Here is a 288358-nt window from a genome sequence, read left to right as displayed (position 1 = left end):
TTTCCATTATGGTGTATACCAGGAGACTGGATATAGTTCCCTGTGCTATACAGTAGGATCTTGTTGTTTATCCATTCTAAATGTTATAGTTTGCATCTACCAACCCCAAATTCCCAGTCCATCCCTCTCCATCCCCCCTCCCCCTTGGCAACCACAAGTCTGATCTCTATGTCCGTGAGTCTGTTTCTATTTCGTAGATAGGTTCATTTGTGTCATATTTTAGATTCCACATATAAGTGATAGCATATGGTATTTGTCTTTCTTTCTGACTTACTTCACTTAGTATAATAATCTAGTTGCATCCATGCTGCTGCAAATAGCATTATTTTGTTCTTTTTTATGGCTGAGTAGTATTCCATTGTATATATGTACCACATCTTCTTTATCCATTGAATCCACCTTTTTAACATCCCTCATATGCATCCTGTTCTTTCCACTGCAACTGCCTTAGTATAGGGTCTTGTTAACGCTTGCAATAGTATCATAATTGGTTTCTCTATCGTCCTTTCCTCCCTCAGTTCAGCCTCAACAGAACCACAACAATAATGTTTCTAAAATAAGGTTTGATCATGTTTCTCCTTGCTCAGAAATCTTCCCTACCTATCATCAGTTACAGGATAAAAGTAGGAAATACAGAGAACAACACATGCAACAACAGAAAGGCATAAAACCATGTGGAATATACAGGGGAAACAAGCATTTTGATAGTGTCTGAGCTCATGAGTGTGAGGTGGAGGATGGAGAAAGTAGGAGGGGGCAGACCATGCACAGCTGGCCAGATATCTGCTGTTCCTTCTTCCTGGAATGCCTTGATCTACTCCCTTCACTGCCAGCTCAGAATTGACTTGTGCAAAGCCTTCTCCAGCACCAGTGCTTGGAAGTTAATCACTCTTTCCTCAACACTAATGCTGTGTCTTCTACTGTTGCTATTGTGCTAATCACAATTTAATATAATTACTTGTTCCCATATCTGTCTTCCCTTTAGGAAAAGAACCGTGTATTTTTCATTCCTAAATCCTCATATAAGAAACTTCCTAGTACATAGTGATCCCTCAATAACTGATCTCTTTCCCTCTGCTTTCTTCTCTTCAATTTCATAAGAATGCAGGCAAGAGATAATAAAATCTGAACTAAGAGAGATGTAGGAATACAGAGGTAGAAATAAACTTTTAGCACTATTTAAGAAATTGAATAGACTTAGTCATTAACTAAAATAGGTAAGAAATGATTGACAGACTTCTTCCTAAAGAAAGGAAGAAAAGGTCATCTTCCTTATCTTCAGTTACATCATATAACTTTCAGTTATTTTGGATTTTAATTATATTGTTCATTTATTTCTTATAGCTTGTGGTGAATCTAACATTAAGTTTGCACTGAATCACATTAAATTCAGTTATGAATATTTTTGACACATTTTCAATGTTTTAGTATAATTTTTAGAGATAGCTTTAAAAAAAAGAAGTGGGATTCAAGACAAACTTTAACAGAGTACAGATGAATTTCAAAGCAACAAAATTACAAGTCAGAAAAAATAATTCTACTAGAATGTTACCAGAATTTGGACAGGTTATATTAAAAGTCACCATAGAGGGACTTCCCTCGTGGTGCAGTGGTTAAGAATCCGCCTGCCAATTCAGGGAACACGGGTTCGAGCCCTGGTCCAGGAAGATCCCACATGTTGCGGAGCAACTAAGCCCACCTGCGCTCTAGAGCCCTTGGGCCACAACTACTGAATCCCGTGCACCTAGAGCCCACGATTTGCAACAAATAGAAGCCACCGCAATGAGAAGCCCGCGCACTGCAATGAAGAGTAGCCCCCGCTCGCTGCAACTAGAGAAAGCCCGTATGCAGCAACGAAGACCCGATGCAGCCATAAATGAATGAATGAATGAATGAATGAATGCCAACAGAGATAACAATTGAACATAGAGAAAAGAATACAGGTGAGGACAAGAGTACTCTTTGAATGGGGAAAAATGTCTTCCAGGCCATCTCAATAAACTGTCCACAAACCACATGAATCAAGTGTCAGCCTCCCTTGCAACAAAGACAGTGCTTGGTCCAGAAAAGGACATGTCCCTTCCTGAGGAAATGGGCTCCCATTCATGGCAGGGCTGGTGGAGGGAAAGTCCTGTAAAAGGCAGAGGGCATGGAGCCAGGAACAATTTTCTATTGCAAGAGAGAGGCTGAATTTAGCAATATCCACCATGCCTCTAAGTTTGAGTCTTTGAGAATCTGACCTGCTAGTCCTGAGGTCTTCTGTAAGCTATTCATCCTGACTCAAGAATGAGAGCAATGTAAAATATATGAGCTAAAATGATACATTCTTACCTGGTCTCTCCTCCCTTCTCAGCACACAACCATTGAATCCATGCCAGAAAGAAAACTCTTTTTCCTCCCATCATATCGCTCTACTGCTGGGAATAATTTTAGGAACTCTTTCAGTCCTTAGCCATTGGACCAGTCATGACTGCAAGATGGGTAACCTCAATGAGGCAGCAAAATGGGTAATGACATCACACCCACTGGATCATGATTTAGCACCTCCATGTCAGTGTCTGTCTTTAGACACTCACTGGCCTTCCAGCACCCACTATGGCTGTGGATTGGAGGTACAAAGATTCTTCTTTCCACTACCCAGTTGATTGTCCTTTATATCCATGCAAAATCATTGCCCTGAGACAGAGGCTGCAGTGACCAACAGGGCGTTCTTGGGGTTGCCCTAGCATCTCAACCCTTACTCTGGGCCCCCAAATGCCCTCTGCTCTCTGGTGTCTAGGTGCCATCAATTTTTCACATAGGCAGAAATAAGAAACCTTCTTTAGTTCTGGCTTTCTCCTCCCCCCTCTACCAAACTTGTAGAATTACTTCAAAGCTTTACTGAAGCCAGGTCTCTGCAACAGGCACAAAGAATCAAACAACTTACTACTTAGATGATCTAAGAGCTGCATAAAAGTTGCATTAGTTATGTGCATTGAAACAAGAAAACTTGTAATAAAACAATTTTGCCCTATATCTTTAGTTTTATATTTTAATAAATATTATAAACTTACAAGGAATAAAACTGACTAAATTTGAATATAATTAAATATGATTTTAGCCAATTTAAACAGAAGATTATACAAAGGTAGTCATGTCGTATATTCAGATGTGCTGAGAAAATGTAGCTCTGTAATTTTGTCTATAATTAACATAGTTTTATTCACAACTCCAAATGCTTTGTGGATAAAAACTAACTCAAATCTCAATCTAATTTCATATCAATAAACTTTGGTAATTAAAAAACATTGGGTAATAGTATCTCATTTTCATAAAAATGCTTGAACCTTCAGAGAGCCCAATGCCCCTTAAGAGGATGTCCAAGTGTATAGAAGGAGATGTGTGACTTATGTGTCCTTGTGGGATTAAGGCAAAAGGACATCCTGGTCTCATGCGGGTCCTTTGGTGAATGCTGGTAGATCTACCGTTTTTCAGAGCTGCCTATTATCTGGAAACTGTTTGTCCTGATGGTTGCCATGCTTACCCTGCTGCAGGGGCAACTGAGAGCTGGCATTCTCAGCTTCCATACAGCCTGCTAGAATGCTTTGGGTGATTGTCCCCTACTTCTTCCTCACCTCCTCTAATGAGTCTGCGGGTTCAGCAGTTCACACCATGGACTCTGGACAATAGTTCCATCTTCCAGCTCAGTAATTCTCTATTCAGTTGTATTCCGTCTGCTGAAGAGATAATCAACCAGCATTTATTTTCAAGTATTACCTTTTAAATTTCTAGACATTCTATTGTTTTATAAATTCTGCTTTTTCCTTATTCATATTTTCAACTTCTCTTTTATTTCTTCAAACGTATTAAGTATAGTTCATACTCAGCATCGGACAAATCAAACTGGTTAAGTCTTTCAAAGTCTGTTGCCAGTATCTGCTCTTTGAAGTTCTCTTTTATGTTACTTCTTAATGTGTTTTGTGATTTGTGACTGTGAGCTGCTCACTTTCCTTAAAACTTTTTCCGTAAGAATCCTTTGAGGCTTGGATTGAACATCCAGTTCTCTAGAGTAGATTCATATCTATTTCTGCCAATTACCTGGAAGTGCTACCAACTGGAAACTATTTAAATTAAATCCTCAGCTTGAAAGTATGAATTCTAACAGCTAATCTTTCCAAAATATGATTATGAATTCTCAGTGAGATTTTTTTTCCTCCTTTCTAGAACCAAAAATTAGAGAGCAAGTTATTTTTTTTACCTCTTCTGTACAGTGGGGTTTATTTCTTATTCACACTGTCATAGGGATGCATTTTGGCATTTGTTGACCTTTCAGGATTTCTGGTTTCTCTTTTATGTGCTTGGTGAATTCCTTTCTTTTTGTGCCAGCTCAGTGAAACATTTTTCTTCTATTCAAGAATTTGTTTTGATCAGGAGTGTCATGGAAGATATCTACTCCAGCCTGCTACTGGAAATACCACCAGCCCCTTTTCTATCATAAACAAGAATAAACATTTGCTGGGTTGAGACTGTGGATCCTGGAGCTTTGGAACCAAACAGATCTAGGTTAGAATTCCAGCTCATTGACCTGCTACTGTATGACGTTAGGCAAATTTCTTACACTTTTTAAGCTCTACTTCCCTCATCTATTAAATGGAGATTATAATAAAATCAGCTCTCAGGTTAATAAAAGAATTAAAGATATTGTATTTGTAAAGCACTTAGCAAGCTGCCTGGAATCTATTCAGTGATTAATAGCTATTTTGATTATTAACTTTATAAATTTTCTCCATGCATTTAAATTTTTCATAAAATAATTTTAATTAATTAAATAAATTAAACAAATATTTATCTGATGACTACCATGTTCTAGCTTCTAGAGTTCAAATAGTGAATTAGACAAACTCCCTGCCCTTTGATATTTATATTCTAGTAGGAAAGACATTCTAGACATTCCAGTAAGTAAATAAATATATAATATCAGATACTAATGGCCACAGAGAAAAATAAAGCAGGTTAGGAGATAGAAAATGATTGTGTAGTATACAGATGCAGTGCTATTTTAAATAATATGGTCAGATAAGGCCTCTCTGAGGAGAAAATAAGTTGAACGAAGTCCTGAATGAAGTAAGACAATAAGCCATGTAGAGGAGAAAAGTCTCCCGGGCAGAGAGAAGTATAAGTACAAGACTTTGAGTTAGAAACATGCTTGTCCTGGTGGGGACCATTGGGATAGTGAGGATGACTGGAAGAGAATGATGAGAACTGAGGTTGGAGAGATTGGTACGGGACCAGATCACATAGAGCCTTGTGAGTCATGACAGGGACTTTGGATTTTATTCTGGATATAATGGCAAGTCACTAGAGTATTTTGTACAAGGAAATGACATGGTCTGATTCATATTTTAATAAGGCCATTCATAATGTATGGGGAATACACAATGGAAATAGGGCAAGTTAAGCTGATGGAAAGCCAGTCAGGAAGCTTATTGCCAATCTACAGCGAGACAAAGGAGGCTTGGGCCAGGCTGACAGTGGTAGACATGCTAAGAGGAGGGCATGACTTGAAAGTAATGCTCACGGGTTTTGGTGCTAGATTTGGATATAGAAAGACATAAAGGAGTGCAGGGTAATTGATATCTAACATTACTATGGTAAGTGAGATGGGGAAGAGTGGCAAAGCATTAAACTTGTTAGGCAAGGAAATCAAGTTTGGTTTTGTACACATTAAATTCGATATGTCTATTAGCAGAAATGTTGAATAGGAAATTGGATACTCATGAGTCTGGAGCTCTGAGGGCCTGGAGATAAAATCTGGGTCAGTAGCATATGGATGGTTTTTAAAGCAGTGAGACAGGTTGACGTTGCCTAACGCTTGAGTGTAGATACAGAGGCAAATAGTTCTGAGGATTAAACCCTAGGATGCTCCAACATTTAGACACTTAGACACTGAGCATGAGAGTTCGGTGAGGGTACAGGAAGATAGGGAGATTGGAGCATGTGAGATGTCATCTGAAGAAAATGTTTTTTTTTTTTTTTTTTTTTTTGCGTTACGTGGGCCTCTCACTGTTGTGGCCTCTCCCATTGCGGAGCACAGGCTCCGGACGCACAGGCCCAGCGGCCATGGCTCACGGGCCCAGCCGCTCCGCGGCATATGGGATCTTCCCAGACCGGGGCACGAACCCGTTTCCCCTGCATCGGCAGGCGGACTCTCAACCACTGCGCCACCAGGGAAGCCCGAAGAAAATGTTTTTTAAAAAGGGTTTGTAATCAACTGCTTCAAATGCTGCTAAGAAATCAAATAAGATAAGGGTTAAAAATTGACCTTGCAATTGACATGATAGCAATTGTTGGTAGAAATTTTAAACATGTTTGGGGTGGCTTGAGGTGAAACAGTTAATATTGAAGCTCTTTGGGGGAGTTTTATACCAAAGAAGAAAAAAATAATGGGGATGTGGATTCCAGGAGCAGTTTTCACAAGATGGCAGGTATTTTACCATGTTTGTATTTTTTTTTTTTTTTTTTTTTTTTGCGGTATGTGGGCCTCTCACTGCTGTGGCCTCTCCCGTTGCGGAGCACAGGCTCCGGACGCGCAAGCTCAGCGGCCATGGCTCACGGGCCCAGCCGCTCCGCGGCATGTGGGATCCTCCCGGACCGGGGCACGAACCCGTGTCCCCTGCATCGGCAGGCGGACTCCCAACCACTGCGCCACCAGGGAAGCCCCCATGTTTGTATTTTGATGGACATGATCAAGTAAAGAAGGAGACATTAGTAATGCAAGAAGATGTGGGTGAAAATTGTAGGGAAAAAAGTCTCCGAGTGGGACAAGGAGGATGGAAGCCAGAGCAGAGGTTGTTAACCTTGGAAGGAAGCACAGACAGTTCATCCATCCCTTGCTTTATTCAGATCCCTACTCAGACCTAATCAGGGATGTCTTCCCTCAACATTCCTCCCAAAATTGCACCCTGCCTGCTGATCAGAGCTTTGCTTTCCCTCATAATACCTTTCATGTCTAATATTGTATTGAATATGTATTTGTTTATAAATTTATTGTTTGTCTTTTACCCAAGAACATAATCACCAAAAAGGAAGGGACTTCGTTCACTTGCTTCCAGAATTCATAACACCTCCTGGTATAGAGTACCCTTCATAAGTACTTGTGTATTAAATGAGTGAAACAGAAAAATAGAAAAATATGTGTACAAATGCAAGTAGGTTCATAGATTTGGTGGAAGGAAGAAGAATTCTTTCTCTTCTCCTTACTTCTATTTTCTTAGGGTCATGAGAGGCAGAGTCACCAGTTTGGAAATGAAGAGAAAGTGTGAACTATTTCCCCCAGAGAATAGGAGGAATACACTGTGAAACACAGCTGAATTAGCCTATATAAGATCTGTGGTCAAAACTGTAAAGTGAGACCAGTTAGTACATTTGTGAAATTTCTAAAATCTGCCAGTTAGGTGCAGGCACAGAGAAAGTGGAGAATGGAATTTCATCCTTGTCCGGATTTTTGCTGTAAGAGTATAACAGAGGGAGAGAGGGTTATATTAGTTTCCTGTAGCTGCTGTAAAAATGTTACCACATACTTGGTGGTTTGAAACAACAAAAATTTATTCTCTCACAGTTCAGGGGGCCAGAAGTCTGAAATCAAGGTGTCAGTAGGATTGGTTCCTTCTTGAGGCTCTGAGGAAGAAGCTGTCTCACGTTTCTCTCCTACCTTCTGGTGGCTTCCAGTTCCCTGCCTTCATCTTCACTGGGCCTTCTTCCCTGTGTCTATGCCTCTGTGTGTCCTTCTCCTCTTCCTATAAGGGCACCAGCCATTGGATTTAGGACCCAGCCTAATCCACTGTGTCCTCATCTTAACTAATTACATCTGCAAAGTCACTATGTCCAAATAAGGTCATATTCTAAGGCTCTGAGTGGACATGAATGTTGGGGAGACACTATTCAATTCACTACTGGGGTTGAGGACATATGCAAAGAAGTGATTATAGCCATGAACCATAAACTCTAGTAGGGAAAGTGCTTTGGGACACGTAGTGGGGTGGATAATAGGCACCGAAAAATGGTAGAGTCAATGGATCAGTGGACCCTATATGGTCAAAGTAATACAGTGCAGATACTACAGTAAGTGAGTTGGAAAAGCAGCAGATGGTGAACAGAGAGTGGGCAGCTTGAAATTTTGGAGGCAGTGCATGAATTGATAATGTCAAATTCTAGGGCATAACCATGGAAGAGGTTGGAGGAGGTGTTATAAAAAGAAAGAGGACATCACAACTGAGGAGGTCAAGGAACTGTGGACAAGGTCAAGGACAGCACATTTAGCTAAATCATTGATGGGGGACGGGGGATGGTAAAGTCCACAAGGATGGAAAGGCAGTAAGTGATGTGCTACAATCCTTAGTGACTGAGGAAGAATGACCAGATTGTCAGTGAGTTACCTCAGTGAGGACAGATAGCAGCTGGTACCTTATGTCATATGAGCATGAAAAGAACTGGTGATTTGGAGGGAGGAGCAAGGAAGACACCCACCCACCCCCAGGTGCTGTGGGATTTAGGGCATGAGAACGTATCAGCCGCCCTCTAAGAGCAGGCTGCCCCATCCTCAGAGAATATTCAGGTTTCAGGTAGAACAAGGATGTTCAGAGCATAAGTTGAAGATGCAGTGGATTCTGCTGACAACAGCATGGTGAAGGGGTTTGGAGAGTGGTCGGAACATGCGAGACTGGATCAGAATGTACACCACCGTGAGGCACAAGACGCTGGGGAGGAGGTTTGGCCAAGGAGACTTCTGGTGGTGATGGAAGTAAACAGGGCAGCACAGCCTTCCATTTTAGGGGCAGACTTTAATCTGGTGAATCCTTCTCTTAATTTGAGGGATGTGCTATCCCCTACCTTTTCAGTATTATTTATAATAACACTAGAAGGAGTATTTGTACCCCATCCCAAGTGTTACACCAACTTCACCTTCAGATTGTATGTGGTTCCCTGTGTTTATTAATATCTGTCTTTCACTGGAACGGGAGGGTTTTGAGAGTTGGACTCATGAACTATCCAACTTCTTTAGTCATAGCACTTTGCACATAGTATGAGGTTCAAAATGGCTCCATGGGTTGTGGCGATTTGAAAATCTAAAAATAAAACAGTTATCAGTTCTCTGCCTCTCTGCTTTCCTTTGTCCTTTTTAGAAGTGGAGGGAGGAGCAGAGTGTTATGTTAAAAGATTTTTCTACCCTCATAACAGTCTCACAGCCTGTTTACTTGTTCAGGGCACATCGCCACCATGTGACAGGACGTGTGTGCTCTAAAATGACAAAGTGTGTGGATCCTAGCCAGGCGGGTCAAGAAATTACTTCATAAACAAAGCTGTAAATAACATCTGGGTTGTCCAGATACAGGAGGACCTGGTAGCTTTTCCTTTCGGCTGTTTTGTTTGGTTGTGGCCATCTCCCTGTAGACCCAAATGAATCAGGGAGCCGCCATCTCAGCCCCAAATCACTCCAAGCTAATTCTTGTTGCTGAGAATATATGGCAGGCTGTCCCAGTTGGAAAACCAGACCCTGCAGGGCGAAATGACAGGAAACCAGTGAATCACAGCATTGAGGAAGAAAGCCAAAAGGTCCAAATAATCAAGATAAAGGTTTTGAACACTGAAGGGGAAATAAAGCTTATAAACATTTTTTTAACCTCAGATTACAGAAAATATGTGATGAGAATAATAAAAATTTAAATTGATAAAAGACTTCTCATCTGCATACCTCAAACCACAATTTTCCACATAGACATTAGTCAACTTAGCCATCTAATATTCAATTCATATTCTTTCTACTGCAGTTGATTTGTAACCTATTATAATAACATCCTTTAATGTTACATCAAATGAACGGTAAAAGTGGTTTTTTAATATATTGAAAGAAAACTTCATTATAGATATGTATTGCAGAAAACTCTACCGTGGCTATAGATGCAAACTTCTCAGCTTCCTTGATGACTCATGTAATGATTGTGCCTTTTCTGGATGGTGTAACCTGTTTGGACAGGGTGCGAGCTCTACTAATGCAGGCATTACAGATAAAGGCAACTTTGAGAAAAAAGCAGTGGAACCTTACAAGGTGGCTTGGCTTTTCCCTTTCTCTATGTCGAAAAGTAGAGCCAGAAAAAGATGTTTTGCCAATAGCACACTGCACCTCAGTCATTGCTAGAATTACAGAACTGAGAAGAGGAAAGATTCAATGAAAGGCTGGGTGGGGCCCCAATGTCCCCATCATGGGCTGCAGACTCCATCTGGCTGTGTCTGTGTCTCTTGTGTACCTCAGTGCCGAGCTCTGGGCACCTGCCCCTGGGAAAGGTGCCAGAAGTGCAGCTGTCTTCACCAATGCTCATGACAAAAACTGATAGAATTGCAAAGAGAAATAGATGAATCTGCTATCACAGTTGGGGACTTCAGTGGTACTCTGGAAGCACTACTTTGTCTCTGATTCAATTCCATTCAGCAGATACTGATTGAATAACTACCATGTACCCTGTGAGACAACGCAGATGCAATACTGGGCTTTGGGGTCAGGAGATCTGAGTCTAGAACCAAGTTCTCCCATTTACCACTCATGACCTCAGATCCATCATGGATCTTTTTCTCAGTGTGTCTCCACATCTGTGAAATGAGTGGCAGTGAGGATTAAAGGCGATAAGTGTGTGCTGTCATATGCACAACGGTTACTTTTCTCCCTCGCTTCTTGTGGATCTTAAAATCAGTTTAAGTCGGGGTTCTGACTCAGAGAGTTGACTGTCTCGATGGGGAGACACTGGCCTAAGTCCTAGGAGAATTTTGCACAAGTACCTGGAGGTGACATGAAGGACTGAACCCCGTCCTTTGGACCTGGGTCTCTGAGGTGCAAGCGGGAATCTTCATGCACAGCAGGCTCCTGGGTGATCTGAAGCATCCTCCCAAAAAGCTAGCCGCAATCCTCCTCCACTCCATGAATGCTGACATTTTCACAGATACTCCTGAACAAAAGACCTCAAATCCTTTAGGATTTATGTTTTATCACACCCTTTAGAGTTGGGGACTGACCACAGGGAGAGAAAGAGAGGGAACGCTTCCCACAAACTTCTCTTCCCTAATATGACATAGGAGCACTGGCCACCCGGCTCCTATAGCGATGTTTTGTTCTTCTTTCATGCTGCTACTCACTTTTGACTTTGCATTAGAAATTATTCTCTCCGTGGTTCATTTGGTATCTCTTGGCAATGGCCATGAGAAATACATGTTGAGGTAAATTGATTAGCGAATAAGTTCAATAATGTATTCATTCTTCCCGACTTCCAAAACTGGGGAGACCCAAAAGGAAAGGGGGGATTGGAACAGGAAGGGGAAAGGCAGTGTCTCTGAAGGTGCATTTTTGACTCGTGGAGGGGCCGTTTCCCCAGGGATGAGAGCAAGTGCGCATTTCCCTGTCTCTCCAGGAAAGGAATGAAGGCTGAGATCTCGAAAATGCCTTGCTGTATTCTGCCAAACTTACACACACATGTGCGAGGCTGGTGGAGATTGATTTATCAAAATAATTTTCAAAAAAGGAAAATCAGTAATCAAAGTGGGCTGTCCTACAGTGAGACCTAGTGGCCTTAGAAATTCAAGCTGCCGTGGTCTCTGGAATGTCAGCTGGCAGCTTGGTGCCCTTGTCTCTTGCAGGCGATTCTGTCCAGTGGAGAGCCCAGTAGCCTGATAAGCTGAGTTTGTAGGTAGGGAGAGAAACGAAGAGACTGTATAGGCACAGAAAACTGAAAGAGGAAGAATCAATGGAACTAGAGCTTATTCATAACATCACATGTGGCACTTGAGACGTTTTCCAGGTTTGAATTTGCTTGTTTGGAGTCCATGTTGGCATCTTGCTGAGGGCAGATATTAAGGCATGTTCCCTAAATCTCTTAGGGGGCATCCATCCCAAAGCCAGGTGGTCCAGGTTCTTTTAGGATTTCATGATGGCACACGTTCTTTGAAAGGCAGAAATGCCAAGCAGAGTCTCCTGTGACAGTGTAGAGGTCAATCCATTAAAATTAAAGCCTTTGAGGTGCCCACCCAGATCTGCTGTTGTTAAGCAAATCAGTAGGAACAGGTAACAGCCACTCAACCTGAGTGTCATTGGAGCTGTTTAGATGAGTGGTTCCCAAGATTTACTGCCAGCCTGAATTAAATGAGTACACCCAAACTGGGCTTGGCATCGCTTGTAAAAATAGACATACACATCTATGCCAGCTCCACTCCTGGAGAGCCTGATTGAGTAGGTCTGAGAACATATACTTTTAAAGCTCTCCAGGATTCAAGGCTCAGCTAGGTTTGGGCACTTCTGGTGTCCATAATTAACATTGTCCAGGAGTAGCCCAAGTGTGGAACAACCCAGAGGCAGCATTACCATCCTCCAGTGAATTTTTGACCTTGAGAAGTACTGCAGGTAGTGAGCTAAATTTTGTAGGTATATTCAAGTGCTTTACACACACACACACACACACACACACACACACACAGCCAGTGTTAGAAAAACTCTAGATTTGATTCATCCAGTTGCTGGACAAATTCTTTCCATCCACTGCACTTCCTCAGAGCTCTCTGAAGTCAGCAATTACTTTGTTCTCAGAGGAGTCATTCTGTGGTGAGCAAAATGTTGAAAGTTTAGCAACATATTAGGACTTTCCAAATCTGGGTCATTTCAAAATATTTATCTGTATGTTTTTTTATCCTTTTTCAGTATTTAGACTTTATTCTTTCTAATAACCAGAGCACAGTCTATTGCTATTAGTCACCTGGAAAGCACAATAAAGATAGTAAATTTGCCAGTGGTGGTAACAAAAGGCAGCTATCTTTAATAATTTCCTTAATGACCCCCTGTCCTCTTTCAGAGGGACAGATTTAGTAACTGAATAGAGCCCTTTGCACAGTGCCCAGAACAGAATCATTCCTCAGTAAATATGAGCTACGCTTTTCATTATTCTATTGTCATTAACTCATTACCCAGCCCCACTCTTCCTGACAGGTTACCATCAATGTTCTAAGCGAATATTTTATACACACCCTATTCCTAGCTTCTAGAATTACTATTCTCAACCTTCTGTTTTATCCCGTGTTTGTCCCTGACACTTACAGAGTGAGAAATCTTTGGGTAACATCTCCACTGATAGTTGAAACATGTGGCTTTTTTTAATATTCTCTTAGATTCTCCATTTGCAGGAAACCACAAATCCTAATGTCGATTTCCTGTATTGCTGTAGGATCTCATGATGCAGGCATTTCACTTTTTAATGGCTCCTTCCCTGTGCATAAGGCCATCCATACAGGGATGCTCACTGTTTTGTATGAAAGTACACTGACGCATAACTCCAAGCACAGATGCCACCCATTTCTACTCTCCATCTCTGCCCTGCAGTACTAGCTCAGCCTGACCCTCCAACTACAAAAGGTATGGATGGAATCGTTCGCTCATACCCAGTCCAGGTCCCAGTTTTAGTGACCTCTGTGGTTTTTTTTTTACCATGTAATGGATTAAGTGTTGATATTTATAGCAGCATTATTGATAACCCTGAGGATAAGATAGCTCTGATGTCTCTCAAATCATTTATGTTCCTTCAGTAAATGCTTCCACTGGATTCCCTCACCACAACACGTTATCAATCAGGTGCAGCCTATCACAGGGAAATTCACAAAGCCAGAGCATGTATGTGTCAGAGCCTTTGGAAGACAGAGGCAATTATAAAAAAGGGATAGTCTTAATGTTTTCATTTTACTGTCCTTCTAACCCCCCCCCAACTCTCACATGCACACACACACACACACACGCAGCTTCTATTTTTCCAGGAGCTTTTGAAATTTTGCTTGGCTCATATTTCTGAGGCCAATGGACAGGAAATGAAAATTGGATAGGAAAGGAGCTGAAAACATCTATAAATTTTTTGTTATGTGGGGTATGATAATTTTCCCATCTAAGATGTTTAAAAAAAAATAGATTTTACAGGAAATGTTGCTTTATACAGAAGGACTGCCATCCTTTAATATTTGTATATGGTTATTATTATCACTACCAATTAAAATCACCATATTAATAGCTCTCTTGAATAATGGCTTTCATTTGACCATCTGAAAAGTTTAGAAAATACTGAGATAAATTTCCCTGCATTGTAATTATAGGGATGACATTCTAAGGAAAGTCCTATCCTGTTGAAGGACTACGTGCCATAGAATTACAGTGCTTGAAGGGGAAACCTTTCTTAACTCTTATCAGTTACTCTTTTAACTTCACTTACTATAAGGGAATAGTTTCAAATCATTTAATCTAAATACGAAAAAGAGCCCTTCTAATTCTATTTAAGATTTTAATATTTCTTAGTTCCCTGTCTTCTCTTATCATGTATGCATTTGCTCCCCAATCTATATTAAAATAGAAAAAATAAAAACAATGTAATGAGGTTGTTTTCCATAAAGACCTGCTCTTTAGTTTGAGATTATTTCCTACTTCCTATTTTGGTGTTCAAATGCCCTTCCTTTTTTGAAGTTATGGATACAATAGATGGAAAGTTTTTGTTTATTGTCCTCAGTTGACAAAGTGAAAAATTGACCCTTCCACACTGGTCCCCAAATTTAATTTTGAAATTTTACTTTGTAAGGAAATTCAAAACTCCTGAAATCAGCACCATGCCTTTAGACTCCCATGACAGAACACTCTGCTAAATGCCACAACTGGGGTTGCAATAAGCCAGACCACGAAAGGATGCCTGCTGAAGACTTTGCTGCTATAACTTAAGAAATAGATTAGGTGACTGTTGCTGGTGTCCCAGAGGTCATAATTCTTCTTCAGATATTTCAAAAGGATAAGGTAATTAAGTTAATAATCCCTGTTGTTACAAATACTAGATGTGGCATTGTTCATTTATTGCCTTCTAACAGCCATGATATCAATTTACAAAAGAATAACTTGGGGCAAGTCCTGGTATTGAAGACTCTAGAAAGAAACTAGGATCAAAGACTCCTAGATTAAAGGGTTGATTTAGGATAAATGTTAAAAGGCATAATGTGAACAACACACTTATTACAAACAAGAAATCCCAGTCTTACCTACTGTTCTATCTGGTGACAGGCATTTCACTTCCTGTGAAAACAAAACAAAAATGGAAACATAAATGAGTGAAGTAAATTGTGACTTGGGCAATTAACATAAAAGCACTTGTATTTAGATACTTTTAATTTACATTTCAAATGAAGTTTAATAGTTAAAGTAGGTAAGGCCACACAGGAAGAAAAATTTGACTTCTAAATATGTACATATTTGAATAATATGTACAATAAATGTGCACATGTTTTACAAGCCTAAAAAGTTCACTTATCTATCTGCTGAGTTTTGAGTCCATAATATTTAGAGTCTTAATCTGGCCTCTTTTAAGGAACTAAGAGAGTACAGTTTAAAAGGCTAGATGGTCCCACTTCATAAACCACAGACATCCAAATTAGCATAATCTCATAGACTCACAGAGATAAGTCAATATGTGGTCAAAGAAGAATTTTAATAAAACATGAAAATACATGAAAAATTTAATAAAACATGAATTTTAATGAAACATGAAAACCTATGCCAACTATGCAGTATTTCTTCAGACTGCTGTTTCTCAGTGTCATCGCATGCGTACAACTGATGTGGCCAAGGGTTGGTGAAAAACTTCTGGAAAAAACCCAAAAACTTATGCAAAATGGCGGCATTTCAAATCTATCTGCCAAGTTGACTTAGAAATACCATTTCATGGAACATTTGCCTTGATTATGTCTCCATTTTCCCACTTACATCCTACTCCTGGGCAATCTGCCATGCCTACTACCTCTTTTCAGAAGCCCTGGGTGGGTATCTATGTTCAGCGTCTGGTGCTCAAGAAGGATCTGTCCTCATACCTCTGTGGTCCACCTTGCCCTCTAAGTATATATGCTCTGTTCTTTTCCACATTCAACTTTTATTTTTGGTTCAATAACATATAAGGTTTTGTCCATAATGGGGTCCCAGACTACAGCTCGTGGGCCAAATCCAGCCTCCCACCTGACTTTATAAATAAGGTTTTGTTGGACCACATCCATGGCCATTTGTTTATGCACTGTCTGTGGATGCCACAGTAGTTGAATAGATGCTACAGATATTGCATGGACCACAAAGCTTAAAATATTTACTCTCTGGCCCTTTACAGAAAATGTTTGCGGACTCTGGTCTACAAGGAATAAAATGCATGTTGTTGGAAGGGATTATCCAACTACATGGGCTTGGGTGCTAATTCCCTATCATAGAAACATTTCAAAAGAATTTTTTTAATTTAAAGTCATTGCCTTTCAACTCACTGAGGAAAAAAAATTCTATGCAAAGATAGATAGCTTCCCATTTTTTCTTCCATTTTAGTTTTTATTTCAGTCTTCATATAGATTCATAATATTTGCTGAGAGAAGGGGAATTATTTGGGGCAAGTGTGATCAATGCTGAAACAGGCAGGCTTTGAAAAAATTTGAGGAAGAAGAAGCCACCCTTGCCTTTCCACCGTCCCTTCTCTCCTGTCCTACCCTCTGTGCCTCCTCTTCTTCCTTGCCATGCTCTAGGTCATTCCCAGATTCCTCCTTTATTTGAGTCAGCCCTCAATTAATTTTCCCTTGACTCTTAACTGATAGTGACTTTAGTGGTACTTTTCCAAATCTCCCAAATATAAATATCTTTGGCATTTATATTTTATGATGAATTTCTGAAGCTGAGAAATTATAGCAGAATCAGAGCTTGCCAATCAGGGAGCTGAGTGTATGGGTTACTGTCATGTCAAGGTTTGGATCTCCATTGGGAAGACCTTGGGCCAGTTGCTCTCCAATGGCCAGTAGCCAATCAAGAGGCAAGAAGCTTCCCCTGGGGTGATACACCAGCATTATGTTTTTCTATTATGTCATGAAATGAAAAACATTGAGAAACACTCAACCCTAGGAATAAATCATTGTGTTTCACTTACCCCAAAGGGGGAACTAATCTTGGGAAATCAGAGTTAATGATGACCACTTCATACTTCCTGGAGAGTTAAAAGAAGAGTCTGCTTGTAAGTAAATTAGTAATCTTACTTAGATAAACTTAGATGGAGTCCAACTTTAGATCAAGCTCAATCAAGAATAAAATCAAGTTTTACTAATTAACTAACTAGGATTGTACACTGGTTACAGGGGTATAAAGTACACCTGTGTCCTCCTCCCCTGCATCCTTGTCACTTCTCCCAATGCCTGGTCCATAGTAGGAGCTCAATATTCTGCAGTTGTGCTGCCCTTAGTGCGATCCACAGACCTGCAGCATTGTCATCACCTGAGAACTTGTTAGAAATGCAGAATCTCAGGCCCACCCCAATCTCCTGAATCAGAAGTTGCTCTTTAACAAAATTTACCAAATGATTCATATGCACTAAAGTTTGAGAAGCACTGGGTAAGACACCAAGTGAGGTGAGAAATCTGCCTGTGCCATCTAAAATTTGGAAGATGTGAAGTTAAAAATAAGTATTTCAGGAAAGATGAAAAAAAAAATCTAATGTAAAGGGGAAAAGTGTTTTTCTCTTAAATAAAAATCCACAAGGGGGACTTCCCTGGCAGTCCGGTAGTTAAGATTCCACGCTTCCACTGCAGGGGGCGTGGGTTCGATCCCTGGTTAGGGAACTTCCATGTGCTGCGTGGTATGGCCAAAAAAAAAAAAAAAAAAAAAATCCGTAATGGGAGAGTGCCATTTTGTAAACTCAGTCAGCACTGGGACGAGACTTCATGTACCACACAACAGACAGTCTGGCCCACAGAGAGTTAAGCAGAAGTCCTGATGTGGTCCCCAACCTGTACCATTTCCTTTAAAATGCTGTGGAGAGGTGAAACCCTGATGTGTTGAGCTTAGTCTAGGCTCTATTTTTCCTGGCAGAGAATTCCATCAGCTTCATGCTCATGTGGAGGGCTCTGGGCTCATAGCAGGAAGGCTCACCAGGACACAGAGATGACTTAATGGACCGTGCAAATCTCCAAACTGGAGCCCATTCCCAGAATAGAAAGAAGCACCTGGGATTCTTGGAATACATTGTCATGGGGCCAGAAGGAGGGATGATCCTCTCCGTGGTTCAGTGAATTTTGAGATGATATATGTCAGGCCACGCTGACTTCTAAAAGAAAGAATTCAAAAAGCCATCGGCCAGCCAAAGTGGAAAGTGGAATTGTCTAATATTTGGGAGAAAGAATCACATTTACAAATCTATAGAATAGGCGATACAATGACACACTTGGCTTTGATCCTCGGCCATCTTTAAAAATAAATGTTTCTGGAGCCAGGGACCAGAATAAATACCACGGTGGAGAGAACTGTCTTCTGCTTTGTCTCTTCTACACAGTATAGTGTTTGAATTTGTCTGGACATGGTTAGGAATGTGCAAAGCCAATTATTCTGACTCTGAGAGGATCGTGGGCATCCTTCTTTTAGATTTCCCCAAGGAAAACAGAGGCAGAATCCAACTACAGGGAGATTCCTGGAGATGGCCTGAGTCACAGGCATCCTTGTAGAGAGCTGACAGGGATCACAGGCCTCCTTTGGGACTCTGTAAGTGCTGGTCCCTGTGCATAAATGAGTTTAGACAAGAAAGAACCCAGCAGAGACAGTGCAGGTCTGGATCCTAACATGGAAAGAAGAAGAAAAGTGGAGAGAAGACACCTCTAGAATCCATAGTCTAGACGGGTAAACCAGCACAAGTTCAGAAGTCCCTCTTTATCCACCTTGGCAAGGTGCTGGAGGCATTTCACAGCCTGTCCTTAACCTTCCTGTCCAGCATCGATGTGTGCTGTCTTCTTCCCCAGTACAAGTCTTCCCCCTGAAATTTCCTCTCTGATACTTTCTCTCCCCAGCACAGGGAACTAAAGGTCATCTTTCAAGACTCAGCTCTCATAATTCCTAAAAGATGTCTTCCTACTCCTGTCATGGCCAGAAAGGCAGATTATAACACCCATCCATTGGATTCCTATAGCACTTGTTACATAATTCTGTTTTAGAATTTATTGCATTGTTTTTTAATTTCTTATTTATAACACAGACACACCAATGTGTTGCTTTGAAGGGGACAGCGTGTCTTTCTTGTCCACTTCATATGTTTTATTCTTGGCAATAACGCATGGCACAAAGCAGGCAATCAATATTTGCCAAATTTGAACAAAATTTTCATTTCATATGTGAAAATCCTTTAATCTCTCAGCCTTTTTAACATTTTTTTTCCTTTTTTTTGTAAAATGAGGGTGATCTATCTACTGTAGAATTATTTGAAAAATTCATTTGGAAAAGCATCAAATGAATTAACGGCCAAAGTCCATCTCAAGTCCTTCATCTTCTGTAAGTTTTTTGCTTACCACTCTGATCCCTAGTGCTATCTCCTTTATCCACAGGGCAGTCAGATATGATACAGAGAAACTGAGGTGTGTTGTCTTTTATTGCTCTTTAATTGTTTCACATCTATAAATCTTATCTCCCCAGATACATTGTAGTTCAATTCAAACAGCTTCAGTTGAGCAGATGGTTATTGGATGACCAAAGCGTGCAAGGATCTGTGCTGCTTAATACTGGCACCAGTTCTGGCTTTAACTTTACTCGTTTTAATTCTTTCAACACATATTTATTGAGCAACCACTTACACATATGATCACTGCTCTGAGAGAGATTATATTTCCTTCTAGACCTCTGTGTTTCCAAGAAGATTACCAATATTGCATAAGGTCAAGGGCAAACTGACCAGGCTGCAGTGAGCGATCCTGGATGGAGCAGCTAAGAGGTCCCAAGCTCAGAGTAGATCCACGTGCTTGTTCACATGAGATTCAGGGAACCCTTGGCATCAGGAGGTCTCACACAGGGGATGAAACATGGTAGAAAGGGATTCTGAACAGCAGTCCAGGTCAGGAATCACATGGTCCATAGGTTATAGGACCCCTGCCCTAGGATGAGGGAATAGTGTGGCCCAAATTCTGCAGAACACCTAGAATGTACTGAGGAGTGTAACTTGGTCAACACTTGGGACTTTTAGCTGAACACTCATAGGCTCTGTGAACTTCTGATGAAAATGCTGGCAACAAGCCAGCTCACACCTAAAACACCAGAACCCCAGAACTCCAGAATTTATACCTCCCAGGCTGTAAAAGAGGCCTGAGGGAGCATAGGAGCCCAGGAGTAATGACTGAGCCACTGAGCTCCAGATCTGGAGAACAGAACTCAATCCTAAATTCCTGCAGATGGTGGCCTGAGACTGTCAACCTCCCATCCTTCCATCTGCCTTCATTAAGTGTGGGTTTGAGCCTGCTGGTAAAGGGCTCAGAGACCCAGTGTCAGCTGAATAGGGGAGAGACAAAGGGGGCCAGCTGGGACTAGTAACAGGGAAGATTGGAAGGACTCTGGACCATGAATTTAACCACCAGGTATTATATACAGCTCCTTGTGTCACTGCACTGATTGCCCTGAATTGAAATTGCTTTTTCACTTGCTCATCTCCCGCACTGGGCACGAAGCTGGTCTGTCCACGAGGATAGAGCCTGGGTCTTACCTTGTTCATTATTTTATTCTTAGCACAAAACACAATGTCTGCCACAAAGTGAATTGTCTAACAAAGGAAAGAGTGAACGCATGTCAGGCAGAGGGTTAAGTAAAGTCAGTCAAGTGAAGAAAAGTCAAAGTGCTGAAGGTGGAGATGAACTGTGGGCTAGGCGAGCAAGGGGGTCAAGTCGAGAAGCCAAGTGAGGCAATACTGAAGAGCAGTTACGTGTCTGGGCTTCAGGGTCAATCCTGGGTTTGAATTCTGGCTCTGCCTCTGCTAGTTTCTACCTTGTGAGCTTGGGCATGTTGTTAAATTACTCTGAACCTCAGTTTCTACTCTGTGGAATAGCAATTTATCCTACCAGTCTCAAGTGAGGATTTAATAAAGGACTATATTAAAAAGGTCAACTCAATGCTAGATCCTGTACTTAACAAGTGGTTGCCATTAAGACAGACAGGAAGAAGCAAATCCTGTCATTCCAGTAGCTAATAAACCTTACCCAGAGTTGGAGATTGGAGCCCAGAGATGATGAATCTAGTCTCTGAGACTAAAAAATAAACAACCAGGGACTCAAATGGAGACTAAACACACAGGCCAGAGATTGAAGGATCAAGGAGCAAGATCCAGGCAAGGGATCTTGTCTATCAGGCATGGAGGGAGAAGAGAACGTGTGTGGCTTGAACAAGTCTCAACAGCTTTCTAAGGCCAGGGATCCTTCTGTGCTTTAGAGCAGGGCTGGTCACAGTGAGTGGGCAGGTATGAGCTCATTGGAGAAGTTCATAAGTATACTTGGCAGGAGCAGGGATGACAAAGGGTGTGAAGTCAGGCAGTTCATGACACCCAGGCATACAGAAGGTGGTCACTAAATAGTTGCTGATCATTTACTTTCATCTTTACCACAACTGTTCCCAAGTGGGGAAGTGCATAAGCCCTTGTTTTGGTTGTGAAACTCAAACTAGGCCAAGTGGAGCATCTTATTGGCAAAAGTTCTGGAGAAAATGGTGTTTTCTAAAGGATCCCCACTGTTTCATTTGTGGAATCACTGCTGTATTTTACAGCAGTGGTCCCCAACCTTTTTGGCACCAGGGACTAGTTTCATGAAAGACAGTTTTTCTACAGACCAGTGGCGGGAAGGGGTGTGTGGGGGGAGGGTGGTTCAGGCAGTCATGCGAGCAATGGGGAGCGGCAGATGAAGCTTTGTTCACTCGCGGCTCACCTGCTACTGTGTGGCCCGGTTCCTAACAGGCCATGCACCCATGCTGGTCCGCGGCCCAGGGGTTGGGGACCTCTGTTTTACAGAAGTTTGGCCATTTGTCATTAATCTACATCTGACAATAGAGGAAGCACCACCTTTGCCAGCATGGAAACGAGATCTCTTGGCTGAAATGAGAGTGAAACAAATTGAGGGTTGTTAGAAGGGATCTGGCAGGTTTACCACTCTCTCCAGCCACCCCCTCTTACTAAAGTTAGATCATGATTTTGCTCACAAAGACAGTGCTCACAAAGAATTCTGAAATTCTTCAGCTTCTTCAAGCTATTCCTCAAGCATGTGGCCTTTGGGGGTTGGTTGGAGTCATTTATTTTCTGCGTAATGAATCTATTTCTGAGCATAAGAGCAACAGGCATCACACAGAATGCAAACTTTTCTTGTAAAAAACGTCAGTTGCAATAAAAGGAATCTGGAGTTGGCCTGGCAGCCTGGAAGCTGTTACAAAATGAAGTCAGAGCTTCAGCTTGTGTCTACATGACACCAGACTTGCAATGAAAAAGTGAAAAACTCAAGCAGTCATCTAGATGTTTGGTCTGCTTGATGCCAAACATCCTGATGTTTTTGACTATCCAGATGTTTGGAAGCAGGCAGACCAACATCCAAAATCTGTACACGTCTAGGTGTTTGCTTTCTTGTAGACACAGCCTTGGACTACTGGGCAAATAAAGCCCCCAAAACTTGGGCATCATTTCTTCTGACTGTTAGTAAGAATTGTGAATCTCATAAGACCTCCATGAGAATAAGGCAATTCAGTTTAAAAAGTGAAAAGGGCTTGAGTCAAACACATAGTTTTAATAGGGCTTTGCCAGAGAAATTGATGCAACGAAAAGGAAAACACAACAAGGCCCACTGCAGTTCAAGTGACTCTGCAGGCTATTTCCCAGTCAGTGGACCTCATTACATGACCATACCTCCAATCCTTGGGAAGGGGCCTCAGGGAGCTGAGCTCTGAAGCAAGTCAATGTTTGAGTTTAATCTTGTATTGATATCAGGCATTACTTTTTTTTTAATTTATTTTTTGCTTTATAACAAATTTAATCAGTTATACATATACGTATGTTCCCATATCCCCTCCCTTTTGCGTCTCCCTCCCACCCTCCCTATCCCACCCCTCCAGGCGGTCACAAAGCACCGAGCTGATCTCCCTGTGCTAGATATCAGGCATTACTTATCAAACCGGACCCTCTGCTTCCCAAAAGTGAACCTGAACTTCTACACTGACTTCAGAACTTCTTCTTTGTCCACATGACCAGCCTGGTCATGCTGAAGTTATTTAACTTGCGAGTTGACCTATTTCTGGGTATGCCCCCTTACTGTGAATATAAACAAGGACAGAACTGGCTCCTAAGGAGACAGAGAGTCAACTGGGCTTTGCCAGGACATAGTCCATTCTTTTTTCTAGACAGCCACTCTTGACTTCATCCTGCTCCTCTTGACTCTGGCTCATTGGTCTATGCCTAACTCTCCTCTCCCTCTTTTCCCAATAATCCTGAGAATTGAGAAATGCAGAAAAAAAAGACGAAGTGGGGGTGGGGATTTAGGGCAGGGAGAGGAAGGAAGGAAGGGAAGAGAGAGAGAGAGGGAGGGAGAGAAAGAGAGATCCAAAGGTCCCGAGGACAGCATGTGCAGGGGAGTTTAAAAACAACATAAAAGGAACAATAAGAGCAACCTAATAAAAGGATGAAACATAGTCATGCGACAGAGAAGAGGATCTGAGCATCTGCACTTTTTCTTATTTATAACCATGTCAGAAAAACAGGAAAGACAGTGTGCAAAACCTCAAGCAGGATTTTCTCTCACTCCCGATTTTGCTAGTGTATCCCAACTAGGAAGAAAGTGACCATTTTGATTGTCTTCTTTAGGCTTGAAATATACAATTCATCATTGTCCCATGCATCCTATGATTGTGAGTTAGTCTCTATTACTCATTGTTATGTGGGGGAATTCCTCTCCTACCCACATCTGGACTTTTGCTGTAACAGCAAAGGCTGGAAGCAGAGCCTGTCTGACCCTTTATCTTTTCTAGATTCGATGCATACTTTTCTCTTTCAGGATGGCTCCTTGGCCATTGTTTTATCGTTGCTGTCGCTTGTTACTAGTTGGTTGAATGGTTTTTCAATTTTATTGTGACTATGGAAATGGCAAGGGTTGTACTCAACCCAAATTAGTTCATCAATACCATCATTGTTAAGTCAATCAGGAGATTAGCAATTGCTAATATACACACAATTTGGGCTCCGTAAAAGAGACAGACATCTGTTTTCCTTGGCAGCAGCTCTGTTTCCAGGCCCTTACTTGATACCATGTGCGTGCCTAACTCCTGTTCACAACAATAGCTTTTATCCTTGGGGTTTGGTAGTATACTTAACTGATGCCTTTATCTTTTCATGAGAGATGCCAGCTCACATCAAAAAAAAAAAAAAAAGAGTAAAAGAAAGAAAACGAAAACACACTGCAAAGGCTTGGCTTTATATCTGGTGGAAATAGAGAACCTCAAAGCTGGACTCAGTATTAGAGAAAAATAAGGATTGCTTTCATCCACGTTGCCAGAAAATTTGCCTGTATCCTCTCATTTGTCCTGCCCTCATTGAGAATTCAATGAGTATTCAGATCTGAATATTAAAATTTGACTTTTGCCTTTGAGAAACACAAGTGTCAGTCAAAGTAGAACAGAGGAGGACCAAGTTGTTTGTTTCCTGGGTGGGAGCCGGTGATACCAGACGGCGTGGTGGGACCGTTTCACCTTGCGCTAGCAGCGTGACTAGGAGGCAGCTGGGAATACGCACTTTTATAAACTCTTGAATAAATGGTCAGGCTGATTGGTGGTTCTGTTGTGGTGTTCTGCAAACCGGGACCCTGTATCTTGGGGAAAGAATACTGTCATGTCCTACTCCCTAGAGAAAAGTCCAATTCTTTAGTAGCTAAATAATTCTGCTGTGCTCCGAGAAGTGCCTAGGTTTCTTATACAAGAGAAATTGATACTTTAAAGCTATGATTATGTATTCATCACCTCAAGGAGCAATTATTGTGTAGGAAAGCAGCATGCTGTTGACAGGAAGAACTCCAGACTGAAAATTGGATGATCAGGGTTCTGGTTTAGTTCTGTTAGGAAGATAAGCATGCAAAATATTTAAATGAAACTAAAAAACAATATACAATTAAGTACCTTAATGGATATTTGGTAAGATAAAATCTATATAAAGGGAAATAATACTTTACACTTCCAGGATGTAAGAGTTAAGAAATGCTTTTTTTTTTTTTTTTTTTTTTTTTTTTTCGTGGTACGCGGGCCTCTCACTGTTGTGGCCTCTCCCGTTGCGGAGCACAGGCTCCGGACGCGCAGGCTCAGCGGCCATGGCTCACAGGCCCAGCCGCTCCACGGCATGTGGGATCTTCCCGGACCGGGGCACAAACCCATGTCCCCTGCATCGGCAGGCAGACTCTCAACCACTGCGCCACCAGGGAAGCCCAAGAAACGCTTTTTGAAGGCTGTCATCTTAGTTATTTTCATTATTATTCATTATAAGTATTGATACTTAGTCTCAAAACCCTAATCCACGTATTTTTCTTATGTGAACACAAAGACAAGCATCAAGACTTAGGTTTTGGGAGAAAACTCTAATTCGAAAAGATACATGCACTCCTTTGTTCATAGCAGCACTATTTACAGTAGCCAAGACATGGAAGCAAGCTAAGTGTCCATCAACAGATGAGTGGATAAATAAGAGGTGGTACATATATACAATGGAATACTACTCAGCTATAAAAACAATGATATAATGCCATTTGCAGCAACATGGATGGACCCAAAGATTATCATACTACGTCAAGTAAGTCAGAAAGAGAAAGACAAATACCATATATCACTTTTATGTGGAATCTAAAATACGATACAAATGAACTTATTTACAAAACAGAAACAGACTCACAGACGTAGAAAACAAATTTACGGTTACCAGACGGGAAAGGGGTAAATTAGGAGTTTTGGATAATAATATCTTAAGGTAATTTGTTTTTTCACTGAATATTATGTTTTTAAGATTTGTCCATGTTGATACTTGTATATATGTAGCTCACTAATCTTAATGGATGTATATGAATGTACTACAATTTATTTATCCATTCTGTTCATAGGCACTTGGGTTACTTCAAATTTTGTTATGAGAAGCAATGCTCCCATGAATATTCTTGAGCAAACCTCTTTGTGCATATGTGCGCAGAGTTTCCTTAGGTTCAGAATTTCTGGATTATACAATATGTGCATCTTTACTTTCCTAGCTTTCTTCTAATCATTCTCCAAAGAGGCTGTACTGATGTTTATACCTACCAGAAGTATAGGAGAATTTCTGTGTATCCACATCCTTGACAATGCTTGGTATGGCTGGTGCACATTTGAAGAAAGTAGTATCACTCTTTCTACACTCAAAATGCCTTAAATATCATCAAGAATAAATGCACAGTTGCTGCATTGTTGAAAATAATGTACCACCCTGCCATAGAAGAATCTCCAATGCCTACAAGCCTTCCCACTGGGGTTACCAACAGCCAGAGACTCTGTCTCTTCCTGAGATTTTTCAGCATATTCATCCGAGTCATAATCAAGTTTTCGAACTAGAAAACGTTTTAGAAATCATTCTATCCAGCAGCATCATTTAAACATAAAGTGTTATGCCCAAAGTCACACAAATATGATAATGACCATAGTATTACAATTTATTTAGAACTTACTTTGTGCCAGGTACCATTCTGGGTGCTTCACAAATACTCTTAATCCTCATGACAATACCCAGATGGTATCACAAAGAGTTTACTCTCCAAAACACAGTTATTCTCACATGGCAAATGAGAGCAGGACACCATGCTATTTAATCTGAGTGGAACAAAACTGTACCAGACATAGTCTGGCATAAAATCCGGGAGGGGAGGTAATACCACAGTATAAACTAGCATGTAAGGAGACCTGGGTGAAGGGTCAGACTAAGGTAGACTACTGGGAAAGGATCTTTATCCAACCAGGATCATTTAGTAAAACATCCTGAAGGCACTGGTATGGGAATGGGGCTTTGGAGGACAGGTAGACCTTGGATGGGCACCATCTCACCTTCGATGTGCTGACTGCGTATTGCCCACTTAATGACCATGGGCAGTGAGTGGAATCAGAGAATCCATAACCATACCCTGCCATCGAAGTGGGGCTCGTCTGGGGGTCAGGAGGAGGACAAATCAGACTGAAGGGGCCAAGGGGGAAGGTCAGTCTGACAGTGCAGAAGACCTGGAGGGCTAGGCAGCTAACAACTGGGAAAAATCCAGCAAAACTACTACTCGAGAACACGGCAACAAAGCCTCCGTGGTCCGGCCCCAGCTGAGCGCCTTTTTTACCACTCACTCTTCCTTTGTTCTGCTCTCTTGGCCTCTGTTCTGTTTCTGGAGCACACTAGTCTGGTGTCCCCTGTAGGATCTTTCATCTGCAGTCTTCTCTGCTTGGAACATGTTCCCCAGGTTCACGCACAGCTGACTCCTCATCATTCAAGTCTCGCCTGAACTGCTTTCCCTGCACATCCCATCTAGGCCGGCCTCCACCCTCCCCTTCCTCCAGCTCAGCCCTTTTTTTTTTTTAATTAATTAATCTATCTATTTATTTATTTATTTATCGTCTTTCTTGCTCTCTGAAATTATCTTGCTTCTTTATTTAGCCACTTGCGCCAATGAGAGAGTGAGCACCATGAGGACAGCAAATTGTCATTCTTGTTACGTGTTGTGTGGTCAGCACGTAGAAGAGCTTCAGTAAACATTTAATGATTTGAACAAATAAACCACAGTATTCTAGTTTCCAAAGAGGCAGGTAGGCTATTAGGAAGTGCAAAGTCTTTGGGGAAGTTGGGTCTCACAGGGGTGAGATTTAGGGGCGGGATTATATTAAGGGGACAATGAGTTAGATGTGATGTAGGAGGTTAACAAGAGGAGCTTGGAAAACAATAATGTGGCATAAATTCAGGCACCAAGACTGAGGACTAAGGTGGGTATTAGAATCAAAGCAGAAACTGAGGAGAGTGAACAGACTAAATGACCACAAAGAGACTTTCTACCACAGTCCCAAGTGCCAAGCTAGAGCTCTTTATTTTTTTTTAATTTATTTATGGCTGTGTTGGGTCTTTGTTGCTGCGCGCCGGCTTTGGCTACTCTTCATTGCGGTGCACGGGCTTCTCATTGAGGTCGCTCTCGTGTTGCAGAGCAACACAGGGCTTCCATAGTTGTGGCACACAGGCTCAGTAGTTGTGGTTCGGAGGCTCTAGAGCGCAGGCTCAGTAGTTGTGGTGCACGGGCTTAGTTGCTCCGCGGCATGTGAGATCTTCCCGGACCAGGGCTCAAACCCGTATCCCCTGCATTGGCAGGCGGATTCTTAACCACTGTACCATCAGGGAAGTCCCAAGCTAGAGCTCCTTAAATCCAACCTATGTCAGGTCAGGGGGTAAGGGATGTGTATCCTGTGATCTCACTCACTGGCAGAGGCAGAGAACTCAGTGCCTGCTGAAAGCAGATATATTGGCGAGGGGCAGAATGAAGATGGATATTTCAAGCAGAAGGGACCACAAGAGCAAGGCAGAGAGGTGGTGCGTCTCTAGTTTAGAACAGTGCCTGGCACAGCATAGAGTACAAAAAACTCTTGTCGAAGCAACTGATTCCCAACTTTCATCTAGTGGCTATATTGAAGGCAGGGAGCCTGAACATGGGAAAACTGGTTGGAAATTTGTTCCAAAATCTGGTTTTAGAAATCTGATTCATTGCAGTAGGGATGGGTAAGGACAGATATGGCAAAGAGAATCAACAGGACTTGATGACAAGTTGATCGTGTACTTTGTTGGGGGCCTGGGGGGGGTGGGGTGGTGTCGAGGCAACAGACCGTGTAGGAGAGAGGGAAATAAAACTTACCCTGAGCTTCAGAGTCTGAGCCACTAGGTTACACCATTACAGAGAGAAAAGTCCAACTGAAGAGTTCATTTAGGGTGGGGCTGGAAAGTTCAGCGTAGATATCTGAGGTGCCTGAAGGCCTGCATCCAGCAGTGATATTTAGAAGGTGGTTGAAATAAGGTTGGAGCTCTGTAGAGCCTGGAATAAAGATATACATGTGCATGTAAGCTACTTCAATCATTTTCAGAAAGAGTTAGATTGGGAATAAAACGAAATAGAATTGGGAATGTGAGCTGTGTAGCAAGAACATAGCAGGACCCAACTCATCTGGCCTCATTATTCAGCAGCAGAATGTTATCAGGATTTATCTCAAACTAAACATGCTGGGCTTCTTTGGACCAAATATCAATTCCTGTTCACCCTCAATCCCTAACATCCTTTAATCTAGGCAATTTACTTTTCTTAGGAGGCAATACTGCTAAGTAGTTAAGGGTATGGCCATGAAGTAAGACTGCCCAGTTTCAAATTCTGACCTGGCCACTCACTAACATGTGGCTTGAGGCAGGTTACTTAACCTCTCTGTTACTTTTTTTTTTTTTTTTTTTTAGATGTTGGGGGTAGGAGTTTATTAATTAATTTATTTATTTTTGCTGTGTTGGGTCTTCGTTTCTGTGCGAGGGCTTTCTCTAGTTGTGGCAAGCGGGAGCCACTCTTCATCACGGTGCGCGGGCCTCTCACTATCACGGCCTCTCTTGTTGCGGAGCACAGGCTCCAGACGCGCAGGTTCAGTAGTTGTGGCTCACGGGCCTAGTTGCTCCGCAGCATGTGGAATCTTCCCAGACCAGGGCTCGAACCCATGTCCCCTGCATTAGCAGGCAGATTCTCAACCACTGCGCCACCAGGGAAGCCCCAACCTCTCTGTTTCTTTATCTGTAAGGTAGGAATAAAAATAGTGCCTATGCCCATAATATTGTTGTGAAGATCAAATGAACTCATGCATGTAATGCATGTTGCCTAGAACCTGGTACACAGTAAATGCTCAGTAAGGATACCTGAAGTTTTGTATTGAGCACTGGAACATGGGCTCTTATTTTCATTTATGATCAGAGCTTGCTTAGCCTGGGTATCTCTTAATCCCTGGAAAATTGTAGAGTATTTTCAACAAAATAGACAAAAAACAAACAAAAAAAAACCCTATCAATGTTCATTCTACCAAAGGAGGCTACCTCTTTAGAATGAGATTCAAAAATACACATTTAGGCACGTTGCCACCCTCTCACGTCCTCTGTCTCACCACGATGTAGCAATTCAGGTGCACTAAATTCTCACAATTGAAACAGCCCTGGGAGAATTTCAGTGCTATTGTTTTGGAGACTTCCTTTCATCCTGCTTTGAATTTGTCCCAGTTCCAGTTTTAGACAATAAAGCATAAGCCTTTTAAAAGGGAATTCCATTCAATATTGAGAAAAGGGAAAATGAATCCCTGAACTGTATGTCAATTACCAGTCCCTGACTCAGGCAAAGTCTGAACTCTTCAGCTTGGTAAATTCAACTGTGGAGTGTTGTTGCTGTTTGTTGTTGTTGTTGTTTTTGGCTTATTTGTCTGTTTAGTTTGCTATTTAAAACAAGAAGGTTTCTTTAAAATGAGGCCATCTTTCTCTTTTGTCCTTATTTGTTGGACCATCACAAGCAATGAGGCTGTGGAATTTATGTGAATTGCTATTCTTCACTACCTTTACAAAATGAACCCCGACAACAGTAACTTTTACAAGGATAATCTACCAGCAAACATCAGTAGGCCAGACATACTGGCAGTCCCTAGTCAATCTGTAACTGAAAATTAAAAGTGTAGCAGGAAACCCTAATAATGAAACTTGCAGGGTTATAGAGCTGATGAAGCAGAAAACAAAAAGTACGTGATAACTGCTAAGAAGTGCAACCTTGGCAGTTGTCATGTCTTTGAGGATTTTCTTAAAGTGTGGGCAGGTCTTCATCTATTTTTGAATTCCCTTTAGCCATCCAAAACAACTCTTGGCTCTGGGTTGTTTTCCATCTTCTTCCAAGATAACACCTCCTAGCTATCATCAACGGAGCTATTCCAACCAGCATTTTTGCTCAGTAGTCTTTCCTGAGGTAATAGAGTTCAGGTTATCATATCTTAGTGTCATGTGGAACTAAATCACACTCCAAGGAGAGATAACAAGGCTGCCCCAGGGCGGGTGGGCGTGGTGGGTGTGGACTCTGTCCCAGCCAAGGTCCCTTTCTCTCCAGGGGGTGCTAAGTGTGTCAAGCTTAAGTGCTGAGAAGAGGTAGCGGAGCTGCATGGGGTGAGGTTGGGCAAAGGAAGTATGGAAGGGAGTTCTGCCATGACTCAAAGCATGCCTGAGTCTCTCTGGGACCCACAACCAGAAACTGGGTGATTTCATCTTGTTCTGTCAGTGGATCATAAAGTGGCCTTGAGTGGTCACACCTTCCCCAAGTGTCCCAGCTTTCTCTCCTCTGAAATAGAGACCTTCACATGATCTGCCATGTGTGGAGTGGGGGGATTGCCAGGAAGGCCAAATCTCCATGTTGGACATACCAAGACTGTTTGCCAGTTTGGGGCAGTGGGTCTAAGGACCCTGCTCCCACCTCCCATGGTCACAGACCCCCAGACTTGGCATTTGGCCCCAAGCAGGCTCTGGCTGCAGAGTCAAAAAGCCAAACGCAGACTGAGCCAGGCCCTATGGGGCATGTTCCCTAGATCTGCTAACTTACTCTCTGTTGCCCTCACCTCACCTCACACTGACTGCTGCCCATGTTCCCAGAGACCCTGCTGGTCTCTTACTCACCAAAACTGCCCAGAGACCACCGCTTCGAGCAACAATTCCCTCTAAGCCCCCTTTGGGAGTCTAGAAAGCAGCAGACTTGTCTACAGCACCTCCCTAAAGGCCAAGGAGAACCCAGCTGATGATTCAGGGAAGACTCTCAATTTACTAGAGACGTTCCAGGGACCAAGCACAAAATGACTCTTAAAAGAACAGGGGGCTTCCCTGGTGGCGCAGTGGTTGAGGGTCCGCCTGCCGATGCAGGGGACACGGGTTCGTGCCCCGGTCCGGGAGGATCCCACATGCCGCGGAGCGACTGGGTCCGTGGGCCATGGCCACTGAGCCTGCGCGTCCGGAGCCTGTGCTCCGCCGCAACGGGAGAGGCCACAACAGTGAGAGGCCCGCAAAAAAAGAAAAGAAAAGAAAAGAAAAAGAACAGGAAGTCATTTACGTACAAGAATCCGCTCTCACCCACTCGTCCACCATGTACACATCTGAAGTCATGCAAGCATGGCAATTATTTTTTAAAAATTTGTTTCTAGGATTGGAAACTGCTATATTTTTATATTTTATTCAATGTACAGAGCTTTGTAGTTATTGAATTAAGAATATGGTATGTAAGAAGACAGAAATCAAGGCCTAGAAAATGCCTTTGCAGCCTCTCCATTGCCAGCTCCCAGAGGAAGGCAAGCACACCTTTTGCCTGAGAGAAAACTCATTTAGTAACAGGCTAGAACGGTGATGCAGTCTCCCAGGACTCGGACTACTCTCTACTGCTCAGGCCTCTGACAGTCATAAGGCAAACCAGTATATGTACTTGCTACATGGAAATCCATCCCACCTTCAGCACCCCCAGTGCCTGCCACGCTGGGGCTGTCACGGAGCTAACTCGTGTTTCCTCTCTACTGGAGTCTAGGTTCGCCCTGGAGACAAGCCCAAAAGAACCACTGGGTCAGCCTCCAAGCACTGCCAGCTGGACCCCTAAGGGTCCCTTCAAATGAGCCAGTTGACCTTGTTTACTACAACTAGAGAAATCTGAAAGTCTTCCAGAATATTTACTGTATTCATACACGTAGGGAAAACCCTCTCAAGTAAGCTGCCTACCTCTGGTCTTCTCTTGACATAAAGACCTGGAATTAAGAACATTGTATGAAACGTATTTTAGAAAATACTGATATCTGCAGTACCTACATATGCAATACACAATGTATCATATTCTCCTTCACACTCAGGGAGTTGAGGACATTAAATATGTATAGCTTTTTATGTGTCAGTTGAACCCCCAATCAAGTGGTTTAAAAAGCAATAAAATAAAATGTAACATATTCTACCATCTAATTTACATTTTTGTTCATGTGATCTAAATGATTTTTAGGTTTTCTATTAACGTTCTAAATCGGTTCTTTTTCTTTCCCATCACACGTGTTTGTTTCTGGGGTTTCCCCCCTTAGAAGATATATTTCACATTGGACATCATGTCATTACTCATTTTATATCTTTCTCTATACTCTAGTGAGGATACCATGTGATTCTGGAACATGTGCTTCACTTACACTTGTCAGCTGATCATTTCACAAGTACCTGTTATAGAAGATAATCCAAAGCAAGATTTGGTCCTTCAAATCATCAAAAGGTTAAACCTCAGTTTCTTTTGTGACAGTCATGCCTACAGTACTCTCTCTGAAACCAATAGGGGAAAAAAGAAAAATTTTATTCTTTTGATGTCCCTAATGTGCTAGTGTTCATTGAAACTCTTTTTGCACATCAGTCTACTAAGTGCACCTTGATGCATGTTTAGATTATAGTGAGAATGTGGCCATTTGTCCACCCTTACTTTGCAGGAAGTCATAGAAGAGTCTATTTTGGCCTTTTAAGAGGTAGGCACTCCCACAGTGACTTGAGTGAGTAAATGATTGTTATAAAGGACATTTCAGAATAGCTAAATATTGTCTTGCTTCACAACTCGGCTATATTAATATATGGCTGAGAAAAGGCTCGTGATCATTCATCTGTCTGCCCTCAGCAGCAGCAACAGCAGGATTTTTGTAATAAACTATGTTTCTCTGCGTGTGACTTCTACATATATATACATAGGGATACAAACAACATGTGCCTGACTTGACCCATATTTTAAACATAATCCACCCTCAGTATGACATGATTTCAGGAGCACTTGGATGATATTTTGCTTCAAGAACCTCCACTGATATCATAAATTCCACCATTAGGGACTCATTCCTTTACCTTAGATTTCTTCTTCTGTTATGATACAAATAATCCTGGGATGGTGGATGTATTTAAAGCCATACCCCAAGTGCAAGTAAAGTTATCTGATTCTCGACCAAGAGTTGGGTTTGATTTCTAGGAAAGCAGAAAGGACGGATGACACTGATTGCCCCAGGGAACCCAAGGTGAGGAGAAAGGTGTCCCAGCAGAGAGGGTAGGGTTGCTCCAAGATAGTTTTCACAATTATTCCTAGGGTCAGAGTGGCAGACATGTTTCAAAACAGAGTTGACTTAACTAATAAAATTTAAAGGGGCCTTTAGCCTCAGAAACAAGAGAGAAGGAAAAAACAAATAGAAATGTCAATAAACCAAAGAGAGTTACACCTCTCTTTTAAGGAACCTGCCCCCATCCCCTCAAACAGCTTCTGTGTTTCTCTGGTTTATTCTTGTTGATGGGTCCCCAAAAAGATCTGGTTGCCTTTTGACCTTGCAGATTGGCCAGTGGCCAATGCCTACATTTCCCTTGTTAAGAAAAGGAACTAATCCCTGATTGCCAAACATTTATAAACAAAAAACTTAGAGTAACTTTTCAAAACAAACCATTGTGACAATTACAGATGATCAAGATGTTGAAAGTGAAACCAAACAGGGCAGGGAAGATAACAGGGTAGAGCAGAGGCCCTTAGCCACGGGTCCTAGAAGCCGAGCCACCAAACAGAAAACATTTGTGTCCCATGCTTAGATCTGGCTGAAGTTTTGCCATCAGAATGACAAGTCTTGTCACCAGTAGGGTTGATGTGAATGAAGGTGACTTCAATGTCTCCTTTTATAGCTTTAGGTATTGGGTAAAGTCACTTAATGTATAACACCCTGGCCTCTCAGAATCCTTTCTAAGCCTCAGTGAGAGACAGACCAGAAAGTTTTAAATGTAAGGGTTGTCCGGGAAAAGCCGGCTACTGTGGGCTTATTGTTGTCATGAGGACCATTCTTCTTCCGCCCTGTTTTCCTGAGACAAAGAACCCAGCTGAGAATTCAACAAAGGAGAATGCAGGGAAAGGGGAGAGAATACCTTGAGCAAGAATAGCTTGGAAGGAGCCAAAAGTGGAAAAGGAAGTCTAATTCTGTCCTAGTCAGGGGGAAAAGAGTTTTTTGAGAAATGTAAACAAATCAGGAAATCCTGGCACTTACTCCAGTTCCGATCTGGGGAAAAGCACCGGTCCTTTCCCTGAGACTGGTCTGCTGTTTGTGAATGAAATCCAGATTAAATTATTCATTGAGCCCCGCCAGGCCCGCAGTTTCCAGCTTTCTTTTTGCCTATGGGGCGGCTTAAACCTTAAAATAATAATAATAAAAAAAACATATGCATGATATTAACTATCCATATTCAAATGGAAATTCAATGCTATCATAAATCTCTCTTTTCTAATGTAAATTCCTTTCCCTAGCATGAAGCTGCAGGAAAGCCATTGTATCTGAGCAATCTAAACTTGAAAGAGAATTTTTGTTAAACCAGTTATGATAGGGGAAACATGTTTTTCACTGAGTCGAAAGATTAAAGTTGGTTGTAAAAAGGGGTGGGGGACTGAGGGAGAATTATTGGTTGCTCAGCTAATGATTAGATACAGAACTTCAAGGACAAATTAAGAGGCACAAAAGAAAGAGTCACGCAGATAAGTGAAAACAGTTCCAGTGATATTAAAGAAAAGATGCATTGTTTATCTTTATCTAATCTCCATTTCCATATTCATCTCCATCTAAGCAGCCCCCTCCAGCCCCATTAGCTGCCCCCCAGTGAATTCCAAACTCCAAGAGGCACATCTGCAGATCAGAGTAACTCTAGGATCTGGGGTTCCCTTTCTTGCTTACAGATCCACCCTCTCTCTTTCCTTAGTTGTGTTATGTCTGGGTGCCGCTTCTAATGAGGCTTTGACAGAGAAGAATGTGGCCATGAGATGAAGAGAAGTAGTCTTTTTTTTTTTGGAAACATGTTGTGAACCCTTTGGGTGATTTCAGAAAATTCTCACTAAATATCACACATCCCTCCTTTCAGATCGACTCCACTAGTTTTTTGAGGTTTTTTTTTTTTTTTTTTTTTTTTTTTTTGTGGTATGCGGGCCTCTCACTGCCGTGGCCTCTCCCGTTGCGGAGCACAGGCTCCGGATGCGCAGGCTCAGCGGCCATGGCTCACGGGCCCAGTCGCTCCGCAGCATGTGGGATCTTCCCCGACCGGGGCACGAACCTGTGTCCCCTGCATCGGCAGGCGGACTCTCAACCACTGCGCCACCAGGGAAGAAGCCCCGACTCCACTAGTTTGTCTTGATTTGTCACCCTTCTACCCTTCCACCCCTCGGTCCCCTCTCATGCCCACAAACCTGATTTTTCATTTCAGGAATTCTTCTTTCCCATGTAGACTTGGTCTGGGCATGCAGCAACAAAAATATATCTGTTTATTACAGAGCTATAGAGAACACATGCAAAGGGCTTCCTTAAGCTGTGATATCAGTAAGAGCTCACAGACAAGAGACAGATTTCTCTTGGATGGAGGAGCTAGTGGTGTTGAGAAGAACACAGACCCAGTACATGCCTCTCCTCCAGGCCGAGGCCCTGGCCCCCTCACTGTGTGCATTTGCGTGGAAACCTCCAGAGTGGAGTGGGTTCAGGGCTTCATTCTTCAGGGCAAAAGCTCTCTCAGTTGACTCTTAGGGACACAGCACAAGGATATACAGAGAAAACAGATCCCTCTGTATAAATGAAAAGTATGAACCCTGTCCTAGAAGGGCGTTCATTCATGACCAAAAGCAGCGCTGAAATTGGAAATAAAAATATTAACAATTTAAAGAACTTAACTCATACAGGTTTCCCGCTAAGGATTTGAATACACATGCTTGCAGTCAATGTATTACTAATATTTAGAGCTGAAATAATATAACTTAGCATCAGCTTAATAAAAATACCAGAGCTGGCCTCTCTGGCAGCCAGTGCTTAGAGCAAAGTCACCTCCCCATGGGGACCAATTTCTCCCCCGGTATCTTATTTGATGATCAACATTCAAGATAGAAGTTTTAATGTTCTTTCCGGACTGTTCAGAAATTGATGGCACCTATAGAAATGTTCATAAAATCTGAGGCTGTGCAAGGCTTTTGGCATCCGTCTCATGTTATCAGAACCATAAAAATTATCACCCTCTTGTCTGTGGCCAGCCTTGTCTTTCTAGATAATATTATCCAGAGAAAAACTAAGTTGCCACTGAGTGTCTGTTTCTAGTCGTCGATGTTGTCAAGTGTGTGCGTTGAGAGGGATGGTGGTGTCAGATTAAGGAAGGGAAGGAGAACACAAATCAAACTGTATGTGTTTGAGGACTTACAGGGGAACTTTGTTCAACTATTTCTAGGGCAGCTCATTTGATCTGTCAGGAGGATGCTGTGGTATGTACATGCTTCTCTTCAGCCTGGTTCTCTGGCCTCTGTTACCCAAGAGCGGTGGTCTCCAGAGTGTAGACAGAGAAGGGAAGCAGGTGCTTCAACTCCCAGCATCTGGTTTAGATGACCACAATGCCGAGCACACCTGCAGCCTGCATTTCAGCCAAGTCTGGCCTCCCATTGTATTCGATTGGACTTTCTGCCTTGAGCAAGAAAAAAGCATTGTTTATCAGATTTGCCAAAGCATCTCCGGGGAGGTGGAGAGAGACAGGATAAACAAAGCTAAAACAAAACAAAAGTGTAAGCAAAGTGCTGGGAGACCTTGATTATATGTGACTACCCGAGGTAATCTTTCAACCTGACACAAAGTAATTAAAACAGAGAGAGAGAGAGAGAGAGAGAGAGAGAGAAACAAACGTGAAGTTAGCACAGACCAAGACAGTTTCCCAAAGATCTTCCCAGAGAACTGATTGTGCAAACTCTGGTCCTTAGGCAGAGGCAGAAATCAGACCACATTTATTAAGGGTCTAATTTGTGCAGGACTTTGTGCCATGGGGGTTAAAAGATGAGTGGCTACTTCCCTGTCCTAGAAAAAAATTGACAAAGAAGATGGTCTTGCTACTTATGGACCAGATGTTCCATTAATGCACTTTATAATTTCACATTTTGTAATAATTTTGCATTGGGTGAACTGGATTCCTGCAAATCATACCAAAAGCAGTAAGCTGAGTTTAGACTTCTCTAACCCAGGTAAACAAAGCAAACACAACTGATCCAACAATATACCACCTCATGATTGGTATATGGGGACAACAATAAAATTAGTGAGTGTCTTTCCGGAGACTCAGAAAATAGTTTAGAGATAACCATATAAAATGTTTTGTTAGTAAATAATTCCAAAGGAAGCCCTTAGTTTTCTTTCCTTTGTACAGAGCCCCAACTAGTGGAAAACTGGAAAATTGCACTTAAAGAGAAATTAAATGGGAGACAAGCACTGGTTTTCCTGCAGGTCCATAGGATCTTACAAATGCTGCTCTTTTGGGGGTGTGGAGATAAGGATAAGATGCAAAGAGGAAAGAGAGGTGTGAAACTAGCTTAGACTTAGTTTTTTAAGAGGTAAAGGGCAAACTGGTACTGATGAAAACATGTACAATCTCTTAACGTTTGAAATGAGTCAATGTGCTGTATCTACAGCTAATTTGAGAAAGGAAAATATTTCTTGGGTTCAGAACTTATTCTTCTTGAAGATGTCTTTTCAGAAGAAAGGGGAAGATACTCTGTGACACAAAATTGCATACACTGGAGGAAAAAGACCTTGTTTCACAAATAAAATGAGTTACAATTGTGTCACACTAGTTCAGAACAGAACAGATAAGAATGTGTCCACGTTGGGGTGGGTGAGTGGGAAGGGAAAAGAGAGACTGGAGGCACAAAGGGAAGGAAAGGACCAGAACCTCACTACCATAAAAAAATAAAATAGCAACACCTGGAAAAGTGATGACACAGATTTTCCTAAAGGAGTTGAATCTTTGGGGTAGTTGGGTCTTTAGTTTTGTTTGTTACCTCCCCATTTCAAGGAACCTTATTATTGTGTCGACATTTAAAGGAGTCTTGGCTCCCCTTACCAAAAAGTACTGATAAAATGCAGGCAGCCTGGAAAGGTTATAAAAATGCAAGATGAATTCATCCATCAGACAAAATATAGTTTGTGTGCAACAGGGGTTCATGGACAAGATTTAAGGACTTCATGGAATTCCCTAACAAGATATGCAACTTCTGTGTGTGTGTGTGTGTGTGTGTGTGTGTGTGTGTGTTTTCTCTGGATTTTATAGCCCTTACTGATTCTCAAAGGAGTCCATAACCCAAAAGAAGAATAAGGAACATCACTATACAGGAATCTGCACATCGACAAAAAACAGTCACATTTTAATGGATACCCCTCAGAGTGATCTCAGACTTCATAAAATCTGTTCTTAAGAGAGGCTAAGCAGAGAGATTAAAATACTCCAGTATATCACAGAACAGATGTCAGCCTTCTTGTTTTTCATGCAGTGACTCTTTGACAGAAAGTTACAAGAAGTTTCCTACTGCATTTTGCACTGGTGTGATGGCAGAGGGTAACTCCTCAAACCTGAACATGACGTGTATGCTGTCCTTGAGCAGTTTCTGAGATGCTTGACGTCTGCTAACCAGCTTTCTTCAGTTTGCATTAAACAAAAAGGTTTATGCCTGAAAATCCAAAAGCAGTAGCAATCATTTTTTTCAGTAGATTAAGTAGTGGAAAGTAAGAGGGGAAAGTGTTTCACTTTAGGACTTGGAGGCTTACTCAGCACATTTGATTGTTAAGTCAAGAAGGCAGAACTTTTACACCACTTAATGTTTGTGGTGGTTATTAAATAAACTCTCCAGTCCTTGATTTCATTTGAAAAGGGATTTGTTGAAATATGACTTATTTGAAGATCATTAAGTCTCCAGAGGTCAAGGATAACAAGAGTGATAACACCAGGGTGATGCTATCTAACTTCTTTTACGGCATCAGCTTTCCCATAGATTTTATTTAACAAATGATTTAGTTGTGAAGAAAAGTGGTTCTATTAATCTGTCTGTCCTAGCCTTCACCTCCCAACCAGACAGTTAATCATACCAGGGGAGTCTCAAGGATAACTAGAGAACACATATCATCTACAAGTAATCCTCCTGTCAGTTGGCATGTGGTTCTGTTTCACTCAGATTTTCCTACTGAGCTGTTAAGTCACACCCCCTGCTTTTTCCACCTCAGGTAGACATGGCTGTGTTTCTAAAATTTATGAAAAGCAAGATGAATAGCTGACCTAAGAAATAATGCAAACCTTGCCTGCATTTATTTATTTTGGCTTTCTGTTTCTTCTGAGACTCTAAGAAACTTGCATAATTGATTTAAATTTTTGTGTCCTTATTGGAACAATTAGGCAGAGGTCTTCAGGAAAAAAGTTTCAAAAATTGAGGTTTGGTGGTTTGTTGTTTTTTTTTTAACTCCTTTACCCCCCTTACCAGGATCACTTTAAAAGCTTATTTTAAATATTATAACCACAAACTGTTCAACCAGATGAAAATGAAAGTAGGCCACTTAGAGGTTTTTGTCTAAACTAAAGCAAAATGTCTGAAGCTAATAATTTAACCATTGGGAGTTCACTGGCTACTACAAGCAGTTACTTTGAAATTGAAAAGGAAGTATTTTCCATATTACATCTGAATTTGTAATTTTTCTTTCACAGGATATACAGAGTATAGTATTTTTCTTTTCCTTCCTCTCAGGGCTAAACTGACCATCCTGCCAGAGCAGTGAAACCCCAGACTTGGACTTGAGCCAGCTGCCTTTCAGCACCAAGTCATTCAGAACTCTTGGAGGTGCTGTTTAAATGTAAATTTTCCAGCACTGCTTCATGGGACAGATAGGCAATGCTAAGGCAGTCGGGGCATGTTTGACACATCCAATTTTAAAATGGAAGAGAAGGGGGAAGGCTTGCAAAAATAGGTATATCAAAGTGAAAGTTAGTGACAATGAGGCCATTCATCTGATCTAGGGGTGTCAAAGAGTCAGATACCCATACACCTTCATGGCTTCCTTGATAAAAGCAAATCTGCAAGTCAGTTTCAAGAAGGATGAGCAAGCCTGCAAATAAAGAAGTTTTCCATGCTTTCTCCAGAAAGCAAGCAGCCCAGAAATAAAAGGAGGGCACTTGTATTCCCTGTGTTCTAAGCATTTAGGATTTCCTCAGGTATGGTCAAGGTCCAGTGTGGAGCTTGGATAATCCAAAAGAGAATTATATGCACACAGAAAACAAAAGAAAAGAAACGGTGGGGGGTGGGGAGAGAAAGGGTAAAAGAAAAATCTGTATTTCCTTTCAGCTGAGAGTCACTTTTTTTTAAAAATAAATTTATTTATTTATTTTTGGCTGTGTTGGGTCTTCGTTGCTGGGCGCGGGCTTTCTCTAGTTGCGGCGAGCAGAGGCTACTCTTCGTTGCGGTGCATGGGCTTCTCATTGCGGTGGCTTCTCTTGTTACAGAGCACGGGCGCTAGGCTCGCAGGCTTCAGTAGTTGTGGCACGTGGGCTCAGTAGTTGTGGCATGTGGGCTTCAGTAGTTGTGGCATGTGGGCTTCAGTAGTTGTGGCTCACAGGCTCTAGAGCGCAGGCTCAGTAGTTGTGATGCACGGACTTAGTTGCTCCGCGGTATGTGGGATCTTCCTGGAACAGGGCTAGAACCTGTGTCCCCTGCATTGGTAGGCGGATTCTTAACCACTTGCCACCAGGGAAGCCCCATAGTCACCTTTTAAGCCCAACAGAGGTTGAGATATGCAGGCAAAAATAACAAGGTGGTCCGCTCATGAGACAGGTTTTGGACATGAGCCATTCCGCTAGCTTGAAGGCCAAGGTGCACTGATACCAGCAGGCCTAGACTTCATCAAATAACATCATCTCTCATCTATCATAACTTGTGTCAATTGAATATCCAACAGAAAATAAAGCAGAGGCAGCCAGATAATTTGCGGAGTTTACCTTCATCTCACAGAATTGCATCAACATGTACAAAAGTGTCTGAGCACATGTATGTACACAGTCAGTTCTCAGTTGACTGTAATTATGTTCCCACCGCTACTTATAACCCACATTAATTTCTAATTGATTCTGGAATGCATTTCAAATTGGTATACCTTCTGGCTTGCATTAATCTCATAGTACTATTTTAGCACACTCTGGTAGAATCTGAGGGCTAAATGATAATGCCTGAAGAAATGGTCTGAGATGTTTAAGGTAGTCATGCATATTTACCAAATATATGATCAATACGAAGATGTTGAGACCATGCAAACATTTTATTGTCTTTTTTACTCTTACTTAATTCCTTCCTAATGACTGGTTAAACTTACAGGCATTTTCAAATAGCTTTCCACTGTTATTTTTCTCATTGATTTCCACAATGATTGAATGTGCTAAGTAAAATATTAATTCTTAATTTCTTTGTGGCGGAAGTATATACTTGGGAGTATTACTATATCCTTTTTAAATAATTGATAACTCTTCCTACTTACAAATCAGGGTTGAGTTGGTGACAATTTTTAAAGAAATTGCCTTTTCATGTAGTACAGTTTGTCTTAATTCATCTTTTCGATATACTCGGCCCTTGAGATTTCTTTAAAATGTATATCCATACTTCATTAGAATTAATAAGATAATTTGTAGCTCCTCTCTTGCAACTTGTACAAAATCTTGAAAGAAAATAAAAGTTGGCTCTGAACAAGTCCCATGACCTGAGAATTCTGAGTTTTAGCTGGACATTTTGTTAGTAGATATCTTTTAACAAATCAATTCCAACATACAAGGAAAATACAGAATTGGTTTAAACAAGTTATCAACAAAAGTACAAGTATAGAAGGGCAAGTTGCATCTCCAAAAATGCATTTATCTTGGGCTTTGTAAGTCTCTGTGTCAAGCCCACAGCAGGCAGAAATATCAGTTATGTTTTATTAAGGTCAAGCCTCTAGTTCCAGAATGTTGGCCACCTGTCCTGTACTCCTTATACCCAGTTTTAAAGGAATATGCCATTATTTTCTGGCCCACAGACTACATCTTTTTTTTCAATTTAAATTTTTATGATGTATTTTTTTACAGTATCCTTGGGAAGAATACCAAAATGCTAACACAGGTATCAAGAAAAAATAGTATGAATCCTTTAAAGGAAAGAATGAGAGGAAAGGAAGAGAAATGATTTCACGTCTGTAGCCACATTATTGTCATCATTAAAGCAAAGTTACACTAAACGAAAAAAGAAAAGAATGGTTTACATGTGTATCTAGTCATATTTATCTCCAAAAATATGTCAAATCTCCATTTTAAATTTCATGGTATTTATTATTTTGAAGCCATCAAAAATTGCTTCTTACTTGAAGTTTTTGGACTAGATACAGTACGTAGTATAATTTGAGTAGTTATGGACATATATTTGTCTAATATAAAAATTTCAGCCATTACTATAGTTATAATATAATATCTCTTAATTTTCACTAAAACCTATAAAATTTGATACTTTTCTGCAACTATAGAACTAGGCTCTATGTCTATTGTGATGTGAGGGTGGGAGGGCCTCTTTTTTTTTTTTTTTTTTTTTTAAGATCTTATTGGCTTTATTCAATGATTCATACACCAGGCAGCACCTCTCTCTCTCTCTCTCTTTGTTTCTCTGGCCACACCACGTGGCTTACAGGATTTTGTTTCCCCCACCAGGCATTGAACCCGGGCCCTCGGCAATGAGAGCGCAGAGTCCTAACTGCTGGGCCACCAGGGAATTCCCAGGGATTCTTTAAAATAATTTTTTTTTTTTTTTTTTTGCGGTACGCGGGCCTCTCACTGCTGTGGCCTCTCCCGTTGTGGAGCACAGGCTCCGGACACGCAGGCTCAGCGGCCATGGCTCACGAGCCCAGCCGCTCCGCGGCATGTGGGATCCTCCCGGACCGGGGCACGAACCCGTGTCCCCTGCATCGGCAGGCGGACTCCCAACCACTGCACCACTAGGGAAGCCCTAAAATAATTTTTTTATTACTAAAGTCTTTCTTATACACTGAGAGTCATTTAAATATGTATTAGGCTAAAACTGGTCTGATGAAACCAGTCTCATATTTTTTACAGGCCACATATTATGCCAGTGAATAGAGTTTCCAAAAAAGAACAGTCATTAGAAGTCTACTCCGTATTCCTTCAAATAATATTGAAAAGAAATATCTGTGGGGACTGAGCAAGAGGGACTTTTCTGTTCATCTATTTCTCCTCCAATTTCTGGAGACAGAAAAAAAGTTGTTATCAATACTTAATAATATCAATCTTTCATCTGAGAGCTAGTAAACCATTGTCAAGCCCATGTACCAATATATATATATATTCAATTCATTTCCTAGGGCTGCTATAACAAAGTACCAAAAACTAGGTGGCCTAAAACAACAGAAATGTCTACTCTTAACAGTTCTGGAAGCTGAAATCGAGGTGTCATTTGTGCCATGCTCTCTCTGACTGCTCTAAGACAGAATCTTTCCTTGCCTCTTCTAGCTTCTGGTGTTTGCCAACAATCCTTGGCATTCCTTGTCTTGTAGATGCATCACTCCAGTCACATGGCCATCTTCTCTCTATGTGTCTTCACAGTCTTCCCTCCGTGCTGTCTCACATCCAAATCTCCCCTTTTCATAAGGACACAAGTCATATTGGATTAGGACCCATGCTAATGACCACATTTTAATTTGATGATCTCTGTGAAGACTCTCCAAATTCACAATCTGAGGTGCTAGAGGTTAGGACGTTAACATCTCTCTTGTTTTGGCAGGGGTGGGGAGCACAGTTCAGCCCCTAACAACTGACATATCTTAGTTCAGACAACTAACTTGTTGGGTTTTTGTTTTTTGTCCTAGAAAGGGAGAGTTTCATCACAATACAGATAAAAATAGAATCCATTTATAAAGATGATGGTGGGAAGAAGAATCCAGAAGTTGACATTTAAAAACTTTAAAATTTCCTTTAAAACATACATTGTATTAGTTTGAACTATATGAAATTACTGAAAAATTCAACCACTTTTACCTATAAAAATGTCAAATTCATATGTTCCAAATTAATAAATTAGTGGAATGAAAAGAGAATAAAGAAGTATCAAAAAAGCTGGAGAGGGCTTCCCTGGTGGCGCAGTGGTTGAGAGTCCGCCTGCCGATGCAGGGGACACGGGTTCGTGCCCCGGTCCGGGAAGATCCCACATGCCGCGGAGCGGCTGGGCCCGTGAGCCATGGCCGTTGAGCCTGCGCGTCTGGAGCCTGTGCTCCACAATGGGAGAGGCCACAACAGTGAGAGGCCCGCATACCACACACACACACACACACACACACAAAAGCTGGAGAACAAAGAAAAGATAGGCAAGGAAGCTGTATAGGAGCTAGACATAAAGAGGAAATAAAATTTTAAGTAAAACATTTTCCTTGTTAACATTATTATTGTAATTTTTAGAATTTGTTAACAAAATAATATATCGATCAACATCTAAAGTCATTTTTATCACAACAGAATGATGCTATCATTTGTTCTTACTCATTTGATTTTTAAGTCATCCTATATCTACTAAAATGTTTTAAGTATATTAAACCATATTTGTTTTTTTAAAAAAAAAAACAGTATTGCAACTATACTGCAGATTTGTTTGAAAAAGTCCGTGTTAGCCACCATTGGGAGGGAGGCAAAATAAACCTTTCAATTAAGGATAAATTCAAAAGTTCAGAATTTCAGATTCTTACAAGGAAAATAAAAAAATTTTCAGGTAATATCTCTGTTGCTAAAAGCTAATCTAATATTCAGTAACAAACAATAATTACAAAAATAGATTAAAATTTTGTATAACTTTATTCTAACTTCTCAGCATTTGTGTAAATATTATACGTTAATCCTCACAGGAGTGCCGATGGATAGATACCGATGTATTTTTACTTTTTCTCAACTTGAATTTTCCAGCAGGAATGTCTCCAGTACTTCTGTATCCAATATACCTGATAAAGAAATGGGACCTGCTTAAACAAACATTATAATCATTTTCCCACGGAGGCTAACTATGTGTTTACATATGAATAAAGAAAAGGTTTTCAGGAACAAATAAATGGCTTTTATATTTTTAGGTATGCTAACAGTGGCAAAAGTTCCACCTCCCTGATTTCTGAGAGAGTACTAGAAAGTGTTTAAATTCAAGGACTTGGTACTCAATCAATACAAGTACCACAATTTCACAGACATCATTAAATCACTGGATTTGAACAATATCTAAACTTTCAGTATCATTATAATGCTATGATCGTAACAATTATTATTCCTTTAGTTGCAAGAGACAAAAACCCAACTCAAAAACACTAAAGCAAAAAAGGAAATTTAGTGCCTTATGTAACTAAACCATCCAGGAAAGACTCAATTCAGGACTCAAACTATGTCCCCAGGAACCAGTTTTTCATTTCCCACTGTTAGGTTCCTTGTCTCAGTTTTGGCTCCATTCTTTAAGTCACAAATGGCTGCAAATGACTGGCAGCAGTTTCCAGGACTACATTCTTCTGGGTGTAAATCTATCTAAAGGAGCAAACATCTTTGTCCCAGCATTCCTAGCAAAACTCCAAAATTTTCTCTGATTGGTCCATTTTAGAGCATATATTCACCCCTGAACCAATAGTCATTGGTGACTAAAGGAATAAAATTTAAATCTGGCTAATGTGCTCTACCCTACCACAGAACTGGTGGAGGAGTGGCTTCTAAACCAAAAGAAATGATGTATTGCCAGAACAAATGTAGTGTGGTGAGGTAAGCGGAGACTATTGACTTATTTGAAATAATAATCAAAGGGGTTGAGATTATAGGAATCCCCAGCAGAAAGAGAAGTCGTGTTCAAATTAGTTTGATTCTTTTGACCTAGATAATACTTTGATTTTGCTTTTGATTGTGAAGATGGTAAAAATCAGTCAAAACTGAAGTGGGCTATTTAGGGAATCCTAAAGATTATACTCTCAAACTATTTTGGAGCTGTTGCATAAACACAGTTCTATCATATCCCAGACATCATTTGAATGTGTAATCTGCACAGCCCTCCAGCACCTTTGGACTACATGGGAAGAGGATTCTAACATAGCCAGGGGCTGAGGAGGACCCATAAATGAGGCTATTGATGCAAAGCTGTATGGATTAAGTTCAACACCTTGAATTACATGGGAAATGAAGAGGAGCGGGGCGGTGCAGGAGGGCGGCTGCAGCTAAGGGAACACAGGTGTGGCACGTCCAGAGGTGCCCACAATCTTAGTCGACAGGCAGCCATATTCTATTCAAGCAGCGTTCCCCGGGTGGTCCAACTAAGAAAGCTTCCTGTCATTAAGCTATCGCTCAGCACAAGGCAAGTGTATTGTGAATGCCAGGTTCAGAACAGTTCATTGAAAACTTCTTGGTTAAGTAATTAAAGCAGGCTGAGCTTTGGGAAATCCTCTAGGAGGGAGCTCATTTTGAGAACAGCTTTCCAATGCACATGTTTCATAAGCCAAGGGTAAGTTTAGTTCACATGAATAACACACACACACACATACACACAAGCAACAAATTGCGGGATTAAAATGTAGTATTGAGGTCAGGGCTAGACCACAGCAGAATTGCGTTGGCTTAAAGAAAACTAGATATTTTGTGTCCAAAACCATCTGTTTATTGGATTGTTTTGCTTGATTCCTACTACTTGTATCTTCAGATTCAAACCTATATTAGGAAGTTTGGAGGTAAAGTTGCCTGCCTACCAGCCACACAGCTCACCTTTTTTCTTCTTTGGGTAAAAACCAAATAATAAGTTATATGTGTTTCACATGAATGAAAGGCAAGCAGAATTTTTTCTGCCAGTCTGAAAAAACAAAACAAAATAAAATGAAATATAGTCATTGTTCCTAGAGATCTTTAAAAATGCAATGGACAAACATACACCATCTATCCTGCAGACTATCTTTTGCCTCAGGCCAGGTGACCAGAAAGGATAATTTTTCAAAATCTCTTCCAATTTTATCGTTCAGTGTGTATGTCAAGTGTGCGGTTGTATGTTCTACTTTCTTCAGTTTGTAGAAACTGCCTTCATGGTACTTGTATCAGTCTCCTGTGATTTTGCTGTAACAAAGTACCACAAATTTATTCTCTCAGAGTTCTGGAGGCCAGAAGTTCAAAATCATTTTACTAGGTTAAACTCAAGGTGTTGGAGATGTTGATACCTTCTGGAGGCTCTGAAGGATAAATCAGTTTCCTTGTCTTTTTCAGCTTCTGGGGGCCACCTCCCTCCATCTGTAAAGCACATCACTCTCCTCCCAGCTTCCATCATCACATCCCCTTCTGTTCTGGCTCTGACTTCTCCTGCCTCTGGTCCCTCTTATAAGGACTGTTATGATTACAGTGGTCCCACCTGCATGACTCAGGATTATCTCCCAAATCAAGATCCTTAACTTAATCACATCTGTAAAGTTCCTTTTGGACATATTTGTGGTGCCATTCCTCAGCCTACCATAGTACTTTTTCCGAAAATTGGGTCGATGTAATTCTGTGACATTCTTCTGTGTTTGCAATTTTTTAAAAAGCCAACATGTGCTAAATACTGCTAGGAACTATACTCTCTTCAAAATAAAGGGCATACTTTATGCCCTTGAGGAGCTTTAATCAAGTTGGGAGACATACTCGTCAGCCAGTTAGACAAGTATTAAATAGTAAATGGAGTGATACCCAACATTATCAAACCCCCAATATCTGTCAGGTACTATATCAGATTTTGGGGTGAAAAGATGAATGAGTTATGGTCCCTACCCTGATGGAACAGGAGTCCAGAGTAGAGAGATAACATATAGGAGAAAAGTCTGTATTTATAAAGACTATAGTTTTACACACACAAATTATCTTACAGACTGGCATGGTCCAGAAATCTGGGCTTTTCCAATATCTTGGCAAAAATGAGTTGTGTATCCTCGGGAAGATCAGGTCACTTCTCTGATTGCTCTGAGTTTTAGCAACGTGCTGGTTTTATTAGTCTGTGAGTTTTCTGAATACCTTGCAGAATCTTAATGAAAAACTGTCATCAGTACTGGAACTGATGGAAAATACAACCCTAGAAATTAAGAAAATGTAAAAAAAGGATAGAAGATTATCCCGAAAAATAATTAAAAAAATAAGGGAAGGCAACGGGAATTGTTACAGATACTGGGGTAGTAAAGAAGGGTGGATTCATAAAGATTGAGCTACTATAGAAAGCACTGCCTGTCCACCCAGGATAGGACTTTCTTTTTTTGGAATGACCAGCATACGTCCAGCTTGGCTTTGCTTGGCTGCTGCCATAATCCACAGTGTGAGACTTAATCTTTATTAATTCAGCACCCCTGATTGTTGAGATAGCTAAAGAACATAAGAGGTCAGCTGCTCCCTGGAGATAAAACTTAACTCCTGCCTAAAAGCTGGGACTTTCAGGCACCAGGCACAAGGTTTTCTAGCTAAAGCCTGCATATTCCAGAACATTGATGAGAAAAAATAATTTATTTCAATGTATATATTTAAATCTCTTTAAAAAAATAGTCTCAATCAAGGGCGCTGTGGGAAAATATGTCTTGATCTATTGTGATGTGAAAAGCCTCAACTCACTGTATCCAGTGCTTATTCTACAATCTGACATTTAAAAAATTTTCTAATAGACCAACTTGAAGGTGTTCCTGAGCCCTTTTTACTCTCCCTGAAGTAGGGTTAGGGGTGAATATCAGTGAATGGGAAAAGAGGCCCTAAAAGAAAAAATAGAAAATCCTTTCTCACAAACAGCCTGAGGTGAAAAAGCGTTGGTTGTCACTGCTGGAGCGTCATGCTGGCCCTTTCAGTCTTGCTTTCTGAGTTTGAAAAGCCTCTGTTGTTGGTTGGTAGTATTAATGTGCTTCAGGAAGAAAATAAACAGCTTTCCACTGAAATGTTGATATTTATGGAAAAGGTGGAGTGGTCTTCTTTTCAGCCCCTAGAGTGAAAAAGGAGAAAAAATTGGCACATTGCGGGGAAATGATATAACTTGCAAGAGGTGTTTTCAGGAACTTTCTGAGGTGGCCAACAGAAATGATATGTCAGCTTACAGATTTTTTTTTTATTTTGCAATACGCGGGCCTCCCACTACTGTGGCCTCTCCCGTTGCGGAGCACAGGCTCTGGACGCACAGGCTCAACGACCATGGCTCACGGGCCCAGCCGCTCCGCGGCATGTGGGATCTTCCCGGACCGGGGCACGAACCTGTGTCCCCTGCGTCGGCAGGCAGACTCTCAACCACTGCGCCACCAGGGAAGCCCCAGACTTTTTTTTTTTTTAACCCCAGTTGTAGAAATTAAAAGGTACAAATTTTACTGGAAAAATAAAAAATTAAATTGTAATAGCTGACTAGGAGAACACGTCTTTTTCCCCTCCTCTCCTGGGAACAAACTGCTAGGCATTAGGTGAGATACAAACACAAAGCAGCACAGTTCGAAAAATAAAAAATTAAATTGTAATAGCTGACTAGGAGAACACGTCTTTTTCCCCTCCTCTCCTGGGAACAAACTGCTAGGCATTAGGTGAGATACAAACACAAAGCAGCACAGTTCTTAGTGTAAAGAGAGGTGGAATAAATACACGTACAGTTTGTTGGTTTCTTACAATGCCTACTGCAAACCTGAAATCCACGATCCTTAAGCACAAGGCTACTTTTTTTTTTCTTTTTTTTTAAACAAGATGTTGGGGGTAGGAGTTTATTAATTAATTAATTTATTTTTGCTGTGTTGGGTCTTCATTTCTGTGCGAGGGCTTTCTCTAGTTGTGGCAAGCGGGGGCCACTCTTCATCGTGGTGCGCGGGCCTCTCACTACCGCGGCCCCTCTTGTTGCGGAGCACAGGCTCCAAATGCACAGGCTCAGCAGTTGTGGCTCACGGGCCTAGTTGCTCCGCGGCATGTGGGATCCTCCCAGACCAGGGCTCGAACCCGTGTCCCCTGCATTAGCAGGCAGATTCTCAACCACTGTGCACCAGGGAAGCCCCAAGGGTACTTTTTGTTCTAGTACAGTTGAGGTCTGTTTAAAAACAGCCTTGGAGTCCAATAAATTCCCCCCACTTTCCCTAATGATTTATCCTCCTTAAGTTCTTTATGTAGGAAACGTTACACCATTTGAACCAATGACATGAAACTGTTGAAGAGAAGATTTATTCACTTCACAGGTTAATTCATGGGTCTAATTGTTGTTGAATTTGGCAAGTGGAAATACAACATTTGGACAGTGCTACTCATTTCCTTTCTTAACAGCAGGTTAAAGCAGATTGATATTTTGCAGCCCCACTTTTCATTTCATAGGATTTACACCCTGTTTCTAGAGCAATCAACAGCCTGTGATTGATGGTGATGCCAATTAATTCGAGTGATCTTTTCCCATGAGCTCATGGAATTTATTGTTACTGCGTACACAGTTTACATTTATATTCTAGACTTTTTTCCCCTCTTTTCTTCCATAGATTTGTCTTAAGGTATTTCTAGGGCCAAACATATAACTAATGGTACATCCCCTTGCTAACATTAGATAGTTAGTAAAATTGACATTGTCCTGCATAATAAAAAGAACATCTATTTTACTATTCTTATGCATATTCTACTTCAAAGCTACTAGAGCCACAAAAAGATTTTAAAGGAGCACTTTTAGTTATCCTGGATTACAAAGTTCTGTCTACATAAATAAAATATTTATTGATCTGTAAGTGCAATGAGGCATTTTTCATGTTTATACTGATTTTTATTGTTTGTAAAGCACTTTTGTTTCCATGATCATTTGATCCTAACAACCCACACAAAAGCTGGAGTGGACAAGTATTATTATCCCCATTTTGTAAGGGGAAAAAGATAGAGGTTAAATGTCTTGTTCAAGGTTGAACAACTAGTTACTAGCAGAACCAGATCTTCAGCCCGAGTCTTCAGTCTCCCAGGGCAGAGTCCTCCCACTCCACTAGGGCTGTTCAATTCTATCCTGAGGAACCTCCTCTGTGGCCACCTAAAAGAAGCATTGCAGGGGAGCATAACAGGGGTACCACACCCCATTATGAATTCCCTCTGAAAAAACAAAAGCCTTGCTTTTATCTGTTTTACATGTTGAGCAACTGGATACATTTTTATTTGAACAAGAAGATCTGTGGTCTTCCTATGCTGTCTTCCTAATAGTTAGGAATATATCCAAGCCCCCCATGTATTAGTCATTCATTAGTTCATTCAATGCTTATTTATTAGTCAAGCACCAACTATGGCCTAGTATTATACCTAGCATCAAGGCAAGAAAGTTAAAAAAGAAATAAGAACAAAAAAATAGGGTCTTTGACCTCAAGAAGTTTGTGGTTCAGTTAAAGAAACATAAGTTATGGGGTGGATTGATGTCACAAAAATTTTTGGCATAAATATGAATCAATACCACATAAGGGAGTGACCAGGGTGGGATACGGTGTGTCAGGGAAATTTCTTAGGGGAAGTAGAATCTGAGCCAAGGTTTGATGAAATAGATTGCCAGAGAGACTCTTTTAAAGTGAAATGTCCTTCCTTATCTGTCAGTACTTTAGGTTCTTGGTCCTTTTAAATGAAGATGTTATCATGGCAATCTTGAGTTGTGTTTGACAATAGTCCCCATGGAATTAGTTATTTGACCGTGCAAGGCAAATTGAATTCATACCCAAGCACTTATGTGGTTTTTATTTTCTGTTCTAAATTTCTCTCCAGTTCCTTACTTTCTAAAAATACTTTGCATAGATTAAATAAAAACACTTGTCACATGGAAGCAACCTAAGTGTCCATTGACAGATGAATGGATAAAGAAGATGTGACACATATATACAATGGAGTATTACTCAGCCATAAAAAGAAAGGAAATTGAGTTGTTTGTAGTGAGGTGGTTGGATCTAGAATCTGTCATACAGCGTGAAGTGAGTCAGAAAGAGAAAAACAAATACCGTATGCTAACACACATATATGGAATCTAAAAAAAAAAATCGTTCTGATGAACCTAGGGGCAGGACAGGAATAAAGATGCAGACATACAGAATGGACTTGAGGACACGGGGAGGAGGAAGGGTAAGCTGGGACAAAGTGAGAGAGTGGCATGGACATATATACACTACCCAATGTAAAATAGATAGCTAGTGGGAAGCAGTCACATGGAACAGGGAGATCAGCTCTGTGCTTTGTGACCACCTAGAGGGGTGGGATAGGGAGGATGGGAGGGAGGCTCGAGAGGGAGGAGATATGGGGATATATGCATACGTATAGCTGATTCACTTTGTTATACAGCAGAAACTAACACACCATTGTAAAGCAATTATACTCCTATAAAGATGTTTAAAAAAATGATATTCTATGTATTTGGCTGTACTGTTGATTGGTATGGAAAGGTCTATGGCTACTGTACACTGCATGTATTAGTTCTTTTATCGTAAAATGTTTCTCTTTTAAAAAAAAAGAACACTTGTCATAGGGAAATACAAACAAAAGTGTTGTTTAGAAGACTACAAGGAGAAGTTGTATTTTTATTTTATCTCTGTAATAATAGTAATTTTTTGAAAAGGTAGATATGTACTAAGTACAAAATATTTTTTTCAGATTTCTCCTAACAGCACTTGGGCACAAGTTTTTTTCTTTTCCTGCTGGCTCCATCGGGATTATTTATTATTGTTGATACAGTGAAGTCTTTTTTTATATATATAAGTTTCAGGTATACAATATTATAATTTGACATCTGTATACACCACAAAATGATCACCCCCAAAACTCTAGTTACCATCCATCATCGTGCAATTGACCCCCTTCACCCCTCTCACCCAGCCCCTACCCCTCTTCCCTCTGGTAACCAACAATCTTTTGTCTGTATCTATGAATTTGTTGTTTTGATTTGTTTGTTTGTTTTGTTTTTGTTTTTGTTTTTCTGAATTCCACATATGGATAAAATCCTATGGTGTTTGTCTGTTTCCTTCTGACTTATTTCACTTAGCATAATACCCTCAAGGTCCATCCATATTGTCTCATATGACAAAATTTCATTCTTTTTTATGGCTAAGTAGTATTTCATTGTGTATATATACCACATTTCTTTATACTTTCATCCACCAATGGACACTTAGGTTGTTTCCGTATCTTGGCTATTGTAAATAATTCTGCAATGAACATATAGGTGCATATATCTTTTCAAATTAGTGTTTTTGTTTTCTTCCGATAATACCCGGAAGTGGAATAGCTAGATCATAAGGTAGTTCTATTCTTAATTTTTTGAGGAATCTCCATACTATTTTCCATTGTAGCTGCACCAATTTACCATCCCACAAGCCGTGTATGAGGGTACCCTTTTCTCCACATCCTTGCCAAAATGTATTTCTTGTACTTTTGATAATAGTCATTCTAACAGGTGTGAGGTGGTAGCTCGGTGTGGTTTTGATTTGCATCTCCCTAATAATTAGTGATGTTGAACATCTTTTCATGTGCCTGTTGGTCATCTGTAGGTCTTTGGAAAAATGTCTCTTCAGATGCTCTGTCCATTTTTTAATCAGGTTGTTTTGTTGTTGTTGTTGTTGTTGAGCTGTGTGAGTTCTTTATTTATTTTGGACATTAACCCCTTACCAGCCATAAGATTTGCAAATATATTCTCGCATTCAGCAAGTTGCCCTTTTAATTTTGATGATGGTTTCCTTTGCTATGCAGAAGCTTTTTGGTTTAATCTAGTCCCATTTGTTTATTTTTGCTTTTGTTTTCCTTGCCTTTGTAGTCAAACCCACAAAAACATTGCTAAGACCAATGTCAGTGAGGTTATCACCTATGTTTTCTTCTGGGGATTTTATGGTTTCAGGTCTTACATTCAAGTCTTTAATCCATTTTGAGTTAATTTTTGTGTGTATGATGTAAGATAATGGTTTCATTCTTTTGCATGTGGCTGTACAGTTTTCCCAACACCATTTATTGAAAAAACTGTCCTTTCTCCATTGTATGTTCTTTGCACTTTTGTCATAAATTAATTGTCCATATATGTGTGTTTTTATTTCTGGGCTCTTGATTCTGTTCTATTGACCTGTTTGTTTTTCTGCCAGTATCATACCGTTTTGATTACTATAACTTGGTAGTATTGTTTGAAATCAAGACGCATGATACCTCCAGCTTTGTTCTTCTTTCTCAAGATTGTTTTGGCTGTTCAGGATCTTTTGTACTTCTATACAGATTTTAGAATTATTTGTTCTAGTTCTGTGAAATATGCCATTGGAATTTTGATAGGAATTGCATTGAATCTGTAGATTGCTTTGGGTAGTATGAACATTTTAACAATAAATCTTCCAGTCTGTGAGCATGGTATATCTTTCCATTTATTTATGTCTTCTTCAATTTCTCTCACTAGTGTCTCATAGTTTTCAGTGTACAGGTCTTTCACCTACCTGGTTAAATTTATTCCTAAGTATTTTATTCTTTTTGATGTAATTGTAAGCAGGATTGTTTTCTTAATTTCTCTTTCTGATAGTTCATTATTAGTGTACAGAAATGCTACAGATTTCTGTGTTTTGGCTTTGTATCCTGCAACTTTGCTAAATTCACTTATTAGCTCTAACAGTGTTTTTTGATGGAGTCTTTAGGGTTTTCTATGTATAGTATTGGGCACAACTTTTTTTTTTTTAAATGTATTTAATCTATTTATTTTGGCTGCTTTTGTTCTTTGTTGTGGTGCGTGGGCTTCTCATTGCGGTGGCCTCTCTTGTTGCGGAGCATGGGCTGTAGGCGCACGGGTTGTAGGCGCGTGGGCTTCAGTAGTTGTGGCTCACGGGGTTGGTTGCCCCACGGCATGTGGGATCTTCCCAGACCAGGGCTCGAACCCATATCCCCTTCATTGGCAGGCAGATTCTTAACCACTGCGCCACCAGGGAAGCCCTGGGCACAACTTTTATGTGTGTGTATGGAGTGGGGGTATTTTGTGTGAATACTCCTAGAATTCCTTTGAATCCCTAATTGCGTTCAAACTCCATGAGGTATGAACTAATGAAAAAGTGATGTCAGCTGCTCATTAAGCAAATTTTGTCTAAAGAAATAATATATGATCAATATGTATAAACACTTGCTTAAGAAGCAGAAATTAAACAGATTTCTAAACTTTTTTAGTATATTTTATTCTACACAAAACCCACACATTTTTTGGAAAAAGAAATTAGAAGATTAAAATTATGGCTTTGGTGTCAGGTGGAGCTGGGTAAACTTTCTGAGCCTCAGTTTCCTCATCTGTGAAAAAGAGGTAATAGTAGGTATCTCGTAAACTTCAGTGAGTATGAAGTGAAGGAATGTAAGTAAAGATTTAGGATAATTCTTGGTACATATTGTGGTAGGCACTACTTTTTGTTGTTATTCTTTTTATTTTATTATAGTAGATTTGCAATGTTGTGTTTAATTTCTGCTGTACAGTGAATTGACTCAGTTATACACATATATTCTTTTTCATATTCTTTTCCATTATGGTTTATCACAGGATATTGAATATAGTTCCCTGTGCTTTACAGTAGGACCTTGTTGTTTATCCATACTATGTATAATAGTTTGCATCTGTTAACCCCAAACTCCCAGTCTTTCCCTCTCCAACCCCTCTCCCCCTTGGCAACCACAAGTCTGTTGTCTATATCTGTGAGTCTGTTTTTGTTTCATAGATATGTTCATTTGTATTTTAGATTCCACATATGAGTGATATCATATGGTATTTATCTTTCTCTTTCTGACCTGCTTCACTTAGTATAATAACATCTAGGTCCATCCATGTTGCTGCCAATGGCATTATTTCATTCTTTTTAATGGCTGAGTAATATTCCATTGTATATAGATGTGTGTGTGTGTGTGTATACACACACATATATATATATGTATACCACATCTTCTTTATCCATTCATCTGTCAGTGGCCATCCAACACAGTTTATAGTCAGCTGGAGTTTTTGTGTTGTGCCGTGTGAGCCATCAACCCCTGCTAACTTGTTCCTTGTCCTTGACAAAAACTCTTACTTTGTTCCCTTTGCCCAACCTTAAAACTTTTAAAGATATAAAACGTGTTCATTACAGACAACCCAGAACATATAATTACAGAAGAAAAGAAATTAAAATGCTTAGAATCACATTCATCCAAATCGAGACTCACACATTGCTGAATACTGTTTCTCTTCTATTTGCAGATTTTTTCTTTTTTTTAAAGTATGAATTTTGGGAAACACCTTATTTTCCTCTTTGGTAAAGTGTAGATAGTCATACCTCTCTTACAAGTTTGTTGAAGGAGAAAATGAGAATATATGCAGACATACCTGGCACATAGTAATTACTCAATAAATGGGAGCTATGAGCTGCTATTACATTTAACTCTTGATTCTGGAATTAGTTTTGATGTCAAGAAATAAATAGAGGAATAACTTAATTTTTCCCAAATGGTTAAATAATTGATTCAGTCTTTCAAAATTAAACTTTTAATTTTGAGATAACTGTAGATGCATATGCAGTTGTAATAAATAACACAGAGAGATCCCCTGTACCCCTCATCCAGTTTCCCCCAGGGGTAACATCTTGTAAAAGTATAGTACAGTCTCAACCAGGATACTGACATTGATACAGTCAAGATACAGAACATTTCTACGACCACAAGGATCCCTCCTGTTGCCTTTTTTTGGCCACACCCACTTCCCTCTTGCTCCCATCTGCCTCCTTTTAACTCCTTGCAACCACTAGTCTGTTCTCCATTTCTATAATTCTGTCATTTCAAGAATGTTATATAAATGCAACCATATAGTATGTAAGCTTTCTGGATTGGCTTTTTTCACTTAGCCTAATTCTCTGGAGATTCAGTCAGGCCATTGCTATAACATTGTTGTAATAATTCTTTCCTTTATAGATTAATTTAGGGAGAATAGGCCCATTTAGACATCATAATATATCCATCAATTAGTCTCTTTATATCCATCAATTAGTCTCTTTATATCCATCAATTAGTCTCTTTTTAAGTCTCATGGAAATATTTTGCCATTTTCCTTATTTAGTTACTGTGTATTTTTTCTTAAATTTATTTTTATGTAATGTATACAAATATATGTATTCTGGACCTACCTAACTTAAAATTTATTGGAAATATTCTAGATGAAAAAGTGCCATCTCCTCAAGTACTCCAAAGCAGTTATGTTTCCTATGCTTATAGTTTGGGGCTTGCACTGTTTTCCTGTATTAAGTTCCCATTTTGAATTTCCTGATAGGACCTGGAGTGATATAGGGGGCACTGTATCCTAGTTGGTCCACCTCCTCCTATTTTGGCTTAATTTTAATAGAAATTTAATTGAACATTCTATTTGGTAAGAAAGAGAAATGAATGAATCCTGCTGGAAAAAAGAAAAATTTGAAGAGCTAAACCTGAGGCATGACATATTTTGTTAACATTTCCTAAAGACATAACTCATTTCTTACATAGGCAATGAGGGAAGGATAATTTATGTTCCGTTCTCTAAACACTGTGCTTATTATAGGTAACAATTTGTGAGATTTATCCTTTTTTTTCATGCAAATTCACCTTGAAACTTATGATGCCGAAGACATAAATTAACTCTTTGTTTCTGGCATTCTCTCACTTAACCTGGTGAGATGAGGTATCATTTATCATTTACAATAAAATGTGTCCATTTTTAAATGTAATGTTCAAAGAGTTTTGACAAAAGTATATACCTGTGCAACTACCAGCACAACCAATATAAAGAATATTTTCATCACCCCCCAAAAATTTCTTTGTGTCCCTTCCCAGTCAGTTTTCTCACCCAACTCACAGACTTGGGCATCCGCTAATTTGCTTTCTGTCGTTATAGATTAGCTTTGTCTTTTCTAGAGCTTTATATAAATAGATTCATACAGTATATACATTTTTGTGTGTGGTTTCTTTAGCTGAGCATAATGTTTTTGATGTTATCCATGTTGTCAAGTGTTATCAGCTCTAGAGTACCTCTATTCATTCAAGAAATATCTGCTGAGTACCTACTGTGTGCTAGGCACTCTTCTTGACGATGGAACAACTATGAATTAAAAAAGAGACAAATCCCTACTCTCATGGAGCTTGCGTTTAGTAGAGGTTGGAAGTGAGAACTTACTACACTACTATACACACAAATGGTATACTTGCTGTAGAGAAAGATAAAGCAGGAAATGGGTATTAGGGGATGTATGGACAACTTTAGAAAAAATTATCTAGGAAAGCTTCACTGAACGTATGTTTCTGAGTATAGAAGGAGATGGGAGAGCAGACATCAAAATACTTCGGAGAAAGGCATTCAAGCAGAAGCAAGTACAAAAGTCCTGACACCTGCTTGGAGATTCTGAGAAATCCAGAGTGTCTGAAGTGGAGTGAGAAAGGGAAGTGAGTGAGAGATGAGGTCAGAGAGGCGGGGCTGGAGGGTGGGGTGCAGATTGTTAGGTCCCTGTGAGCCGTGTAAGAGCTCTGACTTTGGGTGAGATGGAAGACATTGGAGGCTTTGAGTGATGGAGTGACATGGTCTGACTCGGATTTTAACAGGGTCACTGTGGTAGCTGTATTAAGAAAAGATGGTAGGAAAGTAAGGAGACCAGTTAGGAAGCTGTTGCAACAATTCATCAAGAGATGATGGCTTGAGATGCAAAATATAAAATAGATAAACAACAGGTCCTACTGTATAGCACAGGGAACTATATTCAACACCTGTGATAAACCATAATGGAAAAGAACATGAAAAATATATCGATGTATAACTGAGTCACTTTATAGAAGAAATTATCACATTATAAATCAACTATATGTCAATAAAAAATTTTTTAAAAAGAGATGACTTGGACAAAGTGAGAGTGGTGGAGGAGTGACAAGTGGTCATGTTCTGAACTTTTTTTTTTTTTCTGCCTCTGGTCTTAGTTGCGGCCTGCAGGATCTTCGTCGTGGCATGCGAGCTCTTTGTTGCGGCGCGTGGGCTCTCTAGTTGTGGCATGCGGGCTCCAGAGCGCGTGGGCTCTGTAGTTTGCAGCACACAGACTCTCTAGTTGAGGCGTGCAGGCTCAGTAGTTGCGGGGCACAGGCTTAATTACTCCACGGCATGTGGGATCTTAGTTCCCTGACCAGGGATTGAACCCACGTCCCCTGTGTTGGAAGGTGGCTTCTTAACCACTGAACCACCAGGGAAGTCCCTGAACATGCTTTAAAGGTAAAGTCAACGTTTGCTGATTGACTGAATGTGTTATGTGAGAGAAAGAAAAGAGTTAAGGATGACTCTAAGGTTTCTGGTCTGAGTTACTGGAAGTACATAGTTGAGTCTAGGAAAATAGAGAGAAATTGGTTTTGGTATGTAGGAGAAGGACAGGAGTTCACTTTAGACATGTTAGGTTTGAGATGATTGTTGTTGAGTAAGCAGATATGAGTTTGGACTTTAGAGGAGAGATTAAAGCTTTTAAAAAAAATCTATATGCTGCTGTTGACCTCAAATGTATATTTCAAAACAACAGTGAGGTATCACCTCACACCAGTCAGAATGGCCATCATTAAAAAGTCTACAAATAATAAATGCTGGAGAGGGTGTGAAGAAAAGGGAACCCTCTTACACTGCTGGTGGAAATGTAAATTGGGGCAGCCACTGTGGAAAACAGTATGGAGTTTCCTCAAAAAACTAAAAATAGAGGTGCCATATGATCCAGCAATCCCACTCCTGGGCATATAACCAGAGAAAACTATAATTTGAAAAGACACATGCACCCCAATGTTCACAGCAGCTAAGACATGGAAGCAACCTAAATGTCCATTGACAGATGGATAAAGAAGATGTGGTATAAGGAATTCCCTGGTGGTCCAGTAGTTAGGACTCCACACTGTCATTGCTAAGGGCCCAGGTTCAATCCCTGGTCAGGGAACTAAGATCCTAAGATGCCACAAGTTGCATGGCATGGCCAAGAAAAAAAAAGGAATATATGGTATATAAACATATACATATATACATATATATACACGTATACATATATACATACATACGCACATATACATACAATGAAATACTACTCAGCCATAAAAAAGAATGAAACAATGTCATTTGCAGCAACATGGATGGGACTAGAGATTATCATACTAAGTGAAGTAAGTCAAAGAGAAAGATAAATACCATATGATATCACTTATATGTGGAATCTAAAATATCTCACAAATGAACTTATTTACGAAACAGAAACAGACTCACAAACATAGAAAACAAACTTATGGTTACCAAAGGGGAAAGGAGGAGAATAAATGAGTTTGGGATTAGCAGATACAAACTACTATATATAAAACAGATAAACAACAAGGTCCTACTGTATAGCACAGGGAATTGCATTCAATATCCTGTGATAAACCATAACGGAAAAGAATATGAAAAAGACTATATATATATATGTATATATATATATATATATATATATATATATATATATCTCAATCACTTTGCTGTACACCAGAAACTAATACAATGTTGTAAATCAACTATACTTCAATTTTGAAAATTAATAATTACATCTAATTACAAGGGAAAATTGAGCATGAATAATGTTTAAAGAGGTTTAAAAATAACAATTAGCAATTACAAAGGAGAAATTTGGCAACATTTAGAAAATGACTGAATGGAATAGACACAACATTTTTTGAAAGGTCAACTGTATAATTACTAATTAATTTGGTTCTCATTTCTACCCAGTTGAAGGAAGAGAGGCAGGCAGTCCTGAGGCCGGTCAGAGTTAACCACACTCTGCTAGGCAAAGGGTAACCAGTGCCTGGATTTGGGTGACGGCAGTGGGGACAGGAATGAAGGGACAGAGATCATAAAAGCTAAGGAGGAAGTGGGTAAGACCTGGTGCTTCATTAGCAATAAAGAACAATGGCGGGCTTCCCTGGTGGCACAGTGGTTGAGAGTCCTCCTGCCGATGCAGGGGACGCGGGTTCGTGCCCTGGTCCGGGAAGATCCCACATGCCGCGGAGCGGCTGGGCCCGTGAGCCATGGCCGCTGAGCCTGCGCGTCTGGAGCCTATGCTCCGCAGCGGGAGAGGCCACAACAGTGAGAGGCCCGCGTACCGCAAAAAAAAAAAAAAAAAAAAAAAAAAAAAAAAGCCAAGGTGTGATGTAATAGAAAAAACAACATTGATTATACTCTTGGTTTTGCCATCATCCAGATATGGATCCTCAAGACCGTCATTTAAAGTTCTCATGGCTTTGTTTTTCTCATCCCTACAATGAATGGGTTGCTATAACTTCTAAGATCCCTCCCAGATCTGATATTTTGAGGCTGGGTGACCAGAATAATAACAGTAATATGAACAGAGATCCCAGGGAGGAAGTTCATCCAAAAGGCTAGGATTTGGATTCTGAGGCTACCACTGTTGTGTGACCTTGAACAAATTACTTAACCCCTCTGTGCGTCAGTTTCCGTTGTAAAAATGGAAATAATAATAGTGCCTAATCACAGAGCCATCCCACATAAACCTGAGGGGAAGTGCCTGGCATATAATGTCTCAACAGAGCTGTGAAATTAATAACTGTATCATCCATACTTAGAATTAATCACAGCTATTGCTCTTGGTCCCAGCACTGAGTGTCTCTGGACACCAAGACTTTTTTTTTTTTTAAAGAAGATGTTGGGGCTAGGAGTTTATTAACTTATTTATTTATTTTTGCTGTGTTGGGTCTTTGTTTCTGTGCCAGGGCTTTCTCTAGCTGTGGTAAGCGGGGGCCACTCTTCATCGCAGTGCGCGGGCCTCTCACTATCGCAGCCTCTCTTGTTGCGGAGCACAGGCTCCAGATGCACAGGCTCAGTAGTTGTGGCACACGGGCTCAGTAGTTGCGGCTCACGGGCCTAGTTGCTCCACGGCATGTGGGATCCTCCCAGACCAGGGCTCGAACCCGTGTCCCCTGCATTAGCAGGCAGATTCTCAACCACTGAGCCACTAGGGCAGCCCCTGGACACCAAGACTTTTGTCATCAAATTTGACTTTTATTATGTCTCTAACCTAGTAATATGTTACGGAGGGAAGTATCGGGTGTTTATAGGAATATGACACGTAAGTACCTGGGACTTGGGTGGCTGAGTCATCAGACTTGAAGAGTTTTAACCTTCAGATGCTACTTCCTACAGTGAATGCTAGTTGTCACGTCCACTCTTTCTAGTCCTGCACAGTCATGTCCTAATATTTGTCATAGGTATTACCCTAAAGCAACAGAACATAAAGATCTGAGTCATTTAGAAAAAAATAAGTGTTAATCCGGCAGCTGTAACCCTCAGAAACAAACCACCCTGAGAATGCCGGGTACCCATGCAACAGATGGAGAGAGTGTGCCTGACCTTCCAGGTCTCGGGAGCGTATGAAGTAAGAACAGGGGAAGATGGCAAATTTATACATACCCGCTGATTCCCTCCCTGCCCAAGCTTACCCTCACCTGAATCTTACTATAAGGATGGCAGTTCAAATAATGTCTGTCAACTGAAAAAGAAAAAAAAAAAGTTACAATTTGCCTAGGACTGCAGGAGGAAAATCAAGTACAAGAGGGTCAAGTTTTGGAGGAGAAGGTACCAGTGAGAAAACAGTATTGGTACATATGCCTTGATATTAAAGTCATAGAAGACACCTACATTTTTTAAATGCAGAGAAAATTTTGTTATTTTCATTTAAGATTCAATCTTCTGCATTTTGTAAAATTTGTTATTTCAGAGCCAACTTTCAATTTCAATTTACTTGAAGCTGCACACATCAGGCACTCTAAGCCGCTATCCAGAACAGGACTTAAGGGTACTTTCCAGGGCTTCCCTGGTGGTGCAGTGGTTGAGAGTCCGCCTGCTGATGCAGGGGACGCGGGTTCGTGCCCCGGTCCGGGAGGATCCCACGTGCCCCGGAGCGGCTGGGCCCGTGAGCCATGGCCGCTGGGCCTGCGCGTCCGGAGCCTGTGCTCCGCAACGGGAGAGGCCACAACAGTGAGAGGGCCGCGTACCGCAAAAAAAAAAAAAGGGGGGGTACTTTCCAGTCTTAGGTGCGGGTAATTATCTTGAAGTTCCCTCAGCTTCACTTTAAAGACCACCAAAATTGCTAGTTTGGAAATTTATAATGTAAGGAACAAATGGTAGTTAAATAATTCTTTCTTTGTTTCTCTCCCTAGTGGCAAAGATTATTTTTGTTTTATCTGTTTCTAAAATTGTTTTTATTGTTCTTAAAATTAGGCACTGAATAGGCAGAGTGGTTGTATCACACTTGAGTGTCTCTCATTAAAAAGGTTCATAAATGAAAAAAGTGACTGTGTGCCTTCCCGGCCACCCAGGACACTAAATCCCACTATGAGGCTCGGGAATGAAAACCCAACCATCCCAAGCATGGCCCCTGTGGACCCTGAACATTTGCTCTTAGTACCTAACACATTGAAATTTCTTATTGGCTATCTTTTTCTCTACAAATGTTAGTAGAGGTGATCTGTAGCTGTGATTGTTTTCTTTCCTGCTGACAAGCAAAGCTGTCGAGAGGAGGTGAGGTATTAGAGAGGCTGCTGATGTAGGAGCAGTTTGTTCTCGAGCTCAGCCATGTCAGTGGTGACCTCCAGCCCTTCAAGCAGTTTTTGAAGTGCTATTTCTTTTTTTTTTTTAACATCTTTATTGGAGTATAATTGCTTTACAATGGTGTGTTACTTTCTGCTGTATAACAAAGTGAATCAGCTATATGTATACATATATCCCCATATCTCCTCCCTCTTGCGTCTCCCTCCCTCCCTCCCTATCCCACCCCTCTAGGTGGTCACAAAGCACCAAGCTGATCTCCCTGTGCTATGCGGCTGCTTCCCACTAGCTATCTGTTTTACGTTTGGTAGTGTATATATGTCCATGCCACTCTCTCACTTTGTCCCGGCTTACCCTTCCCCCTCCCATATCCTTAAGTCCATTCTCTAGTAGGTCTGCATCTTTATTCCTGTCTTGCCCCTAGGTTCTTCTGACCATTTTCTTTCTTTTTTTTTTTTTAGATTCCATATATTTGTGTTAGCGTGCGGTATTTGTTTTTCTTGAAGTGCTATTTCTCTGATTTAAATCTCTTTCTTCATAAAATACCTGGATGTATTTCTATTTCCAGCTCTGAACTTGGACTGATAATTAATACAACTTGTCTAGGACAGATGACCTCTAGGGATGGTCCCAATATAGCATTACAAAATGAATTTTTTTTCTGATGTATAAAAATACACATTAGAATGGGTTTTTCTGGCCTCATTACTTTTTCTAAGTTGAGTTATTTTTACTGGTGCTTCCATTATTCCCGTTTTCCTAATTATTGAAAAAGCAGTGGAATAACCCAAACAGCACAGCCAGGAAGTCTTGGCTCAAGAAAATGGAATTTTTCTTTATGCTTATTTTCTTGTCTACTCAGTACTTGAAAGGAGATGGTATTATGTCATCTAGACATTACAGAATACAACATGTTGTCACTTCTCTTTTATTATGTCAGTTTTAAATATGAGAAAACTGGGACTCAGAAAATTTTAGTTAAAGTAAACAGCAAGTGGCCAAGCCAGGACTCAAACCTGGGATATTCTAGTTCCAGACACCATGCTCTATCCTAGAGCAGTTTTCTATCCCACACTGCTCCCCTGTACATGACAGATCAGGCCTAAAAATTTTAAGCTGTATTATGTGTGTGTGTGTTTGTGTGTGTGTGTGTATAGCAAGTGACACAAAACTCATCCCTAATCATGCAGGGTCCTTATTTTTTCAGCTATATTTCTTACTATAATTTTTTTACAGTATCAGGATATATTTTAATCTTGATCCTTTATAATGTTTTATATATGTTTATTTATAATGTTATTATTGTAACATTATAAGTATATAATGTTTTATTTATATATAAAACATTATCTATGCATCTGCAAGTGTGTGTGTGTGTGTTTTATTAACCTCTGTGGTTTTGTTAAATACTGACCTTCACCTTTAGAAATTGCAAGGAGGGAGGGGCATATTGGAGCTTCCTATGCCAATCCTATTTTCTATTTTTGGATGATCTGTATGTAAATCTAACGTCTTTAAGCCTGATGCTTGTAGAGGTTCGTGGCTCTCTTTATAGCTCTCTCTCCTCTTTGAGAAACCTGTTTCTTCTCTTTCATTTCTTGTCTATCCTGCACTTGGGCATTGTTCTTTGGTATCACATGGTATCAGAAGCCTTCCTGAAATAATGCAGGTGAACTTTCTCTTCCTTCAGGATATCTCACATCTCTCAGATGGCTTCATTTTCTGTATAGGATCGTCGTCCTTCATCATTTGGAGGATCTCCTGACAGCCTTTGGTGAATTTTTTGTACTTCCCTGTTTTATTGTATTTGCAGGCTTAGTACAGGCACGACTACAACCAAAGCTGCTGGAAGCTGAGCCAAAGGTGGAGGATGAGGAGGCAGATTCTTAAATTCAGTGTACCTTAAACTTGAGACAAAGTGGATGAACAACAACAAAATATTAAATCTCTTCTTTATTTCTCTTCTGCTACTTGAGAATCTTTACTGTGTAACAGGAGACCAGTGATGGGGATGGCACTCTATTGTTTCAACTTGCTACATGTGTTTCACAGGGTGGGAAAGGGGAGGGTGGGATGAGTTGGGAGATTGGGATTGACACATATACACTACCACGTGTAAAAGAGATAGCTAGTTGGAACCTGCAGTATAGCACAGGAAGCTCAGCTCAGTGCTCTGTGATGACCTAGATGGGCGGGTTGGGGGGTGGGGGGGATGGGAGGGAGGTCCAAGAGGGAGGGGATAGATGTATGCATATAGCTGATTCATTTCGTCGTACAGCAGAAACTAACACAACATTGTAAAGCAATTATATTCCCATAAATAAATAAATTAATTAAATGAATCATAATAAATAAATAAAATTGTAAGAAAAAAATGATTAAAGAAGACAATTTAGGTGTTACAGACAAAGCAGGCAATCTCCTTTTCCAGAACAGCAAAATGGAGCAGAAGGCAGGAAGCACCAAGAACAAGGAAGAGAAAAATAGAAAATATCTGATGGGCTAGGGCCACATAGTTACCTTCGTTTGGGGTGAGAAGGCCCAGAGGTGGGCCTTGGGGATTGGCGTTTGGGGATTGGCTGATTGGATAGGCTGTGTTTATAGTCAAGTGGAGCATTTACAGGGGCAGGAAAGCCATCTAAGTTTCGGTTTGCTGACCTGACACCCCAGTCAGGAGTAGCTCCATCTGGGGCCTAGAAAGTTATTTCAATGTATGTAATTTTTAGAAAATCATTAAATAACATTTTAGAATATTTTTAACCAGGTGGCACTCTGTTATACAGAGCCAACTGTCTCCCACTCAGTTTGAACATGTAAAAAGGAAAATGCTGTCCAAAAGTCAGTCGGCAAATCAGAAGCATGCAAACCTGGGAACACTAGCAAATACACTGGGCAATGGGACCCTGGACTAGAAACATCATGACAGGCTTGATGAGGTGATGAGGTGAGAATAATAACGATTCAGGTAAAGGCCTGCACCTGTGAAGGATAGAGCACCTGCTGAGGTCGGAATAGGCTAACATTTACTGAGTATCTTCTTGGTACTGCATCCTCTTCAATGTGCTTTTCGCTTGAGTCATCTGTAAATGATAGTTAAATCACACACTTGGAGTATGATTTTACCTAGTGGGGTAAGATAATGCAAGATAAATGACAATGGGGCTGGGTGGGAGCTGACTACTCTATTTGCATTCACACTATGAATGGGTGCATCATCTTTGAGTTTTATTGTACATGTTTGGAGACGCAGGATTTTGGTTTTCAGTAAGCCCTGTGCTGCTAAGGTGCTGCATATGTAGAACTGATAAGATGATAACTTCTTCTGCTGCTGAGACCACATGGGGAGTCCTGCTTCCAACTCCTAAGTGAAAGGAGGGCAAAGAGGACCACCTTCAGGAAAGAATAGAGTGAAGTCACATTCTAGTTGGGGTATAAGTTCTAAAGTTACCACACTATAAATCATGTAGAGTCAACTTTATCTTTGGAAATTCCTTAAGTAGATTTTATATTGCCAGCACCTGGGTCACAGAAAGGTCAAAAGCCATGAATGATCTCCTTTTGTTTCCCTATGTATGTTTTCTAAGGCTCCCCTTCCCAGGTTCACTGTGAATCCTGTGGGAATGGTGAGTGTAAATAGGAAGGGTAGCATAAAGGGATTTCCCCCCAAAGCTTTTGTTGTTGTGGTTTGGTATAACACAGATATCACTGAATCTCTGGAAGTTAAATGAGCTTTTGATGCAACTCTGCTGTTACCAGGAGAGTAAGGGAGGCTCAAAACCATGTCATATAACTCAAGAAATTAATGGTTCTCAGTCTTAGAGCAACACACTGACAGAAGACTCCATAGCTACCTTAAAATGTTTGGAGGACTATACAGTGAAAGAGGAATTAGAACAGAGATGAGCATTTTCAAACAACTGGTAATGGCTGTCTGGAGTTCTGTATTAAAAAGAATGTCAGTCAACATCCTAGGTCAGTGGGAAGGAAGTCTGCTTGACAACGATGTCAGTCCAACACATGAAAGAAAGCCAGTGCCCAGGTGTTACACGTGTTGGGAACAGAATGGCTCTAGTGGCATATACTGAGAACTTCAAAGTGGACTTCATGTGGGGTTGGAGATGTCATACACTCTGAAAAGTCAAAAAAAGTCAGTCTGTAACATAGTGTTGTAGGTCAATTCTACTTCAATAAAATTAAAAAAAAATTTAAGTCAGTCTGGAAAAAAGAGAGAAAGAGAATGAGACAGAGAAAAAGAGAGAAAATAAGAGAGAGAGAATAGACCAATTTTTCAGAAATGAGGGAACTCACCACCCTAAAGAGCATTCTCTTTCATCCCTGATGAGTTTCCACTTCTCGTGCATTCTCTCATAAAGAAATCCATGTATCCTTCCAATAAATTTCCCTTTTTGGCTTTAGCTGGTCATCTGGGTTTCTGGCTTTTTCAACCAAACAATCCCTAAGAGGTCTGTACCTTGGTGGGGGCATTTTTCAATCTCATTTACTTCAATTCAACCAATATTTATTAAATGCCTTTTATGCTTCTTATGTCCACTAATTTGGGTCCAGTTATGAGCCTAGCCTATGACTGGAATCTATGGAAGATTCAAAGGGAATAGCCGACGTAGATTATGATGAGACATAAATAAATGAAACAAGACAGAACATAATGAGACCCCTTAGTTCTTCCCACCCAGGTCATGTGTTCTGAGTTGTCTTTGACATTCCGTCCAATCAGTGCTAGTGCGAAAAAGGTATGGGTGGCAGTGGCTGAGACACAGCCCTTCTAATTGTCATAAGTGCAAACCTGAGGGACGAGAGGAAGTTTGACACAGGAAATAGCAGCCAGCAGCAGGGCTCTCTGATGATGACAAACACAATCCAGTGACGCTCTCTAATTAACAAGATTTTTTTTTAATTTCTTCAGAAACTACTGCCTTAATCTCTGAAGATAATAAGCGTCACTTAAAGTCTTGAATTGACTCACTATCCATAATGACTGAGATACAAGTAGAGCTTTTATCCCACAAAAACCATTAGCAGGACACAACTGATTAAAAAGCTAACCAAAATCTCTATCCAAAGTTAGAACCCTTACCTCTAGGAAGAGCCTCAGAGGAATAATAAACACACAGACAGTTTCTACGTGTGTTCCAACTGCAAGGTCCAAAGCAAAGGAAACCCAAGCCAAATCCAGAATTGGGAAGGAAACTGTGTTCATTGGCCAGAGCAGCCAAATTTCCTCTTCTGAGTGATCTGTGCTTAAATAACTGAACCAGTGCTACTGCTGTCCCCAAATCAAATGTCTCTCTTGCTACCCACCACTAGAGAATGGATTCTGAAAGTCTCCTCATGCTGCTTGCCTCTGTACTGAAGTCTCATACAGTGTATCTGGTCAGCAGAGCCTGGGGCACATGCTTGGGCCCTACCTGCCAGAGATGGTGGAAGAATAAGCTATTGCCTTTGCTCATGGGGAGACATCAGGAAATTCCCCAAACTCAGGAAAGTTGCTCAAAGTTTCTAGTCAGGCAGAATATGCCAGTGTTCATTATATCACCCAGAGGGTTTATTCCTCAGGCCTAAAATTCAACCAGTTAATAACCTAGTTTGGTAAAAGACTGCCACCTATCCCCCAGGACCATTCACTCCCCTTCTTCTTAGTAATATAACTCTCTCCAAGTCTACCTGGGCACATGGCCACCCAGCTAAAGACTACATTTCCCAGCCCCCTTTGCAAGTATGACCATGTAACTAAATTCTCACCAGTGGGATGTAAGGAAGAGATGGCGTTTGCAACTCCTCCATCTTTTCCTTAAAGAAGAAAGTGCTCAGTCTACACTTCCTCTTTTCTTCTTCCTTCTGGCTTAGAAATGGCAACAACTGGACAAGCTCCTTTGAATCTAGATATAGATGCATATGTTGATGTTGTCAGAACCAACCCACATGCGTGGTTCCTAGGTGAACTTACCAGTGCTGCCTTTTCAGCCCTATTAGAACACCTTTGGGCTGTTACATGGAAAAGAAATAAATTTTCTCTTATTAAGGTGCTGTATTTTATGGGCTTTCTGTTACAACAGCTTAGGCTCCACACTATCTAATATGCTTAGTCATTCAAGAGACATCACATATGTTTCTGGAACTCTTAAGATGCCTGAAGTACTAGAGGTCAGCTTGTAGGCTACTGGTGTTCTGATTGCCTTAGCAAGTAATGCATAACAAACAGGAACCCTGCCGTGGGCCTAAGCAAAGTTGTAAAACTCCAGGTCAGTACATGGAATATAGTAAGCACTTAATAAATGCTAGGTAGTTCTCTGACCCTTCTTTCTCAGGAATCATGGTAGCTGAGTGTCCTGAAGGAATATTATTGGCCTTACATGGGCCTTGGGAATGTTTTAAAAAATACTCACAGAGAAAATTTACCAAATTGTTGTCACAGCTAGGTTCCAGCTTAAATTTACTCAGATAAGAATTTAGGTAAAAGCAGAGAACTAAGCTTGCATCTCTCTCTCTCTCCCTTTCTCTCCCGCCCCATATGAGTGTGTGTGTATATATATATACATATATATGTAATGTTCAATTATATACTGTACATATTCCCAAAATATATAACTTGTTTAGGTGGAATGCTTGCAAAGATGGGGTCCTGGTTTACATTTGAATCCTTTTTGGAAAGAAATCTTTCTGTGCTCTTTCAGTGGACCCTAGCCAAGAAAACTGCTGAGTTTTCCATCCATAGGGGAGAAAAAAACCCACCTTGCTTAGATAAAGCTAGTGGCAAAAGGAGGTTTCACAACATCACAGGGAGCACATAATGTTGGACGAATGGGGGAGTGGGGATTTTGGAGGTTAAGGACAGTGGGAATAAAAGGAACTAGCAAAGGACAGAAGATGTGGCTTCAAGCAATGACTGTACTGTAATTATCTGTGAATCTGTGCAGTCCCCTCATTAGGTTGAACATCCATCCATTCATTCATTAGATTAGTGATGTTTACTGAGCACCAACCATTTACCAGATACTGTAGGAAACAATGAAGACATATCTGTGAATGAAACAAAAGAAGGTGTATAAAGAAAATTGAAGCGGGAGATTGGTTCAAGATGGCGGAGCAGAAGGACGTGCGTTCATTCCCTCTTGCGAAAGCACTGGAATCACAACTAACTGCTGAACAATCATCAACAGGAGGACACTGGAACTCACCAACAAAGATACCCCACATCCAAAGACAGAGGAGAAGCCACAATGAGACAGTACGAGGGGCGCAATCACAATAAAGTCAAATCCCATAACTGCTCGGTGGGTGACTCACAAACTGGAGAACACTTATACCACAGAAGTCCACCCACTGGAGTGAAGGTTCTGAGCCCCACGTCAGGCTTCCCAACCCGGGGGTCCGGCAACGGAGGAGGAATTCCTAGAGAATCAGACTTTGAAGGCTAGTGGGATATGATTGCAGGACTGTGACAGGACTGAGGGAAACAGAGACTCCACTCTTGGAGGGCACACACAAAGTAGTGTGCGCATCAGGACCCAGGGGGAAGGAGCAGTGACCCCAGGGGAGACTGAACCAGACCTACCTGCTAGTGTTGGAGTGTCTCCTGCAGAGGCGGGGGGTGGCTGTGGCTCAATGCGGGGACAAGGACACTGGCAGCAGAAGTTCTGGGAAGTACTCCTGGACATGAGCCCTCTCGGAGTCTACCATTAGCCCCCAAAGAGCCTGTAGCCTCCAGTGCTGGGTCACCTTAGGCCAAACAACCAACATGGAGGGAACTCAGCCACACCCATCAGCAGACAAGCGAATTAAAGTTTTACTGAGCTCTGTCCACCAGGACAGCACCTAGCTCTACACACCACCAGCTGCTCGCATAAGGAAACTTGCACAAGCCTCTGAGGTAGCCTCATCCATCAGAGGGCAGACAGCAGAAGAAAGAAGAACTACAATCCTGCAGCCTGTGGAATGAAAAACACATTCACAGAAAGATAGACAAGATGAAAAGGCAGAGGGCTATGTACTAGATGAAGGAACAAGATAAAACCCAAGAAAAACAAATGAAGTGGAGATAGGCAACATTCCAGAAAAAGAATTCAGAATAATGATAGTGAGGATGAAGCAGGACCTCGGAAAAAGAATGGAGGCAAAGATCGAGAAGATGCAAGAAACGTTTAACAAGTACCTAGAAGAATTAAAGAACAGACACCTAGAAGAATTAAAGAACAAACAAACAGAGATGAACAATACAATAACTGAAATGAAAAATACACTAGAAGGAATCAATAGCAGAATAACGGAGGCAGAAGAACAGATAAGTGACCTGTAAGACAGAATGGTGGAATTCCCTACTGTGGAACAAATAAGGAAAAAAGAATGAGAAGAAATGAAGACAGCCTAAGAGACCTCTGGGACAACATTAAACGCAACAATATTCGCATTATAGGGGTCCCAGAAGTAGAAGAAAGAGAGAAAGTATCCAAGGAAATATTTGAAGAGATTATAGTTTAAAATTTCCCTAACATAGGAAAGAAAATAGCCACACAAGTCCAGGAAGTGCAGAGAGTGCCAGGAAGGATAAACCCAAGGAGAAACACACAGAGACACATAATAATCAAACCGACAAAAATTAAAGACAAAAATTATTAAAAGCAACAAGGGAAAAATGACAAATAACATACAAGGGACCTCCCATAAGGTTAACAGCCAATTTCTCAGCAGAAACTCTACAAGCCAGAAGGGAGTGGCATAACATACTTAAAGTGATGAAAGGGAAGAACCTACAACCAAGATTACTCTACCTGGCAAGGATCTCATTCAGATTCGACTGAGAAATCAAAAGCTTTACAGACAAGCAAAAGCTAAGAGAATTCAGCACCACCAAACCAGCTTTACAACAAATGCTAAAGGAACTTCTCTCAGTGGGAAACACAAGAGAAGAAAAGGACCTACAAAAACAAACCCAAGGGCTTCCCTGGTGGCGCAGTGGTTGAGAGTCTGCCTGCCGATGCAGGGGACACGGGTTCGTGCCCCGGTCCAGGAGGATCCCATGTGCTGCGGAGCGGCTGGGCCCGTGAGCCACGGCCGCTGAGCCTGCGCGACCGGAGCCTGTCCTCCGCAATGGGAGAGGCCACAGCAGTGAGAGGCCCGCGTACCGCAAAAAAAAAAAAAAAAAAAAAACCCAAAACATTTAAGAAGATGGTAATCAGAACATACATATCGATAATTACCTTAAATGTGAATGGATTAAATGCTCCAACCAAAAGACACAGATTGGCTGAGTGGATACAAAAACAAGACCCATCTATATGCTGTCTACCAGAGACCCACTTCAGATCTAGGGACACATACAGGCTGAAAGTGAGGGGATGGAAAAAGATATTCCATGCAAATGGAAATCAAAAGAAAGGCTGGAGTAGCAATACTCATATCAGATAAAGTAGACTTTAAAATAAAGAATGTTACAAGAGACAAGGAAGGACACTACATAAAGATCATGGGATCAATCCAAGAAGAAGATATAACAATTATAAATATATATGCACCCAACCTAGGAGCACCTCAACATTAGGCAGATGCTAACAGCTCTAAAAGAGGAAATCGACAGTAACACAATAATAGTTGGGGACTTTAACACCTCACTTACACCAATGGACAGATCATCCAAACAGAAAATTAATAAGGAAACACAAGCTTTAAATGATACATTAAACAAGATGGACTTAATTGATATTTATAGGACATTCCATCTGAAAACAGCAGATTACACTTTCTTCTCAAGTGCACACAGAACATTCTCCAGGATAGATCACATCTTGGGTCACAAATCAAGCCTCGGTAAATTTAAGAAAATTGGAATCATATCAAGCATCTTTCTGACCAGAATGTTATGAGATTAGAAATCAATTACAGGGAAAAAAACATAAAAAACACAAACACATGGAGGCTATACAATACGTTACTAAATAACCAAGAGATCACTGAAGAAATCAAAGAGGAAATCAAAAAATACCTAGAGACAAATGACAATGAAAATACAGTGATCCAAAACCTATGGGATGCAGCAAAAGCACTTCTAAGAGGGAAGCTTATAGCAATACAATCCTACCTCAAAAAAAAAAAAAAACATCTCAAATAAACAATCTAAAGGAACTAGAGAAAGAAGAACAAAGAAAACCCAAAGTTAGTAGAAGGAAAGAAATCATAAAGATCAGAGCAGAAATAAATGAAATAGAAACAAAGAAAACAATAGCAAAGATCAATAAAACTAAAAGCTGGTTCTTTGAGAAGATAAACATAATTGATAAACCTTTAGCCAGACTCATCAAGAAAAAGAGGGAGAGGACTCAAATCAATAAAATTAGACATGAAAAAGGAGAAGTGACAACGGACACCACAGAAATAGAAAGCATCATAAAAGACTACTACAAACAACTCTATGCCAATAAAATGGACAACCTGGAAGAAATGGACAAATTCTTAGAAAGGTATAATCTTCCAAGACTAAACCAGGAAGAAATAGAAAACATGAACAGACCAATCACAAGTAATGAAATTGAAACTGTGATTAAAAATCTTCCAACAAACAAAAGTCTAGGACCAGATGTCTTCACAGGTGAATTCTATCGAACGTTTAGAGAAGAGCTAACACCCATCCTTCTCAAACTCTTCCAAAAATTTAAAGAGGAAGGGACACTGCTAAACTCATTCTATGAAGCCATCATCACCCTGATGCCAAAACCAGACAGAGATACTACAAAAAAAGAAAATTACAGACCAATATCACTGATGAATATAGATGCAAAAATCCTCAACAAAATACTAGCAAACAGAATCCAACAACACATTAAAAGGATCATAAAACATGATCAAGTGGGATTTATCCCAAGGATGCAAGGATTCTTCAATATATGCAAATCAATCAATGTGATACACCATATTAACAAATTGAAGAATAAAAACCATATGATCATCTCAATAGATGCAGAAAAAGCTTTTGACAAAATTCAATACCGTTTATGATAAAAACTCTCCAGAAGGTGGGCATAGAAGGAACCTACCTCAACATAATAAAGGCCATATAAGACAAACCCACAGCAAACATCATTCTCAATGGTGAAAAACTGAAAGCATTTCCTCTAAGATCCCAAACAAGACAAGGATGTCCACTCTCACCACTATTATTCAACATAGTTTTGGAAGTCCTAGCCACGGCAATCAGAAAAGAAAACGAAGTAAAAGGAATACAAGTTGGAAAAGAAGCAGTAAAGCTGTCACTGTTTGCAGATGACATGATACTATACATAGATAATCCTCAAGATGCCACCAGAAAACTACTAGAGCTATTCAATGAATTTGGTAAAGTTTCAGGATACAAAATTAATGCACAGAAATCTCTTGCATTCCTATACAATAAAAGATCAGAAAGAGAAATTAAGGGAACAATTCCATTCACCATTGCAATAAAAAGAATAAATACCTAGGAATAAACCTATCTAAGGAGGTCAAAGATCGGTACTCAGAAAACTATAAGACACTGATGAAAGAGATCAAAGATGACACAAACAGATGGAGAGATATACCATGTTCTTGGATTAGAAGAATCAATATTGTGAAAATGACTGTACTACCCAAGACAATCTACAGATTCAGTGCAATCCCTATCAAACTACCAATGACATTTTTTTACAGAACTAGAACAAAAAATCTTAAAATTTGTTTGGAGACACAAAAGACCCTGAATAGCCAAAGCAATCTTTTTTCTTTTTTTTTTTGCGGTACACGGGCCTCTCACTGTTATGGCCTCTCCCATTGCGGAGTACAGGCTCCAGACTCGCAGGCTCAGCAGTCATGGCTCACGGGTCCAACCGCTCCGCAGCATGTGGGATCTTCCCAGACCAGGGCATGAACCCGTGTCCCCTGCATCGTCAGGCAGACTCTCAACTACTGCGCCACCAGGGAAGCCCCCAAAGCAATCTTAAGGGATAAAAAAACGGAGCTGGAGGAATCAGACTCCCAGACTGCAGACTATACTACAAAGCTATAGTAATCAAGACAATATGGTACTGGCACAAAAACAGAAATATAGATCAATGGAACAGGATAGAAAGCCAGAGATAAACCCACGTACCCATGGTCAACTAATCTATGACAAAGGAGGCAAGGATATACAATGAAGAAAAGACAGTCTCTTCAATAAGTGGTGCTGGGAAAACTGGATAGCTACATGTAAAAGAATGAAACTAGAACACTCCCTAGCACCATACACAAAAATAAACTCAAAATGGATTAAAGACCTAAATGTAAGACCAGACACTGTAAAACTCTTAGAGGAAAATATAGGAAGAATACTCTTTGACATAAATCACAGCAAGATCTTTTTTGACCCACCTCCTAGAGAAATGGAAATAAAAACAAAAATAAACAAATGGGACCTAATTAAACTTAAAAGCTTTTGCACAGCAAAGGAAACTATAAGCAAGATGAAAAGACAACCCTCAGAATGGGAGAAAATATTTGCAAAGGTATCAATGGACAAAGGATTAATCTCCAAAATATATAAGCAGCTCATGCAGCTCAATATTAGGAAAACAAACAACCCAATCCAAAAATGGGCAGAAGGGCTACTCTGGTGGCGCAGTGGTTGAGAGTCTGCCTGCTGATGCAGGGGACACGAGTTCGTGCCCTGGTCCAGGAAGATCCCACATGCCGCGGAGCGGCTGGGCCCGTGAGCCATGGCCACTGAGCCTGCGTGTCCGGAGCCTGTGCTCCGCAACGGGAGAGGCCACAACAGTGAGAGGCCCGCATACCGCAAGAAAAAAAAAAAAGGGCAGAAGACCTAAATAGATATTTCTCCAAAGAAGACATACAGATGACCAAGAGGCACATGAAAAGCTGCTCAACATCACTAATTATTAGAGAGATGCAAATCAAAACCACAATGAGGTATCACCTCACACCAATCAGAATGGCTATCATCAAAAAATCTACAAACAATAAATGCTGGAGAGGGTGTGGGGAAAAGGGAACCCTCTTGCACTGTTGGTGGGAATGTAAATTGATACAGCCACTATGGAGAACAGTATGGAGGTTCCTTAAAAACCTGAAAATAGAACTACCGTATGACCCAGCAATCCCACTCCTGGGCTTATACCCAGAGAAAACCTTTATTCAAAAAGACACATGTACCCCAGTGTTCACTGCAGCACTATTTACAATAGTCAGATCATGGAAGCAACCTAAATGCCCACTGACAGATGAATGGATAAAGAAGATGTGGTACGTACATACAATGGCATATTACTCAGCCATAAAAAGGAACGAAATTGGGTCATTGTAGAGACGTGGATAGACCTAGAGACTGACATATAGAGTGAAGTAATTCAGAAAGAGAGAAATAAATATTGTATATTACTGCATATATGTGGAATCTAGAAAAATGGTACAGATGAACCAGTTTGCAAGGCAGAAAGAGAGACACAGATGTAGAGAACAAATGTATCGACACCAAGGGGGGAAAGCGGGGTGCTGGTGGTGATGGGATGAATTGGGAGATTGGGATTGACATGTATAGACTAATATGTATAAAATAAATGACTAATAAGAACCTGCTGTATAAAAAACTAAAATAAAAAATTTTTTAAATGGTTGAATTCATTCAAAAAAAAGAAAATTAAAGCAAGGATAGGAGATGATGAGTGACAGGTGTGTTCTCAGATAGGATGATAAGGGAGGCTCTCTGAGGAGGCGCTATCTGAACAGGAAACATGAATGAAGTGAGGAGGGAGCCCTGTGGATATATATCTGGGAGTGCCAGGCAGGTGGAGCATCTAGGACTGAGGCTCCACCTGCCTGGCACTGAGCAGGGGCTTACTTGGCAAGTTTCAGGAACAGAAAGGAAGCTGGTGTGGCGGGAGTGTAGCAAGGCAGGAGGAAAGTCAGTGAGATGTGGGCAGAGACGGGGTCGGGGACTGGATGACAACGGCCCTGTACTTCATAGTGAAGGACCCAGATTCAGTGCTCTCAGAATAGTTCTCGATCACTGAGCCCAGGACTTGGGTCTCACTCACCCCAAGGCCCCTGTGTCACTTTCACACTGTAGACACTATGCAAAGAAACTGGTTAATAACTGCGAATAAACTACCCTGGAATAAACTCTAGACAGGCATATTAGGTACCCCCAGCCATGCAAAATACCTGTGTCAGGTTTACTTAGAGATTTTGGCAATTCTTTGCACAAATGAGCTGATCTTTGGCAATCAGATCGTTACATTTGCTACAATAAAAGACTAATCATTCTTATTTCCACATAATTGCTGATCTTGGAACTTGGCAGGCAACCGCTCAAGATAATAAGTGCCTGAAATGTCCTGAGACCTGGAGCAGCGATGGCACATGTCTATTTTAGTAATCACTTTGGCAGACTCCTTCGAAGCATTTGTTAAATAATCTACTTCTGTGTTTTAGGAAAATTGAATCTTGAGTCAGTGACCCAGGAAATGCAAAGGAATGCTGCCTGCATGACAGATTCCACGTGTTGATAGAAACACTTTTCACTCTCAGATTCTCTAAGAAAATTATGAAATGGCATTGCTTCACGTAGAAGTTTTCTTCAGTATATATTCATTTAGTGTTTATTTTAAAACTACATCCCCTTCTTTTTTAAGGAAGACTTTAAATTATGGGATTTTCTTTTTTTTTTTTTTTTTCTGAGGCAAGAATGGCCTTTGACTCCAGGTTAGATGAAGATACCCCGTACAGGACATTGAGGGCTTTGTGATGGCAACAGGAAAAGCCCAAGAAAAGAGAGAACCTTGCTGAAGGATACATGCCTGAAAGGGAAGGGTGGGCACTGCTGGGGGAGGAGGGAGGAAGGCAAAGAGCAAAGAAGATGAAGGAGACCGGGAAGTGACTATTATTTCAAGAGATGTCCTGATAAGCTTATTGCAGAGCGTGGAGCACGGTCAGTGACCTTTAACTGGACTCAGATTACATTTGCTGTCAGTGTTCAGTCGTCACAGAAATGGTCCCATCCTTTTGAAAGACACATACGAAGTAGAACTAGATAGGAACCACGTCTGTAATGGCATTAGGTTTTCACCTGTTTTGTGTAACATCCGTATAGGTATTGAAAGCCACTCTACCTTCTCAACACTGACCACTTACCAAGCCAAGCAGGGTGCTGTGGTCCCCAATCTGAGCATAATAGTGGTGGGTGCTCAAGTAGAAAGAGTGATTGTGGCAGGAGGTGGGGGAGACAATCTGAGGGGGGAAAGAGACGGGATCTATGTGGGATGGTTTTAATTTCACTGAGACCATTTCTTGGAGGCCTTATTATCTTTAAATAAGTTTTTATGGTAGTCTGCAATGTGTATTCTTGAATAATTCTATTTTTAAGAGTTTCTTCATTTTGTTTTCCCTTCTTCTCCAGAAGAGATGCCATCTCTTATATTTTAAATCTCTTTTAAAGGATTTAATTTTATAGTGCCGTTAAGACCAAAAATATGTCAATTTAGTGAGGGAAGAGATTTAATTGCTTTAGAACATGCACATTTTGAAAAATAAACATGTTTCTTTTTCTCCTTGGTCAATTTGGCAGCATGAAGTCACTTATTTGTGGCTGTTATTTGTCTCCACAATTTCCCTTAATAGTAGGTTTCACAGTCTCTATATTCATGAAGCATTTCCTTATGTCTGGACCAAATCCCTTTTTGCTCTAATTTGAGGCCAGAGACTCTGTGGAGATGCTCACAATTGTCTATGGAATAGACAAACACTTGGAGTTTGTTTTGAAAACTTGCTTCTCTTTCCCAGAGTAAATAATCCTGATCTCACAGCCTTCCTCAATGGCAGTATAATGCATTCGTGATAATGTGCTCATGTTTAAAATTGGTCACAGTTCTGCAATCTCAGGACTAGTGCAAGAAATGCAACACAAAATTTATTTGACAATCGTACTTGAAAATCCTATTATCGCTCTTACTGGAATGGTCCTTTAATTTACAAAATACTTTTATGAACAAGAGCTCCTTTTATCTGGATCACAAATCTGTGAGATAAATATTACTTATTTTTATTTTCTTTCCTTTTTACAGATGAGGTCACTGAATCTCCAGCCACACTACCAATAAGTGGGAAAGCAGATTCAAGTCCGGCTCTTCTGAGACAAAGACCAGGGGCACTTCCACTCCCCAGCAGCTGCCTACTACATGCAAAGCCCTGTGCCGAGTGTTGCAAAGGATACTAGGATGGGTACTCCACTCCCAAAGACCTGCTTACGAGGTAAGGAGAAAGGTCTTGGGGAGGAAATGCAAAGATTTGGGCTCTGATTGTTAAGTAGGGTTTGGGTAGGTGGAGAAGAAAGTTAGAAACATTCCTGGTGTGAGGGGACCTGCCTATGTTGAATGTATGTTATGCAAAGTCATCACATGTTAAGCCTGTCTCTTCTCATGGTAGAGGGCATCCATCCTTGGAGGCATGATAAAGTTCCATGGTTAAGAACTAGGTCTATGGGGCTTCCCTGGTGGCGCAGTGGTTGAGAGTCCTCCTGCCGATGCAGGGAACATGGGCTTGTGCCCCGGTCCAGGAGGATCCCACATACCGCGGAGCGGCTGGGCCCGTGAGCCATGGCCGCTGAGCCTGTGCGTCCGGAGCCTGTGTTCCACAACGGGAGAGGCCACAACAGTGAGAGGCCCGCATACCGCAAAAAACAAACAAACAAACAAACAAAAAAACGAGTGGATGGGGGTATTCCTAAATCATATCTCAGTTTTCTATTTCCCAAGGACATGATTCAAAAGCATTCTTAGCCTTGCCGCCAGTTCCTTGTGCTAAAGCACAAGATCATTCTAATTTCACTCTCGTTTTACAGGAAAGGAAACTGAGGAACCATCTGGTGGATAAACTCCTTATCCCTTCCACAGAGATAATTTTAGTTCTCACTGTTGGATATTAGTGAGTTCAAGGAACCTAAACTGCCCACACAAATAAAACAATAGGAGAGGAAAATATATCAACTTCTTAACTGGCCTCAACTGCCATTTACTTTCCATCTTAAAATGCAGGTTTGGGGTATTTGTTGTGCATGACTTGCATTTTGTTTAACTTAGAATGGCTGTTTCTATCAAACTCACCTCTCACTGTGTCCCCATTCCTGAATTAGGCATAAGGGGTATGATTGGAGTCACCACATACTCACAGGGACTTGATCTTAACCTTGAGCATCCCCAGCAAAATGTGTTGTGTGTGAAAGCTTTCTATCAAGTGTGCTCTGGACAAAAGGAAAAATGCAATCATGATTTAGGGACCAGTGAGGAGGGCTTTTGTTGGAGAGATGGGAGAGGTGAGTATATCTTGCTCTGAGGTTGATCAGTGTCTCTATTTTGGGGTGGGAGAATGGAGCATCACAAATAGTCTTCATTGCGCTGAGTGAGTGGTACCTGCGTACAGGTCACTAAATAATCATGGTTCTGCTTTTCTTCCTCGAAGGACTGCTTAGTGTGGTGGGGGAATGTCATTGGGAATTTCAGCATAGGTGTATTACTTTTCTCTGGCTACAGTAACAAATTGCCACTAACTTAGTGGTTTGAAACGATGCAGATTTAATTATTTTGCTGTTCTATAGAGCAGAAGTCCAACATGGGTCTCATTGGGCTAAAATCAAGATGTTGACAGGGCTGCATCCCTTTCTGAAAGCTCAAGGGCAAAACTCGGTTCCTTGCCTTTTCAGTGTCTAAAGGCTGCCCAAACTCCTTGTCTTTGGTCCTCTGTCTCTCTCCCCAAAGCCAGCAAAAGTAGGTTTAGTTGGTCTCATACCACATCACTCTGACCTATTCTACTGCCTCTTCCTTCCATTTATAAGGACCCTTGTGCTTACATTGGACCCACCTGGATAATCTCTATTTTCAAGGTCAGTAGATTAGCAACCTTAATTTCATCTGCAACCTTCATTTCATTTTTCCATGTAAGGCAACATATTCATAGGTGTTAGTGATTAGGACATGGACATCTTTGGGGAACCATAAACCTGCCTACCAGAGTAGACACTGGTGCCAAAAGACATCCTCAAAACCATTTGTTCAAGAGATCCACTGAGTAGTTAGGTTATAAGGCTCTCTTTTGTCCAAAAATATCTACTAAAATTGTTAAGCCTACTAGACGTGGACACCTTGGTGTCGGCACTTATCTGGAACAGCCGCTCTGCCTGCTAACTTGGAGAGAGACAAGGAAGGAAGACAAAGAGAGTCAAGGCACTATGTCCTAAGCTCAGTTCCTCTCACCCAACCTTTTGTTTGTCTTTATTACATGCACTGAGAGCCTCGCTTGCTCAAAAGGACCATCATCTCACACTCCAAGGATCACACACCAGGAGCTTCTATACAAAGTTCTGTTGAAGCTCTACCGTGCCCACCTACCATCTCCTAACTTCAGCTAAAAGTGGGTCATAATAATCCCAGGTTCATCTCTTGTTGGCCTTCCATCCTTCCTAGGTATTGAACTTCATTTCCAAAATGCCCCAGGATAACAGAACTCCAACTCTGATCTGATTAAAAGTCATACATTCAGTTATATTTTTAAAGTTCAAGTCTTGACTCAGTCTATCCAACTGAGTTGCGATCATCAGGAAGGAGTAGCCAAAAGAAGGTATTAGAGATATTTCAGGACAATTAAATTTAATTTTTAAATTGTACATTAAAATAGTTTTAAAGTTCTGAGAGACCGTGAATGCTTTTTCTTCATTCATTCCTCTTCAGTACCAGAGTAAGGATCGAACCACTTACATCAAAGGAAATTATCTTGTTTTGTTTTTAAGATCTTCATTCCACCAGAGGAGGACACAACTCCACAAATTTTCTTGTCAATATATTCTGAAGTTTAACAGTTCTCCTATCCAGAATGTATTCCTGGTCCAGCCTAGTTAAATCCACTTATTCTTTTATATTCTTAGTTGAAGTGTAAAAAAATCTGGTTTTCAACTTTATACAGAAAATATTTAGATACTTAAAGACTCTTATCAATGTTCATCCTTGCTAGTTTTGCCAGATCTAAAGTTGGAGAATATGGTACATATTTTGACAAGAATTATGCTAATCCTGTGCTGTCTAATCTGGACTCAGACATTGTGTGTGTAAGTGCATGTGAGTGTATGTGTGTGTGGGCATGTGTGTGTGTGTGTGTGGGCACGTGTGTGTGTGTGTGTGTGTTCCAGCCATATGGGACATCCGGAAACCCTACCAAATTCCCCTTTTTTCCAGATCAAATAATCTCAGTTCCATTTAATTTTTCTTCAGAAATTCAAATGTATAAACACTGAAAAGAGCCATTAAGGGAAGTAAGAACCACACTGTAGCTAAACAGCTAGGGTGACATAAAGCCAAGCTTTCCTAGAAGCAGAGAATAAATAAGTGAGTTTTTAATTTATTTCCTATCAACAGTAGAAATCTATGAAACAGAACCACATATACCAACAGATATTTGAGTGTCCAATAGATTTTCAGACCTGACATAGGCTTTGTGAACCAGACAAGTAATGTGAGTCTTGGGACCTGCTTGAATTATGCACACACAGGTCTCGGGGGAGCCAAGGGAGCCCTTGACATGCAATTGACTCAGACTTTTCATTCACCCAGGGCTTCAAATGTGGACCTTGGGTTCTTTTTCCCTAAAGGAGGTCTTTGATGGACAGAAGATGTTCATCATTCAAATGTAAGCTTCTGTCCCATTACAGGTATCCCACCTATAGTACACTGTAAATTAAGTGTTTTGTATAAATCCTGTAATTATCTTATGAAAAGCCAAATTATATTGTACTGCTTTTGTATGAAAAGCATTAATTTATTAACCATAAACATTTAAAATGTATCACAATTATTTATAATCCTGTTATAAAATTGAGAAGTGACCCAGGGCCTCTCTCAACCTCTGGGAGGCCCTGTACGTATAAAATCCTGTCTTGGTACCTGGGCCTTCCAGTAAGAACCCACAGGCTTCCATGTGGCACTATGCCAGTATCCTCAAAAAGCAGGGTCTGCCTTTATTGACCTGATGCTTTGATGGCCTTTGATCAGGCCATTGTACCAGAGCAGCCAAGATACAGGGCAAGAAGTGGCCTTTCGGTAACCTTCCTTCTTTGTGTGAGAGTAAGACAAGTTAATTGGGCTTGACAGTACAGATGACCCTTTCAAGTCAGGTAAAATGAGACTGTTGTGCTTATCACAGGTAGATAACCATTAATATTGCTTGTACTGTCTATGGCAAGAGAAAGGGGCTTGTTTGTTTTAAATGTTTTTCAAGGAAGGCAACAAAGATACCCCAGTGATGGGGTGGGGGGGTTGCCTGGCTGACTTCATCCAAGGAAACAATGGTGCCATTTGAAGGGTTCAAGACACATTGAAAGGTGGAGAACACACTCCCATTGATAAATTATTATTATCGATAACCCTTTCTTTGTTCTTTATTTCACATAATTGTCAAAGTTCAGACTGTGGCACCTAGTGCTCGCTTCAGAGCTCTCTTCAGAAAGCTACATCTGAAAAGGAAGCCTTCTTGTATTTTAGTAGCAATGGAATGTCCTAGGCTATCTGAGCTGATATTGTTGATACTTTATTAAGCAATTTGTTTTGCTCACCATATATCCTGGAACTCTTTTTCCCTTTGTATTAGTTTGGTTCTCTTGAATCAAACTATGAGAGACACCAATGACTGTACAAGATTTCCCCCAGAGAAGGATCATTCAGTCTTCTCATTAGGCAAGCTTTCCAGGGTTGGAAGGTGGTGCCATCCTCTCCCCTTCCCTGTAGAAAACCAAAAACTATGGGCTACTCTCAGGGACTCAGAGGCCCTTTGAGGTCATGTAACTTTGGTGCTCACTATTCTATTTCTCTTGTGTTGGTCCTGTTCTCCTGTCAGCAGTTCAGAATCTAAGAAAGATTCTAATGGAATCTAATGGAAGAAAGAAAGAGAGGCAGGGAGGGAGGGCCAGAAGGAGATAATAGGGCTAGTGTCAGTGGAGGTTCCCAGGTGGCCTGTGGTGGGTCCTGCTCCCTGTGGACAGCCCTATAGCATGCATGATCTATGCATTGATGTCACGTGTCTTACATTAGCAAAGAACGATTTCCAAATAACTCCAATATTTACCAGTAAAATAAGAAATAAATCTGCGTTTTGTTGCATAGCACTAATGGAATTTCATCATTATAGTACTGGCAGGGCTACAGAAAAATAATTTTGTCCGTTTATTGTTCTAGACTTTGTGAATAGGTAGCATTTCTTTTGGAGAACAACTTGACAAATGCATATCAAATACCAGACAATATAATATCCTATTTCTGGAAATATATCTTAAGAAAACAATCTAAGAGAAGAAAAGCATATTATTGGAAAGTATCTCTAAATAAAGAGATATGCTTAGAGCAGCATTACCTATACTACCCAAAACTGGAAAGACTTTAAATTTCTGACAAAAGAGGCTAATCAAATAATAAAATATCAATACTGTGAATATTAGGCAACTATGAAAATAATAAGTATGATGGGCAGACAGGGAACAATATTTATGAAACATAAAGTAAAAAATAATGTAAAATTCTGTATGTACAAAAGACTACAATCATGAAATAATTTTTATGTACATTGAAAGGGTCTGTAAATAAATGGAAATTAATTATATGGGATTTTTTTTTATCTTTTGGAATTTCTTGATAAAATAGTTCAAAGCTGATTTAATCAGCAAATATTTTTTATCACAATAAATTTTAATATAATATTTTAATAAAATAAGGTTAATTCATGTTTAGTGAGTTTCACTATTGCCAAGGGTACATTTTCTTATATCATTATAGACAAAGGGCTGTTAGGAGATTAGTTACCCTAGAATGCCATAGAAATACTTTCATCATCAAAGGTTTTAAGTGTGGTATACTCGATATACTTGAAAAGATTAAAATGTTAGATTCACCATCCTCCCTTCATGGCATGATCAGTGGAAAATATCTTTTTTTATCATCTTGAAAACAAAAAAACCAACACAGAATTACTCCATGAAGTTTCAGAAAAACAGTGAAAGTGCCTTATAGAGTTGAACAGAAGCCGTTCTCACTCATTTTTTAAATCAGCTCAAGAGCTTTTAATAGTGTTCCATATTCACCAAACTAAATAAACTAATCAATATATTGTGAACAGAGCATGATCTTATTAACAAAGCAAACCTTAGTTTCTTAAAGTTCTCTGGGTGACAGATGTGCTTGCATGAAGATGTTTATTGACTTTGTTGCCAGTTACGGAAGTCTGCCTCTCACTCTTGGTTGGAAGCTCCTTTAAGGACAGATAATGTCCTTTTGCATCATTTATACCCCCCCAGATGTGCCAGGACATCCAGCACATGACTGCTGTTCAAACAATACTTGCTTAAATAAGTGACGAATGAACAGGCCAAGCCAAATTGTAAATCTTTTTCCTCCTTTAATTGTCTGTATACTGTTTAATAAAACAAAACCCGCATCGTTGATTAAAAGCCAAAAAGAATTCATCGTTTATTAATAGAGTAAATTCTACCATATGCAGAGCCAGAGATTTCTACTTTTCTATTTTGTATGCTTCTGGATTGTTTTAATTTTTTATTATGAAAAACCTATATTACTTCTGTAACATAAAAAAAATGGGATAAAATGGTAGGCTGAAAATGTTTGGTTGGGACAAGAACATTCACACTTTAGGAATTTGTTGTTCCTGGAAGGGGTGGAAACAAAAGGAAGTGTCAAGGGTGCTGAAGCACAGAAACTGTGTAATGTAAATGTTAAGATTCACGTAGCTAGACCTTAGAAAAATGCTGCTGACCCAGATCTCCCCAATCCTTTGCTAAAGCAATGAAAAAGAAGCACATTTTCCTCCACCTTTAAAGTAATAGTTTAGGGACTTCCCTGGTCGCACAGTGGTTAAGAATCCACCTGCCAATGCAGGGACACAGGTTCGAGCCCTGGTCTGGGAAGATCCCACGTGCCGCGGGGCAACTAAGCCCATGCTCCACAACTACTGAGCCTGCGCTCTAGAGCCCGTGAGCCACAACCACTGAGCCCATGTGTCACAACTACTGAAGCCCACGTGCCACAACTACTGGAGGTTGTGTGCCCTAGAGCCCACACACCTCAACTACTGAGCCCATGTGCCGCAACTACCAAAGCCCACACGCCACAACTACCAAAGCCCGCGTGCCGCAACTACCAAAGCCCGCATGCTCTAGGGCCCGCGTGCTGCAAATATTGGGCCCACGTGCCGCAAATACTGGGCCCGCGTGCCACAACTACTGAGGCCGCGTGCTGCAACTACTGAAGGCTGTGCATCTAGAGCCTGTGCTCTGCAATAAGAGAGGCCACCGCAATGAGAAGCCTGCACACTGCAACAAAGAGTAGACCCCTCTCACTGCAACTAGAGAAAGCCCACGCGCAGCAACGAAGACCCAACGCAGCCAAAAATAAATAAAATAAATAAATAAAGTAATCGTTTATTATCACTAGACCTTGGGTGGGGACAGGGGCAGGGTACCATGTTGTTTTTCACTTCTTGAGAGTGAGTACAACTCCCCTCAGGAGAAGGGAGGAAAAAAATATTAAAGGAAAAGTCATAGCCCTTCTCTTCCCCCCAGCAATTTTGTTCAGGGTTAGTAAGAACTTACAAGACTGTTGGCTGCCAAACTTACTTAATGGTCTCAGAACTGTGGCTCAACACTGAGGAGATTTTACTCTAATATTGAATTTATGGCAACTTGAAACTGAGTTAAATCCCCTTACGAGTGGGCTGGGCAAAGTGATTTTCTTCCAAAGACGAGGAGAAAGAGTAATTTTATAGAGGAGACGTCCAGCAAACATTACCTCACCCAGGTGATCAAGATCCACAGCAACTATGATAAGTCTTGCTGATAGCATGTACCCTTGAGATAGTGGGATGAGACGGGCACTTTACTTCTGTGGTCCTTCTTCCCCCAACCCCTATCCAATATAATCATGAGAAAAACATCAGACAAATCCCAATTGAGGAACATTCTATCAATATAAAATACTTCACCAGTATTCCACAAATTTGTCAAGGTCATTAAAAGCAAGGAAACTCTAAGAAACAACCAAGAGTTGCCTAGGGAGACAAGACAACTAACTGTAATGTATTACCCTGGATGGGATCTTTCCTGTAATAGAAAAAGATATTAGGTAAAAACTAAGGAAATCTGAATATAGTAAGAGTTTTAGTGAAGGTCTGTGTATTAAAACTGGCTCATTAGTTATGACAAATGTACCATCGTAATGTAATATGGTAACGATAGGGGAAAACAGGAGCAAAGTACATGGGCTCTCTCTGTAGCAACTTTACAACTTTTCTGTAAATCTAAAACTATTCTAAAATAAAAGCTTTAATTTTAAAAAATAAATAAAGTAGGGATAAGGGAGAAGCAATTGAATATACCAATGTTAGAAATTAAAGACTTCTTCAAGCATGAACGTTCTGATTGTCTGCGAAATATAAGCCAGTCTTTGTGGGTTAGTGTTAATCTAAAAATGTTCTTTTATGACTCACCCTTTCAATGCATTTGAATAAAACAAAAAAGAGTTATATCGGAAGGTTGGAAGAGACGTTGGAAATAGTCTCACCCAAACCCTTTTAGGAGTGAGCTAGTACAGGACTGAGAGGCAGAACCAGAGGGCAAGTCCCTGAACTCCAAGCCCCCAAACTATGGAGAACCCCAACACAACAAAATGCCAACTGAACACAAGTAGTCTATCTCTCAGGTATCTAGCAGTCAGCTAGCAATCTGCCCCTGCTGTTGATCAGTTACTTCCTAAGAAGAGACTAGGAATTTCAGTCTCGCAGGCTGAAATTTGGTATAATTGCCCAATGTTTCCCAGTAACTTAGAATTTAAAGTGATCCAGATAGTGGCATAGCTGAATATAGTACTTTAAAAATCACTGATATTTCTTGATTTGCTTTAAAGCTGCCTATAGCCCTGGAGTATCACAGCCGGTGTATTCAGACTTCTACTGCTCAGAGTTTGAGCAAGTTTTCAACTTATATCCAGGAGCATCCCCCGAGCAAGAAAGGGCTTACGGTACCTTTCAGCCACGTGTGTCCCACCTCGGTGACCCCAAAGGGATGTGAGACACTAGCTTCAGGGAAAGAACCTTCTTCTTTCTTTTCCCATTACCTCTTGGAGTGGCCAAGGATCTCTGAGGGTGTAACTAAAATGCATTCATCGAGGCCATCTGTTATGATTGTGTAGACTGTCCCTTGTACAATGAGCACAGCCACACACAACTGCCCTGCTTAGGATTGACACCAAGCCAGTTGTGAATCAGAGTTGATGTTTAAAATGAGAAGAGGCCCAGGTGTTTATATTTCCTTTAGCTCTTATGATTGCTAAAGCTCTTTGCTATCTACCTTTTCCAACATGCAGGTAACACTCTGTTAGATAGTGATTGCTCTGATAAGTGTATTATTTTTTTAAAAAAAATACATGCAGGAGGTTGCCTCTGATATTCCTTCATAATTTTGTATGTCCAGCAAGTTTTTTAAACCCCTCCTACTCTCCCAAAGAGGCGTAGACATCCTGGTGCTTAGGCAAGGTTACTAGATTTTATAGCATCTCAGCTCAAGAGCCCAGTGAATCCATGCTAGAGACCAATCTGATTTTCTGTGAATATGCTCACCATGCACTACATCTGAAATAGTAGAACTATTCTGCCATCCAGCAAAGATGTATTCATCCTTACTAAGAGCCTCTCTCGGAGTTATTTTCACCTGGAAAATGGGGACAATAGTGTTGTGAAGTATTATTCTAAAATATGCCAACCCAAAATAATGTGGTAGATATTTCCGGTGGAGAAAACACTTCAATTTAACTGTTTCCACAACTCCAGGTCCCAAAGGAGAATAAGTAGCTGTTTGAGTTGGCTGATTCAACACAACTATTCTTTTTTTTAAATTTATTTATTTTACTGAGGTATAGATGATTTACAATGTTGTGCTAATTTCTTCTGTACAGCAAAGTGATTCAGTTGTACATATGTATACATTCTTTTTCATATTCTTTTCCATTATGTTTTATCACAGGATATTGAATATAGTTCCCTGTGCTATACAGTAGGACCTTGTTGTTTACCAATCCTATATATAATAGTTTGCATCTGATAGTCCCAAACTCCCAATCCATCCCTCCCCCACCCCCTTCCCCTTGGCAACCACAAGTCTATTCTCTATATCACAACGATTCTAAAGTAGAATTAGTAGTCACATTGATAAGATTCACTCATAGATCGAGAAGGAGATATCACAGCCTCTGCTATAATTAAATGTCCTGGGCCTGCACTTCTGAAATGCAGACAGTCAAGACAGTCCCAGATGAACTGGGTCAAAGGGTAATCTATTCAACTACTGTCTAACTTTTCTATTTGGTGGCACAACTGTCCAGTAACAGCTACATAGATACAGTTTATCAGGTCTGAAAGAGAAGACCTTCTAGATAGAAGAAAAAAATTCTCCTTTATTAGATAATATAAAGTTACCTTAGAAGAGGATTTCATTGAGACATTCACTTTTAAAGATGTTATGATATTTTATTTCTTGTGACACACTCCAGTCGAGCAATAATTAACATCAACTTCACCAGAGAGAAATCATTTTTTGAGGAGAGTAATTTCAAAGCAAGTGTGTGATTTCCTTCCAAAGTGTATTTCGTATTTTGCCAGTTGTAAAAGTTGGGCATTATATGCAGGAAAAATGACACCTACACATGTAAAGGGCCACAGTGTTCCGCATCCTAGACCAGTGTGATCCAGCAGAACTTTCTGTAATGATGGAAATATTCTCTATTTGTGCTATATTGTCCAATAGCCAGATGTGGATACTGAGTACTTGAAATGTGGCTGGTGTGACTGAGGAACTAAATTTTAATTGTATTTAATTTACATTAAGTAGCCACATGTACCTAGTGCGTACCTCATTGGGCAGTGCAGCTACAGACACTACGTTATATCCTCTCTGGAAGAAGTAAAAGTATTATGGCAGATGGATCAGGGTAAACAGTAGTGTTTGGAGAGTATGGGGCTTTGTGCCCATCATTTCATCATTAAATCTCTTCAGCTGTAAAATAGGAATTTATGGCTCAACAGAGAAGGATGAACTTCAATAGAAGTCTGAGTATTTTTCAGAATTTTATATGAATCATGTATTCCTAATCCTATGAATGTATGTATTTATGCCACTTGATTCCATTTCATTTAATATTGTTAAGAAAACAATGATATATGGAACTGGGTAAAATGCTATGGAAAAAACTCTTGAAAATAGGAGCTATTTGGTAGGCAGTCTCTCAAAGGAATTTATAATTTTAATAATGTGAATATTTAGATAGTATGTTACTCTGAAAATTGAAGAGAGGGTATACAAACTATAGTCTTGAGCTCTTCCTGAATTGTAGACTTGTACATTCAACTGCCCACTTGACATCTCTACTTAGGCTGAGGATGGACAAAAGAGAATTTTATGTGAACATGTAACTTCAAGTGACTTAGATCATCAGGTACCTTGATTGGGAGATTTGATTACATTATGTATTAGCAGTGTTTGAATCTTTATAAAATTCTTTGTATTAAAAAAAAAGTTAGTTTTAATCAACCATCATCATGTTGACCATCAAGATTACAGAGCATCCAATAGACAGAGGAAGACCAAAAACAAATGCAAGGTATAATCCTTGTTAGGATTAGGAATACAGGATTCATATACAATTCTGAAAAATGCTCAAATTTCTGTTGAAGTACCTCCTTCTCTGAGGAGCCATAAGCTCCTATTTTACAGCAGAAGAGTTTAATGGTGATATGATGGCACAAAGCCCCATACTCTTCAAACTTCACATTTATGTTTTTATACTTAGACTAGTGTTTACCCTGATCCATTCACTTCAAGCTGTTAAAATCGGCAAAATTTTAATAAATGAAAAAGGCTTTACATTTTTAATAATTATTTGGGATTCATTTTGATGAGATCTGAGCTATGATAAAATGTAAAATGTAATGACACTGTATGTTGTCATATATATTAACTTTTCCAACACACTTAATACAAAAATACACACTTATACAGCATGTAAAAAGAAACTCCTACAGATGTTAGTCCACCCTTCTATATCTATGCTAAAAATAAAGATATAAAAGACCCGTCTGAATTTTACTTTATATGGCAGTTTTAGTATCCTAAAACCTTTAGCCACGGCCACATTCAAAGTGACTGGAAGAAATTACTAAATTCAGTTGTTTACAAGACATATGCATTTTTAAAGCCCTACTTTTCCATTCATTTTACAACAAATATTGTCCATATTTTCTTTCTATCCCAGAGTCGTAAAATGTGGAGCTTTAATTTTCTCATCATGTTGAAAATGAAAAAAATCAAGTAAATGTTCTCTGAAATTCTGAGGCTAAGTCAAAGGCAGCTAAGCTTTCTCTTTTCTTAAGTCACTAAAGATTGAATTTTTGCTGCCACCTGTTGACGATAATTGCAAATAATAAATCTCGTCTCCACAAATCACGAACTTCCATAGTTGAAAAAGTCCTTAGAAATCCATCTCCACTACTTCATTTTATGAACGATGAAAGGGCTCAGAAGGGTTAAGTGATTTTCCCAAGGTCACTCCAAGGGGGTAGACCTGAGAGTAGACTGTAGGTTTGGGCCTTGGAATTCTGTGTTGATTTTCCTGTACGATGTATTCTCACTTGTTGAGAATAAATGGTGCTCTGAGGTAACAGAACACCTGAAATGCATGGTCCTCTGCACGCTTCTTGAAATACTGATGTGCTTCAATCCGTTACACTAACTAGTAATATTTTTTGCCATATGGAGGAACAAGTCTATGTCTCTTTAAAATATTGTAGCAAGGGCTTCCCTGGTGGCTCAGTGGTTAAGAATCTGCCTGTCAATGCAGGGGACACGGGTTCGAGCCCTGGTCCAGGAAAATCCCACATGACGTGGTACAACTAAGCCCGTGAGCCACAACTACTGAGCCCGCGCACCTAGAGCCCGTGCTCTGCAACGAGAGAAGCCACCGCAATGAGAAGCCCATGCGCTGCACCGAAGAGTAGCCCCCACTCTCCGCAACTAGAGAAAGCCTGTGGACAACGACAAACAACCGAAGCAGCCAAAAGTAAATAAATAAAATAAATAAAAATTTAAAAATATATATATATTGTAGCAAGTAGGTCCATTTGATCTGATATTCAACCCAGGATGGACATGTCTGGATGGAGTGGTAAGGTGGACTCACCAGGTGTCTGCAGGAGTGACCGAAGGGCCTTCTGGGAAAGAGTCCTTCTTTTTGAGAGAAGAGAGCTGAGGGTTCCAAGTCTGACCCAAGAGGACATGAGATCCTGGGTGTGTCCCAAAGTGGCTAAAGGCTCGTGTGTGAGTCTGAAAGAGAAAGAGCTGAAACAAGAGAGTCAGTAAAACCTGAAAGAGTTCTTCACACTGTGGGCGCTGGCTTCCTCGTGAAAGGAGACAGCTCCTCTGAGGCTTCAGCCCATTTCACAGGCACCATCGTCTCTCGGGGAGGGGCATGCATTCTTCAACACAGGCATCCCGTGCTTGCAGGAGCTGTCACCATGGAGAGTCAGGACAAGGGCAGAGGACCACATGGCCCCTGTCTGACCAGATTTATTAGCACAGAGAAAATATCCCCTGCAACTCCTATAATTAGCTGAGAGGGGAGACTTTTGAGGACTTGGAGTTCTCTTGATTACTAACGGCAGCATAGCTAGGGAGATGCTGTTTGATTTCTTTTACTCTGAGCACCAGGCTAGTGCCACAGCATTGACACTTGTTTGTTATTATATATATATATATATTTTTTTTTTTTTTTTTTTTTTTTTTTGCGGTATGTGGGCCTCTCACTGTTGTGGCCTCTCCCGTTGCGGAGCACAGGCTCCGGACGCACAGGCCCAGCGGCCATGGCTCACGGGCCCAGCCGCTCCGCGGCATGTGGGATCCTCCCAGACCGGGGCACGAACCCGTGTCCCCTGCATCGGCAGGCGGACTCTCAACCACTGCGCCACCAGGGAAGCCCCTATATATTATTATACACTTGTTCGTTGTTATAAATATGAAATTGTGGGGAGTTAATTTTAAAAAAACACAAAAAAACCCTAGCAGTCACACTAACCTAATCTAAAGGAAAGGCGTTTGACCTTAAAATAAATTATTTAATCTCTCTAAGCCTTGGTTTCCTCATATGTAAAATGAGAAAGTTATTAACCAACCCTTTCTACTTGCCTGAGATGTCTGAGAAAGTGCTTTAAAGTTGTAAGGCTTATTCAAATGGAAGGCAGTGTTTGTTAATTTAACCTATCCTTGCTTCTTATTGATTTGCAGTTCATTGTGACCATGTGACTTCCTTTGGCCAATAAAATATAAACTGAAGTGACCCACCACTTCCAGACAGGAGCTTTAAAAGCCAGTGTGTATTTCACTACATTCTTTTTTTTTTTTTTTTTTTTTTTTTTTTTTTGCAGTACACAGGCCTCTCACTGTTGTGGCCTCTCCCGTTGCGGAGCACAGGCTCAGTGGCCATGGCTCACGGGCCCAGCTGCTCCACAGCATGTGGGATCTTCCCGGACCGGGGCACGAACCCGTGTCCCCTGCATCGGCAGGCGGACTCTCAACCACTGCGCCACCAGGGAAGCCCTTCACTACATTCTTGTCACCCTAACATGATGATTATGGAACACCCATTAGGATGGAGCCTCTATCAGTCTGGATGGGGTCCATGAGTACTACACATGAACAAAGCCCCCTACTGGTCCATACTGGACATGGCGTGGGAGCAAGAAACACACTTTTGTTGGTTTAAGTCACTGAGATTTGGGGATTACTACCTCAACACTACCTGGTCTATCCTGACTGATCCCTGGGCCTATCCCACATCTGGGATACAAATGTAAAATATAAAGAAACAGTATGAGTCAAGTGGAGGTGACTGAAGGAGGGCTTCTTGGAAGAGATGTCTTAGGGAAAGATTTTTTTTAAAAGTCTAACAGAATAAGAGATAAGCATTACTAATGAAAGAATTATCATGTGCATATGGCTAGCTTTATTTGAAATATGGCTAAGAATCCGATGGTCAATAAAAACTATGTGATGTTTTTAGACAATATCCAATACTAATCGCTCATACACTATAATACCTGAACTAGCTTTAAGGAAAATTAATTCTTGGCCTGCATTTCTATGAGGCTTGTCTCTTAAATGAAGAGAAAAATAAAAAGCCTGACACACAGACGTCTTTTTTCTAGGTAGCACCTTTTTTTTTTTTTTTTTTTTAATTTATTTTTGGCTGTGCTGGGTCTCCGTTTCTGTGCGAGGGCTTCCTCTAGTTGTGGCAAGCGGGGGCCACTCTTCATCGCGGTGCGCGGGCCTCTCACTGTCGCGGCCTCTCTTGTTGAGGAGCACAGGCTCCAGACGCGTAGGCTCAGCAGCTGTGGCTCACGGGCCCAGTTGCTCCACGGCATGTGGGATCTTCCCAGACCAGGGCTCGAACCTGTGTCCCCTGCATTGGCAGGTAGACTCTCAACCACTGTGCCACCAGGGAAGCCCTAGGTAGCACCTTTTTTATCTATCATGCCAGTGGCAGTCTCTATGAACAGGAGCACAGATACATGATCTTTAAATATCTGAATGTGGCCAAAAAGGAGACAGATCCAAGAGACATAAACAGATAACAACAGATTCTTCATGAACAAAATTTCCATCCCTGCTTATCTCTGCTGAATGTCAATTTTACACTCTCAGTGGGGAAAGGTATCTCCAAATCTCTATTATACCACTTCCGTCCACACCTTCACAGTGTTATGAAAAATGACCCAGAAGACATTGCTGAGTGAAAGGATACCTTACCAGGGTGACACAAGTGAAAGAAAGAAATAACCCAACAATGAGGCCTTTGATGGGGAGCCTGAGGAGTTCCTAATAGCAAATAGGACGAATCAGTGGTTATGAAAGCAACAGCTGCAGCTCCCATTAAAACAACATGCACGCCTCTTTCTCTGCCTTCCTAAGAAGCCTCGAGGAGAGCAGCTCACAGCGCTCTCCAACCCAGACAGGTCGAACTTCTCTGCCCTTCCTGAGTGCAAGAGGAAGAAAGCATCCACACAAAGGAAATATTTGTGTTGGCTGTCAGTCCAGAGCATGTTGACATCCCTGTTTTTAACAATCCACTGGTCAGTCTGGGTGTGGTCGCCTCCTTTTGAAAGTTGAGTCTTGAGGAAGTAGGTCAAGTGAGCCACTGTTGTTGTGCTCTCCTGAGCGTGGCTACATCCTTGCCCTCGTTATGTGTGTGTCGCCTTGGAATTGGTGACTTGCTGACCCAGAGTGCCACCTACTGATTCACCAACCAGCATTTCTGGTTACCCCAAGTGACCAGCAGGGCTGGGCTCTTTCCTTCAAACAGAGTGAGCTGGGCAAGCAAACGACCTGTCAGGCTGAGAGTCGGAGGGGATTGATCAAAGTATGGGATGTAGTTGAGGAAAGACTGGTGGTTAGAGTTGAGATAAATAATCCAAGGGGACCAAGGTACATCTGCAGGAGGGAATTAGGAAATGAAAGAAGACAAGGACTGTGAGATGGTCAGAGGCAAGCAGACAAAGGGCTTTGAGGGGAAATGTGAGCAATAGTTCTGATTCACCGTCCACCAGCTCTTCCCCCCACCACTGTGGCAGAGACCACCAGCTGTTCCCCACCAGTCCTCTTCTTCCCGGCATGTAGCTGAGCTCCATTTTCCTGGTTCCTTGCAGTTGGTGTAGCCATGTGACTGGGCTCTGACTAATGGAATGTGAGAGGAAGCACCAGGTGCTACTCTCAGGCCTGGCCCTCCTACTCACAGTCCCCTTCTCCCCTTCTAGCTGCCTGTGGTGGTGACATTGGAAGCCATGGGTTAATAACAGCATCTCTGCGACCAGCCTGGATCTCTGCCAGGAGTAGAGCCCACCTTCTCCCTTTCCTACCTCTACCCGCTAACGTGAAACTACTCAGCCCTGTAAAGTGAGAAAGAAAGACACTCTAAGTCGTTCTCTAAGCCACTGAATTTTTAGGACTTCTTTGTTGCTGCAGCAAAGCCTACCCTGGCTCTTATCATTTTTATCACATCCGTGGTATGACCTGACTCACACACTATTATTTACTATCAATCCAGTGCACGATTCTCCTAGTTCCCTATCAACAATGAATACGGGAAACCTGCCTGGTTTGACCAGTTTTCTTCTCCAGCTTCATCTCTCCTCATGCCCCACGTTGTCATATGTGCTCCAACCATACTGAACTCCCATGCTCCCTCACATGCATCTCTGTTCCTCAGCTCTCAGCATTTCCATAGGATGCTCCCTGAAACACTCTTCACCTACCCCTCCCACCCCGCCTCCTCCCTCCTGTTCTGTACCTGGTTAATTCCTACTCCATCTTCCGATTGCAACTTGGCCATTACTACCTTGGGGAACCCTTCTTGTTCCCTCCAAGACTGAGTTCGGCGCCCTCTGCATTCTCACAGCCCCCTATCCTATAGGTCCTACTGCACTTATCTCCCTTCCAGACTCTAGGCTCCATGAGAACATGAACTGTGTCATATTCATAACTGAACCTTCGGATCTTAGCATGGGGCCTGGAATGTGGTACACACTCAATAAATATTTATTAAATGAAAAACTTACTCCTGAAGTGGCCATCAAAATCCTAATATAATAATCTGAGATCATGTTTGAGAATGAGACAATATATATGACATCTTTTTATAATTCCACTGCTCAATTCAATCCCTTGTACATGGATGTTGCCTGTACATACCTAAGTGATTATCTTCTTTGAGAAAGACTTGTGTTTTTTTTTGTTTTTTTTTTTGCGGTACGCGGGCCTCTCACTGCTGCGGCCTCTCCCATTGCGGAGCACAGGCTCCATACGCGCAGGCCCAGCGGCCATGGCTCACGGGCCCAGCCGCTCCGCGGCATTTGGGATCCTCCCAGACCGGGGCACGAACCCGCGTCCCCTGCATCGGCAGGCGGACTCTCAACCACTGCGCCACCAGGGAAGCCCTTGTATTTTTTATTTAAGGGAAAACCGGGAAAAATTTTGGTGCCTGACCCAATATTTGCATTTTATCCTATAAATGACTTTTATCCATTTTCCTAGTTGTACTTCTGTATGCATAAGAAGTAAAATGTTTCCTAAATGATAATTGGAAAAATTCCAGAAAGATCAGTATAACAATTGAAACAATTAAATATATGTGAGGAATGGATGTCCCTAATAACTGACACAAATGCAAAATAAATACTTTAGGTAAATAGAGCAACACATCAGGTCAAGTTTAGAATTGAGGCTAAGGTGTTAATATGAAGGATAGAAGATTTTAGTGGCTTGTCAAGTCCTCTAGGCCAGCAAATAAAAATCTAATCAGGAACTCTTAGACTTGTGAAAGTCTGTTGAAGAGAAGCTGATTTCAATGATGGAATGCACCCATGCACTCAAGTATTCTAAGAGAATGGATTCTGAAGAGCTAAGGATAAGAAGCAAAAAAAAAAAAATCCTATTCTTGTTAAAGTTTTGAATTATTATGGCAAATCTTGATTTTCCAGGTAAATTCTCAATAACACACTTTGTGTTCTGATCATGATGAGAGATTGCCTTATAATAGATAATATATTTTTAATATTTGCACACTATAGTAGATAATATATTTTTAATATTTGTACATTTTTTTAGAGCAGATTAAAGGCAGGCAGTCCTGGGCTGTACACACAGGCTGAGTGCTCTTGGCAGCTGTAGGTGACATGCACATGTGTCTTCATGGGAATGGTCTTAATCAGAATAGATGGAAGCAATTGGTATCGCTGCAAACTTCCTGGGTTTAGTACCTCAGGGAAGGGATATCTAACTCTACCTTAAGGATGTAGGTGAAGTATTGGACAATGTACTTGAGAACTAAGAGAGGATCAGTAGCTTAGAAAGTAGTCTCAGAAGTTGGCCTTGGAAGAAAACGTTCCCCAGAAGGATTAAGCCATTAGCCGGTAAGAAGACTTAAGGGAAGTCTCCCGAGAGCCTCATGCAACATTCTCAGAAACTGTACCATAGCATAAGCATTTCCAAGTTCTCTATAAATTGGAAACTTCCCCAGATAAGAAGTCTAATACCTAACTGCAAGAGCTGCCCCTGCTTGAATTAAAAGCAGAGCTGCCAACTCTGAGTCAGGCCAGCAGAGGGCAGAGCATGAACCTTGAAACCCGGTGGCCTGGGCGTAGGAGAGTTAGGCAGATGCGAGCATGAATTGGAGCCTGAGAGTGAATAAGGGGTAGGGGATTGCCTGTGAAATTGGGGCTGCCTTGACAACATAAAGAAACCATCAGGACTGAGTCCAGACTTCTGAAGAGTAGACTTTAGAAGTGTGCAATTACGAATTAGTCTCTACTTCACTTCAGAGAATAGGGACCAGTAAGCAGTTGGCTCCTGTTTCTAACGCCAGAGACAGGAGAAAAGGACCACAGCAAACTGTGCCCCAGACACTATTCCAGGAATCTGCAACTGGCACCCCAGGTCCTTCTGGCCCGGGGGAGATCCTGCCACTCTGCTCTCTCTTGCACACTCCCTCTTGACATAGGATAGGCAGGAGGCCTGCACAGTGGCACCTCGGACCTCAAGAAACCCTTACTCCCCATCTACTGCCAGCCACCTGGATGGGAGGATATCCTACCTTGCCCCAAGATGCGAAGAGTATGAAGATGTTGCTTTCTTCCTTACCTACTGGATTCCAAATCATTAGGCTTCTATCTTAAAAAGAAGTTCATGTGTTATTAGAGATCAGTTTGGTTTGAGCCTCCATAGGTGGGTTGGAAAGAGAGGACAAGTGAGCTATATTTACTATGAAAGTTTAGTTTTGAGCCCAGTACCCAGTCTAAGATGTGAAAAGAGGTCGTAGGAGCAGCCAGAGTTGCTGTCCTTGGACTCAGTGGATAGAAAGGGTGGAGAGGGGACGCAGGTACTCCAGTATAAACCCAGAAGCCTCCCTGGACAGCGACTAGCTCTTAAGAAGAAATGCATGCAGAAAGACATCCTGAGGCTCTGAGCCACTGCTCCACAGCTTTCCTACTGGCAGCTTATTGAATACTGTTTATAAAAATGGAGACTTCCTTACATTACACTGGAATCAGTGTGCTTACTAGTGTTTCACCCCTGGGCTTTTACATCCTGTGGAAACACCCAGGCCCTGCCTTCTTGCTGGCCCTTAAATAAACCACGTAGCTGATTGTGAATTCCCTGGGTACTGTGAGCAGGAATCAATCAGGCAAGACCTTCTCCAAGGCCCTCCTGCCCCTCTCTGTATCCTAACAGCTCAGACTCACACAAGCTCTGATTTCCCTGGCCCCACACTCTGGGTCTCATGCCTTCACTTTGATGTCTGCCTTTGGATCGCTCAGATTTGGCCGACTTCAAACTCTTAACCCCATTCTTGGATCTTGATCCCATAGAGTGACTTTGCGGTTTGTCCACCACTTTATCCTACCTGAGGGGCACCCATTGGCCCAGAGGAGGGCTCCACTCCTTCCCTGTGCTTATGTGACAATCTGGTCAGTCTCTGGTCCCCAAAGCTCACAAAGGAAACTGTGAGTTGGCACCAGCTTCGTGGGCTATCTGGTGAAGAGATTCCCTCCATAATCTGACAAGTAAGTTGACAAAACAAGCCCAAAGAGTAGTCTTAGGCCACTAGTGTCTTTGATACCAGGGTTATGCCAGGAAATTCAAGATCAGTTAAATATGAATTTAAAACCATCAATTTCCACAATGACTTCAACTGAATGGATGGAGAATAAGAAATCAATAAATACTGTCTGAGATTTACTCTTTTAGTTAAGAACACACACACACACACAAGCACACTCCATAAAGACTATGACATCTTGATTTTTCAAACTGTAATGAATTATTTATTCAACTGCCACCTCTGCAAAAAGTTGGGGAGGGGAAGAGATGCAAGTCTGTTCATTTTTTCATATTACCCCCTTAACTTCAAAGGGCTCTTGAGAACTAACATCTCCAGTTTTAAAGAAATGTCTACCTGCGTTTCAGCAACACCATCAGTTTTACTTCAATTTCTCTTGCTTCTGTTAAAGTCAAGCAAATATTAATTTTTAAAATTTATTTTAAAATAATATGTATTATATAATCTATTGTGTGCATACACCAAAGTTTATTCAATCTATTGTTAATGGACATGTTTTGTTTCTAATAGTTTGGCGCTATTATGCTCAAATACAGCTATAAACATTATTGTACATGTATCCTGGTGCACATGTAAACATTTCTCTAAAGAATGGAGAACGTTACTGGAATTTTAATGGAATTGCCAGTTGTGGTGTATGTGCAAGTTCAACGTTACCAGGTGAAGCCAAATGGTTTTACAAATCTGTGCTTCACCCCTGCCACCAGCCCCCTCTGACCCCCTCAAGTAGTACATGAGCAGAGTTCCGCTTGCTCTACATCCTCTCTTTCACTTGATATTTTCAGAATTAATTTTTCTAACCTATTGGGTTTGTCATGGTACCTCACTGTGGTTTTAATTTGCATTTTCCCTATTACTGGTGAAGTTAAGCACCATTTTGTGTGTTAATTGGTGATTTGGATTTCTTCCTTTATGAAGAGCCTATTTAAACATTTTGTCCATTTTCTACTGACCTGATAAATGCTTTCTTGTTGATTTCTCAGAATATTTAAAATATATTCTGCATACTAGATTTTGATAGCTATGCGTGCTATAGATATGATTGTCTTTAATGTAGACTTTTCCTTTCACTCTCTTTATGGTGTACTTTGATGAATGAGGTTCTTAATTTTAATGTAATTAGAATTATCATTCTTTTCCTTTACGGTTAGTCCTTCTGTTTAAGAAATGCTTCCCCATCCTAAAACTAAGGGGATTTTTTTCCCTGTTCTGTCTTAAAAAGTTTATTGCTCTTTCTTTCGTGGTAGGTCTATAATTTACCTGGAATTTATTTTTATGTATAATATGAGCTATAAGTCCAAATTTAAAATTTCTATATTAAGATGATTGTTTTATCATCGTTTGTGATATTTCATGTTTTAGCATCATTTATTATATAAAAACCAATTGTATTCTAAGAATACAATTGTTTTTTTTTTTTTTTTTTTTTTTGCGGTACACGGGCTTCTCACTGCTGTGGCCTCTCCCATTGCGGAGCACAGGCTCCGGACACGCAGGCCCAGCGGCCATGGCTCACGGGCCCAGCCGCTCCGCGGCACGCAGGACCCTCCCAGACCGGGGCACGAACCCGCGTCCCCCGCATCAGCAAGCGGACTCCCAACCACTGCGCCACCAGGGAAGCCCTACAATTGGTTTTTATATATCCATTTTGTAACCCGCAGTTCCCTAAATTCTATTAATTCTAATAATTTATGCATAGATTTTAAAAAAATTATATACATATGTAGTCATACTATCTTTATTTATAACTCATGAATAGATATTGAATTTCAATAAATATGTTTCTATAAACTTAAAATAATCACATAACTTTTCTTATTCTAATGTGGCAAATTATATTAACTGACTTTTTTGAATTTTGGGGGGGTGTACAGTTTAGTCGTTTTAATTTTAATTATTTATTTTTTTAATTGAAGTATAATTGACCAAAAAAATTCTATTAGTTTAGGTGCACAATAGCGATTCTACATTTTTATGCATTGCAAAAAGATCACCATGATAAATCTAGTTACCAACTGTCATCATACAAAGTTATTACAATATTATTAGCTATATTCCCCACACCATATATCTCATCTCCATGACTTAGTTACTTTGTAACTGGAAGTTTTTACCTCTTAATCTCCCTCATCCATTTCACTATCACCAAATTCCCCTGTCCTCTGGCAACCACCTGTTTGTTCTCTGTATCTATGACTCTGTTTCTGTTTTGTTATGCTTGTTCATTGGTTTTGTTTTTTAGATTCCACATATAAGTGAAATCATATGGTATTTGTCTTATTTATTTCACTTAGCATAATACCCTCTAGGTTCATCCATGTTGTCGCAAAATGGCAAGATTTTATTCTTTTTTATGAGTGAAGAATATTACATTGTATATATATGTACCACTTTTTATGTATCCATTCATCTATCAGTGGACACTTAAGTTGCTTCCATCTCATGGCTATTATAAATAATGCTGCAGTGAACATAGGGGAGCATATATCTTTTCAAATTAGTATTTTTGTTTTCTTTGGAAAAATACCCAGAAGTGAAATTGCTGGATTGTATGGTACTGATATTTTTAATTTTTTTAGGAACCTCCATATTTTTTTCTGTGATGGCTGCACCAACTTACATTCCCACCAACAGTGCACGAGGGTTCCCCTTCTCCACAGCCTCAACAACACTTGTTATTTGTTGCCTTTGTGATAATAGTCATTCTTACAGGTGTGAGGTGGTATCTGACTGTGGTTTTGATTTGCATTTCCCTGATGATTAATAATGTTGAGCATCTTTTCATGTGTCTGTTGCCAGTTGTATATCTTCTTTGGAGAAGTGTCTATTCAGATCCTCTGCCCATCTTTTTAATTGGGTCGCTGCTGGTTTTGATGTTATTTTGTTTGATGTTTTGATGTTTTTGTTTATGTTATTTGTTTTGATGTTATTTTGATGTTGAGTTATATGAATTCTTTGTATATTTTGGATATTAACCCCTTATCAGATATATTGCTTGCAAATATCTTCTATTCAGTAGGCTGCCTCTTCATTTTGTTAGTTGTTTCCTTCACTGTGCAAAAGCTTTGTAGTTTGATGTAGTCCCATTTGTTCATTTTTGCTTTTATTTCCCTTGCCTGAGGAGACATATCCAAAAAAATATTGCTAAAACCAATGTCAAAGAACATTCTGCTTCTGTTTTCTTCTAGGGGTTTTATGGTTTCTGGTTTTACATTTGAGTCTTTAATCCTTTTTTTTTTTTTTTTTGCGGTACGTGGGTCTCTCACTGTTGTGGCCTCTCCCGTTGCGGAGCACAGGCTCTGGACACGTAGGCTCAGCGGCCATGGCTCATGGGCCCAGCCGCTCTGCGGCACGTGGGATCCTCCCGGACCAGGGCACGAACCCGTGTCCCCTGCATCGGCAGGCGGACTCTCAACCACTGCGCCACCAGGGAAGCCCTTTAATCCATTTTGAGTTGATTTTTGTGTATGGCATTAGCAAATAGCCCAGTTCTCTTCCATTAATCTATGTGTCTGTTTTGGGGCCAGTACTATACTATTTTGATTACTGTAGCTTTGTAGTATAGTTTGAAATCTGTTCACCTATCTTTTCCTCTATATCTACTGTTGATTCCTTCTGGTATATTTTTAATTTCAGGTATGATATTCTTCAGCTCTTTTTGGTTCTTTTTTATATTTTCTAACTCTTTGTTAAACTTCTCATTGTATTCATCCATTCTTCTCCCAAGTTCATTGAGTAGCTTTATGATCACTACCTTGAACTCTTTATCGAGTAGCTTGCTAATCTCCAGTTCACTTAGTTCTTCATCTGGTTTTATCTTGTTCCTTAATTTAGAATATATTCCTCTGTCTCCTCATTTTGCCTAACTCTCTGAGTTTTTATTTCTGTGTACTAGGTAGGTTGGTTATGTTTCCTGATCTTGGAGAAGTGGCCTTACATAGGAGATGTCCTATGGGGCCCAGCAGCACACTCTGCTCTGGCCACCAGAGCTACATGCTATAGGGGTTTCCTCTACATGGGCTGCATGGGCTCTTCTGTTGTGCTGGGGCTGACTACTGTGGGTGTGCTGGAAGGTGGGACTGGCCCCTGGCCACTTGGCTGCCAGGATCTGCCTCATGCAAAGTCTGCTAGCATGCTGGTGGGCAGGGCTGAGTCCTTGGGCATTGCTTGGGGATGGGGCGGGGGGGAGCCCAGTGCTGGTGCTGGCCCACTGGTGGGTAGGGCTGGGTCCCCACAGAGCTGGCTGCTCAACCTGGGGCATCCCAGGACTGGTGCTGACTGGCTGGTTGGGCAGGTAATCCCCCAGGGCTAATAGGCTCTCAAAGGAGAGAAAATTCAGTATTGCTGATTAATTTTCACTGAGTATAAAATTTACATTCTGGGGAAAAGAAAAAAAAACAGTACATCAGATTTGTCAATCATTGTGTTCAATTCTTCTGTATTTTTACTGACTCTGCTTGCTCTTTAATTACTAAGAAATATTTTAAAACTCCTGTTTTGATTGTGAATTTGTTCCTGGTTATTGTTCTGTTAATATTTGCTTTATATTTTAGGGTAGTATGAGGTTTTTATTGTATGTTCATACCACCAGCATTGTTTAAGAACCTACATCCTCTTCTATATTTAGTACTGTCACATTTGTTATATTTTGATAATTGAATGGGTATAAAATGAGACTTCATTGTGATCATGATTTCTGTTTCTCTGATTATTAATACTATTGTTCAGCTCTGAGTGTTTATTGATCATATGTGTTACCATTCTGTCCCTAACCTTCTGATTTGTATCAGAATTTGTATCTGATTTGTATCTTTTATCCATTTTTCTATTGTTTGTTCATTTTTCAATCCAAGAGGAAGTTATTTTTATATGTAGCGAATATCTTTTCTCTGTTAGTGTCTTGCCTTTTCACTCTCTTCAAAGAGTCCTTTGATGTCTAGAAGTTCTTTATTTTAATGCAGTCAAATCAATCAATATGTCCTTTATGGTGATCTTTTTGTGTGCCATATTTAAGAAAATTTTTTCTGGCCCCAGTTAAGAAGGAAATTTCTCGGTGCTTTTGTTTAAAAGTCTTAACATTTTGCTTTTGAAATTTTGGCTTTAATCCTTTTGGAGTTTATTTTGGGGTATTTTTATTGTTTGGTTTATTTTTGGAGTTTATTTCAGTATGATATGAGGTAGGAAAACAATTTTATTTTTTCCTCATAGATAAACAGTTATTCTGACTCTGTTTATTAAATACAGTTGACCCTTGAACAACATAGGGGCTAGGGACACTGACCCCCATGCAATAAAAAAATCCATGTATAACTTTTGACTCCCCAGAAAGTTTACTAATAGCCTACTGCTGACTGGAAGCCTTACCAATAACATAAACAGTCAATTAACACGTATTTCATATGTTATGTGTATTATATATACTGTATTCTTACAATAAAATTAGCTAGAGAAAAAGAAAATGTTATTAAGAAAATCATAAGGAAGAGAAAATACATTTACAGTACTGTAGTATATTTATCGATACCATAAGTTTACATCATTTTTTTGCAAGATGAATCATCTGTTTGTCACTACCTATATCAATATTGTCTTATATGACACAAAATACTGTAGATGTTATATATATTACAAACACTAGGCATCAAAAATGAAGAGATTATATGAAAAAGAAATTCATATTTACAGGTTCACAATTCATGCATTGATAATGAAAAAGCTTCAATGTGATAGCCTAGTGTAAGCAGTGTGATTGCTTCACAGCAGGCTACACGTTAATGAATGAGTCATTATAAAATTTTTATGACATACAGTACTACAGTTATATGAATGAGTTAGAAACGTTGTTACCTTTTTTTTTTAAACCACTTACCTGTGATAATAGACTGATATGCAGTTTGTCCAACTATGAGAGAGGCATACTCTACAGTAATGTGATTCTTTGAAAGCAAAGTTATAAAACAGTAAGAAAGCTAACACATTATTAATGTTATATTAAATATTATTACCTTATGCCTATGTAAGGATAGACCACTATCTACATATATTTTATGCATTCATGACATACTTTTTCTTAATTTTTTTGATATTTTTAGGCTACTTGGTTCATCTGTTTTTTTAAATTAGCACAAATCTCCAAAAACTTTTCCAATATATTTATTGAAAAGTATTCACAAATAAGTGGACTAGTGTAGTTCACACCCATGTTGTTCAAGGATCATCTGTGGTTCCTCCATTCTCCACTAATATACAATAGCACCAGGGTCACATATCGAAGTTCCCTGTATTTGTGCGATTGTTTGTGGCTATTCTAGCCTATTCCATTTTTCTATCCCTGTTCATATAGCATCCTATCTCAATTACTGTAGCTTTATATTAATTCTTGATAGGAAAACTTCCCTTCCTTCCTCAAAAGTGTTTTGACAGTTCTTACACTTTTACTCTTCTGTATAAATTATAGAATCAGCTTGTCAAGTTCCACCAAAAAAAAAAGTAGAAGTATTGAGATTTTAACTACGGTTCCATTGTATCTACAAATCAACTTGTGGACAATTGACATCTTTTCAGTATTAAATATAGCAAGCCATGAATATGGGCTATTTCTCCATTTATTTAGGTTTTCTTTCATGTCTTTTAAGAAGGTATTCTGTTTCTCTATGGTCCGATCTTGCACATCTTTTTTCAGATTTATTCCCAGCTCCTTTATACTTTCTGTTGCTAAGTGGGTCTTTTTAAAATTAATTTTTCTATTTGTTTGTTCATGTACCTAGAAGCACAGTTGACTTTAGCACATTGATCATATATCCAGCCACAGTGAGCCACTCTCTTATCTTGAATAACTTTTTGGCAGTATTTTTGTTCTCTAAGTAAACAATTATACCGTATAAAGATAATGACAGTTTTATTTTCTCTTTTCTAATCCTTCAGTGCAATGTAGAGTCGAAGTGGGTATTGCAGCATGCTTATTCTTCTTTTGAGATTATACATGGAATACTTCTAATGTGTCCATATTTTAAATGATTGTGGTTTTAGGGGTTAGGTTTCTTGGTCTTTATTTTTGTTTTTTATAGTTACCTAAATCAGGTTAAGGCCATTCTCTTCTATTCCTACTTTTCCTTGAGATTTTATTCATGAATGAGTATGGAACATTGTTCTCTTAACATATAGAGATGATCAGATGGTTTTTTCTACTTTCTATCTTATTTAATACTTGTCCTTTTCTTTCATATTTTCCATCTCTTTGTCTCTCTGTATTGCATTTAGTGTCATTTCCTCAGAGCTGCCTTTCAGTTCACTAATTAACTTTCTAATTTGATATTTAATCTAACCATGACTTTTTTATTTCACCAACTTATTTTTCATTTCTCAAAGCTATATTTTGTTTTTTTCCAAATTCAGTTGGTTATTTTAATACTTTCTTACAACTTACTATTCAGGGGATGACATTTTTTTTCTTGAAACATTTCATATCTTGGCATTCTACATTATGTATTTGATCTCTCCAATACCTAAAACCCTCAGAGAGTCTAAACATGTTGCTTGTTCTTACTCTTATTTATGGTTTAAAAAATGTCTAGGTAGAAAAAAATAATCACGCTAGATAATTCCAATGGGGAATTTAATACAAGTAATTTGTTATACAAGTAGGATAGGCCTGGAGGATTGAAAAAGGAAAGGTAATGTTACCTGGAGATTAATAACTGTCACAAGCCACTCTTTCTCCTAAGGTTGGGGGAGCAAAGGGTGAAGTGGTGTCATGCAGACCCCGTGGTGCTACACCAACCACACCGTCACTGGTTACTGCCACTTCTCTATAGGAAGCCACAGCCTGCACTCCCACGGATGCTGCAAGAGACTGGGAGGCCACAGTGCCTTTGATATTAACGAATTTGCTGCTGACCCCTTAGGCGCTGAAGGTTCCCTACCACAGATCCAACTATGCTGCAGCTCCAGCAACCTGCAGGGACCTGCAGGTGCCTGCCATTACTAGCACCTAAGAGAAAAGAGAAAAGTAGTGTCTCTCCTCCTATCCCTTCTCATCTCTGTTTTCTTCCATTGATAGAACCTAGCCAGGAACCCCCTGACGAGGGCATGTAAGAAATGTAGTTTTCAGGTTCACAGCCTCTAGCAATGCAAAGGATTTCAAAGCAATGTGAAAATGTTGCTGAATGCTAACAGACTAAAGCCAATATCGTTTCCTTGCATGATCTGTGATTGTGAGTTAAAACGTGGTTGAGTTAATGAGTAGAAAACCTCTGGGCCTACGTTAGGATGCTTTCCTACAAAGATGACCCCTTTTAACAGACAACTCAGATAGTCATTTGTTTGGAGAGCAATCTTTCTGAAGTCTGTACATGGAAACTAAATTGCACAATTCCAGAGAGTAACATATACATAGAATGTAGTGCAAATGATGCCCCTTGAAATTCTTTATCCTGGTAACTCTGTTGCTTCACACTCTCCTGTTTTTGCTCTTTTTTTTTTTTTTTTGCGTTACGTGGGCCTCTCACTGTTGTGGCCTCTCCCGTTGCGGAGCGCAGGCTCAGCGGCCATGGCTCACGGCCCCAGCCGCTCCGCGGCATGTGGGATCCTCCTGGACCGGGATACGAACCCGTGTCCCTTGCATCGGCAGGCAGACTCTCAACCACTGCGCCACCAGGGAAGCCCTGCTCATATTTTTTTAATGGCCAGTCTGTTTGGAGGGAGTGAGCAAGGTGTCCCTGGGAGCCTGGAGATGCATTAACAATCCTTTCTTTAGCAGGAACTATCTAGTGTACCCTATCGCCCAAACTAGAAGTCTGCATGTAGTACTTTTATAAAGACAATAAAGAGATTTTCTTTCCGCATTCCCCCACAAATAAGGAGGGAAATGGTAAGGCCAGTACACAGTCTGTCAGCTACCTTTTAATGGAACGTGAGCTGTCAGCAAGACCAGGCTTCGAGAACTTAGATTGCCCTAGGGAATGAGGCAGCCTCTAAACCAGCGGGGCGCCAGACTCTTCCGGTTTTATAGAACCCTGAATCTCCAGAGGTGCAGAGAGTAATGGGCTGAAGACCAGTGTTTCCCAGTGCTAATTATATATTAGAGGCCATAATACAATGCTGAGGCATACAGTGAAATGGTTAAACTATAAATGTCAAGGAAGACCAGCACAGTGAACTTGAATGTAGATTTAATTCTTCAGAATTAGCTAATTCAAGATGATACCTGTAAGAACTGCATGAGAGAAGCAGTAGTGTATGGGAAAACAGTCTGGTTGCTACTCAGTAAGCCCAGAGAGACTCAGAGGTACTGAACAGGACAGAGAACCTCTAGTGCACAGGTTAGATACACTGCTTAGTGTCGATTAATGAGGAAAAACACCAACAGGTCCATCATTACTACCCAGAGTTGTAAAAGTTCCAACGGAACTTAAAATTTTTAACATTAATATCCTAAATGTCATATAATGTGTTGTTCTGTGAAAGGCTCTCTGTGTGTCCAGCTCTGGTTTTCTGCATGTGTTGTCCTGTGTTTATTGTGTCTCTATATTATCTTTTTGTGCTTATTTTTCCTCCATATCATATCTGGGATGCTGTATCTCCATCTTGCTTTGTCTATCTCATTTTCTTTTCCTCTCTGTTCTTTCCTAATCTCCTATCTCTACTTTGATAGCCAAGAATTTTGAACAGGCACATTTTTGTATTGCATGTTGTATTTGCTGAAAGGTATTAAGTTCTAAATTTAAAACAGATGAATAGATCATCTTTCTTTGCTTAAATGAAACAAGTTCATTTTACATGTAGGGGCCACACCTGATTTTTCTCCTAATAACAGAATAGGAAAAAAGATTTCTCTCTCCTGATTCGGAAACACACCTAGCTTGGGAACCTCATTAGAAATGGTATAAATAAGTTCCATAAGCTGAAGTGGAAAAATACTCCAGATTCATTCTTGATCCACATTCTCTGCCCAATTTTATCTGGATTTAATTCAGCTCTCTCCTCTCATTCTGGTATTTAATTCAGTTAGGCATTAAGTTGAGAAGGGGAGGAGTGAGTGGAGACTTCACAGCTGTAATTCCAGACACCTCACATAACCTTTTAACCACATAGCTATATTAAGAGAAGAGTATTAGAAGGGGACAGCTACAGTTCCTAAAATGATCAGATCTATGAATTTAGTAAGAACTGCAGGCCCAGCAATGGCCTCTGAGCCAAATCTGCAGTTGTGGATGGTTTGAAAACAGAAGAAAACTACAGAGAAAGCCCTTTCAGTAGATAGACAATTACCTTCATCTGTCCACAAGGTATGGCCAGCACTCCCCCAGGGCAACTTCGTTCTTAATTCCTGAGTTAGCTGTGAGGCTCCTACATCTTCATTTGAGTTCTTAATTAGAACTAAAGAATCTTAGAATTCTTTGAAACCACTTGATCCAATTCTCTCCTGTTGTAGATTAAAAACAGTGATGATGTAAGGACTCATTCAAAGACAGTGAAACAGTTAGTGGCAGGGCCAAGAAGAGAACCTCACTCTTATTCCAGGTGCTATTTCACGCAGCATGATGCTTTGCATATAGGAATATACACGAACTTCCATTGAGTCACACTGGAAAACATAATATAAATCTTTGGGGGAAAGCAGTTGTAAATGACTGCACTCCACCAATCAGTCAGGGTAATTAGCTAGTTACCTGGAAACCAGAAGTCAAATTAAAGGATGGCTCATCGGGGCAAGCACACGAGGTATCAGGCTTTAAGGGGTGCTAGCTAACAAGACGGCACTCTTGGTGTGAATCAGAGAAATAGGCTTCCCCCGGGGCAGATGCAGCCCCTTGCTGGCGGACCTTTATGAGACGATAAAGACAGCCCTTCCTCCAGGTGAACGCGGCCCGTGTACGCAGAGTGGCAAGTGGAGGGTGAGGTGGATTTCAGTCTACACTTACCCCATTGACTAAGCATCCTTGTGCATTTACCAGAAGTCAACTCTGGTTGGTGGGGAGGAATACTTTGACAAGAACTTGGAGTGGGGTTGAGATAGCCAAGCAGCAGTAAATGATCACTAGCCTGCCTCCTTAGGAGGGTGACTCTGGTGACTCTGAGTGGGGTGCAAAGTTTGAGGTCAGGCACTAGAGAAGGGGCTGCCGGCTTCCCTGGAGGTCTTTCTGTATCTCTGCTAGTCCCCATCCCCAAAAGGACTTGTGCTGTGGGAAAGAGTTGTTCTGGGTTAGAGCATGAGTTACCACAGTGTGAATTCTGTAATTCCCCTGCAAATGGTGTGCAGTGACGGGTGTCAAACAGCACTCTGAGCTTTATTCTGGAGGGAGCACTTCCCTTTCTGAGATGGCCCAAATACTTCCCTTCTCTCTATTTTCTGTGGTCAAGGTAGAGCAGGGACTTTGCAGTCAAGTGATGGATTTGAATTTGAATCTTGGCTGTGTCTTAGCTGGGTGATGACATTGGACAATTTCCTTTAAAGCTACTGAGATTCCTTTTCCTCATCTGCAAAATGTCTTTGTTAGGAGGATGAAAGCAGACACCACCTACCAAGTACATGGCAAATGTGGGCAGTGTACGATCCGCCAGGCCAGCGGTGGGGGGACAGGGCTATCCATTCTCCCTCTCCTTGTCACCTCACTGCAGGTGCAGACTGTCTACTGCTGGCGGCTCACTGCACTGCCTGGGCCACGTACAAACCTCTGGCTTTCAGGGACCAGAGGAGCTGGGCACCAGGATAACTGCCTGGAGGGAAACAGGATGTTACTTGAGTTGTGATTTGCCCTTTGGGTACCACAATTCCTATAATTTCTACCTCAGGTCCTGAAAAGATGAAGTCCTAGGGAAGTTCCACCTATTAACAGGTGTGCGTTAGACCACAGAATGCTACTTATTTGTGAAGAGGGAAACCATCCGAGTGGTTAGAATGAGTGTTGGCATCAGAGCAATCTGGGAATCTTGAATCTTTTTTTTTTCCCCATTATGTGTGAAGTCCTGGGCTAAAGACAGCCCATTTTCCTCAGTTGCAAAACTGGGATATTATTAGTTCTTATCTCATAAAGTTTAAATAAGGTAATTTCCTGGCATATAAGAAGCAGTTAATAAGCATTAACTATTGTTGTTGTTGTTGTTAGGGAATCTGCTGGGACAGGTGTTCTTAGGTTGCCCTTAAAAAACAACCACAAGTGGCAGAAGCCTAAGGTAATAACTGCTGGCCCCCGGGCCAGGTGACAGGCAGGCAAGGCAGGAGGTGATGACTGGGCTGCAGAGTGCCAAGCCTCTGTGTTTGTTTGCACAAAGTTGGCATCAGTAGTGTGAGCTCTCCTGGAACTGAGGACTCTCAGGTTGCCCAAGGAGAATGGGTCTGGAAACAGATGCAAGACATGATTATCAAACATCCCACCACGAACAGAAACGCTGAACTGTGGGTGAGGCACCGAGTTGGGATGGTAATAAAAATGAAACAGAAGACACAGGTTTACCACAGTTACCGTGCCCTCCTGGAGTTCAGGACGTGAAGGACTTTCTGGTCACACCCATGCCCTCCTCCCAGGACTCCAGCCAGGAGTACAAAACACATTGGGCACACACCATAGCTCTGATAACTGGGGCTATAAAGCTTCTTCCTGATGGTCCGGAAAGCAAGGCCGGAACATGTTATCACTAGCCCGAGGATGAATAAATGTAACTATTAAAATTTCATGGGTTTGAGGTCAAGCATCTAATACCTCCCCGCACCCCCCCCCATAAAAGATGCTCAATAAACAAACACAGTGACAGAAAAGAGATGCCGATAAAGGAACCGGCAGTATGAACAAAAGACCCTAGATGATTTCCAGTCCTCCCACCTTGGTCCTCTCTCAACTGGTAAATCTCAAGGGCTCATCCATTGTCTTACTCACACCCCATCGCACCTAAATAACCCAGCTGTCCAACCACACAGCGCCCACCAGGGGGGTTGAGAAAAGAGGTGTGTTTCCTTTATGGTCCTTCCTTCCCAAGTCCAGGGTCACAGGCAGTGTAAATTAGGTCACCTCAAGCCCTTCGTTCTCAAGGCTGGGGAGAGGCCCGGTCTCTCCTCGCCTCCCTTACCCAGCCCGGGAACAGGAAGATGGGGGAATCGAATACGCAAACCCTGCGGTTCATTCTGCTCGAGGGAGGCCCTGCGAGCGCGGCAATGGCGAAGCGGCCAGCCGGGGGGGAGGGCGGGAGGGGGCAGGAGGCGTGGTGGCCCCGCCGGCGTGACCGCACGTGTGCCCGGCGCGGTGGCCGGGGCCGGCGTGTCGGGCGTGGGGCCGGCTCCGTGGCATGGTGGGTGTGGCGGGGGATGCCCGGGGCGGTGGTCCCGGCGTGGGTGCGCCGCGCGCCAAGGCACAGTAGTCCTTGGGCCCGGGCGGCGCGGGCGCGGCCGGCGTTCCTGCAGAGGGAGCTGTACGCCCGGCCTGACTCACGCACGGCTCCGCCCCCTTCCTCTTGTCGCCGCCGCAGCCGCTGGGCCCGCCCGCCGGGGAGGGGCTGCCGGCCTCGCCGACAGCTCCTTCCTGCTTCCCGCAAGTCCTCGCCGCCGCGCCGCAGGTCCGGTCGTGAGTGCCGGCCGAGAGCTGCCCGCCGCCGCCGTCGCCGCCGCCGCCGCCGCCGCCCGGCCCGCGCCCCCGCCTCTCCCCGCGGCCCGCCCGGCCCCCTCGCGACCGCTCCGGAGCCCGCGCCGCCCCCGCGCCCCCGGCCATGCTGTCCTTCCAGTACCCCGACGTGTACCGCGATGAGACCGCCGTGAGTACCCCCGCCGCCCCCTGCCCTCCCCTCCCCCTCCCCTCCCCCTCCCCTCCCCCTCCCCTCCCCCTCCCCTCCCCCTCCCCTCCCCCTCCCCTCCCCCTCCCCTCCCCCTCGGCCTTTGTTTGCAAGGCCGGGTGGGGGGCGCCGGGCTCCTCCCTAGCCGAGGGGGCCCTGGTGGCGGTCACCCTCCGCCTGCTGGCGGCGGAGTCGGTGGACAGCCGCCGCTGGGCCGCTTCCTGAGAAGATCAGCGGGGTCAAGGGCAGACGCCCAGGTGGGAATGGGCATCTTAAGGGAGTGGGAAGACAGAACGTGTCACTGCTTTTTGACTGGAGGAGGCTCTGGCTTAAATATGGTGGTAGGAAAAAGTGTGTATGCGTGTAGGTGATGTCCAATTATAAAACAAAAGCAAACTTTTTCAACTCACAAATTAAAAATACTTAAGAGTTGAAGTTCATTCATTCGATTTTAAAACGTGTGTCGAGCGCTTCCCCTGCCCTTGGCCGAGCGCTGGGCGACGGGCGCTGGGGATGCAGGGCCGAGGTAGAGTCCTGGGGAAGGTGGAGCAGGGCCCCGAGCTGTGGCAGTGTTGATCCGAGTGTTCCTAAACTAGAACAGGAGTTGGTGGGGGCGAGACGAGGTCTTAGAAGGGGAGAGGATGGCCTTTTAAAGAATGAAGTTTTGCCTAGTGCAGGGGTTAGCCACCGTTTCCCTCAGCTGTAGATGACCTCAGGGTCACTGTTGAGGTCCTCATGGTGGAATTCTGGGCAAACACTTTTTGTGTGTGTAAAAATTAGTTTGGCATTTTAAGAACTGGAGTAAATCCAAATGTTGTGGGCATGATTCTGGTAGGAATAGCCAAATTCTTCAGATTACTTAAAATGGAATCCAAATAAAAAAGATTTTTGTATGATACAGTTCTAGGTTTTTTCTATTTGCTTTGACCCGATTTATGCCAGAAAGTCTGTACTTTAAGGCAGTCTCATTTGGGGATAAAGGGTACTGGGGCTTTAGAGTAAAGGACGTATTGTTTTAAATTAAGATTTCCAAGTGACACTGATGCATCCATGGTTTCTTTGACCTGTGGTCATCTGGTAACCATGTTTTCTCAGCCTGTTCAGCTGCTTGCTTATTAAATTTACTCTGACGCCCAAGAAGCTCTATCCCTGTGGTTCAGAGAGTTGTTTCCTTTGTGTCTGGGAGTAAAGTGATCCAGCAGGAATGGAAAAGAGGAGAGACCAAGTAAGAAGCACTGAGCGCTAGTTCTGGTTTTGTCACTCACTCGCTGGATGCTCTTTGGCAGATCACTTACCTGTTACAGGCCTTCTCTCCCATATATGAACTATTAGGGCCGGCTTGGTTAATCACAGAGCTTACTTGCTGCTGTAATAAGAATATCATCATTCATTCATTCACATGATGGTCCAGCCCTGCAGTGTAACAGACTTTAGTAACGGGAAGACATGAATATCTCAGTTTGGTTCTTGAGGATCTTTGAGTTTTCAGGAGAGATAAACTTATAAAGAACTATTATGTGGTTTGATAAGTGCTGTTTTAGATTTGTTTTATTTTTAAAGGCAGGGTTGCTTCTTGCTTAGTTTTTCCCTTTTCGGGTTACCAAAATCCTACAGTTCACTTCTCTGTGGTTTACAGTTCTTGAAAGGGTTAAGTGAGGATTTTTTTGAAGACATCAGAAAGCTTATGAACAATTAACTTGAAAGAGTATACCATGGATTTTAATACTCTCCAGTTCCTTTTCATCAAAGAACTCATGATCAACCTCAAGGCCAAGGAAATGTGGTTCTGGTCCAGCCTGGACCCTGCTCTGTGGATCCCAGTGTATTTATCCCAGCCCTGATAGCCTGCATGGACTATCTTTTTCCTGTGACAGAGTCCTGATTACTAACCCTAGTCTTGACTTATGCATTTGCTCAAATTGTAGCCTTGATTTCTAGGATGGGTTCGTTTCTCTCCAGCAGGTGCTAGAGATTGCTGTAGCTCTCTGTCTCTCTCCCTTGAGCATATTCCAGCTACCCACTGCACAGTCTCCTGCTGCGCTGTGGGGTTGGAGCATGCAACCCTTTGTGGTGGATTTCTGCTTTAGTGAGCAGAGTTTTGGAAACCTTGCCATTCCACTGTAATGCCATTGCCCGTCCCCCGAGAGTGTTGCCCTCAGGGAATTCGGGCCTGCTACAGCGTTTAGAAGAATGTATAGGGTGAGTGGAGAACACAGAGGAGGATGAGATTAATTTCCACCAGTAGGAAGAGACAGTATGTGAATTGAGCCTGGAAGTCGGCCAGTTGGTTAAGGTAGAAAGGACATTCCTGGCGTGTGACTTAAAGTCATCGTTATGTAGGGCTGAACAGTCATGGAATTGCATTTGTTTTAGGATGGCAGGAAGGCCACTGTGACCAGAATATCCGTGGGTGGATGAGCTTGGAAGGGAGCTGGAAAGGGAGAAAAAAGAAAATGGGGCCAGGTTTGATGGGCTCTGCGTGCTGTGTGTACAAGTCTGCACTTCGTCCTGAAGGCAGCAGGTGAGCTGTTGAACAATACAAGTGAAATATTGAACAGTAACCGTGTCTTATTTTTAAAGCCTCTTGGGAAAATAAGGCATGGTTTGCAAACTTAAATCAGATGGGAGAATCAGATACTGCACAACTTGACTTCAGGGGATGTAGCTATGAGATCACCCCATTTGTAGGGTATCGTCTTGTAAAAGAAAAACGTAGGGAGCGGGCGGGATGGGGGGAGGGCACTTGGCTCCTGGGGTTCTCCTGGAGAGAATCAGTTTCTTGTCCTGGTTAAACATGTCTGCTTGATAACTAACTTCAGTTGCTTTAGATGGCGATGGGGCTGTTTGCTCAGAGGTAAACACCATTCAGGAGGCAGTCCAGTGTAAGATACACTGGGTTCTGAGTCAAGGTCCAGCTGTGCACCTGCCAGTTCAGAACTGGCCTGCTTCATTAGCCAAAGGTTGAGTCCACAGGCTTTGAGGTCGGCTCAAGGTGGGTCACAGTCCTCCCTCCCACTTATTAACGATCTGACCCTTGTCAGTTGCTTTAATTCTCTCCAGCTTCAGTTTCCTCATCTGGAAAAATGAGTTGGTAATAACCTCCCAGTGAGGACCAAATAGATAACGTGGCTATGGCGCAGTGTTTAGCTCACAGTAAGTCTGTGGCCTTCCAGTCTCTGTGAATTGCATTCTGCAGTTTGGAAAATAGGAATATCATCAGCTCTCTTACAGGGTTGCTTTAAAGCATCAGGCACAACAATGTGGATATTCAGCAAATGTTCATTGCTTTGGGTCTAGCACTTGGCAGCACCTTCACTTAGTCATAATACTAAGATGACTTGCAGTTAATCTTTTCCCCTTCTTTACGAAAAGTTAAGTCTTTGGATATGTCTGAGTTCTAGTAGCATCATAATCGAGGAACATTTGTTAAGTGTCCAGTCTGTCCCCTTCAAGGAATATTTGGGGAAAAGCTGTTGGCAGATTGTTTGGCGTCACAGCGCTGATTCTGAACTCGGTGTGGCCCTGGGCGTGTTGCCATCGTGTGTCTGACCTCACTCCTAAAAATACCGGATTGGCAGATCTTTCACAACTTTACATTTTTTTGATTCCTTATTGACAGAGAAAAGATGGTTGTTACTGTAAGCATATTTTGTAACCATTCCAAGGGGTATAAAATGTAAGACACTTGCAGATGAGAAGAAAAGACAGAAGGCGTTTCTTCAGTGAGGATAATCAGCTAAAATTTAGAGAGGCTTTTGGTAAGGATTGAAAATTGGTAATTTCAGGAAGACGCATGGGGAAGACTTTCATCTGATTTTGTCAGTTGCACTTGTCAGTCATTGTTTGCTGAGAACAGTTCCTGTGTTCCACCTGAACTGCCCGTTCTTCCAGGTGTGCATTTCCCCAGGTGCCCTCCTCTGGCACCAGATGAGGACAGATGCTGACCCCTTGCAGAAAAGCCTGAGGTTTGAGGCTTGGGGGAGATTCTTCTCAGTTGGCCAGCAGCCACGCTGAAACTTTGACCAGCAGTAGAAACAGCAGGTTTTCCTTTTCCAGGAGAGTGTTCTCTTTCCTTCAGAAATAGCCCTTACATTTTGGTATCGTAGAACAAAACAAGGAGACAGATGCAAAACTCATTGGAGGCACTGGTAGTCTTCTGGACAGCCTCATATAAGAAGCCTTAGCCGGAATGTTATTGAGTTGTTGAGAGAGACTTGACTGGAAAGACGTTGTCCATGTGGTTTCATTTGATTCGATGAATCACGTGAGTATGAAATGGAGAGGTTCTGTAGAGACATTTACCTGTGGATAGTTTCTTTAGGCATCATCACCTGGGGAGTGGCGACTCCCTGTCATTCTGGTCTCAGTCCGTCTCTGAGGGCAGGCCCAGGAATTTGGTTTTTCAGAAGCTCCCACGTGGTTCTGAAGATCAGCCCCTGTGAGCGCTCCTGGAAGTGTCCCCTCAGTCGGGCCTTTCTTGCACTCGGCAATTTTATTCATCAGATATCAAGGTAGTCCCAATGCGTGATGCCTTTGTGCCTCCTTTTCTACACAGTGAAAGAAAGCATTTCATAACAATGCACTAAACGGAAGAAAAGCTTCAGTTTTAGAAACGTTCTTTTATGGCACGTAAGTCAGCTTTCTCAGCTGACGTCACTTAGCATCATTGCACATTAGTTAACTTGCTTTTTGGCAGTTCAGACTTAAAGGCACAACGGATCATATTGTACACTGTAGGGAGATTTTCTAAGCATCAGTCAGCTTAGCAAGAACAGGGCAATGCACTCGTGTGTGGTGGCACCCTCCCAAGCGTGCCCTTCCGGCATCCCCACTGCATTGTGTAATTCTGCGCTTTGCGACCGACAACACGTTTTCAAGTTTCTTTAGCACAGCGGCAGGCCTTTGTTTTGTGTTGTACAGATGGAGCGGTTCCTATTCTGACCTTTCATCTTTCTTCCCTCTTCAGCTAAAACGTTCTTTTCATGAAGGGTGGCTTGACACCTTTGAGAACCTGCCAGCTTCGGTTCATGTGGTAATTTGGGCAGACACATTGCCAGTGAGCCAATGGGGCTGTTTCTGCCTGCCCCTTTCCTATCTCTCTACCACATTCGGAAAGTAGTAACTTAATTGGGATTAGACACTAGTTATCTAATACCATATTTGGTCTTTTGCAGGTACAGGATTATCACGGGCATAAAATCTGTGACCCTTACGCTTGGCTTGAAGACCCAGACAGCGAGCAGACAAAGGTAAATTCGGGTTTTATGATTAAAGATAAGGCGGCCTTCATAGCTCAGACCAAACCCTAGACATCAGTAACCGTGGCGTTTCCCTCTGGTATCATCCTGTGCTGTCTGCAGTGAGAGGGTGAATAGGCACGTTGGTACTAGCGCTTTCTGTGAAGTGATTCATGGGAAAGAGATGAAAGTATGTTCAGCCCCACAGAAGATCACGTAACTGTTTTGCATAACGTGTACGGTTTATGGGGTCACTAATGAACCAGCTATTTGAAATGAAAGTATTTGAGAGAAGGAAAACGGACTTTTACCAAAGGAAAATGAAAACCTACAGAAAAATTAGGTCAAGGAAAAAATCGCCTAATACATTTCCTCCAAAGGAAAGAAAAGTGTATATATTTAAGAAGTACCAGGTCCTGAAAACTGAATGCTGGTCATATAGATTGCTTATTGATTTTAATGCAACAACAATAAAATTATAAGGAAACTAAACTCTAAGTATCTTATCTTTTATAAGGGGGTGGGGGGAGAATTTTCTACGCTGTCTAAAAATATGAGGCTTTCCTATTCCTTTGGAGAAACGTAGTATTTTGAGCTGAAGTCTCATTTCGTTAACGAAGCTTACCTCTAAGTGCCATGTCCCATGGATATTTTTTCCTCCTTGGAGTGCCCAAGACTTGTCATTTGAGAGTCATTATTTACATATACTCTATGTGGTTAAGTTTGCTTGGTTGAGGGAATAGTGTTTCTCCAATCTACTCCAAGTTCCTTGACTCTTTTATTTATAGCCATGCTAACTTAGTATGTAAAAATATGTATACAATTTCTAATGTGCTCAGCATTCCAGAAGTTTATTTGAGCTTCTTTAGAATCCCAGAGGACATTTCCCATCAAAAAAAAAAAAAATGTTAATGTACGCTAAGTAGTTTTCTAGGCCAGCTTCTAAAAGCCTATATCTTAGCTGCGCTCATATCTTGTGGTCCCTTGCCACCGTATATACCAGTGTTCTCTGGAGAACTGAACTCAGATTTCCAAGGCACTTCAGATTTTCCAGGAAGACATTCCCTTCTGATGTGGACCTAGCTAGTGGAATGGGGATTCTCTCCTTGCCCATGCCCCATCCCCAACCCTTTCACACTCCCTGGTCGGTGGGGTTGCAGACTCCACCACCTTCATGTCCTTAGGGAAAAGCTTCACCAGGAACGGAGTGCAGGGAAGGGCTTAGGCAGGCACGATGATACATGGAAGAGGAGAAAGTAGAGGCAGGAATCAAGTCTTTCTTCTTCATTTCCGAAGCGCTGGCCTGCCTGCTTTCCTTTCTGCCGCCCTCAGCTGTTCTTCGTGGCTAGCATTTCTCTCCTCCTCTGCCCACTGCAGAAACTCTTAAACCTTCTTCCCTATCCTTTCCCTTGAAGTCAGCACACCACCACTTTGAGATTTTCTCATGGTTTTTACTTCTGTGTAGGCTCCCTCATTCTCACCCTTTCCTGATTCCCTTCAAGAAAGACAGAGGTCTCATGGGTGAGAATGATTGGTATTTGGGTTTTCATTTTCCTTTGGTGAAGCAGCGGGTTATAGAGGTTGATGGGTAGCCACCCCCAAGTGAGAAACAAATGGGTCATTTCAGGGGCAGGCAAAGGCTCTAGCTCCGCAGGTGGGGCTGAGCGGAGCCGGGAGCAGGTGTGGGCCGCCTCCTCACCTCCACTCTGCCACAGATGACCTTGACCGTCCAGCTTTGGGCTGAGCCGAGACGGGGATTGAGCCTGGGAATGGAGAGTCACAGGCAGCTTCATAGCCTGTAATGGAGGGAAGGAGATGAACTTCCTGTCCATCGCTGGAAAACTATCCCCAAGGACTGTCTCTATGACGATTACTTTGTCTGAGGTTTTGGGTACAACCTGGATTCCTTCAGCCTTTGATGGTGCTTGAGTGATGCAGCTGTGTTGGAACGACCCAGTTTTTGTTTACGTGTTAATGGATGCATACTTTGCTGTTCCTTAATTGCTGATGGCTGGTCCTGTGGTTGACGAGCCACTTACTAGCAGATGAAACTTTGCCGATTGGTGATCTTGCAGTCAACACTGGATAGACGCTAATGACACTGATGTATACACTGTTGTTTTCATGGTATACATTGGTGGTTTACTGTGGGCAGAGCAGTTCCCTGGTAGCTTTGCATACCCTGTCCCATTCAGTTCTCAAACTCAGACATAGGCCTTTTTATTGAAGAAATGGAGTTAGAATGATTAAGTAACATGTCCAAGTTCACGTAGCTCGTAAGAGTGGAAGCCAGGCAGTCCAGATGGTTATCAACCTCACATTAAAGAAATGATAAAAGATCAAAGACTCTGGGTGTAATAGCTTTGGAAATGCAAGCTATAGGAATATATTCATGTCTGTGCTTGCTGTGGGACTCTGTATGTCCTCCTGCAGGTGCCCTCGGCTTCCCCCCACCCCCCTCCCACACTAACCTGTTCAGACGGTGTACCTAAGGTGTCAGAGGGCTGTGCAGCTCGTGCCTTCTCCCCGCATCCTCCATACACACCTTGCCCAGTCCCCCCTTAAACACCCTCATTATTGATGGGAGCTAGTGGTCATCTGAGATCTGATGAGTGAAATTTCGGTCTCAGACTGAAAAGACAGAGTGTGTTTTTCTAACGCTCAGAAGAGCAGCAGGGACATTTTCTACTCACAGTTAGAGGCATGTACACACAGGTGTATTAGCCATACCTTGGTGTAAAGAGGAAAATCTTCACATAACCTCTAAATCGAAGAAAAACTGCTTGTTACATTTTCAATAAAAAAAACAGCCCAGAAGTGAGGAACATTGATAGCTCATTTATACTAAGATCTGAAATGCTATCGGTAAGTCCTTGATTTAATCTAGTATCTAATATAGGTTATCCAACTCTTCGAGTTCCGGGCGTTTGAGGCTTTATCCTTTATAAAAGAATCTCAGAGCAGACTTGTAACTTAGAAAATGCTCAAAGACAGTGGTGGTGGGGACTTGAATCTGGGTGAATTCTTTCAAGCTGTGAAGGCCCACGTAACCCTATTTTATAGCAAGTGTTCCAGTTTGTAGAAGATCCTACACAACTCAGTTGTTTCTTTGAGGTCAATTCAACCTTTGTAAAGAGGAAACAGTGTTCCAGCACTGCCCAATAGATTATATAATGTAAGCCACGTAGATAATTCAAAGTTTTCTAGTAGCCACATTAAGTAAGAAGAAACAGATGAAATTAACTGTAATAATTTAATCTAGTATACTCAAAATATTAACATCTCAACATGTAATGAATATAAAATACTGTTAAGATATTTTACATTCTTTTAAACTAAGTTTTCAAAATCCAGTGTATATTTTATACTTATAGCACATGTCAATTCAGACCAGCTACATAATCAGTTGCTCATTTGCTACATGTGGCTAGTGGCTACCATTTTGGACAGTTAAGATATGGACCAACCTTTCTTGTGAATATAGTTGTAAAGACTATAAATAATGTTAGCAGGTTAAAAAAAAAAGCAGAATTTGTCACAGGAATTCAAGAACAATTTAATATTATTATATTCATAGATTAAGTAAACCTATATTATATAATTAACCTAGTTCATATTTTAAGAATTAAAGAAAATCCAAAGCTAAAAATAGAAATAACTTTAATAAGATAAATATTCAAAACAACTTAAGCACTAGGCTGGAATATCTCTGTCACTACTATTTTTGTATGTTTGCAAAGCTTTGACCAGTGCAATAAAACATGAACTGAAATTTGTACAGGCGAAAATAAAGTTATCATTAATTATAGATTCTATGATTATGTGTCTAGAAAACCTCAGGGAAACACCTGAAAACTTTTTAGAATTAATGTGTTCGGTGAAGTGAGTATGTACCAAATAAATGTAAAATCAATAGCAATGATGAGACATCAGCCCACCTGATAGCAAAAAGCAAATACTTAAGGAAGAAGAGTTTTCAGGCCTACTGGGAGAGTAATAGTGTCACTTCAGAAATAGGGAGATCTAGAAAAGGGCCAGTTTGGGGCATTATTTTTTTTTTATTTTTATTTTTTTTCGGTACGTGGGCCTCTCACTGTTGTGGCCTCTCCCATCGCGGAGCACAGGCTCCGGACGCGCAGGCTCAGTGGCCATGGCTCACGGGCCCAGCCGCTCTGCGGCATGTGGGATTTTCCCGGACCGGGGCACGAACCCGTGTCCCTTGCATCGGCAGGCGGACTCTCAACTGCTGCGCCACCAGGGAAGCCCCTGGGGCATTATTTTTAATAGTGAAAAATTGGAAATCACCATTTCCAACAATAGTTTAGTGTTTAGGTCAAATCTGGTGGATCTGCTTAACGACATAGTATATGCCTCTATTAAAATGTTGGGCTGTAAAGATTGCTTACTAAGTGAAAAAGTGCTTAAGGTAGAACATGAAGTGGGAGAAGGATGCAAGATTGTAGTGCTCCCAGTGACCACAACTTTATAAAGTGTGTTTGTAATTCTAGGAGCATCTGTATGGAAATACAACCTAAACAATAATAAGATAAAGGGAAGGCCCTGGGTTAAAAGCCCTTTAGACATCTCGTAAGTGTGATATACTCTTGAGGTGTCTGAACCATAGTGAAATCTCACTGAGGTAAGTGGGACAGCAGGGTAACCTTGGAAGTTTTCAGTGTGAGATGGCAGAGAGGGAGGTTTGCAGTCATTAAAAAGGATTTGAAGACAGATAGGCAGGTCCCAACAGGTGGTCAGTCCATACTTCCCATTCAGCAGGCTCTCCCCTGGTGGCGCAGTGGTTAAGAACCTGCCTGCCAGTGCGGGGGACACGGGTTTGGGCCCTGGTCCGGGAAGATCTCACATGCCACGGAGCAACTAAGACCATGCGCCGCAACTACTGAGCCTGCACTCTAGAGACCGTGAACCACAACTAGTGAAGCCCACACACCTAGACCCGGCGCTCAGCAGCAAAGAGAAGCCACCACAATGAGAAACCCGTGCACCGTAACAAAGAGTAGCCCCCGCTCACTGCAGCTAGAGAAAGCCTGCGCATAGCAAGGAAGAGCCAACGCAGCTAAAAATAAAAATAAATAAATCTATTAAAAAAAAAAAAAAAAAGGTTGTCCTTTGCAGGTCATGGAAGGAAGTGTGTAGCAGCCTTGATGCACCCCGATATTTTGACACCAAGGTAACTTGAGCCTCCAGACTACTAATAGCAAGACACCCATCCCCCACCCACTGACAGTAATGTGCATGTGATTCACTTCCTAATCTTTTAACTTCCTAAGTGTCCTGTGGCACACAAACAAGTGAACCCCAGACCCCACACTCGGCCTTAGCTCTTTGCAGCCTCTTTCTTCCTCTCAGTTGGTGTCCTGGCCCCTTTGGGTGTGCCCTGTTCAGATCTCATTTCAGATACCATCACGGGCCATCTCCTCTTTTCCTGTCTATAAGCCACTCTGCTTGCCCCTCCGTGTAGCTGATACCCCTTCTTCCTTTGTCCTGTCTCCCATCAATATAAACCATTCTCTTTGTGATCAGCAACAGCCCCATTGCCAAATCCAGTGACCTTACCATGGTCCTGTGTCTTCACTGTGCAGATGGACCACGCGTCCTGGGGAATAGTAGAGACTTTTATGTCACCAGCAAAGGGACTGCTGTGCCCCCTCAGCTTTGCATTGCCTCTCAGTCCCTTGCACTTTACGGAAGCAGCCGTCTCGCTCTCGGGTCCCTGTGAGAGTACCGAATGCGTATTTCTTTCCCCTGGCCTCCCCGTCCATCGTGGTGCAGTCAGTCCATGTGGCAACATCTGCGCCCCTTCCTGATAGTGAGAAATTCTCTGCATCCCTGGGCTTGGTTTTGCAGCCCTAAAGTCCAGATAGAAGCAGTGTCCTTGTAGCCTTTTGAAGAGTCTCCCCATTTTACTCCATCTTACTGTGGCTTCAGCCTCTTGGTTGAATATTCCAGAACTTGTGACTGAGTTAGTGAAGGGGAGATACAGAAAGGAAGGATTTACACCTTTCATGGGATAGCTGCTGTCATTGTAACTAGTTGTCAAGTCTGGCTTCCACAGGAGCTCTGTCCTGGGGCTTTGGTACAGGAGGTAAGCAAATGTAGAATACCAGCTGCAGATATCAAATGACTAATTTATTTTTCCCTCTCTGAGAGCTGCCTCAGGCAAAATGACAGTAACAACAGCTCCATCCCTTGTGGATCATGAGAGAAGAACTCTTAATAGGAACCAGCAAAAAAAAAAAGAAAAAAAATTGTTTCTATGTTCAGTCCTTCTAAAAAATTACATTACCAGTTGTTTCGGAGAGGATCAAAGGAATACAGAACGTAGGTCTTTTCCCCCATAGCCCATTTGGCTGAGCAGTTAGGGGTCGCCCATTACACCTGCTGAGAAGGTGCTGTGAAGGTAATGAGCAGGACAGTCCCTCAGTCTTACAGGGAAAGAAGCTGGAAACGTCACCTTTCTGCCCACACTGTTCCCTTCCTTGGCAGGAAAGGTTTAAATCTCAAAGGACTTCTGATCATCTCTAGGGTACTTAAATAGCCTAGGATTTCTGTGTAGGTATTTTAATGTCACAGAGGTCGGTGGAGAACAGAGTTGAGGGCAGTCAACACCTTTCCCTGGGATCCTCTCTGCCTATCCTAATACGTGGTTTTTTTCTTTGCTTGCTTGCTTTTGTTTTTGTTCTTTGGGTTTAACCCTAAAAGCAGGTAGCGTGAGCAGTTGCTGCTCTGTGCTGGTATCAGTCTGGCCTAGATCTCCCTGGGCGGTGTGCCTTCCTAAAGTGGGGGAGAGCCAGCGTGGGCAACAACTGGTGGGGAGCTGGGTGAGCCACGATCCTTTTGTCCACTTGCATTGCCCCCTCAGGCTGTCAGGCCGCAGAGGCAACTGTGGAAGCTTTGCTCCCAGGACTTCTGCTAACATGAAGGGCCAGTTCAGTGTCTCTAAGCCAACAGACAGCAGGTGAAGCTGACTGGGAACTGAGGAATACTGGATATAATTAACAGCATAAGAGACTTTAGGTTTTGGTTTTGGCTTATGGTGTTCTTTCGAAGACTTTAGGACAAACTGTGAATATCCTCTTTTTAAGTAGGTCCTTCATCCTGTGAGTTTCCAGGCGTTTCCCATGTCACCTCTGTTGGGAGGCAGGGTGGAGAAACAGAATATTTGCCAGATGGGAATAGAAGTCACAGACCTTGGTCTTTCATTTTCTTGGCCTTGGAGCACAGCCAGCTCCCTTACCTGGGATTCCTTTTCTTCATCTATAAAATGAATATAGTCACACTGAATTCATCTAGCTCCATCCAAAGTTTTAATGACACCCACCTGAGAAAATGCATGTAAAAATTCATTTTCCCCACACAGCAGAGCTCTGTACAAAGATGATACATCCTGGGCACTGCTGCTTCAATGTTTTGAGATGTAGACCTTCAGACTCTAGTCCTCTTATTTGCTTACTCAGAATGTTGAACTTTAAAGACGCCTCTGTCTTTTTATTTTCATCCACAAAATGAAGCAGGATTTTCCTTTTGAATTCTAGTTTTTTTAGAAAAAGATACTTACATTCTAAGCATTGAATTCCCCACACCTCCGCCAACGGAACTGTGGCATCTAAGTGTGGCTTAGTTTTTCTAAAAGACGATGACTGAACTAGGCCAAACATTACCTTAAAGCTATTTGGTAGTGCCTCTTTTTTTTTTTTTTTTTTTTTTTTTTGCGGTACGCGGGCCTCTCGCTGTTGTGGCCTCTCCCGTTGCGGAGCACAGGCTCCGGATGCACATGCTCAGCGGCCATGGCTCACGGGCCCAGCTGCTCCGCTGCATGTGGGATCTTCCCGGACCGGGGCACGAACCTGCGTCCTCTGCATCGGCAGTCGGACTCTCAACCACTGCGCCACCAGTGGGGAAGCCCTGGTAGTGCCTCTTTTAATTGGTGTTTTCTGAACCCACTGGCAAAGCTGGCCTGTGAAACGCCCTGCCATCCATTCATTAATGTTTCATGTAAGGACCTGGATTGAGAATTACTACTGTGTTGTTCCTCCTCTAGTGGAAACAAGAAATGCTCTAGGTAAATCTGTTACCACATATCATCTCAATCTGCAAGGCATTTCAGGTCTTAAAGGTCTCACCACCTCCTACAGAAATGTTGAGCCTTATGTATGTTCGCAAACATACTTCTGATAAATCCACAGTTGAAATATGTAGTTAGGGAACAACATCCTTTTGATCTGTGCATGGGGTAATTGTCAAAAGTATGACAGAATTTGCTGGTCCTGGGCCATCCTCTTTTCTAAGCAGTGCTTTCTCTTGTCTTTTTCTATCTTCTTTCTCTTGCTTTCTGTAATGAGGTTTTTGAGGCAAGCAGTAGAAATGAATTCTGGCCATGTTAGACAAATAAGGAATTCATAGCAAGGATATGAGGCCAGCTCCTGGGATGCACTGAGGGCCAGGCTTGGAAAGCAGGCAGGAACCAGACAGTTGTGGGACTCCGTGGTGGGAATTTCCACTTTTCACCCAGCACTGCTGATGGCATCAGTGATTACAGTGATTCGGCCCTCTGTCACTTGTTCCAGTGGCTGCATCCCAGGAGAGGGAGTTCTGATTGGCCAAGCTCCAGATGTGTGCTCACTCCTTGGCTGTACTGTGGCAATGAAAAAAGATTTGGTAAAAGCCTTAGGGACCCTCTTTGGCTTCTGGAGTGGCAGGACAGCTATGTGAAGTTAGTGTCTCACTAAGCAGGGTAGAGCCCTGGGGAGGAGAATGGATGCCGGCTGGCCCTAACGCCATAGGTCCACTGGTTTCATTCCCCTTCCTTCTCCATGTGTGCTCACGCCCTCCCCTTCTTCCCCTGTCCTGGGTTTACCGGTGTGCCCACTGCACCAAGCATCAGGTTAAATGGGGGTGAGGAGAGGGATGCGTTGTCATGAGCAAGACAGATGTGGCCCATGCCGGCTTGGACTCACACATCAGCCTAGGAGACCAGAGATCGGAGCTGGGTGAACCACTTAACCTCTGAGCTGCTAGAGGTCAGTGCCGAAAGGAGGCTGAGCCACACCTTGAGTAGGGGCTGGGAGTCTTGCCCCATTTGTTCACCACCAGGGAAAGCCCCATTTTAGAACAGCAGACCCCAAACCATTGATGAAATTCTTAAGGTGCTTGTGTACACTTAACATGAATATTTTCCCCGTGGGCAGCTACTCGGCTTTGGTTCCAATAATCTACATGTCCTCTATGAGAAATGCCGATATCAGACATGGTATCTTTGGGAAAACAGTTATTAAAGAACTAACAACTAAAGAACAAAGATAACTGACTTTTCTGAGCCTCTTTCTTTTCTCTTAGGTATCTGGAATCCATTCACCAGCCCATGCTGCCATGTCCAGGGGGAAAGCATTCAGTCATAAACATCACCTAGGTATTTGTTAAAAATAGACACGCCCAAGCTCTACTTCTGTAGCATCTGATTTGAGTAGAGATCTATTTCACAAGCACCTCACCAGGTAATTCTTAAGATCCAGAAAGCTTGGGAAAACTGCCCTAGAGAATGCTTAGACATGGTTAGAGAACAATAATAACACCTTTGATTTATATAGGGCACTTTCAAGGAGTTAAGGTTCTCATAGATGCCTCACTGGTTCATAGCATCTTTGTAAATTAGAGGGACAGTGTTTGTGATTCTCATTTTTCTCATTGAGGGAAATCAAGGCATGTGCCACAGTAAAGACTTCTGCGTCTCTCCTGTATAACACTGGATGGCCCTCTGACCATTTGGATCAGCTCTCTATTTAATCATGCACACTGTTCTCTGGAGCTCCAGTTCGGCCTGTGTAAAATCTCATACCCTTCTTGTTTTTATCCCTGCTGGCACTGCCTGGTTCAGGCATGCATTGCCACTGAGCTAGGCATTCAGTAGCCTCCTAACTTGTCTCCCTTCTTCCAGAATTTTTTTTCTACCCTGTTCTCCCCAGCAGCTGATGAGAACCCTTCGAGATCTTGGAACCTGTTTATTCATGGGAAAGCAGTAGTGTATATTCATTTAATGAACAGCTTTAGAGGTAGAAGAAAGACAGGTTTGAATCTTAACTCCACAGTTTTATCAGAGTTGTGACATTGGTCATGCTTATTAACCTCTCTAAGCTTCAAGTTTTTCTTTTTTAATTTTTTTTTAAATTTATTTTTGGCTGCATTGGGTCTTCATTGCTGTGCACAGGCTTTCTCTAGTTGCGTCAAGCAGGGGCTACTCTTCGTTGCGGTGCGCGGGCTTCTCACTGTGGTGGCCTCTCCCGTTGTGGAGCGTGGGCTCTAGGTGTGCGGGCGTCAGTAGTTGTGGTTCTCGGGCTCTAGAGCGCAAGCTCAGTAGCTGTGGCGCACAGGCTTAGTTGCTCCGTGGCATGTGGGATCTTCCCGGACCAGGGCTCGAACCCGCGTCCCCTGCATTGGCAGGTGGACTCCTAACCACTGTGCCACCAGGGAAGCCCCTAAGCTTCAATTTTCTGATTTATAATCTGGAGAAAACTACTGTGTGTGGTTGTGGGGAAAATTAAGTGATAATGTTTTTGAACCTTGGAACAGAGTGGTTGACACAAGTAAGTGCTTAATAAATGCTTGCCATTGCATTTATTATTATTATTTTTCTTTTTTAATTTAATTTTTATTTATTTATTTGGCTGCGTTGGGTCTTTGTTACTGCACGTGAGCTTTTCTCTAGTTGCAGCGAGCGGGGCTACTCTTCGTTGTGGCGTGCGGGCTTCGTATTGCGGTAGCTTCTCTTGTTGCAGAGCACAGGCTCTAGGCACGCAGGCTTCAGTACTTGCAGCATGTGGGCTCAGTAGTTGTGGCTCACGGGCTGTAGAGCACAGGCTCAGTAGCTGTGGCACACGGGCTTAGTTGCTCCGCGGCATATGGGATCTTCCCGGACCAGGGCTCAAACCCGTGTCCCCTGCATTGTCAGGTGGATTCTTAACCACTGCGCCACCAGGGAAGTCCCTGCATTTATTATTAAATAGTTTAAATACCACAGGAACTATCTGCTTGATAATTTAAAAGGCCTCATCTTTAGAGCTATTTGGGACAAATTCTTTTATTGCAATTATTTCTTGGGCTCTGTTTAGATCTCCTTTCTTTTTGGATCAATTTTAGTCATCTGTATTTCCTAGAAAATCATCCATGTCATTGAGATATTAAAATTTACTAACGGGATTATGTGAAATAGTTCTTATAATGACTTTACTCTCCTTGTTTGTGTCTCTATTTGTTTTTTGGGGTCTTTTTGGCTGTGCTGGGTCTTTATTGATGCGTGCAGGCTTTCTCTAGTTGCGGCAAGCGGGGGTACTCTTCGTAGCGGTGCTCAGGGTTCTCATTGCGGTGGCTTCTCTTGTTGCAGAGTACGGGCTCTAGGCGCGTGGGCTTTGGTAGTTGTGGCCCGCAGGCTTGGTGGTTGTGGCTCGTGGGCTCTAGAGCGCAGGCTCAGTAGTTGTGGCACACGGGCTTAGTTGCTCTGCGGCATGTGGGATCTTCCCAGACCAGGGATCAAACCCGTGTCCCCTGCATTGGCAGGCGGATTCTTAACCACTGCGCCACCAGGGAAGTCCCTGTCTCTCTTTCTTTATTATTTCAAATTTCCAGCATCTGTGACTTCTCTCCCCTTTTTGATTAGTTTAGCCAGCACTTTGTTTGAATGCATGGGAGTTTTTTGGTTGCTGTTTGTCTTTTTAGAAAGAAATGGTTCTAGGACTTATAAGTTGTACTCTTTAATTTTTTAGCTCATTAATTTCTTTTTATTTTGCTTTGTTACTTTAAAACTTTTTGGTTTGAACCTTTAGTTAAATTTCACTCTTTCTCATTGGTGGATCACCTTTTCCAGGCTTCCCTATCCAGCCCTTGGGCAAGCTTCTGGTGGATTCCTCCTCTTCTAGCCTGCCCATGCTTGGCCAGCTGAGCGGCTCCTGGAAGAGCTGTATCAGTCAGGACTCTTGACCAGCAGTACCTGAAAGCCAGCTCGCTCTAGCTCATATAAAAAAAAAGGAGCTGAGTGGCTCACATAATTGAAGATCAGTACATGCCTTTAGGCACAGCCTGAGCCGGGACTGCACATGATATTTCTGGAAACTTGTCTCTTAGGTCATCTGCTTTTCTCTGATTGTTTTGTTTTCTAGCAGCCTCTCCCACATGGTAGGGAAAGATGGGCCTTGCCCCTTCAGGTTTTACACAGTCCTGACAACCCCAAATCTCATAAGATTGCTTCTCCTTCCAGTGTTCACCTCAGTCCCTGAAAAAGGATTCTGGTTACTTAGCCTGGGTTCATAGCTACTTTATTGACTGTTACATGTAGAGAAGAATTGATGAAAGACTCTGCTTATGAAAATTAACAGGGTTTACTTATGTGAAGAATGTAGAGGGCTTCCCTGGTGGCGCAGTGGTTGAGAGTCTGCCTGCTGATGCAGGGGACACGGGTTCGTGCCCCGGTCCGGGAAGATCCCACATGCCGCGGAGCGGCTAGGCCCGTGAGCCATGGCTGCTGTACCGCAAAAAAAAAAAAAAAAAAATAGAATGTAGAAAGGAGTTAGCATAGTTAGAACATAGACAGAGGTATCACTAACATTATCTATGACATTTAGTGTAAGCTGCCGGCACCCAGAAATGATAAAATCTGATCAAGAGAGAGGGTAAACCCCAAACTTCCTGAAGTTGTAACTCATTTTCCAGGCCCAGCCTTTTTATTTGGGTACAGAGTACCTCCCCTGGGCCAGATGTACCTCGTCAATCACAGTGTGGGCGCTGTCCTTCAGCATATGGCACACCCAGGCACCAACACCATCCCCCGAGCCTGTTCCAGGTACACTCCTGGATCCGTACTGTGGACTAGATCAGGTCAGCTGCCCCGATGTGTGTGGGATTCATGAAACAAGCCGTTAGATCAGCCTCGAGCCTCATCCTGCATGGATGTCCTGCCCGGCTCTGGATCAGTCCCTGGATCTCGGGGAGGGGTACTCTGATGGCTAGCAGAGGTCACACCTCAGCCACTCCACCCCCAGTCTATCAGTGGGGCTTCCTAAAGGTACCGAAAAGAAACAGATGTCAACTCAAAGTGTTTTTACCACATTCTAAGAACTTTAATTCTTTTTTTTTAACATCTTTATTGGAGTATAGTTGCTTTACAATGGTGTGTTAGTTTCTGCTGTATAACAAAGTGAATCAGCTCTACATATACATATATCCCCATATCTCCTCCTTCTTGTGTCTCCCTCCCACCCCTCTAGGGGGCACAAAGCACCGAGCTGATCTCCCTGTGCTCTGCGGCTGCTTCCCACTGGCTATCTGTTTTACATTTGGTAGTGTATGTATGTCCATGCCACTCTCTCACTTCGTCCCAGCTTACCCTTCTCCCCACCCCGTGTCCTCAAGTCCATTCTCTACATCTGCGTCTTTATTCCTGTCCTGCTCCTAGGTTCTTCAGAAGCATTTTTTTTTTTAGATTCCATATATATGTGTTAGCATATGGTATTTGTTTTTCTCTTTCTGACTTACTTCACTCTGTATGTCAGACTCTAAGTCCATCCACCTCACTGCAGATAACTCAATTTCGTTTCCTTTCATGGCTGAGTAATATTCCATTGTATATATGTGCCACATCTTCTTTATCCATTCATCTGTCGATGGACACTTAGGTTGCTTCCATGTCCTGGCTATTGTAAATAGAGCTGCAGTGAACATTATGGTACATGACTCTTTCTGAATTCTGGTTTCCTGAGGGTATATGCCCAGTAGTGGGATTGCTGGGTCGTATGGTAGCTCTATTTTTAGCTTTTTAAGGAACCTCCATACTGTTCTCCATAGTGGCTGTATCAATTTACATTCTCACCAACAGTGCAAGAGGGTTCCCTTTTCTCCACACCCTCTGCAGCATTTATTTATTTTTTTATTATTATTTTTTAGAAGATGTTGGGGGTAGGAGTTTATTAATTAATTTATTTATTTTTGCTGTGTTGGGTCTTAATTTCTGTGTGAGGCCTTTCTGTAGTTGCGGCAAGCAGGGGCCACTCTTCATTGCGGTGCGCGGGCCTCTCACTATCACGGCCTCTCTTGTTGCGGAGCACAGGCTCCAGACGTGCAGGCTCAGTAGTTGTGGCTCATGGGCCTAGTTGCTCCATGGCATATGGGATCCTCCCAGACCAGGGCTCGAACCCGTGTCCCCTGCATTAGCAGGCAGATTCTCAACCACTGCGCCACCAGGGAAGCCCTCCAGCATTTACTGTTTGTAGATTTTTTGATGATGGCCATTCTGACTGGTGTGAGGTGATACCTCATTGTAGTTTTGATTTGCATTAAGAACTTGAATTCTTAATGTTTTAGTTTTTCTTATTTTTTAAATATTCTTGTTATAGTTTGGATTCCCTCATTGATACAAGAATTATTCAAGAGAGGATTTGTACGTGTTTAACTTCTTCCTGGGGGATTTTTAGTTAGGTGTGGATTTGATGTGCAGATCACCTGTGTCCTTGCCAGGCTTCTGGTCAGTAGTGTGTACACTGAAGAACGGAGCCAAAAAGGGTTAGTGTTCCAACTTTGAAGGGGCGCCCTGGTAATGGCAAGGTTCGAGAACAAGGCTTGAATCTAAGGTCGAAATGAGCCTTTCTGTTTCCTTGCCCCTTGATTGACCGTAACTAGCCCAGTGAGGGAACAAGTTGATTTGCCTTCAGGGGGATAGGCAGAGAAGGTGCAAAGAGGCCTGGCAGGGCTTCTGGAAGGCCCCACCTGGTCTGTTACCCACATGCAGCAGGAAGCTCAGTGGGAGCCTTCCTGACCTGAGAGCAGATGGTCCCAGAGAGAAGAGAGGGACCCACTCCGGGCTTTTAATGTTCAAGGACAAGCCCCATGGGTTTTGGGCTCTCGCCCGTTGTATTTGACGTGGCTCGTCCTTGGGGTTTGTAGGGGTTTGTGGGACCAGGAAGAGAATGGCCCCTCTCTGGGTTGAGGTAATGGCATTGTAGTTACAACTGTGACCCGAGCAAGCTTTTCTTTGTCGTCTGATGGACTGCTAATGTTTGAAAGTTCGGAGCGCACTGGAAAATAAGGGGCCCTCTTTCTTCTCTCTTTTGGGTGTAGGTTCCTAAATCTGTCTTGTACGTTACCCCGTTCCTCCGTAGTCTCCGTTTCTAAAGCTGTCTGCTGAAGCAGCTGCCTCTCATTCTCTGTTTGGCATGCCTCCGGTTCTCCATGTGACCGTCCAGCCCTCCTGGCCCTGGGTCCTCCTGCAGCCTCTGGGATGAGCTTTGCCACCTCTTGCCTTCTCATTTATGGGCATATCCCTGCACTTGGAGAGTCATTTCCGAATTCTGCTACACTCCCAGCAGGGAGAGGGGGTCCAGGTGTGCTTCCTCCTCTGGCCTCCAGGATGCTCTCAGCCCTTCACACATGACTACGATCTGGGTTTTCTGCCAGGCTGTGCTGTGGCACCAACCACTTGCTTTAACCAACTCATTCATATGTGTGTGTCTTTGTGTGTGTGTGTGTATCTATATATTTAAATAAATAATATATTTACACACACCTACACATAATTTGCAACAGAAACTCCTCCAAGTTTGTGGGTTGTAGATAGCACCATCCCTGGTTTCACCTGGGTGGTACCCATGGTGGAGTGGGTCTCCCAGCTGGAAGTCCCTCCTGGGCATTGGACTGCCTGCCTGCCCCACTCCCCAAGGCCTATGCCACCCTATCCCAGAAGTAGTTTCCCCTTCATTTGTTCTCCTGTAGCTCTTATCTTTATCCTTGTGATTCATCTGTTTAATCCTGTGTTGCCCATCGTGATGTTCTATATACATATCTATTTAATGAGTTGTATGCATCCTTTTTATTCCTATATGTAAAAATTGTGCTTGTAAAAGGACGAGATATTTTGTGGATTAAAGCATAGTACATATGAGGACAACTTGACAAAAATTCTTTCTGAAGACAGTGAAGGTAAAAGCATCTCCACCTCCCAAACTGAGCCACCCTTTGCCAGGTAGCTTTGCTTTTTTTGTGTGGTTGTTGTTGCTGTTGTTTTTGTCGATTATGGTAAGAACGTTCAACATGAGATCTGCCCTCTGAACAGCGTTTAACGCGTTAATGTGTACGGTATAACATCGCTAACTACAGGCACGGTGTTACACAGCAGAGCTCTCAGATTTAATCGTCTTGCATAACTGGAACTTTGCTTTGAAGGTTTCTGATAGTCAAGGCAAAATGAAATGTGAATTGGATTTCTTAGCTTTGAGCAGCTGTTCTTAGAAAAATATTTTCAGACTCATCCATAGCTATAAACTCTGAACTGGTGATCCTCTTTAAAGGCTCAGCTGCTGGTGTCATTTCATGGGCTTTCAGGTTTCAGTGATTTTAATAATATCCTGGAGTGTGACTTTCGATGCTGAGACTCCTGAGGGACAAGGAGAATTTCACTCTCCTCACCCTGCTTCTTTACCATTCTGCAACTCCTCCCATTTTCCTTTTCTTTATCCTTATACCTCTTCTCCCTTTCCCCCAAATTTGTTCTAGTTTTCAGACCCAGAAGCCAGACTGTTAAGTCCATAAATGGCCAAGAAGGCACTACTGGCATTCTTTGGAACCCTGCATTTCACAAAGCCCCTTTACAGAAAATTTGTACCCACCTTCATGAAAAGGACTCGCCCAAATTATAAATATGTACACTATGCCAGAACTTAGACTTTTAAGAACTTGAACATTGTTTGCATCTAGATACTGGACTTGGAAGGGTGCAGTCTTTAAATATTGCTCTAGTTAAAGTAATTGACTAACATTTGTGGGTGAGCAGTAGCAAGATTGTATATAATGAGCCTGGTTATTTAGTAGCGTTCCTACGGCTGGCTTCATGGTTTCCTGAACATTTTAAATGAGAAAAGCCAGTGTGCCTGCTTCAGTGTGAGATGGGTTCTGTTGCAGCAGTTGTAACTGTACCTGAGAAGCAAAGCAAGATAGAGAAACCATGGGAGGGTGCAGTTCCACCTTTCCAGGGAAAATCAACTGAGGATCTATGACTCATGCACCCACCGTGGTCCTCCAAGATCCAGGGTATAAGGCCTAGATGCAGCCTCGTACAAACACACATCAGAAGGATTAGGGAAACGAAGTCTGCAGGGCTCCCTCCTCAGAGGACCCCCAGTGGAAGGGGAAGGGGCCAGCCAAGACCCGTAGTCTGCTGGGGGTCTCAGGGTGGGGGCCCTAAGCAGCTAGAATGTTCTGGTGAGGCCCTTCTGGGAAATAGCCATCAAATCTAGATGTGAGCCTGCGGTGTGCCCATCTTCTCTGTCCCTACTCCCATTACAATGGTCGTTCCTGCTCCTTCAGAGACCAGCCATTCCACTTAGCCTTGTCTCTCACTGGACCGCTGCCCCGGCTTCCCTATTTCTCCTTTTGCTCCCCTGTAGTCTGTTTTCCACCGAGAGCAAGAGTAGTCCTTTGAAAAGGTAAACCAGACTAGGTAACTGTCTCCTCACCCAGTCATAGCTTGTTTGCATTGGGAATGAAGATTCAAACTTCACATCTGCCCACCAGGGCCCACGGGATCTAGCTTCTGCCTGGGTCTCAGTCTCTCTCACTCATCCCCAGCCTCCCTGACCTCCCTACTCTTCTTCTCACCTGCCAAGCTCCTCCACCCAGGGCCCGGCACCTGCAGTTTCCTTGGCCTGGAGCGCTCTTCCCGTCTTTACAGAGCTGCTCCCTCTTGCCTATCAGATCTCAATTCAGAGCCTCAGAAGAGCCTCCCTGGCCATCCTGCTAGAAGTAAGGACACCCCCATCCCAGTGTTGCCCAGGATTGGTGGTGAATGATGGTTTTCAAATTTCCGTGGGGGCTTTATATTTCTGTGAAATGTAACGAAGATGTCACAGCAGCGTCACATTGCTGTGGCGCCCCCTCCCGCTCCCTGCGCCCGCCGTGGGCTGGCAGTAGCGGTTCAGGAGCTGGGTGCCTCGTGGATGCTACTTCGAGTAGCAGCTTCGCTCCACGGCTACCCTGCGTGCGTCCTTAGGACTAACCGTTCTCTGCAACCCTCTGGCTTGTGTCTTGTCTCCCCCGGTAGAATGTTCGCTCCACAGTGGCAGGGGTCTTGCCTTGGATTTCTCACCCCTCCACCCACCATGCCAGGATCGGTACTGACGCACACTAGCTTCCTATTAAATCCTTGTCGACACTCCAGCACCCTGATGGGCCTGCCCTGCTGAGCCCAGCCCAAGCGGGAGGAGATCAGAGGAAGCCCAGGCTTCTCCCCAGTGGGTCTGCCTTCTCCCCAGTGGGTCTGCTTTGTCTCCACATCCAGTATCAGGCAAGGAGTGGGCCTCGGTCACTGTTACAGTGGCTGGAAGAACATGACTCTGTTTCAGCAGTATCGCTCACTCGCTGTGTGGTGCTGGCCGAGTGCCTTCAGTACCATCTGCCTCCCTTTCCACGTCCATAAAGGAGGCCTGGCATTTCCTTCGCCTGTGAAATCAGGTGATGCTCTTGCACGCACTTAGCAATCTCCAGAACGCTGCCCCCGCGTGGCTTCGCAGCTGTGCATTGATTTTGTAACTAAAAGACAAGAGTTAATCTCCTTGTTGACACTTTTTAATGAGAGTGGGGTCAGCAAACTTTTCCTGCGAAGGGCCACATAGGAAATATTGTAGATGTGAGCCACCTAGGTCACTGCTGGGTTTGCAGCCCGCCCCTCCCCCCGCTGCTGCCCAACGGTTAAAAATATAAAAACTATTCTAAGCTGAAGTGCCATAGGAAAGCCAGCCAGGGCGAGGTTTGCCAGTCCCTCGTGATAAGAAGTTGGAGCTGTATTTCTGTGGGACTCAGTCAATTTTATTTTCTGTTTGAATGAAATAAGAAATGTGACCCCTAACAGTTTATTTCTCTTGAATTGATCCTCTTGCAAAGCTGTTATTCATCATTGTACTCATACCTCACAGTCTTTCTCACTTGTTTTCAAGTGCATTGTAAACCTCGAGTTTTAGAACAGCTTTCTCTCAGCTCAGAATCGTGGTTCTGCAGGGTGGGGTCAGTGGTTTGTGTAGGAGAGCCCGTTTAGAGACTGTTTGGAGCTGGGGTCTGCCCTCAGATCTGGATGAACTCTGATAATAACGCATTTTTGCCTGCCATTCCAAGTATAGTAAGTTGTTAATTTCCTGAAGTTCTCTCCTATCAAAAGGGTTTACCTTTGTATAGACATCTGATTAAACCTTCGATGGAATTTAGAGCTGATACATTTATTCTTGTTTCATTTCTAATAGCCAGATGTGAATTATTATGAAGCCAAGTTTTTATAGTATTATAAACTTTCTGACTGCTTAGTTATAAATAGGTTATGTTTGGATACAACTGATCTGTTGTAAAAACTGCTCCTTCCCCTGCTTTTGCTGCCAGGGTCTCCTGATGGCCTGCAGGCCATCTCTTGCTCATCTTATAAACCATTATTGTTGACATACTTATTCAATTCACTTTCTAATTTTGTTTCAAATATTCTTTAGTTTCAGCATTTACCAAAGTTCTCTGGAGTTGACAAGGGTAGTAGGTCTTAGAAAGATTGTGAAAAACAAGATTGATATGGAACTTCCCTGGCAGTGCAGTGGTTAGGAATCCGCCTGCTAATGCAGGGGACACGGGTTCGAGCCCTAGTCTGGGAAGATCCCACATGCCACGGAGCAACTGGGCCCGTGTGCCACAACTACTGAAGCCCACGCGCCTAGAGCCCGTGCTCCGCAACAAGAGAAGCCACCGCAATGAGAAGCCCGCGCACCGCAATGAAGAGTAGCCCCCGCTCGCCGCAACTAGAGAAAGCCCGTGCACAGCAACGAAAACCTAATGCGGCCAAAACCAAAAGTTGATAAAATAGTACCTAGGTATCTCTAACTTGGTTTCTTTAACTCTGTTGTTTGGGGCTCACCAGCTGCTCAGGGGCCTGGAGCCTTGCACAGGGTGAGTGTAGTTTCTTGACAGTGCGTGATCTGAGTAGCTGATACTGTGTTTGGTTAGAGCGTAGATTTGGGAGCCGGCTCTGCCACTCGCAGCTGCGTGATGTTCGGCACCTTTTTGACCACTCTAAGACTCAGTCTCTCCATCCAGAAAGCTGGGCTAAAACAGAACCTTCTGTATAGGATTATGAGCCCTAAATGAGTTAATACCTGCTTGGTGCATACTTAGTGCCATGGAAGTATTAGTTGTTGTTATTTATTGAGGGAAAATATGCTTTCACTGATACATTTTTAAAATGTTTTTTTCCCGGTTTTATTGAGATATAATTGATGTACCACACTGTATAAGTTTAAGGTGTTGAACATAATGATTTGACTTACGTGTATCATGAAATGATTACCAGGACAAGTTTAGTTGACATCCGTCATCTCCTACAGATATCAAAAGAAAGAAAAAAAATACTTTTTTCCTTGTGATTAGAACTCTTTTAGGATTTATTCTCTTTTTTTTTTTTTTTTTTTTAAATCTGCTTGCTATTTTGTAATCTGCTTGGGTCGATGGTGGAATGCTTTCTTTTTTTTTTTTTTTTTTCAGTACGTGGGCCCCTCCCTGTCGCGGAGTCTCCCGCTACGGAGCACAGGCCCCCAACCCGCACGCTCAGCGGCCACGGCTCACGGGCCCAGCCGCTCCGCGGCACGCGGGATCCTCCCGGACCGAGTCACGAACCCGTGTCCCCTGCACCGGCAGGCAGGCTCCCAACCACTGCTCCACCAGGGAAGCCCTAGGATTTATTCTCTTTTAACAACTTTCATGTATATGATATAGCAGTGTTAATTGTAGTCATCATGTTGTGCATTACATCTCTAATACTTATTTATCTTATAACTGGAAGTTTGTGTCTTTTGACCACCTTCATCCAGTTCTACTCCCTTTATCCCCTGCCTCTGGTAACCACAGATCTGATTTTTCTATGAGTTTGGGGCTTTTGTTTTGTTTTGTATTTTAAGGATCCACATATGAGTGAGATCATACAGTATTCGTCTTTCTCCGTTCAACTTAACATAATGTCCTCAAGGTCCATCCATATTGTCCCAAATGGCAGAATTTCCTACTTTTTTATGACTGAATAATATTTGATTGTCTATATATATTCCACACCTTTTCTTTACTCATTCATCCATCAGTGGACACTTAGGTTGTTTCCATGTCGTGACTATTGTAAATAGTGCTGCTATGAGCATGGGGGTGCAGATATCTCTTTGACATAGTGTTTTTGTTTCCTTAGGATATATTCCCAGGAGTAAAATTGCTGAATCTTGCTGATATATATTAATGGATAACACTCCCCATGGAAAATTTTATATCTGACTTGCTTTGTTCATTTAAATTTTCTCTCCAGGCTTTTGTGGAGGCCCAGAACAAGATTACTGTGCCATTTCTTGAGCAGTGTCCTATCAGAGGTTTATACAAAGAGAGAATGACTGAATTGTATGACTATCCCAAGTATAGTTGCCACTTCAAGAAAGGGAAAAGGTATGTGAAGTTGCTTTCATTTAATTTTCTTTTTACTTTTCTGATCTAATGCGTTCTTAAATTTTACAGTACAAATTCTGAATAACTTATCAGTTTATAAACTTAATTCATTATAAAATCAATTTATTTCTGTGCTGGAATATGAGAAGAATATTTTTTGATCTGTTGACCACATTCTTAAAAGAAGGACTAAGAAATTTAGCAGAGATGCGTCCTAGGAGGAAATCTAGATTGTAGGAAATGATTGTTGTCTTGTGGCTAGTAATTGGTGAGATAGCAGGATTCATAGACAGCAGTGGAGATTTGTTTCCCTCTGAAATTAATTCTCTTTAGCTTATACTACTTGAGAAGACGTTATTATATGCATTTCTTCCATCCAGGACTGGAAATGGGCCAGGATGCAGCACCCATTAATTCACCTCTCTTGTTCCTTGCCCTCTGACACCCACTTAAAACATAGTCTCTTGTTTGCTTTTTAACTCTCTTTGGAACCACTACCACAAATTTAGAGTTTGTTAGACTTCACATACATAGGGATTAGCAAAGTATGATCTGCATGCCAAGCCCTAGCTACCCCCGTTTTGTAAATAAAGTTTAAATGGCACACAGCCATGCCCATTGTTTGTTATTCATGGCTGCTTTTGTACAACAACTGCAGAATTGAGTAGTGGCATCAGAGTCTGTGTGGTGCACAAAGCTTAATTAATTTGCAGTCTTGCCCATTACAGAAAAGGCTTGCCCACCCCCTGCCCTAGCACCCTGCCTAGGGATGGGAACCAGCACTTCATTTTAGCAAATCTGCTGTCTTCTCCATTGAAGAGAAAAAGTTACGGCTTTATTTGAATATGAGTTTTCATTTTAGGAAATAAAGCAGGCTTTATTTAGCTCATGTGTAGGATTACAATATATTATTTGAATTCCTAAAGCAATTCAGGGAACAAACTCTAGCTACAGGGAGATGGGGGGACCTTCCACTCTAGTCCCCATGTCCCTGGCACGGCCTGTTTGCAGCTGTACCTTTGTATGTTGTTTTCCTTTTTCTATTTGTTTGTATGTATTTGGTTTTTCTCCACAACTAGAAAACTCCATAGCTGAATAAAGACCATCTCTGTCCCCCAGGTATTTCTATTTTTACAATACAGGTTTGCAGAACCAACGAGTATTATATGTACAGGACTCCTTAGAGGGTGAAGCCAGAGTGTTCCTTGACCCCAACATACTCTCCGATGACGGCACGGTGGCGCTCCGAGGTGAGGGCTACACAGCCAGGCCCACGGGAGTCCCGGGGCCCTTGCTCGCAGCTCTGAAAGACCAGACAGAGTGTGGACCGTATTGTAGAACAGATGCACACGCAGTGTCAGGGAAGCTGATTTATGCACGGTAAATTCAGAACACGTGGGTAGTCACATCTCCTTCTGATGGCATGAAGCAGGACTAGAGAATAATTCACACTGGACCTAAATTAGCTTCTAGGGCTTCTGGGATCTTGAAGTATCATCATCACTCTCTGTAGCTTCTCTGAGACCTGTCTATGTTTGGAAAAAAATTAATTCTCTTCTGTAAGAAATTTAAGTTGTACAAAAAATGTTTTAACTATAAATATAAAACAGGAAAGAATATTTATGAAATCTGCTCCCTTGTGCGGAAAAAGTGATGTTTTCAAATTTAGTTAATTGTTACTATGTTAGAATTAAAAGTATAAAACACAGTCTTGTAGAAATTAGACAACTTGGTGCCTTGTCCCCAGAGGATGCAAGTTTAAAAGCTGAATAAGTATGTTTTGCTGTATGCAAAAATATGTATGCACTTGCCGTATGTCTCCTAAATAACTTCCTCCAAGATAACCTCCTCTACGGGCCATGAGATTACCCCAGATTTGTGCCATAAGCACCACTTCTAGGGTAAGGAAGTTGTCTACACTCTGGTTCTGTGGTTTAAAAATTGTACACTTTGAGAATCATCTCTGGCTAGTATTCTAGATGTTTTTAGTTAAGTTGGCTCAGCATTTCCTCTGTAGCATCTTCTCTTTTGTAGAAAAAGCACAAGTGTAGGTTCAGCCCTATAGAGTTGAGCAGTTGGAATGCTGAAGTCCTGTAACTGATTAGGTGGGAATTAAAGAGGCCTGTTCCAGCAGATCTGTGTGAGAAGACCCTTTTATAAAGGCATTCAGTCATTTAGTGCTGCCCTCCTCCTCTCCCCCAATAGGCTGTGTATGTACACGATGATCTTTAATCTCATCAGTATTGAGAGTAATCAGTATTGGAAATAAGATGCCAGCCAGCTTATTGTGAGCATTCTTCCATGAATTTGGTCTTGGAAATCAAGACCAGTTGTGAGTGAATTTAATACACTGATTCTGTGCAGTAATACACCCTAAATAGAAGTTTATTTCATTTTAACCAAGGTCTATCTTGCAACTCATCCAGAGGACTTCATTATAACAGGGTCTCACCTCTCACTCTGATAATTAATTCCAGTAACATTTTTATGTAATGCTTGTCATGTATGGACCCTGATGGATGACAAGGTAAATTAGACATGGGACTTGGTCTCAGTCTTTGAGTTTTCTGAAGATGATATTATAGGGAAGTCACAGTATAGGTAGACATTCAGATTCTTTTGATAGTATATGATTTTTTAAACATATATTTCAAGTCAAAGTGTTTTATTTACATTTTTCCTGAAATTTTTAAAATTATATATAATTTATGTAGGGTAAAAAGTGAATATTTACTCCTCATCACATTCTTGACTCTTTTCTGCGTTTATAGACGTTTGAGCCTGGATACTTTATAGGAATTATAAGTGATTAATAAGAAGGTTTTATGAAATTTTAACCTTATTTTTCACTAGTAGAAGTTCCACGTAAAATAGTAGGAAACCCGTGAAAATAGTTGGGTCTCTTAGGATAATTTTTAACCCCCAGTGAAGTTTAACAGACATCATAAGAGGAAATCTCTGGTGTCGGTATCTGGTACCAAACACTACACATTCCTTATAATCATAAAGCTAATAGAAACATATAAATATTTGTCAAGAAACATTCCACAGTGGTTAGAACATTCTGTCTGTGATGGCCTCAAAGAATGGGGGACAGTGCGTTAGTCCATCAGTGGTGTTGCCTTCCTTATTTTTTCACGGTCACTTTTGGAATGTGCACTGCGTGAGTCTTCATTGTAAACCCTCAGGCTTCATTTACCTGGGCTTTTAGTTGTCGGATGGTGTGGACATGAGTCCTGGAGTGCCAGCAATGCTCAGAAAACGAGGTTGTAAAGAGGGATTTCAAGTAGTTTGGAGTCCATTCCAAAAATTATGTAATGGCTCCAGTTTAGTTCTGTTACATTCAGTCATTTCTCTAAAAGCAGTTTCCTTACTCCTTTTCCCGCTTCTTCCAAGTATAAATAAAATATGCTGAAAGTCCCAGATGAGCTCTGCTTTTAAATGAACTGCTTATTGATTATAGAAAATTTTTAAGTGGAAGCATCTTAGTGGTCATATAATCTATTACTTCATTTTACAGATGAAGAAACTAAAGCCTGGAAAGGTTAAGAAACTTGTCCAAGGTCATAAGGCAAATTCCTGGGGGACCTGGGTGAGCCCCCAGAATTCCTCACAACCAATTGCCTGCTCCTCCTGTTGTCACATTCTGCTTCCATGTGTGACAGAGAGCTTTGTCAGACAGCACAGTGGGCAGTGGGCAAGGCTGGGAGTTGTGTCCCCATGTTCACCGTTTGACAATTTCTCTTGTGTCCCTTAGGCTATGCATTCAGTGAAGATGGTGAATATTTCGCCTATGGTCTGAGTGCCAGTGGCTCAGACTGGGTGACGATCAAGTTCATGAAAGTCGATGGTGCCAAAGAGCTTCCAGACGTGCTCGAAAGAGTCAAGTTCAGCTGTATGGCCTGGACCCACGATGGGAAGGGAATGTTCTACAACGCATACCCACAACAGGATGGGAAAAGTGATGGTAGGTTGAGACTTCAGATGAAGCACCTTTTTCATGAAATGAAGTGTGACTTCACATGACTTAAAGAAGCTAAACCCTACATAGAGGTTGCTTGGTCTAGAATCATGTTTCCTTGAAGGACGTTGTATCTGTTAGCATAGTTGTGTAACAGTTCCTGCCAAAACTTTGTGGTTCAGAATAACGACCACTTATTTTCGCTGTGAGTCTGCAGGTTGGCCAGGCAGTTCTTCTGGGCTTAGCTGAATTCTATCATGTATCTGAGATGAGCTGCTGGTCAGTTGACTGATCTTAGCGTGACTTTTTCACATGTCTGGGGTGTCAGTTCTGCTCCATGTGGTCTCTCGTTCTCTAGCAGGCCAGTCCAGGTTTGTTCACATGGCAGCTCAGCAGGATTCCAAGGGGGAGAGCTGAAAGGCACGACCTCTTTGATGCCTGGGCTTGCTACTGGAACATCACTTCACTGTATTCTTTGGGCCAAAGCAAGTCACAGGACCAACTGCTATTCAAGGGGTTGGGAGGGAGTTACAGGGAACTGTGAAAAATTGGGGCCATTTTTATTGCCGTCCATTCTTCCATATGCATTCTTTCTCCCAAGGGGATCATGGAGAAGATGGATTTTTTTTTTTAACAAAACCAACTTATTTAATGATGCTGAGTGATGATAAAATTTTGCAGGAATCACATCTCTTTCTCTGCTCAGAAGTTACAGGTCACCTGTTGGTCACACTTGTCTTGACACTTTTGTCCTCGTTAACTTCCAGGACACACCTTTGTTCTCCACTTGAATTGCACAAAGATCCTACTGTGTGCAAGTGGTCCCTCTTTCTTTTCCCCTTCACCTCTCACCTTCCCAGGCAGGAAGGGCCCTGTAGCTTGTACCTTGCTGGTACATCTTCTTTACGCTGCTCCATATTTCCATGTGACGTACAGCATTTTCATGTTGTCTTGGTTGATCTTTACAGGTGGGTTACCATCCCTTTGCTAGAGTTTTGGAGCTGGGATGCAGGGTCTCAGGTACTTGTTGCAGGGCCTAGAGCTGCCAGGAAGCACGGCTAGTCCAGTGCTTTCTCCTGCACATGCTGTCCCCTTATCATGAATTGCTGTATCTTTGTCATCTTTAGATAGGCTTTCTTTTCTCTTTTCCCCCCAGTTGAGTTGGGAATAAGGCTATAATACTTTTCATCTGTTTCAGCTGCATTTATCAATAGCTTTTGCTGCCTTTGATTAGATTACTGTAGTACCTTTTTCTTAGTTCACCAATGAACTACAAGAGGAGCTAGGAGTAGGCTTTTTATTCAAGGGTGTTGGCTAAAGAAAGACCTCTGTGCTCTGTACACTGAATTAGCTGCCTATATTAAGAGTGCTGCTGAGTTAGAAAGTGTTGGCTGTTTCCAAGTTCTAGGAGACCAAAAAAGTATATAACTGGCCATTTCTTTTTAGAGAACAGTGTTATTAAGTTAACTTGTGAAAAACATGGAAATTATTATTTAGCCTTAATTTCCATTGGCAGAAATAGTAATAATTAGTCACTGTGGTTGATTTAAGAAAGCCAGCATCTTCTCCCAGCTGTAATTTTGCTGTCCTGTTTGGAAGACCTCAACAGCCTTTCAGGTTGTGTGGTGGAGGACTTATGAATGAGGCTAAGCAATTCTGGCTATGTGCCCAGTGTTCCTGGAAAACCCATGGAAAATCACCAAGTTAAGCTTTTTTTTTTTTTTAATGTTATGGTATTATCTTCCTTTTTTTCCGTCATTGTCCTGAAGAAAAATCAGCCTCCAAAATCAGCAAATATATGTGATTATTTCCAGGGTGATACCCAACTGATACTTAACTCTCTCTCTCTTTTTTTTTAATAGATTTAATCTTTTAGAGCAGTTTCAGGTTCACAGCATAAGGTACCAAGATTTCCCATATACCCTCTGCCCCTCACACATGCATGGCCTCCCCCATTATCAGCATCCCCATCAGAGGGTACAGTAGATGAGCCTGCACGGACACATCATAATCACCCCAAATCCACAGGTTACGTTAGAGTTCACTCGTGGTGTTGTACATTCCGTGGGTTTGGGCAAACATATGATGATATACATCTACCATTGTAGTATCGTAGAGTGTTTTCACTGCCTTAATAATCCTGTGTTCCACCTATACATCCTTCCCTCCCCTGCCCGCCCCTGGCAACCACTGATCTTTTTTACGATCTCTATAGCTTTGCCTTTTCCAGAATGTCATGTAGTTGGAATCATACAGTATATAGACTTTCAGATTGGCTTCTTTCACTTAGTGATGTGCATTTAAGTTTTTTCCATGTATTTTTATGGCTTGATAAAAACACTAAAAAACATTATTTTAGCATTAAATAATATTCCATTGTCTAGATGTACTATAGTTTGTTTAGCCATTCACCTCTGAAGGACATCTTGGTTGCTTCCAAGTTTTGGCAATTATGAATAAAGCTGCTGTTAACATCCGTGTACAGGTTTTTGTGTGGATGTCAGTTTTCAACTCATTTGGGTAAATACCAAGGAGCACAGTTCCTATATCATAACAGTATGTTTAGTTTTGTAAGAAACTGCCAAACTGTCTTCCAAAGTGGCTGTACCATTTGCATTCCCACCAGCAATGAATGAGAGTTCCTGTTGTTCCACATCTTGGCCAGCATTTGGTGTTTTGAGTGTTCTGGGTTTTGGCCATTCTAATAGGTGTGTGGTGGTATCTCATTGTTTTAATTTACAGTTCCTTGATGACATATGCTGAGGAGCATCTTTTCACATGTTTATTTTCCATTCGTATTTCTTCTTCGGTGAGGTTAAGATCTGTTAAAGTCTCTGGCCCATGTTTTAAATTGGGTTCTTCATTTTCTTATTGTTGAATTTTAAAAGTTCTTTGTATATTTTGGGTAACAGTCCTTTATCAAATATTTGCTTGTCTTTTCATTCTCTTGACAGTATCTTTTCGTGGAGCTGAAGGTTTTAATTTTAATGAAGTTTGGCTTATCAGTTATTTCTTTCATGGATTATGCTTTCGGTGTTGTATCTAAAAAGTCATCACCAAATCCAAGGTCATCTAGATTTTCTCCTGTGTTATCTTCTAGGAGTTTTATAATTGTATTTACATTTTTAGGTCTGTGATCCATTTTGGGTTAATTTTTGTGAAGTGTATAAGGTCTGTGTCTTGATTCATTTTTTGCATGGGGTTGCCCAGTTGTTCCAGAACCATTTGTGGAAAAGACTGTCTTTTCTACATCGTATTGCCTTTGTTCCCTTATCAGAGATCAGTTGACTGTATTTATGTGGGTCTGTTTCTGGGCTCTCTACTCTGTTCCCTTGATCTATTTGTCTATTTTGCTAATACCACACTGTCTTGATTATTTATAATAAATCTTGAAGTCAGGTAGTGTCAGTTGTCCACCTTTGTTTTCTTCCTTCAGTATTGTGTTGGCTCTTCTGGGTTTTTTACCTCTCCTCATAAACTTTAGGATCAGTTTGTCCATATCCACAAAATAACTTGCTGGGATTTTGACTGGGATTGCATTGCATCTGTAGATTAAGTTGAAAAGAACTGTCATCCTGACAATATTGAGTGTTTCTGTCCATAATATATTGAGTATATCTTTCCATTTATTTAGTTATTCTTTGATTTCTTTCATCAGTTTTGTAGTTCTCCTATAGACCTTATACATATTTTATTAGATTTATACCTAAGTATTTCATTATGGGGGCTGCTAATGTAAATGGTACTGTGTTTTTAATTTCAAATTCCACTTGTTCATTGTTAGTATATAGGAAATGGATTAACTTTTGTATATTAACCTTGTATCCTACAGTCCAGCAACCAGATACTTAGCTTTTTAAATATTTCTAGCATTGTACAGTATGGGAGGAATAGATTTTCTTAAAACTGTCAGCTGCATTTCAGTGTACGTTTTTAATTCCTTTAGGCACAGAAACATCCACCAATCTCCACCAAAAGCTCTGCTACCATGTCTTGGGGACTGATCAGTCAGAAGATATTTTGTGTGCTGAGTTTCCTGATGAGCCTAAGTGGATGGGTGGAGCTGAGGTATTGTTCTACCGTGAGATTTTACCCACAAACACCATCTCTCTTGGATTGTGTATATAAATATTCTTCTTATGTGGTGATCTTTACAGATGGTAGAAGTCCTTTGAGTGAATATTCTTTTGTTAAAAATATTAGTACTCAAATGGACTCTTTTTTTTTTTTACATCTTTATTGGAGTATAATTGCTTTACAATGGTGTGTTAGTTTCTGCTGTATAACAAAGTGAATAAGTTATACATATACATATGTTCCCATATCTCCTCCCTCTTGCATCTCCCTCCCTCCCGCCCTCCCTATCCCACCCATCCAGGTGGTCACAAAGCACCGAGCTGATCTCCCTGTGCTATGCGGCTGCTTCCCACTAGCTATCTATTTTACGTTTAGTAGTGTATATATGTCCATGCCACTCTCTCACTTTGTCCCAGCTTACCCTTCCCCCTCCCCATATCCTCAAGTCCATTCTCTAGTAGGTCTGTGACTTTATTCCTGTCTTACCCCTAGGTTCTTCATGACATTTTTTTTTCTTAGATTCCATATATATGTGTCAAATGGACTCTTAATAATGAGGGTGATAAATCTTTTAACTGTAATCTCAACATAAACATCTTAATACTAAAAGTAATACATGCTTATGGTAAAATTGTAAAAGTACAAAATAACATAAAGTAAAACCTGAACATTTCAAAACTTGGAATCCTGATTCTCAGAGGTGAGGAGAGTTTCCTTCCAAAACTCTTCTTTGTATACACAGGTGAGAATGTAGGGGGAGAGAGAGTATGTGTGTTTTTCTTTTTAACACAGCTGTGCTCTTCATGCCTCTTGTTCTCTTGTTTTTATATTAAAATATGTATTCTTTGGATATTTATGCATCTCATAGGTGGTTTATACATTCCTTAGGGGTCTTGATAATAACCAACCTCGGTTGAAGTGATATGTCTTTGTAGTTACTGTCCCAGATTTTATTCTGTATCTTGAGAATCGCCTGTGAAAAAACTTAGAGGAGCTTAGAGAAAGAATTGGACTCTTGTTAGCTCATTTCTGGGTACTAAGAAATATATATATATATATATATATATATATTTTTTTTTTTTTAAGAAAGAAAAGCATTCTGAATGTTTTCATATAGGTAGGCTATCATCCCATTTTAGTGGGAATGAGGAATCCACTAGAAACATTTTAGCCCATTGAACCTCTTACCCCTTCTCGGGGATACAATTAGAACTTTGGTAAGAAAGGGGTATTTTAGATTTGAACTTCTGTGCATGAGTCTGATTCATTGGGGGATAGAATATGAATCCACGGTTTTTTAGTCCACGTGCGTTAATATACCTTATTCCAAATTGTCCTTTTATTTATTTTGATTCTCTAGAACCATAATTGGCAGCCTGCTGCCCTCAACTGAAATCTGGCCAGCTGCCTGCTTTTGTAGATTGGGTTTTGCTGGAGCACAGTCACGCCCATTTGTTTACTTGTCTGTGGCTGTTTTCAAGCTACCACAGCAGACTTGACTAGTTGCCACAGAAGGAGGCCCTGAAAGCTGAAAGTATTTACTTTCTGGCCCTTAATAGAAGAGGTTTGCCAGACTTTAGTGCAGTATGTTAAAAGTGAATTTATAAGACTTGCATATTATTGCCTGAAACTGTGCCCTTTTTTCATACTTCTTCCCCACCTTACAAGCGTTTCTTGTATAGTTACTGTTGTCATCTTTCTCACATTTGTTTTTAATGGCTTTTCTGACTTTATTTGTAGATTGTTTCTACTAGGTTTTCTTCTTAGTCCAACTTCTCATACCTAAGGCTTCTGCATTCTGCAGATAGTAGGTATTTATTTATAAAATAATACACATTTTTACCTTCATCTGAGTGAAGCAATTAGGGAGGTAAATATGCTACCAAAAAAAATTTGTAATGTTAGGTCATGTGTTTCTTTTCACCTTTTTGGGGGGAGAGATGTTGATGGGGAAACATTACAGCAGACCTATTTTAATCAAGGTAAAATTATATGGTTGATAAAATGAAATACAACTGAAAATAAGTGCCAGAATAACTGATCTATTTTAGCATATTAGTCCAAAAGAAAACAAGCTTCACAGTAGAATATACATGTAACTAGTTGCTCAGATCTCTTTATTAGCATTTGGTTGAAACAGCTAGTTTTTTTTTTCTTTTTACTTCTTAAAATCATGGTAAAATATAGCTAACATAAAACTTATCTGTTTAATCGTCAACATAAAGTTTATGAGTTTAATCATTTATAGAGTTCAGTGGCATTCAGTACATTCACATTATTGTGCAAGCATCACCCCCATCTGTCTCCAGAACTTTTTTCATCTTGAGAAACTGAAGCTCTGAACCCATTAAGTGATAACTCTGCATCCCCCCTTCCACGCAGTCCCTGGTAACCACATTCTACTTTCTGTCTCTGTGTTTGACTGTTCTACGTACCTCATGTAAATGTCATTATATAGTATTTTTCCTTTTGTGACTATTTCACTTAGCATAACATCTTCAAGGTTTATTTCCATGTTGTACCATGTGTCAGAATTCCCTTCCTTTTAAAAATTGAATAATATTCCATTGTGTGCATATACATTTTGTTTATCCAGTCATCCATCAATGGACACTTGGGGTGTTTCCACAGCATTATTGTGAATAATGCTGCTATGAGCCGCCAGTTTTTTAAAATACAGTGGAAACATATGTTATATGCATTTAAAATATATGTATATTCTGGGCTTTCCCAGTGGCGCAGTGGTTGAGAGTCCACCTGCCGATGCAGGGGACACGGGTTCGTGCCCCGGTCCGGGAAGATCCCACATGCCGCGGAGCGGCTGGACCCGTGAGCCATGGCTGCTGAGCCTGCGCGTCCAGAGCCTGTGCTCCGCAACGGGAGAGGCCACAACAGTGAGAGGCCCACGTACCGCAAAAAAAAAAAAAAAAAAAAAAAAAAAAATATATATATATATATATATATATGTATATTCAATTCTACTACTAGGCAACTGAAAAGAAAAGCAAATTTAAATAGTTTGGATGATCCTTTTACCATTCACTCAGTAGATATTCACTCTATGTAACTTGTCTAATATAATCTTTACCATAACCGTGGGAGGGCAGTGATCATTCCATTGCATGGACAAAGTAAAATACCTGAGAGGGTGATTAACTTGCAGGTCCATGGCTGGAACTGCCTGCTGGATATGTTAGACCCACATCCTGTATCTTCTTAACCTCCAGCACTCTGCCTCCCTTGTCAAAAGGTAAGAAGTTGTGTGAAAACAGCAGGAATGACCGTTTAAAGAATGGCAGTAAATGAAGAGATGCATCTGTATTGCACAGAAGCAATAAATGAAGTTGTTTAAAAAAAAAGCTAATGGGATGTGTACAGTGAGTCCTAAGGAACTTTATACTAGATCAGGGCCCTGATGAGCAAATTATGCAGAGGAAGTCTGTAAGCAAACCAGTAGGCTTAGTAGACACAAACTGGGTATAGATTTCATTAAGCTGTATTCCAGCTGCTTGGGGGGTCTTGTTAGACATCACCCTTCCGGTGGCCAGGGTTAGTTGGTCAGGTTCTGTTGAGAGGACCTTCTTGCTATGTGGAAGAGCAACTTTGTCACTTAAACATGGGTGCTGGGGCTTCCCTGGTGGCACAGTGGTTGAGAGTCCGCCTGCCGATGCAGGGGACACGGGTTCGTGCCCCGGTCCGGGAAGATCCCACATGCCGCGGAGCGGCTGGACCCGTGAGCCATGGCTGCTGAGCCTGCGCGTCCAGAGCCTGTGCTCCGCAACGGGAGAGGCCACAACAGTGAGAGGCCCACGTACCGCAAAAAAAAAAAAAAAAAAAAAAAAAAAAAAAAATATATATATATATATGTATATTCAATTCTACTACTAGGCAACTGAAAAGAAAAGCAAATTTAAATAGTTTGGATGATCCTTTTACCATTCACTCAGTAGATATTCACTCTATGTAACTTGTCTAATATAATCTTTACCATAACCGTGGGAGGGCAGTGATCATTCCATTGCATGGACAAAGTAAAATACCTGAGAGGGTGATTAACTTGCAGGTCCATGGCTGGAACTGCCTGCTGGATATGTTAGACCCACATCCTGTATCTTCTTAACCTCCAGCACTCTGCCTCCCTTGTCAAAAGGTAAGAAGTTGTGTGAAAACAGCAGGAATGACCGTTTAAAGAATGGCAGTAAATGAAGAGATGCATCTGTATTGCACAGAAGCAATAAATGAAGTTGTTTAAAAAAAAAGCTAATGGGATGTGTACAGTGAGTCCTAAGGAACTTTATACTAGATCAGGGCCCTGATGAGCAAATTATGCAGAGGAAGTCTGTAAGCAAACCAGTAGGCTTAGTAGACACAAACTGGGTATAGATTTCATTAAGCTGTATTCCAGCTGCTTGGGGGGTCTTGTTAGACATCACCCTTCCGGTGGCCAGGGTTAGTTGGTCAGGTTCTGTTGAGAGGACCTTCTTGCTATGTGGAAGAGCAACTTTGTCACTTAAACATGGGTGCTGGGGCTTCCCTGGTGGCACAGTGGTTGAGAGTCCGCCTGCCGATGCAGGGGACACGGGTTCATGCCCCGGTCCGGGAGGATCCCACGTGCTACAGAGCGGCTGGGCCCGTGAGCCTGTGCGTCTGGAGCCTGTGCTCCGCAACGGGAGAGGCCACAATAGTGAGAGGCCCGCGTACCGCCAAAAAAAAAACCATGGGTGCTATAGTTCTGAGCCTTCAGAAGCCTCAGGTATGCCCTGAAATTGATTCAGTTCCAGGTCAGAAAAATCTAGGTCATGCAAAAAGTCGTGATGTACAAGTTTCTTGTACCTGTCAAGGAAGTGTGATAAAGCCCACGGGGGTCCCAGAAGCTGGTGCGCTGTCAGCTGGCTGGACCAGAAGTGCCCGTGCCTGGTGTACGAATGAGTGCTCAGGGCATTCACTGGAAGTGAGGCAGACGGTTTCCTAACAGGCTTTATTTATTTAGTGACCCACACCTTAGAGAAAAGCAGTAGTCCTGAGCATCACCGCACACCCAAAGCACGTGCTGCGGTGGTTGCTTTTATTTTTCAAGTAGTTGCTTTTAGGATCGTCATTTTGAATCTGGTATTTTGTGAATACACTCACTTAACAGTGTCTCTGAATGGAGAGCCAGCACTATCATGAGGGTGTACTGGAGCACGCATCAGGAGATTTTAATTCTGGTCCTGTCTGTGTGGGCTTGGGCAAGTCACATCATCTCTCCAAGTCTGTTTACCTAAGTTCCCTTCAGCGCCTTTTTCAGTCTGTGGATGGAGGATTTATCACAGCATCTCATAGACCCTGGAGGCTTGGGCTTTGTGGGTGTGGCTGAGTGAGTGGATGTCTCTGAATTTCTTTGGTGCGCTGCCCTCCTCCTCCCTTTTGGCTGCTTCAATCCAGGTTCTCTGAGGGCTTCTCTTTATATCCTAGATGCTGTCTCCTCGTGACTCACCTCCTTCCTTCACAGATACCTCCTCTGCCTTCCTACACGGACAGGTCCTTCTTGCCTTGAGCCACCCGTCAAGTTACTATCACGAAGCAGCTTTAGTTTTCCCACTGTGGCCTAGGACAGCATCCACCCGGCAGAACCCATAGCTTTCTGGACACTTTAGAGTATTTGAACTGTTACTAAAGGTCCACTGCAGCTCAAAACAAAATATCAACTCTCCGATTTACTTGCTTCTTCCCTCTCCCCAGCTCAGGTTTCGTGAGCACGTGGGGGACTAGCAGGTGGGGTAGGTGATATTTGTTCCCTAGACTTGGACATGAGTAGTCACAGTGGCTTTGTTCATGATAGCCCCAAACTGGACACACGCCAAGTATCCATTAACAGGTGCATGAGTGAATAAACTGTGGTATATCCCTGTGATGGAATACTAGTCAGCAATAAAAAGGAATGAACTATTTTTTTTTAAGTTTATTTTATTGAAGTATAGTTGATTTACAATGTTGTGTTAGTTTCTGGTGTACAGCAAAAATGATTCAGTTACATATATAATAGTTTGCATATGCTAATCCCCAACTCCCAATCCATTCCTCCCTTACCCTCCCTTCCCCTTGGCAGCCACAAGTCTGTTCTCTAGGTCTGTAATCTGTTTCTGTTTTGTAGAAAATTTCATTTGTGTCATGTTTTAGATTCCACATATAAGTGATATCATATGGTATTTGTCTTTCTCTTTTTTTTTTAAACCCCACATTTGTTTATTTATTTATTTATTTATTTATTTTTGCTGTCTTGGGTCTTCGTTTCTGTGTGAGGGCTTTCTCTAGTTGTGGCAAGTGGGGGCCACTCTTCATCGCCGTGTGCAGGCCTCTCACTATCGTGGCCTCTCTTGTTGCGGAGCACAGGCTCCAGTCGCGCAGGCTCAGTAGTTGTGGCTCACAGGCCTAGTTGCTCCACGGCATGTGGGATCTTCCCAGACCAGGGCTCGAACCTGTGTCCCCTCCATTAGCAGGCAGATTCTCAACCACTGTGCCACCAGGGAAGCCCTGTCTTTCTCTTTTTGACTTCACTTAGTATGATAATCACTAGGTCCATCCATGTAGCTGCAAATGGCATTATTTCATTCTTTGTTATGGTTGAGTAATATTCCATTGTATATATACACCACATCTTTATCCATTCATCTGTCAGACATTTAGGTTGCTTCCATGTCCTGGCTATTGTAAATAGTGCTGCTATGAACATTGGGGTGCATGTATCTTTTCAAATTCTAGTTTTGTCTGACTGTATGGCCAGGAGTGTGATTGCTGGATCATAAGGCAATTCTGTTTTTAGTTTTTTGTTTTTCTTTTTTTTTTTTTTTGCGGTACACGGGCCTCTCACTGTTGTGACCTCTCCCGTTGCGGAGCACAGGCTCCGGACGCACAGGCTCAGCGGCCATGGCTCACGGGCCCAGCCGCTGCACGGCATGTGGGATCTTCCCGGACCGGGGCACAAACCTGTGTCCCCTGCTTCGGCAGGCGGACTGTCAACCACTGCACCACCAGGGAAGCCCCTGTTTTTCGTTTTTTTCAGGAACTTCCATACTGTTTTCCATAGTGGCTGCACCACTATGGGAATGAACTATTGATACACTCAACAAGAGGGACGAATCTCAGAGTAATTATGCTCCGTGAAAGAAGCTAGAAAAGAAGGAGTACACGGTATTTGATTCCATTTATATAACACTCTAGAAAATGCAAAGTAGTCTATAATGGCACAAAGCAGATCAGTGGTTGCTTGAGAATTGGGGGATGGGAACAGGAAGGAGGGGAATATAAACGGGCAGAAGGCAACTGGCGGAAGGTCAGACTGAAGCATCGGAATTTAAGTTTTACAGGGGTGGGGAGGGGGGCAGGGGAGTGGCCATTCTGAGCAATGACAAGATTGCCTGTTCCCTCCCCTCAGCCCTTCGTTGTGTTTTAGTTTCTACAGTGGCCGCGCAGGGGGAGGAGTTGGAGAAGGGGAACAGGGTTTTTGCTCCTCCGGAGCTGTTTGTCCACATCTCCTGGCAGCTTGCGGTCACGAGGGGTGTCTAGGTACCAGCTCTTTGTGATCCTTTTGTAGTGAGGTCCCCTCGGTTCTGGGAACCTCTGTACTTTGCCGTTCCCTCGTGTGGACAGTAAACTCTCTGGCTGACCTTTTGCGTCGTCCTCCCTTCCCCTCAAAGCTTCTGCTCCCGGCAGGATTCCCTTGAGGTTCATGCCTCTCTGGCACCCCCTTTTCCATCCTTTTTCAGCAGGCTCCTTTCCAGTTGACTGGAGTCCAGCTACCTTCCTGGTGCCTCTTGTTCCAGGGGAAGCCACGTCCATGGGTCGCTCCATCCTGGACGTGTAGGCAGTGTTCACCACTGCCCTCCTCACCTGCCAGCCCAGGGCATCCTGCCCTTGGTCCCTCCTGCACCTCCAGCTGCTGTGCCCCCGGGGGTAACATGAAACACATACCTGGCATCTGGCTTGGAGGGACAGTGATGTCAGTTATTATGTAAGATAGACTGTGAGGTTTCAGATGGAGGGCAGGACTGTGGGAGGATAGAAATAATCATGTTTTAGAAGGTTCTTTTGGACAAAAACAGTCTATTCTAAAGTGACTTGTAGAGCATTTGGAGAAAAAAAACCTCACAAAGCAAGCATGTTGAGGCACTTTTCCCAGCAGAGGGTGCTCTAGAGTGTAGCTTCTGAAAATATATCCAGTCCCTTTAGAAAGGATTAAGAAGAAAATGCCCAGCCTCTTTGTGATTGTCTAGCTAAATCCTACACTGAGAACCTAATTTTACTGTACAGAGGTAATCTTGATATTAATATGTATCACATATCCCCACAGACCATCTTTATATATTCACTATGTTCCCTAGTAATTAAAATACGTATATACAGCTGACCCGTGAACAATGCAGGGGTTAGGGGTGCTTATAACTTATCATCCCTTTATATATGCAGTTCCTCCATATCCACTATTCTACATCCACAGGTTCAACCAACTCTGGACCTGTAGCATTTCCTACTGAAAAAAATCTGTGTGTAAGTGGACCCAAGTTGTTCAGGGGTCAACTGTGTTTGTGTACACATTTATGTATATTACATATATATGAACTTGTACACATTTACGTATATTTCATATATATGAACATTACCTAATGCTTGACTCATGCTGGGCACTCAGAATGTACATTTCTGTACTCCCCCTTCCCCTGCTGAGGTTCACACACACACAGACCCTGTAGACAGACGCTGGTGCACCCAGCGTTGCCTTACAGAGCATACATACTAAAGTCAGATGTTCCTCAGGAAACGCTGCCTCACCTGCCCCTTTCTTGTGGATGGTTTCCACTTGAGCAGTACTGTTCGGCAGCCCTCTTCCTGGTCAGCACAGTTCGTGCATTTACTCCCCAAATACCTGGAAGCCCTTATTACCTTGGGTCCACCACTGTGCCGAGGCCAGGTGGTACTCAGGAGCAGAGATGGGCAGCCTCTGGCCCTGATGGAAGATGTTTTGGCTGTAGTAAACTATTTTATATAAACTTTTTTTTTTTGCGGTACACGGGCCTCTCACTGTTGTGGCCTCTCCCGTTGCGGAGCACAGGTGCCGGACGCGCAGGCTCAGCGGCCATGGCTCATGGGCCCAGCCGCTCCGCGGCATGTGGGATCCTCCTGGACCGGGGCACGAACCCGTGTCCCCTGCATCGGCAGGCGGACCCTCAACCACTGCACCACCAGGGAAGCCCTATATAAACATTTTTAAGTCATACATAGAGGCTTGGGGGCCCATGACAGAATTCCCACCACGTTCAGTTTGTGTTTCATTCTAAGGACACCGTTGTCCTCTTGACCTTAACTTCGGTACTTGAACCTGAGGCTGCCAGCATGTGTTCTGATTGGTGACCCTTCACCGTGCTGTCCCAGGGAGTCCTGCACTTTCACTGGCTCCTGGAGACTGATTCCTTCTGTTCGTCACAGGAGTGGCAGTCCTTATATCAGTCCCAGGGGGACTCCTCCCTGGACTGTGTGTGTCCGAGGCTCACAGCCCACATCCTCTCTTTCACCAGCACTGCATGAAGTAATGATCTCCATCAGGCTGGTGGGCATGCAGGGACATCTCAGAGCATGGTGGGGAAGGCAGAAAGTCAGGAAGCCAAACTAAAGACCTGGCTGTGAGCAAGGCTGCAGGTAGCGCTGCTCTGAATTCATAAAACAGCTCCTGATAGGAGAGGGTTGGTTTTGTGGTAGAAGTTGGATTTGCTGGTCAGTCACTTTTCTCAGCCACCCCTCTTACTGCTCAGTGGGGGAAAAAAGAAAACAAACAGTCGATTCTGAAATAACTGAGCTTATGTGCCAGAGAAACAATCAGGTAGATGAGAAACGAGTGGCTATAGCGTGTCGAGACCTCCGTTACTAATTTTACTTTGAATGGGTTTTCTTTTCCTAGAATTTTCTGGTATATCTGTTTCTGGCATACCAAGCAACAAATCATAGAGTACTGGGGTTGATTTCCTTTCTCCCGCATTGCTGTAGTAGCACACAGTATTGGGAAAGCTGATTTAAGGACTACCTATTAGAAATGTTTATGTCAGTGCACATCATATTGCTTAGACTATCCCGTGCTTCTGCTACTGACACTGTCTCCTGTTTTTATTACAAATCCATAATGAGCCCCATAAATGAAAAGCCATCACTGTAGGTGATTAGTTTGACATTTAAAAGTTTTCCTAGATTACGTTTTGGAAACATTCTTAGTAAAGAGATGTTGTCATGATTCACAACTATTATGAAAGGAATCCACAAGAGTCTGTGAGATAAAACTGATAAGAGTTTCCTGCTCTGAGAGGAAAATGATTAACTCTCAAAGCTATTAAAATCCATTTTCATGCCTTTTGTTAATTTCCCAGGCAACTTTAAGTCTCACTGCTTTTTAGTATACTTTTTTATACACACAATGAATTCTTTTGTCATAATATATAAAAGAAAGTAGTTTCCTCGATTTGAAGAAGTGCATGTACTTTCAAATTATGAAAAGACTTTATCCACCCTCTTCTTGTTGGATTCTAAGTGGAAAAAATTATATATATTAAAGAAATTTCATGTTCGTGAAGCTTTGGTTATTAACACAAGACTATGTAACCATGGAGTCTAGTAGCTCTAGCATAAAACAGCTTATGAGCTTTTCTTTGAAAAGGATAAAAAGTTTGATGAAAGTCCACGTATTCTATGTATATGTAAATATTAGTTATGGGTCGCAACGTTTTGAAAGACAACTTTGTAGATAGTTAAATGGTTGAGAATTTAAAACATTAATAAAGTGATCTTCTGTTAATTTTCTCTTAATATGAGATGCGTGAAGAAAAGCTAGCTTATTCAGGTCAGCTGGAAAGCCCAGCTGTTTTTACTACATAGTGTTGAGACTAAAAATAGCCAGATTCATCTACTTAAAAATTTTTATGCTAGTAATAATAAATACATTTATTGTTTAAAATAACATACAAGGGACTTCCCTGGTGGCTCAGTGGTTAAGAATCCACCTGCCAATGCAGGGGACATGGGTTCAAGCCCTGGTCTGGGAAGATCCCACATGCCGTGGGGCAACTAAGCCTGTGCGCCACAACTACTGAGCCTGCGCTCTAGAACCCGTGAGCCACAACTACTGAGCCCATGTGCCACAACTGCTGAAGCCCATGAGCCTAGAACCTGTGCTCCACAACAAGAGAAGCCACTGCAATGAGAAGTCTGCACACTGCAATGAAGAGTAGCCCCTGCTCACCGCAACTAGAGAAAGCCCAAGTGCAGCAATGAAGACCCAATGCAGCCAAAAAATAATAATCATAATAATAAATAAATAAAATTTAAAAAATAAATAAATAGAATAACATACAAAGATCCCATTCTCTAGAGAAATCACTGTTATCAACATATTATTTATGTTCTATCAACATAGAACATATGTTCTATTTCACACTTATTTCTGTCAATTCATGTTTTTTTTAAAAGCCTTCAATGAGCTGATGGTGGAGCCAGTGACCTCTTCTGAACACTGTGCAGCTTGACCCAGACTCTGGTCTGAATGGATCACGGTCACACCTACATGAGGCATTAACAGAAGAAATTTCATTAAAACGTATTATTTGGGAGTAGATTCCCCAGAGGTTTGCTTCTGGTTGCTGTTTATCTCTAAATTTCGTGTTTGATGGTTTCTGGGTTTGTAAGGGTTATATTCCTGAATGTGCTGAGTCATGTGTGTGTTGGAGCAGCACACGTGAATCTAACAGAATAAAGTATAAAATATATACACTGTCGAATAGTCGAATAGTTTGCATGATGTCTGTCAAAGGTTTCCCTGGTAAATATTACTGTCCCAGGGAGGCTTAATACCACAATACGCACAGGTAAAATTTCTCAGTGAACTAATGTGGCTTCTTTAATGAAAGTATAAAGTCTGATAACCCCATACCTTATGCCCTACCTTTTGATAACTGTAAATGCACATGGCAGCCGTTTTTTGGTGCCCCTCTTCAAAACTAGAAACCACCACTTAAAAAGGTTTCCTGGGCTTCCCTGGTGGCGCAGTGGTTGAGAGTCCGCCAGCCGATGCAGGGGACACGGGTTCATGCCCCGGTCTGGGAAGATCCCACGTGCCGCAGAGCGGCTGGGCCCATGAGCCGTGGCCACTGAGCCTGTGCATCCGGAGCCTGTGCTCCGCAACGGGAGAGGCCACAACGGTGAGGGGCCCGCGTACCGCAAAAAAAAAAAAAAAAAAAAAAAAAAAGTTTCCTTCAGTTAGCATAAAATATTGCCAAGATGAGAAACCAGGTGCCATGATGCCTTGCATGCTGTCACAGGTCAGGTTCCCTGGGGAACAGCCTCCAGAAGTTCAATGGGGGTGCTTTCAAAGCCTTCGCCTGTGCTGGGAGTGAAGGCAGAAGGGGGACAATGAAATCATGACAAGGACCTCAGCCGGTCCTCCAGGGGGCTCTTGAGCTGGGTTAGCCCTTCAGCATTTTCCTAACCAGGGGTGAGGGGCCTGGGCCTTTATACCTTTATGCATTAATCAGTCATTGCACGTGGGATGAACCAAAAAGAATGTGTGACCTTGGGAGGGGTGGCTCTCTTTACCCGGGAGGACAAGGCCCCAAGGTGCTCAGCTGAGAGCTGCCTGCTCCCAGTGCCCGGCAGCTGGGGGAGTGCGTGCTTCAGCAGACCCCAGTGTCCGCTACTCGCGCTGTCTGTCGGTGAGATGTGTACTTGAGAATGAGTGTCTGTGTAGCTTGAGTGTGTGTTAGACATAGCCCTCTGAACCAGATACCTATGCCAGCATAGCAGCTCCAAGAATTGGAAGAGTCAAGCAATCACTTTTAGAGGAATTCTGCTTCCCTTTTAAAAATCAGTTAGGGACCATCCATTCCCAAGAGCCTTCTCAAATGAATTTTTAAATTTTATTTATTTATTTTGGCTGTGCAGGACAGCATGCAGGATCCTAGTCCCCCAACCAGGGATCCAACCCACGCCCCCTGCAGTGGAAGCGTGGAGTCTGAACCTCTGAACCGCCAGGGAAGTCCCCCCAAGAGCCTTCTCAGATCTCACTCTTCCTCTCAACTCGCTTCCCTGTTAGATGCTCCTCTCTGGCACTCTCATCAATTCTTTGTATTTCTCACTATGTTTACAGTATAACTCTGTGTGTGTGTGTGTGTGTGTCTAAGTGTCTAACTCTCCCACCTAAGCATAAAGTCTTGAATGCCCTGTCCTGTTGATCTGTGTGTTCCAGAACCTGGTTCAGCTGCAGCAGGTTCTCAGTAAATGGTGGTTGAATAAACAGCCTCAGCTCTGACTCCCCCAAATAGTGGTCGGCTGTGTTTGGTGGCACATGTTAGATTGTGTCTGTGGTAAAGGAGATGGAAAGTGGGCTGGCGGCAGATTCTCCTGTTAAAACCAGCCACCTTTGTGACAGTTTTATCTCCAACTTCATCTACCCCAGGAGCAAGGGAGGATGGCTTTTGGCTTTGTTTTTAATCTGGTTATGGATAATGAATAGCCAAGTACCAGCAGATTTCCGTATGTTATGTAGCCTATCTGTGAATACCACATTCTTTGTACATTTGAATTTTTTCTCTTTCCAGATACTTTGATCAATACAGATGTTATTCCTGTCTCCCTTAATTAACATTTTCTAAAAATATTTAATCAGTACTCTAAATGTAATTCAGCAAATGACTTCACACAATTAGACTGTCAAAGTAACTTGTGTCTAAAGGGAAATACGTTTTAAAAAAATTGTCAGTCGTAAGAATGGTAAGGAGTTTTAACTTTCATCCTGTTGGTATTGTTTGAAATGCAACCAGTGGACTTAATATCAGCAAATGTCAATATTTTATTTACAGTAGTTCTTAGAAAATTTTGTTTTTGTTAATTAATATTGATTTACATAAAAGGGAGATTTCATGAAATAAAATCATTTTGACTTAAGGAAAATTTGTTTAATATAGACATAAAGCAAAAGGAAGCTGTGATTTAAGAATTACAAATTTCATAATTGGTCAGTCTAGCATTATTGCAACCCTGTTGTGAAAAGTCAGTGCTTTTGAATGAGATTAATTGCTTCAAGAGAACATGTTTTTTCTAGCCTATGTCTTATTGTTTCAAGAAGAACAATGTTTTGTGAACTGGAATTTATACTGTTCATGAAGGCCTGAAGGGACCCTTGGCTCTCCTGCTTTTCTATCTTCCTTTTATCTGGATTTCAGGAAAGTCACCTTCTTCTGTTGAGATTTAAGTCTCCTCATCATCAACATTATTTTTGTCTTCCCCTCCCAGTGATTCCCAAAATTCGTTTTTTAAATTGTCTTGAAATAGTCTAAATGTGAGGCCATGGTTGAATATGCATTGTTACTGATTAAATTTTAGTGGAAAAAGGTATATTTCTAAACTATATATTTTAGGGACTTATAAATGATTTTGAAATTTGAGACCTTGAGCATTTGAAATTCAGAGTTGTTTGCAGTTTAGTGTTTTGTTTAGTGGCTATGGAATATCTCTGGGTTGTGATGAAGAGAGTCATAGAGAAAAAATAATTGGCACCCCAACAGCAATTCCCTTGGGACTTCCTGCCTTAGATTAAATATAAACTGCTGCAACCATTTGGTGCAGGCAAAATACTGAGAAAAACTCATTAGATGTGCTTGAGACAGCTGTCATCGAAGGTTTGGTGTGGTTCTTGCAGTGTTTTACTGCCCTATCATTCTGTTGGCTGAATCACTGCAACTGAATTAGCCATCATTTATGATTGATGTAGCATGACTCTAAGCACTGAGCTATAAAGAGTCTGTCTTTATTTAAAGGACAAAAGAACAGAAGTTTGAAGTATTACTAATGAGGCTGCTTTCCATTACATTTAATAAAGTTATAATTGTGAGGTTGCTAATGCTATTCTTAGTATAGGACGGTTTAAAACTGAGGTGGAACTGAATTTCTAGACACTGGTTTATTAGCTATGTATATGAAAAGCTTAAGGAAAATGTATAAAAGACTAGAAATAGAGTATATAACTCCCAATGCAGTCAATGAAGGGAAAAAGTTATAAAGAAATTTATATTAATACAGTGTAAAGAGAAAAGGAGAAGGGAAAAGCAAGGTGACTAGAATGTTCAAAATTAAGATGTGGCAGTAACAATTAATAAAGACGAAATATGGATTCTTAGAGTGAATGTTTCAACTCCGTCAAGCCAGATGTTCATTTTTAAGAAACCCACTTAAAATGTAATGACAGGCGATTTTCGGAAATACATCGAGGATGAGAATGGAGAAAAGAATACATGGAAATCATAAATGTATATGCAGTTTCTCCAAAACCATTTGACAGTCTTTGAAAAGACTAGAAGGAGCCTGGAAAGAGATGAAGAGAGTGCACCTGAGTAGTTCAGTGTCATGTGTAGTTTGTGACCAAAACACATACAGCAAAATATGATTCATTTTTTGGAAAGGAGACAACTTCAGAACTCAGAAAAAAGGTCACCAAGAAAGAACAGCCAAATTAAACGGGACTTTTCTAGAATCTTTTATAAAACTGTACGTAGTTGGAATCCCACTTCTATTTCACAAGTACAAATTACCTCTGTGCTTTAAAATAATTGTTCTGAGGAAGAGATGTTTCACATCCAGTGTGCTGCCAAGTTCTTAAACATACTGGATGTTGTAGACACACACAGCTATTGTGACAAATTTACAAATGCAGAGAGCCCGATTGACAGACAGCTGGTTTACCAAAACAAATCTGCTGATAGAAAGTGGATGGGCATTTCTGGAGAGCTGGAATCTAATTCCTCCAAGCCTAAAAACTCGATGCTGCTAGTAAGTAAAACCCTAAAAATAGCCTACTATGTAATAAGACAAAAGAAACTATATCATTGTTACGTTTTTTATTAATCATAAATATTATCTTTTTAATTAGTCTTATATTACATGCTTAATTCTTACATCTCTGTATTTTAAACATACATAATACTATACCCTAAAATTGTAATTATCCAATAAAGAATTAAAAATGAGTTAAACAAATAAAAGCATAATGACAAGTTTTTGCTTCTGGCCATGATGTGTAGCTGATACTGGAGTAACCCTCCTGCCGTAAACAGCTAGAAAACTATCCAAAGTAGACAGAGCATCCGTTTGCAGATATCAGTCTGCAGATATCATACGACTGTGATGTGTGAGAGAGATGTCATATGATTGCCCCAGCTTTCTGCCTGGAGGAATTTTCTGAACTCTGGCACAAGAAGGAGGAGCCCCCAGAATATTACAGTCTCACTGAACTAAGGCTCCAAAGATTAGAATTCAGGAAGACTGAAGCCACTGGAATTTGCAGGCACAGTGCCCGAAGGGGGAACCACCCACTAAGAGTCCCAGAAATCTTCTTGACATCCCCCTGCATCTTAGGCTGACTATTGAGTGGTGCATGCATAGGATGAGGCTCCATGATTCAAGCTGAGAACAACCACCAGCGACTTGCAAGCTGTTAACTACCAGAGGTTTAACAAGTCTGGGAGACTTTCACATTCTAACCATTAAAGTAGAAAGGCCTTGTGAACACCCAGGGTATTCAGCAGAGACCCCAGAAAGGCCATCCATGCCTTTGCAGGAGGGCTGTAGACCTTCCCCAACAAAGTTTGAAAATAAATCTTAGATGGATCAAGCTGATCCACCAAATTAACTGCCTCAAAACGTTTTAAAGAAAGACCAAAAAAAAAAAAAAAAGCAAACCCAGATAGCATTAAAATTGTTCAGCATCCAAGAAAAACAATTCCTCAATATGTAAAGAAGCAGGAAAGTGTGACTTATAACCAGGAGAAAAACTAGTCAATAAAACAGATCTAGAAATTATAGGTAGTAGAATTAGCAGACATAGACTTTTTGAAAGCAATTATAAAAATAATTTTAAAAGGATTTTAGGAAATGTTAATGAATTATAAATGGACAAAGAAATAGGAAACATAAAAATAACCAAATATTCTTCTGGAGGTGAAAAATAAACTATCTGAATCGAAAAATTCTCTGTATGTGTTTAATAGCAGTTTAGATACTATAAAAGAAAATACCTGAATTTGAAGACAACAAGTTGAAACTAAGCCACAGAAAAAAACTGAAACAAAAATGAACACGGTCCCACCGAACTGTAGAACAATACTAAGTGATCTAACATTATGTATTTGAAGTCCTAGGGTAGGGGTGAGGGGACACAAAAATCATACGAGGAAAAAAACAACCAAAAATGTTATGAATTTGGTAAAATAGACAAACCTACAGATTCAAGAAGCTCAACAAACCTGAAAGAGGCTACTACAGCAAAGCCCATTATAATCAATTTGTAGAAGACCAAAGATAATAAGAAAAATTTTAAAGCAGCCAGGTAAGAAAACACATTACATTGTACATAGGGAGAAAAACATGAATGACTTCTCATCTGAAACAATGCAAGTCAGAAGACAGTGGAAAGACACCTTTTTTTTTAATTTTTTTTAAAGTTTTTATTGGAGTATGGTTGCTTTACAATGTTGTATTGGCCTCCACTGCACAACAAAATGAATCAGCCGTACACATACAGATATCCCCTCCCTTTTGGACTTCCCTCCCATTTAGTTAGAGTTCCCTGTGCTATACAGCATGTTCCCATCAGTTGGCAAGACACCTTCTTATGAAGCCTTCCTTGACTGCCATATTTAAAACTGCAGTCCCTCCCCACACATCCTGCCTCCCTTACCCAGACCTGTTCATGTTCTGTACGGCATTTAGCATTTTATAATAGACTATGTTACTCCATATTTATGGGCATGTCTCCTCCACTAGGGTGTAACTTTTCCCCCTTGATTTATTCACTGATTTATCTTTAGCATCTAGGAAAATGTCTTGCACATATTAGCTGCTTAGCAGCTATTTATTGAATGAATAAATGAAGGAATAGCAGTTGTTGGTAAGTGCATTCGTCCGGGTTCTCCAGAGAAACAGAACCAATGGAATATATGTATATATAATATATATAGAGAGAGAGAAACTTGTTTAAAGTAATCGGCTAACATGATTGTAGGGGCTTGACACTTCCAAAATCTACAGGGTAGGCTGACAGGTTGGAAACCAAGGGAGGAGTTTCAGCTTGAGTCCAAGGGCCATCTGCTGGCAGAATTCCTTCTGGACAGGGGAGGTCAGTCTTTTTCTATGAAGGCCTTCAACTGATTGGTTGAGATTGACCCACATTATGGAGAGTAGTCAGCTTTACTCAAAGTCCACCAATTTAAACGTTAACCTCATCCAAAAAAAACACCTTCACAGAAACATCTAGAATAAACCAAATATATAGGTCCTGTGGCCTAGCCAAGATGACACATAAAATTCACCTTCAGAGTAGGATGTGGAAAACAGGACAGCCGATATGTGAGTGTAAGTCAATACAACCAGTTAGGAAAATAATTTGGCAACATCTAGTTAAAATTGAGTATGTGCATATCATACCACTGAGCAGTTTTACTTGTAGTTATGTACCCTAGGAAACATGTATATGAAGCCACGATAAACATGTTCAGAAATTTTTTTAAGTATTACTTGTAATAAGGACAAAAACCACAAAGGAAGAAAATGGAAATAATCTAATTATGTGGTAGGAAAATGGATCAATTAGTTGTGATGTATTCCTAGATTGGAATATTTTACAGCAGTTAAAATAAGTGAAGCAAATATACATGTATCAATATGGATTAATTTTTTAAATTATATTGAATGAAAAAAGTTGCAAAAGGATGTATATAGTCTGATACTACTTATCAGTTTTGACAACTCAAAACCATAATGTATTATTTGTTGCATTCGTTTTTTATCAAGATTCTTTTTGCTACCTAAGATTCTCCTGTTTAATATTTTAAAAGAAATCCACTGAAGCACAAGTCTTTTATCTCTGCTGCCTTGTGATATATAAGGGACTAAAGATACGCATTAAAAGTTGTTTAGTTGTTCAGTAGAAACTTGCTAATGTGACCAGTATGAACCACAAATGAACGTTTGTGCATATGTGCCCATTTTGCTAATTCTTACTCATTTAGAACAGCTTTTAAAATGTGTAACCTGTGACAGAATTTCAAATTCAGTGACATTTATATTCAAAATGACAGATTGCGTGCATTTTTCAGTTAAAGAATAGACTTTAGTTTTTTTAACTTTAAAAAAATTTAAGTGTAATTGACATAGAATATTGTGTTAGTTTCAGGTGTACAACATAGCGATCCAACAAATACGTTACAGACGATCACTGAGACAAGTCCAGTAACCATCTGTCACCATACAAAATTATTACAGTATTGTTGACTATAAAGAATAGACTTTAAATAAAAGTCACACTGAGTCATGGCATTCAGTTATATATAAGTATTTTCAACTTAAATATTTCACTGTGTTTTGTTAAACTGTGATTAACAGTGAAATAAGTTAAAAAATTGATGTTCACCTTTTCTTCTGATAACTTTCTTATCCAAGCCAACTGTTTGGGGTAAAGATACTGCATTTGCGGTGAACCTTTATTTTTTACTTAATATTTAATAGTGTTCTCACAAAAAATATATATTCTAATCAGCCCCGTGTGCTGTTTTTGTTCCCTTCGTAGTTATCTGACGACGGTCACTACGTCTTGTTGTCGATAAGGGAGGGGTGTGATCCCGTAAACCGACTCTGGTATTGTGACCTCCAGCAGGAGCCCAGTGGCATCACCGGTAAGCTGTCTTTCAAACACGGATGATTACTCCAGGAAGCTCCATTAAAAAGCAATTATGTTGGTCTTCTAATTGATTTCCCAAGAAACCTTCCATTTAACCAGGTCATCTCAGTTCATATGATTTTTTCGTTCGATATTATTCCTTAAAATGAAAAGAAATTGAATGAAGCTCTTTGTTGGCTTTAGCATTTTCTCTGTAGATTGACGCTAACCTTATTTTTTGCATGCTTATGAGTGTGAAAGTTTCCTGTCCACATTGCACATGAAGAGTGTTTGGGGGAAACCAACCCTTTGGTCTGTAAAGCATTATGACTGTCTGGATGTAATGGTGCAAACTGTCACAGGAAAGAGGACACCAGTGACAATTTATTGGGTTAAAAGATGATCACAGGACAACTGCTCAGTACTGAACACACGTACAATGTCAGCCTGATTTTGCTTCCTGAAACCATATGTATCAAGATAGTAAGCATAGGACCAGCCAGTTACAAGTTCTAGATATGGCTCATTTTAAATGTTGTTTTCTTCCAACATTTATTATCATACTAGCACCATCATCAAGCATTAAAGCTTTTCAGCTGCACTATTTACTATGCTGAAAATTCTCAGACCCAAAAACTCTTATCAGGGATACACTGGCACCCAGACAAGGATGCAGTTACACCGTGGTCTGGTTAATGTAAAATAAATATATTTTAGAGATAGTTGATACAGATTTTCAAAATATACAATATTGAGTACATTTCTAATTGTTGATTAGGTTACCTCATTATTAGTATCTAATTCATATTACATTATGATCAGAAAATACATACCTTTTTTTATTATTGATTGGACACTGCATCATTTTTAAACTTCTCTGAGCAAGGTCTGTATCCTAACATTCTTAGCTGTTTCAGAGCACCATTCACACATACAGCAGGATGAAGTCATCTCTCTTCTAATATTAAATATATATCCATTGAATAAAGCTACACTTTTTTTTTCTGTCTGGAAAAAAAAAAAAAAGATACACCCATTTTGATCTCAAGAAAATTGCATCCACCACATCAGTTTTCACATTCTCTGACAGGAGCACACCACCGCCCGGGAATCACTCACTTGAGTTGCAAATCTAGGTCTGCATAGAGCTGAGCATGGAAGGTCAAATCTGAAAGAAGCTAACAGCAGTTATTGTGCTACTGTCCTGCCCAGTGTTCCTCTGTGGGTCTAGGATGGTGGAAGGGACTTGGCCTTTCTCCAGTTTATTAAAAATTTCAGTTAACAGTGTTCTTCCTCCAGAGAGTACCGCTTTCATTTTGTATTTATTACTTCATTATATCTTTATTAAGTAGGCTAGTTTTTTGTTTGTTTGTTTGTTTGTTTGTTTGTGGTACGCGGGCCTCTCACTGTTGTGGCCTCTCCCGTTGCGGAGCACAGGCTCCGGACTCACAGGCCCAGCGGCCATGGCTCATGGGCCCAGCCACTCCACGGCATGTGGGATCCTCCCGGACCGGGCACGAACCCGTGTCCCCTGCATCGGCAGGTGGACTCTCAACCACTGCGCCACCAGGGAAGCCCCAGTAGGCTAGTTTTTAAAAGGTACACAAATTGTCTTCTCTGCAGCTGGAGTAAATTAAGCAGTTTCATCCATGTATTCATATACTGAACTGCTATTGCTCCGTCCACTTTAATAATAGGTGGTATTACTTTGAATGAGACTTAGCAAGTGATGGCGCCTCTGTTTTCTCCCTGACCTCTTGGTCCTTACCTTTTTTTTTTTTTCACTACCTCTCCCCCCACCACTTTTTCAGCACTCATGAGGAATTAGAGAAGAGGGTGTGATACCCAGAGATTGGGATTCCAGGAGGAAGGCAGTACAGAGGTGCACAGGTGCACTAGAGGTGCATGAGACAAAAACAGGGAAGCATCTAAGAAGTCCTAGTGGCCGGGGAGGAGTCAAGATGGTGGGATAAGAGGACGCAGAATCCGCCCCTCCTCACAAGTACATCGAGGAACCCGCTGGCTATGATGCATTCAGATTGGAAGGCATTATTTACCACATAAGCCAGGTCCTGGCCTCCCTTCCCGACTTGATCTTTCCTTAGCTTATGTGACCATTGTCTTCTCTGTTTCTTACATGGTTTTGTGTAGCTTAGATGAAGAGCCCAGCACAAAGTAAGCACTCAGTAAACGTTAGCAATTATTCTTGTCCAAATTGTTCTCTTTTTCTCTCTTTCTTTAAAAATTCTTACAGAGGGACTTTAAGATTATTTTGCCATGATCTGAACAAAATCCAGCTATGGTTGACTAGAGCTATGTGTAAATCTATACATTTATTTGGGACTGTATCTCTGAGTTGCATAGGAACTACATCTTTCTTACTAAAGGTATTTCTAGGTGTTTTATGTTTGTGAAATATTGATGGTTTGTGAATGCATCTTCAAGGTTTAACCAGAGAAGCAGAACCTGTAGGATATATATATTAAGAGATTTATTGCAAGGAATTGGCTTACATGATTATGGGGCTGGCTAGGTAAGTCTGAAACCAGTAGGGCAGGCCATCAGGAGGGACAGGCTGCCGTCCACAAGTGGAATTTCTTCTTATTCATGGAAGCCTCAGCTCTGCTGGAAGGCTCAGGCCTACCTAGATTATCTAGGATAATCTTCTTTAGTTAAAGTCAACTGATTATGGTCTTTAATCATATCTATAAAATGCCTTCACAATAACAACCTAGATTAATGTTTGATCGGTTAACTCAGGACATCAGCCTAGACAAGTTGAAGTAGCAAAAAGACCATCCCAGTGAGCTTGTGGAAAACCACATGGAAGACAGTAGAGCAAATAAGTCTTATGATACTAACCTGATGTCATTTTATAAGAAGGTTACTAAACTGACCAGTATGTGGAATTCATTGTGTCATTCAGAAAAATACATAATATACTGTTGACAAGAAAGCAGAATTTAAGTGAGTAAGGTAGGTGAATTTAAGCTGTTGAGTTGCACACAGATGGGTTAAGATCAGTTTGGAGAGTGTTCCCAGTGATAGCTGCTAAATTCTGGGTGTAACGCTGGGCCTGTAATCTCTTTTAAATTATTGCTTTATTAGTATTAAACTTGTGGGTAACATAAACCTCAGAGGATCTCTTCTCTTGAATGGTGGTCGTGGGATTCTGAAAGCTCTCAACAGTTGCAATGATTGACCAGTACTAAGAAGATGAACTGGAAATCAGTTTCCATCCGTGTGTTCAAAAGTCAATTGTGTAGGTCAAGATTAGAGAGATCTTGGGTCTTTTTGTTTTTTTAATTGATTGCTGCTTCATTATGAGTTAATAATATGATTATAACTGATTAAAAAAGCAAGTACTGTGTGTGAGTTTAACTGTTGAAGACACTAAGTATATTTGGTTTATAACAGGGGAGACATAGCAGATGGATATCATAATCATTACAATTTTTGAAATAGTTCTTATTAATTACAGTTGAGTACATTGAGACAATAACCTTAAGACTTTCAAATCAGCTGTGAATTTTAATCTCAGCTCTACCTCTAAATACTTGGTGACCTTGGGGAAGTTATCCTTTTCTCTTAATATTTCCACAACTACAAGTGAGGCAGTGATACCTACTTCATGAGGAATTGTGAGGAATCATGAAAATGCATAGAAAAGGGCCTAGCAGGGTTCCTGGCATACGGTGGACTCTCAAGTATGCCTTCTTTATCCTTTTGTTTTTTGACTGAAAGGGGAATATTTGGAATCACTACACAATGGTTTTAGGTAGTGGATTAAAATAGATTGAAGATGCCCTAAAAATAATTTATCTTCAGTATCGAAGCCGCTTCAAACACAGATCTTGATTTTGACTTGTTTTCTGTAAAGCCTGATTCATAGTCAGAAAAGAGGCCTTACATCAAAGAAAACATGAAGAGGTGTGCCTCTCATGGGAGATATGTTTACTTTTGCAGGTTGATAACTGAAAATTCCAGGGGACATATGCCCAGTTGGTGACTCTGACTGCCACCTAGGATCTTTTTCATGCTGTTTCCTTACTGCTCCCCCATTTTTGTTACCCTATTTAAACTAAGGAGAAGAATAATTAACATTTAAGTTAAATGCTAAATATGCTAGTTAACTGAAATATTAGGTGAGTTAAACCTGAATAGCTGGTGACTGAAAACTAAATCCAGTGTTATAAAATCGTTAATGTTATATCGCTGAAATTGATATCCCTTTTTTTTTCGGTACGTGGGCCTCTCACTGTTGAGGCCTCTCCTGTCGCGGAGCACAGGCTCCGGATGTGCAGGTTCAGCGGCCATGGCTCACGGGCCCAGCCGCTCCGCAGCATGTGAGATCTTCCCGGACCTGGGCACAAACCCGTGTCCCCTGCATCGGCAGGCAGACTCTCAACCACTGTGCCACCAGGGAAGCCCTTATATCCCTTTTGATAACCTCAGGTCTTTCTGTTATAATTTTAATCATTTTTACCTTAAAGTCAGGGAGATTTATCAGTCTTTTACTGTACATTAATGTTTTATTTATTAGGGCACCACTAAATTGCCTGTCGAGAACTAAATGATTTCACTTAAGCTTTTTTATAACATTTCCATCATCTTTGTCTCCCAGGAAACCTTTCTGCCTGTGTGCAGTTTAAAATAAGAAGCACAAAAAAGTGGCCAATGGCTACTTAATATCATAGAAAAAGATAAAAGGAAAACAAAACTACATAAATACAGAATGGAAAAAAATCTTAGAATGTTGAGAATTAAAAGTGTTCTCTCTGATTATGATTTACATAATCATGATTATGATTTACATGCATCATGTCAATTTGATTTTCTGTTCAAGGACTGACTGACCTTCTTACTACGTGCTGCTCTGTGAGCTTAATCTCTCTCCTGTTACCCTTTGCCTCTCTTCGGAGAACCTCATTTCTGCCATTTACATTTGCAGTATTTTTACTTAGTAGTAACACGAACACACTTCTTGCAAACAATGGGCCGTAGCCTTTCCACAGGAACTGCAGTTCCTGTAGCTGCTCCTGTCTTTACCTGTCTGAACAGGTAACTCCCAACTCACTTCACTCGCCACTGTATGGGAATGGCACTAGGCCCATCCTCTGGGCATTAGAAATCTGCATAATTTTCCACGTGTTCAAAACGGCTAAGCAGGCCCCCTCCAAAGAATATCGCACCCTCTTTTGCGCTGGCTGCCAGAGACGTGTTCCAAGTCACTATCAGCTTTCTCTGGGAGAAGAGGGACTTCAGCCCTAGAAGTTACCATGCGCCCTCTTGCTTTTGGTTGATACTTTTCCCTCTGTAGTTGGCCCTTCTTCCCCTTTCCCCTATTCTGATTTCTTTTTCTCTCCATATAAAAACACTGTGAGTATTCTTGAGCTGCATGAGATCAGGGATCTTGTCTGTCTTGCTCTTCTTGGAGTCCCCAGCACCTAGAACAGTGCCTGATGACAACAAAGATTCTCTCCTTGACCAGACTTTAGTCAGGCTCCTCTGAGCCTCTTCTCAGTTAGGTCTCAGCCTTAGTTCCTTGCGCCCCACCCTCCTTGATTGGCCTCCATAGCCCAGTTGTTGTGAGAATCCTGCTAAGTCACTTTAAAGACAGTCCCTTACCCCTGATATCTGATCAAATTCCTCATTCCCCTGTCCATTCCCCACATGCTTGACCTGCCTTCAACAAGAATCCCCCTCCCCTGATATCTTCTCTTAGTAATTTTTGATCACCAATCCCCTCAGTCTGCATATTGGCTGTAAATCTCCAGCTGTCTTTTCTGTATTCAAGTTCAGCCTGACCTCTGTCCCTAATTGCAGTAGTCTTGACACCTATCACAGTAGTCCTGAATAAAGTCTTCTTTACCTTTTTACAAGTGTCAGTAACTTTTCTTTAGCACAGACTCATAGTAAGTGGGCACCAGCTTGTCTCCAGCAACTTCCCTTGCCCCTTGAGGATCCCGTGCTCAGGTGGCCCTGCTTGAGAAGCCATCCTCCATCTGTAACTGTTAATTTACTTGTATTTTGAATCTTTACCCTTCTGGCCTCCAAGCTGTTTTAAATTAAATTTTTGTCCTTTATTTAACCCTGAGAACAATCAAAAAGTATAGACCATGTTTCTCCAGTCCTGTGTATTATATGAGCAGAAGATTTCTGCTTCTCATTTAAAATTGAAAGTAAAAAGGTATCAAGGTATCACTTAGGACACCGGGGAGGCATCACATTTTATTAGTTCTGCAATGGAAAAGACAGCTGTGTCTTGACTCCTGTGATTCTTAATGTGATTCATGCATGCAGATTAGTTGAAATTAATCATCCTGAACCTTGCAAGAAAATGATTTTGTCTGGATTTTCTTAGTTATATTTTCTGTACCTTTCTAAATGAAGACTACTATTTCTTTTGAGAGAGATATATGCATATATATATATACACAGACACACACGCACACACACACATATACACACTTTGTTTCCTAAATTTGTTATAAATATTTTGAATATATAAAGTTGCTTCATGTAGACTAAATTTAGAATAAATTTTCACGTATTTTTTACATTACAGTTAAATATCAGGCCTCAGAATTGTCTGGTTTCACTCTAATATGTGGGCTTCTAAAATTTTTAATGAAAACTTAATTTAGGGCCTTCCTGGCGGTCCAGTGGTTAACACTCCATACTTCTGATGCAGGGGGTGCGGGTCAAGGAACTGAGATCCCACATGATACACAGTGCAGCCCAAAAATATATATATTAAATAATTAATAAATAAATACTTTGAGGAAGAGCTACAATTTAAAAGTTTCTGAATTCCAAATCAACGCACCTAATAAAGTTTCATTTTAAAAAAATGAAAAGAAAGAAAAGTTAATTTATACCCTAAAAATATAAAAGATGGTTTTTAACACTTATACGTATTTAACTTAGTGTATTAATTTCTAACTATTCTTATTGGAAAAGTGGAAGACACTACTAACTTCTTTTAAATTTGGTTACTTCTGTTGTCTTTACATTATCAAGAAGTGTATGTAAGGTTCAGTCTGAAATGTAGGATTGTGTGCATGTTATATTTAGTCATGAAGCAGACATTAATTGGTGCCCACTTTGTGCCAGGCGCTGTGTTGGGTGATGGCAGTGATGACAGCCCATCCCCGCCGGGTGTGTGCTCCCCGTCAGCTGGACGGAGGCCATGAGACAGCCAGTGCACAGCATCAGGTCTTATCAGTTGTGCTGTCATCAAGCATATATTCCCAGGCTCAGAGTTAGGACCTCTCTGGAGTTTGGAAACTCTAGACTCACTTCTCTCTGTTGTCTGTCTTTTTTTTTAATATTTATTTATTTATTTACGTTATTTATTTATTTATTTATTTGGCTGCATCAGGTCTTAGTTGAGGCACGTGGGATTTTCGTTGCAGCATGCGGGATCTTTTGTTGCAGCACACGGGCTTCTCTCTAGTTGCGGCGCACAGGCTCAGTAGTTGTGGTGTGCAGGCTCAGTTGCCCCGCAGCATGTGGGATCTTAGTTCCCTGACCAGGGATTGAACCTGCCTCCCCTGCATTGGTAGGTGGATTTTTAACCACTGGACCACCGCAAAAGTCCCTCTGTTGTCTCTTTTGTTCATTCTCTTTTCCTTTGGGTTCTTTCATTTTTCTGTAGAAGGTCAGATACTTTATTCTCTATTTTATAGGATAGTCAGCAGCAAGAGACACTGACCATTTGGCCCTATTCTGAATTAATGTACAACTATATCAGAGGTTTTTAAATAGAATCCGTAGGAAGTAATTGTTAGGTGCAAAGAACTATAAATGTCTAAAATCCTTGTTGGTAATTTAACACCCTTCTTTTTCAGTGTAGCTATCCTTAAAACGGACCTGAAATGGTCTTTGCTCATGTCACAGCATTTATGAAGGGTTTAGGGGGAAAAGATGGGTGATGCTGACATACTGATTTTTGTAAGGAAATAGCAGTTTATCCTATACTTCACCCAGACTTTCACTAACCTGGCTCTCAGCATTTTCCTTTTTTGCTGAAAGTCTGATCATTTTCAGCACTCACCATGTGTTCATTTTAATGCTTTCATGTCTTTAAAGAAAACGGGCTTTCTCCTGCATGAGAAATCAGTCTACCCTACACGCTAACATAGAACTACAAAAGGAAGCTCAGTGTTTATCAGACACTTAAATTGTTCACTCAGCCATCTCTGGCATTACGAGGCAGATGACCTCTTGTTTCTAGGTAGCTGGGACAATTTTGACTCCCATGTTCGTGCCTGGTGGGGCTGGACATCTTTGGGAGATGGAGAGGAAAGGGGGAGATAAACGTTCAAGAAGCCTGAAAAGATGAATTGTCTAAAGTTTAGCAAAGTCATCGGGGTGTTAAAAGTCAGACCAACAGGGGAGGAGGGCTTCTGTGAAAGGCAGGGAATTATTAGAAAATAAGTCTGTGTTTCAGAGTGGGAATGCCAACAACCCAAAAGAATTGGAACGTCAAAAGACAGTATAAAAATAAGAAGCAAAACATGAATTTTGAAGTAAAATATGAAGTACTAGTGATAAAGGTAATAATTTTACTAATTTTTAAGTTAGTGATTATAAAGGCTTTTTCTAGGAAAATGGCTATGTGCCCTGAGAGATGGAAACTAGATTTTATTAGGTCGCCGCCATTAGCAACCAGTGCTGTTCAGAAGCCACATTCAGCTTATTTTTGTCATTTGAAGAATGCTGGGGTTTATTTGGGATGGTAGTAAGTATTGTTTATTTAGCATTTCCTGTGTGCCAGGTTCTGAGCTATGCGTGTAGATATTTCACTGTCTTCTTAACAACCTCTGGGGAGCACATGTTGTTATCCCAAGGAAACTGAGGCTGGTGAGGCCAATTAGCTTTCCTGATGCCATTGTAAGATTCAGACCCAGGTCAGTTGAATTCCATGCCCGTGCTCTAACCATCACCATGTGGCAGTTGTGACAGAATGAAGGCATCCGGCCAGAGAGGACAGCAGACTTCTGCTCTCCTCAGCCCTAGAGCATGAGCTGTGCATGCTCTGCATTAGTTACCGTTGTTAGAGGCCAGACCCTCTGTTTTGTCAAACGTAAGCGCACTTTTTAGCTCCTATCACAAGAGAGCTTACAAAACGTTTTCTAAGCAATGTAGTTAATACCATTGATTTTCAAAGAAAGCAATGCAAGTAACGACTTTGCTCTACGGAAAGCTTTAGATGACTTATTTTAAGCTCACCTTCACTCAGTAAACAAATCATTCCCCCACCAAGAAGCAGGTTTATAAAAAGTAATTTTAACTTGAATGTGGAGAAGTTTGGGAATCGAATTCTGTTGGCTTCAGAGGGAAGAATACCACTTACAGACAAAAAGACCTCAGAAAAAGTGGGCAAAAAGTGAGATGGTTGGAGAGTCTAGCCACGTCTCTTTTTTTAAAGTACCTTTCCTATTTCCCATTAAATCAACAGTGTTTTAACGTGTGAATAGCAAAACTGAATGAGCCCCATTGTTCAGCTGGAATACCTTTTCTCTTAAATTATCTTGTGGCCAAAGCCTGAGGAGCAAGGGTTTCTGGAGAGCCAAAGGATTTCATGAGTCCTCATTTTAAACATGCTGCCCTGTGAGCCTGTACTTTGAACAACTTTTCAGATTTTAATGGATTTGTAAAAATCCAGCCACATTCCTAAGTCTGCATGAATATATGACTTGTGTGTATTTATGACTAAAGTTAATGCTTCAGAAATTGGTGGCATATAATGGCCACAAACTTTTTTATTGTTTTGGTGCTCTTTGGAGCCGGGTTATAAAACAAGTGCACCACATCTTCAGGCTCACCTGACTATACAGAGTTACTGAAGGAAATTTCTGCTGTGTTTTGCCTTTGGTGGATGTTTCAGTGACTTTTTTGCAAGCAGGGGGAGGTAGGGTCATAATAAATACCACTGCAATGGCTGAAAGACCTTTTCGGCAGAAACCATAAGATGGTTACTTTGAGAAATAAAGGTTTCACATCAGAAGATGTTTTATTGTCAGGGGAACATTTAAAGAATCTGACATTTCTCTGAACCAAGACTCTGTGTCTGCAAATGTCACAGTCCAGAAAACTGTGTTTCATCATTCTTATTATAAACAAATGTAGCTTTCTGACTATCTGCAAATTTTGCATTACCAACTAATTTTTTAACTTATTCTTATAAGGACTAGTCTTTGGGTTTCTTTTCCTCTTAAAGTATTGTTTTATGTAAACTAAGATGCACTTTTCTTTGAATGGATCACCTGCTTTTGAGGTTAGCAGTCTGTCACTGGAAAAAAAAATGTTTGGCTCAGATGCAGAACTTAATTGTTTATGGAAATTAATTGTAAGGATTTCTGTTTGTAGGAGTGTAGCAGATGATACACTCTGAATAATCTCCCAATTGAAACAACTGAAATGTTGTAAAAAAGTTAATAAAGCATCTTACTAAGTATATTGCTAATTGGCACCAAGGAAGAGAACTCATAAAGACCAAAGACAAAATGAAAGCAGGAGTCCTGGGATGTAAGCTGGATTGTCCCAGAATGTTTCTGCTGGGCCTTGAGGCTGAGCTTCCCTTTGGTGGTGGTGTAAGGATTATTGAGAAATAAACCCGCCAGTGTTGGAGCCAGGGAGGAGGGGAGAGGCAGGGTATAGTAAGGAAACCTGCCTTGGAGGTTTGTCTCTACCTTGGAGGCAGGATGTGAATTCTCCTAAAACATGAGAAGGGCTGACCTTCACGTGGGTGCAAGTTGAATTGATTTTCTCGATGAGGTCCAAAAATCCTCATGCCAAGAATTTAAAGTGCTCCCAGGTTGGTTGCCTCCCAAGAGGCAAACAGAAGCCAAATACAAATCTTGTCTGAAATAGTGTCACTTCAACCCAGGCCTTCAAGAATTCTCACAGATAACGTTTCAAGGGAAGTCAGTTCACAATCAGAAATCACAGATCAGATGAAGAAATTCACCAGCATGAAAAGTAGAGCCAGTAGATTCACACCAGAGTGGAATTATCAGATTTCTAATGTAAAATAAGTGTGTAAATACACCTTTAAAAATAGTGATGCTGCTTCTTAAAAAAAATAAATGAGAAGCTTGGAAACATAGCAAGAAACAAGATATTGTAAATAATGACCAAACCTATTTGGAAGAGGATGAAGTAGAACTTCTAAAAATAAAAAAAGGATTCACATTAAAAATTAAGTTATTAGATTAAAGAAGAGATTAGACATAGCTGAAGAGAGAATTAATGAAAGTGAATATTAAAAGAAATTACATAGAATGCAGCCCACCAAAAGGTGGAAAGCATATGAGTGGTTAAGAGACACAGAGAAGAGCAAACTGGGGCCATCCAGTCTGCAGAAGACAACTGGCCAAAGATGTAAAAATGAAAATGATGTAGCTGCCTTAATATCCAAGTAGACTTCAAAGCAAAATGCATTACTAGAGATAAAACTCTATAATCATAAAAGGTTCAATTCAGTTTTATTTAGATATAATAATTCTAACTGTATATATCTAAGAGCATGATTTCAAAATACAGAGAGTAAAAGTTAACAAATATAAATAATAATGGACAAATCTACAATCATAGAGAAATATTTTAACAGACCTTTTCTTTGACTGATAGAAAAAATGGCCCTCTAAATCAGTAAATATATAGATTTGAACAAAGGATTAACAAATTACTTAGTAGACATTCTTAGGATATCACAGGGAAGGTCTGCAAGATACACGTTCTTTTTGATCACATACAGGAACATTTTAAAATCCTTTAAGAAAAAAAAATTAGGCCACAACGCTTTTCTCAACAGATTTAAAAACTTTGGAATCATACAGAGTATGTTCTTTGTGTACAGTAAGATTTAACCAGAAGTTAGTAACAATAACCAGAGGATGAATAATCTCACAAACATAATGTAAGGTCAGATATCAAGAATAGAAAGAAGTCAGACACAAAAGAATACATGTGGTATGGTTTCATTCTATTAGAAGTTCAAAAATGAGGCAAAATTAGACTATAGTGTTTGTGGCTGCATGTTAAGGCAGAAAATGAACAAAGAAAAATAAGAAAATGATGATCATAAAAGGGTGATAATTTCCTTCAGGAGGGAGGGGGCTTGTTCAGAGCATCATAGCACATGAAGTTCCTTCTTGTTCTGTCATCAAAAATACGTCAACTGTCCTTAAGTGCTTATTCTTCCAGATGAACTTCAGAATGATGTTGTCAGATTCCCTAAAAAGCTCATTTGGATTTTGGAATTGGAATTGTGTTAAATTTGTAGATTTCTTCTGGAATTTTTTGCACCTTTGAAATACTGAGTCTTCCTATCTAGGGATATGGTATGTGTTTCCAGTTATCCAGGTTTTGTTTGTTGTTGTTTTTTAAGATTCCTTAGAAAAATTTTAGAGCTTTTCTCATAGAGTCCACATTTCTTGTTAAGCACATTCTTAAGTATTCATTAATTTTACTTCTAATGTAAATGAGGTCCCCTGTCCCCACCATGTTTTCCAACTGGTATTACTAACATGTGGAAAAGCTGTAGATTTTTTTTTAACTGCCTATCTTATTATTAGTTTTAATTCCAGCCGTTTATTTTAAAATAATATTTGTTGAGGTTTTTGTTGTAGGGTAGGTATTAGTCACTTTATAATAATTTTCACATTTACTTACTGTTTCTCGTCTACAGTTGAGAAAATGAGGCTCAGCAAGGGATAAAGAGATTGTTCAAGGTCACACAGCTAAATTGTCATTGGAGCTGGGGTTTTAATTCAGTTATATCTAACTGAAAAACTCTCTACCATGGGATTATATTTTCCCTGATTAATTTAATTCAACAACAAATTTATATAAAGATATTATGTTATAGAGATGAATGAGACAATGAATGTAAAATCACCAGGAATATAAATGAACTATCCAAATTAATGTAGCAATTTCATTGTGAAATCGAAGGTAGGAGATTAATTGGAGAATAGCTGAGATCTGGCATTGCCTTTGAGCAGTTTAGAAGTCATAGAGCTTTTTCGTTTATAAAATTTTTGAGATGTCCTCTAAACATTTATGTCTGATACGTTATGAACCAGATGTCTTCCCAGTGGATTTTTTTTTTAATAGTAAAAGTGACATTTAGTGAGCCGTTTAAATGATGATGATGGTGGATACATTTAAGACTTCTTTGTAGTGTTGACCTTCTCCAGACTAGTTCTTAGAACAGAAGGGCTGGAAAGTGTGCGTCCTTGCATTCAACACCACTTTTATTTTGCACCTTTGAAGGTGCCACTCTGTCTGGGTGCTGAGTATTAAATAGTGAATAAAAAAGACAAATGATAAACAAGCAAATTAGGTACAGCTGACCCTTGAACCACTTGGAGGTTACACTTGGCCCCCTGGATACATGGTCCCTCTGCATCCATGGATTCAACCAACTGCAGATCATGTGGTACTGCAGTATTTACTATTGAAAATAACCCCCTATAAGGGAACCCACGCACTTCAAACCCACGTTGTTCAAGGCTCAGGTGTATATATCTTGAGAGAAGTGCTGTGAAGAAATGATCTGGGTGTGGGTCAGAGGTACCTAGCCATTTTGAGAGTGGGGTAGGCAAGGGAAACAGCTTGTGACCAGGCCCTGAAGTGAAGCACGTCTTAAGGAACCTAACAAAGGCCAGTGTTGCCAGAGGTCAGGGATTGAGGCAAAAGTTGGAACATCTGAGGTTAGCTAAGTGGACAAGGACTGTACCATGCAGGACCATGGAGACCACAAGAAGGAATTTGGATTTTATTCAAAGAGCAGTGGGGAAATTTCTAGGAAGGGTACCAACAGGGACCGGTTTTGGATATTAAGACATGGTGGTGGCTGCTACCGAGAAGAACAAGAGTGGCCGTGGGCAGAGCAGGTGGGAAGCCGCTGCGGCACACCAGGGTTTCCCAGCCACGTACTGACATCCGGGGCTAGCTGACTCTTTGTCAAAGGGGTATCCTGTGCCTCGAAGCAGCATCTCTGGCCTCTTCCCACTAGATGCTTGTAGTAGCCCTCCTCTCACTTTCCAAGCTGTACCAACCAAAAGGTCTGCAGACATTTCCAGAAGTCCGCTGGTGGGGCTGAGGTCATCCCCAGTTGTGAGCCACTGCTCATAACCAGAGGGAAATAAAGACTTCGGGTGGAGCGATAGCAGTAGAGGTAGAAAGACGTGCTCGGGTTTGAGACCCTCTCAGGTAGAAGGGGATGTGCCGGATTATGTGGGGTAACGGGCTGAGAGAATTCTCCACTCTCCTTCATTGCCAGGTTTTTCTGGAAAAACTTCCTCTGCGTTATTTGGAAACCTTAAAATTCACCCACATTCGCCCTTGCTCTTTCTCATGCCTTAGGCCTTCCAAATATTGTGTCTGCTTTGTGTTCTGTAGACAGAAAAGATCCATCCCCGCCCCCCCCCCCACCATATACAAACCACACCATTTCAAACCCTGGAGTGGTGACAGAGGTGCTTGGTCTCTCACCAGGAATCCTGAAGTGGGTGAAACTGATCGACAACTTCGAAGGGGAATATGACTATGTAACCAACGAGGGCACAGTGTTCACGTTCAAGACGAATCGCCATTCTCCCAACTACCGCCTGATCAACATTGACTTCACGGATCCCGAGGAGTCCAAGTGGAAGGTGCTTGTTCCTGAGCATGAGAAAGACGTCTTAGGTAAGAGTACATGCTGCTTGGAAGTTGTGCTTTTGTTTCTGGTAAGAACGTCAAGAAGTTGGTGCATCTCTCATTCTCTGGTGACCGGTTACAAGGTGAAGAACCTTCAACCTCTCATTGTGAAATGTCTCAGTAGCGCAACTAGGTGTTTACTGTGTGACATCTTTGTAGTTAGTATGATACTGTGTGGGGCCTTCAAAAAATTGTGAAGGTGTGAATCCAGACCTTCAAAGGTAGTGCTTTTCTTTTAAAAAAAAAAAAAACAAAAAACATCGGCTGTCTTTGTAGTTATTTTCTGATAATAAGCACTAATGTTTAGTTTTTTTAAATCATTTGGATTCAGAATCCTTAGCTTTCAGCTTCTGAATAACCTTTGGCTGTTTATATTACACCTATTGTAGACTTTAGGGTGGATTTACAGTCCTCTTACCGGAAAAGAGACTCTTGTCAGAGTTAATTGAAATACATTGCACTTGATGCTGTGTGCACTGCGCTACAGTAACCTCTTGAGAGCCTCACTTCTTTATCTGTCATGTTTCAGAGTGCCTTTAAGTTCCCATTACTGATTTTCTCAGTGATTTTCCAAAAATGATATACTGCTTTGTAAGTTACTTCTTGCCTGAAAGCTGGATTTGATTTAAAATGGGACTCTAATTTTGTTACACTTTTTGACACAAAAGGAGAGTCGAGTACGTTCAAGCCAGTGAAGAGTTCGCTTGTGGAGGTGAACGTCTGCTGATGGGTTGAATGGGGATAAAATCTAGGGCCATCCCTAAATGGGAAGGTATAAGTTGTATATAATTAGGAACATAATTCCTTTTGAGAGCTGCAGAGTGGCCCAGTGTCACATAAAGCAGTCCTGACATGGGTTTTTCAGTGAATTCAAGCGCAAGTATTGGAGTCAGATCCAGGTGCACATCCTGGAAAAGTAAGGGCCCCTTCCCCACTGGCTCAAGGCAGTGTGCTCTGTGCCTGCAGATATTTCAGCCTGGCCTTGCTTAGCGGGTAGAGCGGAAGGTGGGCAGATGATTACAGCTGAGTCTCTGAGTGCCTCCCGAGGGCGCTCCCGCCGGGCCCTTGCTTGGGCAGTTCCCTTGGCCCTGGAGGAAGCGCTGCTCTGGGTGTTTGCCTGGGATCCCCTTCAGCCCTGGGCTGCTGGCTCCTCCTTCCACCTGCTTCTGTAAAGAGGTCTCCAGCACCTCAGGCAGTTCTGTCAGACAGGACCCAAGGCGGCCCGGTCCATGCTCGTTCCTGCACAGCCCCCATTTGCAGCCCCAGGGCAGCGGCCCATCCCGGGCTCTTCCACTGTCCATACGTGCTTCTCAGCTTTGGATTAGGCACCTGTGCTCTGTCTGTCTCAGGCTGGGGTTTTCCCCAGCAGGGAGGGGGACTTACAGCATGACAGGGGCTCTTTCCAAGGAAATCGCTTCACCTATGTCCTCAAACACTTCCATTCACTCTCTGACCCTCGTATATTTGGTTGAGGGACCCACGAGTCCTAGAACAGGTTTTCTGCCTTTTCCATTAACACCTTCATGCAACTTTGGTAACCTGATGACTTCTGTCCAACTGAGACAGAATGTCCCCCCCCTAAGGGTGGTAAGAGCCAGCATTTAGTGAGTGCTTCCTAAGTGCCACAGGAGGGGCCCTCAGGCCTTGGTGGGTCCAAGGGAGACTTGGTGGCACACGTCTTCCTGAAGAGTGAGTGCCCTGCGTGTTTTTCAGGTTCCAGTCAGGTTGGAACAGTGATTCTCATGTAGGGAAGCATCAGAGATACAAATATTTCCCAAGGCATGTGAATTTTCTGCCTTTTAAAGCCCCCCTAAAGCAGTTTTAACTGTACCTTAAGGTGACATCCTGTCTCACTTGCAGATCTAATGAAATGCAAATCAAGGTGATATTTTTATAACCTTTCCTCTAAAAGGTTCTAAGTTCTTTAGACTGGAAAGGGGAAGCCTTCAATATTCACAGAACTCATCAATTCAAAGAGAAGCACAGTTGAATTTGCAGTGTGTCATTAGCACAGAATGCCCTATTGAGAATAAAAACTAGAGATGAGTCATAAAGTACAGCTGTAAAGTCAGAGCTTTTATTAACGACAGTCTACAAATCACCTTGTCCTTTTCTTATTCACTTTGTCTGTTTTAGAATTCTGATGTACTCGTAGTTAACACAGATTGATTATTTTTGGACAGAAATTTCCTTCAGTTTTTTTCCCCTTACTTTGCTTAAAACATTAAAGCCGCATGAAATATATTGCTTGATTGAAGCGCTTAAAAAGTCGTATTGGAGGAGCAAATTACTTTCAGGTGTAAGAGTTCTTCCTTATATCCTGACTGGAGGAAAAGTTTGCGGTAGTAATCTAAACCACGCGACGAGACTGAGGCCCCTGGGGATCCTCAGAGCACCCTCTGGCCGGTGTCTTGTTGATCATTGATAACGTTATATGCGTGAACTACTAGTTTCTTGGGTTTAAAAATAAGCAGTGTCGGGGCTTCCCTGGTGGCGCAGTGGTTGAGAGTCCACCTGCCGATGCGGGGGACACGGGTTCGTGCCCCGGTCCGGGGAGATCCCACATGCCACGGAGCGGCTGGGCCCGTGAGCCATGGCCGCTGAGCCTGCGCGTCCGGAGCCTGTGCTCCGCAACGGGAGAGGCCACAGCAGTGAGAGGCCCGCGTACTGCAAAAAAAAAAAAAAGCAGTGTCAAGAGCCCCTTGCCCTGCATCCCACCATGAAACCCAAGAAAGGCTTTTCTTTTCCATGCGCTAGAGCTGTTCCCTGCAGCCCTCTCCTTGCTTCCATTTACTAAAGCATCTCTCCCTCTGGATGGCCTGTCCTTAGCGCTGGCCCGTCTTGTCCAGAGCCCGACGGGTTGTGCTCGGCGCCTGCCCCCCTGCTTTCTCCTTTCCTCCTCTGCTCACTCACCTCCGCTCTCCCAGCTCCGTCTCGGACGGTACCATCACTGAAGCTGCAGCCCTGGACACTGAGGGGCCTCCTATCTCTGCCTCATTTTCCTGTCCCCACACTTGCCACGTCCTGGTGAGTCTTCCTGGGAGGTGCCTTTTGTTTCTTTGCCCCCTTCTCCAGACTCTATCCCCAGCTTGATGTGGTGTTCTGCCCGGCTTCTTACAGTTGTGTGTTCGGGTCTCCCCTCCACCCTCTGTGCACCTCTGTGGTTCTCTGGTCAGTCGTCGGATGCATACATCTGATGTCATCTTTATGTGTGTCACCCTTCTCTCCAACAGTAGCTCCTCAGTAACGGCTGAGTCAGAAAGGCCTAAACTCGCCCCTACGTGGCTCACCCAGTCCCCCATCAAACCACCACTACCGCCCCTGCCCACCCCCGAATGGAGCAGCGGTTTTCTTCTTCTTGAAAATGGATCTCTACCTCCTTCTTTCTCCCAGTCTCCCTCCCTCACTCCCTTCCTTCCTGCTGTTGGTTCATTCATGTTCCTTTTCTCTCGCCTCATCCCCAGCTCTGGCCTTCATTCCTTGAGTCATGTTTTCCTACCTTCTCATCCCCCAGAGATCTGTCCTGTTCCCGACACCACCAGGCCCCCCGCCTTCACACCCCCGCCCTCCAGACATAATTCAGCATTTGCTCAAGGGCTCTCTCTTATTTGGGGTCCCAACCAACTACTCACTCACCCTTGTTCACAAGTTACTTGTATTTTTACGCGATTGTGTCTCAAGGGCAGAAATGACCTCGTCTTCTTGCTGGTCCGTCCAGCACCCTGTAGGGTATCTGGCACATACATTTACCTTTACATTTAATACAGTTTTGTTGAATAAACAATCCTGACAGATGTGGATCATGATTCGGGCTTTGTTGTTTTCCTTCTTATACCTCCTGTAGCATGATATTGGACACAAAATAGGTAAGCAGGGTTATTTGTATTACACACGTTATCTAGATCATCAAAAGCTCCTGGCCCCAGGTGGAGGATATCTTATTACCTCTGGAGATGACGGTGGCAGTGATTTATGAAAGGAATACGCTGAAAACATGATGCATGATTAACACCAATTTTAAAATCACTTGCATGTCTCACTGCCGCAGAGCACAGTGTAGAACTCAAGAACTATTGTTCGGTGAAATGAGTATGTTTTGGGCTAATTTTCAAAACTACATGATGCTTTACCTGTTGTTATCTTTTCAGAGTGGGTAGCTTGCGTCAGGTCCAACTTCTTGGTGTTATGCTACCTCCATAACGTAAAGAACATTCTGCAGCTTCACGACCTAGCCACCGGTGCTCTCCTCAAGACCTTCCCGCTTGAGGTCGGCAGCGTCGTGGGGTACAGCGGTCAGAAGAAGGACACTGAAATCTTCTATCAGTTTACTTCCTTTTTATCTCCAGGTGAGAGTCGTTCCACCGATGTTGTCCAATTTAAAAATCAGACTCACGTTTGGGTTTCTTTTGAGAAATAGGAATATAATGCTGTGTTATTGAAAATGACATATGCTGTATTACAGCCAAAATTACTTCGTGGGAATAAAACAGTAAAACAGATGCTCAGAACAAAGGGAAACATGAACACCTAAAACTGCACTCTCTTTAATCTTATATCCTGAGTCTCTCTTCCAGGGACAGGACCATCTGTTGTTCTAGGTTGATTTGAAAAATAAGTATGAACAAGTATAACCTTAGAGTCAGCCTTTGGTCTACAAAACACACACAGTGCAAATAACTAAAAGTGTTAAATAAAAATCTGTAGTCACATCTGACATTAATAAATTGTTTTAAAACTGAGAGTAAATTCTGCTCTTGTTAAACTGGATTAAAATATAATTGTGAAAGTTTAGTCTTACATCATATGGGGGGAATTTGTTACTTGGTTCTGGTAGAAAAGGAAACACTTTTAAATTGCAATTTTATGGTATTAGTTAATTTTCCCCAAAGTAAACATAGCTCTCTGTATAACATTTTTTTTTAAGTTGGTCACACTCATTTTGCTTGTTTTGTTTTTTTCCCATTTCTCCACTTGACTGCAGTGTTTCTGTTATAGCTGAAGCCATAACACATACCCTGATTTGTCCCAGGAGCCTGGCTCAGTTGGCAGTTTGCAGTTGACTGGGTAGACCCTATCCTGAAAGCAATCTGGCTGAAAAGATGTCTACACTTTCCTTGTTTGTTTTTTGAGCTCCTTCATCGTCCTTTTTGTCCTACCCAGTTTTGTTGCAATAGTTTGGTCCTCAGCAAATAAAGCAGACATAGGGGAGAGCCCAGCAGGTGCAGAAGTGGCCTTGTCTTCCTCCTGGGATTTGGCAGATGACAGTGATGCCTGATCCACTTTTTTTTTTTTTCGTGCCTCAGAGTCACAGAGCAGGCAGTCTTTAAGGAATCTTATCGTCGTGACAGGTTGCCATCAGGGTTATTAAAACCAAAAGAATGATGCCCTGTACGTAGGGCTGATGGTACATCTGGAACACCTAGCAAGCTTTACTTGCCCATGTGCCTTTCAGAGGCTGTCACAGAGATGTGGAAACCATGCCCAGGGCCAGGAGTCTGGAACTGACAGGTCAAGAACCTCACGTCAGGGTGTCTCGAGCCTCACCCCTCCTCCCCTGAGGCTTAGGGGACAGTGGCAGCCAGTGGACAGGAACCAAGAGAAATAGCTTTCCTTCAGATAGCCATTCTCAACCACTGCTGCGGGATCCACACTTTATTTCCTCAACTTACACTGGTTCCAGAAATTTTACTTTGGAAAACCTCATAGCCTTTAAACAGTGATAATGGATAAAGGGCAATGAGGAGAACAGAGCAGCGCTGACTCACCTGCCCTTCATAAAAGCCAGAGTCCCCAAAGGCCTGTAAACCACCTTCAGTGACCCCATGTGGCCATTTATTTCAGGAACAAGTTCATCATTACCCAGGGATGAAAGGGCTCATTGTCCCAGCATAAAATGATGAGTTCTGTACCAAGCCGTGAAATACTATCCGTGACTGTGGCTGTGAAGTTTGGAAAGAGAAGTGTGTTGTTAGTTCTGTATGGACAGGCAGCTCCTGAGCAAGCTTTAATTTGTTGCTGCAGTGCTTTGTTCTTCTCCTTTGTCTTTTCTTATTCATTTTGCCTCCTGCTTTTTCTTTTCTCTCCTTCATGTAATTTGATATCTAAAACCAGAGAACGGGGCTTCCAGACTCAGGCCTTCTTATCCAAATGTAAAAATGACCATCAGATAATTAAACTAGATTCCTTGAAAGCAGGAATGGCAGTGTGTACATATACACGCCCACATACATGCATGTCCGCTCAAAGGCTGTCTGGCGCTGATCTCTGAAGATTGGCTGTCCACTACTTCAGTAAACAGCAGAGACACTGAATTATAAATAAAGCCCTGGGGCCAAAAATACCTGCAGTGCCAGCTGCTGTGGACACGTGGTACGTCTGGCAGGTGAACACCAGCTGACTGTTTCCCATGGAGGTACATAGTGAAGACACGTCTTGAGCCAAGCCATTTGTACCTTGAGTCACACTTGGAAGAAAAGAGGCAGCCAGGGCAGTTTGGAGCACAATACACCTATTCCCTGTGGCTCAAACCACTTAGTGGTCGAGCCGACTGATTCTGTACTCATGGAACCCTGGAGGGTTGTCTAAGGCTCACTCCAGACTTGCGGGTGTTGTAATAATCCAGTATAGGCGTCCCAGTTGCATGACTCTGAGAGACAGGGAGAAGAAATCAAAGAACCTTTCCCAGGCTCTTTGGGAAAGGCATAAAAGTGTTTCAAGACTTTATTTTTTTAGAGCAGTTTTAGGTCCACAGCAAACCTGAAGGGCTGGTACAGAGATTTCCTATGCACTCTCTGCCCCACACATGCACTGCCTTCGCCGTCATCAGCATCCCTGCTACAGGGTACGTCCCCTGTGACAACTGATGAACCTGCATGGACACACATCATAGTTGCCCGAAGTCCATGACTTACCTTAGGAGTCACTCTTGGTGCTGTACATTCTAAGTTTGGAGAAATGTATGATGACGTGTATCCATCATTATGATACCATGCAGAGTATTTTCAGTGCCCTTAAAAGCCTCTGTGCTCTGCCCTTTTCATCCCTTCCCCCCCGCCAAGCCCCTGGCAACCACTGATCTTTTCACTATCTCCATAGCTTTGCCTTTTCCAGAATGTCATGTAGTGGACTCATAGATTATGTAGCCTTTTCAGATTGGCTCCTTCACTTAGTAATATGAGTTTAAGGTTGTTCCATGGCTTGATGGCTTATTTCTTTTTAGCACTGAGTAATATTCCATTGCTTGGATGTCCCACAGTTTATTTACACATTCACCTACTGAAGGACATCTTGGTTGCTTCCAACTTTTGGCAGTCATTAATAAAGCTGCTGTAAACATCTGTGTACAGGTTCTTGTGTGGACATGTTTTCGACTCCATTGGGTAAATAACCAAGGAGTGCAAACAATTTTTGAGAGACTGTTTTAGTTTGTGTTGTTTTTTTTCTTTTAATAACCTTAAAACCCAACCTATAATCGGATGAAACAGTATCTACATGGGTCATCTTCACAAAGTTCTTTTGCCTTCTTTTTGCATATCCGATTTTCCAGATTCCTCTGATGATTCTTTAGCAACCTCTAGGGTTGCCGCTTCCTCCTCACTCCCATTTCTTTCACCTCCTTACATTTATTCAGATTATATATAGCAGGAATATTCGAGCTGATCGTCCCTGCCTCTTTCCTATTGCTAGAATAGCCTTGTTAAAACACTGTTTCATCAGGAGACCCATCTCAAGTGCAGACACCTCGTGTGGTCTTAAGGGAATTCCATAATTCAGTTCTCTTTTGCCCTTAAACTTTGAAATTATTCCTCAGAGGTCACCTGACCAGTCCTCTCTGATTCATGATTCTACGATGGTTTCTCCAATCCCTTCCCCCCACTCCTGGTACTTAAGCAAACCAATTCAGACAGGACACAAAGCATCATTAGACTATAGGAATTCATGTTACAGTGTGAATATGCAGTGGGCTAACCTGGACTGACCCCGATGGATCTATAAATAGAACGTATCCATCAAATATATTAAGTACCAGTACCTTTAGGTTTAACCCAGCCTCCCCCAAGGTGCCACTTCTGCCCCAAACAGAAGAATTAAAGTCAGGCACTTGGCACCCTTTCTCCCAACAGTAGCCAGCCTGTATCCTATACTTATTTCATTCTGCTGTTGGAGGCTTTGATGTCTCAATTCTTGCATTTAGAGTGTGTTTCCTACTCACTGTCTTCCACTGGGGTCACTGCCCCAGTAACTGGTCAGAGCTGGGAATCCTGGCTCCAGGGTCCTTTGTCGTTCATTGTAGTACAGGTAACAGTGATGCTGGGGTGAGTCCAGTGCTCAGATGGCACATGCTTGTTCTGCAATCTCTTGTTGTCGTCGTTGTTTGGTCTGGAGTTTTTTTTTCAAGGACTCAGATGCTTTTTGTGTTTGGATGAAGTGGGGCAGGTACTAATGAAGAAGCTCTTCAAAAATTAACATACAGGGCTTCCCTGGTGGTGCAGTGGTTGAGAGTTTGCCTGCCGATGCAGGGGACACGGGTTCGTGCCCCAGTCCGGGAGGATCCCACATGCGGCGGAGCGGCTGGGCCCGTGAGCCATGGCTGCTGAGCCTGCGCGTCTGGAGCCTGTGCTCTGCAACGGGAGAGGCCACAACAGTGAGAGGCCCGCATACCGCCAAAAAAAAAAAAAAAAAAAAAAAAATTAACATACATGTGAAGATAGCAATTTGCCCTCAAGATTACATTTATCTGGGCAAGTACAGTATTCAGTGTATCTGGTAATTTAGAATGTATGCCCAGAGTGTAGTCTGGAAGTATTTTATATATAAAGTCATATTCCAACAAATATCCAACTATAACTTAAACTAAGAAAGCCAGGACTTCGGTCACGTTACACATCTCCTCACTGTCAATGTTAATCATATTCCCTATTATAAACCTTAAAATAATTTGTAAGCATGAGAAGTGAGATAACATTCATAGGAATTAGCAGTCCTGTTGTTAAGGAATCTGAATGTGTTACTCTTTGCCAGTGGGGGCAGAGTGCTGTTTCTCAGCTGTTAGTGAAGTTCATACGTACACAGAGGAGTTGAAAAGAAAGCAAGCTGCCATTTTAACACATGATCAATCAATTTGAATGTGCCCTGTGGGAGTACCGCTTAGTTTCTGGTTTTCCAGCAAGTATCAGGATCTCTAAATTGAGTTTTCATATACTTGACAGCATATGTTTAAAGTATTCTGTGGGAGGGCTGTTTCCACACCAGCCACTCCAGATGACTAATTCTGTTTCATAAACTATAGCAATGTTGTTGTTTTCAGACAGTAATGATTCGTCTTACTTATTGTTTCTTTGGTTTAGTTCTTGAATGTTAAGAGTGTAGTCGCGTTAAATTAAGGAAATGGAATTTTAATTAGTGGTTCAAATAAGCTAAAATGTTGTGGTATGTGTTCGTCAGTCTGTGTTGTGCAGTTACTGGGATAATCAAAATTTTAAAGGCAACTCCAAAAGGCTACTCTAAAAAGCTATCTTTGGCCCTTGATTGCTATCCACATGTGTGTCCACAGATGGGTGGGTATCAGGTAGCAGGAGCCCCAGAGTTCCCATCAAGAGACCCCTGAATGGCTGTTGACTTTGGGCAAGTCATTTGAGTTTTCCATCTTAATCACTTCTCAGGTAAAATGGCCCTACATGAAGTTTCCCATCTTCTTTGACCTGTTCTCCTAAGTGACCTGGCGTGGGGAAGACCTGTTAAGTTTCTGCAGTTAGGTTTAACTATTCTCATAGTCATAGAATGCATTAGAATCTTCTAAAATGAATACCCCGGTGATTGTTGTAAAAAGGAAGGTCGAACACGATGGTGATGATGAAGTGTGAACTGGCGATGATGACGTGGAGATGATGAAGTCAGGCACTCCACACGCCTGACCGTTCTGGGCTCTCTTGCTACAGTGACCTTACATGGCACTGCTGACTGTGCTTTGTGATCTTTGCCCCCCTTGTATCTAGTGAGTTTGTGGACTGAACTTAAGATTCCACTTCCTTCTAGGTATTATTTATCACTGTGATCTGACCAAAGAGGAACTGGAGCCCAGAGTCTTCCGAGAGGTGACTGTGAAAGGAATCGATGCTTCCGATTACCAGACAGTCCAGGTATGGAGCATTTGATCCTGACAATGTGAGTCAGAAAAATCTGACTTTCAGGCCAGACCATGCACACCCCACTTGGTCAGGAGCCGTGGAGGTAATCCACAACAATACGGGCAACAGATATTTGGGGAACTCCTGCTGTTTCTGGGCACTGAGCCAGGCGTGGTCCCTGCCCTCCTAGAGTTTAAAGGTTCTGCTCCCAGAACTGCTACTCTTGACAGGAAGCCAGAGTCCCTTGTCTGGGTGATGAAGGCAGCACAGTTTGTCTGCTTGCTTGAAAGTGGGTTTTTTTCTGGCTCAGGTCTCGTGGTGTCATAAATAACAACATAGATCTGCTCTACATAAAATACTCACTCAAGTGCTAGGAGCCAGCCTTTTCAGTCTGAAATTCGTCTGTATGTCTGCCTGGCACAGGGTGAGCACACCATAAAATATTAGAATGGATGAATTAACTGTTTAATTGTCATGGCACCACCAGTTCAGTCTCTGGTCACCATCCTTTCAGGTTAAGAATCTCCATTTTTGTTTTTTTAGTGCCCCAACTGTACTGAGTCTCCCAGAAATGGAATCACTTACTAATCTATGATGCAGGATGACTCTCTTCCTTTGCAGTGAGAGGTCACCTGTCAGGCACCAGGTGTTTATCAGGGCTCTCCCACCAGGGGGCTGGACCACAGAGACCACAGATTAAGAATCACACTGTTGTTTGTGAAGGAAAGTTAGAAAAAAGAGCACTGATGCCCCCGAGAATGTTTCTGTGAAACTAGGGCATCATTTTACCTCAGTGAATTGCCCTTCACCTGTCTAGGAGTAGTCTAGACAATGGGCTAGATCTAGTTCAAAAATAAATAAAACTTTTTTTTTAGGAATTATGCTTTTTATTTATTTTTTTTCTTTAGTTTTTTTAACATCTTTATTGGAGTATAATGGCTTTACAATGGTGTGTTAGTTTCTGCTTTATAACAAAGTGAATCAGCTATACATGTACATATATCCCCATATCTCCTCCCTCTTGCGTCTCCCTCCCACCCTCCCTATCCCACCCCTCTAGGTGGTCACAAAGCACCAAGCTGATCTCCCTGTGCTATGCGGCTGCTTCCCACTAGCTAGCTATTTTACATTTGGTAGTGTATATGTGTCCATGCCATTCTCTCACTTCATCCCAGCTTACCCTTCCCCCCTCCCCATGTCCTCAGGTTCATTTTCTACGTCTGCGTCTTTATTCCTGTCCTGCCCCGAGGTTCTTCATAACCTTTTTGTTTTTTTTAGATTCCATATATATGTGTTAGCACACAGTGTTTGTTTTTCTCTTGCTGACTTACTTCACTCTGTATGAGAGACTCTAGGTCCATCCACCTCACTACAAATAACTCAATTTCGTTTCTTTTTACGGCTGAGTAATATTCCATTGTATATATGTGCCACATCTTCTTTATCCATTCATCTGTCGATGGACACCTAGGTTGCTTCCATGTCCTGGCTATTGTAAATAGAGCTGCAGTGAACATCGTGGTACATGACTCTTTGAATTATGGTTTTCTCAGGGTATATGCCCAGTAGTGGGATTGCAGCGTTGTATGGTAGTTCTATTTTTAGTTTATTAATAAACCTCCATAGTGGCTGTATCAATTTACATTCCCACCAACAGTGCAAGAGGCTTCCCTTTTCTCCACACCCTCTCCAGCATTGTTTGTAGATTTTTTGATGATGGCCATTCTGACTGGTGTGAGGTGATACCTCACTGTAGTTTTGATTTGCATTTCTGTAATGATAAGTGATGTTGAACATTCTTTCATGTGTTTGTTGGCAATCTGTATATCTTATTTGGAGAAATGTCTATTTACGTCTGCCCATTTCTGGATTGGGTTGTTTGTTTTTTTGATGAGCTGGATGAGCTGCTTGTAAATTTTGGAGAGTAATCCTTTGTCAGTTGCTTCATTTGCAAATATTTCCTCCCATTCTAAGGGTTGTCTTTTTGTCTTGTTTATGGTTTCCTTTGCTGTGCAAACGCTTTGAAGTTTCATTAGGTCCCATTTGTTTATTTTTGTTTTTATTTCCATTTCTCTAGGAGGTGGGTCAAAAAGGATCTTGCTGTGATTTATGTCATAGAGTGTTCTGCCGATGTTTTCCTCTAAGAGTTTGATAGTGTCTGGCCTTACATTTAGGTCTTTAATCCATTTTGAGTTTATTTTTGTGTATGGTGTTAGGGAGTGTTCTAATTTCATTCTTTTACATGTAGCTGTCCAGTTTTCCCAGCACCACTTATTGAGGAGACTGTCTTTTCTCCATTGTATATTCTTACCTCTGTTATCAAAAATAAGGTGACATATGTGCATGGGTTTATCTCTGGGCTTTCTATGCTGTTCCATTGATCTATATTTCTGTCTTTGTGCCAGTACCATACTGTCTTGATTACTGTAGCTTTGTAGTATAGTCTGAAGTCAGGGAACCTGATTCCTCCAGCTCCGTTTTTCTTTTTAAGATTGCTTTGGCTACTCAGGGTCTTTTGTGTTTCCATACAAATTGTGAAATTTTTTTTCTATTTCAGTGAAAAATGCCAGTGGTAGTTTGATAGGGATTACATTGAATCTGTAGACTGATTTGGGTAGTATAGTCATTTTCACAATGTTGATTCTTCCAATCCAAGAACATGGTAATCCAATCCAATCCATCTGTTTGTATCATCTTTATTTTCTTTCATCCGTGTCTTATAGTTTTCTGCATACAGGTCTTTTGGCTCCTTAGGTAGGTTTATTCCTAGGTATTTTATTCTTTTTGTTGCACTGGTAAATGGGAGTGTTTCCTTAATTTCTCTTTCAGATTTTTCATCATTATTGTATAGGAATGCAAGAGATTTCTGTGCATTAATTTTGTATCCTGCTACTTTACCAAATTCATTGATTAGCTCTAGTAGTTTTCTGGTAGCATCTTTAGGATTCTTTATGTATAGTATCATATCATCTGCAAACAGTGACAGCTTTACTTCTTCTTTTCTGATTTGGACTCCTTTTATTCCTTTTTCTTCTCTGATTGCTGTGGCTAAAACTTCCAAAACTATGTTGAATAATAATGCTGAGAGTGGGTAACCTTGTCTTGTTCCTGATCTTAGTGGAAATGGTTTCAGAGTTTCACCATTGAGAACAGTGTTGTCTGTGGGTTTGTCATCTATGGCCTTTATTATGTTGAGGAAAGTTCCCGCTATGCCTACTTTCTGGAGGGTTTTTATCATAAATGGGTGTTGAATCTTGTCGAAAGCTTTTTCTGCATCTATTGAGATGATCATATGGTTTTTCTCCTTGAATTTGTTAATATGGTGTATCACATTGATTGATTTGCATATATTGAAGAATCCTTGCATTCCTGGGATAAACCCCACTTGATCATGGTGTATGGTCCTTTTAATGTGTTGTTGGATTCTGTTTGCTAGTATTTTGTTGAGGATTTTTGCATCTATGTTCATCAGTGATAATGGCCTGTAGTTTTCTTTCTTTGTGACATCTTTGCCTGGTTTTGGTATCAGGGTGGTGGTGGCCTCGTACAATGAGTTTAGGAGTGTTCCTCCCTCTGCTATACTTTGGAAGAGTTTAAGAAGGTTAGGTGTTAGCTCTTCTTTAAATGTTTGATAGAATTCGCCTGTGAAGCCATCTGGTCCTGGGCTTTTGTTTGTTAGAAGATTTTTAATCACAGTCTCAATATCACTGCTTGTGATTGGTCTGTTTATATTTTCTATTTCTTCCTGGTTCAGTGTCAGAAGACTGGGCTTTTCTAAGAATTTGTCCATTTCTTCCAGGTTGCCCGTTTTATTGGCATAGAGTTGCTTGTAGTAATCTCTCATGATCTTTTGTATTTCTGCAGTGTCAGTTGTTACTTCTCCTTTTTCATTTCTAATTCTATTGATTTGAGTCTTCTCCCTTTTTTTCTTGATGAGTCTGGCTAATGGTTTGTCAATTTTCTTTATTTTCTCAAAGAACCAGCTTTTTAGTTTTATTGATCTTTGCTATTGTTTCCTTCATTTCTTTTTCATTTATTTCTGATCTGATCTTTATGATTTCTTTCCTTCTGCTAACTTTGGGGTTTTTTTTTTTCTTCTTTCTCTAGTTGCTTTAGGTGTAAGTTTAGGTTGTTTATTTGAGATATTTCTTATTCCTTGAGGTAGGATTGTATTGCTATAAACTTCCTTCTTAGAACTGCTTTTGCTGCATCCCATAGGTTTTGGGTCATTGTGTTTTCATTGTCATTTGTTTCTAGGTATTTTTTGATTTCCTCTTTGATTTCTTCAGTGATCTCTTGGTTATTAAGTAGTGTATTGTTTAGCCTCCATGTGTTTGTATTTTTTACAGATTTTTTCCTGTAATTGATATCTAGTCTCATAGTGTTGTGGTCAGAAAAGATACTTGATGTGATTTCAGTTTTCTTAAATCTACCAAGGCTTGATTTGTGACCCAAGACATGATCTATCCTGGAGAATGTTCCATGATCTCTTGAGAAAAAAGTGTATTCTATTGTTTTTGGTTGGAATGTCCTATAAATATCAATTAAGTCCATCTTGTTTAATGTGTCATTTAAAGCTTGTGTTTCCTTATTTACTTTCATTTTGGATGATCTGTCCGTTGGTGAAAGTGGGGTGTTAAAGTCCCCTACTCTGATTGTGTTACTGTCAGTTTCCGTTTTTATGGCTGTTAGCATTTGCCTTATGTATTGAGGTGCTCCTATGTTGGGTGCATAAATATTTACAATTGTTATATCTTCTTCTTGGATTGATCCCTTGATCATTATGTAGTGTCCTTCTTTGTCTCTTGTAACAGTCTTTATTTTAAAGTCTCTTTTGTGTGATATGAGAATTGGTACTCCAGCTTTCCTTTGTTTTCCCTTTGCATGGAATATCTTTTTCCATCCCCTCACTTTCAGTCTGTATGTGTCCCTAGGCCTGAAGTGGGTCTCTTGTAGACAACATATGTACGGGTCTTGTTTTTGTATCCATTCAACCAGTCTGTGTCTTTTGGTGGGAGCATTTAATCCATTTACATTTAAGGTAATTATTGATATGTATGTTCCTATTACCATTTTCTTAATCGTTTTGGGTTTGTCATTGTAGGTGTTTTCCTTCTCTTGTGTTTCCTGCCTAGAGAAGTTCCTTTAGCATTTGTTGTAAAGCTGGTTTGGTGGTGCTGAATTTTCTTAGCTTTTGCTTGTCGGTAAAGCTTTTAATTTCTCCGTCAAATCTGATTGAGATCCTTGCCAGGCAGAGTAATCTTGGTTGTAGGTTCTGCCGTTTCATCACTTTAAATATGTCCTGCCACAGTGTGCCTGCCACTCCCTTCTGGCTTGCACAGTTTCTGCTGAAAGATCAGCTGTTAACCTTATGGGGATTCCCTTGTATGTTATTTGTTGTTTTTCCCTTGTTGCTTTTAATATTTTTTCTTTGTATTTAAATTTTGATAGTTTGATTAGTATGTGTCTTGCCATGTTTCTCCTTGGATTTATCCTGTATGGGACTCTGCTCTTCCTGGACTTGATTGATTATTTCCTTTCCCATGTTAGTGAAGTTTTCAACTAAAATCTCTTCAAATATTTTCTCAGTCCTTTTCTTTTTCTCTTCTTCTTCTGGGACCCCTATAATTCGAATGTTGGTGCATTTAATGTTGTCCCAGAAGTCTCTGGGACTGTCCTCAATTCTTTTCATTCTTTTTTCTGTGTTCTGCTCTGCAGTAGTTATTTCCACTATTTTATCTTCCAGGTCACTTATCTGTTCTTCTGCCTCAGTTATTCTGCTATTGATTCCTTCTAGAGAATTTTTAATTTCATTTATTGTGTTGTTCATCATTGTTTGTTTATTCTTTAGTTCTTCTAGGTCCTTGTTAAATGTTTCTTGTATTTTCTCCATTCTATTTCCAAGATTTTGGATCATCTTTACTATCATTATTCTGAATTATTTTTCAGGTAGACTGCCTATTTCCTCTTCATTTGTTTGGTCTGCTGGGTTTTTACCTTGCTCCTTCATCTACTGTGTGTTTCTCTGTCTTCTCCTTTTGCTTAACTTACTGTGTTTGGAGTCTCCTTTTCACAGGCTGCAGGTTCGCAGTTCGCATTGTTTTTGGTGTCTGCCCCCAGTGGGTAAGGTTGGTTCAGTGGGTTGTGTAGGCTGCCTGATGGAGGGGATTGGTGCCTGTGTTCTGGTGGGTGAGGCTGGATTTCGTCTTTCTGGTGGGCAGGACTGTGTCCGGTGGTATGTTTTGGGGTGTCTGTGACCTTATTATGATTTTAGGCAGCCTCTCTCCTAATGGGAGGCATTGTGTTCCTGTCTTGCTAGTTGTTGGGCATAGGGTGTCTAGCACTGTAGCTTGCTGGTTGTTGAGTGGAGCTGGGTCTTAGGGTTGAGATGGAGATCTCTGGGAGAGCTTTCGCCATTTGATATTACATGGAGCCAGGAGGTCTCTGGTGGACCAATGTCTTGAACTCGGCTGTCCCACCTCAGAGGCACAGGCCTGAGACTAAGCCAGAGCACCAAGACCCTGGCAGCCACACAGCTCAGAAGAAAAGGGAGAAAAAAGAAAGAAAGATAGAATAAAATAAAATAAAATAATGTTATTAAAATAAAAAGTAATTATTAAAAATAAAAAAATTAAAATGTAATAAAAAAAGAAAGAAGAGAGGAACCAAACCAAAAAACAAATCCACCAATGATAACAAGCGCTAAAAACTATACTAAAAAAAAAAAAACAGAACCCTAGGACAAATCGTAAAAGCAAAGCTATACAGACAAAATCACACACAGAAGCATATGCATAAACACACAAAATGAGAAAAGGGAAAAATATATATATATCATTGCTTCCAACATCCACCTCCTTAATTTGGGATGACTCGTTGTCTATTCAGGTATTCCACAGATGCAGGGTACATCAAATTGATTGTGGAGATTTAATCCGTTGCTCCTGAGGCTGCTGGGAGAGATTTCCCTTTCTCTTCTTTGTTCGCAAAGCTCCTGGGGTTCAGCTTTGGATTTGGCCCCACCTCTGCATGTAGGTAGCCCGAGGGCATCTGTTCTTCGCTCAGACAGGACGGGGTTAAAGGAGCAGCTGATTGGGGGCTCTGGCTCACTCAGACTGGGGGAGGGAGGGGTATGGATATGTGGTGAGCCTGCGCAGCAGAGGCCAGCATGACATTGCAACAGCCTGAGGCGCGCCGTGCGTTCTCCCGGGGAAGTTGTCCCTGGATCACGGGACCCTGGCAGTGGCGGGCTGCACAGGCTCCCGGGAGGGGAGGTGTGGAGAGTGACCTGTGCTTGCACACAGGCTTCTTGGTGGCTGCAGTAGCAGCCTTAGAGTCTCATGCCCATTTCTGGGTCCACGCTGATAGCCGCGGTTCGTGCCGGTCTCTGGAGCTCGTTTAGGCGGTGCTCTGAATCCCCTCTCCTCGCGCACCCCAAAACAATGGTCTCTTGCCTCTTAGGCAGATACAGGCTTTTTCCCGGTAAATAAAACTTTGTTTACAAAACCAGTGGCGGACTGGATCTGGATGCGGGCTGCAGTTTGCCAACCCCTCTTCTATAGCAGAGGTGAACACACTGGCCTCCAGTTTTATTGGAGAGCAACCTCACCTGTTTGTTCACACAGTGTCTGTGGCTGCCTTGGTGCTTTAACTGTGCAGCAGAGACTGCCTGGCCCACAAAGGCTAAAGCACTTATTATTTGGCCCTCTAAGACAAAGTTTTCTGATCCTTAGTCTGTATAAATAGTATTTATAAAATCAGAGTGTTCTCAGTAGACATACAGGGCCTTTGTCTTGAAGCTCTGTCAGGCCTGAAATCTACATGTACTTCTTGGGTGACATTGGGTGACTCATTTAACTTTTCTGCCACAATCTTTTCAGCTGTAAAACAGAGATAGTGCATATTTTGCAGCATTCCTGCGGGATTATATGAGATGATATATACAGGCATACCTTGTTTTATTGTGCTTCGCTTTATTGCACTTTGCAGATACTGTGGTTTTTTACAGATTGAAGGTTTGTGGCAACCGTGTGTTGAGCAAATCTGTGTTGGTGCCATTTTTCTGACAGCGTTTGTCCACTTCATGTCTCTGTGTCGTATTTTGGTAATTCTTGCAAAATTTCAAACTTTTTCATTTTTATTATTATATTTGTTGTGATCTGTGATCAGTGATCTTTCATGTTACTATTGCAAAAAAGATGATGACTCACTGAAGGCTCAGATGATGGTTAGCATTTTCCAGCAATAAAGTGTTCTTTAAGATATGTACATTGTTGGGCTTCCCTGGTGGCGCAGTGGTTGAGAGTCCGCCTGCCGATGCAGGGGACATGGGTTCATACCCCAGTCCGGGAAGATCCCACATGCCGTGGAGCGGCTGGGCCCCGTGAGCCATGGCTGCTGAGCCTGTGCGTCCAGAGCCTGTGCTCTGCAGCGGGAGAGGCCACAGCAGTGAGAGGCCCGCATACCGCAAAAAAAAAAAAAAAAAAAAAGATATGTACATTGTTTTTTAGACTTCATGCTATTGCACACTGAATAGACTACAGTATAGCACATATGTAACTTTTCTTTGCACTGGGAAACCAGAAAATTCATGTGACTGGCTTTATTCTGATACTTGGTTTATTGTGGTGGTCTGGAACTGAACCTGCAATACCTCCAAGGTATGCCCATATTAAGTGTCTGGCACATAGAATATAATCAGTGTTAGAAATAAATTCAGCAGACTTTTAGTTTTCCATAGCTATTTTGGCTTCTTTCATTTTCAGGGTGAGCCATTGGCTGTAGAGGCATCTTTTAGGGGCAGTAGCCCCTCTCTGGTGCTTATATGGTTCGTTAATCCACCAGAGTCCTGCATTAGACGTTTAAAATCACTTGTAGGCTGTCATTCTTTGCTGTTTTCCATTTTCTCCATGTGTAAAAAATATGTCCCTATCAACTGTAACATTTGGCCTTCTCAGGGACTACTTCTAGTCCTTGCCTGGGCATCCTCAGGCACGTGTGTGTGTGTGTGTTTGTGATGCATGCCACTGCCTCTCCCATCCGTAATGCAAAGGATGCCCAGGCAGCGACCAGTGACTGTCCCTGACTTCTGCCCTCAAGGGTGTACCTTGGCTGCCCTAGGATTGGGCAGAGTTGCCCATGAGAGACACCCCCCATCCCACCCCCCGTCTTCTTCTCATCTCTACTGTGCAGCACCTCAGGTGTATATTTTCAAAAAACATTATTCTCATTTTTTTCTGCTTCCCACAATTCCTGCCAAAGTGAGTAATTACCTTTGGAGTTTGGGGCAGGGAGGGGGACCTGTAACATGACAGCTTCCAGCGAGGCAGCCTCTTCTAGGGAAGTGACCTTTATTTCTCAGTGAGGATGGTGGAGCTGTTTTTTCTATCAGGTAGCTGTTTTTTCCTGTTCTTCCCAGAAACTACTTACAACCTAATATGTATTGTTTTCAGTTATAAATGAAAAAATAAAACTTTACAGTTGAGCACGTGCTTGTATGGAGTAGAAATCCCTTAGCCGTGTGCGTAGCAGCCTGAAATTTCCAGATTAAACTGGGGAGGAAGCGTGCTTGAGTGAGGCCAGTTGCTATGCCTTAGAAAACTCACTGAACTCCTCTGTGTCTGGCTCTCCACTTCTCTGACGTTGAGCTACTGAAATGCTTACAACCTTTTATTTGTACTGCTGCAATAGGAGGAAAAAAAGATTAAAAGATTCACGGTAAATATTTAAGGAGATAGTAACTGAGTAACTGGACAGGACACATTGGTTTTACAGATCTTAAGGAGGTATGCCTGGGGCAGAGTATAGCCTCTCTAGTATAATGGCAATAGAAGATTTTAATCGGTTGATTATATACATCACACACGTTGCACTGAGTTATTTAAATAGAATTCTTTCTTTGTGTAAAGGTGCCTTTGGAATGTACAGTGATGTCATAACACCGTCGACTTAAAATCCACTTTGCAGTGGTTTAGCTCAGGTGTACACAGCAGAGCTTTGACAGGAAATGTGAGCACGACAGATGTGCTCACAATTGGATCAGGCTGTCAGTGGTGTGGCCAACAATGACCAAACTGTAAAAGCAGACCCTAGAGAGGAATGTGTGCATGAATGGAAAAAATTCCTTATAGTATGCAATAGAAACCACAGCATTTTTTGGGGGGAAAAAAAGATACTCTTTTTGTTTTCAGTTACTTCAGGGTAATGATGCTTTTGATTTCGCTTGACTCTGGTGTTTATATTTATTCTGTAAGTGATTTTAAAATAAAATCCCCTGGGCTAGTCGTCATTCCTTCTTACATTCTGTGAGGCACATTATCGTTTTGAAGCAAATACTGCAGCACAGATTACCCTGCATGTTTAGGCAGTGTAGTTAATGGTGGTATAGCTGCTCAGGTGGACCAAGCCAAGGAGAGAAAAAGAGGAGGGTTGAAGAAACACATGGCTAAATAAGCCACAGAGGGCTGTTCTTTCATTCAGGACCCAGAGCATCTTGAATGGTGGCGGGGTAGGTAGTGGGAATGTTCTAGATTGCTGACAGACACAGAACAGAGCTACTGTGTAGTCTTAATCCAATCCTGACTACAGCTGTGGGTAGAAAATTGATCTGTATCGGAAATACAATTTTGAAAATCTGATCCTGGAAAAACTGTTTCTCTTCCGATCTGGGGTACACATAAGAATTTAGTTTTGGAATAGGTTTATCAAATCTGCAACTGACTGATCTTTTTCCTCCTTTTATTGTGAATGACATGACCACATAATATTGGTTAGAACGTCTGTGCCCATGTCATTATAAAGAACTTGAAATACTGAGCATTAGAAATGACATTAATAACACAGGTTTGGTGATAAGTGATTTACCTGAAAAATCTGTCTACATTTATAATCAGTAATATGTTTCATTTTACACAGAAGCGAAGCAATAGAGAAATGTAGTCTGTCAACAAATATTTATGATGTGACATGCAATGCCAGGTGGTACTGTTTGAATACAGAGAAGTTCCAGACAGAGGCACTGTCCCTGGGAAATTTATAGTCAGTCTGGAAAGTTGAGACACAGAGATCTGAAAGGTCAGACACCCTCCAAGGATGTTATCCCAGTGATCAAGCGAAAGGTGAAAGCTTCCATCAGCACGGCCATGTCCTGGTCAGGGTCGTGGAGGGAGTCTTCACAGGAGAGGTGGAAACTGGGCAGGGCTTTGAGGGATGGCTGCTTCCGTAAATCCCAGGTCCTTACTGGGACTCCTGAAGAATTTTACCACAACCCTTCATTCAGAGACTGCCTCTGCCTTTTTGTAGCAGTATTTTCATAATTTCACAGGAAGTTCGAGAAGAAAGGAATCATGCCCTCAACATCCTATGCAGGTAGGGTTGCCTTTGGCAGCTGTCTTTTGCAGATGGAATAGTGTTTGCACTGTGGTTGAACGTGGCACGACAAAGGATGTAGTGTAGCAGAATGCAGTTTTTGGTTTCTCATTGTCTCATTTTTGTTCAGCCAGCTGAGAGATTGGATTTTCTCCTCCCAAAATGAAAGACAAATTTATAGACCTGAAAAAGAACAGTGTACTCTGAATCAAATCCCTTAACAACAGTTTCCATATTTTCTAAAAGAATACATTAGAAGGAAGATTCATTTTTATGGGGCGATAGCAAACCTAAGGCAATAGAGTACAGAAATAGTAAGAATTATAACTATTTAACACAGATTTTAGTATCTTGATTCCTGTCCTCTTAAACTGAGGAATTTTACCTGCTGAGGGTTACCTGCAGTAATGCATGTGAGACATCAAGAACATCCCAAAGGCAGTTTGCAATGTAGCCGACCAGAAATGCTAAAATTAGATGATTCTTTGGGTTTACCAAGATGCCTTGGGGTAGAAGGAGTGGCATTTTTTTTTCTTTAGATTTTTTTCTAACCTTGGCGATATCTAATTTGTAGTGGCTAGTATACGGGTTTTGCCATTCAGAGAACATGTTCTCAGAGCATTAATTCATGTTTTAATACTCATTAACTTCTGTGCTGAGTGCATGGCATATGCAATTTCTGACTCATCCACATCCTTTGTGAGCTGACTGTTGAACTAACGATCATGTTTTTCTGTAGCGCTGTGTTCTCACAGTTAGGAATAGGTCAGAAATCTTCAGAACATGGTAGTGAAGAGTGAATGGGGGAATGTTTTCAAAAAGAACATTTTGAGAGGATACGGTGCTTGCATATGATTAGGAAATGGCCTTAAACTGAAGCAGTTGTTCTTGACGATTTTGTGCCTAAGCTTTCATGTTATTTTTTATAGTACGCTTCGCAGTGACTTATTCTTGCACCAACAGATTCCTGCCTTTCTTTAGAATTCTCTTTGTCGCCCAGCCATTCTAGATTGATAGCATAATATTCATATTCAGAGGGCATATGTTTGTATCTGTTTCCTCTTTAGATAGCAGCTGTGTTAAAATAATTTGACTGTAAAAGATGATAAGAAAGAGTCTTGGTTTTCTTTCTGTCTTCTAACAGAGAAATAGGTTATGGGGCCCAAGTGCATGGTTGGTGCAGTTTCCATACCATAAAGAAATCCTCTTGCATGTTTTGAAAAAGGACGTTGCTTTGCAGCACCCTGAGCATATGTAACCCACTTAGAGTAAAAATCACAAGATTGCCTTGAGAATTGAGCAACCAAGTCCCCGTAACCATAGGCCTGGGGAGATTCCTTGAGCCTCCTGTGGGCGTCCTTGTCGCAAGGTGGAAGACAGCTTGAGGCACTTAAATAGTGCCCACTTAAGTATATTCAGTTTTTGTTTGAATTTTTCCAAGAGTCATGGCTTTTGAAATCCATAAAAGCTGCGGGTTGCTGAGCTTTGCTGATACTGAGGTCAGTAGATTTCAGATTACTCACAGCTAACAACTAGCTCCAGCTCCTTGCTAGAAAACTATCCTGGGAAAAAGAAAGTTCTGTTTCATTATCCTATAAAAACAAAGTAGAAAGTCACTTCCCTCTTATTAGTACTGAATCACTAGTGTAGTTGTCATCTATGAATAGTAATGTGCTAATGGTGCTTATCTTTTGCCATTTTAATAATTATTTCTGTTTTTAGAAATGAGTCTGAATCTCAAGGTGTGTTATTCAGATTAGATTAGATTTCCCCTGTGAACAACAGGAGAAAAAGTCAAAAATAACCATGGCTTAAAGGAAAGAGATGTTTATTTTTCCCTCTCACATAAAAGAAGTGCAGGGGACATCAGTCCAGGAACAACTTGGTGCCTAAGGTGTAAGGAATCCAAGCTCCTTCTCTCTTACTGCTTTATCCGTACATGGCTTCCATTCCCACCATCACTTCATGGTCCTAGAACGCTGCAGGGGTTCCAGCCATTTAATATCCACTTTCCAGCCAGCATGAAGGCAGCAATAAGGAAGAAGAGGGAAGGGCGGGCGTTTGCCCTGTTAGCCAGAGGTGACGTGTATTATGTTTGCTTTCACTTGATTGGCGAAAACGTACTCACGTGGCCACACCTGGCAGAAGGAGGTTTAGAGATGCAGTGCTGATGCCATACCCTCAGCACAGAAGTTCATGAGTATTAAAACACCAATTAATGTTCTGAGAACATGTTCTCTGAATGGCACAACCCGTATACTAGCAACTACAAATTAGATGTAGTTTTCTTCCCAGAAAAAATGTACCAGCTAAAAAATTAAGGCCTTATTATCAAGGAAGTGGGAATGGATATTGGCGGACAACTAGCAATGTGCCACACAAAGCAAAACAGGCCTCCAGCAAAAACTTGGTGGGGACCCTGAAACCGAGGAATGCAAACGCCACCTGGTGGCCAGGTTTCTAAATCTGGGTTTCCCACTGGAAAAACTAAGACTCCAAAAAAGTTGAATTTTCAAATATTATCATTGTGAACAGTAGAAGTCACACACTACAAAGATAGAAGCACCCTTTAAAGAGGCTCTCCTGTCCCAAGAAGAAAGGCATTTAATATTTCCTCTAGGACATGAGTATTCACTCTTCCTGAATGCTTGTCCTGACTTTAGCAGAAGTGATGCAAGAGTATATGAGTATTGAGCCTTAAAATATTGAGCCTTAAAATCAAGATGAACTGAGAGGCTATCTCTGACATGATGAGGAGGCCAGGTAAGCAGTGTCCAGATGGCTGTCCAGGTGTTTTGTTCTGTGCTAGAGTCATCTTCCTGCCTGGGGTACCAACTCCCAACCACACCCCCTGCCCTGTCCCTGCAGAGGATGTGGGCACAGGCCATCCTCAAGAGCCTGCTTTGGAATGGAAGCATGGCACGAATCAGCCTTTGGGCAGGTGTTAGGTCCCGAATTTCATAGCCGCCTCTTGCTTTGTTCCAGATGGTATGTTTTTCCACTAATGGTTTTGGGCTCTGGACAAATTGCACATACATTAGGGTTCATCTGTTTGAACCCTCTCATTTTAAAGATGAGGAAACTAAAGCTCAGTCTGCTCAGTGGTTTAACAAAGGTCACACCATCAGTAATTGACAGAGCCAAGACTAGAACACGAAACTCCAGAGCTGTGCTAATCCTGTGCATTTTGTTATGAGGATAAGTTATTTGCTCTCTCTATACTCAGTTGGGATTTGGTTTTCGTTTTTGTTTTTTCCACCTTTAAAATAAACAAATTAGCTTAAAAGCCTCTAAATCCCTAAGCTTCCTTACCTCTAAAAGTATGTTTCTACATCATGTAAAGATCTAGTGAGTGCTTTGTAGAACTTTATGGGACCTATTAAATAATAAAAAAAATACTCTCTGTGTGAAAGGAGAGGCAAGAAGAGCCCATAAATTCATTTTTAATGATTTATAAATATTGTTATGATTTATTTAAATATTCACTTCCAGTCTCCTTGTTGCATTTTAATGGAGGTCCTCATTGCATTATCCATTTATTTATGTCATATATATTATACACATAAACATTTATACATTTATGTTTTAATGTATTAAAATATACAGAGGGGCTTTATTTAAGTCTTAAATGTTGGTCACCACGTGGCAACTTGAAACTCCATTTAAAGTATGTTCAGAAGTAAAAAACTTAAGTATTTGTGTTTTTGCTTTTGTCATCTTTGCTGGACTTCCCCCAAGGTATTATTGGGGGAACGTTGGCAGTAATGCTCATTCTGGCACTTGGTTGCCTCTGCTTCAAAATCAGAAGAATATTCACAGATTTATTTTGGAAACTCTAGCCTGAGATGTTTGCTTCTTATGCAGTGAGCCTGGAAAGCAACTTCAGTGGCCAGAGCAGGAGACCTTCTCTATGGCTTTTTCTTAGAGAGGGGCTTCCATTCCAGTGTCTGTCTGCAGATTTCTGCCTTCTTCATCGGTGAAGTTAGACAAAGAATTAATAGAACTGGGAGGGTGTCTAGAAATCTGATAATTGTTCAGATTTCCTCTGCATTCAGGAGGCTCAGCAGGAGAGAGGTGGGGCTTATCTTTCTCCGGCTTTTCTGTGACTATATCACTCCTAGCCCCAGGGTGCATTTTATGTAGGTTGCCAGCTAGACAAGTGTTCTCTGGCTTCTGGCTCTGCTCGACCTTTAGGGCAAAAGGAGAGAAGAGACCATAGTGTGGGCTCTTTACTTGCCACACAGTTTCCTCCCTGCCTTCTGCCTTTGCCTGGAGCTGCACGGATGGTCACTGGATGATGGCAGGAATACCAAGCCCTATGGGTAGTCCGTTACCTCCCTGGAGGAAAAGCCATTTCTGGCCTATCACTGGTCTGTGAAGAAGGGAGGAAATTTTTTCCCTAAGTATAATCTTTTTTTTTTTTTTTTTAAGATGTTGGGGGTAGGAGTTTATTAATTTATTTATTTATTTTTGGCTGTGTTGGGTCTTCGTTTCTGTGTGAGGGCTTTCTCTAGTTGTGGCAAGCGGGGGCCACTCTTCATCGCGGTGCACGGGCCTCTCACTGTCGCGGCCTCTCTTGTTGCGGAGCACAGGCTCCAGACGCGCAGGCTCAGTAGCTGTGGCTCACGGGCCTAGTTGCTCCGCGGCATGTGGGATCCTCCCAGACCAGGGCTCGAACCCGTGTCCCCTGCATTAGCAGGCAGATTCTCAACCACTGCGCTACCAGGGAAGCCCCCTAAGTATAATCTTTTGATGTGGATCAAGTGTGCCCTGACATGGGTTTAGTGAAGCAGACTTGATCCTCCTCTGTGCACTCCCAGTGCTGACTCAATATAAGGAGTAGATTAGAAATGTTGTAACAATGATAAACCTGATGGCACATATGCGAAGTGGAAGGCATCACGAGGGTATTAAGCAGGGACACACGCAGGCTCCTGGTCACTGTCAGTGTCAGGTGTGAGCTCCTCTACCAGCTCTTGGTGCCATGCTTCATCCACCCCACAAAGGTACCGCCTCACCACCCTGAGTCCCCACCCCAAACACTGCACACCACCCAGGCTCAGCTCCTAAACGACCCTTGACCACCATGCGCAGACTCGCCTCTGCCTGGCTCTCCTTCCTCTGTGCTCCGTGCTGGCACTGCTTGTCTTCTTTACTTCGTTCTCTGAAACGCTGCACGTCTTTCAGTATTCAGCCAAGTCCCAGCTCCTGCATACATGCCTCTTCTTGTTCCTGCCCTTGGGAACTCAGTCAAAAGCAAAACACAGGGAGAGGAGATATTCAGCTGGTGCTTGAAAACATAGCCTGGGTGTGTACCCATAACATGCCAGCCTCCATGCCAGGGTTCTCTGCATTATCTTATTGCTTTAGAGAAGAACCATCCCTGGAGATCTATACTCTTGTGATCTCAATTTTCTGGATGAGGAGCCTGTGGTGTAGGGAAGTTAGATGAGTTGCCCCAAGTCACACCGTGGCATAACCGGAGCGTAAGCCAGATCTCTGATTCTGCAGTGCCCTTGAGCATCTGAGCAGCTGTGCCCACCTCCCTGATCAGGCGGCCACAACTCAGCAGTCAAGTGCCCTGAGGTCGGTAGTCCTAGGTCTCCATGTAGAAATCAACATACGACATTGTGGTTTTATTAAGACTGTAGAGAAAGCGTCATCATTGACCTTGGTTAATGTCTCAAAAGAAAGAACTGTAAATCATCTACTCAGGCTGTACTGATAAATGCAGCCCAGATTCTTGTGCATTTAAATCATCTGCTAGTCAGTCTGCTGAGTAATGGGTGATGCCTTGTGTCTTCCTTGCCTCCAGCTGCCTTCGTTTGTACACATATGTATATAAACATAAATAGTAATAAGCATACAGACATGTTTTTAACAGAATATACTCTTTGGTCCCAGTTAAGGTAGTGGGTAATTCTGAAATTGAATCTCAAACAGAAAACCGTTGAGGGTGCAAGTAAAAATCCTTATATACATGCTGCCTCCATCTGGACCCTCCGCTTCTCTGTGTTTTGCAAAGGATATGTCTAGTTCAGCTCTAACATTTCATGTGACTATAGCTAACGTAAATATTTGGAAGAGATTAGAGAAAAGTATAAATGCTCTGAACTGTGGCTGGTGTGTTTGAGAATGTGCAGGTCTGGCTGTGTTGGAAGCACCGACTTTGATACGTTGCTCAGAATCTTCAGAGATAGGAAGGACAGGCGAGTGTTGTGGGGCATTGCCAGAGCTGCCTCCACTCACCCATCTAGACTTTGACACCTTGTTCAAGTTCATTTACGACTGCCCGCTGGGCTCCTTCTCCTCCTCACCTTGCATCAGAAATTCCTGGTCTGCACTGATTGGTGGGGGTGGGATGGGCAAGAACCACTGCATTTACGCAGTCCCTGTACGTATTAAAAATGTACTTTGTGCCAAGCGTTGGGCTAAACACCGGGAATGCTGCAGTGACCTAGAGAGACGTGGTCTTTGCTCTTACGAGGCATATGGGCAAAAGCAAGTGAACAGAAAATAAATGTGAACATTGCAAGTTGGAACAAGGGCTGTGAATGAAGTAAACAATGACCATTGCTGGGAATGACAGAGGGGCCCAGCGTGAATTGGGCCAGTGGTCAACAAAAGTTCCCTTGAGATTTCATTTAAGTGGAAACTTAAAAGCTAAGAGGGAACCAACCACGTGAAAATGAGGGAAGAAGAGCCCAGCAGGTTAGAGCAAAGGCCCCGAGTACAAAGCGCTTGGCTTCAGAGAGGACCGGAGAGAAGACTGGGGAACAGTGAGTGGAGGAGAATGGGGGATGGGTGGGGGGATGGCAGGGTTTTGTGGCCATGTTAGGAGTTTGTTCGGGATCCCAAGTGTGGTAGGAGTCCCTACAGGGTCTTTACTGGAAAGTGACATGTTCTGATTTAAGAAAACCATCGTCCGTTTTGTGGAGAATAGATTTAAAGGGCAGGTGTGGACGTGGAGAGAGCTGATATACATCTGTAACAACAGACCAGGTAAGAGATAGGGTGGCCTGGACTAAAGTGTAGCCTTTGGACGTGGGGAAAAGTGTGTTTGGAATACACCTGGGAGGTAGAGTAAGCAGGATAGAGTAAGGGACTGAGCGTGCAGGGGAGAGGGGAAGGGACACATCAAGGGTGACTCTGAGATTTTGAATCTGAGTAGCTGGTATCATGTATCAAGTTGTCAGCAGTGAGTTGGGGAGGATGGGTTTGAGAGGAGAAATGTTTGGGACCTGTCAAGTTTGTGGTGCCTGTTACATTTTCATCCAGGCAATGATGTCAAGTATGGAGTTAGATATTTGGGTCTTACGGTCTAAGGGTTGGAGTGATCAATGTGCGCACCTTCAGCATTAGTGTGCTATTCAACTCCAGGGGCAGGAACAGAGTCACATGGAGGAACATGTAAGAGTGGAGAAGGCTCAAGGCTGAGCTCTGAGGAGCCCCACATCTGGGGGTTAGTTGGAAGAGGAAGAGCCAGCAAAGAGCTGGAGAAGCAGCAGCCAGAGAGATGCAAGGAAAACCAGCAAACCGCAGGCCGGGTAGACCAGGAAGCCAAGAACGGTGTATGAAAAGGAGGGAGTGGCAGACGACACTCGGTGTGTTCAGGTTGGTCAATAAGGAAGAAAGAGGAGTTCTTGGATTTGACAAGGCGGGTTCACTGATGATCTTGACAAGAACACTTGCAGTGAGCAGTGGGGGCAGAGTGGGGGCTGCACAGGGTATACTGAGGAAGAGGAGGGAGGGTGTGGATGGTGTTCATACGTAGACGGTCCCCGGCTTACGAAGGTTCCACTTGTGATGGTTCAACTATATGACGGTGTGAAAGAGATACACATTCAGTAAAAACTGTACTTCGAGTTTTGAATTTTGAGCTTTTCCTGGGCTAGCAACATGCAGTAAGATACTTTCTCGTGATGCCGGGCAGCGGCATTGAGCCTCAGCTCCCACGCAGCCGTGTGATCAGGGGGGTAAACGACTGATACCCTTACAACCATTCTCTTCCCATACAACCATTCTGTTTTCCACTTTCAGTACAGTAGTCAATAAATTACATGAGTTATTCAATACTTTATTATAAAATAGGCTTTGTGTTGGACAATTTTGCCCAAGTGTAGGCTAATGTAAGTGCTCTGAGCACATTTAAGGTAGGTCAGGCTAAGCTATGATGTTTGGTGGGTTAGGTGTATTAAATGCATTTCGACTTAGCTATTTTCAACTTATGATGGGTTTATCCGGATGTAGCCCCACTGTAAGTTGAAAAAGACTTAAGTATTGTTTTCTTATGGGTGGGTGTTATTGAGGGATTAGCTTTGCTCTCATATTATTTTGTATTGCCTTATTTTCCTAATTGCAACAATCTTCTATTAATGCTGTAATCTGAAAGGCTTACATTTTCATTGTTTAAAAAGTGTTTTTTAGAAAAAATAATCCCCCATAGGTTAACTGAACATCTCTGACTTTTAAGAGCTGTGGTTTATACTTCACACTCTCTTCCTCCTTCTCCAGACTACTTTTCAAATTTGTCATTTTCTTCCTGTAGAATAACTTGTATAGCTGTGCTAAAAAAGCAAATCAATCCAAAAATTAGGTTTTAATTTTATAAGACATTTACAAATGGAGCCTTCCATAGCTTTCATGGCCGTGAGTTCAGGATCAGGGAGAAGGTATGAGAGAAGAGGAAATAGAGAACTACATGTACACAAGCTCTTGAGAAGTCCAGTGGCATGTTACTAAGGTGGGAGAAACCAGATTGTTTTGGTGTGTCGATGGGTTGGTTCCACAAGGAAGGGAACCGCATAGGAGCCGAGTTCTTGAGAAGGTGAGGGGATCTCAAGCCCTGGTGGAGGGACTGACCTTCAGATAAGGAGGGACGTCTCCTCACTCTACCAGGAGGGAAGGAAGAGAATGTGTGTGTGAGAGCGCCTGGGGGCCTCAGAGTGGCATCTCCAAGTACTGGCTCCCCACTTTCCTTCTGTGAAACTCCCTAGGCCCTGAATTCTCTGTCTTCTCACCTTTTTTTTTTTCCCAAACAATTTTTGAGTTTCAACTCAAAATCAAAAAGTAGTTTGGAAAAAAAAAAAAAAAAAGGTCATGAAGAACCTAGGGGCAAGATGGGAATAAAGACACAGACCTACTAGAGAATGGACTTGAGGATATGGGGAGGGGGAAGGGTAAGCTGGGACGAAGTGAGAGAGTGGCCTGGACATATGTACACTACCAAATGTAAAATAGATAGCTAGTGGGAAGCAGCCGCATAGCACAGGGAGATCAGCTCGGTGCTTTGTGACCACCTAGAGGGGTGGGATAGGGAGGGTGGGAGGGAGGGAGACGCAAGAGGGAGGGGATATGGGGATATATGTATACGTATAGCTGATTCACTTTGTTATACAGCAGAAACTAACACACCACTGTAAAGCAATTATACTCCAATAAAGATGTAAAAAAAAAAAGTTTTAAAAAAAGTAGTTTTGAAAATTTGAAATACATACATTCTGTTATGTACTCAGTTTAGGAGTGGGAAGACTCGAATATCGAGTGTTAGGGTTTTCTACTCACTACGAACGGGTTCCTTCCTAATTGCTCTTTTCTATCAGTCAGGATAGGCTACACCATTGCAGTTAACAGGCACCTCTAAAATCTCAGGAAAGCTTGTATCTCATGCTGTCTATGGGCCATCGGCCTGGGCTCCCTCCAGGCCCTGCCCAAGGAGCCTCTCCACCCAAGCATGGCCTGTCCCTGTGCTGCAGAGGGAAAGTGTATCACACACTTGCTGTGATGAATTCCTTTTCTGTACAAGTGTCACCTCCCAACCCAGCCACACATCGTTGGCCAACACCATGTCCTGGGGACAGACCAGCCTTGGAGTGGGCAGCCCTCCATGTGCCGGGAAGAGAGAGAACAGCACTGGGGGACTCGCCCTGCGGACACCGCACATCCCTCCCCAGAGAGGGCCTCCGTGCAGTGTAGGGTTGCCTCTGCACCCAGCCTCATCCTTTGACCACAGCATCTAAAATTCTGTCACTGCAAATCCAATCTGTTAGTTTTAAGCTTTCATTTTTCCAAGTATTTTCTTCAGAAATACAAACCGCTCTGGAAAACCTAGTGAATAGTCAACGTTTCTTTTTTCTCCAAGGACCTTTATTATTTTCTCTGGTGGACGCGAAGCTGTAGGAGAGTTTGTATCCTGAACGCAGTGTTTTTAAAGTAATGTTTATTTTCCTACTTTACTTAATAAAGAACACATAGAACTGCTGATCAGCTGCACAGCCCGAGTTGTTGATAACTGCAGTCTGATCTGTGCAGCCTCGTCTTACAGGTCTGCTTCCCATTGGGCTTCTCCAAATTCTGCCCATAGCTCTCGGACCTCCATTACTCCTCTGTGGACCCATCTGGATCCAGGAGCTGGGATTGGGCCCACGGTTCTCGGATGCCACGGGTCTGTGAGAGGAGGGCAGGATGATGCTAGAGGCAGGGAAGCAGACCGGGGGCTTGCAGCCACTCGTGACCCCCTCAGCTGCATCGCAGCCTAGCCAGCCGCTGGCCTGTCCGCATTCTCCTTAATTTTTCCATCCGTCTACTCCAGCCCCTCCTTGCCCCCTGCCTTTTGGTCTTACCCCTCAGGCCTCCTCCCTCTCTCCCCAACCCCTCCAAGAGCTGGATCCCCTCTGTGGCTGCTCTGTCCTCCACGGCCACAGGGCTGGCCAACAGCAGGGTGAATCTCTGGGAGATGAACCTGGCACGCTCTGCTCGACTGCCCCTAATGTGGCACTCTTTCATCAATGGGAGAATACACATGTGATCTAGCCAGAGTCTTGCCTTGGGGTGATGTTGGTGAGTCACGGTCCTCTGTAAATATATTACCCCACAGTATTGAGGGTTTGGGGTGATGTCAGCTTGGGTGAACGATAGATGTTGTTATGGATACAGTGGCGGGCAGGCTTCCTGGCTGGGGTCAGTATGAGCAGGCAGGGCAGCCAGTTCTGAGATCAGTGGTCAAAAGGCAGTGACTATTTGCTGTTGTTTCATAGCTTAGTGTGGCTTCTTATTAAATAGCACATCCCTTATTTGACCAGCCTTGAGAAGTGCCTACGGACCCGCACGGTCTGGCCCCTGCCCTCTCCCCCTTGTCCACTCGGCTGCAGAGTGGCCGCCTCACTTTGTTTGCATGCACGCACTCACACTCCCCGCCCCCCAGCACCCCGTCCTCTCCCCACACTTTCTCTCTGTCTGGAATGTTTGCCGCCCTCCTGGCCCACCCCTTCACTCACTGTCACTGCACGGATGAGAGACCCTGTCCCTCTCCACCCTGTGTGAGAGAGCAGCCCTCTCCATCCCAGTCCCACATCCAGCTTTATTGCTTCCCCACTGCACTTATCCCCAACTGACATTATCTTCTCATCTGTTTATGTGTTCATTCCTCTTCCCTTTAGAAAGTGGTTTTGCCCACTGCTATGTCCCCAGAGCCCAGAGTAGATACATATAAATACTTAACAGATGAATGAGAGAGGCCACAATAGATGAAGCAGTGTTACATTGTCTAGTTATCATTGCCAGAAACCTATACACATGGAACGTTTCCTTTCTGTAAAATTTCTGTGTCAGACCATCTCCCTCTCCTCTCTTGTGATAATTGGTTCTTCCATTCAAAACCAACAAATAATGTCAGAAAACGAATGTTTACCACCATTTGAACTGCTGTGAAATTTTCTGCGTGATCTAATCTTTAAGACTATTTTGGGTCGTAGTCTGACAAAAGCAGGAAATAGCACTACTTCTCCCTTTTAGAGCATCAAAGTAAATTTTTCTTTATATTTTCCTTGCACACATTTATTGTGTTGTTGTTACCTGCTTACAAATGTTTGCAAATATTTTAGACAAGTTGAGCAATAAAAAAAGCAGTTCCACTAACATGTAAATTCAATTGACCCATTCCTTGTTATGTTTTATGAGAGTTTGTGACCATTACTTTGGATTTTTTTTATTACTTTTCCCAGACTTTGGAAATCTAACTTGTTTTCTAAAGCAGCCTCTTACTTCATGCATTCAATTTCCCTTTCCTTCTTCACTTTTCAACATCTTTATTGATTGGTGTATATGGTTTTTATAAGGTCTTTCCACACTGTGTTAGTCTGTGTGAGGTCCCAGAAGACCCTGTGCCTAAGGGAGAAGCCAAAGGATGCCTAAGACAGTTTTAGTAATTAATACTGATTTAAATAAAATGGAATTTTCAAATAAGGAATAGTGAGTATCTAGGAATGACTGGGTGAAAAGATTGCTTAAGTAAATAAAAATAATTGTTTCACAAACATTTATTAAGCAACTACCTTGTATCTGGCAGTGCTGGGAATATAAGGGAAGACAGAGTTTACTAGGGAAATGGGGATATAATCAAAGATTTTTAGAAGTTTGCTGTCAGTTGATCACAGGTCTTACGGGACCCCAGAGGAAGAGGAGCATCTAAGACTGTTCCTGGGAGGAAGGGCTTCCTGGAAAGGAACTCTGGGCAGACAGGGAAGGGCGCTGGAGGGAGGAGAGCTCCTATACAGCAGAGGTGTCCTCAGCACCACAGCTGGAGCCTAGTGGCGAGATGGGCCTGGAAAGGGAGACGGGTCCAAACCCTAAGGGTCTGGTGTGCACCCAAACGGGGTGAGGTTTTTATCCTGTATACAGTGGGGAGCCCTTGAAAGGACCTGTGCCAGGTGGACATGGGGCATCTGCCAGGTGCTCAGAGAATTAGGGTCAGGAGTCAGGCAGAGTCATGAGGACTGGCAGGGGTGGTGGTGAATGAACCCATGGGCACAGCTTGAGCCCCTCAGTGGTGTGCGTAGAAGGGGCAAGAGGAACAAAGCCTCAAGGGAGCTTCAAGGTTTAAGGGACAGGAGGGTTGAAGAGGTGGGGGAAGAGGAGCCAGGAAAGCTTGCATGGGGGGCGGGGGGGGAGAAGTTCCAAGGACTTGGACTTCTTGTTCCAAGAAATTCCATGGTCTTGCGGGGAAGTCACAGTGGCTGTGGGTTGGGCAGTGTTGGGATTGCCCGTGAGCATTTGGTGGTGACAGCAACCAGCCAAAGTCTGGCAGCAGTGGACTGAAAAGGCTGTGAGTGGAGCCTGTGAGCCTGGCCGCTTTAATGGAGTTGGGGGGGGGGGTCTCCTTACAGTCCTGGGCTTTGTGTGTTAATTCCTAGGCAGTAGAGGTATTACACAAAACTCGCTCAATAAAAACTTTGGAACTCAGCATGCTGGCTTTGTAGCCAGCTTTTCTGCACCACACACAGCCTTGATGCTTCATAAGCATCAGATGTTCTCCGTCCACCATCCTGAATGCCATCTATCATCACTACAGCACGGTGTTCTTTTCTAGATCTTCCACGAACATGATTCGATTATTCATCTTAAGCTTTCATTTTTCTTAGACTTTGATCTTCACTGCCTTAACGCTGCCTTGATTACAGGTGATAATAAAAAGGTGTGTGTGTGTGTAATGAAAAGTATATTATTTCCACATTTTAAAACATTTTAAAATGAATAGACAAGATCGTCCGTCCATGATAGTGCTGGGGTAAACAAGGTAGTGGGAGGCATTTCGTAGCCATCAAAAAAAATTGTATGTGGTTTCATTGATGAGATTTTTGCTACTGTTATTCTACTGTACAAATATAAAACATTCACACAGCCAAGCTTAGAACAGAAAGCAAAGAAGAATTGGTGCTTGTACCTTCCCGGTAGGATTTCTGAACTTTGTGACTTGCCTTCATATTTTTCCCCGTTCTCTTTTCCGCCCCCCGGTGAGTTGCCTCCCAGTAGCTGTTTGTGATGCTCCTCTAAGCCTCTGTTCTGTCCCTTCTAACGGACCATCTCTTTGCAACCTGCCCTCACCAGCACGAGTCTACTTCTGGCCCCATGCGTCCCAGTGGGGGAGTGAAACGCACTGTGTGCTCATGAGCTTCCTAATGATTGTTTTTTAAGCAACATGAAATCATCTGTGGTTGTTTTGCCTCTTGCTCACCTGAGGGGTCTATTTTGATGATTTGCATTTGTAATGTCTGAGAGACTCTAGGTAGAAGTAGATCAGAGGGTAATAGCAGCATTGGCTGTGCCCAACAGAAACCCACATGAATGTCTTTATGCCTGTGAATTTTACTTGCAAATTCACCTTTTCGGTATTCCAGTCTTTCATTTTTCTACAACAAAATTATGTAGAAAATCATATTTTCTACAACATGAATGTCTTTGTGCCTGTGAATTTTACTTGCAAATTCATCTTTTCGGTATTCCAGTCATTCATTTTTCTACAACAAAATTATTTTGTGTACATTTGCTTCTTGCAGTGTTTTGCTGCATCTCAGTTTCCCCTTGGAGGTACAAGTGAAAAGTGGTACTTAGACAGTTGTGCCAGCTTTCCGGTTTGGGGGCTTTTGCCAATGCTGTCCTTGATTCGGGGCCACCTTTGGCTTTGTGCAGGTTATTCCATCCCCCACCCCAAGGCTGCAAACTGCTTGATTGCAGAAACACCGCTCCCATTTCTCCTCTTTTAACATCTGTCTCTCTTTAATAGTTCACACTCTTAAGGATGCATAACGGCCAGCCATAAATGGTTAAGCTGCGAAGTTCTCTTCTGTTCCGTTACTGAACAGTCCGGCTAGAGTTTGTCTTTTCAACATTGGTTATTAATTTTATTTTTCTAGTGCAATAAAATAAATAAGTGGTCTGCTGTAGGTGTGAGTTAATGAGGATTTGAAATGGATTTCAAGCATTCTTGTTGGGTGTTTATGATGCAGTTGCCATCTCATGAGTCAATTACCAGAACCAAACAGTGCAAGAGCCATAAAGCTCATCCACCGTGGCACTGCTAAATTAATAGATTAACAGCTACACACAGGAAAATGTCAGATGTTAAATATTTTTCATTAGTAATAAGTTGGAAGTTTGTGATCCCTCATCCATGCTTATACGCCTCTTAAGTACCTCAACCAGAGTTAATTTATATTTTTTTTACTTTTCAGCTTACAAGCACTGTGATGCCAGACTCTAGATTGCTGTGTTTGTATGGATTTTTAAAAAAATTTTATTCAGTTTATTTAAACTAAAAACAAAATAGTTCACCCATTTCTCCCACCCCCCACCTCTGGCAACCACCACTCTGTCCTCTGAATCTATGAGCTTAGTTTTTGTTTTTCTTTCGTTTTCTTAGATTCCCCATATAAGAGAGATCATATGGTATGTGCCTTTCCCTGTCTGACTTAATTTCACTCAGCATAATGCCCACCAGGTCCATCCACGTTGTGGCCAATGGTAGGATTCATTCCTTTTTATGGCTGAGTAATATTCCTGTGTGTGCGTGTGTGTGTGTGTGTGTGTGTGTGTGTATCTCACAATTTTTTTATCCATTTATCTATTAATGGACACTTAGGTTGTTTCCATATCTTGGCTATTTTAAATAATGCTGCAATAAACATAGGGGTACATATATCTTTTTAAATTAGTGTTTTCACTTTCTTCAGATAAATACCCAGAAGTGGAATTGCTAGATCATGTGGTAGTTCTATTTTTAATTTTTTTGAGGAACGTCCATCACCATTTTCCATAGTGGCTGCACCAATTTACATTCCCACCAGCAGTCCACAAGAGTTCCTTTTTCTCCACATTCTTACCAACACTTGTTACTTCATGTCTTTTTGATAATAGCCATTCTAACAGGTAAAGTGATATCTCATTGTTTGTTTTTTGTTTTATAAATGTATTTATTTATTTTTGGCTGTGTTGGGTCTTCGTTTCTGTGCGAGGGCTTTCTCTAGTTGCGGTGAGCGAGGGCTACTCTTCATCACAGTGCATGGGCCTCTCACTATCATGGCCTCTCTTGTTGCGGAGCACAGGCTCCAGACGCGCAGGCTCAGTAGTTGTGGCTTACGGGCCTAGTTGCTCTGCGGCATGTGGGGTCTTCCCAGACCAGGGCTCGAACCCATGTCCCCTGCACTGGCTGGCAGATTCTCAACCACTGTGCCACCAGGGAAGCCCTATCTCATTGTTTTGATTTTCATTTCCCTGGTGATTAATGGTGTTGAGCATCTTTTCATGTACCTGTTGGCCATCTGTATGTCTTCTCTGAAAAAATGTCTATCCAGATCTTTTGTCCATTTTTTAATTGGATTATTTGGTCTTTGCTGTTGAGTTCTATGAGTTCTTTATATATTTTGGAGAGTAGCCCCTTACCAGATACATGATTTGCGATTATTTTCCCCCATTCAGTAGGTTGCCTTTTCACTTTATTGAAGGTTTCCTTTGCAGAAGTTTTTTGGTTTGATGTAGTCCCACTTATTTATTTTTGCTTTTGTTCCTTTTGCTTTTGGTGTCAGATTCAAAAAATCATCAAGACCCATGTCAAGAAACTTACCATCTATGTTTTCTTCTAGGAATTTTATGGTTTCAGGTGTTATGGTCAAGTCTTTAATCTATTTTGAGTTAATTCTGGTGTATAGTGTAAAGATAGTGGTCCATTTTCATTTTTCTGCATGTGGCTGTCCAGTTTTCCCAACACCATTTATTGAAGACTGTCCTTTCCCTATTGTATATTCTTGGTTCCTTTGTTGTAAATTAGTTGACCATATGAGCATGAGTTTATTTCCAGGTTCTCTATCCTGTTACATTGATCTATGTGTCTGTTTTTTTGCCAGTACCAGAGTGTTTTGATTACTCTTGGTTTATAATATAGTTTGAAATCTGGACACATGATTGCCTCCAGCTTTGTTCTTTCACAAGATTGCTTTGGCTGTTCAGGGTCTTTTGTGGATCCATACAAATTTTAGGATTTTTTTTTTCTATTTCTGTGAAAAATACCATTGCAATTTTGATAAGGATTACATTGAATCTCTATATTGCTTTGGGAAATATGGATATTTTAACAATATTAATTCTTCTAATCCATGAGCATGGAATGTCTTTCCATTTATTTGTGTCTTCTTCAATTTCTTTCATTAATGTCCTGTAGTTTTCAATATATAGGTCTTTCATCTCCTTGGTTAAATTTATTCCTATGTCTTTTATTCTTTTTGATGCAATTATAAATGGGACTATTTTCTTAATTTCTCTTTCTCATAGTTCATTATTAGTGTAAAGAAATGAAACAGATTTTTGCATACTGATTTTGTATTCTGCCACTTTACTGAACTTGTGGATTAGTTCTAACAATGTTTTGGTGGAGTCTTCAGGGTTTTTATATATATGATATCATGTCTTCTGCAAATAGTGACAGTTCTACTTCTTCCTTTCCAGTATGGATACTTACTCCTTTTTCTTGCCTAATTGCTCAGGCTAGAAGTTCCAATACTGTGGTGAGTAATTAGTGGCAAGAGAGGATATCCTTGTCTTGTTCCTGACCTTAGAGAAGGGCTTTCAGCTTTTCCCCATTGAGTATGTTGTTAGCTGTGGGCTTATCGTATATAGCCTTTATTATGCTGAGGTATGTTCCCTCTATACCTGCTTTGTTGAGAGTTTTTATCATAAATAGATGTTGAATTTTGTCAAGTGCTTTTTCTGCATAAGATTTTTATCCTTCATTTTGTTAATGTGGTATATCGCATTGACTGATTTGCATCCCTAGAATAAATTCCAATTCAATATATTGTTGGATTTGGTTTGGTAATATTTTGTTGAGGATTTCTTTTAATGAACTGCCACTTAAAATACTTTTTCTTATGTTTGATTGAAGCATGGGGTCCAGTTTAAGCATTCACTTCCGCATTTGTCCAGCACTCATTTTCTAAGTGCCTACTGTCCTCTGGGCACTGTATTAGGTATAGATGTAAATTGATGCACGGCCCCAAGAGGGAGATGCATGATGGCACAATAGTTGTGCCATTGAGGGTTCAAGAGGAGCCCCTGGAGGAGGGGCCAGAGGATTTGCTGATCCCTTGTTTACAGTGGCTAACAGCATGGAGTCTGGAGTCAGACAGCCCAGGTTCAAATCCTGACTCTATCACTTATGAGATATATGCTTTGGACTAGTTACTTTTCTGTGTCAAAGTGACTTCCCTAAAAAATGGCGGTATTCACGGTATAAAGTGTGAATTAAAATGAGGGAATATTTATAAAGCTCTTAGAGTAGTGTTTGGTACATGAGAAAAACTATTTAAGTGCTTTAAGCAAATCAAGTAAAATAAATACTGTATATTGTGACCAAAGTAAGGACTAAGGAAAACTCTGTTGTGAAAAATATAGAAACTAAGTGGCAGGCATTTTAATATTTGTTTTTAAATGTATGGAAACTTTAGTCGATAGTTAACTTATATAGGAATTTACTATTACTAGGTTCTGTCTCCAGAGCCTTGGAAAACTTTTGTTCCCTGTATTTTCAGTTATTTTGACTTTTTCAGGTAGAGAAGAACTTTATAACAATTAGGGAAGTTCTGAAATGAAATGACCTGCCATTTGTCTTGTTGTAAATTTCTTTCTCATTACTAGAAATATCCAAGCAAAGGTTGGACCTGCCTGAGATGTAGCTCTGGGGATGCCTGCATTGGGTAGGAGTAGATGGGGGTCAAACAAGTGAATTCCTACGAGCCGATGATTTGTTTCTTTTCAGTCATACTTTAGTCTATTCAGGCATGTGACATTGGGAGCCAGGGTCTGGAGATGTGAAATGGCAGTTTCACTGGAGAAGATAGTTGGGAAGGATTCACAGATGTTGAAGGCGGAGAGTAGTCTCAAATGCTGGTCTCAAACGTGGACTTCATTTTGTAGAAAACGGGGAGGCATTGCATGTTTTCAGTAGGGGAATGACCTAGATTAAAAGGAAGATGTTTTTTTGATTGCGGGGAGATTAATCTGGTAACAAGTATCCAAAGATTGGAAGCAAGAGTCCTGTTAGGACACCAGGCCACCATGTGGATAGGCAGGGCTAGATAAGATGACATGTGAGAGGCATCCAAGATGACTTTGAGCCTCAGGAACTGAGGCTGGCTGGTGTATAAGAATTTGTGGGGTCGGAAAGAGAGTGTTTAATATGTAATTCTAACTCATTTATTCAGTCAACAAATAAATTCATAAACAAATGTTTATTGAATGCACACAGTGCAGTGCTCATAGTGCCCTGAGGTTGGACTCATCATGCTGTTTTCATGAAGAACAAAACAAACACATGCATTCCACGTGCAGCCTAAAAGCCCATTGTGGTGAGCCTCATTACGGGGCAATGTATGCATTCTTTGAGAGCACCTTAGAAACAATGCCTGTTAAAAAACAGAAACTGCTTTCTCTGAACCTCTGCATATAGTAAGTAGGTCCTTCACTTTTATGAAAATGTCTGATTGCGTGTTTGCCTTAACCACAAGGAAATCAGGGCAGTGGAACTGACGGTGGCTTTTATGTTTCACAATCAAGTCATATTTATTCATCATAGCCCCTTATGTCTTTCTACCTTAAAATACATGAATACCCCTAAACTCTAAAACGTCATCAAAGTGCCATGTTCCACTTGTGTCTGTACCACTGGCTTTCTTTCCTCACGTTCAGAACCTTCCACTTTCTATTTCACTTCTTGCTGCACAGTTTGAGACCGGGAATAGGTTTATTATCCCAAAGAACAGATGGCTGAGCCTTTGAGAGCCGGTGCATTTCTGCAGAGACTATGCATAGAGCACTTAGCCCATCGTTGGTGCTCAAGAAATGTCCCCAAAATTAAAACAGATTTTTTAAATAGACCGACTTTGCTGTCATTGAGGTGCCCCACAGGAGTTTTTTAAATCTCCAGTGTTCCAAAAATGTCCAGCCATCCTTTGGAAAGCAGACTAAAACAATCTGAAATAAACACTTCCCTTTATATTTTCGGCCCAAAGGTGACCCTTGAACTCTCCCCCACTCCTCCAAAGTTAAAGGTCTAGAAAAGAGATAAGGTTACAACCTTCCAGTGCCAAGCTAGTATTTTTAACGTGAGCACAGCTCAGAACTGTGCAGCGCCTCCCGAAGTTCTTCGTGTACTTGTTTTACAAGCTAATGGGGGCACAGAGGTTGCCTTCTGCCCAGTTCTGTGGGTGACGGAATGTCTTGTTCCCTGTCTGCGTTGAGCACGGAGTTTCTGAGCAGCTCTGCTCGTCACACGTGTCGGCCACCCTTAGCACAGGCCACACAAGGGGCTCTGTCACGTCTGATGGGAAGGGAAGCTCAGCGCCCTTCATGAACATTCTCCTTTCAACCCGTCAGCCTCTAAAATTAGGCAGGAGTCGCTCTCACCAGACGTTCCTCTCTGCAAAGGGCTTGCCCTTGACCGCTTTCCTTCACCTTGCGTGGACGAGCACGTCCCATTACCCGTGATAACGAGAGGCCTGGCGTTTGCCTCAGAGAGCACCAAGTCTGAACCAGATTAACTGTGGGGCTGAAGATGGTTTGTTTGGGGAACTTAAATGGTCTCACATGTTAGAATGTGTTTGCAAAATGGATTTTATTACTAAATGTATTATTATCTCCAGAAAAGTCATCACTTCAGCAGAGGGAGCTGATCTGTTCGTAACTGATGTCATTCTCTTGGAGAACAGTAATGTTCCCTTGGTTTGTTATGTTCACTTGCTTCTCCTTTTCCTTTAAAGGAAGATGTTTTTATTTCATCTCTGAAGCCAGATTCACGTGACAGCTGGACATGCATACAGATATACATGCATATCCAGAGAAAGACCACTTGATATGTGGTGATGCCTCGGCACAGTCATGCGGACAATAGGGATGGTCATTTCTGACATTTTTGACTTATATAAAGTATAAACCTTTTCCTCAAGAGTTTTTTAATTTAAAGGATTCAGATCAAGGATCGGTGAGCTCTTACCTGTCAGTCGTTCGTTAGAATAATGGTTTTAAATGTGCAAAATTAGAAGCTGCTTTAAACTGATTACTTATCAAGGTGGGGTTGGTTTTTCTTACGATTCTCTCAAGCATTTTTTGTTTCATTTCTGAAGCAAATCGTGCCTTTTAAAAATACTATTGAAACTGAATTTTTTTAATAGAATGGCATGGCAGGATATAGTGGAGTTTTTATTATTCTTTTAATAATCTATCCTCAAGGTGGTAACACTGATGACTGTTTAGAGAAGGATCATCTTTCTAAGCAGACCCATTCTGCTTTAAAAAATAATAATAACTCCTGTATCTGGAATATGGCTTTTGACATGCTTGAATGAATCTCCTCTTCAAGAGGGTAACGAAAACAAAAAAGCGAATAAAGCATAGTATCTTTGCCAGAATACTTGTCCCCTGGATTCCCTAGAGGCCAGTGATCATTGTCTTGGGGGTGGGGGTGGGGAGAATATATTAAATCTATGTCAAAGTTTCTAACGTTTGCAAAATTTTGCATAATTACACCCAGTAAAGATGCTTACAAGGAAGTAATAGCTTGAAGTGAATTACTTTGTAATAGGGTAGAAAAAACTCTGGACCAGGGACTTGGTGTTAATTTTATGTAAGCTAGCAGTGTTACCTGGCAGTTATCTTTATGGATCTTGGGTTTCTCGTTTCTAAAATAAGAGAGGGTGACCAGCTAGGTGAGGTCCCAGAGTGACATTCTCTCCTTGTATCTGAAACATTTATTGATTTATTTATTTATATTTATTTTTTGTGCATTGGGTCTTCGTTGCTGCACGCAGGCTTTCTCTAGTTGTGGCGAGCGGGGGCTACTCTGTTGCGGTTTGCGGGCTTCTCATTGTGGTGGCTTGTCTTCTTGCAGAGCACGGTCTCTAGGTGCGTGGGCTTCAGTATTTGTGGCATGTGGGCTCTGTAGTTGTGGCTCGCGGGCTCTAGAGCACAGGCTCAGTAGTTGTGGCGCATGGGCTTAGTTGCTCCACGGCATGTGGGTTCTTCCAAGATCAGGATTCGAACCCATGTCCCCTGCATTGGCAGGCAGATTCTTAACCACTGGGCCACCAGGGAAATCCCTGAAACATTTTAAATACCCAGAATTGGGGATGATCATCTTGATTCCCCAGGGCTGAGAAAGAGCTGACACCAGCTTTCTTTCCCAGGTGGAACAGTCTCGCGACTACTTGAAAATACCCATCTCTGTCCTCTATCGAGATACAGTGTGGGCTTCCCAGAGGGTGTGCTTCCTTATTGCCCTGTTGTGCTGAATGTTCTTGGTTTTAAATGTGGACTAACATTGTTATGCTGCTGTGAGAGTCCAGAAAATGAAGTACTTAAGTTTTAAAGGGGAGGAACATGGAATTAAGGCAGGAAACATTCTAAAGTCAGTGTTTGATCAATCTCTGGTTGGCTTACTAATGTCTAGAAGTAACTGTGGCTTTGAATCGCTGTCGTGATGTTTATTTTTCATCTGCGGTGTCCCTGATGAAGGTTGCGTATCAAAACACAAGAAAATAGTCCCTCTCGTGCTCTCACGGATGCTTCCAAAGACACTCTGTCTTAGATTCTTCAGTGGTGCTTGTGTCGGTGGAGGTGGACGGGTGTGCCAGGGGAAAGACCTGGTGCTGACACTGGCGTCACAGGCTCCTGGTTGGACTGGATCTATCGCATGGGCCGTTTGCTCTGCTGCTGACAGGAATGGGGTAGACGGGGCCCGTCAGCCTCACATGATGAGTTGTTGGACCTAGATGACGTACAGACTTTTTCTGTTACTCAAGTGGGTGCCTGCTGGATCCCATGGGAGCACTTTGTTGTCCTGTCCGTTAAGGGTCCCATAAAGGCTCTGGCATCCCATCAAAGGTCTGTGCCCGCAGTGGACACTCAAAATGAACGGGTGTGTATTGTCAGCTCACTCTCATTTGGTTACATTTATGAGGGGGAAAAGTCTTTTTGCTTTTTAGCTTGAACCTGGGGGGTGGTGTAGCAATAAACTATTGAAAACAGCCCATGGGTTCAAGCTTCAGCAGTCGCCTCCTCATCAAGCAGTAACGGCTTGTGTATCATATAAATAGATAAAATATATTCTGGTTGTTGTGTGTTACTAATAATAGTTCGAGGCTCCACTGCTCCTACCCCAGCTTCACTTTAGCCAGTGAGAGGCGTCAGGGAGACCAGGTGGGTTTGAGGCTAGTGTGGCAGAGAGTTCAGAGCAGGGTCACCAGCATACGTGCGCGAGGAGAGGCCAGAGAATTGAAGTGGCCGAGTGATGCCTGGGCGTGGGGTCCTTGGCACAAGATGTGATTCTGAGAGTTGGCAGTTGGGTGGCTGAGGAGAGAGTGAAGTAAGGGACCACTGCTTCTACCCAAAATGAGAGAGCCCCAAAGAGGAGCCTGTACAAGGTACACCTAGAGCACGTTGGCTTGGAGATGTGGACGGGCCACCCGCCGTGTGACATCACAGCCCTCACAGTGGAGCAACCTGAGGGGCTTTCTAACCAGCCCCTCACAGGGACCTGCAAATGTGGGCGTGAAGGTCCTTAGCACGGAGTAGTTTATTGGAACTCTCTGAGATGGCAAATGGGGGATTTGCAGAGAGAAAAGAGAAGACCAAGTATAGAAAACTGCAAAACAGTAGCATTTGGCAGCAGGAAGAAGAGCTAGTAATGGATCAATTAGGAAGGTTGAAAAAGAACCAGAGAAATACTGCACCCAGGAAGCCAAAGAAGCAGTTGCCAGATAGGGACCGAAACAGATGAGGCCTGGGAAGAAACCAATTCAAAAATGGCATTTCTGAAAAATGGGGAAAAGAATTATTCTTTAGTAAATGGTGTATAATAGTTGGCTATTTGGGGGAAAGTAGTTAGATACCAGATCATATGTAAAAAGAAACTTCATTTGGATAACCATAAATGTAAAAATTCAAAATGAAAATATAGACAAATATTTTTACAACTTGGGGTGAGGGGGTCCTATCTGTGTATGTGCTGTGTAAATATATTCAAGATACCACAAAGAAAGTTTAAAAACAGGCTATAGACTGGGAGGCAATACAAACAAAATATATGACAGAAAGAAAGGTAAATGTCCTTAATCTAAGAAGAGTTTCTATTAACTAATCAGAAAGGTAAAACACACTGAAAGCGTGGGCACACTTTGTTTTCTGAGGAAGAGATATAAAATGACCAATTAATGGACGAAAATCTTTGCTAATTTAAAAACTGAGTCTTAAAACTGGTGAGATGGTAATGTGTGCCTATTACACTAGCAAAAATTAAAATCCATCTTAACACCCACTGCTAATAAGAAATTGACACTTAGGTAATATTGTCATTAGGAGCTTAAGTTGATACACCATTTTTAGAGAATTATTTGTCAGAATCTATTGAATTCTTTTTCAGTGAATTTTTTAATTGGAGTATAGTTGATTTACAGTGTTACATTACTTTCTGCTGTATAGCACAGTGAATCAGTTACACATATACATAAATCCACTCTTTTTTAGATTTTCCCATATGTCATTACATAGTATTGAGTAGTTCCCTGTGCTATACAGTAGGTCCTTATTAGTTATCTATTTTATATATAGTAGTGTGCATGTCATTTCCAATCTCCTTCCTCCGTTTCCCCCCATAACCATAAGATTGTTTTCCACATCTGTAACTATTTTTATTTATAAATAAGTTCATTTGTACCATTCTTTTAGATTTCACATATAAGTGATATCGTATGATATTTGTCCTTCTCTGTCTGCCTTCACTCAGTGTGACACTCTCTTGGTCCATCCATGTTCCTGCAGGTGGCATTATTTCATTCGTTTTTATGGCTGAGTAATATTTCATTGTATATATGTAGCACATCTTCTTTATCCATTCCTCTGTCGATGGGCACTTAAGTTGCTTCCATGTCCTGGCTATTGTAAATAGTGCTGCAGTGAACATTGGGGTGCATGTATCTTTTTGAATTATGATTTTCTCCAGATACATGCCCAGGAGTGGGATTACTGGGTCATATGGTAGCTCTATTTTTAGTTTTTTAAGGAACCTCCATACTGTTGTTCTCCATGATGGTGTACCAATTTACATTCCCACCAATGAGGTGGATACCTCATTGTAGTTTTGATTTGCATTTCTCTAATAATTAGTGCTGTTGAGCATCTTTTCATGTGCCTTTTGGCCATCTGTACAGTACGGACCATCCATGTGGGTGTTACTCTGTCCTGCCTGCCACAGACCGCTTGCTGCACTCTCCTCCGAATCCCCGAAGCTCCCTCTCTGTCCCAGCTGATCTCCCCGCCACCGGTGAGGGGGCTTCCCTGAGTGCAGGAACCTTTCCTCTCCTCTAGCTCCCCCCGGCCAGGGGTGCAGGTCACGTCCCGTTTCCTCTTTTTTTTCCTCTCATCCTACCCAGTTGTGTGGGGATTTTTCTTGTCCTTTTAGGTGTCTGAGGTCCTCTGCTAGGGTTCAGCAGGTGCTCTGAGAATCGTTCCATTTGTAGATGTATTCTTGATGTACTTGTGGGGAGAGGTGAACGCCACATCCTCCTATTCTGCCATCTTGGCTCTAACTCCTCTGTTGAATTTTTAAATGCACATACACTTTGATTTAGCAATCTCACGTCTAAGAACATATCCTATAGAAATCATAGCATGAGTGTATAAGATTTGTGTAAAAGGGATTTATTCTATCAATCATTGTTGATGACAGAAGAAGAATAGTCTGAATAGCCTTTGGTGAGCAAATGGTTAAATAAGTTTGTGTACTTTCATACGATGAAGTACTAGGCAGCCACTTTTTAAAATCAGGTAAATCTAGGTATCTTTACCTGGAAGGAATTCCATATTAGATAGCTGAGTGGGGAGAAGCCGACTAAGTTTTATCCCAATATTGGCCTGATTCTGTATATTGCCTTTTAATAGTAACCCGTGTATGTGAATACGTGTAAACAGATGTGTCTCTATAAGCATGTGGAAAAGTTCGGAAGGATCTATACCACTAGGGTAGAGGTAGGGATGGAGGAGCAAAGACAAAAAAATTCATCACTGCCCTTTGGAAGGGCAGTGGTGAGGATAGGACTGAACGAGGCAGGCAGGTGTGAGCTGTGGGTGTAGGTTACTGTGGATATGTTTGATCAGGAAGGAAGCAGGAGATGGAAATTTAGTTTGAGGGACAGACATGGCAGTGCAAAAGATTTGGGGCGTTGTTGTTGTTATGTAGGATAGGAGAAATTTGAGTCTGTTTGTATGCCAAGGAAAGGGAGACAATACAAAAAGAAAAAGTTGTGGTAATCAGAAGCGTGTGGTAGTAGTGGACTTAGTAAGAAATGAATGATCCTTCTTTCTCTGGGGTTCAGAGGGTGAGTGAAGTTGGCAGAAGGTTTTTCAAGAACTCCAAGCAGATGGCCCCCATGAAGATAGGAAAGGCTGGATGCAAATGGGTGGTGTTGGGAATGGAAGAAAACGGAAAACAATGGAAACAGCTAGGAGATGTGCTAAATCTGCAGGTTTGGTCATCCACCTCATACTTGTGGGATCAGAATTTCTGGGAATGAAGCCTAGGAAACTGCATTTTTAACATGTTTATCACAGATGCTTAGACCCAACCAATAAGGTTCAAGAACCACTAGTGTAGATTATGAAGTGGAGCTTTTTGGTTTGGCCAGGTTTGGGAAGCAAATGGAAACAAGGAGTTTGCTAACTTTTCTTCCTTACCAGGCAAATCTAGAAAGAAGCTTACCCACAAAGCTTCTCAAAGAAAAGTTTTGAAGAAGTGCCTTCAAGAGGAAAGTCAAAGGAATGGAAAGAGCATAATGGGAAATAGCTGGGCTATTTTTAATGCCTGTTTCTAACATGTCCACATGGATTCCTTCCATAGTTATCCAAAGACTCAGGCGTCAATCTGCCCTTCTGTTGCAGTCAGGTTAAGGTTTATTGTCATCAATTGCCGTTCCATAAATGGAAATGGCAAAAAACACTGCTCTGTGTGTATATATAGAGATTTGATAATGTCTTTATACATGTATAGATGTTAAGTGTGTATGTTTATTTCAAGTCTGAAATAGCCTTCTTTGAAGGAGTTGTCTTGACGATGATTCTATTGTAGTCATCCTCACAGCGCCCTTTCGCTTTTGGACAGCATTCACAGTGTTGTTATTTAACATCTGAACGACACCAACTTAAAACTTGGGTATATTTTTGCAGCTATGGGCATAAGGGGGCCTTTGTGCTTTTGATTGTATTCCACAAGGATGCCTCTGTCCTGGAGCCAGATGCGAGCATTGCAGACCGAGGTGCAGGCACTAGAAATCCTACAGGTGGTAGCAAGCAAAGTAGTGCCAGAGGAGGAAGCCACGTTGCCCCGAAGCAAGAAGACAGAACACTTTGCAAACAGGAGGCTCTGAGGGTCAGCTCAGTGGGGGCAGAAGTGCACCAGTCCAGCTGACCGGGTGACGAGAAGGACGCAGAAGGGGAGCTGCCGGAGGAGGGCTCAGCCGGGCTGGAGAGGGATTAGGTGCCGGGGCTGGGATTGGAGGATAGGTGGGAAGTCAGGAGGTAGCCGGGGGGAACGCTCTTTTTTAAGCAGATGATTCAGTTAGGGTAGAATCGTGTGAGACAGTTTGCTCCCCTGCCCACCCGCCCCCATGCTGTCTCCTCTGTGGTTAGAACGCGCCTACCTGAGGGCCTGGGTTTTAGCTCATTAGCCCCAGCCGTCGCCTGTACCTCTTACTCTGCATTTGCTTGTACCGCCCGCACAGTGACTCTCTATTAGTGGCTCCTAACTGGCACTAAATAACTTTAACTAAAACCCTGTCTCCTCTGAATAACTTTGAACTCTGCCATGTATTCTCGATAATTCCTAAACAGTCAGCTTTACATATATCTCAGTATTTCTCTCCAAAGGCAGAAGCAAATGCTTGTTATACTGTTCCTTGGCAGGTTTCAAAAAACGACCAGGGCTTCTCTGGTGGCGCAGTGGTTGAGAGTCCGCCTGCCGATGCAGGGGACATGGGTTCGTGCCCCGGTCCGGGAGGATCCCACATGCCGTGGTGCGGCTGGGCCCGTGAGCCATGGCCGCTGAGCCTGCGCGTCCGGAGCCTGTGCTCCGCAACGGGAGAGGCCCGTGTACCGCAAAAAAAAAAAAAAAGACCAGACTCGCAGGCATTAATGGTGGCCGTGTAGTGCCTTTCTCCAAATCTGCCTCGCCTCCCGCCTCTCCCCTGCCCGCCCCCCACTGTTTATTCCCAAGGACTTTGTGGACACTTTGCACAATAGAACTGCTACCTTAAAAAGCTTTGGATAGAATATGGCTCCAAGTCACACTACCTGTAGAGGTTTATGTCCTTGACTGTGATGTGTTAGGTCAGCAAGACGTTTCTAAGCTGGGGCACTTTCCAGGTGTCATTTGGGATAAAGATACCACGTCTGACCAGAGAAAGCTATGTACAGATTGTCTGTCTGGAAGAAGCCATTATCAGCTTTGGGTGACTTAGTGCTTATTCTGGGGCTTACCGTTTGAATAACATTTCATGTTCTCTTTCTAATCCTTTTTCTTTGATTCCTTTTATCCAAAAAGTCATGAACCTAGAAATGTTAACTGAACTTACCAGATTCAGGAAGGTTTGATGAGCCTTAATTATCAATGCTGGAGAAAGTGTCTTTGTTTAATCAGAAACAATAGGATTTCTGTGTTGCTCCTTATCTACTCTCTAAAGCTAACATACGTTTTGTTGTTGCTAACATTTAATTAATAGTTGAACCTAGGAAAATGAAGAGGAGTTGAGTGTCTTAACATTTAGAGAGGACGTTGAATATGAAATGTCTTTCCTAGAAAAAAAGTCTTCCTAGATTGGATTGTTTGGCAGAAGAGCCAAATCTGAGTTTCCGCTGCTGGGAGGGGCGCTCAGGAACAGAGAACTGAATGCCTGTCCTCTCTCTTTTTTTTTTTTTTTTTTGCGGTACACGGGCCCCTCACTGATGTGGCCTCTCCCATTGCGGAGCACAGGCTCCGGACACGCAGGCTCAGCGGCCATGGCTCACGGGCCCAGCCGCTCCGCGGCATGTGGGATCTTCCCGGACCGGGGCACGAACCCGTGTCCCCTGCATCGGCAGGCGGACTCTCAACCATTGCACCACCACGGAAGCCCTGCCTGTTCTCTTATATGGGCCTCGTGGAGACCCTAAGAGGTGGGCACAGTGGCCACATTTTAGGGATAAAGAACTAAAGCTGAGTGAGGACAGACTTGCCAGGGGTCATCTAGCTTTTGAGAGTGGAAGAAGAATTCAAAGTCAAGTCTCCCTGTATTCACTACTCCACACTGTCTCCATAAAAACTGAAATATGCTTCACCATCAACTAGCCCTTTAGTGGTACTGGATTTTCATGGTGCTGCTCTACAGCTTGAAGAATTTACTACCTGTCTGTTTTTCCCTTGTAAAAGCATGCAAGTGTTTACTCAGGAATGCTAAGTCTAGCTGTTCTGCTTTCTTTTGTTCTAGATTTTCTACCCTAGCAAGGATGGTACAAAGATTCCAATGTTTATTGTGCATAAAAAGGGCATAAAACTGGATGCCTCTCATCCCGCTTTCCTATACGGCTATGGCGGCTTCAACATATCTATCACACCCAACTACAGGTAAGCGTGGCACCTCGGAACTTCAGCGTGCATCTGATCTCCAGACAGTGAGGAGAAACCAGAGACTGGCCTACTGCCTCTGCACCTGAGCCCCATCCCCTTGGTCCCCACAGGGGAACCTGGATCAAGACAACACTGATTCCTGAGCAGATCTTATCTTTATTCATTTGTGCAATGAGTATTCGTTAAGCCTGCTCTGTGTTGGGAAATGAGATGAGTAAGGAAGTGTCCTTACACCATTTTCTTCCCTGAACCAGTGGGTATGCTGGTAGTGTCAGTAGAGACCACCCGAGGTATAGGAAAAATGTTGAAGAGAGGACCACATGGGTGTATGGTCTGATTACCTACCTCACACTCTCCTTTCCTCTGATCTTCAACATCCAGGAAATCAGCAGCCAGACCATCTTGAGCCTCAGGTTGCAGAAGCCCACAGTTTCCCCAGTTACTAAAAGGAAGAGTGAATAAATTTCAGAAATAGTTCTCAAAGCAAAATTAATTTTAGTTAACAGCAAACAGAAAAATAACCTCACTCAGTACTGTTAGGGTCAGAGTGGAAAGAGAAGGAGGAAAACATAAAATCCAAACTTTCTAAAGAAGCTTTGTGCTATAGTTTCTTCTGTTTATTTCTAGAAAACATTCTCCAGCCCTGGGCACTCCGTTCTTATTTTCTGGTCAGCGTGCCTCATCTCCTCTACCTCTCTCACACCTAGTTTCAACGTCTAAATTTTTGTAAAACTGGAAAATCTGTTTAAAATTCATATTTCAGAAGGAGCTTTCTTTTTTTCAACTTGAACAATTTGGAGAGAGAGACTGGGAGAGATGGTAGCAGGGGCCTTTACCGGGTTTGTAACAAGCACAGCACCATTCATACCAGGGCTGTGTCACGTGGGTGGCAGTATTTTGGTTGCCAAGACAGTTGTTTAAAAGGAGGTATACTGAATGCTCCTGAAAATGTATGAGCTTTGCAGTTAATCACTAGTCAGAAGTTATAACATTTCACTAAATCGAGCAATGTAAAAGCACTGGGCTTCCATGTAGATGACAGCATGTGCGGAGCATCTTCAGGGCTGTGCGGGTGCGGGTGCGGGTGTGGTGGAGGAAGACAGCAGCCCTCACTGGGCAGTTAGCGGCAGGTTAACTGTTTTTACCATCTCTCAGTGTGTCCAGGCTCATCTTTGTGAGACACATGGGTGGCGTCCTTGCAGTGGCCAACATCAGAGGAGGTGGGGAGTACGGAGAGACGTGGCATAAAGGTGAGGTATCTTCTCCGCAGAAACACAAACATGGCATAGCCCAAGCCGAGGGGAGCAGGGGCAGAAAAGGATGCTTCCAAACACATTGCAGGCACCATTCCCCCTTTCAATTTAAACAGCTCAGTCTTTTCAGTTTATTTTCCTTTGCAGTCTAGTTTAATGAAGGACACCTTTTTCAGGCGCATCTCCTACATACCATAATCAATTTTTTTTTTTTTTTTAGCAATGTATAAGGTACATTTTTATCTAGCACTGTCAGAAGTGAGTCTGGGGGATACTTTTGGTATTTATTGTGTCTCCTTCTCCTGTTAGCCTGGCTTTTACTGTTTAGCATTATTGGCTATCTCAAAACAGACTGCAAAAACAGGCCATTTTCTCTTAAAAGAAAAGAGCATTCTAAAATAGAGCTTTCCTATTCCCAGTTCAGGCATCTTTTGCTTGTTTTCTCTGATCTTCCCACCATTGCTAAGAAATAGCATCCTCCTAGTGTTGCTGCTGGGACTCTAATAAAACCTGCACGTGATAGATAAACACAAGAACACAGTCATTTTTCTTTTCTGGTTTTAAATGGTTCAGTCCCTGTTCTCTGGCCTCCTGAAGCATGTATTCTAGTTCATTGAGGAAACTGCTCCTGTATTCAACGTTATTCCCCCAATTATCATTCTTTAAAAAAAATTATGGCAATCTTTATTTTTAAAGCCCCATCTCTTCCTTTTCTCTCTATGTGGAGCACACCCCGTCTCCCAGGCTTTTGTGTATCTGGAATGCATAGACTAACCAATAACTTGAAGAAGATGTTATTCCCTTACCTTATTCCTGTGTTTGGGGGAGGAGGGTGTGGGAAGCCCCTTCACTCCCACTGGCTCCCTGCTTCTCCCCTCTCAACATCAGGCAGTCTGCGGGCACGAGGGCGGCCCCCAGGGCTCAGGCTTGGCCAGCAGCATGCGGTGAGGAGGCTCTTCTCCCATAGCAGGAGCATCCGAGACCACCCTTTGGATCCATACACCCACTTGTTCTCTACCTCCTGAGGCCAAGGCTCTGGTTTTCTGCATCGATCAGATCAGCAAAGATGAGGGTAGATCTGTAAAGAGCTTTTTTCATGAGTACCTGTTAGATGTCAGCAGGCAGGAAAGGCCCAAGCCTAAATCCTCGGTCTTCGGCATGCACCCCAATATGTCAGACAGCAAACTATTTGAGCGTCTTAGCAAGAGTGAGTGTCCCTAATGAACACATGGGCCCCCAGCCTGCCAGCCATCGTTGGGCCAGCTGCTGCCAGGTGTCATCCTGGAAGGCTTTATTGATTGTCACTGTATTTGAAACAGCATAGAATTCATTGTATAATTTTGACTTGGACCTGATATTAGAGTTTAATTACACTAAACTCATTCTATGAAACTGTGATAGTAAGAGATGACTAAGAAAGGGGGAATAAAAGTAAAATCTCTACACACCTTATGTTGGATTTGCATCCCAAATCCATATGCTAAGTCTGGACCCCTTGACTCACCCAGTTTCCTGGTTAAAAATGTTTACTGTACACACTTAAACACCCACCTGCACGGACTCCTGACCCAGTGGCCTTCTCCTCAAAGAACCCAGGTTCTTCGCCATAGAATTCCTCTGCTCCTCAGGTGTCCACCATGCTCTGGTCGGGAAGAGTGCCCTTGGTCTTGGTCAACTCTCTCATCTCTGTATTAATTATAACCAAGTTATTACCCAGAAGTCTTAAACAGGGGTGGAGTTTGCAGCTTGACTGAAGCTAAAAGTTGATAACCTCTGTTTAGACTGATCATAAACTTACTTCTAATTTAGGCAGTGAGAGGGCCTGAAATGGAACTTTTCTAGTTAGACCCTACCATACTGAACCTCGATAAATCTAGATTTCATTCTGTTAATTGAGTTTAAAATTTAATGCTCTTCAAAAATATAGTCATATACCCAAAATATTATTATTCCTGGAAACTAAGTAATCCTAGCCATCCTAATTCACCAATACTTTCTTATTAAAATCTTAATAACATTTGTTTTGATATGAAAAAATTTCTTCAGTAGCACTGCTTCATCTTTAGATGAATTTCTGCAAAAATGGTTAATCTCAAATATCTCATTAGATCTATGTCTGCTTTCTGTTCATTTCATTGGCAGTTATTTCAGACATCCGTTCCTTTGTGGGCATGACTTTGACTTTTGGGTATTTACAAGGCCTTACAAATGTTCCTCTCTTTAAGTAGTTTCTTTGTTTGGCTCCGCACTGGAATGGCTTCTAGATGAGAAAGCCCAGATTCTCTGAGGAGATGCTTGAGATCCTCTTCATTCAAGCCTAGAGAAACTAACGGGCTGCTCTGTGCAGCACCACGTCCGCACCTAATTCCTACCTAAGTTCTTTAAGTACCCATGGGCAAAGTCAGAGAGCTTCCTTCTCGAAATCACGTCCCCACCTCAGACTCCGGCAGAGAGGAGGGGTGAGAAGTGCACCTCTCTGCACAGAGCACTTTCTTTTTTTTTTTTAATTTATTTATTTATTTTATATTTTATTTTTGGCTGCGTTGAGTCTTTGTTGCTGTGCACGGGCTTTTCTTTAGTTCTGGTGAGCAGGGGCTACTCTTCGTTGCGCTGCACAGGCTGCTCATTGCGGTGGCTTCTCTTGTTGTGGAGTGCAGGCTTCAGTAGTTGTGGCTTGGGCTCTAGAGCACAAGCTCAGTAGTTGTGGCGCACGGGCTTAGTTGCTCCGCGGCATGTGGGATCTTCCTGGGCCAGGGATCGAACCCGCGTCCCCTGAACTGGCAGGCAGATTCTTAACCACTGCGCCACTGGGGAAGTCCACACAGAGCACTTTCATCTTCCCAGGGAGGGGGCAGCGCGCTCATCCCCATTGTCACATGCTGTGTGTAACTCGAGGACTGGACTCTGCTCTGGGTCTTGTGTCAGTTTTGAGTCCAGCTCCTCCCAAAACACAGGTTCTTTTTGTTGACATGCTTTCACATTTTCATTCTCATGGTTGTCTGACATCATAACAGATCATCTCTTCCCTTTGGGTCATTTGCCTTTTAAGTTCTAAGAGGTTTTAGAAAAATACGAAGGTACCATATGCATTAGTAGTTGCGGTACAGATGATGGATTTCCACAATGCATAACACAATTTAAATTGAGGCATTTTTCTAAATGTAGTGTTAGTCCATTGTGTTTAAGTTGATCAGTAGTTGAAACTATGCCCTATCATCATTTGAATTCCCCTTAGGTTAAAATGTGATTTTTTTTCTATGTTTTGTTAATTAACTATCTTTCACTTTGGCACATTGTAGGTGGTATCTTGGCCAACAAACAAAACTGCTTTGATGACTTCCAGTGTGCTGCTGAATATCTTATCAAGGAAGGTTACACGTCTCCCAAGAGGCTGACTATTAATGGAGGTTCAAATGGGGGCCTCTTAGTAGGTGAGAACTGGGATTTTTATTCATTGTACTTTACTAGTTAACTCTTGGAGTTTTCAGATACTCTGATTTACTTTGGCTCATGGATGGGAGCAGTGGTACAGAAAAAGCAAAACCCATTTGTATTTGGGCATCTAATTAATGACATTTGAAGACACAACTACTGACTCAACTCATCATAGCCTGAAAAGCCATTCCTCCTCCCTGTTCTGAGCTCTGTCGGACTGGACCACAATTCTTACCCTTCCCTCTCCCCCTCCCCACAGACTGGACCCACAGGTCTCTAGGGTTCAGTCAGCACATGACTGAGCCTAATAACACACCTCTGACTGTGTTACCCAGAACTTGTAAGCTGTGATCATCACTAAATATTTGTTGAATACCTATGCCACGGGATGCTAGATGCTGTGGGTTCAGAGAAATAAGTCATGAAGGAAAATGAGGTACATGCAAAGATGGATCCACAGCTTCATAGTAATGAAATAGTTCACAGTAATGTTCACCCTTGCTGAGCACCTTGCCAGGCTCCGTGCTGAGCCCTTGACATGAACATGGCCTGGGAGATAGGGACAGGTATTATCCCCATTTTACAGAGGAGGACACTGGGGCACTGAGAGGTTGAGTAGCTTGCTAGTGTGATGGTAGTGCTGGGGTTGATGCTTAGCACCGTGGCTTTAGATTCTGCTCTTTCAATCTCTATGTGGCACTGCCTCTAAGTGAATTTTCCTAATTTTTGGTGGTTAATGAATTTTTACTTTGCTTTTCATCTCTCAACAGTACTTAACATTGTAATGAACATTTATAGTGGTCCTGAACTTTGCTTGCTGGATCCTACATCCGGTGTCATTAGGATACGAGGGGCCATTGTACAAATGGAGAATAGCACAAGTAGACTCAACCTAAAAAGCACATGTGACAATTTTTAGCTTTCAATCCACTGTTGTCAGGGGATCTTGACACATTCACTCTGTTTCCTTGTCTTTGAAATTTACTGACTTCTGTCAAAACCTGAATTCCTGTCCTTATTACTTCTTTACCCCAATGGAATATAGTCTTCTTGAAAAAAACATTTTCCCAGGGAGGTAAAATACATATATGTCCAAATAATTTGTTTAAATTTGGAAAGGGTTGAGATATGGCCGAGATGGCAAAGAAGGAAAACCCCTGAGCTCACCTCCTTCCACAGGCACACCAAAATTACAACTATTTACAGAACAACTATGTATGTGAACAACCTGAAGACTAATAGAAAAGATTTTCCACAACCAAAGGTATAAAGAAGGAACCACAATGAGATGGGTAAGGAGGGGCAGATGCATGGTATATTCAAGACCCACAACCTCGGGCAGGCAAACCACAAATGGGAGGATAATCACAATTGCTGAGGTCCTTCCCAAGGAGAGAGGGGTTTGAGACCCACATCAGGCTCCCCAGTCCAGAGGTCCTACACCAGGAAAATGAGCCCCTAGAACATCTGGCTCTGAAGGCCAGTGGGGCTTACTTTGATGAGCGCCAGAGGGCTGTGGGAAATAGAGACTCCACTCTCAAAGGGTGCACACAAAATCTCACATGCTCTGAGTCCTGGCACAGAGGCATTCATTTGAAAGGAGCCTGGTCAGATTCCCTTGCTAACCTTGAAGAGCCTCCCAGAGGGGCAGGAGGCAACTGGGACTCCTACTGGGGACACAGGTGCTGGTGGCAGACATTTTGGGGAACTCGTTCTACCACAGGGACACTGGTGCTGACAAGCACCATTCTGGATCCCCTCTCTGGCTATTAGCACTCCACCACCAGCAGACTGGCACCAGCTCTGGTCATGCAGAGATCAGGCCTTGCCTATCAGCATGCCCAAAGTAGTTGGCCCTGCCACAACAGAAGGGCCCGTGCAGCCTACATAGGAGGCACCCCTAGAGTATGTAACTCTGGTCACCAGAGGGGAGTCTGCTGCTGGGCCCTACAGGATATCACCTATATTAAGGATACTTATCCAAGCTCAGAAAACATAACCAACCCACCTAATACACAGAAATAAACACAGAGAATTAGGCAAAATTAGAAGACAGAACTATGTTCTTAAACTAAGGAGCAAGATAAAACCTCAGAAAAAGAACTAAGCAAAGTGGAGCTAAGTAATCTTATCCAATAAAGAGTTCAGGTAATGATTATAAAGATACTCAACAAACTCAGGAGAAGAATGGATGAAGACAATGAGACATCTAACAGAGAGTTAGAAAATATAAAGAAGAGCCAAAAAGAGGTGAAGAATACAGTAACTGAAATAAGAAATATACTAGTAGGAATCAACAATAGATTAGATGATACAGAGGAATGGATCAGAGACCTGGAAAACAGAATAGTGAAAATCATCCAAGCTGAACAGAAAAAACAATTCTAAAAAATGAGGATAGCTTAAGAGACCTCAGAGACAACATCAAGCAAACTAACATTCACATTTTAGGGGGTCCAAGAAGGAGAACAGAGAGAGGGGCAGAGAACTTATCTGAATAAATAGCTGAAAACTTCCCTAACCTGGGAAAGGAAACAAACATGTAGGTTGAGGAAACACAGAGAGTCCCAAATAAGATGAACCCAAAGAGGTCCACACCCAGACACAGAGACTCTTAAAAGGAGCAAGAGAAAAGCAACTACTTACTTATAAGGGAACTTCCATAAGACTATCAGCTGACTTTTCATCAGAAACTCTGCAGGCCAGAAGGGAGTGGCACAGTATATTCAAAGTGATGAAAAAACATACAATCAAGAATACACTACCTCAGGCTTCCCTGGTGGTGCAGTGGTTGAGAGTCCGCCTGCCGATGCAGGGGACATGGGTTCATGCCCCGGTCCGGGAGGATCCCACATGCCGCGGAGTGGCTGGGCCCGTGAGCCATGGCCGCTGAGCCTGCGCATCCGGAGCATGTGCTCCACAACGGGAGAGGCCACAACAGTGAGAGGCCCACATACTGCAAAAAAAAAGAATACACTACCTGGCAAGGCTATCATTCAGATCTGAAGGAGAGATCAAGAGTTGTACAGACAAGCAAAAGCTAAAAAGAGTTCAGGACCACTAAACTGGCTCTAGAAGAAATGTTAAAAGGCCTTCTCTAAGTGGGAAAAAAAAAAAGACCACAGCTAGAAATATGAAAATTACCAAAGGAAAAAAAACTCATTAGTAAAGGTAAACATAAAGATAGTAGATCAGCTACTTACAAAGTCAGTAAGAAGTTTAAAAGACAAAGTAGTAAAATCATCTATATTCACAATAGTAGTTAAGTTGATACACAAAACAAATAGTTTTGAAATATGACATCAAAACATTAAATATGGCAGGGGGAATATAAATGCAAGATTATTTATTAGAAAGTGTTCAAACTTAAGAGATCAGCTTAATCGTAAAGATATATAGGTGGTTATGTATGAGCCTCCTGATAACCAAAACCAAAAATCAATAGTAGATACACAAGCAAAAAAGAGAAAGTAATCCAAACATAACACTAAATATAGTCATTACATCACAAGGGAAGAGAGCAAAAAAGAAGGAACAAAAAAGAACTACAAAAACTACCAGAAAACAGTTTTTTAAATGTCAATAAGTACATACCTATCAACAATTAATTTAAACATAAATGGACCAAATGGTCCAATCAAAAGATAGAATGGCTGAATGGATAATAAAATAAGACCCAACTATATGCTGCCTACAAGAGACTCACTTCAGATCCAAAGACAGACACAGACTGAAAGTAAGGGGATGGAAAAAGGTATTCTATGCACATGGAAACAAAAAGGAAGCTGGGGTAGCAATACTCAGACAAAATAGATTTAGACAAAGTTTGTAACAAAAGACAAAGAAGAGCATTACATATGATAAAGGGGTCAATACAAGAAGAGGGTATAACATTCATAAATATTTATGCACCCAGGAGCAAAGGGAACCCTCCTACACTGTTGGTGGGAATATAAATTGGTACAACCACCATGGAGATCAGTATGGAGGTTCCTTAAAAAACTAAAAATAGAACTAGGATATGATCCAGCAACCACACTCCTGGGCATATGTCTGGAGAGAACCATAATTCGAGGAGATACATGCACCCCAGTGTTCATTGTGGCACTATTTACAATAGCCAAAACACAGAAGCAACCTAGATGTCCATCGACAGAGGAATGGATAAAGACAACGTGGTACATATATACAATGGAATATTACTCATCCATAAAAAAGAATGAAATAATGCCATTGGCAGCAATGTGGATGGACCTACAGATTGTCAGACAGTGCAGTAAGTCAGACAAATAGCAATATGATATCACTCATATGTGGAACCCCCCAAAAAGTGATACAAATGAACTTGTTTACAAAACAGAAGCAGATTCACAGATCGCAAAATCAAACTTATGGTTACCAGAGGGGAAAGGTGTGTGTGGGGGGGGATAAATTAGAAATTTGAGATTAACAAATACACACTACTATATATAAAATAGATAATCAACAAGGACCTAATGTATAGCACAGGAAACTCATACTCTGTAATAACCTACATGGGAAAAGAATCTGAAAAAGAAGGGATATATGTATATGTATAAATGAATCATTTTGCTGTACACCTGAGACTAACACAACACTGTAAATCAACTATAATATAAAATAAAATTTTTAAAGATATTTATGCACCCAACATAGGAGCACCTAAATGTACACGGCAAATATTGACAGACATAAAGGCGAAGTCAAGAGTAAAACAATAACAGGGAACTTTAATACTCTACTTACATCAGTGGATAGATATTCCAGACAGAAAATCATTAAGGAAACACTGGCTTTAAATGACACATTAGATCAGACGGACTTTAAGAACATTCACCCAAAAGCAGCAGAATACACATCCTTTTCAAGTGCACATGGAACATTCTCCAGGATAGATCATGCTAAGCCACAAAACACGTCTGACTAAATTTAAGAAGATTAAAATCACATCAAGCATCTTTTCCAACCACAACAGTATGAGATTAGACACAAACTACAAGAAAAAAACTGCAAAAAACAAACACATGGAGGCTAAACAATATGCTACTAAACAACCGGGGCGGGGGGTGGGGGTCACTGTTAAAGAGGAAATTTTAAAATACCTGGAGACAAATGAAAATGGAAACACAATGATCCAAGGATCATAGGAGATTACTATGACTAGTTATACACAATAAAGTGGACAATCTAGAAGAAATGGATAAATTCCTAGAAACTTACAATCTCCCAAGACTGAATCAGGCAGAAATAGAAAGTATGAACAGACCAATTACCAGTAATGAAGTTGAATCAGTAATATTAAAAAAAAAAAAAAATAACTCCCAGCAAACGAAAAACCCAGGACTAGATGTCTTCACAGGTGAGTTCTACAGAACATTTAGAGAAGAGCTAACACATACCTTCTCAAACTCTTCTGGAAAACTGAAGAGAAAGGAGCACATCTGAACTCACTTTACAAGGCCAGCAGCATCACCCTGATACAAAAACCAGACAAAGACATCACAAAAAAAGGAAATTACAGGCCAGTATCACTGGTGAACACAGATGTAAAAATCTTCAAAGTATTAGCAAACCAAATTCAACAACACATTAAAAGGATCATACACTACGATCAAGTAGGATTTATCCCAGGGATATAAGGATGGTTCAATATCTGTAAAATCAGTGTGATACAACACATTAACAAATTGAAGAATAAAAACCATATGATCATCTCAATAGATGTGGAAAAAGCTTTTGACAAAATTCAACATCCATTTGTGATTAAAAACTCCTAGCAAAGTGGGTATAGAGGGACATATCTCAACATAATAAAGGCCATGTATGACAAGCCCACTACTAACATCATACTCAACAGTGAAAAGCCAAAAGCATTTCCTCTAAGGTGAGGAACAAGACAAGGATGCTCACTCTCACCACTTCTATTAACATTGTATTGGGAGTCTTAGCACCGGCAATCAGACAAGAAATCAAAGGAATTCAAATTGGAAAAGAAGTTAAACTGCCACTGTTTGCAAATGACATACTATGTATAGAAAATCCTAAAGATGCCACCAAAGAATAAATGAATTCAGTAAAGTTGCAGGATACAAAATTAATATACAGAAATCTGGATTTCTGTACCTTAAACTATCAGAAGGAGAAATTAAGAAAACAATCCCATTTAAAATTGCATCAAAAAGAATAAAATACCTAGGAATAAATCTCACCAAGGAGGTGGAAGACCTGTACACTGGAAACTGTAAGACACTGATGAAATTGAAGATGACACAAATTAAAAGATGTGCCATGCTCATGGATTTGAAGAATTAATATTGTTAAAATCACCCTACCACCCAAGGCAATGTACAAGAGTCAGTGAAGTCCCTATCAAAATACCAATGGCATTTTTCACAGAACTAGAACAAATAATTCTAAAATTTATTTGGAAACACAAAAGACCCCAAATAGCCAAAACGGTCTTGAGAAGGAAGAACAAAGCTGGAGGTATCATGCTCATTGATTTCAAACTATACTACAAACTCTAGTAACCAAAATAGTATGGTACTGGCACAAAAACAGACATATAGATCAATGCAACAGAATAGAGAACCCAAAAATAAACCCACACATATATGATCAGTCTAAAACAAAGGAAGGAAGAATATACAGTGGGGAAAAGACAGCCTCTTCAGTAAATGGTGTTGGGAAACCTGGATGCAGCTCCATGCAAAAGAGTCAAACTGTACTGCCTTCTCACATATGTGAAAATAAACTCAAAAAAATATTTAAATATAAGAACTGAAACCATAAAACTCTAAGAAAACACAGTACGCTCTTTTTTTTTTTCAGTACACGGGCCTCTCACTGTTGTGGCCTCTCCCGTTGCGGAGCACAGGCTCCAGACATGCAGGCTCAGCGGCCATGGCTCACGGGCCTAGCGGCTCTGCGGCATGTGGGATCCTCCCGGACCGGGGCACGAACCCGTGTCCCCTGCATCGGCAGGCAGACTCTCAGCCACTGCGCCACCAGGGAAGCCCACAGTACACTCTTTGACATTGGTCTTCACAAAATTCTTTTGGGTATGTCTCCTCAGACAAGGGAAACAAAAGCAAAAAACAAATGGGACTATAACAACCTAAAAAGCTTTTGCACAGTGAAGAAAACTATCAACAAAATGAAAAGACAACCTACTGAATATGAGAAGGTATTTACAAACAATATATCTGAAAAGAGGTTAATGTCCAAAATATCCAAAGAACCCATACAACTCAACATCAAAAGCAAACTCAATTAAAAATAGACATTTTTCCAGAGGGGACATACACATGGCCAATAGACAGATGAAAATATGCTGAACATCACTAATCATCAAGGAAATGCAAATCAAAACCACAATGAGATACCACCTCACACCTGTCAGTATGACTAGTATCAAAAGGACATCAAATAACAAGTGTTGACAAGGATGCAGATAAAAGGGAACTCATGCACTGTGGGAATATAAATTGGTTACAGCCACTATGGAAAGCAGTATGAAGTTTCTTTAAAAGTTAAAAATAGAACTACTGTATGACTCATCAATTCAACTTCTGAGTTTTTTCCCAAAGAAATCAAAACCACTAATTCAAAAAGGTGTGTACCCCTATGTTCACTGCAGCAGCATTCACAGTTGCTAAGATATGAAAGCAACCTAAGTGTCCATTGATAAATTAATGGATAAAGGAGGTGTATAATAATACATACAGTAGAATATTACTCAGCCATATAAAAAAAGAATGAAATCTTGCCATTTGCAAGAACATGAATGGACCTAGAGGGTGTTTTGCTAAGTGAAGTAAGTCAGAGAAAGACAGATACCATATGATTTTGCTTATATGAGGAATGTAAGAAACACAGCAATTGAACAAACATAAAATAAACAGACTCATAGATACAGAAAACTAGTGGTTGCCAGAGGGGAGCGGGGTGGGGAGATGAGTGAAATAGATGAGGGTGATTGAGAGGTCCAAACTTTGTTATAAAAATATCACAGAGATATAATGTACAGATAACATAGGGAATATAGTCAATAATATTTAATAATTTTGTGTGATGACAGATGGTAAATAGACTTATCATGGTGATCACTTTGTGATGTATAAAAATACCAAATCACTGATTTACACCTGAGACTAATATGTTTTAAGTCAGGTATACTTCAATTTAAAAAAAGAAGAAAGAAAGAAATGGACTTCCCTGGCGGTCCAGTGGTTAGGACTCTACACTTCCACTGCCAGGGGCCTGGGTTCCATCCCTGCTCTGGTCGGGGAACTAAGATCCCACAAGTCGTGTGGCTTGTGGAAAGAAATTGAGAAAGGAGATGGATAATATTCTTAAATACCGAATAACTACAAATGTGATTTGTTCACTTGACAAACATTTATCGAGCACCAAGACGTGCTGGGCATTTTTCCAGATACTGGGCATGTGTCAGCAAACGAAAGAGACAACAGCCCTGCCTTCGTGGAGCTTTCGTTCCAGTCAGAGGAGGCAGACGATATGCCCGAGGCCAGCAGTGGGCCCCGGAGGCCCATGTCTGTGGCTGGGCACAGAGAGGAGGGGAAAGAGATGGGAGAGGTTAGGGGTGGGGGGAGGCCAGACCAGGCAGGACCTCGTGGCCCGTGCAGAGAGCGTGGTTTACTCTGTGAAATGAGAAGCCTTTGGGGGAGTTTTGAGCAGAGGAGTGTCATGATTTGACATGTTTTTTTAAAATCGGGATTCCGTTACTGTGTTAGGGTAGACAGAAGGGGAGGCAAGGGCAGAAAAGCAGGAGCCCAGGTAGGTGGCTTCTGTCCCAGGGAGAGAAAAGGGTGGCTTGGACCTGGGTGTGGCGATGGAAGTAGTGAGAAGTGGTCTGATTCTGGGTATATTTCGAATTTGAGCCAACTGAATTTGCATATGAATTAAATATGAATTTTAAAAGAAAGAAGAACTAAGGGTGAATCTAAAATTTGTAATGGGAAAGGACATTGAAAATACCATCTGATTTCAGTAGTGGGAGAATTGTGTTGTAACTTACTGGTTCATCCAATAAAACTCCATTTTATTTTTGGAGTTTTATATTCAGGAATTCATTTATGCCTTTTAACAGACCAGGTCCTTTAAGGGACCTTCAGAGATGGAGCTCCTCCATCAGGATGCTGAGATGCTTATTAAAAAGAACAGATTCCGGGCTTCCCTGGTGGCGCAGTGGTTGAGAGTCCGCCTGCCGATGCAGGGGACACGGGTTCGTGCCCCGGTCTGGGAAGATCCCACATGCCGCGGAGCGGTTGGGCCCGTGAGCCATGGCCGTTGGGCCTGCGCGTCCGGAGCCTGTGCTCCGCAACGGGAGAGGCCACAACAGTGAGAGGCCCGCATACAGCAAAAAAAAAAAAAAAAAAAAAAAAGAACAGATTCCAGATTCCTGTGCCTCCCACCTCTGAGTGGGAGAAAAGGATCTGCAGGGGTAGGACTCAGGATTCAGTATCATGAATAAGCACTGAAATCAGAACTGGGGTGGGAACAGTTTTTTGTCAGAGGCAGGAAAAGTTCACATCCCTTGACTAACTCCTAGTCGTGCCAGCTTTGATCTTACTTCCTCCCAAAGCCTCCCCAGCTTCCGTACTCTGGCCTACGCCCTACTTCCATAGCACCCGTATTTTCTCAACAGTAGTGATTGCCACACTATAATTGCCTGTTCACTTCTTTATCTTTCCCACTAAACTATTCACTGACATATCCCCAGGCATAGTGCCAGGCACATGGCAGGTGTTCAATAAACATTTATTGAATTTTCCAAAAAATAAGTTTTTAAGTGTACAAAGAAGAGTATTCTTACAGCAGGACAAGGAGGTGTGTCAATATCGGTTAGAGCTCTGAGCTGGGTTTTAGGCGCTCTTCTGCTTTGGGCTGTATGAGCCGTTTTCTGCTCACATTTCTGATGCCAAATGTGGGAAAGGGGGCATACCACGCCAACCAGTTCTCCAACTCTCCATACACCAACTGGGTGTCTTACAATTCAGTTCCGTTCTGACACTACCCAGAGTTAGCACAGACCCAAAAGGGTAAGGGCTCAGCCCCACAGGACTGCCCCCCACTGCAGACACCGATCACAAGTTCTGGACCTCCCATACTTCTGACTCACAGCTATAAACTGGGGGTTCCCATGTCCCCCTCCTCTTTCCTTACATTTACCAGTTTGTTATAAGGGATAGAACTCGGCAACAATCAGATGGAAGAGATGTATAGGATCAGGTGTGGGCGGGCAGGTGCATGCAGAGCCTCCACACTCTGTTAGCGCACCACCGTCCCAGCATCTCCCTGTGTTCACCACCCTAGAAGCTCTCCAAATTTCATTGTTTGGTGGATTTTATGGAAGTTCTATTATGCAGGCAAGATTGATTAAATCAATAGCTGTTAATCAGTGACTTGATCTCCACCCCCTCTCCTCTGCCCAGAGGTCAGGGGTGGGACCAGAAGATCCAATCCTCTAATCACATGGTTGGTTCCTTGGGCAGCCAGCCCCCATCCTGAAGCTATCTGGGGACCCACCAAGAGCCATCTCATTAGCATGGACTCAGAGACGGTTGAAAGGGGTTAGTTTTGAATTATGAGAGACACTCCTCTCACCCTGTCACTCAGGAAATTCCCAGGGTTTTAGGAGCTCTGTTCTAGGAACTGGGGACAGAGACTAAACAGGTATTTCTTATTGTGTCACGATATCACAGGCTAGTTTTGAGATCCTGAACAAGTTCGGTAACCACCTGCATCACCTGTGAAAGCAGCTGGGGATGGGAGGAGGGGACACAGGTTTTACAGAAAGCCCTAGAGGTTTTCATATAATGTTCCTCCATTGAGATTCGCTTTGAGGAGTAAATCTCTACTACTGATGACAATACCCACCCCTCTGCTATATTGGAAGGAGGGGGAAAGCTTGTGGGCTGTTGGGCAAGTGATTTCTGATGGTTTCTTTCTGTGCTCTTGGAAAAAAGACAACCAGGGTTCTGAAAGCATTTAAGTGTTGTTGTGTTCTGTTTTGGTTTTGCTTATTACACAGATGTTTAATGACGGACCACCTCCCTTTTCTATCTTGATTTTTAGCTGCATGTGCAAATCAGCGTCCTGACCTCTTTGGTTGTGTTATTGCCCAAGTTGGAGTAATGGACATGCTGAAGTTCCATAAATACACTATTGGTCACGCCTGGACCACTGATTATGGGTGCTCAGACAACAAACAACACTTTGAATGGCTCATCAAGTAAGGTTTTAATTCATATGACGTATTTGTGTTGCTAACAATTTGATACCAGAATACTGAACATAGTCAAAAGGATAAATGTTTGACTCCATGCCCTTCAATACCTCATATTTGCACGTAATTTACTGCAAAAGTAGGGCAAGTGGTGGGAATACCTGTCTTCCTGGTTTCGATCTGGTCTTTAACAAAAACAAACTACAAAGATGTGATGGGCAGAATTTTAAAGGTGGTCCTCTAGGATTCCTGTCCCCTGGTTCTTCAGTCAACCACTAATCTAGGTACTTCTGTGAAGGGACTTTGCAGATTAAATTAAGGTTACTAACCAGCTGACCAGGATAAGGAGATTATCCTGGATTATCGAGTGGGCCCAATCTGATGACAAACCCTTAAAGGCAGAGCAGTTTCTCTGGTGGGAGTCGGGGATGCAGCAGAAAGGGAGATGAGAGAGATTGGACGCATGAAGAGGACAGGAGGACTAGAGCCACCATTGCTGGCTTTGAAACTGAAGGAAGGCGGCCTGTTCAACCTGAGATGAACCCCAACCAACAGCCATCAAAGAAACAAGGACCTCAGTCCTACAGCCACATGGAACTGAATGCATTCTGCCAACAGCTGGAATGAGTCTGGAAGTAGATTTTTTTCTAGAACTTCTTGATAAGTGCCCAGCTAGCCAACACCTTGATTTCAGCCTTGAGAGAGCCAGAGGACCCAGTTGAGCCAAGCCAGACTTCTGACTTACAGAACTGTGAGATAAGAAATCCATGTTGTTTTTAAAAGCTGCTAAATTTGTGGTAATTTGTTAATGCAGCAATTAAAAAATAATTTTTAAAAAAAGTCATTATAACTTACATATATATGGGATTTCTTTTTCTAAATTAAGAAATAAGGAAATGAAGAGGAATATGTGCAAGAACAGTTAAACTTTTTTTGTGCTCTCAGTATAACCACATATATTTGAAACTACAAGTTGCATTACTGAAATATTCGTATCCCTCAACACTTTGGCGATAACAGTGAGAAAATGGCAAACATTTAGATTCTCAAGACTGCAAGCTACATTCTTTTTTGGCTCTTCACTCTCTTTACTTCCCACATGTAGGGCTTTTTGGATTTTTACCAGCAGTATTTAGGAATTACTCTTGGAATAGCACCAGTAGTCTATGTCCCCTCTCCCCAGTCTTCTCAGTCAATTATAAATTTTGATACAGTAATTTCTCAAGTCAGGTTTTTTCCTTCATTTGATGTGCTCTGTATGGTTAGCTCTCCACTTAGAAATTCAGCTAAAATGACTTGAATTTTTTTAATTGAATACTTTTAAACTACTCAGTTCTGTTCTGTAGGAGGGGGAAAGTTTAACTTTTAAAATACACAAGTAGCCTCACTGACACATCCTGGTGAAAGCTGAATATTTGAAGAAGCCATAGTTCCAATTAACTTTAAGAAAATATGCACTTAGGGGGATAAGTCCCATTTAAACTCAGTTGAAAATACTGAGTTAATTGTATATTGAAGGCAACAAAATAGTTGCTGGAACCTGATACTTCTAAAATTAATTTGAAAGCAAAAAAAGAGTTCTAAATATTTTTTTCTCTCAAGATGTCTGATATTCCTATTTCAGACTTTAATTTTTTAACCTGGCACCCACAGAGCTGTAGTTTCCTCTTACTTGCTACTCCCAATGAGCAGAGAGCTCAATCCAGTATATTGAAGAGGGTCCCCCCACGCCCCCCAAAATTTTAATTTCCAATTTTGTGAATGGCTGGGAAAAATAAAGCCTAACAGACTTTTTTTCTACAGAACTTCTCAGCCATGAATGTATAAATGTGGCACGTGAATCTTGAGGTGGGGAGAGGCATTATTAGTAGGCAGAGTTTCCAGACTTGTTTTCCCATAGAACTAACCCTTATCTGGAGGACTGGGGTTGATCCAGAAATACTCTGAAATGAGAGCAGAAAACAGGCCCATTGGCACCCCCATCTTATCTATTAGGAGACTAAACCCCAGAAGGTTTTACTCTTAGCTTGGTTAACTGAGTAGAAATTTTACTATTTTTGCCTATTTACCCTCCAAAATAAAACTCTACTAAAATAGTTTAATTCATTAATACTGAACACTTTGGAAAACATGACACCCGTATGGACTAAAATGTAAAGAAAAAGTATCCAGAGATGTCTTTCACTTAACTATTATCAATCACTGTTTAATTTGATTGTACTTAAGTTCTTAAAAACATTTCTGTTAACTGGAAACTTATCTTGTGCTTCAGAAGGCGTCTCCTCCACTAACTTTCTCACCATTGGCCAAAGTCAGTTTCTTTCTGCTGGACTGTGAGCCAGCAGGGGGTCAGCGGCTCAGGTTCCCTGGTTTCAGACAGGAAGCTAGGCCCAGAGGGGACCCGTGGTCTTCCTAAGACTGCCAAGCTGAGCTCAGAATAAAGGTTTTATAGATACTAAACAGGCAAAAAGCTGCTGTACACTGGATTTCAAGTTCTTCAACAAAAGAAAGGCTTGCACCCATTCTATTCACAATCAGTGATTTAGAAGAACAATCAGCATGATAGGGGTAGGGAATTAAGAGATACAATCTACTTATGTATAAAATGAAGCTACAAGGATATATTGTACAGCACGGAATATAGCCAATATTTTATAATAACTTTAAATGGAGTATAATCTATAAAAATATTGAATCACCTGAAACTAATATTGTAAATCAACTATACCTCAATTAAAATCTTTTCATGTAAAATATAAACAAAGGGACAGTCAGTCCACTTTGTAGCAGTGAAAAAGTCAGTCTGAAGAACATGAAAATATTCACCTCAAGACAGTCAGTATGCACATACTTTGGGTTGTTTCAACAGCCCTGTTTCTTTCTTACACAGGCTTCCAAAGTGGGAGCGAAATAAACGACACAGCTCCCCAGCTTCCAATAGCCCTGGCCAGTCACAGCCCAAACGGTGATGTAACTTAGCCTGCAGTGGTCACCCATGGACCAGTTGGCTGCAGTCCACTGCTGGTGACGGTAGGCGGGTAGACGATGCAGGTCACTATGCCCACCGGTCCCCGTGATTATCCTAGTGGACACACAACTCTCATTTTGACATCCGGCCTCATGAAAGTGCCTTTGCCTTTCAGATATTCTCCACTGCACAATGTGAAGCTACCAGAGGCAGACGACATCCAGTACCCATCCATGCTTCTCCTCACTGCGGACCATGATGACCGCGTGGTTCCGCTTCACTCCCTCAAGTTCATTGCCACCCTTCAGTACCTGGTGGGCCGCAGTCGGAAGCAGAACAATCCCCTGCTTATCCACGTGGACACCAAGGCGGGCCACGGGGCTGGGAAGCCCACAGCCAAAGTAATAGAAGAAGTGTCAGACATGTTTGCATTCATAGCGCGCTGCCTAAACGTCGACTGGATTCAGTAAATGGCATTTCCCACTGCCTCTGACCACTGCGGAAAACCTCAAGGGCTCTCACACCATTAAAACCGAGAAACCACTGGGCGTCATGCCTCCCCACACGAACACTGTTCCTGCACTCGCGGACTGCAGCTGAACAGAACTGCCGTGGGAATTTTATCTTTTCTAGGCTTCTCCTTTTTAGCAGGCCCTTGGCGTTTCTTTTTCCACCCTGTGCAGGCACATATTTTAAAAGGAAAAAAAGGCATGTTCGGATAAATAGCTAATGGCAGCCAACACATTGTGAATATTAGATTGCTGAATTCAGAGTCATGGTCAGGCATACTTCATATAGAGCACCTCAGTGAAATTTGCTTCTATAACTATAACCAGTATACCTTTACATAAATGTGAGACTTGTTCTCCTGAAAAAGACTTCTTTGCAACAATAATAAATGTTATTTAAGAATGAGAGGCTTTATTTCTGGTTCCTTTGTGTTGAGGAGCAACCCCAGAAGTGCAGTCATTCTGCACTATGTCCTGTCACTTGTCTATGGGAGTAAGCGATGAAGTCATAGACTGTAAGTGCTGCACGGAGGCGGAGTGCGTCCATCTAGCTCCCTTGTTTATGGTGAGGAAGCTGTTAGAGGTGGCTTACTGTCTTACATATTAACCACTCAGCCAGCTGATCATCTCGTCCCAGGCTCTTTTGGTTTGGATGCCTCCTAAAAATCAGTGGACCTGAAGCTTCAGATTACTCACCTATTTGTCTGTCTGTCAATTTGGTTACAAAGTATTTGTGGAAATCAGAGTACCTAGGATTCTAAAACTAAGAGACCACATGAGTGAACTATCCAAATTTATCTTACAATTAGAAATTTCAGCATTTGCCAAGCAGTTCTTCCCCCCATAGACCACTTCCTGGAAATAAAAATAGTCAGACTTTAAAAAGTGTGTCTCCCCAGCCTTAAATCTTTAAGAGGAGAATATATCATTCCTCAAACTTGTCCATAAAGAAAAAAAAATTAAGGCATTTGGTTTAACATTTCATGAAATACTATTCCTTTGGGTATCAGTTTAGGAGGTGGTGATCTTATTTATGAGAAAAAAAACAGCTGCTGCTTGGTCTTGCTTCATTGAGATATCACAAAAATTAATTACTATTTTGTATAAAGTATTTTAGCCTTAAAAAATTAGTTTAAAAGATTACTTCAGGGGCTTCCCTGGTGGCGCAGTGGTTAAGAGTCCGCCTGCCGATGCAGGGGACACGGGTTCGTGCCCCGATCCCGGAAGATCCCACATGCCGCGGAGCGGCTGGGCCCGCGAGCCATGGCCGCGGAGCCTGTGTGTCCGGAGCCTGTGCTCCGCAACGGGAGAGGCCACAGCAGTGAGAGGCCCGCGTACAGCAAAAAAAAAAAAAAAAAAAAAAAAAAAAAAAAAAAGATTACTTCATTAATCTAATAGCTTGTTCTTTTCCAGGTAAGTGCTATTTTCCAAATCATACATGTTTGTGCTTCTCTTGAGATCTCTACCTCTCAAATTGTGGTCTAAAGTTAGACACACTATTTTCTGTCCAGCTTATCACTACATACAAGCTCAGTTGAAAGGTGGATACATGGTTTGGCTTTTCTCTTCTACAGTTATGTTTTCTATCACTGTTTGTTTAAATAAGCACTGTATATAATGCAGCTGTCATTGAACATATGATTCATTATGAGCCCCTCCACCCAATCCCTGGAGAAAAAGTATGCCACTAGCTAGCGGTGCATGCAGGGGTTGACATCATCACCATCTACCTGGAGAGATGCTGACACTAGCTAACTGCCATGTAACTGCTGACCAGCATGACAGGAAGAAAAAACATGTATTTGTATAGATAAGGCAAAGGCAGCCTTTAATCCTAGACCAGCTGGGTCATTTGAGGCACAGGCAGCTGAGTTGTACCCATTCAGTCCAGAGCATTTGCAAGTTTGCACAGAATCTGGCTACACTTTCCCACTGAGGTTTTCTACTCAGCAGCAGAAAGTGGAAGTATAGTGTGTAGAGTCTCAGCTTCAAGAGAAATCCCAACTGTCATTCAGTAACTGGTGATTATGAGGAATAAACAAGCTAATATACTTACACGTGCCTAGCATGTAATTGGACTCCAATTGGGAGTTTTCTTTCCCAAGCTAATTTTCATTTCGAGATTTTAGCTGGACAACTGAGCGCACAGAATGAAGGTAGCTTTTACTTTTTTTTTTTTTTTTTTTGCGGCACACGGGCCTCTCACTGTTGTGGCCTCTCCCGTTGCGGAGCACAGGCTCCGGACGCGCAGGCTCAGCGGCCATGGCTCATGGGCCCAGCCGCTCCGCGGCATGTGGTATCTTCCCGGACCGGGGCACGAACCCGTGTCCCCTGTATCGGCAGGCGGACTCTCAACCACTGCGCCACCAGGGAAGCCCTGAAGGTAGCTTTTTTACACCTTAAACATTGGATGACTTAGAGGTTGGGCTCCTCCCCAGATCTCAGGGTGTCTTTCTTACTGGATGCCGCCCTCCTCTGTATCCTGGGCTCTGCCCCTCTGCTCTGTCTTACGTTGCTCTCTGGTGTTTTGAGGGAAAAAGCTGCATATGTTGCCCAGGTGGTCTAACTGCCTTGTCACAGGGCCCTGCAAACACGCCACAGAGCATTTGCTACCTTAGTAAGATAAAGTCACATTTATGATGATTAGTATGTACACACCTGGAATATTGTAAAACTTTGCAATTAGTCATGTTTCCTAATACACTAAAGCTTAGGCAGTTACACCCAAATGGTGCTGCCAGTATGAAAGGTTACATTTCAGCTAAGAAAGTCTGTCACCAAATTCTCCATATTTATCAGATAATTTTACCAGCCTCAGGGATTTCCCTGGGCAGACCGCATAGCCAGTGCCCAGAAGGCTTACAGAGCCTCAAAGATGAGTTAAGGCCAGACTGGAAAGCTGTAAGGGGGGCTGTAAAAAACAGCAAAGGTCAGACTATAAGAGGGCAGTCAGGAAGGCCAGTGGGATGAGGGCCGAGGCCAATGAATAAGGACCATTTAGCTGTATTTTGCATCCATTCATATTCTAGGGGCTGGGAGTGCAAAGAGAAAAAGTCCTGCCCTGATGAAGTCGAGACTCCAGGGGGAGGAAACAGGTGATAAACTATGTCCTCGGTCCCCTGTGCTCTAAGCTTTCGTGTGTGTGGATATGTTTGTCCTCAAGCAACCTTATAAACCATGTGCTACCCTTACCCCCATTTGGCAAAGGCTCAAGTTCACCAGCTGGGAAGTAAGCAGGCAGGGCAGTTAACCCTGGCAGCAGGACCCTGGAGACGGCACTCTTACCCACTAGTCTAGTAAGAAGCCAAAAAAGCAAGAGGCTTCCCATTCAAGATGGTGACTAGGAAGGTCCTGAACTTAGCTCCTCCCATGGACACAGCTAATTGACAGCTGCATACAGAACAATGCGCTTTGAAAGAAACCCAAAAACTAGATGAGCAACTCCTACACATGAGGTGAAAGAGAAGAAACCCACATGGAACCGGGTAGAAGAGACTGAGACACAATCTCACGATACACCCCACCCCTGACACAGCCACCCACAGTCAGGAGGGAACCCACAACTCCGAGCTTCTCCAGGAGGAGCAAAGGGTTTGGACCTCACATCTGGCAGCCCAGCTTTTTTTTTTTTTTTTTTTTGCGGGACGCGGGCCTCTCACTGTTGTGGCCTCTCCCGTTGCAGAGCACAGGCTCCGGACGCGCAGGCTCAGCGGCCATGGCTCACGGGCCCAGCCGCTCCACGGCATGTGGGATCTTCCCGGACCGGGGCACGAACCCATGTCCCCTGCATCGGCAGGCGGACTCTCAACCACTGCGCCACCAGGGAAGCCCCACCCCAGCTTTTAAGACTTGCATCTAAGAGACGAGCCTCCAAAATATTTAGCTTTGAAAGCCAACAGGGCTTGCATCCATGAGACCCACCAAGATATAGCAAACAAGAAACAATTTTTTTAATTTGTTTTGGTTTTTTTCTCTCTATCACATTTTTAATTTAATTTTAAGAAAAGTTTAATATATTTAATATATTAAAAAAATACCTCACACCAGTCAGAATGGCCATCACCAAAAAGTCTACAAATAATAAATGCTGGAGAAGGTGTGAAGAAAAGGGAACCCTCCTACACTGTTGGTGGGAATGTAAATTGGTGCAGCTACTATGGAAAACAGTATGGAGGTTCCTTAAACCAAAAATAGAGTTACCATATGATCCTACAATCCCACTCCTGGGCATATATCCAGAAAAGACAAAAACTCTAATTTGAAAAGATACATGCACCCCAATGTTCATAGTAGCACTATTTACAATAGCCAAGACATGGAAGCAACCTAAATGTCCATCGACAGATGAATGGATAAAGAAGATGTGTTGTGTACACACACACACACACACACACACACACACACAGAGGAATGTTACTAAACCATAAAGAAGAATGCCATTTGCAGCAACATGGATTGACCTAGAGATTATCATACTAAGTGAAGTAAGCCAGACAGAGATAAATACCACATGATATCGCTTATACATGGAAACTTAAAAAGAAAAAAAAAAAGATACAGATGAACTTATTTACAAAACAGAAAGAGATTCCCAGACGTAGAAAATAAACTTACTGTTATCAAAGGGGAAGGAGGGGAGGGGAGAGAGGGATAAATTAGGAGGTTGGGATTAACATATCCACACTACTATATATAAAATAGACAAACAACAAGGACCTACTGTATAGCACAGGGAACTATACTCAATATTTTGCAATAAGCTATAAGGGAAAAGAATCTGAAAAGGAACATGTATATGTATGTATGTATAACTGAATCACTGTTCTGTACACCTGAAACTAACACGACATTGTAAATCAACTATACTTCAATTAAATAATTTAAAAAATGTTTAAAGATCTACATAGGGACTTCCCTGGTGGTCTAGTGGTAAAGAATCTGCCTTCCAATTCAGGGGACACAGGTTCAATCCCTGGTCGGGGAGCTAAGATCCCACATGCTGCGGGGCATCGAAGCCCTGGGGCCACAACTACTGAGCTCTTGAGCCTCAACGAGAGAGCCCATGTGCCACAAACTACAGAGCCCACGCTCCCTGGAGCCCACACGCCACAACTAGAGAGAAAACCCGCATGCCACAACTAGAGAGAAGGCTGCGTGCCTCAACAAAGACCCAACGCAGCCAAAAAAATAAATATTTTTTAAAATTTAAAAAATAAAAAAGATCTACTTAGTAACTTTCAAATATACAATACAGCATTATTAACTATAGTCAGCAGACTGTACATGACACCCCAGAACTTATTTATAACTGGAAGTCTGTACCTTTGACCACCTTCACTCAATTTAACCACCCGAGAAACAGTTCTTCAAAGGGCTCACGCAGACTCATCTGGCTACCCCCCGGGGTCCAGCAGAGAGTCCTCTGCCTGAAAAGTGCCAGTCTTTCTGTGAAAGACACCTACCTGCTCATCTTAAAGCTTTGGCCCGAGGGGCAAGATTCTACCTGAACACACATCTAGAAGCCTACTGAAACACCCTCCAAAGTCCACACAGGCTGGTGGGGCCATATCCACACTCTCCCCTCCACCTCACCCCAGGTCACTAATATCTCCCAGAAAGACCTTGTGCATACACCTAGTGCCCTGGTTTTTGTGACACCCACTGGTCACGTGGCTCTAGTGGCCAGTGGGTCCTGTAGGACTGTAGCAAATGGACAAACAGTTCTTAACTGGCTAACCACCCCAGGGCACAGCACAGAGACAGCACACCGAAATGCACCCCCAGAATTCCTGTGAAAGAGGCCTATTAGCTTATCTTCATAGCTGTGGCCTGAGAAGCAGACTCCTAACTAAACACATCTCAGGGCTGATTATAATCCTCTCCAGAGATCACGGAGGCCAGTGGGTGTCATCCTCACACTCTCCCTCTGTCCTGCCCTACATCACCAGCATCTCCAGGAAAAGAGCTTGTGTATACATGTGGTGCCCCAACTTTTGTGGCTGTGCTACATCCCTTGATAGCCTGAGTCTGGTGGCCGGCAAGGCCTGTGTTCATGGGGCTTCTGTTCTTGTGTTAATGGGACAGCTGCAAACAAAGAAACTTCTTAACTAGCTATTACCTCAGGGCTCAGTGCAAAGAGAACAGACAGAAATGCCCATCTGGGGGCTCCCCTGGTGGTGCAGTGGTTGAGAGTCCGCCTGCTGATGCAGGGGACACGGGTTCATGCCCCGGTCCGGGAAGATCCCACATGCCGCAGAGCGGCTAGGCCCGTGAGCCATGGCCGCTGAGCCTGCGCGTCCGGAGCCTGTGCTCCGCAATGGCGGGGGGGGCCACAACTGTGAGAGGCCCGTGTACCGCAAAAAAAAAAAAAAAAAAAAAGAAATGCCCATCTGCCCCTGAAAGAGCTATATTTGCACATTTGAAAAGCTGCTGCCTGAGGGCCTAGCTTCCAATCAGCCTGCACCTAGGTGCTGACTGAGATCCACCCCTTTTGGGACACCAGCAGGTCTTTGCACACCCTCAACTACCGGAAGCCACTAAGAATAAAGCAGGCTGCTTGAACAATCACAAAGATTTGAGACAACCAAGAGCTAGAGCAGGGTGGAACAATAAGTTTCACCTCCTACACAAGGCTGCTCCTTCAAGACTGGGAGAGGTGACTGTTTCAGCTAATGCATAGAAAAATAACAGACTGTCAAGGAAAATGAATAAACAAAAGGAATATGTTCCAAACAAAAGAACAAGATAAAACCCTTAATGAAACAGAGATAAGTGAAAGTTTACCTAGTAAAGAGTTCAAAGTTACAATCAAAGATGCTCACCAAATATATATGCACCCAACATAGTATTTGCCTTATGTATTGAGGTGCTCCTAACAGCCATAAAAGGGGAAATTGACAGGAACACAATGATAGTGGGGCACTTTAACAACCTGCTTTCACCAATGGACACATCAGACAGAAAAATCAATAAGGAAATACAGGTCTTAAATGACACATTAAGCTAGATGGACTTAATTGATATTTATACAGCATACATTCCAAAAGCAGCAGAATACATATTCTTCTCAAGTGGACATGGAACATTCTCCAGGATAGATCAAATATTGGGTCACAAATCAAGCCTCAGTAAATTTAAGAAAACTGAAATCATATCAAGGATCTTTTCGGACCAAAACACTATGAGATTAGAAATAAATTACAGGAAAAAAAATGTAAAATACACCAACACGTGGAGACTAAAACAATATATTACTAAACAACCAATGGATCACCGAAGAAATCAAAGAGAAAATCAAAAAAATACCTAAAGACAAATGAAAATGAAACATGATGATCCAAAATCTATGGGACACAGCAAAAGCAGTTCTAGTAGGGAAGTTTATAGCAATACAATATTATCTCAGGAAACAAGAAAAATCTCAAATAAACAACCTAACCTTATACCTAAAGCAACTAGAGAAAGAAGAACAAACAAAACCCAAAGTTAGTAGAAGGAAAGAAATCATAAAGATCAGAGTGGAAATAAATGAAATAGAGATGAAGAAAACAATAGAAAAGATAAGTGAAACTAAAAGCTGGTTCTTTGAAAAGATAAACAAAATTCATAAACCTTTATCCAGGCTCATCAAGAAAAAAGGGAGAGGGCTCAAATCAATAAAGTCAGAAATGAAAAAGGAGAAGTTACAACTGACACCACAGAAATAAAAAGGATCATAAGAGACTACTACAAGCAACCCTGGACGCATTCTTAGAAACGTACAACCTTCCAAGACTGAACCAGGAAGAAATAGAAAACATGAAAAGACCTATCACAAGACTGAAATTGAAACTGTGATTTAAAAACTTCCAACAGGGACTTCCCTGGTGGTGCAGTGGTTAAGAATCCACCGGCCAATTCAGGGTACATGGGTTCAAGCCCTGGTCCAGGAAGATCCCACACGCTGCGAAGCAACTAAGCCCGTGTGCCACAAATACTGAGCCTGCACTCTAGAGCCTATGAGCCACAACTACCGAGCCTGCATGCCACAATTACTGAAGCCTGCACACCTAGAGCCCATGCTCGGCAACAAGAGAAGCCACCACAATGAGAAGTCCACACACCTCAACCAAGAGTAGCCCCCCACTCAATGCAATTAGAGAAAGCCTGCAGGCAGCAATGAAGACCCAACACAGCCAAAAATAAATAAATAAATAAAACTGATTCTTTAAAAAAAAATTGGAAAATTTTTTTAAAAATAAAAACTTCCAAAAAACAAGAGTCCAGGACCAGATGGCTTCACAGGAGATTTCTATCAAACATTTAGAGAAGAGCTAACACATATCCTTCTGAAACTCTTCTAAAAAACTGCAGAGGGGGGCTTCCCTAGTGGCACAGTGGTTAAGAATCCACCTGCCAATGCAGGAAACACGTGTTTGAGCCCTGGTCCGGGAAGATCCCACATGCCGCGGAGCAACTAAGCCTGTGCACCACAACTAACAAGCCTGCACTCTAGAGCCAATGCTCTGCAACAAGAGAAGCCACCACAGTAAGAAGCCTGTGCACTGCAACAAAGAGTAGCCTGTGCTCGCCACAACTAGAGAAAGCCTGCACACAGCAATGAAGACCCAATGCAGCCAAAAATAAATAAATAAATAAATAATTTAAAAAAAAAAAAAACTGCAGAGGAAGGAACACTCCCAAACTCATTCTATGAGGCCACTATCACCCTGATACCAAAAGCAGCAAAGATACCACAAAAAAAGAAAATTACAGGCCAATATCACTGAGGAACATAGTTGCAAAACTCCTCAAAAAATACTAGCAAACCAAATCCAACAATACATTAAAAGGACCATACACTATGATCAAGTGAGATTTACCTCAGGGATGCAAGGATTTTTCAATATCTGGAAACCAATCAATGTGATACACCACATTAGCAAATTGAAGAATAAAAACCATATGATCATCTCAATAGATGCAGGAAAAGCTTTTGACAAAGTTCAACACCCATTTATGATAAAAACTCTCCAGAAAGTGGGCATAGAGGGAACATACCTCAACATAATAAAGGCCATATATGACAAACCCACAGCCAACATCATTCTCAATGGTGAAAAGCTGAAAGTATTTCCTCTAAAGATCAGGAACAAGACAAGGGTGTCCACTCTCACCATGTTTTCTTTTGTGTGTGGCTGCATTGGGTCTTTGTTGCTGCATGCAGACTTTCTCCAGTTGTGGCAAGCGGGGGCTACTCTTCGTTGTGGTACGCAGGCTCCTCATTGTGGTGGTTTCTCTTGTTGCAGAGCACAGGCTCTAGTCATGCGGGCTTCAGTAGTTGTGGTGCAGGCTCAGTAGTTGTGGCTCACGGGCGCTAGAGCATAGGTTCAGTAGTTGTGGTGCATGGGCTTAGCTGTTCCACGGCATGTGGAATCTTCCCGGACCAGGGCTCAAACCAGTGTCCCCTGTATTGGCAGGTGGATTCTTAACCACTGCGCCACCAGGGAAGTCCCATCACCTCTTTCATTCAACATAGTTTTGGAAATCCTAGCCATGGTAATCAGAGAAGAAAAAGGAATCCAAACTGGAAAGGAAGAAGTAAAACTATCACCTTTTACAGATGATATGATACTATACATACAAAATCCTCAAGATGCTACCAGAAAACTACTAGAGCTCATTAATGAATTCAGTAAAGTTGCAAGATACAAAATTAATACACAGAAAATCTCTTGCATTCCTATACCCTAAAAATGAAAGATCAGAAAGAGAAATTAAGGAAACAGTCCCATTTACCATTGCATCAAAGAGAATAAAATACCTAGGAATAAACTTACCTAAGGAAGCAAAAGACCTGGACTCAGAAAACTATAAGACACTGATGAAAGAAATTGAAGATGACACAAACAGATGGATAGATACACCATGTTCTTGGATCAGAATACTCAATATTGTGAAAATGACTATACTATCCAAAGCAATATATAGGTTCAATGCAATCCCTATCAAATTACCAATGGCATTTTTCACAGACTAGAGCAAAAAATTTTACCATTTATATGGGAACACAAAAGACCCTGAATAGCCAACCAATCTTGAAAAAGAAAAATGCAGCTGGAGTAATCAGACTCCCTGGCTTCACACTATATTACAAAGCTACAGTAATCAAAACAGTATTGTAGTGGCACTAAAAGAGAAATATAGATCAATGGAACAGGATAGAAAGTCCAGAGATAAACTCACGCACCTATGGTCAACTGATCTATGACAAAGGAGGCAAGAATATACAGTGGAGAAAAGACAGTCTCTTCAATAAGTGGTGCTGGGAAAACTGGACAGCTACATGTAAAAGAATGAAATTAGAACACTCCCTAACACCATACACAAAAATAATCTCAAAAAAGGTTAAAGACTTAAATGTAAGACTGAATATTATAAAACTGTTAGAGGAAAACATAGGTAGAACACTCTCTGACATAAATAGCAGCAATATCTCTTTGGAGCCACCTCCTAGAGTAATGAAAATAAAAACAAAAATAAATAAATGGGACCTAATTAAGCTTAAAAGCTTTTGCACATCAAAGCAAACCATAAACAAAACAAAAAGTCAACCGACAGAATGGGAGACAATATTTGCAAACGATGCAACTGACAAGGGCTTGATTTTGAAAATATACAAACAACTCATGCAATTCAATATCAAAAAACCAAACAACTCAATCAAAAAATGGGTGGAAGATCTAAATAGACACTTCTCCAAATAAGACATACACATGGCCAAAAAGCATATGAAAATTGCTCAACATCTCTAATTATCAGAGAAATGTAAATCAAAACTACAATGAGGTTATTACCTCACACCGGTCAGAATGGCCATCATCAAAAAGTGTACAAACAGGGAGACCTTCAAGATGGTGGAGGAGTAAGACGTGGAGATCACCTTCCTCCCCACAAATACATCAGAAATACATCTACATGTGGAACAACTCCTACAGAACACCTACTGAACGCTGGCAGAAGACCTCAGACATCCCCAAACGCAGGAAACTCCCCCACGTACCTGGGTACGGCAAAAGAAAAAAGAAAAAACAGAGACAAAAAAATAGGGACAGGACCTGCACCGCTGGGAGGGAGCTGTGAAGGAGGAAAAGTTTCCACACACTAGGAAACCCCTTCACTGGCGGAGATGGGGGGTGGCGGGGGGGAAGCTTCAGAGCCACAGAGGAGAGCACAGCAATAGGGGTGAAGAAGGCAAAGCAGAGAGATTCCTGCACAGAGGATCGGTGCCGACAAGCACTCACAAGCTTGAGGTCTGTCTGCTCACCTGCTGGGGCAGGTGGGGGCTGGGAGCTGAGGCTCAGGCTTGGGAGGTCAGAGCCCAGGGAGAGGACTGGGGTTGGCTGCGTGAACACAGCCTGAAGGGGGCTAGGGAACCACAGCTAGCCAGGAGGGAGTCCGGGAAAAAGTCTGGACCTGCCTAAGAGGCAAGACACCATCGTTTCAGGGTGCAGGAGGAGATTCAGAGCACTGCCTAAACAAGCTCCAGAGACAGGCGCAAGCAGCAGCTATCATCTCGGGCCCCAGAGACGGGCATGAAACACTAAGTCTGCTGCTGCAGCCCCCCAAGAAGCCTGTATGCGAGCACAGGTCACTATCCACACCTCCCTTTCCAGGAGCCCGTGCAGCCCACCACTGCCAGGGTCCCGTGATCCAGGGACAACTTCCCCGGGAGAACACACGGCGCGCCTCAGGCTGGTGCAACGTCATGCCGGCCTCTGCCGCTGCAGGCTCACCCCACATTCTGTACCCCTCCCTCCCCCCGGCCTGAGTGAGCCAGAGCCCCCTAATCAGCTGCTCCTTTAACCCCATCCTGTCTGAGTAAAGAACAGACGCCCTCAGGCGACCTACATGCAGAGGCGGGGCCAATCCAAAGCTGAACACCAGGAGCTGTGTGAACAAAGAAGAGAAAGGGAAATCTCTCCCAGCAGCCTCAGGAGCAGCAGATTAAATCTCCACAATCAACTTGATGTACCCTGAATCTCTGAATCTCTGGAATACCTGAATAGAAAACAAATCATCCCAAAATTGAGGCAGTGGACTTTGGGAACAACTGTAGACTTGGGGTCTGCTCTCTGCATCTAATTTGTTTCTGGTCTTATGTTTATCTTAGTTTAGTATTTAGAGTTTATTATCATTGGTAGATTTATTAATTTGGTTGCTCTCTTCCTTTTTCTTTTTTTAATGTATAGATATATTTTTTTTCTTTTTCTTTTTTTTTTTTTTTGAGTATGTATGTGTATGCTTCTTTGTATGATTTTTGTCTGTATAGCATTGTTTTTACCATTTCCCCTAGGGTCCTGTCTGTCCGTTTTTTGTTTGTTTTCTGTATAGTTTTTAGCGCTTGCTATCATCGGCAGATTTCTTTTTTGTTTGGTTGCTCTCTTCTTTCTTTTTTATTACTTTTTAATCTTTTTATTTTTAATAATTTTTTTATTTTAATAACTTTATTTTGTTTTTGTTTTTCTTTCTTTTTTCTTTTCTCCCTTTTCTTCTGAGCCGTGTGGCTGACAGGGTCTTGGTGCTCCGGCCGGGTGTCAGGCCTGTGCCTCTGAGGTGGGAGAGCCAAGTTCAGGACATTGGTCCAGCAGAGACCTCCTGGCTCCAGGTAATATCAAACAGTGAAAGCTCTCCAAGAGATCTCCAACTCAATGCTAAGACCCAGCTCCACTTAACAACCAGCAAGCTACATGCCGGGCACCTTATGCCAAACAACTAGGAAGTCAGGAACACAACCCCACCCATTAGCAGAGAGACTGTCTAAAATCATAATAAGGTTGCAGACACCCCAAAACACACCACCGGACATGGTCCTGCCCACCAGAAAGACAAGATCCAGCCTCATCCACCAGAACACAGGTACCAGTCCCCTCCACCTACACAACCCACTGAACCAACCTTAGCCACTGGGGGCAGACACCAAAAACAAAGGGAATTATGAACCTGCAGCCTGTGAAAAGGAGACCCCAAACACAGTAAGTTAAGCAAAATGAGAAGACAGAGAAAGAACAGCAGATGAAGGAGCAAGGTAAAAACCCAGCAGACCAAACAAATGAAGAGGAAATAGGTAGTCTACCTGAAAAAGAATTCAGAATAATGATAGTAAAGATGATACAAAATCTTGCAAATAGAATGGAGAAACTACAAGAAACGTTTAACAAGGACCTAGAAGAATTGAAGAGCAAACAAACAATGATGAAAAACACAATAAATGAAATTAAAAACTCTTTAGGAATCAATAGCAGAATAACTGAGGCAGAAGAACAGATAAGTGACCTGGAAGATAAAATAGTGGAAATAACTACTGCAGAGCAGAATGAAGAGAAAAGAATGAAAAGAATTGAGGACAGTCTCAGAGACCTCTGGGACAACATTAAACATACCAACATTTGAATTATAGGGGTCCCAGAAGAAGAAGAGAAAAAGAAAGGGACTGAGAAAATATTTGAAGAGATTATAGTTGAAAACTTCCCTAACATGGGAAAGGAAATAGTCAATCAAGTCCAGGAAGTGCAGAGAGTCCCATACAGGAGAAATCCAAGGAAAAACACACCAAGACACATATTAATCAAACTATCAAAAATTAAATACAAAGAAAACATATTAAAAGCAGCAAGGGAAAAACAACAAATTACACACAAGGGAATCCCCATAAGGTTAACAGCTGATCTTTCAGCAGAAACTCTGCAAGCCAGAAGGGAGTGGCAGGACATATTTAAAGTGATGAAAGGGCAGAACCTACAACCAAGATTACTCTACCCAGCAAGGATCTCATTCAGATTTGACGGACAAATAAAAAGCTTTACGGACAAGCAAAAACTAAGAGAATTCAGCACCACCAAAACAGCTTTACAAAAAATGCTAAAGGAAATCTCTGGGCAGGATACACAAGAGAAGGAAAAGACCTATGATAACAAACCCAAAAAAATTAAGAAAATGGTAATAGGGACATACATATCAATAATTACCTTAAATGTAAATGGATTAATTGCTCCAACCAAAAGATATAGACTGGCTGAATGGATACAAAAACAAGACCTATATATATGCTGTCTACAAGAGACCCACTTCAGACCTACGGACACATACAGACTGAAAATTAGGGGATGGAAAAAGATATTCCATGCAAATGGAAATCAAAAGAAAGCTGGAGTACCAATTCTCATATCACACAAAATAGACTTTAAAATAAAGACTATTACAAGAGACAAAGAAGGACAATACATAATGATCAAAGGTCAATCCAAGAAGATACAACAATTGTAAATATTTATGCACGCAACATAGGAGCACCTCAATACATAAGGCAAATGCTAACAGCCATAAAAGGGGAAATCGACAGTAACACAATCAGAGTAGGGAACTTTAACACCCCACTTTCAACAATGGACAGATCAACCAAAATGAAAATAAATAAGGAAACACAAGCTTTAAATGATACATTAAACAAGATGAACTTAATTGATACTTATAGGACATTCCATCCAAAAACAACAAAATACACTTTTTTCTCAAGTGCTCATGGAACATCCTCCAGGATAGATCATATCTTGGGTTACAAATAAAGCCTCAGTAAGTTTAAGAAAACTGAAATTGTATCAAGTATCTTTTCTGACCACAACAATATTAGCCTAGATATCAATTACGGAAAAAAATCTGTAAGAAATACAAATACACGGAGGCTAAACAATACACTACTAAATAACCAAGAAATCACTGAAGAAATCAAAAAAGAAATAAAAAAATACCTAGAAACAAATGACAATGAAAACAAAATGACCCAAAACTTATGGGATGCAGCAAGAGCAGTTCTAAGAGGGAAGTTTATAGCAATACAATCCTACCTCAGAAAACAAGAAACATCTCAAATAAACAACCTAACCTTACACCTAAAGCAATTTGAGAAAAACAACAAAAAAACTCCAAAGTTAGCAGAAGGAAACAAATCATAAAGATCAGATCAGAAGTAAATGAAAAAGAAATGAAGGAAACAACAGCAAAGATCAATAAAACTAAAAGCTGGTTCTTTGAGAAGATAAACAAAATTGATAAACCATTAGCCAGAATCATCAAGAAAAAAAGGGAGAAGACTGTAATCAATAGAATTAGAAATGAAAAAGGAGAAGTAACAACTGACACTGCAGAAATACAATGGATCATGACAGATTACTACAAGCAACTCTATGCCAATAAAATGGACAACCTGGAAGAAATGGACAAATTCTTAGAAAAGCACAACCTTCCGAGACTGAACCAGGAAGAAATAGAAAATATAAACAGACCAATCACAAGCACTGAAATTGAGACTGTGATTAAAAATCTTCCAACAAACAAAAGCCCAGGACCACATAGCTTCACAGGGGAATTCTATCAAACATTCTATCTTAGAGAAGACATAACACCTATCCTTCTCAAACTTTCAAAATATAGCAGAGGGAGGAACACTCCCAAACTCATTCTACGAGGCCACCATCACCCTGATACCAAAACCAGGCAAAGATGTCACAAAGAAAGAAAACTACAGGCCATTATCACTGATGAACATAGATGCAAAAATCCTCAACAAAATACTAGCGAACAGAATCCAACAGCACATTAAAAGGATCATACACCATGATCAAGTGGGGTTTATCCCAGGAATGCAAGGATTCTTCAATATATGCAAATCAATCAATGTGATACACCATATTAAATAATTGAAGGAGAAAAACCATATGATCGTCTCAAAAGATGCAGAAAAAGCTTCTGACAAAATTCAACACCGATTTATGATAAAAACCCTCCAGAAAGTAGGCATAGAGGAAACTTTCCTCAACATAAGAAAGGCCATATATGAGAAACCCACAGACAACATCGTTCTCAGTGGTGAAATTCTGAAACCATTTCCACTAAGATCAGGAACAAGACAAGGGTGTCCACTCTCACCACTATGATTCAACATAGTTTTGGAAGTTTTAACCACAGAAATCAGAGAAGAAAAAGAAATAAAAGGAACCCAAATTGGAAAAGAAGTAGTAAAGCTGTCACTGTCTGCAGATGACATGATACTATATATAGAGAACCCAAAGATGCTACCAGAAAACTACTAGAGCTAATCAATGAATTTGGTAAAGTAGCAGGATACAAAATTAATGCACAGAAATCTCTTGCATTCCTATACATTAATGATGAAAAATCTGAAAGAGAAATTAAGGAAACACACCTATTTACCATTGTGACAAAAAGAATAAAATACCTAGGAATAAACCTACCTAAGGAGACAAAAGACCTGTATGCAGAAAACTATAAGACCCTGATGAAAGAACTTAAACATGATACAAACAGATGGAGAGATATACCATGTTCTTGGATTGGAAGAATCAACATTGTGAAAATGACTATACTACCCAAAGCAATCTACAGAGTCAGTGCAATCCCTATCAAACTACCAATGGCATTTTTCACAGAACTGGAACAAAAAATTTCACAATTTGTATGGAAACACAAAAGACCCTGAATAGCCAAAGCAATCTTGAGAAAGAAAAACGGAGCTGGAGTAAGCAAGCTCCGGGACTTCAGACTATACTACAAAGGTACAGTAATCAAGACAGTATGGTACTGGCACAAAAACAGAAATACAGATCAATGGAACAGGATAGAAAGCCCAGAGATAAACCCACGCACATATGGTCACCTTATTTTTGATAAAGGAGGCAAGAATATACAATGGAGAAAAGACAGCCTCTTCAGTAAGTGGTGCTGGGAAAACTGGACAGCTACACATAAAAGAATGAAATTAGAACACTCCCTAACACCATACACAAAAATAAACTCAAAACGGATTAAAGACCTAAATGTAAGGCCAGACACTATAAAACTCTCAGAGTAAAACATAGGCAGAACACCCTATGATATAAATTACAGCAAGATCCTTTTTGACCCACCTCCTAGAGAAACAGAAATAAAAACAAATAAATAGGACCTAATGAAACTTAAAAGCTTTTGCACAGCAAAGGAAACCATAAACAACATGAAAAGACAACCCTCAGAATGGGAGAAAATATTTGCAAATGAAGCCACTGACAAAGGATTAATATCCAAAAGTTACAAGCAGCTCATGCAGCTCAATATCAAAAAAACAAACAACCCAATCCAAAAATGGGCAGAAAACCTAAACAGACATTTCTCCAAAGAAGATAAACAGATGGCCAACAAACACATGAAAGGATGCTCAACATCACTAATCATTAGAGGAATGCAAGTCAAAAGTACAATGAGGTATCACCTCACACCAGTTGGAATGGCCATCATCAAAACATCTATAAACAATAAATGCTGGAGAGGGTGTGGAGAAAAGGGAACCCTCTTGCACTGTTGGTGGGAATGTAAATTGATACAGCCACTATGGAGAACAGTATGGAGGTTCCTTAAAAAACTAAAAGTAGAACTACCATGTGACCCAGCAATCCCACTACTGGGCATATACCCTGAGAAAACCATAATTCAAAAAGAGTCATGTACCACAATGTTCACTGCAGCACTATTGACAATAGCCAGGACATGGAAGCAACCAAAGTGTCCATTGACAGATGAATGGATAAAGAAGATGTGGCACATATATACAATGGAATATTATTCAGCCATAAAAAGAAATGAAATTGAGTTATTTGTAGTGAGGTGGATGGATCTAGAATCTGTCATACAGAGTGAAGTAAGTCAGAAAGAGAAAAACAAATACCATATGTTAACACATATATATGGAATCTAAAAAAAAAAAAATTGTTCTGAAGAACCTGGGGGCTGGACAGGAATAAAGACGCAGATGTAGAAAATGGACTTGAGGATACTGGGAGGGGGAAGGATAAGCTGGGAAGAAGTGAGAGAGTGGCATGGACATATATACACTACCAAATGTGAAACAGACAGGTAGTGGGAAGCAGGTGCATAACACAGGGAGATCAGCTCGGTGCTTTGTGACCACCTAGAGGGGTGGCATAGGGAGGGTGGGAGTGAGATGCAAGAGGGAGGAGATATGGGGATATATGTATATGTATAGCTGATTCACTTTGTTATAAAGCAGAAACTCACACACCATTGTAATGCAATTATACTCCAATAAAGACGTTTGAAAAAAAGTCTACAAACAATAAATGCTGGATAGGGTGCGGAGAAAGGGAATTCTCCTGTACTGTTGGTGGGAATGTAAACTGGTACAACCATTATGGAGAACAGTATGGAGGCTCCCTAGAAAACTAAAAATAGAACTACTGTATGAACCAGCAATCGCACTCCTGGGCATATACCCAGAGAAAACCATAATTCAAAAAGATACATACACCCCAATGTTCATTGCAGTACTGTTTACAATAGCCAAGACATAGAAGCAACCTAAGTGTCCATCGACAGATGAATGGATAAAGAAGTGGTACATATATACAATGGAATATTACTCAGCCATAAAAAAGAATGAAATAATGCCATTTGCAACAACATGGAGATTATCATATTAAGTGAAGTAAGTCAGAGAAAGACAAACATCATATGATATTACGTCTATGTGGAATCTAAAAGAATGATACAAACAAACTTATTTACAAAACAGAAACTGGTTCGCAGACTTAGAAAACCAACTTATGGTTACCAAAACGGAAATGTGCAGGGTGGATAAATTAGGAGTTGGAATTAACATATACACACTGCTATATATAAAATAGATAATCAACAAGGACCTACTGTATAGCACAGGGAACTCTACTCAATACTCTGTAATAACTTATGTGGAAAAAGAATCTGAAAAAGAATGTATATATATATATAACTGAATCACTTTGCTGTACACCTGAAACTAACACAACATTGTAAATCAAGTATACTCCAACATAAAATAATTTTTTAATTAAAATAAAGATACTCAGCAGAAAATATATTTCACGAATACACTGAAGAAACAGAGCGGGGCAAGTGAACAGGCCATGACAAAGGATGCCATTTTAGTCAAGGAGTTCAGCAACGCCTTAAGGGAATTAGCATTTGAACAAAGGCCCGAACCTGGCAGGACAGACTGGAGTAGGCTAGATGGTTCAGCGCAGGTGAGGCCATCCGAGGTGCTGAGCAGGGAAAGAACAGGGTCAGATCCAACAACCACGTGGAATGCTGACTGCAGGGGACATGAACAGAAGCAGGAGGACCATACGAAGGCCAGGTGGTCTTAGCATCTTTAAGGAATTTGGGGGTTGGGGCAGCGGGAACCCACCATCACAAAAATCACTCTGACCTACGACCTGATGGATGAACCTCAGAAACATTATGCTAAGTGAAAGAAGCCAGACGTAGACGACCACGTCCTGCATGGTCCCATTTACAGGACGTGTCCAGACTAGGCAAAACTATAAAGACGGGAAAACATAGGTAAGAGGTTGCCTCTAGTTGGGCGTGGAAATGGGGCGTAACTAATTGGGCATGAAGGATCTTATTGGGGTGATGAAAATGTTCTAAAACTGTATTACAGTAATGGTTGCACAACCCAGTAAACTTACAAAGATGTCATTGAATTGCACACTTGAAATGGATGAATTTCATGGTATGTTCATAGTACTTGAATGAAGGTGTCAAAATAGACTGTGATAATGAAATAGAAAGGAACAAATGAGCACTATCAGGAATAGCCACCTGGAGGACTGCAAGCTCCCGTAGGAAAGGCAGGTGATGGGGAGCAATTGAGATTAAAGCTTGTTCATCAGGTTTGGCCGAGGAGGATGAGGACTATTTTGAGCAGGCTCCTTATGTCAGAGTTCACCCCCCAAGGCAGAGCTGTCCCTCTCCCCTCTACTGAGTCTGGTTCTGTAGATCAGACTGATGATACCATGTCTTGCGAATCATGCCCTGAATCCACTTCTCTCAGGAACTCAGGGCTTCCTGCAGACTCATTTCTGCAGCAGCTGAAGGCAGACAGGAGACACAAAGGAAAGCAGGCTCTGTTTAATGCTGGGTGAATGCCTGAGAAAGCTATCATTTTCTCTACTGTTGAAGAGAAAGTGTCTTGGTGGCCATTTGTGGGAGTTATTAATGCCAACCAACCCTACGAATTGTAAACAAACCACCTACGTGGTCATATGTGATTTAGAAAGTGATTTACATTGAGTTGGCAATGAAAATACATTACTGTTCTCTGGTTCCGAAGTATTAAAGGTTTTGATAAGTATCAAAGGCAAGAGCTTACAGTCACTTTGAAGAGGGAGTCAAACTGAGGTTAACCTGAAAACAAGATCAGCGTCAAAACATAACCCAAAATTCTAGGGGAAATGATTGAAGTTCACACAAGTAACACGATGTTACCTCTCCCAGGACATTCAGGTGCTAGGCCCGCAAATGGTCTTTTCCAGAGTGCTGGGTTTACCCTCAACCTCAATCCCCAGAAGTCGCACATACCTGGTAACTCCAGGGACACCAGGAACTCCCCAGCTCTGCCGCCGCTCTGGTTTTACCTCAGTGTAAAATCCCGTCTAACTCCTCCGAGAGAGACCTGTTAAATGGGAATGTCTTGGGGGAGGGAAGGTGAGTGGGAGGGGCTTCATCAGTTGTTAACACCTGAACTTCTGAGTTGATTTTGCTATTTCCTAGTGAACAGCAAGGCCGTGCCTGCATGTGGGTGGAAGTGGGTTTCAGGTTTACTTGGCAAGGGAGAGAACGGTCAGAATACGGTGGTAGGTTCTGGGAAGGGACGATTCCAGAAGGGAAATTAGGGAACAGATATTGCAGAGTTTGCCTACCTCTCACTCTTGCTCCTGGGTCTCAGCCTAGGAGTGCTGCTACCCGGCCTCACCTGTCATGGAGTTTATCCCCGCCCCAATCCCACGAGGTGTAGAGGCCCAGCTGAGAGCAATGATCAAGGAGGTAAAAATACAATTGATCCTTAAACAAAACAGGTTTGAAGTGCATGGGTCCACTTGTACCCAGATATTTTTTCAATAAATACTACAGTACTACAACAATCTGTTGAATCCACAGGTGTGGCACCTTGGAAACCAAGGAACAATGTATCCGGCAGGGCAACGATAAGTTATATGTGGATTTTCAACTGGGCGGATTGTCGATGTCCTTCACCCCAACGTTCAAGGGTCAACTGTACAGAGGTTTTGCAGCCTGAACCAGTCCAAACTGGTGAAGGAAAATGATTAGACACACAGGAACCAGAATTAATTCGCATAGATACTGGCCACCTTATATACAGTCTCAGCACCAGTGCCTTTTATCCCAGAAGCTGTATAACTTTGAGAAAAAGTATATTTTACTAACATTTTAAAATTATTGCAAAAATAAATGTTGCCTGTAATTTTTTTCTATTTGTAATTTAGATGCACAGAAAAATTGCTAAAATGGTACAGGGAGAACCCATATGCCCTTCCTCCAGATTTCCCTAATGTTACCATCTTCCATAATCAGTACAATTATCAAAACCTGGAAACAATCACTATTATAGTACTATTAACCAACCTACACACCCTACTTAAATTTTGTCAGTGTTTCCACTAAATGTCTTTTTTTCCGCTCCAGTCTCACATTGTATTTAGTTGTCATGTCCCCTTAGTCTCCTTCAGCCTGAGAAAGTGCCTCAGTTTTTCCTTGCCTTTCAATGACTTTGACACCTTGGAAAAGGACTGGCCAGTTATTTGTAGAATGTCCCTCATTTTTAGTTTGTCTGATCTTTTCTCATAGAGTGAAGTTATGCATTTTTGGCAAGAATGCCCCAGATATGATGCTGTAACTTCTCAGCGCATGAGATCGGGGGTACGTGGTGTGGATATGTCTTATTCCTGGTGACATTAATTTGGATGGCTTGGTTAAGGTGGTGTCTACCTGGTTTCTCCATTGTAAAGCTAACCACTTCTCCATCTTGAAGATTACCTTATAATTTAATGATAGTTATATTTTACCTAAATTAAAATACATATTTAAATGCCACCTTTCAGAAAAGTATTTGAGACAAATTATAATAAAAGATATATCCAAATAAGATTCTTGTGTGTCCTATCTCAAAAAATAGCTCCTTTCTGTTTCCTAAACCTGGAAGAGGTCTTGATATTTCCTTCATAAATCCAGTCATCTGCAGGTTCTACCAATTCCATCTTCTAAATATGCCTCAGCTGTGTCCGCTTCTCTCCATTCTCACCATGTTTCCTAATTTGTCTCCCTGACTCCAAGTCTTGATCCTCTCAAATTCTATCTACTCACTAACTCCAGAGTGAGCTTTCAAAAGCAAATAAGATCAGGTCACCTCCTGCTTTGAGCCTTTAGTGGCTTCCCACTGCCCTAAAGCAGAGATGATCTGGGTAGCAAACCCTGGAATGGGTCCTCTGGATGAACTGCAGATAATATGATCCCCTGGGTAGCTGAACAAGTTAATCTCCTAGCTGCAAATCAGAATCCACTGGGGAGCTTGTTAAAAATACAAACCCACAGGCTCCTACCCACAGAGATTCTGACTCAGAGGAGGAACCTGGGATCTGCACTGTAACAGGCTTCCCAGGTGATCCAGATAGGGGGTCAGCTGAGGACCAAAATGATATTCGTTCTTAGGGGGAGCTACAAGAAAAATTTTCTCTAATTTCTAAATTTCTGTAATGCTGTTGCAATCCTGCTGTAATTATTAAATGCACCTAAATTTATTTTAAATTACTCTAAATTAAAAAATCTGCCAAATAAGAAGTTCTGGCATAGTCTAACTTCTGTCAAATTTGCACATATTACAAGGATGTTGTAATTCTTACTTTAAAAGGTAATCATTTTATTTCCTAAGACTCATTAAATTTAACTCCCTAGCGGTATAGATATAACCCTTTTGAGATCATGATATGAAGTCTTATTGTCCTATTTTAAAGATCCCAACCACTGCTGGTGTCCAGCAAAGGCATTTACCAAGCTTTGGTCCCCATATTTTAAAACTCTGGCTGGGCAGTGTGCCTGGCTGTGGCACCCTAGGTGCCAACTATGTGTCATGTTGGCACCTGAGGTTTGAAAGACAAATACAGTCAGTTCCAGTTCTAAATAATGTCTTTTTAGTCATTCCAAATATTTTCTAATTTAAATAAAAATTGAGCAATTTCAAAAACCCAAGCAAGTCATTATTTATGTTAAGTTTACTATACTTTTAAACAGATCAAGACATTCCAAAACCCTATGTCAGACTTATGTAAGCCCCAGCAGCATTCCCAACAGTAATCCCTAGCCTCATTTTTAAGCAAAATACATATTATACCAATGGGACAAAGTCAGATTAAATATATAATGTGAGCACATATTTTATCTCATAACAAAATAAGAGGAGTGGCCTTTAGTTGGACTGTTTTTATAGTCTACGTGTACCTCCCTCCACTTCTGGAAGGGTTTTGCAGTTGAACTTCCGGGGGAAATGCTGGCAGAGAGAGAGGAGACAGGAAGCCAAGAGGTGGTCTGGGGCCTCCCTGGTGGCGCAGTGGTTGAGAGTCCGCCTGCCGATGCAGGGGACACGGGTTCGTGCCCCGGTCCGGGAGGATCCCATATGCCGCGGAGCGGCTGGGCCCGTGAGCCATGGCCGCTGAGCCTGCGCATCCGGAGCCTGTGCTCCGCAACGGGAGAGGCCACAACGGTGAGAGGCCCGCGTACCGCAAAAAAAAAAAAAAAAAAAAAAAAGAGGTGGTCTGTATCGGCCTGTAATGGGCTGTAACCACCCAGTTCCCTAAGTTGAGTCAGAACCACACAGAATGTGCCTCCTTCCAGGCAGAGTGCTAATTCCTTCACCAACTCTTCCTTTGTTAGTTTTTTCTTGTGACAAAAGTATACATCTTTTTTTTTTTTTTTTTTTTTTTTTTGTGGTACGCGGGCCTCTCACTGTTGTGGCCTCCCCCTTTGCGGAGCACAGGCTCCGGACACGCAGGCTCAGAGGCCATGGCTCACGGCCCAGCCGCTCCGCAACATGTGGGGTCTTCCTGGACCGGGGCACGAACCCGCGTCCCCTGCATCGGCAGGCAGACTCTCAACCACTGCGCCACCAGGGAAGCCCTCCCCTTCCTCTTTTACTCGTGCCTCCTACCCTATGTCACACATTGACTTCTCTCCACCCCTGCCTTTTCTTATGATCTAGTCCACAAGACGGCTCTTGGTAGGTGCTAAAGAAATTCACCACAAAGATTGCCTTTCAAAACAAATGTTATTCTGCAGACCCAGAAGTCCTGCTCTAGATGTCAAAGGCTGGATATTGAATCTTTCTCTTTGTATCCCCGCTGTGCACTCCTAACCCTCCCTCAAGGCAAACCAGATATTTCTGGTCAGAAAATGCAAATCTGCACTTTAATTTTTTCAGAGAACATACACTTTCCTCAGAAAGCCACACCTCTCCCTGTGACAGTTTCTCTCTCCATTTCACATTTCCTTTCTCCTGATTAAACAGGGCTGAAAAGCCTCCCTAAGAAGACTAGCTTAAACTGGGAACTTGGGGAAAACACAGAGGGAAAAGGGTGAGTCGAGGGTAAAGAAAGCCATGTGGCTTTTTGTTTTACCACATCAACCCCTGCTCTTTGGTCATGTGTACACCCCAAGACAACTGGATCAAAGCATATAGACTCCTTTCCTTTAAATACTATTTCAAATGATGATACATCCCTTGCTGTAAGAACTTCAGAACAGATTTTCAAACCTCTGACAGCTGCAGGAAGGTCTTTTGCTACCCTAACAATTCATCACCACCCCTAAAAGATTCTGCACATTCTCAATCACGGTTCTAGGAAATATTTTGTGAAACGCCCTATACAGATACTTTATTCAACTCCTTCCAGGCACAAGGCTGCAGGCAATGTAGAGATGAGTAAGTCAGGGGCGCATGCCAGGAATTTACAGTCTAGTGAGGGAGCAGAGAGGGGAGATGAGCAGCTACATTAACTAGCTGTGAAACAATGGAAAACAAAATGCCATGTAAGTGCTAATAGTGGATCCTAAAGGACACTCCTCACATGTGACCTCATCTAAGTGACACTGAGTCATGTGCTGGAAAAAGCCCTTAAAGTCTTACAGCCAATGCAGAAGTGGCCTCCATGCAACTGAGTTCTCCTTATGACCACTAATAAAACCACCTCGAACCAAACCATCATGGTTCAAGTCCATTGGCTCCTGATCAAGTGGAGGAGGCTAAAGTGCTAGGAAGGCCCTCGGACTAAATGGCCCTTCTCTATGCCAAGCTCTGTTAGAAGCTGGATGGTGGACAGGGGCCAGGAAGAGACAACAATGGCTAGCACTGGAATCTGCTGACGTTCTCTGTGTTATTCTGCGTTGCTGACTGAGAGAGGACATGTGCTTTGGAAACCAGATAAGCGGCAGGTAAGGTTACTGTTGTGCCGTGAAACTTGAGACCACACTCTTTCTCCCCAGAATTCATCCAGATGGAAGGCAGAGAGGGGTCCACAGAAAGCAGTGACCAAAAGACGAGCACAATGGAACAAGGAGAGCTGGCAAGAGTTAGTTGTAAAAGTAAATAAGGAGAATATTAAGCACCAAAGGCCACTGACATTCGTAAATATTAGATCCAGCAATTGTTGTTGTATTTGACAAGCTTGGGGTAAATTCTTTCAAGAAGGAGATGAGGGAGTCAAGAACTAGAAAAGGCACCTTCAGAGGGAAGCTAATAAATAAAATGGGAGAAATCAAGCAAAAGATAGAATAAGCAACCCTAATATCATTGGGAAAATTTTTCTGAGTCCTTGGAAATGAAAATAGATCCACTTAAACAAATACCTAAGGGTCTCTTGTTTCACATCATGTGCCGGGAGCTGGCAATGCCCTATCACAGTGACCAGGGCACAATTCTGGGCCTGGAATGTGGCCAATGTACTTTACTCCACTGAACCATAATCTGACAGTGAGGAGTACCATGCTTAGGAAACTGTTGTTCAGCCCAAAGTCTAGAAAAGGCATACCAAGAGGGTTAGCCAGCCCTGTCCAGGGAAGAGGATGCTGATTCTGGGTGTTTTATGTCTCCATGCAAAAGAATACTTTGGTGTTCTGGTTTGCCATTCGGATCCAATAACCCAAAGAATGTAAAGCAAGAGTCAACAAAGCAAAATAAAAGACCATGAAAGAAAGTGGAGAAATGGAACTTCATTGAAGATGTATGCATGGGAGCTGGGCCAGTGAAAATTCTTGCCACAGACTTTAAATAGAAAGAACATGAAAAATAAAATCTGTGGCATAAAACTGAAGTAGAAAGGATAGCATCTAAATGGTGACTTTGGACATTAACTGAAGGAAGCAGAACAAAACAAACTAAGCAATTTCTTAGCGTCAAATTTCTGTGTGTTAGTTATATGTGGCTCACCAGAACAAGGTATGGAGATTTGATGGATGGAAAATCATCGCCAGCTCAATGAAATTAGGACAGAGACTCAGAAATCATTTCTTTACTCTACCATCAGAGGAAGTGGGGAATTGTTTACACATGATTTCTTCTCGGTTTAATAAATTTGTTTAAGGCAGATGACAAGATCTGGTTGTCAAGGGTCAAACTTCCATCCCCCACCGGCCCCCACAAGACACAAAGTGATGGAGCTGGAGAGATACCGTGGAAGGGGAGAAAGATATGTACAACCCAGAAAGGCATGCCCTTGAAAAGGTCATGGTAAGTGGAGCGAAGTGGAGTTTCATAAAGGCCAGGGAGCTGAGGACAAATAATAAACTCTTATCCCATGGGACAGAGAATAGATTGAGAAAACTGAGAGGTACATGAGACAATCCTCAGGCAGTGCATGTCGCCTATTTAGACCTCAGATTCACATCTATAAAATAGGGAAGTTAGATTAGAAAATCTCTGAGATCAGGTTCAGCTTGAAAATGTCATTACTAAATGATATTTAAGAATCAGCAGAAAGCAGAAAAATTAGGCCAAAGCTGAGTTATCCCATGAAATGCCTTCTATAACAAACTGCATTAAACCAATAAAGAAACCCCTTCTCCAAGGTAGAGTTTGATTGAGCAAACAATGGAGCTCAAACTCCATTTGAGTTTGATCTTTGCACAAAGCCTTTTTGAAGCTGGCTCTATGGGATCGTGAGGAAGAGGCTATAGTGCACGAAAAAGTTGATGGAAGGGAAAGAAAGTGAAAAAGAAACAAAATAATTTGAGACCTTACATTTAACGTGAGTTCCTTCATACTTAACATCTTTTAAATGTTCATTGGTTTTAGGGGTGAAAGAAGAAATGCAAAGTTGTCTCATAAATTAAAAAAAAGAGTTGTGAGCACAATTTTAAAGCAATTCACAAATATACAGCAGTTACTATTTTCATTATTATATAACTAGTTCAGTGGGAATACAGGCTCTTTGAAATCCCAGCGCACCTAGCACTTCTTTGGGGACGTTGAATACATGCTACAAAAGCAGCAGTTTACAGCTAAAATCACAGATGGGCTCTTAAAATAATTATGTGACAAAATAATAATCTTCAGAGAATGATGGTAAAATTTAGGAGGGCCAAACAGCTCCAAATGCAAAGGAGCAAGTTGAAGGTACCAGAAGAGCTTAAATTTTTAGTGTCTTTTAGGTCATCATTATGAGCATTAGCGTAAGTGTATGAATGGTTTTATCGAAGCTCTTAGAAATCCCTCATGCTTTCATCAAGATTACAGAGCAAGAGAAGATGCCTTTCAAAAGTGAAATAAATGGTAATAATGCGATTATCAAACGACCTACATATTAAATAGCTCTAACACTTGTTTCTTGAGAACACGTGCCAACTTTCTGGGATTTAGAGGACTTATTTATCTTCCTGATGTTTCCACCCTCCTTCCTGTCATCTTTGCCAAAAATCATCAATAAGAATACGACAGGAGTTTTCCTGCATTAAGAAGGAGTGTACATGGCTGTACTCTATCTGCTGTCACGATTACAGGCAGATGCACCAAGCCAAGGAAGAGCCTAAATGTTTAATGAGCAGGAAAGTCATTCGTCAGTTGTAATGCAGACCCACTAGACGGTTTGAAAAGATCATCTCTGTTTGTTTTAAACTGGGAATAGATTGCTGAATATTTAATGAGTGCCATGGTATTCAGCTCTGAGAGGGGACAAGCAAGGGTCAGGCTATGACTGCCTGCTGCTCCCTGCAATTTCAGCTCCCCTAGGGTTTATTAAAGGTGGGAAATAGCAGGGTCAAACCAAGACCTTTTTCAGCAGCACCCTTTGTAGCACTGTATACGTGGAAAGAAAAATGGGAGGTCACAGTCCTGTCCTGGTGAAGCAAGGTTAAGTATTAGAAACAATCCTTCAGGAACACTGAGGAGTAGGCCTAGCATTTCTTTCCCTTATTTCACAAAGGTGAGAAGGAAGAATAGAGTTAGGAAAGAGAAGCAATCAAAAATACTTGTCGGGGAATTCCCTGGCGGTCCAGCGGTTAGGACTCGGTGCTTTCACTGCCTTGGCCTGGGTTCAATCCCTGGTTGGGGAAGTAAGAACCCACAAGCCTCACAGCGTGCCCCCCCAAAAAAAAATCCTTGTTGTCTAATGCAACACTGTAAGTCAACTGCACTTCAATAAAAAAATAAAAGAAAAAGAAAATTTTCCTAGTGACAGGCTTTAAAAAAATCCTTATTGTGATTATGCTGGGAAAGAGATCTTACATCCAGCTGATTTGGCATTAAGTACCCTTTACTATCTGAACAATCCTAGTCCAAGAAAAGAGTACTTTTGTGAACAATTTGCTCATAGTCAGATTCAGTCTTAACTGATTTAGAATCTGTTGCAATGATATGGGTGATAGTAGATTGGACAAAGATGGTAGCAGAAGAAGTGGAACCAAGAGGCATTTGCTGATTGATTGGATATTGCTTTTTAAAAAAAAAAAGCGTCAAGGATGACTCTAAGATTTTGGCCAGACCATTTTGGCCAGACCATTTACTGAAATGGAAAAGGAATGGAAAAAAGCATTTTTAAGAGGAAAATAAAGAGTATAGTATTAAACAATGTTAAATTTGAAATGACCTTTAGACAACCAAACCTAAATGTCTACTAGACAGTTGGGTATACTGAGCTGTCTTTCTGAGTTGAGATATGTAGTTGTAGTATATGTGTAATTAAATAAAATCACTTGGGGGATATAGATAGAAGCAGAAGAGTTTTGAAGACTGAGCCCTGAGCCCTCCAACATTTAGTGGTCACGAAGTTGAAAAGAACCCTCAAAGGAGATTGAGGAGGAGCCCCAGGATGTAGGAAGACAAACAAAAGAGAAGAGAACGGTGAAAGCCAAAAGTGAATAAAATCTTTCAAAGAGAGACAATTGTATCAAATGCTCCCGCTGGGTGAAAAAACATGTGAACTGAGAATTGGCCATTGGATTTGGTAACACAGAGGTCTTTGGTGACTTTGGTAAGTGCCTCTGAAGAGTGGCAGAGACAAAAGCCTGAATGGAGTGGTCTCAAGAGAGGAGCGTAAGTGGAGAATGTGAAGTATAGAGAAATATTTCAAAGAATGTTGGCGTAATGGTAAGTAAGGAAATGGAGTAGTGACTGTCTTGGGAGACAGAGTCACGCAGATTGTTGTTGTGTTTTGTTTCGTTTTTGTTCTGTTTTGTTTTGAATGGGAGATATTTGTATGTCGACAGGAATAACCCAGAAGAGAGGAAAAAACTGACAATGAGGAAAGAGACTGATGTCCTTGAGCAAGCAGAAGAGGATGGGATCCATATACAGATGAAGGGGTAGTCTTTATACAGGAGCAAGGACAGCTCACCCACTGTAACAGATGGGAAGCAGGGGGTGGGTACACAGAGGAGCAGATTGGTAGACTTAATGGGGGTGTACTGAAGTCGTATTTGAACTGCTTCCATTTTATAAGGTTCTTATATTTTTCAGGAAGTAGACTGTATCATGTAGAATACTTTCTGGAAAAAGCGTAATATCCAACCAAAAGTGGCTTAAATAAAGGGGATCATTACAAGAAGTTCCAAGGAAGACAGTCCCAGGTTATTTTCAGTAGCTCAAGGGTGACTCCAAGGATCCAGACTCTTTCCAAATTTCCACTTGCAGTCCTCAGGGTATTGACTTGCTTCAACTTGTCTCTTCAGGATTGTAGGATGGCTGCTGCAGAGGTAATAGTATCTGACTGAAGAAGAGTGGCATGGACGAGGGATAGCAACATTGCTCCTCACATGTCTCTTGTTTCCAGGTAGGAAACCTTTGCCATACAGCAGGATTCCCCTCAGTCCCATGGCAAGAATTCTGTCACATGCTTATGTTCTTGATGGAAGATAGGCTGGCAAAGTAAGCATCTAGTATTTTCAACAGCTTAGTGGGAGCCAAACTCTATGACAAGTAAGATATGAAAATAAGCCTTTGGGTTGGCTATCAACAGTGCCAACCCCAAAGGTGGAGATTCTGATTAGTTTTAGACAAAATTAAGAGTATAAATTAAAATTTTTAACAATAACTACTAAAAAATATAAATAAAGTGAATAACTTCCTTATTTTCGATGTAAATGAAGGACAATTTAGGACACTGAGATTCAGAGAGGGCAAGTGACTTGTCCAAGGTCAAGCAGTTAAGACAGAGAGAGAACTAGCACTCACAGATCTAGATGGCTGATCTAGAGCTCTTTCCAAAAAAAACAGCCAGTCCTTTGATTTATTGTTCTTTGAGTGATACCCCGTGGTTTTATTACTACCTGGTTTATTATTACTACCATAAATGGTAGTATTTCTATGTTAGACACACACACACACACACACACACACACAGACCAATCTCCTGATTCACTGTCATAAGGCATTTATTTTATTTTTCAGTAGCTCTGATAAAGTTACATTGTTCTATCAGTACTCCCTCCCATCTTTGTTGGACCCAAACCACTCATTCACACAGTACTCATTCACACAGGCGTAATGGGGCATTCAGTGCCCAGGCACTAGAGAAAGCTGATAGATCCATATGGATACAGAGTCTATGACCTGGGTATCAGCGCTACCAACCATCAAATTCCCAAGTTTCTCAGAGTTACCACAACCCATTTTGTTCCCTGTGCTTCTCATCTCAAGAGTCACTCTTCAAATGCCATTCATTCAAGTGTGCTTTTTTTTCCTTTTCTTTTTTTATCGTGGTAAAATACACATAACCTAAAATTTACCATTTTAAGTGTACAATTCAGTGTCATTAAGTATATTCACATGTTGTATAACCATTACCACTATCTCTCTCCAGAACTTTTTAATCATCCCAACAGAAACTCTGTATCCATTAAAAATAACTCCCCTTTCCCTCCGCTCCACCAGCCCCATGGTAACCACTATTCTGCTTTCTGTCTCTATGAATTTGCCTATTCTAGTTACCTCATGTAAGTGGTATCATACACCATTTGTCCTTTGTGTGTCTGGTTTATTTCTTAGCATGATGTCTTCAAGTTTTATTCATGTTGTAGTATTTATCAGAATTTCATTCTTTTATGGCTGAATAATATTCCACTGTATGTATATACCACATTTTGTTTATTCATCATCTGCTGATGAACACTTGGGTTGTTTCCATCTTTTTGTCATCCATCCTTTACATTGCCAAGACTGGAGGATTTGTCTTCCTTTTCTTTATTCTTAACACCCAGCCCCTATTTGTTCCTGGCTTGTTTCCCTATAAGCCTCGTTACTGACCTTCCCACCTGCAAGCTACCCCTAGGCTTCTTTAATCGTTCTCAATACCTCACCTTCAGACTCCTCTTTCTCACATACAATTTTGAACACTTCATCTTCCAACTCAAAAGGTAATTTCCAGTTGCTTCTCAATTCACACATCTAAGAACAACCAGTGACAACCTCCTCCCCCCGGCCCCAACTCATCTGGATTTATCTCGATCTATACTCTGGTTCATGCACACCGAACAGTTAACCAGTATTATTCACATATGACTTTCCCATTCTCATAAAATAGATCTTCTACCCAGTTAGAATGCCTCTGTTTCTCCCTTGCCAACAATCTTCTCAAATGTTCCTAAAACATTTCCTTGAATGTTCATAAATCATTTTCCTTAAGAGTCTGTGACAAGTCCCAGTTGTCACAAACTGTACCAACAATGCTTTTGGTCTTTGCAAGCAGATCTGCCTATTTGTGGAAACTTGATCAATAGAGATAGATGGTGCTAACTGTAAATGATCTCATGGTTGTTGTGTGAGTAAGAACTTGGAATAAGGGTGTAGTTAATCATGTTGTTTTATTTTATTTTATGATGTTTTGACATCTTAGGGGGCTCGCTGGCTGGGGAGAGAATGTTCCCTCCTAGGGTTAGCTAATTCCTAGAGATAATGAATAACTCACCTGCAAACATGCCTTTCATATACAAACCAACCAATCCCAAGTCCATATCCCTAAAACCCACCTTTATCTAACTGATACACCAAGCCAAGCTTTCCCCTTCTCTAAATCAATCCAGGACCAGGTACCAGAAAACCGGAGACCAACCCAGAGCCCAGAGCCCACTGACATTATCCAAACTAGCCAATCCTAAGCTGTTTTGCCCACCCTGCCATGCCTTTCCTGTAGGAAACACAATAAAAGCTCTGGGCCATGCTTTCTTTTCACTCTTCCTGCCTCCTGACCAGACCTGGTACTTCTCCATGTGGCCCTGCATGGTATGGCATGCCCCTCTGCCCGCCTCTCTTGGAAACTGTAAAAATTCTTCCTTCTTTCTTTTTTTTAAATTTATTTATTTATTTAGGCTGCACCACGCGGCTTGCAGGATCTTCGTTCCCCGACCAGGCATAGACCTCGGGCCCAAGGCAGTGAAAGCACTGAGTCCTAACCGCTGGACCACCAGAGAATTCCCTAAAAATTCTTCTTTCAATGGCATTAGCCTCTCTGTGTTGTCACTCAGTGACCTCCATGAATTAAAAATCCTGTGGGTACAAGTGAGACAAAGGGCCAGTCAAAACCACCAATGGTATCCATACATTCTGAAGGAAGAGTAGTGAAAAGGGTCTTCTATCAACTTGTCCTACTTAAACAGAATCTAAAATCATGCTGTGCAGAAAAGAGTTCATGTAGCAGACCTGATGATCTCTTTGGAGAGGTCTGCTTACAAAGCTGGCCCTTGGCTGCTGTTTGGGAAGTTAGATTTCAGGAGGGTTCCCACCATTAACTTCATCAGTTAATAACAGTGAGTGTCTCACTGTGTCTAAACTATTTGTACAAACAATGTGGTCTATGATGAACACATACTTTTCTTCTGGGAGTCTGGATTTTAGTATCTGCCAGGCAGAGAGCGTCCCCATTAAAAACCCTGGACACTGAGTCTCTAGTAAGCTTCCCTGGTTTGCAACATTTCACATGTGCTGTCTCAACTCACTGCTGGGAGAATTAAGCACATGCTATCTGGCTGCCCTGGAGAGGACCCTTGGAAGCTTGTCCCTGGTCTCCCAGGATTTGCCTCACGCGCTTTTCCACTTTGCGGATTGTGCTGGATATCCTTTTGCGGTAGTAAATCACAGTCATGAGTACGACTATGAGCTGAATGCTGTGAGTCATGATAGCCATTCTTACAGTTCAGATGACATAATTTTTCCTTACTTTTCTTCTCAAAGCAGTTCTGGTCCACATCCATCATTCACCAAGGCTGATATATGTTGTCATTTGTGAGGTTCCTCGCTCTCCCTAGAATTATGAAAGAGCCCTGAAAGAAGCTCTCATTCTGTGGCTGCTGCGATTTCACTACTGCTTTCTTTTCCTGTGGCCCAGGCACTTTTCAGTGGTGTCGCTCTCAGTGGTGCTTCCTGCCATCCACAAGAGGAGATATGGACATTCCACTCCCTCCCTCCCACTCCCTGTGCCAAAGTTCAGACAACTCCAGAAAAATATAGTTTCTAGAGATTCTATCCCAGCCTCTTCTTTCTTGAAGGGAATACCCCCCCTCC

General features: G+C 41.8%; 1 protein-coding gene across 1 annotated transcript; it reads left to right on the top strand.

Annotated features, from left to right (window-relative positions):
* The first annotated feature begins 114671 nt into the window (after positions 1–114671).
* PREP (prolyl endopeptidase) lies at positions 114672–254845 on the top strand. Its single transcript, XM_081251114.1, has 15 exons — positions 114672–114809; positions 120002–120076; positions 141429–141562; positions 142682–142812; positions 145320–145529; positions 149470–149591; positions 169231–169336; positions 183835–184026; positions 188187–188384; positions 194074–194177; positions 234863–234999; positions 236158–236252; positions 239555–239686; positions 250812–250968; positions 254106–254845. The coding sequence occupies exons 1-15, from the start codon at positions 114765–114767 to the stop codon at positions 254398–254400; spliced, it is 2133 nt and encodes a 710-aa protein (XP_081107240.1). The 5' UTR covers positions 114672–114764; the 3' UTR covers positions 254401–254845.
* Positions 254846–288358: the final 33513 nt, after the last annotated feature.

This window comes from Mesoplodon bidens (assembly GCF_964165515.1).
Source record: "Mesoplodon bidens genome assembly, chromosome: 12".
In the NCBI taxonomy this organism is placed as follows: domain Eukaryota; kingdom Metazoa; phylum Chordata; class Mammalia; order Artiodactyla; family Ziphiidae; genus Mesoplodon; species Mesoplodon bidens.
This window is presented reverse-complemented; position numbering and strand designations above follow the sequence as displayed.

Excerpts from the sequence above, each read along its gene's own strand:
- PREP (XM_081251114.1), top strand. The coding sequence starts at position 114,765 with ATGCTGTCCTTCCAGTACCCCGACGTGTACCGCGATGAGACCGCC. Across the intron at positions 142,813-145,319 it reads CGGCACGGTGGCGCTCCGAG|GCTATGCATTCAGTGAAGAT; the intron begins GTGAGGGCTACA and ends TGTGTCCCTTAG. Across the intron at positions 250,969-254,105 it reads CACTTTGAATGGCTCATCAA|ATATTCTCCACTGCACAATG; the intron begins GTAAGGTTTTAA and ends TTTGCCTTTCAG.